At 34.8% G+C, this 272,690-nt stretch overlaps 6 protein-coding genes across 14 annotated transcripts; 4 read left to right on the top strand and 2 right to left on the bottom strand.

Annotated features, from left to right (window-relative positions):
* The first annotated feature begins 14,076 nt into the window (after nucleotides 1-14,076).
* On the top strand, nucleotides 14,077-31,989 carry LOC128989580 (vitellogenin-1-like). The gene is made up of 17 exons (XM_054411494.1): nucleotides 14,077-14,128; nucleotides 15,050-15,076; nucleotides 21,113-21,261; nucleotides 22,546-22,683; nucleotides 23,069-24,621; nucleotides 24,817-24,985; nucleotides 25,287-25,900; nucleotides 26,033-26,249; nucleotides 26,583-26,868; nucleotides 27,007-27,259; nucleotides 27,501-27,816; nucleotides 28,038-28,272; nucleotides 28,510-28,728; nucleotides 29,217-29,386; nucleotides 29,554-29,697; nucleotides 30,321-30,491; nucleotides 30,606-31,989. The coding sequence occupies exons 1-17, from the start codon at nucleotides 14,098-14,100 to the stop codon at nucleotides 31,944-31,946; spliced, it is 6,033 nt and encodes a 2,010-aa protein (XP_054267469.1). The 5' UTR covers nucleotides 14,077-14,097; the 3' UTR covers nucleotides 31,947-31,989.
* Nucleotides 31,990-41,278: 9,289 nt separating this feature from the next.
* Nucleotides 41,279-80,938, top strand: LOC128990799 (protein bicaudal C-like). The gene is made up of 17 exons (XM_054413380.1): nucleotides 41,279-41,541; nucleotides 52,433-52,476; nucleotides 53,373-53,442; nucleotides 53,960-54,039; nucleotides 54,845-55,060; nucleotides 58,094-58,207; nucleotides 58,444-58,569; nucleotides 60,497-60,715; nucleotides 63,702-63,870; nucleotides 66,085-66,207; nucleotides 67,159-67,380; nucleotides 68,088-68,192; nucleotides 68,623-68,730; nucleotides 69,484-69,614; nucleotides 72,726-72,903; nucleotides 76,274-76,393; nucleotides 80,450-80,938. The coding sequence occupies exons 1-17, from the start codon at nucleotides 41,343-41,345 to the stop codon at nucleotides 80,539-80,541; spliced, it is 2,316 nt and encodes a 771-aa protein (XP_054269355.1). The 5' UTR covers nucleotides 41,279-41,342; the 3' UTR covers nucleotides 80,542-80,938.
* Nucleotides 80,939-87,254: 6,316 nt separating this feature from the next.
* On the top strand, nucleotides 87,255-147,087 carry LOC128989684 (stress-activated protein kinase JNK). Of its 3 annotated transcripts, none has more exons than XM_054411671.1 (11): nucleotides 87,255-87,483; nucleotides 117,626-117,668; nucleotides 134,086-134,182; nucleotides 134,780-134,940; nucleotides 139,138-139,267; nucleotides 139,749-139,946; nucleotides 141,751-141,885; nucleotides 142,419-142,548; nucleotides 142,939-143,097; nucleotides 144,628-144,752; nucleotides 145,149-147,087. In XM_054411671.1, the coding sequence occupies exons 3-11, from the start codon at nucleotides 134,117-134,119 to the stop codon at nucleotides 145,302-145,304; spliced, it is 1,260 nt and encodes a 419-aa protein (XP_054267646.1). In that variant the 5' UTR covers nucleotides 87,255-87,483; nucleotides 117,626-117,668; nucleotides 134,086-134,116; the 3' UTR covers nucleotides 145,305-147,087. The 3 variants fall into 3 exon arrangements, with proteins under 3 accessions (XP_054267646.1, XP_054267647.1, XP_054267648.1); XM_054411672.1 differs by lacking the exon at nucleotides 87,255-87,483 and adding an exon at nucleotides 101,798-101,917; XM_054411673.1 differs by lacking the exons at nucleotides 87,255-87,483; nucleotides 117,626-117,668; nucleotides 134,086-134,182 and adding an exon at nucleotides 137,220-137,410 and having other exon boundaries at nucleotides 134,810-134,940.
* A 6,368-nt stretch (nucleotides 147,088-153,455) lies between these two features.
* LOC128990416 (eukaryotic translation initiation factor 4E-binding protein 1-like) lies at nucleotides 153,456-165,780 on the bottom strand. Of its 2 annotated transcripts, none has more exons than XM_054412772.1 (4): nucleotides 165,376-165,780; nucleotides 164,997-165,149; nucleotides 162,129-162,299; nucleotides 153,456-155,230 (listed from the first exon to the last, which is right to left on the bottom strand). In XM_054412772.1, exons 2-4 carry the CDS (start codon nucleotides 165,136-165,138, stop codon nucleotides 155,190-155,192), a joined length of 354 nt encoding a protein of 117 aa, XP_054268747.1. In that variant the 5' UTR covers nucleotides 165,139-165,149; nucleotides 165,376-165,780; the 3' UTR covers nucleotides 153,456-155,189. The 2 variants fall into 2 exon arrangements, with proteins under 2 accessions (XP_054268747.1, XP_054268748.1); XM_054412773.1 differs by having other exon boundaries at nucleotides 165,420-165,443.
* A 7,768-nt stretch (nucleotides 165,781-173,548) lies between these two features.
* LOC128990663 (NFU1 iron-sulfur cluster scaffold homolog, mitochondrial-like) lies at nucleotides 173,549-205,468 on the bottom strand. Of its 2 annotated transcripts, none has more exons than XM_054413160.1 (7): nucleotides 205,186-205,468; nucleotides 200,938-201,100; nucleotides 198,931-199,065; nucleotides 197,245-197,359; nucleotides 196,909-197,012; nucleotides 193,706-193,822; nucleotides 173,549-174,990 (listed from the first exon to the last, which is right to left on the bottom strand). In XM_054413160.1, exons 1-7 carry the CDS (start codon nucleotides 205,224-205,226, stop codon nucleotides 174,883-174,885), a joined length of 783 nt encoding a protein of 260 aa, XP_054269135.1. In that variant the 5' UTR covers nucleotides 205,227-205,468; the 3' UTR covers nucleotides 173,549-174,882. The 2 variants fall into 2 exon arrangements, with proteins under 2 accessions (XP_054269135.1, XP_054269136.1); XM_054413161.1 differs by lacking the exon at nucleotides 173,549-174,990 and adding an exon at nucleotides 190,577-190,879.
* Nucleotides 205,469-206,351: 883 nt separating this feature from the next.
* Nucleotides 206,352-221,285, top strand: LOC128989995 (uncharacterized). 5 transcript variants are annotated; one of them, XM_054412190.1, is made up of 5 exons: nucleotides 206,352-206,549; nucleotides 208,324-208,394; nucleotides 213,387-213,508; nucleotides 217,389-217,493; nucleotides 221,023-221,285. In XM_054412190.1, exons 2-5 carry the CDS (start codon nucleotides 208,346-208,348, stop codon nucleotides 221,119-221,121), a joined length of 375 nt encoding a protein of 124 aa, XP_054268165.1. In that variant the 5' UTR covers nucleotides 206,352-206,549; nucleotides 208,324-208,345; the 3' UTR covers nucleotides 221,122-221,285. The 5 variants fall into 5 exon arrangements, with proteins under 5 accessions (XP_054268165.1, XP_054268166.1, XP_054268168.1 ...); XM_054412191.1 differs by lacking the exon at nucleotides 208,324-208,394 and having other exon boundaries at nucleotides 206,356-206,549; nucleotides 213,367-213,508; XM_054412193.1 differs by lacking the exon at nucleotides 208,324-208,394 and having other exon boundaries at nucleotides 206,357-206,549.
* Nucleotides 221,286-272,690: the final 51,405 nt, after the last annotated feature.

Raw genomic sequence — 272,690 nt, 5'->3', positions numbered from 1 at the left:
ATTGATGTCTTCCATTACTCGTTTTTCTCAGAATTTTCGCATTGAAGAAGGAGCACATCATCGATGATAAATGACCTCCGCAACACAGCAGCAATCAAAATCTATCAATAACTAACCCCAACTTCAACTCAGACATAACTCGATCATAACATAAAGAATAACAAACGATATGAATAATAATTATGAGGAACTAGTTGCAGTTGCAGTGCAGTCAAGATAAATACTACGACAACGACGCTAGTTAGTGGTTAGGTGGTTAGTGACCGTGACTTTCTGAAATAGCTGCTGCTACGCCACCAGTTACTAGCGCATGCGCAGAAGCGCGGCATTTTCCGGTCTTGAAAGGCTCGCTGCTACTGCGCATCGTGAATCCTCCTAGATCGTGATCGTAGCCGGCTGCAGGCAGTGCGGGGGAGGGGTGTCGTGACGTCACCTTGGGGGCAAACATGCCTCGCGACCATATCGAGCAGTGACGCCGCTCTAATAAAATTCTAATTTTAAATAGTAATAACCGATCAAAATTCCTGAAACTTTGCATAGTCTTGGACTATTAACATAGGATGCTTATGATTTAAATTTTATTAATTTATTTGAAATAAAAACCATTCAACCACCGATCAAACTTCAAACCTTTTCATACTAACACAAATGGAAGCTCGGATACAGGCCATTGGCAATCATCCCAAAAGTCTCGGACCCATATCAAATACATGGACTTCTTCCCAGTCATCAAAATTCAAATACAATTCCCTAGTTTCCATGGGTGTCTGGTTGGTGTGACACCCTTGTTAATATTTTAGAACACAGCTTTACAATTCAAAAACAGCAACCTTTTTTTACCCAAAATGTGGTTAGAATTAGCTGGATGCAGGGCCGTCCCTAGGGTTAGCGGCGCCCGGAGCGAACGTGGTCGTGGCGCCCCCTCCTCCCAGTAATAATAGTCACATTCGCATATTTTAAAACTATGTTAGCCGCTGCGCAGCGACCTGTCAACCATGGCGCCCGGGGTAGCTTGCCCCGGTTGCCCCCCCCCTTCGGTCGGCCCTGGCTGGATGTTCACATTAGAGAACTCAAGTGTGCTTGGTGTTTTACTAATCGTTGTGAAAAATATCAGCAATCGCTCAAATAACAATATAAGAAATCTACTTGCAGCAACCAAAGTTATTGCTTTCACTAATTATTCAATCCTAACAATTTTTGTTCCTGTATTCTATTATTACTTCTGATCCATGAATATTCCATCCATTCATTGCAAAAACAAACTTGAAATGATCCTCCTTGACAATTAATGCATGACAAATACTTACAGTTTGGCATGTGTGTTCTCTTCATGCCAAATAGTTGTTCGGCGAAGCGAAAAAATTGGCTATCGCCAATAATTTCGTATCCTTTCAGGATAGGATGTGGGTTCGGTCTTTGCCTCTGTAAAGAAAACATGTAAAAGTACAAGACACAATGGAACTTGGTTCATTCAAACATCCAAAAACCAGTGATTTCAAACTGGCCAAAATTTTAAAATGAATAAGTTAAGTAAATGGATTGAAATATGTGAAGTCATTCTTTTAATACTAAGGTCATCCCCTCCATATGACTTGACTAGGTCCAGCTTTCGTCACGGCCTTTTCGTGAAACAAATCAAACGTATTTGGGATGACCGTGAAACCCCACGGTAATTTTTGACCCCTTTGTTATTTTGAGTTCCCATCAGCAAATCATCAAATAGGCTTAATTATGGCTAAGGAATTAAATTAAAGAATTGCAGTCTTATAGAGACTTAAATTTTAATTTTACAATTTTTACTTTTTATAATGAGATAATGGTCATTAAACTTAAAATTAAATACTCATTTAAAAAATAATGGTGAATTTTCAAACTTAAAAAGTGTTGATCACTAGTACATTATGTTATGAAGATAAGCCATAAATTTCCAAGCTATATGTTGATAAATAACGCTGTTACGTTTCCACAAATGATAATGTTCTTATTGAGTGGCTACTGGTCAGAGAGAAGCAAGTGGCCGAGCGGGAAAAGTTGTGAAGGCAGAGTGATTTGTTTGGTAAACTTTTGCTGTATGGGCTTTTTTATGTGTATGGTACTGTTGTATTACACATATAATGTGATTAGTGCTACTTTAAAACATAGATGACCTTAACAAAATAAATGAATACTAGGTGGCGTTCGTAGAGGCATCCACAAAATTGAGCGGAGTCATCAAGGGTTTATATTATATTGTTTTGGTCATACTGCAGTAATACCAGTCGTTTTTAATGCATGCGTTGCGGGTCTAAAGTAGCATTTTTACTCTTTAGGAAGTAAAAAAGGTTTTTATCCTCTGTGAAGTAAAATTAGTTTTTATCCTGTATGGAGTAAAACTCAGTTGTAAATTTCTATTATAAACGATTGCATGTATCGAAATATGTATCGATTCGTGCTTCGAAATTATTTTAACCTACAGTATACAGTCTCTTCCAATAGCGTTTTAGCATTGCAGATACATTAATCCATTACCACACTCAACACGCTCACCTATACTACTTCCTTCACCACCCCCTACGTCGTGGACCTATTATCCTCTCTTCCCATAGCATTTCAGGTTTGCAGATACATTAATGTAGGTAATTGTCAAAGACAGTTCCCACACTCTGCACTGCAAGCCTTACTATTTCCTTCACCATTTCCTACGTCATAGACTTCTTTCCTTCCCTTCTCATAGCATTTTTTAGATTAAAGATACATCAATCTAACTGCCACAGACGGTTTTCACACTATGCTCATACTTTACTACTTTCTACGCCTTTTCCTACATCGTGGACCTGTTTTCATCATTTTCCATAGCAATTTGGTATTTTAGAAACGTTAATCTAATTTCCACAAACATTCCCCAGACTCCGCACTGCTAGCCTTTACCACTTCTTTCACCATTTTCTATGTCGTGGGGATGCTTCCATCATTTCTCATAGCATTTCAGCATTGCAGATACATTAATCTAACTGCCACAAACGGTTTCCAGTTCCCACACTCCACACTGCTCACCTAACTAATTCCTTCACCACTTCATACGTCTCAGGCCCTTTTCTCTCCCTTCCCATAGCATTTTAGGATTGCAGATACCTTAATCTAATCGTCATAAACAGTTCCCACACTCCGGACAGCTCGCCTTGACTACTTCCTTTATCACTTCCTACGTCACGGACCCGTTTTCCTCCCTTCCCATAGCATTTTATGTTTGTTGATACCTTAATCTAATCGTCATGAACAGTTCCCACACTCCAGACTTCTCGCATTTACTACTTCCTACGTCACGGACCTGTTTACCTCCCTTCCAATAGCATTTTAGGATTGCAGATACCTTAATCTAATCGTTATAAACAGTTCCCACACTCCGGACAGCTTGCCTTGACTACTTCCTTCATCACTTCCTACGTCGTGGACCCGTTTTCCTCCCTTCCCTTATAATGTTTGGAATGCAGATACCTAAATCTAATCGTCATAAACAGTTTGCACACTCCAGACTTCTCACCTTTAGTACTTCCTTTCCTACGTCATGGACCTCAAGCTAGTGTCGTCATTTGATTATATTTATGATTCATACCGTTTCCGTTCTAATATCTGTGGAATAATGCTATCAGCTATTTCTTTATCTACTGCATTTAAAAGTCAACAGCTGATCATATGTCTTTGTTTATGTGTCAAATACTGCTTCCATAAGGATTACATTGAAACTTTGAGACCCAGTGGGGCGGATTCCTGAGAGTTATTTTTAACGCCATATAGATGTTGGCACTCACCGATATGGTCTTTATCACCATCCAAAATTTGAAAACGATTGATTCAGCCGTCTTGGAGGAGTTTGCGTATTACGAAATGCATAAAAGCCGACTTATATAAGAGCTTCGCTCAATAAATAATTAGTTGGTTCTTAAATTTGAATCAATAGTTAATACTCTTGATTGGTCACACTGAATTTGAAAAGCCATAGGAATTGTGCAGTCTTCCATGTTTGTAGGGATATGTTTTGTTGCCTTTATGGGAACTATTTTGTAATCAGAAATAGTAGGCAACAATGTAAGCCAACGATGGAGCTGTACACTTTTCTTAGAAACGCATAAGAGACAGGGAAACTCCAAGTTGCCTGGACCCCTACATAGGCATCCCCTATTCAAACTTGTGTAGGTAGCCAATTCTTGGTCTAAATGCACATAGTAGTGTAGAGGTTTTGCAAAACCATAACATGTTGAGTTTAGAATTGAAATTGGTAAGGGGCTAGTTCATGTATTGCCAAAGTTAGCTTAACAAACTTGACTTTTAAGTGGAATGCCCGCACATAAAAATATCTTTTTCGAAACCCCCAGTTTAAAGCACTATGCTAACTCTAAATAATTTTCATATTTGTACTACATTTCTTCACAAACAAAACATTTGTAATTTACGCTGGATGCCAGCCTTATTGAAGTAATGGCTTCTACAGCTCCTAAACACTACTTGTCCTGAATTTTTGTTTTGTAAAAATCACCTATTTCAAATGCTCTAAGAACAAAGCATAAATAATTCACTTCAGATCTATTGTTTACAATCCTTTGTTTACACTTCTTTTGGCTGACAAAAATCAATATTAGTTATCAAGTTATTAATATACAGGGTGATTTATATAAGTGTGCAGCGGTTTTATTTGAAAGATATATGAGAAATATTTGCCAGTCACTAGCCTCCTTTTCTTGCCAATCATTCGAGATTTCTATGATCACATTCATTGTCACATATTGCAATTAAAAAATAAAACCCATCAACACTTTTTTTGTTTGACCCACATGTAGCTGTCGAACATGTAACTGCCTCTTAACTATATGCGTAATTTTTTCTTTACGTGCATGATAGAGTGACACAATTCAGAGATGTATTATTATTTACTTAATTTTAACGCTTTCACAATAGCAATTATCATAAAAAAATGCATGTATAAATTGATAAACTTTATGAAAAACAAAAATATGCAAATTATTTATTTGCCAATTATAATAGATTATCTACAAATATATTATTATTTTATTAATAAAAATATCTGACGTGTTTCAAAATATATTTATAAATACATTAAATATATAATATGGTTTCAAAAATATTTTATATATACATTTAAAATAATCTCAACACATTATTTTTTAAATATTTAATAGGAAAAATATACATATAAAATATGTATATTATAGATTCTATACTTATTTTATCAATATATATTATGAATCTATTTTATATATTCAAAACTTATATTTACGAGGCATGTTTTTTAAGTAAGTACCGTTTTTAAATTTCTCCGTTCCTGCACTGTGATTGGCATTTTCGACATTTGCGCTGTGTTTATGCATCTATTGGTAAGACCTAGCTGGAAATTCGAGAATAATCGGCCGTGTTTACATCCGGTTTCAAGCATTCAAAATGGTGCCACCATTTGAGTCTGCCGCCAACTGTGAAGTGCGCGCTGTAATTCGATTTTTAAGTTCTTACGGTGTGAAAGCTATTGAATATCATCGACAGATTAGTGAAATGTATGGCGAGAACATTATGGGTGACGGAATGGTACGCAGTAGCTAAGGGCATATTAAGACGGCCACACCAACGTTCATGATGAGTAACACACTCTGTACGGGAACAGTAATGACGCCGCCCAGTGCGTTACTCATCATGAACGTTAGTGGGGCCGTATTTTAAATGCCCTTATCCACTTCCGTACCACGATGGCACTCATAATGTTCTTCCCATACATTTCACTAATCTGTCGATGATATTCAATACCTTTCACATCTTAAGAACTTAAAAATCTAATTACAGCGCGCACTTCACAGTCGGCGGCAGACTCAATTGGTGGCACCATTTTGAATGCTCGAAACCGGATGTAAACATGGCCGATTTTTCTCAAATTTCCAGCTAGGTCTTACCAATAGATGCATAAACACAGCGCAAATGTCGAAATTACCAATCGCAGTGTTGGAACGGAGAAATTTAAAAACGGTACTTACTTAAAAAACATGCCTCGTAATTGATATTTTGCATTGCTTTTTGGTAATATTTTAAATATATATTTGAATATATCAAACTATTATTAAAGATATATTATTTATATATTTTATTCGAGGTTCTATCAAATACAACTTTGAATATATAAAATATTTATAGAATAAATATTTGTGCTACTAGGGCATCTAAGTTTCTAAGATTGATTGATCACTTTTGTAAGACTTGTTTTATAATAGTTGGCAGATTGTTTTGTGCCTTAAGAAAGTGTGCAGCACTAGATAAAGACTTTATCTAGTGCTGCACACTTAAGTAATAAATAGCTGCTGACAGTGGAAGTGATTAGGCAACATTTTATCTCATATAATGTGATTGACTTAATTATGAACCTTGTTATCAAAATATACTTTCATCTCTTCATGTTAATAAGTGTCACAAAGTATGTCACAGATAATTTATATAAAACTAGCTTTTACCCGCGGCTTCGCCTGCGATGGTATAACCATAGATGAAGTAATATAATCATAATTTAATATAATTATATTACTTCATCTATGGTATAATCATAAATATGATCATACAGCATAAGAATTAAACAGAGTATTACAATCTAAATCCAAACAGGTGACACAACTGGAAGCTTGGCAGTTTCCCAATTTTTGTTGCCTTTATCTTTTTTTTAGGTCTATGTCTTTTTGTCTTAATTTAGTTCTGTTACGGTTTTGCAAACAATATTCTATAGTGGCTCCAGCAACGATCACAAAAATAGGATATTATAATTATTTATTGGGTCACGTACAGTTTAAAAATCGTGTTATGATTCAAAATTCTTCAGAGATTAAATTACAATTAAAAACGAAATGCAAACCATTTAATACAAAACAACATTTTTAATCCCCGACTAAGAATATCTTACAACATAAAATCTTGAAACTGAAAATGTCGACTCTTCCTAGTCTCCAAGGTATGAAATGAAATGAAAATCCTTTATTTCAACAGGCACATGGCCCACATGGCCCTTTCTTACACTTAACCTGCATACATATATAGGTATAGCTTTTTCATAGATGTAGATAAGCTCTTCTAATGCAGGTAAAAAAAACTTTTCTACCAGAACAACACATTCCAGCAGGCTCATTTCCCCATTTTAATGCTCTGATGTGTATACACTCTCTATCAATTAATGCTGGACTCTGTACCTATGCTTATAACTTTTTAATGCTATTTAATATCATAGAACCAACTTCAAAACAATACTTGCTCCATATACTATGGTATAAGGGGAGAAAGTAAAAGTCTAAAGCCAGTTTACACAAAGGGCCGGTTCTTAACATTTTTCTAGTGTAAGCGTAAAACATTCTGACTCCCCCCTAAAAAAATTATATATGGTAGCAAGGATTATCTCTGGTTACATTTTAAAAGAAGACTAAATATAAGTTTTTTAAAACTTCCGAAACTTATGAATGTGCGATATAAGAATAAACTTAGAGACTTAATTATCAGCATGTGTTAAACATGATTTCACTTATTTATTGAATGTATAAAAAAAATGTAAAACCCATTTCCTTGCTTTCATTTTGGAAAATTAATTGTGCTTTTAATATTTTTGTAGCGTTCCTTCTAAGGGTTTTAATTGTACAAAAACAGTCTTAGGTAACATATAAACTAACAACTCGGCTCATTTATTGCATAAACTTTACCTTACCTAATCCAACATTCATTCAAATTACCTCATACAGTCACGATTTTGAATTAAAAAGAGTTTGCTAGCGTTCTAGAGGCTTGGTCAGGGCCGGTTGTAGGAATTTTTCAGAGTTAAGCGAACATTCGAATCAGCGCCACCTAGAATTTCCCCCCCCCCACCCCTCACCCCCATGAACATAGCTTAATCCTATTTATGAATTTTTTGGGAAGAACTTTTTTATAAGTTTAGTTTAGAAGAATAATTACAATAAAAGACGTTTTTCAACTACTGTTTATTATTCACAGAAATGTTAGTACAATGTTCAATTTGAACAGTTCAAAAGTTCTTACCAGTTAAAAATTAATTCTCCTAGCTTTGTTCTTGGCAAATTCATTAATTGCTGAGTCAGTATCAATCTGGTTTAGAACATCATTTTCTATTGCCATTAGTGATAAGCCAATGAAGCGCTTCTGCAAGATCGTAGACCTTAATAATACGTCTTGAGTTTCAACAATCATCAAAACAATACCAATATGATCGATACGGTTAAGGTACTGCTCTGCTCTAGGAGGGGAGAGGGAAGTTTCTTGTTGTGACAAATGGCACTGTGCGCTTATCTCGAGCATGAGTCATGTAAAGAGACCCACATCAGGTGCCGCGCTGTACGCTTTACGCTGCACAAATCGAAACTGCAAGTTAATGCCATGAGTCCTTGAGTTGAAGTGCTGTAAAAGTATACGCATTTTTCAAGTGCTGTTGGTACAAACAGAACAAATGCCTTGAAACTCAGAGCGAAAAAAAAACAAAATTAAATTGTTCACTTGTCAGTAAAGTTGTTTCCAATTTTGTCATCTAAGAAAATTGTGTCCCGTTGGCGGCACTTTTTCGTGGCGCCAAATGCGACCGCCTAGTTCGCGTATGGGTTGAACCGGCCCTGGGCTTGGTTCAGCAAGGTTCCTCAGGATTAGGTTATGTAGAATAGTTTAGCTTAGTAAAGTAAGGATAAGCTTGGTAAGGATAGATTTACTACTAAAGAAGGACTACATGTATTTAGACTGCCAGTTCATAAATATGCTCATGATGGGGCGGAATTCCCTTTAAAGGACACAATATTAACCATGCAATCTCTTAGAAGTGTCTCTATAGTATTTCACTCAGCAGCCCAGTAATTAGTTATATAGGGAAGTGGTGGCTTAGTGCCGATGACAGACCTTCAAAAGTTGTTTATTTGCAAAGTGATATCAACTAAGTAGTATCACAGACTAAACAACACAAGTAGACTTTTAATTCCATTTTAAATTTTGAAGCTCGTTTTTCCTGACCTGTTCATCTACGTCGACACTTATCGCTAGTGTAGACAAAATGTTGTTTTTATTATTTTAGGGTTATTTTCATGATTTGTGCTACTATTTGGGTAAATAACTAGGAGACCATTTATTGTTTATGATTAGATCGTTCAATTTGGTTAAACAAGGTTTTAAAAGACGGAAAATAACAAGAAACAAATTGTAAACAAAACACAACCTCTTCAGTGCTATACAGAACTAACAATAAAATTCGCTTCAGCTGTTCCATAAGGATGATCAAGGAATATCCCCAAAATGTCCCATCAGGATATACAGAATATCCCCTGGACATCCCATAATTTCCGCGGCATATCCCAGGGAGGTCCTAGGGATAAGTGAATGTCCGCCCAAATCCCATCCTACATAAACACACAAAATAATAAAGTATTAATGGAGTTCCGATGAGGTTAAAGAGTCAACTCAAGGATTATGTAACTAATGAAATACTTACGATGTACATAACAGTTCTATATAATCAACATTTCTTGTAAATATTTTTATACTGTTTTCTACAAATGTTTCCCACTCATAGCCGCATTCGGTTGTCCATGTTAATCAAAGGAATTTGTGTATGTTTGAGTCCTATGAATGGGAAATTGTCAGACTTCCTGTCCAAATCTAGTCATCCTTTGATGAACGTATGCAATGTTTGATAGTATTTGTTTAAGTATTCAGGCTTAGAGTATTTAATTATTTTAAATACCAAACTCAAAACTCTTAACTCTTTTCATTCTTTTACTTTGAGCCAACCCAATCTCTTACAATAAGGCGTAACGTATTTGTCATACCTCATCCTAAATATGTAACCAATTCAAGCGTTCTGTGCCTTTTGTAACTCATTAGTCCGTTCATTATTAATATTACAGTATATGACATAATAGCATAATCTATCACAGGAAATACAAGAGTAGAAATAAGTTTTTTCTTATATCAAATGAGGGTTGAAAACTGAGTCGTCTAAACTGGTACAGATTTTTATAAATAGTCTTAACAACATGATTAACTTGGCTACTCCATGATTTATTGAGAGAGGAACCCCCGCAGATGAAATTGATTTGTGTTTAAAAACATCTTCTTTGTGGGCCAAGATAGAAAAATTGTCCTTTACAACCAACATGGGAGTTCAACTTTTCAATGATGAAGACGCTGGCACATTTGCCCAAAATCTATTGAAAATTGGAAAACATCAAATTAAAACCGATTCGGAAGGCAAAATTACTTTAAGAAATGAATTCTGTCAACCCGATGAACAAAGTTTTTCCTGACCTCCAAACAAATATCATGAACGATAAGTGGGTGTTTGAAAGAGCAATATTGGTTCCAGAAAATGAAACAGTTTCCAGGTTGAACAACCAAATCATCCAGAGATTAGACCGTAACACCCATGTGTCTACCCATCAATTGATACTGCCATCACAGATGATGATACTGTTAACTACCCACAAGAGTTTTTAAACTCTTTGGAATTGGCTGGTGTTTAAGGTGGGAGCTCCAGTGATCTTAATGAGAAATTTAGAAGCACCAAGACTGTGCAATGGAATCAGGCAGAAACATCATAAAAGCTAAAATTATAACTGGGCATTCAAAAGGAGAAGAAGTTTTAATACCTTAAATCCCTATTGTGCCTACAAATTTACCATTTCAATTCCGACAGCTGCAATTTCTAATCAAATTAGCTTTTTCAATGACAATAAACAATTCTCAACGACAAACTCTGGAAGTAACAGTGTAGGCCTACATTTAACCTCGCCATACTTCTCGCATGGCCAGTTATATGTCGCCTGCTCCCGAGTTTCAAATTCCAAAAATTTATATGTATTAGCTGAAAATTATAAAACAAAAAATGTTGTCTATCATCAAGTTCTTCATTGACAATTTTCTGTTCAAATAAAAATGTATTAAAATGAAATACCCCTGCCACAGCAAACCTGCAGACTAAGCGTACTTCCATTTACCTGGCTGGATTTCTACTAAAATATTCTCTTAAAATTGTCAAATTTATTTCCTATAGGTATAAATAATACTAATTTTAATGAGTACTTAGGTTTGCTGCTACAGGGAAGGTATTGAGGTGTTTTTTTATTGAAATGTTGATAGCTTAGAATGAAATAAACAAAGTTACCAAATTTGATTAAAATATATACATAAACAAGCAAATTAAAAAAGTTTGTTTTTATTCTCCCTAAGAATAACATGGGAATTTTCAATTACAACTTTTTTTAAATCTCCGTAAGCGTTAGGCATACAACATTTATTTCTATTTTGTATATTTCATATAACAATATACAACATTATTTCTTTTTTTAAGCTCTACAAAATGGTTTGGAAAGAAAATGTGAAGTTTTGTATTTTTAGTGTCAAAAATGGGAAAAACCAATTTTTACCCCATAAAACCCCCCATAAACCCCCATTCCCATAGTCCGATTGTGCTAATTTGCAAACTCGTTTAAATAAACGTTTGTACCAATTTTCATCAAAATCGGATCATTTATGCTATACCTATATAGGGTATATATACAGGGTTAGTAAAAAGTGTGGAGACCCCCTGTTATTTTTTTAACGGCGCATACTAGAAAAACTAAACTCGGCACACCATTATGGCATGTTATGAAGTACTTTTTGGGCATAACCGCCACTTGGCGTTCATCCCCAAAATGGGGGATTTTTGGGAAAACTCAAAAATTTCAAATACAAAGACCCATTGAGTGACCCCTCATTTTGAAGGTCCTGGTAAAAGAAAACCAACAACGCAAACTAGAGGTCTAAATCTCAGTTCAGTAAAAAATGGCAGCCAATTGAAATTCTCATAAGTTCCCAAACCCAAAATGGGGGATTTAGGGGAAACTCAACAATTTTAAATGATAAGCCCCGTCGAGTGACCCCTCATTTTGAAGGTCATAATAAAAGAAAAGTACCAACGTAAACTATAGGTCTCTATCTTAACACAGTAAAATATGGCAGCTAATTGAATATAAAATTGCAAGTTATTTCCGATTTCTAAAGATTTCAATCAGCTTCCATTTTTTACTGGATTGAGATAGAAACCTCTAGTTTGCGTTGTTAGTTTTCATTTACCAGGACTTTCAAAATGAGTGGTCACTCGATGGGGCTTATCATTTAAAACTTTTGAGTTTCCCCAAAATCCCCCATTTTGGGTTTGGTAAGCAAGTGGCTATTAGGCTTAAAAAGTACTTCATAACATGCCAAAAAGGTGTGTAGAGTTTAGTTTTCCTAGTGTGAGCAGCTACAAAACTTACAGCGGGTCTCCAGACTTGGAAAGCTGTAAGTTAAATTGAACTTCTTAGAATTTCAATTGGCTGCCATTTTTTACTGGATTGAGATACAGACCTCTAGTTTGCGTTGTTTGTTTTCTTTTACCAGTACCTTCAAAATGAGTGGTCACTCGACGGGTCTTTGTATTTGAAAATTTTGAGTTTCCCCCAAAACCCCCCATTTTGGGGATGTACACCAAGTGACGGTTATGCCCAAAAAGTACTTCATAACATGTCATAAAGGTGTGCCGAGTTTAGTTTTTCTAGTATGTGCCGTTAAAAAAATAACAGGGGGTCTCCACACTTTTTACTAACCCTAAATGGAAGTGGCTTAGGAAGTAGTAAAGTATGATCATAGTGTGAGAACCGTCTGTGGCAGTTAGATTAATGTATCTTCAATCCTAAAATGCTATGAGAAGGGAAGGAAACAGGCCCCACGACGTAGGAAGTGGTGAAGGAAGTAGTAAAGGCTGGCATTGCAGAGTGAGGGAACCGTTTGGGCAGTTAGATAAATGTATCTAATACTTAAATGCTATGAGAAGGGAAGGAAACATGTCTATGACGTAGGAAATGGTGAAGGAAGTAGTGAGGCTTGCAGTGCAGAGTGTGGGAACTGTCTTTGGCAATTACATTAATGTATCTGCAATCCTAAAATGCTATTGGAAGAGAGGGAAACAGATCCACGACGTAGGGGGTGGTGAAGGAAGTAGTAATGGTAGGCAGTGTTGAGTGTGGGAATGGATTAATGTATCTGCAATTCTAAAATGCTATGGGAAGAGACTGTAGACTGAAGGTTAAAATGATTATAAAGCACGAATCGTTACATATTTCGATACGTATTCAATCTTTTACAATAGAAATTTACAACTGAGTTGACAACAGCTGAGTTTTATTCCATAGAGGCTTAAACGAATTTTATTCCCTAAAGAATAAAAATGCTACTTTAGACCCGCAACGCATGCACCGGTTTTACTGCAGTATGGCAAAAACAATATAATATGAACCCTTGATGACTCCGCTCAATTTTGTGGATGCATCTGCGAACGTCACCTAGTTTAATTTAGTTAATTAAACCTGGTCAGTACAATGAACTGGGGTTTGTTTATTTACTCGAATAAGATGTTTGTTTTGCTTTATGTAGATTGAGGAGGGTTATGTTTGATTTTAAAGTGAGGGTGTATATGTTTTGTAAAGTATTGCTCAAAGTTTCATTCTTTAATTTATATAGTAAACTACATGTGAAGAGGCTTGACTAAAATTGAAGAAAATTGTAAAACATGTCATTCATGAAGCATCAATATGAAGCATTAATTGATGCTATTACTACACTAAGGTATGTTTTCATATTCTTAGGGATCTATTAACATCAAAAGTAGGGGTTTGAAAGTAAGTAGGTTTACGCTTTTAAATCAGTTTTATTTTCAAACTAAATCATAGAGTTGCTGTATTTTAAAACACACATCAGCACTACTTTAATAGCTCTCTATTTCACTCTATTCTCTCAAAATTTTCACTACTATAGGGTATACCAACACAAATAAATTGTGTTAACACCTAATAATTTTTTTCGCTATGGGAAATGTTCACATACAAATAAAATTATTATTGAGAGTACAAAGTATAGGTATTTGAAACAGTAAATTGTGAAACCCAATAGTTTGAATGGGCAAAGAGCTCCACATGCCAGTTATCAGTGAGAACTCAGCAAGTTGACTCAGCTTCTTGATAACAATGGTATATAAGACCTCTGCACAGAGACCATGGACAGACACAGGAGTAGCACAACATGTGGACTCCACTGGTACTTTGTCTCCTGGGTAAGTTGAAATATTTTACAAACTCTATAACATTCATCTAAAACTCTTGTCTAACAAAGAAAGTAATTCTCAAAATTTTATACACAATTAGACAGCTGTAATTTCGCTGTTTATTTGGATTTAGTTCTAATTTCCTTTAATTTCTAACTGGCTACAAATTTAACGTCAATTTATTAAATTTATTTAAGTATTTTAAAACACCCCCATTGGTCCAGCGTGGACTGGGATATTCGCAATATCCCAGATAATGATGTTGTGCAGAAAACATGTCGTGGGCAAAACGCTTTTTAATTAATTCCCTTTGCTGAATTTCATATGTTAAACTCCTTAGGGTAGAAGTAGATAGAAAATCATAAACGTAAGCATAGGTCGATATGCACATCAAACTAAAGGTATACAATGCCGCAAATTTGAGTTCAAATTAAAGAACAACTGAGTAAAAAACGGCACCCGTTCAAAAATTCAAAATGTCAGATAAAAAAATGTCCAAACGGCTACCATTTTTGACTAAATGTCCATTTTAATTCAAATTTGCAGTAATTTAATTTAATTTTGATGTGCATATCAATCAACCTATGCTTACATTTAAGATTTTATTCTGACTCCTAGCGGGCCGTCCCCCTGAGGGAGTAGCGCATCACTGACTGAATAATGGGTTAAAATGATTTTAATGCCTAGTAACTTTGAATCAAGGTTTGTATAGCTCTATCGTAATAATTTTTTTGAAATATTTAACCGTCCCGGAACTTTTTTTCCACCCTTATGCTACATAATATGATACAAATCTGAATATTCTAGACATATTTATTTTAGTTCATTAGAAAAAATTTTAGATCTATTTTATTATAACACATTAACATAAAAATACTTTAGGTTACAAATAAATTTATAATAATTAATTATTCTTTTTATTTGTTCCAGTTGCAGTTGCTGCACAGGCAGAGAACTGTGAGTAGAAGTTATGATTAAATAAAGGTCGCATATTTTAAGGCTGGGTGAAGGATGAGTCCTTGAATAATGACACATTTTTGGAGAAAGTATTGTTTTCATCAAAATTTTTTGAGTTTAAGTTTTGGGTGGATATATCTGTTTTTGGTTCCCCTGAGCCCAAAAAAGTGATTTTCAAAGTGATGGCTGTGTGTGTGTGTGTGTGTGTGTGTGCGCGCGCGTGTCTGTACAGAGCTACAGCCAAACCTGTGGTCAAATTTTCATGAAATTTGGTATTCTTATCCATGGTCTCCAGTTGGTCTTTGCTAATGTTTTTGAAATTTTGATTTTAGATGATGATTTACCCATAAAACCCATAAAATAACAGAAAATTTGAGTTTTACAAAAGCTGCTAGAACTGTTTTGATTAAAATTTAATATGTTATAGTTCTTTTAACTCTAAACATAACTGTACAACTCCAATATCTGTAAAAATTACGGTTCAAAAGTTATTATAATTTTGGTGATATTCTCATAAAATATCAGAAAAATCTAATTTAAAAAACGGCCAGACTGATTTTAGTTAACATTTAGTATTTTATGCTCCTTATGATTGTAAATAAAATGGTACAACTCCCATTGCTGTAAACATTATGGTTCTAAAGTTATGGCAGCTTTTGTGAATTTTTCCATGAAATATTATTGTTAGGTACTCAAACTGTAAAATATTCACAAAGATCCAAACTATGCCCTGGATGAACTCAAAATTTGTAATTGTTTATTTAAGTACTAGCAGAGTACCCGTCCTCCGTACGAGGTTGGCGTATAAGTATTATATGCTTATTGCAGTTACTCGTGATTTGAGTTTGCAATGGAATGACACGGTTTGAGAACATTTGGTTCAATTTACGGTATGCTATAGTATAACATATCTACCATAGCCATAATAATGTTCTACCACTGCACCTAAACAACAGAAAAAAGTAAATTACCAAATATTCGCACAATAGGTATCACAAATTTTTTATAAATCAAAAACATAAGCATAACTGTAAAAAAGCCTACTCTGCCAGTTCCCATTGTGTATCACAGTTTTTTTTTTGCTGCTTGGTTCAAATTAGCTGTTGTCATAAATGAAAAAAAGTAATAGTGCTGCTTCCTATTGGTAAACTCTATAACGTTTTAATGCTATTGAATATCATAGAACCAACTTTGTATAGTCGAAACAGCTGGTATAATACTCCAAATACAGGGTGTCCCGTAACTCTCTGGACACTTGTACAAAGCGTTATTCCTTAGGTCAAGACAATCACATTTCACCATAGGAACATGGGTCTGTGGTGTCTAGTTTACCGACTGTCGGTATTTAAGTGTTTTTTACAAAAAAACTAATAACTCCTAAACGGTTTGAGATACAAATAAATGATATTTTGCAAAAATGTTAATCTTATTAACACCTATTATCGTTAGAAATTATACTAAAAAATCATTAACCGTTTCAAAATGGCGGCCATTTAAAATATTTGATGCCAAATTTCACGAAAACCGTTATCTTTACAAAAAAGTTGCAAGAAACAAAAAAGTTAGTAAATTTTATTTAATTTTCAATGATACCTTATTTGTTAAAATTGGATAAATAATAACAGAGAAACGTGTTGTTTTTGTAATGTATGACCACTTTTCTCCATTTAAACAATGCTAAACAACGTAAAAGGAGTATTAGCATTGTTTATTGTTTGAATGGAGAAAAGTGGTCATACATTACGAAAACAACACGTTTCTCTGTTGTTATTTTTCCAATCTTAACAAATAAGGTATCATTGAAAACTACATAAAATTTACAAACTTTTTTGTCTCTTGCAATTTTTTTGTAAAGTTAACGGTTTTTGTGAAATTTGGCATCAAATATTTTAAATGGCCGCCATTTTGAAACGGTTAATATTTTTTAGTATAATTTCTAACGATAATAGGTCTTAATAAGATTAACATTTTTGCAAAATATCAAAGCTGTATCTCAAACCGTTTAGGAGTTATTAATGTTTTTGTAAAAAACACATAAATGCCGACAGTCGGTAAACTAGACACCACAGACCCATGTTCCTTTGGTGAAATTTGTTTGTCTTGACCTAAGCAATAACGCTATATACATGTGTCTAGAGAGTTACGGGACACCCTGTATAAATCCCAAAGTACCCATGAACTTTTGAGAAAACTACAAGTCACACCCCCATAAACATATATACTTAAAATGTTCAATTTTTACAATGATAATTAATTTTTAAAGCTTATGATCTAGTAGTGACAAATGCTAACAAAATATGTAATCTACTTAAGGGGTTTCGCCCCTTCATTTATTTAATTAATATAGGTATTTCTAGAGTTGTTAACTTTCAAAGATCCAGGGATGCTGACCAACTTTCTTCATAGTGATTTTAATGTGATGAATTATAATATAACAGCTGATCCCCCTTAGCCCAGTAACTTAAGTTAAAAATCAAGGCCAACAAAGACATGAAAGATGTAAAGCTGATTTTTTGCATGGTGATAGTGTATGATAGGAAGGGTGTTTTCTGAAAGTTCCCCAGATTTCCCCCCCTTGCTTCCCCTTAAACCCCCCCCCCCTCCCCCAAAACACCAGGTTGAATGTATAGTGTTTTACTAAATCACCTATATCTTTTGATGTAAACGAGCTATCAGCATAATTGTTTTTTCTTTGAACTTCCCGTTAAATTTACTTTAATAAAATAACCTTACATGTAGCATTATCTCTATTGGGTGGGTTTATATCTGTGATATAACAAAAAATTTTATTTTTTTAACATAAAATTGTAGATTAGGTCAAACCCTGGTTTTTGCAGTAGGTCGTACGACAATGTGTTTGAAACAAAACTTTTTACCTATTTTATGAGCTTTCCAAAAATGTATACCAATATATATTTTAATTTAAGTTGTTACCGAATGAAGCTATTTAAATCCATGCTTCACTTAGTGCATCATTCCAAATTGTTCAGTAAATATTACTAAATGATTACTTTTTATTTATTTATTGTTTACACACCCTGTGTGAATGTTTAACAAGCAAAATAAGAACACTTAATTACAAAATTAGTAAGAAAATAAGTACTCACAAGGATTAAAAATGAAGTAATCGGTAGTTATAAGAAAAGGCAAATATATGCTCAACAGGTTTATTTAATTAGCCTACAGTTAAAAAAACACTTAAGTAAGACATAAACAATACAGTACATATCAACTTTCTTTTCCCTCATCATCGTCAGTTCCTTCGTCAATGAAGGGTGGGAGTGAATTTATACAATCATTTATACAACCAATTTAGTTGTACAAAGTTAAAAAAAAACCAATTTAGTATTTTTTCACCACTTAAAATTTGTAGATCACTTAGCTTATTACCAATAACTTTTAAATGGAGGGAAAATCTATCAAAGTGGATGTGATATTCTGAAAGAGAATACAAATTACTACAAATAACTACTATGCAAGACTATGCATTTTTTGAAAATACTTAATAAAGGCAGCCAAAAGATGGCTACAAATAGAAACTTGAAAAAATAAACTTTCACCACAAATATTTGATAAAATCACACTTTCATAATAATTTGCAAATCTAAATGAATTAGGCTTTCCAATGACCCAATAATTAACAAAATCAGTCTAGTAGAAGTCTAGATTTAGTTGTACAAAGTTTAACGAAAATATCCCTTACTCAGTATTTTATCATTACTATAAATTCAGAGGTTGCTTAGCCTTTTAGCAAATAACTTTTAAATTGTGAGGAAATCCACCAGAGTGGAAGGTGATATTCTGAAAGAGAATAAAATTTCCTACAAATTGGTACCATACACTTTTTGGAAATACTCAAAATAAGTAGCCAAAAGTCGCACCCAAATAAAACGTGTAAAAAACACAGTTTTCAATGTATTTCTTATGGAAAACATTTTTTTATATTTTTCACCATAAATCATAACAAAAACAAACTTTCATAATTATTTTCAAATTTAAATGACACACATTTGAGCTTTCCAACGACACAATACTGTAATTAATAAAATGGGTCCAGTAGAACTCTAGATTTAGTTGTACAAATATTTTTACAACTGAATTATAGGCCTACAGGGTTAGTAAAAAGTGTGGAGACCCCCTGTTATTTTTTTAACGGCCCATACTAGAAAAACTAAACTGGGCACACCTTTGTGACATGTTATGAAGTACTTTTTGGGCATAACCACCACTTGGTGTACAACCCTTTAAAAACAACATTTTAAACGTTAAGCCCCATTGAGGGGCCCCTCATTTCATTTTGAAGGTCCTGGTCAAAGAAAACTAACAACGCAAACTAGAGGTTTCTATCTCAATCCAGTAAAAAATGGAAGCTGATTGAAATCTGAAATAACTTGCAATGTAATATTAAATTGGCTGTCATATTTTACTTTGTTAAGATAGAGACCTCTAGTTTGCGTTGTTAGTTTTCTTTTATTATGATTTTCAAAATGAGGGGTCACTCGATGGGGCTTATCATTTAAAGTTTTTGAGTTTCCCCCGAAATCCCCCATTTTGGGTTTGGTAACCAAGTGGCTATTAGGCTTAAAAAGTACTTCATAACATGCCAAAAAGGTGTGTAGAGTTTAGTTTTCCTAGTGTGAGCCGTTACAAAATTTACAGGGGTCTCCAGACTTGAAAAGCTGTAAGTTAAATTCAACTTCTGAGATTTTCAATTGGCTGCCATTTTTTACTGGACTGAGTTAGATACCTCTAATTTGCGTTGTTGGCTTTCTTTTACCAGGACCTTCAAAATGAGGGGTCACTCGATTGGGCTTAAAATTTTAAATTTTGGAGTTTCCCCCAAAATCCCTCATTTTGGGGATGATCACCAAGTGGCGGTTATTCCCAAAAAGTACTTTATAACATGACATAAAGGTGTGCCGAGTTTAGTTTTTTTTAGTATGGGCCGCTAAAAAAATTAATAGGGGGTCTCCACACTTGTTACTAACCCTGTATATAGAATAGATATTTACTGGACAATTTGGAATGGTGCGCTAAGTGCGCTTTGTGGCTGTTTGAAGCATGGATTTAAATGGCTTCATTCGGTAACAATTTAAACTAAAATATATATTGTTATACATTTTTGGAAAGCTCATCAAATAGGTAAAAAGTGTTGTTACATTGACGTACTACCTACTGCAAAACCGACGTTTGACCTAATCTACTATTTCACGTTTTAAATAAAATAATATTTATTTTGTATCACATATAAAGTCCCACCCAATAGAGATAATGCTACGTGTAAGGTTATTTTATTAAAGTAAATTTAACGGGGAGTTCAAAGAAAAAACAATTTTGCTGATAGCTTGTTTACATCAAAATATATAGGTGATTTAGTAAAACACTACAAATTCAACCTGGTGTTTCGGGGGAGGGGGGGGGGTTTAAGGGGAAGCAAGGGGGGGAAATTCGGGGAACTTTCAGAAAACACCCTTCCCAATATATACTATCACCATGCAAAAAATCAGCTTTACATCTTTCATGTCTAGGTTCTTACCTAAAGTGACTGGGCTACCTGTTGAATTTTTAACCACAGTCTGATTGTAAACAAGAGGTAAAACAGTTTAGTTTATAAAAATGGATTTTAAATAGCCTTGTCAACATTTAGTGATAAACGCCTGATTGACATAGGTAAATCACTTTTTATGTTTATCTAAAATTATTGAATTTAATTTATTGTGAATTAGTAGTTTTGTTACAAATCACTATCTTAAAACCTAATTTTTGAAAGATAAAAGGGTATTGCATTGAATTTGTTATGCATTGGAATCAAGGTTTAATCCCTTTTTAAAATGTGCCAGCACTGGCTGTTTTTAAAGACTATTCAAATTCAACCCGATAAAATCTGATTAGGTTACCAACAAATCTAATTTTTATAAATGGCTCTGTTAATTTAGCATTACCTTTAAATAGAACTGTAATCTTATTTTTTTTAGAAGTTTCATACAAATAATATACTTACCAATAATATGTTAAATAAATCTTTTGAATATGCAGCACCATGGAAATCCAACACCCAGTACAAGTACACAGTGCGAGGCCGCACTTTGACTGCTCTTCACCAGGTGGCAGGCCAGTATGCAGGAATTGTCATGAAGGCTTCCGTCAACGTCCAACAGAAATCTGACAACATTGTCTCCGTCCAGGTATGTAAAGGCTCAACTGTTCATCTGTATACTGTTCACCCCGTTTAGTTAAATTACACTTGGTGAATTACGAGCAATGAGGTAGAAAATATATCTATAATTGATGCCTTCTAGTATATTAAGAGGTTTATCAAAGTATTATTTTTTGTATGTAATTTGCTCGTCAATCAAGTAAACAACTGAATGAAATATTACTGCACACAGTTTGAAGTAACAAAATAACTTATAATTTAAATAATTTATAATATATGCATCTAGGCCTATATCGTACAGTTTGATAAAGTTCTGGCGTTCGGTTTACAATGTACGAATTTTCAAAGTCCAGAAGATAGCCTGTTTTCTGAAACTCTTCATACAACTCTCATTATTATTCTGACTGTCATATTAATTTTTGTGAAAAAGCTAAAAAATATTAATTTTTAGATGAATACAAAGAATTAAACGAAGAACATTTGTACTCCATGTTTTTCTAATTAGTTTCCTTAGTAATTTTTCTGTATATCTCCAAACTTGAGTATCTAAACTGTATTACAAGTGAGGTTGTAGGTAGAATCTGCCCGCATGACGCAACGCGGTGCGGCGGGTAGCCTCTATATAGTACAATTTAAATTACAACCAAAAACTACACCAGCTAAAAATTTAAAAAAATTTGATCCAAAATTTTCAACTCTTTAGCTACAAAATCCACCGTTTTTAACTTACCTGACCAAAAGTAAAAAAGTAACACCCGACAAACTTAAGCTTTTAATTAGAACGAATAGTGTCCTGGACTTATTGACATCTCTCATACAAAGTTTCAACCTTTAGTCTAAGTAGGCTAAATGTCAAGTTATTTTGAAGCGGAACATTTGAGTTTTGGTGCTGTTGTCATCTGCATCTAGAGCGTCTATCCTACAGTAAGATGGCAGACCTGGCTTCAGCTGCTTAAATGCTAGTTAGATAGGCGTGCTCCATCTATTGGTCTTATGTGATCGTTGACATAAGCATAGCCTAGCTCCTTTCCTCCACTACGCAGGCATCTGTCATTTACTTTACTAATTATAAATTCATGTTGATGCCCTATTAAAATCATGGTGATAATTAAAATGGATGGAGTATAAAATAGAGTACCTAATAATTAAATAATCTTAGGCCTATTGTCACATAATCATTCAGGTTTGACTGTAAAATGTTTATGTGAACCCCTAGTGCTGTAATCATAATTAATTAATGTTTACATAAAAATTCAAATCATTGAGACCAAATTGTTGTTGCAGTAGTGATATGATATGACAATATTAACAGGTGAACTCTGCTGAGTACGCCGATGTGCACGCCAACCTGTCTCAGGGCTGGTGGTCACCCGTCCCTGAGAACCAGCTGCACTACCAGCAGATGCCCTTGAGCAACAAGCCCTTCGAACTCAAGTACAAGAATGGAGCTGTAAGTACAGTAGAAATACAAGTTACTGTCTTTGGTAAATGGTACAGAAATTTGGGCTTGCTAATATAAACTTACTCTATCATTTAAGATTCTTTGTTCTCCATTAACTCTAAAGACGATAATTTCTTTAGCTATGCTATAAATAACATAATTTTAAAAGTCAATATGATAATGATGTTAAAAATTGAATCACTGTGTTGTTTGAACCTGTATTAAAACCAGAGTGAATGTGTTTTCCAATTAAATGGTGATATACCTATTTATAGCAAATTTGTTTTAAAGAATTACTTGTAAGAGATAATAATCAAAATAAAATGAAATAATGTTAAGACAAAAATTACAAAGACTTTGGATCCTGTATTATTACATGTATGCCTTTCTACAGATCGACGCCATGGTGGTGAGCAAGAACATCCCCACCTGGGAGTTGAACATGCTCAAGAGTATTGCTAGCCAGCTGCAGGTTGACACTCGTGCTGAGAACCTTCAGAAGTCCCGCATCAACAGCCTCCCCAACAAGGAGAATGTCAACGGTGTCTACAAGACCATGGAAGACTCTGTCGGTGGAGAGTGTGAGACCTTGTACGACGTCTCTCCCCTCCCCAAGGTGGTTCTTGAGAACAAGCCTCAGCTCGCTCCCATGCCCCAGCTCCAAGCCGATGGACAACTCATTGACATCGTCAAGACCAGGAACTTCAGCAACTGTGACGTCCAGTCTGACTACCACTTCGGCATCACCGGTCTTACTGACTGGGAACCCGCCTCCAACCAGATGGGACAATTCCTCGCCAGGTCTTCTGTGAGCCGAGTGGTTATCTCTGGTAATCTGCAACGTTACACCATCCAGTCTTCTGTCACCACCAACAAGATCATTGCCAGCCCCTTCCTGTTTGACAAGCAGAACGGCATGGTCGTCAGTCGCATGAACCTGACCTTGGTCGACGTCAAGTCTGCCAGTGGCTCTCCTCAGTCTCCCCCCAACCCCCAGACCATCAAGAACTTGGTCTACGAGTACAACCCTGCCTCCTCCGATGAGAACAACCAGCAGAGGCAAGACAGGCAATACAACGAGAACGACTCCAGCTCCAGCAGCTCTTCTAGCTCCAGCTCTAGCTCAAGCTCCAGCTCCAGCGAGTCTAATGAGTTTCAAAACTCCAAGAAGAACAACCGCAACAACAACGAAGATCAGAAGCGATCCAACAGACAGGCACGATCTGTAGACAACCAACACAGGAGGAACAACAACGATGATGAGTGGAACAACCAAAGCTCTGACAACCAGGACAACTGGAACAACAAGCACAGCAAGAACCACCAGCAAGAGAGGAGAAACCGTGACAGCAGAGCCAATGATGAAGACTGGAACAACCAGAAAAGAAAGAATTGGAACCACAACAACTCTGACTCTTCTTCCTCTTCCTCCTCCTCCTCTGACAGCAGTAGCAATGAAAGCCGATACGGAAAGATGAGGAATGCTCAGGGATCCAACAAGAACTCAGCCGAATCCTCTGAATCTTCCTCCTCATCTTCCTCCAGCTCTTCTAGTTCTGACTCCAGTGACAGTGACAGCAGCAGCTCTTCCAGCTGGTCCTGGGACAGCAGCGAAGAAGAGAGCTGGCAACCAAAGCCCAAGCTGAATGAGGCCCCTAAGATCCCCTTCCTGCCTATGTTTGTTGGAAACCAAGGAAACACTATCCAAGCTGCCAAGGAGATCAATGCTGTTTCCATTGTCAAGAAGATTGCCTACCAAATCGGTCAAGAGATCCAGACCCCTAGTGCTATTCCCGGCCAGAAAACCCTGAAGAAGTTCACTGTGCTGTCCCGAGTTCTGAGAACCATGAACCAGAAGCAGATGGAAGAAGCCAGCAAAGAGCTTTACTTCCCTCTGTCCAAGGCCTCCAGCTCTAGCTCCAGCGATGCCCAGAAATACCAATCCTGGTAAGTTACAATTACTGAATCAGTAGGTTTTGGGATAAATATTTTGCAGAGAAAGTATTTGTTATTGTAATCTTTTTATTACAAACATTAAAATTTTGTTATATTATGTATATGGTATTATAACACCAAGCTGGGTTTAATAACTAATTTTTCAGTTATTAATTATTAATTTAATAATAACAATTTATATTTCAGGGTTGCTTTCCGTGATGCCGTTGCTCAGGCCGGTACTGGCCCCGCTCTTCTCACCATCAAGGAATGGATCCAGTCTAAGAAGGTTCAAGGAAATGAAGCTGCTGAGCTTCTGTCTGCTCTTCCCAACTCTGCTCGCTTCCCCAACACTGAGTACATGAACGCTTTCTTTGTAAGTAACAGTGCCAATAATATAAGAAAAAATACAGATATACTATTTTACCTCTCAATACATTTATTAATTTACAATATGTCCCTTAAACTAACTGTTACTATTTTAATTGGTATCCAGCTTCCTTTGTAGTAAGCTAGTAACCTATTTTTCATTTTTAAGAAAAATTATATGGTGTAACAGTTTCTTAAAAGGTTAGTTAGTATCAGTATCAAAAGTTAGTAAAAGTTAGTTAATTAATCCAGTGCTATGTGCTCTTACTAGTCTTGACATTTAATTAAAAAGCTATTTTGAATTTCAGGCTCTGACCACCAGCTCTGAAGTCCAGCACCAGCAGTTCCTTAACACCTCCGCCATGCTGTCCTTCTCTGAGTTGGCCCGTAAGGCTTTTGTCAGCAACTCCACTGCCTACAACCGTTTCCCTGTCCACGTCTTTGGAGCCCTCAAGCCCAAGAAGGAGCAGCCCGTTGCCCAGCAGTACATCCCCTACTTCGCTCAAGCTCTCAAGCAGGCCGTCAAGCAAGAAGACAGCATCAAGATCCGTACTCTGACTCTGGCCCTCGGAAACTTTGCTCACCCTAGAATCCTCAAGGTCTTCGAGCCTTACCTGGAAGGCAAGGAGTCCATGACTCACTTCCAGCGTCTGACCATCGTTGTTGCTCTCAACAAGCTGGCTAAGACATACCCTAAGGTCGCTCGTCCTGTCCTCTTCAGGATCTACCAGAACACTGGAGAAGCTACTGAGCTCAGAGTTGCTGCTGTTTACCAAATCATGAAGACCAACCCTCCTGCACAGATCCTCCAGCGCATGGCTCAGTTCACCAATGACGACCAGGACCCTCAAGTCATCTCTGCTGTCAAGTCTTCCATCGAAAGTGCTGCTAGGAACTTGAAGAACCGTAACCATGCTCAATTGTAAGTATTCACATAGATTTACTTTTAGTTTTTGGAAAACACAACAAACCGAAAAATATCAAGTAGGTCTAGAAAAGTTAATAAAAGTGGTCTTGTTTAAGAATTGTACTAATTTTGAGCACATTTCATTAGGAGAATGAACGCTCAGTCTGCTCTCAATATGCTGAACCCCAAGCAAATGCCCGCCCAGTACTCCAAGAGGAACATGCGCTCTTCCATGTTTGACCAACTGAACCTGGCCTACAAGCAGTCCGTCAGCTACATCGGCAGTGACGACAGCTTCCTGCCTAGTAACATCTTCTACTCTCTCCGTCGTAACCTTGGAGGCTTCAAGATGCAGTCTACTGGGGTAAGTTTTCTAGAAATATATTAGGGATTTAGGAAGTTAAAATAGAACTCAGGAATTTGGTCATTTTAGGTATGGGAACTGAGAGAGTAACAGACCATTTCCATCATATTCAACTTATCAGATAGATTTTATACACCATACAAACACAAAACAAAGAGAAAGAGGGAAGCATAAGTCATATAAGATGTAAAGAATTATAATATTAAAATGTTCATAAATAAAATAATAATAAAAAACCTATGCAAGTTTATGTTTTTAAATTAATCTATATTATCAGTACTGTGCTATTGTCCAATGATATTTTATTTTCTTAATTTAACTTACGTTATCTAGTTTGCTGCCATGACCTCCAGCATTGATGCTCTTGCCGACCTCATCGACGACCAGTTCGCTGATGACGACTCTTCTTCTTCCTCCTCCTCCGGCCGCAGGAACAACAAGCAAGCAAGCCGCCAGAACTCTGGATCCGACTCTAACTGGAACTTTGACAAGATCAACAACATGCTGAACATCCAGAACCCTGAGCAAGAACAAGTTGAAGGAAGTCTGTACCTGTCTACACCCGGTGGAAAGCGATTCTTTGCTTTTGACAACCACACCATTGAAATGCTTCCTCAGTGTGAGTAATTGTGCTACCCTTTAAATGACACCGTTAGTTCACTTTACTTTATTTTTATTTAAAATATTCATCCAACAATTTAACAAAATATATTATGCAAACAATACCAGCTGTATTAACTGATTTTGTCCATTGCAGTGGTCAAGAATGCTGCTGCTTCTCTCCGCACTGGCAAGAACTTCAACTACACCAAGATCACCAACAAGCATTCGGTGACTGTTGCTTTCCCCACCGCCATGGGTCTTCCATTCGTCTTCTCCCTCAAGACTCCCACACTGATGTACATCGGAGGTCAAGCTCAGGCTAAGAGCCACCCAGACCTTGCCAGTGGAAACAGCCACGAGATCCAGGCCCCTCAGACCGTCAATGCCTCCATTGACATGCACTTTGTGTAAGTAATGACTTTTTTTGTCATGGTAATCCTGTTATATGCTTATATGTCATCCCAGGAACTCTGTAATTAGTTTGAACGTTTTCTCCAGTACTACAGAGACAACAATATTTTAAAGGCAATGCATGATGTTTTCATAAAATATATTCCAAAAACTTTTCAATCTATACCTCATAACGGAAAAACAAGAACATAAAATGTTTTACTAAGGACATAATTAACACCAACCGTCTTATTTCAGTTACTCCTTCCGCGCCCAGGCTCAAATGGGATTCGTTACTCCCTTCAACCGTCAACACTACGTCGCTGGAGTCAACAGGAACTTCCAGATCAACATGCCCATCCGAGCTGAGATTGACTTTGATGCCGTCAACAACAACATCACTGCCCAGGTCAAGCCTCTGGACAACCACAACAAGCAGAATGTGTTTGAGTACAGCACTGAACCCTACACTGGCAAACACAACATCCTGAAACTGGCCCAGAACCCTCAAGAGCAGATCCATGAGGCCAACAACAACAACAGGAACACCGTCCATGTCCGCCGTGCTAACCAGGTACCTGTTAACAGAAAAATAAATTCCCTCTAGCTTCTATATCAAACTTGATTCACTATAGACATGAAATGCTTGTATACTATACCACACTGTTCTTCTAATATTTTACATCTTTCAAAACACCATAGTTATTTTTATTCTTAAAAGAACAATTTTGGAAGACTAAAACCCTCTCAAATGACCTTTTTAGATGTACTCAAGATTTTAATTTCCTGTTCTAGATGCACAAGACCATCGGCCAGGACAGCACTGGTTTTGCCTTTGACTTTGACTACCACAGTGAACAGAAGTTCCTTGATTTTGCTGCCATCTACAACGAGGCTCACAAGCACCAAGACCCCATGTCAGCCGTCATGTACGCTTGGGCTGAGGATTCCATCAATGTCAACAACATCACTCTTGCCTACAACCCCCAGAAGTCCACTGCCAAATATGCTCAACTCTCTGCTGCTTTCCGTGAGATCATAACATCATATATTATAATTACTCTTCATAAATTGTTTGAAACAAGACACCAAGCTTAATTTACATTTGTGTTATTAACATTGTTATAATTAATTATAAGGTATTGCATCAGCCTGTTGATGACTATAAAAATGATTAAAAAATAAACTAAATTACTTGTAATACATATAACTTTTCAGATAAATCAAGTCATTTCAGATTACGTTGACAGTTGTTTTTTCCTTTCAGTTGACAACTCTGAGGATGAGAGCAACAACAGGGACTCTCACAGTGGAAACAAGAACTACCGCAACAGCGAACGTAGCGAAAACAATGACAACAGCGACAACCAGCACGCCTCTGCCAACGACAACATCTCCGCTAACATGGCTAAGCCTACTTCTTCTGCTCCTGGCTCCCAGAAGAGACAACAGGAGTTCCTGCAGAAGGTCCAACGTGGCATTCAAGGTGAGTCAATCACGTAACCTCAACTTACAAAATATAAATTTTCAAAAATCTATCTATATATTAATAGGCAAGCACGTTTCTTTAAAACCTTTTTTCTCAGCTTGTGTGCATTGTGGGGTAAATCTGCGCATACCGTTAGAAAGCAATTTTCCTGTAGGTGTGCAGAATCCCTTTATAAATTTAAATAGGCTCAAAGATAAGCACAAAAAATGAGTTTAAAAATTTGAAAAAATTAACATGGATCTAATGCGTTGCCATGCTGGTGACGAAATAATAACGAAATATAAACAGAAAATCAAAACAAATGGAAGAAACTCCAATCACATGTTTTATTTGCAGTGTGGGGTGAAAATAGAGAAGTGAGTACATTACATATTTTTGGTCGAGTTTCGACCACTGGACGACCTCTCGTTACAGATTAATGACTTAACTTAAGTTTTATCTGATTTTGGATGCATTATAACCCTAAACATGTTGTAACATTACAGACAGTGACGCCTATGTACTTGACCTCGCTGCCAGGTTTGAGGGTCAGACCAGCGCTGAATACGTCGCCACTGTCGCTGTGGCCGCCAGCAATGTCTCCTCCACCTCCAGGCTTCTGTTCTTCGCTGAGAAGAACCCAGCCCAAACCAACAGTGACAACAAGCACGCTCAGGTATGATTTCAAAGTAGATTGTTGAATTGTTTAACAATTAATTAAAATGCCGAAGAGAAACTCAATTATTATAGTCATAACAAAAAATATCAACCCATAAATATTTGTATTCCCAAATATCAGTCTTATTCATTGACTGATTTACCAATCTCGTTTTAATTTTGTAGATCTATGCTGCTGCTGAGACCTCCATGCCCAATGTTCCTCTGATGAACTACAACAAGGCTCTCAATGCTGACCCCACCTCCTACTTCAACGCTGAGGTTGCTTTTGGTGAGATGTCTGGTGAACCTGCCCGTGTCCAGTTCAAGGTAAATACAAACCTAAAATAAATAAATAAGTAAATACAAAACCTTCCACAGACGGCAAGCAATTACAACAAAAGCCCTGTCATAAACTATGGTAACATGATGAGTTATTTGTAATGTGATCGAGGAGAAACAGGAAACTCGTGAAAGTCCTGAGACACAAATTTAAAATCTGTTGTAAAATAATTTCGGGAATTAAAAAACCAATGAAATAATTTTGATTGACCTTTCATGATTTAGTTCCAAAATGTTTGCCTCAAGGTAGATATGCTCCTCACATTGCAGATCATATGCAGTAGTTTTGAGACCGCTGGAGCATACCCGCCTGAGTCACAGTCATGTAATTGAAAGTGGGTAGTAAAAGTGATTTGACCAAGTGTAGTTTAGTGTGTTGTGGCAAAAAGTTCTGAAATCTTTTTAGTGGATGTATGTAGGCAAAACATTTTTTTCCCGTGACCGTAACTACTGAGTCCCAAGTGAGTGAAGAGTTGAATAGTATTCCAATGTTTACCGATAAGTAAATATTAAAAAATAAACTAAATTACTTGTTATTATTTCAAAATAGCTAAACATAATAATACAAGACTGGAAATACAAGTAAAACCTGTGCATTGTTCTGATAACAGGGTAAGATGCAACAGAGCCAAGCTCGCCGTCAGTACCTGGAACAGTCTCCTCTGGCTCACAAGTGCAAGCAGCAGATGCAAGAAGGCAACACTGTCCAGTACGCTTGCCGCAACGTCACCTCTCAGGCTAACCTGCTGGACCAGTACAAGCTTAACATCCACTTTGACAAGGTAATTGTCATAATAACTTAGCAAATGATCAAGAATAATAAACATGGTTTAAAAATCACTAATGAAAATTCTGAGTAATAGTACAGCGTATTAACTCTTATTTTCCCCATCCAGGTCCCCGCCTCTCTGAAGAACGCCACCTACAAGGCCTACGCTGCTCTGCGCTACGCTGCTTGGCAATACGTGAAAGAGGATCTCATCAGCGCCAACAACCCATCCAACAAGATCGAGCTGGAAGCCAACTTCGCCCCTGATCTCAAGTCTCTCAATGCCACTCTCAGAGCTCCTCTGCTGTCTGCTCAGTTCAACAATGTCCGCCTCAACAGATACGTCGCTCCCTTGGTGGTCATGCACCCCGAGTACAGCCCTCTCGAGATGTACGCCCAAGAAGTCTTCAGAGGACAACAGTTCCCCACCTGCGCCATCGACAACAACCAGGCTCAGACCTTTGACAACAAGTCCTACCCCATTAAGCTGGGCATGTGCTGGCACGCCATGTTCCACTACACTCCCAAGGACGACCCCACCAGCAACAGCGCTTCCAATGAAGACGATGACCAGCAAATCTCTGTCCTTGTCCGTGATGCCTCCTCCTCCAACGAGAAGGAGTTGATGATCGTTATCGGTGACAATGCTATCCAGATGCAGCCCACCTCAGGAAACAGCCCCGCTAACGTCAAGGTCAACGGACAGCAGACTCAAGTGTCAAAGAACAGACTGACTACCCTGGAAGACCAGGACGGAGAAGCTTACGCCCAGATGTATGCCACTCCCGCTGGCGAGATCCGCTTGTACGCTCCTCAACAAGACATCGAGATCCAGTACGACGGCACTGCCATCAAGGTCAAGGCCCAGAACAGCTACCGCTCAGAAGTGCGAGGCCTCTGCGGTACCTTCAACACCAAACCTGAGGACGACTTCACCACTCCTCAAGACTGTGTCCTCCAGAACCCCTTCGAGTTTGCCGCTTCATACGCTCTGGACGACAGCTCCTGCCAGGGACCTGCCAAGGAACTGAAGCAGCGCGCACAACAGAAGATCAGCAACGGTCAGTGCTACCGTGACGTCGTCATCTATGGTAACGCTGTGGCCGATGAGGAAGCCGAGAGCCCCAACTCCCACCACAACTCCAACAGGAAGTCTTCCAAGGGAAGGAAATACCAAGGCCAAAACGACAAGTACAGCCAGTGCTCCATGAAGCGTATCCAAGTGATCGAGAGGGACGGCAAGGACTGCTTCAGTGTTCAGCCTCAGCTCGAGTGCTCTGACAACTGCAAGCCTCAAGGCTCTGTTGAGAAGCAGGTTGAGTTTGTGTGTCTGCAGCCTAGCTCTACCACCCAGCACTTCAAGAGCATGATCAACAGGGGAGCCAACCCTGACTTCAGCCAGAAGAAGCCTGTCCAGAGCTTCAGAATCAATGTTCCTGAGAGCTGCAAGCAGTCCTCCGCTTACTAATCATGTTTTGTCTATAAATAAAATGTGATTTTTGAGACTAATATATCTATTCTACTTATTTATGCATCAGCTGTTTAAACATACACCACCCCCCATGTCTTACTGTAAACTGATATATTACAGTAGGCCTACTTTAAAATGTGACTAATGAGTTATGAATAATGATACGAATAACATCACTAAACTTGTAAACCCTAACTAGACAAGAACTAAGAGTGTTGCAATATAGTTCAAGGTATAATAAATTAGTTATTAAACCCTTTTTATGTGGGTTAACTACAATAATTGACAGATTTTCCAATAATTTCCAACATCGTTTATTCATAATTAGCCTCCGGGATTGATTAAATTACAAAAATAATAGGAAACAAATGTGTCAATTTTAAGGAAATATTTCAGTGGAAATCCAACCAGCCAAATGGAAATTCCCTTAGTCTGCAGGTTTACTGTGGCGGGGTGGGGGTATTTGTATTTTTATGTTTTTTATTAAATAGAAAGTTTGGTAATCGTGATTAAATGGGAACTGCCTTATTTTTTTGAAGCGCAAACATAAGGAAAAAGTAAATTTTTACAGAATTATGACGTTAAAACGATTTTATAGCCCAGGCAAATTAGCCCAAAAAAGAGCTGTAGCTCCTAAAAATTGGGGGAAAGCTGGAAATCGTTTTAATCTGCTCTGAAGATCCTAAATAAGTTAAAAATGAGTTTGCGACGTATTCTGAAGCTAAGTGTATGGGAGGCAAAAAACTAGGCCGATCTTGCTCATATTTTAGTTTTTCGCTTATAACTCAAAAACAGTGCATCCCACAAAGAAAGTGTTTGCATACTTTTCTAAAGAACATTAAATTTTGCGTCGAATGCCGTTAAAATCGGTTCAGTCTTTCTGATACAAAAGGTCGCCAAAGTGCAGTAATTTTAACATTCTCCTTGTCATCCTATTCTTGATGATTGCAGCGTGTTCCCCCAGATGGCAGTGTATGCTATAGTTTAAAATTACTGGACTTAGACGACCTGTTGTAGCAGAACAACTGAACCGATTTTAATGATTTTAACGTCATTCGACGAGTAATTTAATGTTCTTTAGAAAAGTACGTAAACATGTTTTTTGTGGAATGCACTGTTTTTTTTTTGTTTTTTTTTAGTTATAAGCGAAAATCTAAAAAATGAGCAAAATCGGCCTAGTTTTTGCCTCCCATACACATAGCTCACTTTAGAATCCATCGCAAATCAAATTATTTAGGCCTACTTGAATAACCTTTGAGATAGAAAAGAACTTTAAGAGCAAATGTTAAAGATATTTTAATTCTACGCTAAAATAAAAAGACTAACATAGTATTATTTCACAGGAAATTTCTTAAACCCCCCACCCCCCAAAACCATACAGGTACCACCTTGCGTCAAATTTGATAATTTTGTCTTTAGGTCTTGAGTCTTGTTTTGAGATAATAGCGATCATCTGTCAGTGGTACTATTTGGCTTTTATTTTATGAAATTACTTAATTTTAGCGAATTTCCCCTATAGGGAATAAGCTTTTACCGTAGTACCAAGAGTAGTGGGGTCTTGAGAGTACCCGTCCTTCGTACGGGGTCGGCATATAAGTATAAAAAGCTTATTGCAGTTATACTCAAGCTTTGCGTTTGCAATGAGGGATGACACAGTTTGATAAAATTTACTTCTCTAAATTTACTGTATTCTATAGTATTACACATCTACCATAGGCATAATGTTCTACCACTTCACCTAAACAATTGAGAAAAATAATTCATCAAAAATTCACAAAATATCACAAATTATTCATGAAATCAAAAACATAAAGCAGTTTTTTCGCAGTTTTTTGTTGCTGCTTAATTCAAATTAGCTGTTTTCATAAATGCAAAAAATATATAGTGCTGCACCCTGTTGGTATATCATTTCACTTTTTAATGCTTTTGCATATCATAGAACCAACCTTTTAAGTTGAAACAGCTGACTAAATTCTTTAATTCCTTTAAATATGAATACTCATATCATAGTCTAAGACCAGTAACATAAAACTAGGCCTGATCTGGTCAAAATTAATAACAAAACAAAACCAACTGGAATCCCTGAACATTTTGTGAAAATTCCCAACTTTTCCCACTTTAGCAAAATCCACGATCTTGGAAAATGGCGGACAATCTATAGAACACTGCAAGGTTCCACTTAAAAACTTATTGTTCCCAAACCATTCCATCTAGAAAAGTCTAATTAGTCTTAGATTCTTCGCCATAATATTATCTACAAGAAAATACCATATTAAATAATAGTAATATGATTTTAATAGTGAAAAAACAAATTAGATTTTAAAATATGTAAAGAAATGTATACATATTTTCACTTTTTTGGGGGTTTCGCCATTTTAGGGAATGCAGATTTTACCTTTCAGCAAACATGTAGGGTTTTAAATTCCGCTTCATTTCCATATATAATATACTAGCTGGCCCGACAGACGTCGTCCTGTCCTATTGTGGTTTTATGTCACATGCTCGTTCATTTTCAAGATGAGCTCATTCGCATGGCTCAATCACGTCCTGGTTGAAGTTCGTTCGCTACGCTCACTCACCTTTAGGTTGGAGCTCGTTCGCTGCGCTCACTTGCCTTCAGGTTAGCTTGTTCGCTACGCTAACTCGCCTCCAGGTTGAAGTTCGTTCGCTACGCTCACTCACCTCTTGGTTGCAAATTAGCTGTTCTCATAAATTAAAAAAAAAATATAGTGCTGCACCCTGTTGGTAAACCTATTAACTTTTTAATGCTATTGAACATCACAGAATCAAATTGTTTAGCTGCACCAGCTGTTAAGATTCTTTAATTCCATTTAAATATGAGTACTCATAAGGTTAACATGGGAAACTCCAGAGCCACTGGGGCGGAGCCCTATTGACGGATCTGCACCAAACTTCACACAAACCATCCTTGAATAATGCTTAATAATGCCTAAAAGTTTCATTACAATCTGTTGAGCGGTTTCAGAGTCCATAAAGGACAAACATACAAATATACAAACATACAAATATACAAACATACATTGGATTTTATATATATAGATAACAATGTTTGAGCAATATTGACGTAAACGGCGAGTGTCAAAGTACACTCTCATGTAACGCACCTGTGGAACCAAAATGTGTATAGTGTGGTTGTATGGTTGTATAAAGTGGCAGAATATTTCAGTTCTGGCGGGGAACATGCAATTTGAGGTGGTTATAGTATAGAAGTCCCTGAACATAAAACTGCCCAGACCCCATTTTTTTAGGACCTCGGTCGTCCGCAATGACGTCATCAAGATGGCGGCTGTAAAAGGATGCTATGTCGCCATGAATTGGTTATAACACCCAATTGCCTGAACCGATTTTAATGAAATTCGGCATAGGTACAACTGCTTGAGTACATCATCTCAGCCCAGGTTGTCAATGGTCGAGTTTGATTAAGTTTTAGCGAATTTCCCATATAGGGAATAAGCTATTACCGTAGTACTCATGGGAAGACCTGGACGCGGGACCGATTTTTTTTTCGTTTTGAGGTCCCTAGACGCCAAAAACACCATCCGTTCAAATTCATATATATATATATTTATATGTTTATATATATATATATATATGTGTGTGTCCGTTAGCACGATAACTCGAGCAAAAATGAACCGATTTTGATGAAATTTGGTACAAACGTGTAAACCTACGTTTATTTGAACGAGTTCGCGATCCAGCTTGATCGGACCATGGGAACGGGGGTTTACGGGGGGTTTTATGGGGTAAAAATAGGTTTTTCCCATTTTTGACCCAAAAAACATAAAATTTAGCAATTTCTTTTCAAACCATTTTGTAGAGCTTAAAAATCAAATAATTTAGTACAGTATATTGAAGTTATTATGCGCCTAATGGTTACGGAGAAAATTCCAAAAAATTGTAAATTTAAAATTCCCATGTTATTCTTATGGAGAATAAGTAAACTGTTGTAGTTTGCTTGTTTATGAACATATTTTGATCAAATTTGGAAAATGTTTTTATTTCTTACTATTAACATAAAAAAAAAAAAAAAACAGTTTTACCCTCCCTGATGCAGCAAATCTAAGTACTTGTTAAACTAATTCTATTTAAATAGGGAATAAATGTTATATTTTTAAGTAGACATTTCAGTGTAAATCCAATCAGTCAAATGGAAATTCGCTTAGTCTGCAGGTTTGCTGTGGCGGGGGTATTTTTTCATAATGGCGGCCGTTAATAATAAAAATATTAAAAATGTTTCAGTTTGTTTTGTTTTCAACTTCCTCCAGAGATCTGCATCAACCAATTCATTTTCTTTGCAATCACAGGTTGTGATGCCATCTCTAAATTTCATGGAATTGGCAAAATACCCCCACCACAACAAACCCGCAGACAAAGTGAGTTTCCATTTGCCTGATTTGATTTTTAATTAAATCTATTTCAATAACATTACGCTTAATGAGTACCTGGGTTTGCTGCTACAGGGAGATTAATAAAGCGAGTTTTTTATTTATATAATAATAGCATTTACTATTTGTACTTATTTACTACAATAATTTAATAATAGCATGGTTTAAAATAAATACATTTGCCAAGTTTCATTAAAATATACTCATAAACATAAACTGTATTTATATTTATACATTTGGAACCGTGTCAATTCCAAGAAACATGTATCAAGTTTTGAATTATGGTCTTCAGGCTATGAACTATATGAATGTAAATGTTCCTGTGGACAAGGTACAGTAGTTGAAACCTTTGCAACTCATTTTGGCTCAGTATTTGATAAAAGCCAGCCTGATTATTCTAACTTTATTATTTCAAGACCCTTAAAAAGTAGTAAACACATTCATTTTTCTATTTCTGAAGTTCAGCTGGCAATCAAACAGTGGAAATAAAAATACCCCCGCGGCAGCAAACCTGCCGACTAAGCAAATTTCCATTTGTCAGAATAGATTTTCAATTAAATATATTTAAATAGCATTAGGTTTAACGAGTACCCAGGTTTGCAGCTACAAGGCAACTAATAAAGTGTGTTTTCTTTTTGTAAAATATTAATAGCTTAGTAAGTTATAAGATAAATAAATTTGCCGAGCTTGATCAAAATATATCCATAAACAAGCAAACTACAACATTTTACAATATTCCCCATATGAATGACATGGGTTTGAGAAGAAATGTTTTTACAATGTTAAAAATTAAGTGAACTAACTTGTGTACAAATTACCAGTGATCAGTTATCGTTATCTGTCATTTGCGTTTGCACAGAAGTTTAAACACATGTTTACAACAATCAAAATAATACTACTTTTTGTTGACAATAGGCTAGTACCATTGACTATATAACACTAGTCTATATAACACTAGTGTTATACAGGGTGAGTTTTAATTGTCCCCCCCCCCCAACTTTTTTCTACATTTTTTCAAATATCAATCCCAGACCACTTCCAAACATTGTTGGGTAATAAGTACTTCATTTTGACAAGGTGGTAATTTCCGGCCGCCATCTTGGATCCGCCATATTGGATGAAAAATTTTTTTTTCAAATGTAAAGGTGGGGTTGTGACCCATTATTTCGAACTACATTTTTACCCTGATTACAATGCCGCAAACCGTTTTTAAAAATCTTGATTCATTCTAAAGTTACGAGGGCTTTTTAAAACTTTATTTTTAGCCCATTTTAACATTGTGCATTTACAAACTAAGACCATAATCCCAAAATAGTGCTAAATAATGATAAGTATACACTACCAGTAATTGTCCACCTATTTTCACTTGGTTATGACTGATGTATTTTTTTCGGCCGCCATCTTGGATCCGCCATTTTGAAATGTGATAAATTATTTTAAATATGAAGGGGGTGTTGTGACCCATCATTTTGAACTACATTTTTAAGCTTAACTCAATGCCGCAATCCATTTTTTGTTATCAAGTTTTATTTATGAAATATTGAAATTTTTTTGTTAAAAATGTCAATATTTCAAAATCAAAAAATGAAAATGAAAAACGGATTACGGAATTAAGTTCAGCTTAAAAAAGTAGTTCGAAATGATGGGTCACAACACCCCCTTCATATTTAAAATAATTTATCACATTTCAAAATGGCGGATCCAAGATGGCGGCCGAAAAAATACATCAGTCATAACCAAGTGAAAATAGGTGGACAATTACTGGTAGTGTATACTTATCATTATCTAGCACTATTTTGGGATTATGGTCTTAGTTTGTAAATGCACAATGTTAAAATGGGCTAAAAATAAAGTTTTAAAAAGCCCTTGTAACTTTAGAATGAATCAAGATTTTTAAAAACGGTTTGCGGCATTGTAATCAGGGTAAAAATATAGTTCGAAATAATGGGTCACAACCCCACCTTTACATTTGAAAAAAAAAATTTTGCATCCAATATGGCGGATCCAAGATGGCGGCCGGAAATGACCACCTTGTCAAAATGAAGTACTTACTACCCAACAATGTTTGGAAGTGGTTTGGGATTGATATTTGAAAAAATGTAGAAAAAAGTTGGGGGGGGGGACAATTAAAACTCACCCTGTATAGTCAATGCTGACAATGCTACTAAAAAACGTACGATGTTGTTAACCGTTTTCCAGGGTATAAAACACGAATTTGATATTCCACAAGAAGTTGACAATTATATAAAATTATTGTACACATTTGTGTCAACTCCTTTTGGATTTGTTCCTTGCATCCAGAAAAACATATTTGACTATTTTTACACGGATTGAAAGTGCTGACTCATCTATCTATCCGTATATGATGCTTCATAACATAACTTGCCTAGTTTATACTGGAGTTTACTACAGAACGATTTAGACTTTTGATTGATACCAGCTGTTGTCAGAAACATTTTTTAACATTTTGCTGTAATATCCTGTTTTAACCGCAGGGGGCTCACGCTTGCGTGGGTTCGTGGCCTGGGCGACCACGCGGACCCTATTTCCCAGAGGGGAGGTAATTGCCCGGTGTTGGAACCGGCACCTCAGGTAGACCACAAGCTATGGACGACTGGACAAGCCAGCCTCTTTGGGTTTACCCAAAGTGAGAGTACCCAGTGACATTCCCTCCATTCAGGGTGGTGGGGGTGTTCAGCTCTGCTAGTGTTGATTAAGTTCATAGATCTTTCACCTGCCTGTAGCTTGTGGTTGTGACTGAGTCCTACCTGTCGTGTACGACTGGCATTTTGTGAGGCATATCCTCGACTTTGGAAGTAGCCTCGTCCTGGGAGGTGAAATACCTAGCCCCCAGAGGGGAGGTAAATGCTCCGTGTTGGTATCGGCATTTTCAAGTTGGCCACAGACATGGACGACTGGGCATCGGGTCCCAGTGACATTCCTTTATCCAGGATGGAGGGGTGTTTAGCTCTAGGAGAGATGGAAGTACATCATAATCTCTAACCTACCTGTGTCTGTGGTTCTTTGGGCTTCGGCCTGCTTGTTGTGTGCGACCAGCATTCAGTGGGCAAATCCTCGACTTTGGAAGTAACCTTTCCTGGAGGTGAAAACGGGCAAGTACCCGCAGCTCACGGGGACACTCAAGGGCAACGTAACTTTCCGCAGTGTGAGGGCAACGGATTGTAGGTACTTATGCAAACCAATCCCTGTCTCTGAGCACGGACGGTATGGTTATCTTGAGTGTGGGGGGTTCTTCCCGGAACCTCAATTGAGTCAAGGGTGTCGCCACCTCTGGTGGATAGGTTCATCCGGGTGGGTCCCACTTCTATACCTGCCTCCTTTTGGGAAACCCTGATGGCCTGGCAGTGATGTTGGGTCTGACGGGCAAACGAAGTAGATCGGGTGCTGGGTCCGAGCCCGCCAGGGGTATCTGGGGATCTATCGCTCTGGTTATCTCTGGTTTCCCAGCAATGGGTAAGGCCTCGATCGGGCAGCGGTGTAAATGGGAGGTTGGGGTTCCCCCCGTCAGCGTGCTGATGGTCCCCTTCCTCCTGGCTATCGATGGCGGGTTCTGCCTGTCAGGGATTAGATAGGTCCCGAGTGTTGCTTGCACTAAATGCGTCGGGGCGCTCTACCATGGACCTCTAGGTCCCGACCTAGTGGAACCCAGGTGGAGTGACGCTTAAACAAGCAGCCGGAATCCCTGGTTAGGATTGAGGGGCAACCCTCTTTCCGAAGGGTCTGCTTCGGCAGCCGGCGAGCCTGATGACCTTAAGTCATCCGCCCATGATGTGCTAAAGGTTGATGCGTAAGCTTCGGCCTACATCATGGGCCCGGGTATGTCCTAAAGGATAGGTACCGGGTATGCAGTCAGGGGGCTTCGGCTCTCATGACAACAATAAATGTAAAAAAAAAAAAAATGTAATATCCTGTGTAAACGTAACTGTAAAGTAACAATAACGTTGCAATAAAATGTTAAGTTGCATGTGTTTACATTGAAACAACAGAGAGAATATTATGTGTTAACCTCGGACGATGTAGGGTCTACTGTGTATTAAAATTATTTTCCCATTTGAATTGTACGACAAAGATTGCTGTTTTATCAAACAATGCAATTTAATATAATATTACTGGTCGTCAAGTGGTCGAAAACTCGACCAAAAATATGTAATGTACAGGCTTCTCTATTTTCACCCCACGCTGTTAATGTGATTGTAATTTCTTCCATTTGTTTTTATTTTCTGTTTATATTTCATTACTAATTTCGTCGCCAGCCTAGCAACCCACAAACAATTTTTGAATTAAATTTGTGTGTATATTTTTAGACTGTTTAATTCATAAAGGAATTCTGCACATTTACAGAAAAATATCTTTCCAACAAAATGCGTAGATTGTCCCTGCGATTCCATTCATTTGACTTAACATTGGAATATTTACAGTTACGCCTTTTCGAAACGCTAACAGAGGTTATTCAACTGGTTCAAATTATCTTGAATGTCAAAAACTAGGTTGAGTCAGTAACACGTCAGATTAAACGTTATTATATTTTTAAAGAATTCACTTGAAACAACTGGAATACAGTGCATTGAATGCCGAAGAGTCAGGTGATGGTCTTCAGCCAATCAGAGTAGTGCCCTTATCAGTTAGCAGGCTCCTGCCCGTTATCACTGCATGAGGAAGGACTACGTAATCTATGTGGTGATTACAATCGATTGGATTCCTACTTAGTGAACATTAATTTTATCGGTAGTGTAGTGGTTATGAAAACACTTCTATCTTCTTTTGCGAGTATTTAATTTAAACTTCCAAACAATATAATAAAGTTTATCCTACAAACTATTAAATAACAATTTTACATTAAAACAAAGTTTGAACCACACACAACCGAATTGAACTTTCGCATTAGTACTCGTTACACTTTCGATTACTCGTTGTTCAACCGATTCGTCTGGCCCAGGACGATAGCGATAGCAGTGGACGAGGAAGGATGAGGCCGGAAGGTAAAGCCATGGACTCCATGTCAGAGGTGTCCGAGGGGACGACCGGGACCAGTGTCTCAGGAAGAGGGACATGCTACAGCGAGGAACTCCAGGACTTCGCCCTCCAGCTGGGTATGACCGGCGCCGACCAACTTTTCCAGGAAAGGTTTCGCGTGGACAGGCGTAAACTGGAAGTAATGCTCAGAGGTTGGTGGAGTTTTCCAGATTTAGTAAAATCCACTTATATATTAAAACCCAGTGGTTTATTTTTTTTAGAAAACTGGCAACTGCTAACATAAACATTAGCATAAACACAATAGTTAAAAAATTATTAAATAAATTAACCCCGATTATCATCATTATTTAACTCCAAGTCACATGGTAAAATTCGCTACAAAAGAGAAAATTGTACAATTACCTTTCTTTCAACGTTTTAAAAATAGCGACAGTGAAATTTATCCTATCGGACAGTAAATTATCCCAATTAACTCGAGGTTTAAAAGTTGAATTTTGTACTTCAAGTGGTAGAAATAAAAAAAAAACTACTTCAAAAATGTTTATTAGTTAGGTCCTCTATTTCAAGTTCGAATTTATATTGATTGTACATTTACATTAGTTTCGATTGTTTCAAATTGAAACAGATGACGAAACTATAACAAATGTTTGTTTGTTTATTTCGGAAAAATCCAAAAAGATATTCAACATTCTTTTTTCCTACAGTTACCTAATAAAGTGGGCTTCCTTGCACTTATTATAGCACGCCATGCACTGTAGCTAATTGATGCATTACAAAGGTATTTCAGTTTCAAAAATCTTTGTACAACTAAATCTAGAGTTCTACTGGTCCGATTTAATTAACTAATGGGTCGTTGGAAAGCTCAACTCGTGTAGATTTGCAAATAATTATGTTTGTTTGTTTTTGTTATGATTTATGGTGAAAATTTAAAAAAAAACACATGTTTTCCATAAGAAATACATGAAAACGGTGTTTTTCACACTTTTTATTTGGGTGCTACTTTTCGCTACTTATTTTGAGTATTTCGAAGAAGTGCATGCGGTATCATTTTGTAGGAAATTTTATTCTATATCAGAATATCACCTTCCACTTTGGTCGATTTCGTCTCCATTTAAAAGTTATTTGGAAAAAAGCTAAGCAACCTCCGAATTTATAGTAATAAGAAAATACTGAGTTATGGATATTTTTGTCAAATTTTGTACAACTAAATCTAGACTTCTACTGGACCGATTTTGTTAATTAATGGGTCATTGGAAAGCCTAATTCATGTAGACTTGCAAATAATAATGAAAGTGTGGTTTTATTAAATATTTGTGGTGAAACAGTAAAAAAACAAAAATACATTAAAAACTGCTTTTTCAAGTTTCTGTTTTCAAGTTTCTATTTGTAGCCAGCTTTTGGCTGCTTTTATTAAGTATTTTCAAGAAATGCATAGTAGTTATTTGTAGTAAACTTTCTTTTCTTTCAGAATATCACATTCACTTTGGTTGATTTCCCCTACATATGCAATAAGCTAAATGATCTCCAAATTTATAGTGGTGAGAAAATACTGAAATAGATATATTTTTGTTAAACTTTGTACAACTAAATCTAGACTTCTACCGGACCGATTTTGTTACTTAATGGGTCGTTGGAAAGCCAAATTCGTGTATATTTACAAATAGTTATGACAGTTTGATTTTATTACAGTTTTGAGGTGAAAAAAACAATAGTACCTACATTTAAAACACATTTTTTCCAAGTTTATATTTGTAGCCAACTTTAGGCTGCCTTTATTGAGTATTTTCAAGAAATACATGATAGTAATTTGTAGGAAATTTTTTCTCTATCAGAATATCACCTTCCATTGTGGTCGATTTCCTCACCATTTCAAAGTAATTTGAAAAAACGTTAAGTAACCTCCCAATTTATAGTGGTGAGCAAATACTGAATTAAAGATGTTGTTGTTAAACTTTGTACAATTAAATCTACAGTTCTACTGAACCGATTTTACTAATTAATAGGTCATTGGAAAGCCTAACTCGTGTAAATTTGCAAATAATTATGAAATTTTGATTTTTTTAGATTTACTAGGTGAAACCCATCAAAGTCGACAGTTACTGTTGAGGTTGCAAGCAAGATTGTTGGACTATAAATCGATAATAAATAACTCAATTTTTTGAACTATTTGGGTTGTTCGTGATTTAGCAGTGTGCTTTAGGTGCGTCCGATCTTAATAATAATTAATAATTCAAACGGAAGCTGGTATTTCACTAAAGGTTCTTAGTTCAAAACAAATAGAATAACGTAATTAGAATTGAGTAAATATATCTCAAACTAAATTCCATATCCAAGATATAATCAAATTTATGTTTTCTGATTGACCGATACAGTATCTTTAACTTAAGCCTTTGAAGTATTTCGAGACCAAGACATATAAAATAACTTAAATAAAAATAGAGTTACGTATAATTGATTGCAGATAAGTACTAAAATGATTATAATTATTGTTGATTCGTGATCCAGCAGTGTGCTTTAGGTGGGATCATTAAGATCGGAATCTTAATAATCAATTGCTTAAATCTAAGCTGGTATTTCACTAAAAGTTTTCAGACCAAAACATATAGGGTAATGTTATTAGAACTGCTGGAATAAATCTTTAATTAAAGTAAAAAATCATAAAAATCAAATTTATGTTTTTTTGTTGAGTAATACATTAGATAAATTAATGATGATGCTTGATTACAAATATGTGCTTGCATAGCTTTATTTTAAGACCAAAATCATGAAAATCGGGCGGGTTGAAGAGCCAAACGAACTCGAAAAAACCAAATGTACAGGGAATGTATCATTTAGTGCATAACTTGAAATATACGTCAAAATGAATGCCGATGCCTGAGCCTGATGGCAAATCTGTGGTACGTCCATACCTTTAGTTTTAGGACAAAATTATGAAATTCGGTCGGGTAGAAGAGCTAACACGACTCGGAAAAGAAAAACCAATAATTTGTATATATGGCAATAATCGGTTTACCAGTATGCATAATCTAATCATTCGAAACGTGTGTTAATAATTTAACATCTTATTGTTATATTGTTATTTAATTGATTTTTATTTTATTAAATGTTGTTGTTAACAATTTGCATTTGTGTTTAAAGTGTGTTTTTTATGTTAAGTGTGTGATTCTAATGTTATGTGCTTAATCTGTACCATTAATGTTAGTGAGTAAAGTGGTGTATGGATCTCATAACCATTATTTTACTAGAGACCGTTGTATTTAACCACAACGGGCTCTGTTGCTATGATATAGTTTACATATGGCATTTGTGTTTATTTGCAGACCAAATGAAACACGTCCACGACGACGTAGGCCTTATTTGACCCATGCCGTCGTAGTGCTACTGAGGCCCAATTCTCATCATTAGCACAGTTCTTGAGATTCAAATCATGTTATTTTGACAAATAGACAAATAATGCACTGTTCTTAACTTAAGTAAAACTGATATTTGCTATTAAACTGTTAATTTTTGCTGAAGTGGATTGTGCAAAGTATCATAGAAGATAAGTTAAATTCTTTGTTTAACAGTGAATACTAAAAATAATAGACCTGGCTAAGCCATTTTTGTTTATCTAACTCGCAGTTCAACAAGAGGTCCAAGAGTTCGACCTATCTTTGCAAATTTACTCTTTTATAAAACTCGTTCTGATAACGACAGTTTTGAAACAGTTTATTGCCACGTTAAAATATGGAAAGTACTGAGAGGAGCTATATTTTGATTTAGAAACACATCAAAGTCAAATATGATCATACGTGCTTCAAATTGTTATTGGTTTGAAAATTAATTTTAGATAGCGAATGTTTATGATTTATGGTGGTTTATGGTAAAAATGGGTTTGGTAATTTAATAAATAAACACAGTTTCTTAGCTTTATTAGTATTTACAGTTTAACAATTAATTATTAGTATTTCCAGTGTTTTAATTGTTATATTCCAATAATAGTGCCAGCCCATACCTGTCAAGAAGTGTTATTTAACACAGGTTTACCTACGACCGTTTTTTAAAGTAAACATTTAAGTTCAGTTCTTAGAATTGAAAAGTTTCACTTAACAGCTGTTTACTTTCATAACAGCATAGTTTTTCTCGTAACAACACGGGTAACGGACCAATGAGGTTCAAGAATTGAGGGAAAAGAAGTAAAATTGTAATGCTTCGAACGTCAACTTATCAGCTGATCAGTTGACAATTTTAATTGTTGATCTTACTTGTTCCTGTTGATACTCGCGTATTCTTAAACCTAAGTTGGTGGAAGTTAAAGGAAGGTAGATTAAACTGTTTTAAAAATGTCAGTTAGTGAAAGTGAAGTTGACGAGATGGAAATGAGAGCACAAACTGCTTATAATGTTCTATATTATTCGATGCTGAGATCTAACTATAAATTAACTCTTTCACTATAATAATTCAGTTGTCAAAAAAAAAAAATTAAATGCAATATTTCCCTAATTGTACCTGATACAGTATTTATGGTAAGAATGCTGCTAGCAGAACCTACTCCCTGAAAAAGGTAACTTATTATTTAACGAAGTTTTACAAACACGTAATTACATGAAATCAGCTGATTATACAATAAGTCGTTGCATCACTTTCAGTGGCACTGACAATAAACGAAAACATAACCTCTCTAAGAAGTTATGAGTAGTGATTGTTACTAACTAAAAACCAGATTGTTAGTAATTAAAAAACGGTCGTAGGTAAAGTAGTGTACGCAACTCGCGTTAGTCTTTACGACACTCGTAGAAGTTTTTAATTTTCTACTCGTGTCGTAAAGACTAACTTAACGCAATCATTGCGTAAACTACTATTTCAACATAACCCTTTTGGATAAAATGTATTAAAATAGTAATAAAATTAAAATAATAGATCTAGAGCTTTGTATGTACATTCTTTGGATATATATTAATTGATTTCTCGTTTTACACCTACAAAACCCAAACCTATATACAGTAGTCTATTTTTGAAGCATGTTTTTTGCGTGTTTTCTGTCCATCGGGCATGTCAATGCGAAATAACCAGTATTTGTTCGTGTTTCACAGGAAAATGAGAGACTTGTTGTTGATGACAGTTTTTCACTGTTCTTTACATCTGCATATTTGAAAAAAGTTGCAGGTTATTTTCAAACCAGCTTTTATCCCTTTAGATTAAATTTAATAGGTAACAAGTTGACAAACCCCTTTTCGTATGTTTGGTAGAGATTCGCAGATAAGAGTGAAAATTTAAAAACGTACGTTTTCAGGAAAAGCACTTTGCAAATTCTTTTCCCCTTTTTCCAAAACTTTTACTATTATTTTTATTTTATTAACATTTGTAGTTTCATAAAATGTCCATGGTAACGCAATATCTTTATGGTAGTTTCTTTTTAAAAAAGCATCTTTAGTGGAAAAACACAAAATCCTGTCACGACCATAACGGACGTTTAAATGAATATTAAAAATAGTTAATGTTATTTTTATAACTATGTTTTGCTATAAACTAATTTACTTTTATGACCATTATACAATAAAAAGGTCACTGAGCTTTTGGTATATATGGTCTTTCTAGAAAAAAATAAAAAAACTCAAAAAATTGAATGAAGCCAATAAAATCTTTTTAAGTTTGTATAACTCCGAAAAAACTTACCTGAGACCCGAAAAATCGTTATGTTTGTATAGAGGTGTGCTTCTTTTGTGTATAAAACATTGAAATATGACCATATTTTAATTTTTTAAATTTTTATGATAGAAATCACAAACGTGATGGTCAGGGACAAGCGGTACGGTCGTGAATTGTCTGGAATAATCTAAATCTTTCTAAACAATCCTTCAATTATCCTGTTAGTTATAATAAAAATATGTGTTTCAATTGAACTAAACTGTTCAATTTACAATTATATTAAAGTTATTGTCACGACCAAACACACTATAATCCATAAGGCTGGATTGGTCGTGAAAAAACCCGCGATGGTCGTGAAACTTTGGTCGTGAAATTACGTGTTATTTGGCTCTGTTCTGGCGGTAGCCCTGAACCTCATGTTCGAGGATACAAAGTGGACTTCTAGGTTAATCTAGCAATTGAAATATCTTATAAACAAAAATTAACACCATGTCTACTTCATCGAATGACTGCGTACGGTCATAGACACACCAAAATTACAAAAAACACAATCTTTCCTTTATTAATCTTGTAATTCCTCCTTTCAACTCGAAACGACCGGCACTACAATCCTGACATACACCCCGAACTAGTCTCTAAAACCAACTGACTCCATCGACGCCAGGCTTGCCACTGTCGAGCTCCAAAGTTGAAAATCTTTCCCAAATGGTCGTGACGCCAAATCGAGGGACAGACTTATTTTGTCATGGTAGTCAGTTTGTAATGACAATAAAATTATAATATGCTCCTTTTTTGTAATTTTAATAACCATTGATGACATAAAAATATGGCTTTATATATTTCGGCATGAATAATTAGTCGAAAAACAGCGTGAAAGTTGGAAAATGTACCCTAGGGACACGTCATGGTCGTGAATTTCGAGACTTTAAAAATACGAAAAAAATACCTAGAACCTATTTAAAACCAAATAAATGTGTGTAACATGTTGCACCCGTCCCAAAAAATATTAAAACACATAATAATAAACTACAAATCCAGTATCTACGAAGTAAAAGGCCAGGGACATGAAAACGTACGTTTTTAAATTTTCACTCATAAACAGGTTTACTGATAATAACTAACACATTTTCCTAGTTAGTACGAAAGAGTCAAGGGATTCAAGTATGGGGATTGTGACTGAGGAAAGTGTTCAAAACTATTTTTCCATTAAAAAATACACCCTATTGAATTTATCTGGTTACATTTTCTATTGTTCCAAATATTACCATGTTACACAGCATACTACAAAGAAATACTCCTCGATATTTTCAATGATTCAAATATAAAAATATTGTAGTAATTTATACTCGTACTTGAATTTTGATTGGGTCGGCGGAGTAGGCCTACTATCTGATGCATCTTGCTTTCTTCAATTGACTAAACCCAAAAGTCGAATACATTTGCATCAGTTCTTTGTTTGCCTAGCGTAAAGCTGGAACAAACTAACTATTATCAGGATCGAACCTACAGATTAGTCGAGCACTACTGTACTATCCTCGTGTGAGTTTATCGTTTAGTTCTTTTGAGCTATTGCCAATATTTATTCTTCGCAAACCACAACTAGTCCTGAATACTGATAAATACACATGCTTTGTACTCCTTTATGCATTTACTTTCATTTTTGAAGGGGGTTTTTAGACTATTACATAATTTGTTATTCCTCCCAAATAAAATTAAATTTAACTGGTTGAATTTAAAACCAACCCGTCTCATAAACCTCCTGTTAATGTTACTGAAGTTTGCTGTTTTTTGTAATAAAAGTCCCTTTGAGATATTAATAAATGATTGGAAATCTGCATAAACACAAATTATTATTTGAACTTGAGTGGATGAATAATAAGAACTAGTGTACCTCGTTGCTCGAATTCGAGCAATTGCGAAGTGTTACAGGCGTTATTTTAAAACGAATAACAGTCATAATTTCCAATGACTTTAAAAGAGTCCACTCAAAGATTATGGAAATATTCAATATTCATGACATAGGCCTACATAAAGTTCCATATAATCCACATTTCTTAAATATCGTATTATTTTTCAAAATCTGATCTTGTTTTTTAGTCTTTTCTAAAAAAATTTCCCACTCATAGCCGCATTAGGTATTCCATAATAACGATTATAAATTCTAAAAAAAAACCATTATTTCTATTTCTTCTTCTTGGCGGTGTTCTATGACTTTCCTATATCTTACTATACAGGGTGAGTTTTAATTGCCCCCCCCCCAACTTTTTTCTACATTTCTTAAAATATCAATCCCAGACCACTTCCAAACATTGTTGGGTACCGGTAGTAAGTACTTCATTTTGACAAGGTGGTCATTTCCGGCCGCCATCTTGGATCCGTCATATTGGATGCAAAATATTTTTTTCAAATGTAAAGGTGGAGTTGTGACCCATTATTTCAAATTAAATTTTTACCCTGTTTTACCGTTTTTAAAAATCTTGATTCATTCAAAAGTTATGAGGGCTTTTTAAAACTTTATCTATAGCCCATTTTAACATTGTGCATTTAAAAAGTAAGATATTGAATTTGTTTGGTTAAAAATGTGAATATTTCAAAATCAAAATATGAAAATGAAAAACGGATCATGGAATTGAGTTCAGCTTAAAAATGTAATCCGAAATGATGGGTCACAACACCCCATTCATATTTAAAATAATTTATCATATTTCAAAATGGCGGATCCAAGATGGCGGCCGAAAAAAATACATCAGTCATAACCAAGTGAAAATAAGTCGACAATGACTGGTAGTGTGTATACTTATCTTTATCTAGCACTATTTTGAGATTATACTTCTTAGTTTGGATTGCAGACACCTTAATCTAATCGTCATTAACAGTTCCCAAACTCCAGACTGCTCGCCTTTACTATTTCCTTCACCACTTCCTGCATCGTGGACCTGTTTTCCTCCCTTCCCATAGCATTTTAGGATTGCAGACACCTTAATCTAATTGTCATAAACAGTTCCCACACTCCGGACTGCTCGCATTTAATACTTCCTTCATCACTTTCCTACTTCAGGGACCTGTTTCCCTCCCGGATAGCATTTTAGGACTGTAGATACCTTAATCTAATTGTCATAAACAGTTCCCACACTCCGGACAGCTCGCCTTGACTACTTCCTTCACCACTTCGTCCACATTCCTACATAGCGGACCAATTTTCCTCCCTTCACATAGCATTTTTGGATTGCAGATACCTTAATCTAATCGTCATAAACAGTTCCCACACTCCGGACTGCTCGCCTTTACTACTTCCTTCACCACTTCCTGCGTCGTGGACCTGTTTCCCTCCCTTCCCATAGCATTTTAGGATTGCAGACACCTTAATCTAATTGTCATAAACAGTTCCCACACTCCGGACTGCTCGCATTTACCACTTCCTTCATCACTTTCCTACGTCGGGGACCTATTTCCCTCCCTTCCCAGAGCATTTTAGGATTGTAGATATCTTAATCTAATTGTCATAAACAGTTCCCACACTCCGGACTGCTCGCCTTTACTATTTCCTTCATCACTTCCTACGTCGCGGACCTGTTTCCCTCCCTTCCCATAGCATTTTAGTATTGTAGATACCTTAATCTAATCGTCATAAACAGTTCCCACACTCCAGACTGCTCACCTTTACTACTACCGTCATCACTTCCTACGTCACGGACCTGTTTCCCCCCCCTTCTCATAGCATTTTAGGATTGCATATATCTTAACCTAATCGTCATAAACAGATCCCACACTCCGGACAGCTCGCCTTGACTACTTCCTTCACCACTTTGTCCACATTCCTACGTCGCGGACCTATTTTCCTCCCTTCACATAGCATTTTTGGTTTGCAGATACCTTAATCTAATCGTCATAAACAGTTCCCATACTCCGGACTGCTCGCCTTTACTACTTCCTTCATCACTTCCTACGTCGCGGACCTGTTTCCCTCCCTTCCTATAGCATTTTAGGATTGTAGATAACTTAATCTAATCGTCATAAACAGTTCCCACACTCCAGACTGCTCACCTTTACTACTTCCTTCATCACTTCCTACGTCGCGGACCTGTTTCCCTCCCTTCCCATAGCATTTTAGGATTGTAGATAACTTAATCTAATCGTCATAAACAGTTCCCACACTCCGGACTGCTCGCCTTTACTATTTCCTTCATCACTTCCTACGTCGCGGACCTGTTTCCCTCCCTTCCCATAGCATTTTAGTATTGTAGATACCTTAATCTAATCGTCACAAACAGATCCCATACTCCGCACTGCTACCCTTGACTACAATGTATCGAGTAATCTTCAGTATAATCTTTGCTCAAAAGTAACAACTGATGTTATTCTTTTTGAACTGTATTTTTAATTTGCTATTATACTGTTGATAGACAACTTACAAGTCTTCTGTTTACTTTTTCGTTGTTATTTAATTCAGCCAAGATGGTTACTTAGCAACCCATAAGACTAATGTTAAAAAAATGTGACTTTCAGTTTCATTTTTCTACGTAATTAGATTTTGTTGGCAGTTCTAACTGCGGTTAACTCGTTTTTAGGCCAGGAATAAACTATTTACAACATTTTAAGAAAATCGTCGGAGCCGTTTTCGAGATCTTGGTGCAAGCAAGCAAGCATACATACATACATACATACGTACAAGCAAACATAGATAGATAGATTATGACTTTGTAGTGCAAACAGATTTATCAACCTATAATAATGTGAGTGCAGCATCCGGTGTAAGTGTGTGACTGTGTGTTAGGAAGCAGGCTATTAGCGGGCTTTACCCCTTCCTGTAGACACAAACTATCTTGCCAAACTTTTTGATCGCTTTACGGGGTAACTTATTAGTATGATTATTATAAGCAGGAAAGAAATTGATGATAATGCTATTTAACATTAGACCTATTTTGTTTTATTTTAGACTACAGGTATGTTGCTTTTATTCTGTTAATCTTATGAGATACCGCACATATGGAGTTTGTTTGTAGTTATAGTTATGTTATTATTGTTAGTGTTTAGAGGTCAACTGCCAGAAAGTAGAACCTGAATAAAGTAGAAATTACATTTAATTTCATTTAAAGTTTGAAGTTTACGTTTTGTGTGTGTCTCATGTTGGTACCGGTAATGTATAATGTTGACTACATGTTTCTATCTTGTTTTAGGCAACAGTTGAACATTTTTATTTTATACTTTGGTCACAGTACCAGAGGACAAGCAATTAATAGTTTGGATTGGATCATCTATTTAAACAAGGGACCAGACATTGATGCAAAAATAATTGTGGGCTAATATAGTACTAAAATGGAAAATGAAATACCTCTATGAATATTGGATAATCTAGTAATAATATTATAATAATGCACAGGTTCAATATAAAATACAAAAATGTTACAAGATTATATAACTGTCACATTAACTTAACCTGTCTGGGGTTTTCAGTGGCAGATGAACTGACCGAGCCAGCTGATGAATTTTTCCAAAGAGTAAGTTAAAATATACATTGTTTTCATCCCTACATATGGTGTAAACAATTGGGGCTTCATTAACATTTTATTTTGGATATTCCATTCTAAACTATTTATTTTAACCTTTACTTTCCCTAAATCTTTACCTTTTTTATTCCTATGAAATAGTAATGGTATTTTTTTACTTCAGAGGAAGAACAAATTCGGTGCCTAACTGTAGACAAATTATTAATACTGTACATACCGTTAGTTATATAATACTCTATGGCCAAACTGGTACCAAAGCCTTAAGAGAAATATATTTTTATACAGTAGAATTAATGAAGATATTTCATAAAAGTGTGTTCCTGTATTTTGAATTTAATACATGATAATAACCAATATACAGTAGACCCCCATCAATTAATTGAGGATTAATTAGCCCAGATCATTGAAAGTCTGGATTAAATTAAATAAATTTAATATGAAGAAAGGCAGCGCCTCTTTGGACTCTTGGGCCTTTGTATACAATGAAACACTTTTTACAGAAATTAGCTTGAATAGATAATAGTGAAATAAAAATAAATAATTACCTATGGTAAGCTACTTAGGCACTGGAAACTGTACAATAAAGTTGTGTATTTTTCAATAACCCATTTCAAACTTAGCTGTACCATACTGTATGAAACATTTATAAATTTCTGTAAAATTATTGTTCGAATGAGATGAAATCCGTATTAATGGGGTCTGGATTAAAGAGAGTTTACTGAATGATAGGCCTAAATCCATATATTTATTTTAATTTGCTCCTTATAAATATCTGGAAATTTAAAAGACAGAGACAAAATAATGCATTGAACATTTAATAAATTTAAGCATTAGATTTCTATTGTTCACTTGTCTCTGAAACTGTAAAAGTCTATTTTCACTTCCAGGTCATGCATGAGACATGCACACACATTTCATGGCCATCTCGTCTCAAGATTGGAGCCAAGTCTAAAAAAGGTATTCTTTTACTTAGTTTAATCTTACTCAAGTCCAGTTACTTATCCAAGTTTAAGCCACTGACGAGTGACAACGGTTTGCTAGAAAGGATGTTTTATGTTTTATGATATCCAAGTCACATATATTCCAAAGGCAATATTTTGTACCATAATGTGTAACTCTTTACATCTGCTTTGCAAACAACAAATAGTAAATTATTTATCCACAGTAAAATTAATTTATTCTAAATGGAAGAGGCCAGTCTGCCACAAGAAAGGCATACACATTTACACCATAAAAAACTAAAATATTTCACTGTAACTGACAGTATTTATAACCAAGGAAGTTTTGAGTTGGTATAAGAGAGATTTCTTCAAGTCCAATGAAGGCAAGAACGTTGTTACTGACAATGTTGCCAATATTGGTGTACTCACATTTAACTCCATCAGTTTATGATGGCTCTAAAAAATGAAGCAAACATATTTCTGAATGGTTGTATGGCATGGAATTAGCTACTCTTTATTCCAACATTTTTCAGATCCACACATTAGAATATCAGGAAGGGAAGATGATGTGTTGGCAGCAAAGTCAAAAGTTATGGCAGTACTGGACACACGGGTATGGTCACTCTACAAGTTAATAGTTATAACCAATGTACAGTATCCCTAAAGTCTAAAGTAAAATCCCATTACCTTACCTTACTGATTAAAATGTAGTAAGTTATAAAGCAACACAAGCTCATTCAGCCTCAGATCTCAATTTGTACTAAGACAAGAGAGATAGTACAAGAAGTGTACCTATTTTATGAGTTGATGAACTGCATTTGAAATCTACGATGGTATGAAACATGCATAAACAAAGGTAAGTTACAGTCAAAAGCGCTAAGTTTAACACGTATCTTTGGAGTTTAAGTCAGGCGGCATACAAATTATGTACCCGCTACAATGTTCAGTCATGCCGCACATAAGCCACACTCTGTATATGGGCTAACTGGGATGAATCCAAAGTTGCCATTTTTTAGGGGCCCTAAATTTTCAAAGATTTTGTAAACAATATTGTGTTTATTGTTTGCTAAAAAAACATCTACCTAATTCACAAAAGTTTCCATCAGTACTTAGACCTTAAAAAACACACATTATTGTTGAAACTAGTTTTTAGCTATTTTTATTTTCAAAGTTCTCCTGAGCCCCGATATGAAAGCTGCTGGCAGCCCAGGGTGTTTTATTGAAAAGTATTAACGCTATACAGGGGCCTGGACATGATTTTAAAGTACAATCCCCTGCATGGAAGGTCAGATAACAAAAGTAGAATAGTTAAGACTCTACAATAGAATTAATTTTCTACCCTGGTATTTTCTATGTCAAAATGTGTTCAAATCAATGTTACTACTGTACTTGATTACGCTACTGACTCTCCATTACAGCAAAGCAACAGAGTGACCATGAAGCTGGATGTGAGCTACACAGACCATTCTCACATTATTGGCAGAGGAGGACTAAGCATCAAGAGTGTGATGCAAGACACAGGCTGTCACATACACTTCCCAGACTCCAACCGCAACAACCCTCATGAGAAGAGTAACCAGGTGTCCATCGCAGGGGAGATGGAAGGGGTGGAGAAGGCTCGGGCTAGAGTCAGGGTATGTCTAGAACTGTTTGACTAAATTTCAAATATTCTTGATACGCATAAATTTGTACCAAGAAAAACACCAGCCTTTTCAAAGTGACAACAAGATGTAAGTTGCCATCCAGTGACAATAATTCCTAGTGAAATCACCATTTGATGTGATATTTTGCATAAATCTTAAGGTCCAAAATTTTACTTTCATGGTGTAAACTATCACTACTTTTTCTGCAAGGAAGGTTTAATGAAGCATTGTACAGAATTAAAAATGTTATCGATTTCTAGCATTTTTGTTGAACAGTTTTTAAATATGAGGACAATAAAAGGTTGGTAACCTGCCTGCCTATGGATAAACACAGCTATGGAGAGCCATACAATACTGTATCTTATTTGTTCTAGTTCAGTTCTAAGTACCTAATGCTAAGTTATGAGGGCAGTTTTAAGTAAGGGCCGTTTTTGCGTATAACTCCTTAGTTTGCATGTAGGCCGCAAAGAGGGTCCTTTGCCACTAACTGACATCATTTGTGAACAAAATGACATCATTTGCTGCTCTGTAGCTGACTTATACACTTTGTGTTGTAAATTTTTTTTTATTATTGAATCTCCCGCCGTGTGCACGATGAGCCTACAAGAAACATATCCGATGCCGACATTCATCTCCAGATTGCTAAAGAGTTGGCACTAATGCAATGATTGAGGGTAAAGTGGGGAAATGGGTTAAAAGTATAAACATTGGTGTTAAAAACCTTTTTCCTTTTGTCTTCTTTGGTAAAAATCGTGGTCATCATTAACCCATTTCCATCAGATGACGTACCAGTACGTCAAGTCCGTTATGTACAGTTACCTTACCTATTAGTCCACTCAAACCTCAGAAGGTTTTTGGCCTCGCCAACAATGCCTCACCATCTCTCTCCGTCTTGCATCCATTGAGCCTCTGCCCCCAATCTTCTCAAGTCCTTTTCCACTTGGTCCTTCCAGCGAAGTCGTAGTCCAAGGGCCGCTTTCCTCTTGGTAGTCCTTCATTTATCGCTTTAATTGTTGCATTTTGTTCTCTTCTTGCAAAATGGCCTGCCCATTTGATCTTCACTATTTGATTTGGGCCATTATGTCCGGGTCTCTGTATAGCTCTTGAATCTCTTTATTAGTGCGTATTCTCCATATTTCATCTTCATTTATGGGGCCATAGATGCACTTTAAAAATTTGTTTTCAAACACCATCAGCTTTTTTTCAGCCTGTTTTGACATTGCCCATACTTCTGACCCATACAATACTACAGGTTGTATGATGGTTTTATAGACCCGTAACTTGGTCTTTCTTGAGAGTAGTTTGCTTTTTAAAAGCCCTTGTAAAGCCCAATAACATCTGTTGGCATTTATTATTCTTGTGTTGATTTCAGCCATTTCTTGGTTGGCTTGATCAATAGTCACTCCTAAATATTTGAACTCTGTCACGCTTTCAAATGTGAGATCCTCTACTTGTAAGTTGTCACTAATCAGGATTCAGAATACAAAGATCAACCGGTTAAGTAAGGCACAACGTTTTTAATCTCACTTGGTTTGGATGTGCTAACAAAACTTGATCGGAAATGGTTGCGGTATTTGTAAACGCAACTTTTAATGTAAACATATCAGTGACAGCTAGAAGTGAGAACTAATCCAAACAGCTGATCGTTATTTCATAAAATGTAATAGTAAACATTTAGGAGAAAATTTGACAAAAATCGAACAAAATTGGGTTTTTGATGGTTTGTTATTTTGTTTTCAAGGAAGTGAGGCCATCTTTTTATAGCCAAAGACACTCTCACCAATCCAGTAAATACAGACAAATGATTAGAATCTGGATCGGTACTCTAGTTTTCTAGGAGTAGGCCGCGTAAAATTACATTTTGGCGTTACAGACGGAATCACAGAATGGACAAACAGACAAACAGACATACAGACAGAAATTGAGATAAGACTCGTTTCGGCTTTCTTAGGCTATGAAATGTAAAAATAACCAAAAACTGCATGATTCTAAGCAATGTACGGACAAAACTGTAATTTTATTTATATAGATAAATCGTAAATAACATATGTTTTGAATTCATAATAAATTTTGATTAAATGGTTAGGTGTATTTTTTTAACATGTGAATATGTAAGATTCTTCCCTGATTTGTCTGATTTTTTCATGAATTGGATTTTGTTTTTGTTTTTGCATTACATTGAGAATTTGGTCGCCGTGTTCTTTTGAGTATAGGTATATTTGCAGTTCTTCTTTTGTATCAATTTTTTCACCCTTTTTCTCGCAATTTAGATTTTTGGCACAATCTTCTAATTTGCCATAAATATGATTGTTTTCTAATATATGTTCTGCATTCGTTGAACGTTGGGATGTTTTATTGTTCGATTTTACGGCTTGGATATGTTTTTTGAATCTTCCACTTTGGGTGTTCCTTAGTATATTTCACATGGAACAGCTGAAGCCAAATTTATTGTTAGTTCTGTCCGGTGCACTGTAGAGGTTGTGTTTTGTTTACAATTTGCTTTTTGTTATTTTAGTCATTTAAAACCTTGTTTAATCAAATAAATGATCTAATCGTAAACAATAACTTGTCCCCTAGTTGTATATCCAAACAGTAAAGCACAAATTATTAAATTAACCTTAAAATAATAACATCAAAATTTCATCGACATTAGCAATCAGTGTCACCGGACATGAAATAGACACAAAAAACGAGCTTCGAAAAATACAATGGGATGAGACAAGTCTTCTTGTATTGGTTAGTTTACGGTTCTACTCTGTGTTTGTGAAATTTTAATAAATTGGAGTGGCAGCTGTGCTAAACAGGCTTAGAACTTCAAAATCACCATCTGAGTTTGAGTACATGAACTAGCAACTTACTTGATCAGAAGTATATTTTAGTCTCCTAAAAAGAAATAGCAAAAGATCAAATTAGAAAACCAATAATAATAAAGGGTGCCTTGTCCTATTAATATTATAAGCTAGAAATAGGTAACTTTAAATTAGTATTAAATATAGTCAACTCTGAATTAATGAATGTGTTTAGGAACTGACTCCGTTAATCTTCAGTTTTGAGCTGCCGATTCTCGGAACACTAAATACTTTACCTGATGCTTCTTCACCGTACATTTCCTGCATCCAGGAAAAGTACAACGTTCAGGTAACCAATGCCAATAAAAAACATACTACAGTAAAGCTAGTTGTACATTTCAATAGACCTTAAATTTTAAATATGAAAACGATCAAGAATAAAACAATTAATATAGCGTAATAAAGTAAGTTTCCTTACCTGCTTGTCAATGAGTGAGAAGCTAAGCTAGACTTATTGAAGTGTTTTCCTGAAATTTTAAGTTGTCTATATCGAGAAAGAAATATGCTATTTTTACCTTGGACTAGGTTCTGTTCCGCACCCGCCCAAAGCTTCACTCCACCCTGGTCTTAGTCAAGGGATGTGAATGGGAGTTGGCAAAGGTCAAGGAAGCGACTCATCTACTGGTGAAACATATGTGTGACAACCTTGCGGTAAGATCCTTCTGTATTTTTATACAAAGAAAATTATAACATTTTTTCACCAGCTGTATTATTTTGATTCTATTAACTGGTACCAGAATAGGTTTTACCCCACACTACACTAGTTTAACGAACTTCCTTTGCAAAGATTTAGTCTGGAAAACAGCTGTTTGCCACCAGCTTAATCAAATGGGGTTTCATTACATACTCCTGTACTGAAATGAGCTTTTTCCAGACACCAACCAGCTGATTATATTTGACAATGAGTGGTAATTAACAAAAACAACCTTTTCTCTTATAGGTTATGAGTAGTGATTTTTAGTCCTGTAGTCGGTGTGAATAAATAAGGATTTGTACAGATTATTTATTGTTAAGTTAGCTTAGAGTAGTATGGTGTAAAATATTGTACGTTACTCCATAATGTGTTTACCAGACTCGTATAATAATCCTGCATTTGACTTCCTCTGGCACGGGAACGATCACACTTTTAGTTTTTTGATAGACCCAAATTTTCAGAACTAGTAACATAACATACTATTATTGCGTAGCTAAACATACCGTTATTGTAAAACACACCACTTAATGTTCTTCGTATCAATGGTGTAGTAGTAAATTATCCAGGGCAGGAACGCTCACCATTCGCAAACAAAATATGGGTCCCTTACAAATATTTATATATATATGTTTTTCGGAAAAAGCAGAGAGCCCGCTACACTACTGCTTGGTATACATCACAGAAAGATGTCGACATATGACATGCAGTGTAAAAACTGTAAAATGTGGTAAGCTTGCAAATAAATAGGAAAAATATCTTGCTTAAAATATCTTAAACCTAAAATATCTTTGTTTTTAAATAGAAAAAATATACTTACAAGCAAATTGGGTGACACAATTTTTATCTCACAGTGAGTAAAAGTACTCTAGATTCTCAGCATAGATTAATATTTCATGCATGCAATTAGTTTTTTGTTTAAAACATTCACATCATTACAACTCTTTGATCTTTGAAAACTGATACATCAAACACAAGACAACAAAGCATATAACATATTTCCAAACTTTTACTTATTTGTATTTATGTCAATTATTATTATCAATTATTTAAGATGGGGACGCCACTATGTGCATATTTTAACCCAAATATGAGTGAAGGATGAGTGTAGGATGAGTGGCGCGATCTTGTAGTCTTGTTAGTGACTAAGGTCGACATGTTCCTTAGGCACAGCTGTTAATTAATAGCCCATACAGCTAATGGCAACTAAGGGACCTACAGTTTTATAGTGGAATCCGAACCACATTTTTTCCTTGTAATTTACGAATTGGTCTAGTTATCGGGATAGTACTGCGGATAGTCGTAGTACTCACTAGTGCGGACGTTAATCCACACCAGGGAGCATCGCACCCACAGTGCATCCCTATAAATATCCACAATTCGTGACCTCCTAGTAGCTGGATTACAGGACGACATTGTGAGTGCGGCTCAACATAATTTGTTCAAAACTATACCCGACATGTGCATTGACCTGGCATGAGTCAAGTTTTGCACTTGTACTCACCTACCTATGGGTGGAAGAGTCAACAGATAGGGTGAATCTTTGTGAGTCATCTCAGACAGTTTGCTAAATTTGACTTGCAACAGATGTTTGTTTCATAAAAATCATGACTAGTGTTTACAAAACGAGAGGGGAATTTGATAGAAATATAAATACCTTAATCAATTAAAAATTCCAAGAGCTCAAAGGGCTAACGTATAACCCAAAATTTGTGTGACACCATTGTATTCTTAAAAAAAAAATCACAAGTAAAATTCTGTGTACAATCCAATTCATAGATTATTTTGAACATTTTCAAACCATGACATACGAGTGTATTTTATGTAGTAGTACTGACATTGGCAATGTCAGTATGTGATTTGTATATTTGTGTATTGATTGATCAGGGACAGGTATCCATCCTCATGATGATGGAGATTTCCCCACAACACCATAGCATTGTGGTGGGTAAAAACCACGAGAATCTGAAGCAGATTATCCGCAGAACCGGAGTAAACATCGTCTTTCCCGATGCGACAGACCCGAACATCCCTCCGCTGAAGCGAAGCAGTGTTACGATCTCAGGAAACATTCACAGCGTGTATCTGGCCAGGCAACAGCTTATTGTAAGTTAACTTAGTAAGTTAGTGCTTTGTAAGTTAACAGTGTACTTAGGACTTTATTTAAACAGATATATGTTATCCTATACATGTGTTTAACCTCTGCCTTTTGGACACTGAGGTAGACATTATATATCCACACAGACCAGTTGTAGTTTATCTATCTATTCTATATTATATTCTATACTCTACATATAATACTAGCTGTACCGGCGGGCTTTGCCCCGTTTAACGTCTTAATTTTCAAGATGAGCTCGTTCGCATGCCTCAATCACGTCCTGATTGAAGTTGTACGCTAACTCGCCTCCAGGTTGAAGTTCGTTCGCTACGCTCACTCACCTTTTGGTTGCAAATTAGCTGTTGTCATAAATTAAAAAAAAATAATAGTACTGCACCCTGTTGGTAATCCTTGTAACTTTAATGCTATTGAACATCATAGAACAGAACCAACTTGTTTAATTAAAACAGCTGTTAAGATTCATTAATTCCATTTAAATATGAGTACTCATAAGGTTAACATGGGAAACTCCAGAGCCACTGGGTCGGAGCCCGAGAGTCCGATCAGGATAAAAACAACTTAGTTTTCCTATTTAATGCCTAAAGAATCAGTGTACCAAATTTCAGCCTCCTAGGTAAATGGGAAGTGGGAGAGTTAGTGATGAGTGAGTGAGTGAGTCAGTCAGTCAGTGAGGGCTTTGCCTATTATATATATATAGAAGATTTTATATATGTAGATATCTATAAAAGAGGAACTATGTATGTTTGGGACCCTCTGTTGGTTGATTCCTTCTTGATCCCTTCCCAGGTTTTTCCTTTCTCCTTCAACTACTCAACCAACGTCCTTTTCCAAGTGTTTCTGGGTCTTCCAACTCTCCTGCTTCCAGGTGGGTTCCACTCCAATGCCTCCTTAGCCACGTCTCCATTTTCCTTCCACAATGGGTGCCCTACTCATATCCATTTTCTTCTTCTTATCTGTACTTCAATTGGCTCTTGGTTTGAGCGACACCACAACTCATCATTAGTTACTGTTTCGGGCCACCTTATTCTCAAAAGTCTTCTCAGGCACTTTTACACTTGTTTGTAGTTTATTAGTTATTGCTCTGCTAAGCTTCCAAGTTTTGCAACCATACAGCAGCACACTTTTTACATTTGAATTTAAGATTCTTAGTTTGTTTTTAAGTGAAAAACTGTTTGTTCGCCAGACTTTGTTCAGAACACTGAATGCTCCAAAGGCTCTATTTGTTCTTCTTTTTACGTCATTTTCTGTTCTTCCATTCTTTTCTATAACACTACCTAAATACAAAAGTCTCCTACTTCCTCAACTTCCTCGTTTTCAAGAATAATAGTACCTCGAGCCTCATCATTTACCTTCATATATTTTGTCTTTCTTTTGTTTATTTAAAGTCCCGCTTTTAAGGCCTCTTCTCTAAGTTTTTCTGTTTTCTGCTGTAACTGCTGCCTTGTTGCATATATATGACAAACATCATCTGCAAACTCTAAATCTTCCATTTGCTCAAAAACTCTCCAAGTAATTCCCGTTCTTCCTGTAGTGCTCTCCTTCATTACCCATGTAGCACAGATGGTTGGGCCAACGTTGGCCAACTGTGGGACAGTTGGTCGATGGTTGGTTGGAGCTTCCACAACCAACCAACCGTTGTCCAACTGTATATCTCGTAGTTGGGCCAACCAATATTTACAACTGTGGACCAACATTGGTTCATTGTTAATGAAATACATTAATATGCATTGCTGGGTATCATACATCAAGCCAACCGTTGTCCAACCGTTTTTCACTCCGTTGGACCAACAAAAGATACTTTTGTTGGACCAACAATGGTCCATAGTTGAGTTTACACGACTTTCATTCTCTGGGTCTAGCTTTCACAACATAATTATAATAAAATATCTGGTTTTACAATACCTTTATCAGTTCCAAAAGTTTCCAAAAGTTTTTGGAACTGATAAAGGTATTGTAAAACCAGATATTTTATATATTACAGTTCCGGCGCTACAACAATGAATTTTAATAATTTTAATAATGCAAATATTTTTTAAATTAATATTCTTTAACTTATTTGCAACAATTTAAGGGGAAAGAGTAATTAATCATATAACAGGCAATTATAATAGCATTAACAATCTAACGGTAATTAATTAATCATTCAAATACCAGTATCCTCTCTAACTCCAAAAAAAAAAAAAACTACTTATGATGCCTTAACAGATTAACAGAATCATATTATACTGTGTAGTATCAAAAATGTTTGAAGTATTGCGACCATTGCAACTGTCGGCTACTCTTTCACCACTTGAAAACTCTCTATATCAGCAATCACAGATAGCTCAGTGGTAAAGTAAGAGGCTCATAAGTCGAAGGACCCGGGTTCGAGACCCGTCTGGGCCAAAAAAATGTTGTTCTAGTTTTTTTTCAAAATTTGTTTTTATGAACTATTTAATCAATTTACTCAACTAATAATTATGCTTTTCGTACTAAATCTTTATTATTTTGTGTGAAATAAAACGGTTGGACAATGGTTGGCTGGAAAACAGTTTAAAGAGGTGACATTTCTACCGTTGGCCAACTGTGTGGCTCCACAATTTACCAACGTTGGCCCAACCATCTGTGCTACATGGGTATATTACTGTTATACTGTATAAATAGATTTAATTGAAAATCAATTCAGACAAATGTAAATTCGCTTAGTCGACAGGTTCGCGGCGGCGGGGGTATTTAATAAATCTAAATATTGTTCTTCCATGGCCTGTGTGAGGACAACATTAAATGTTTCAGTTTTTACTGAGAAACGCTTGTGCAGCTGTGGTTGGCTTTTGGAGAAAGTACCATAAGCTCAGAGTATTAAAATTCACAATTTTACAAGACTCAGCTTTGAATGAATAACAATATGCTGTCCATTAACAAAATTACTAAATATTTTGGTAGTATAAATTTTGTTGTAACAACAGACTGTATTTATATAATTATTGTTTACAGGGCATGTTACCTCTTCTTTTGATCTTTGATGTGCCTGAGAACTATTTGACTACCAACATGAATGATATTAATGAAATCATGCATAGTCATGAAGTTATCATACAAATAAGGAACAAACCTAAACAAAATGTGGTTTCTGTTACAATCAAGGGTTTAGAAAAAAACGCAAGTAAGTTTTATTCATTCATAGTAATACATTTTGTAGTCACGTCTTCATAGACTCAATAAGAATTTATTAATGGCATTAAACTTATTACAGTAGTAGGCAACGTCAATCAGTACAACACATAGGGTTGTATGTAGCATTTTTTGTGTTTTCAACTTAGATACTACTTTATCCACATGACATTGGTGGCTTAACCTACAAGTTAAAAAATCTTCTACAGTGTAAAAGGCATTTTGTTTTTAAGAATGTCATTACATACGATTTAAAATTATTTACAGACAGAGTTCTAATTTCTAATGGTTACTCATTAAACAATAGATACTGTTGATAATGGTAGCATTTGACGGTTTTACTTAATCTAATATAAGGTGTAACAATATTGTGCTTAGTTCTACTGTTGTGACGATGACTGCTGCGCTGCATGGGAAAGTTAGCTAAATTTTCTTTTACATACATAAAGTTGGAAAAAATTAAAAATATACAGTGATGGCAAAGTTAAAATATTTATCTGAATAAAACTATGTTTACAAGATTCAAGTTTAGTAAAACCCATAATAGTCCTAATAGTTTTTTTTCTTTTCTTTGCCAAGTGAATATTTTGTTGGAGGCAGCAGAGTTTCCCCACAATCGAATTCCATAGCTATAGTCCTCGCCACCCTAAGTTGAGGCAGCCAAAGTCGCACTGTAGCCCTGGCACTAGATATACATGGATATACGCCGTGCGGCCTTGGGCTGCCTCAACTTGTGGTGGCGAGGACTATAATAAGAGTGGAAGAGACCAAAATATGTCATCAGAAGAACTTCTAAGCTGACATTATGCTTAAGGTTTCATTACAGGGGGACAATACGAGACAGCTTTTTAGAAAGTTGAGAAACATGTTCATCCCAACTCAATTTACTATCTAGATAGGTACCAAGGAGTTTGACAGGCTTAGTGAGGTTTATTGTACAGTTGATTTTTTCAAAGAAAAGTACAAGAATTCGGCTTTATCTTCATTTAAGGATAGATTGTTGGCTAAGTACCATGACTTTGCGGTTGACAAGGCATTGTTGAGTTGAGTTTTAACATCACATTCAGTTTTCTCAGATACAACAAAAGTTGTGTCATCAGCATACAACACACTCACTGGAATGTTGTAACTAAAGTCGTTCTTAAACACACACAAGAAACAAAAAAAGCTCTAAAATGGAGCCTTGGGGAACGCCAGCAGTTACATTAAGCATTTCAGAAGTGGTATCGTTAATTACAACAATCTGTTCTATTAATTAAATATTAACTTAACAAGCTTAACTCTTGATTGTTGATATAATAACATAAAAACGTAATTTACTCTACAGAGAAAATTGTGAGAGATTGTATCAAATGCTTGACTTAAGTCTACTAGGCAGGTGCCAACAACTACCAGTTTCCTTTCAAAACCTTTAAGAATATAGTCCACAACTGTTTTAACAGCCATGGCTGTGGAGCGCTTGTGTCTGAAACCATACGGATGATCATATAGTAAATTATAAACTGAGGAATATTCATACAGCTGCTTAAAAATACATGATTCAACAATTTTACTGATGGGAACAATTAATTGGGCGATAAAATAGAGAAATAGAATTAAATATAGACTGTCAGCTGTGCTATGGTTACCATAAGTTCTGGCGGCTTGGAGCGCCTTGTAGCTACGTAGCACGTACGCCGTAACTACATGGTGCTACCAGCGGTGTGCGCCAGAACTTATGGTAACCGCAGCACAGCTGAGGGTCTATATTCAATTCTTTATGTCTATGGCGATAGTTCTCTGGACTGCTTTTTGACCTTTTTTAAAGCTGGAGTGATCCTTGATACTTTAAGGGAGTGAGGAAAAATGCCAGATTTTAACATGAGGTTGATAAGAAAGGTGAGGGGATGAACAATGGAAGAACATATTTTTTTTTTTACAATACAGTTACTCCGTGACACCTTCACTTTTGGAGTTGCTCAGTTCAGACACAATAGAGGCAACTTGTTTGGCACTCACTTCCTCCCACTTGAAAACATTAGTGTTACTAGGCCTAGAGCCATTACCAGTTTGCTGTTATTTAAAAAATATATTTATAATCTTTCTTTTATCTCTGTTTACAAGATTTTTCTTGTTCCCTCATTATACTCCATGACTTACTTTTTATTTTCCGTTACTATTACTTATTTATTGCCCCACTATACAGAGAATGCTCTTTTACTTTTAGATAATATTTACGAAGCTCGTCGCCAACTCATCGGTCTGAAGGAGCCAGCCGTTGTAGCCAACATACCTTCCACATATGTTGGGGTCAATCAAATAGCAGTAAATACCTGCAACAATCACACATGTAAGTCAACTAAAAACACAACACTTCGTTGGTTGAACTTGTATATAAAAATGTCCCTTTAGATACCAACAAACCATATTAAGCACATTATTTACCACAGTTGCATTCTATAAGGTTTTTATTTAACTAGTGTACATGTTGCTCGAAATCGAGCAATTGCAAAGTATTTCAGGAGTTGCTTAAAGACGACTGACGGTAATAATTATCGATGAGTTTAAAAGAGTCAACTCACACTTCTCAATGATTATTTAACTATTATATGAAAATACTCACAGTGTTCATAACAGGTTAATGTAATCAACATTTCTTGTAAATATCTTATCATTTATCAAAGGTTGATCTCGTTTTTAGTGTTTTCTAATAATGTTTTCCACTTACAGCCGCATTAGGTTGTCCATGTTTATCTTCTAGATAATTTACACAGTGGCTGTTTTACAATTAACATATGTTCTTCTCACTTTTATTTTCTGACAACAGCTGGAGTTTCATAACCATGTTTGTTTCCCATGTTAATCTTATGGAGAAATACAAAACTTTTAAGGGCCCCAGGGCCTCACTCTCTAATTATTTCCCTAAAAAGAATTATTTTCCTGCACAACTTCACGTTACGCTCTTTCCAATGAGACCAAAAACATGTCATTCGGTTCAGTAGTTTCGGAGGAGTAATTGTCACAAAAATCCTGCTTGCGTATTAAATAAGTATAGATTGTGTCATTTTCCAAATTAAGTAAAACATCATACAAAATAGTTTTATTTTTTTATAAACTGTGACAATTTTATGACGATGGACTATGTAGTGCAAATAAAGCATTGTGTTTGAGACTAGGATTTATGAGGTCCAATTTGGTAAATACTGTATGCTAATCTAATTGTCCTAGAGTAAAACTTTTTTCTAAACATTTTCCCATTTTCCAAGTTTAGCTCACAAGTGCTGAGATACGTATTTTGCAGGTAATGTGGAGATGCTGAGTCCCAACTGTCTGTCTGTGAACAACATGTTTTTGTCTCCTCACAGCCAATCACCTGTCCCGGAGCTCAGTGGATGGAACCAGCTGACTGTACCATACAATCAGCTGGTCCCTCAGCAACATTTGCTACTCCAACATCTGTTACCACGTGGTCAACAGCAACACAACACTCTCGGACATTCCTTGTCAATGCCTGATATTGCTGGTGAGATTTGATTTTGTTGTTCTGAATTTACAATGTGTTTTGATAAAAATTTATCATTTTTGTATCTATCTATCTACAAAATTATTCAGATTAAGCTTGTGCACAAGGCGTTTTTTTAATGTTATAAAGTGTATTTTACTCAACACATAAAATCAGGTACCTGTACCAACATTGGTAGTCTACTACAGATCATCTTCATAGCGCAAAACACACATTTAAACAGCATTGAGATTTATATCTGTCTAAAAAAGTAATTCTAAAAAACAGCACAAAATTAATTAGGTGTGGAGTGATTGATACCTCAAACATAAGAGACCATTGGGGAGTTAATATAACTGACCACAAAATGATTCATGGCTCCATTGAGTTTAAATTTAAGAAAAGAAGCCAAGTAAGATGGTATCGTACAGAGACTATTAGAAATTGTTTATAGCAAGTGCAGTGAGAGATATGGCGGCAGTGGACCGGGGATGACCGGCGGGGGGGACCGGCACCACCGTAGAGTACTGTATACTAATGTCAGGAGGATGTATTATAGTAGTTGTTGGGTGAATTATTTAAGACTATAGTTACATTGAACTATCAACTGCCGAGGTGATGGAGCTGGAGAGTGAGGTGAGGTACACTGTGTGGGTTGTGTGATCTGTGACCAATATAACTCATTTAATGTTACCAATGTTTTAAAGTGACCCTTGTTTGTGTTCCAGGAGGATATTCATCTCTGAGTAGCAACACCAGTCCACTATCTAGTCCATGTGCTAGTCCACGCAACGCTTCACCTGTGCAGAACATGTCAGCTGACCAAAGATCAGGTTAGACAAAATACTTAACCTCATTCAATTTAAGTTTGATAGCTGAGTGATTGGGTTTTTTTTTTGTACGCCAGTAGCATTTTACAAGAGGTCAAACGTGAGAATAAATGTTTAGTGGATGCCAGGAATTGAACCCGTCTCTCACGCACCGGAGTCCGAGATGTTAACCTTGGGCTAGCAACACACCCATAACTGGTTGTTTATATAAACATTTTATGAATCAGCTATAAATCCTGGGTGTACATAGAGTGTTCCTCCTTTCTGTGAACTCCTCTTGATACTTTAAAGTTTTTTATTGCTTTATTTTTTCCCATATTTTTCCTAAATCTACAATTTAATAACAAACTAAATTCATAGTTCTAAACATTTTAATTGCTTTTACTCTGTATGCCTGTTAAAATTTGTCATCAAATTTTCAAAACTGTTTCAGACAATAACAACGTTTTCACAACTGACCTCAACGAACTGAAAGCTCCAGGATTTGAACGTCACAAGAAGTTTTTTGACTACCACAACCTAAAAATGCAAGCAAATCAAGGTATTTGAAAACTTTGCTCTTCTATCAATCTTTGCTTTACCATATACCCATTCTATATTATTATTGATTTTCAAGGGCTTATCTTAACCCTACATTATTTAAACATATTTGGTATCAAATAAAAGCTCTTACACCCAGATGTGACTTATCTGGGGTAAAAGAAAATCACACTCTAAAAGCGTTAGTTAATTTTGCCTACATGGAGGAAGCTATTTAATGTTCCTTTGTTCAATGAAATTGCATCGAATCAACTGATTTTAAATCAATTGATTGTCAAATAACAATACTCAACCAACAAACAAGTTAAAGAATAGATTGGGTACCTAAATGATTTATTGTTTAGTTTTCCTTATTTTAGGTGCTTTTGGCTGCTCTTTAATCTGGGGGTTTGCACTGAATGAAATGTAATATATTAATAAACTTGTTTGGTGTTTTTCTCTGCCAATAGCATAAGTTTGAGAACAGTCAGATCCTTGTTTTGTTACCATCTGGGGTCTTCGTTGGAAAGTGTTGTTAAGCCCATTAAAAAACAACAAATTTGGATAAAATAAGTGGTGGGCTCGTATTGCACCTCTAAGCAGGCATTTAACTAATTTATACTCATCCTTTCCGCGTGTGTTTCGACTGAGACCTTTTTATGATATTAGTTTAAATAATTTTTAAATGAGATAAGAAAAAAAATGTGGTGAATCCTATAATGGTTGATGGTAAGAAAATGCTTTATGAGTGAACAAACAAATGTTGATGTTATAGCCACGCAAGCCCAGCCCAAGTCTACAGACTTGCGAGTACCTAACTCTACCTGGTCAGGCCTTGGTTTAAGTCAGTCGAGTCCAAGCGCAGTGCTGAAGGAGCAGAAACAACGTGAAGCATTGGCTCTGAAGGTATTGTAGGCACTCATTTATCATGACCACACCTAATTTTTAGTTTCTCCCCCATAAAATAGTAACTTATATTAAACAAGTATATTTTTTTAACATTTTGGAGTTTTATTTGGTGGAAATATTCTTTTTGGTTCCCCCAAACAAAAAGATGTGGTTCGGACTTCGGAAGTGTGTTTGTGTGTGTTTGTGTCTGTTGTGTGGTTGTGGGTCTGTGTGAACAGGGTTACAGACTGAGGTCCAATTTTGTTGAAATTGTGTATATGTGTACTAATCTATATTGTATTTCCAGGTTTTTCATTAAAAAACATATTTTTTACAATTATTTTTACAAACTATAATAAATTGTTTATGATTTTCTCACAAAGACCTACAAAATAGCAGAAAAATCCGATTTTCAAAAAGACTGCTTAAATGATTTGATTTAAAATATAGTATGTTATAGCCATTATAACTCTAAACAAAGTTGGTACAACCCCCAATGATGTAAAAATATCCCCGCCGCAGAAAACCTGTCGACTAATTTCCATTTGCCTGAATTGATTTTCGTTTGAATCGATTATAAATTAACATTTAGGTTTAACGAGTATCTAGGTTTGCTGCTAAAGGGAAACTAAAAGTGTGTTTTTAAAGTAAAATATTAATATTAATAGCTTAGTATAAAATAGGTAAATTTGCCAAGTTTGATCAATATATAAACAAGCAAACTTGTCTGAATTGATTTTCTATTAAATCTATCTAAATAACATTAGGTTTAACAAGCACCTACGTTTGCTGCTACAAGGAAACTAATAAACGGTGTTTTTTAGTAAAATATTAATAGCTTAGTATAAAATAAATCAAATTGCCAAGTTCGATCAAAATTTATCCATTTACAAGCAAACTACAACATTTTACAATATTCTCCATAAGAATAACATGGGAATTTTAAATGATCAATTTTTTGAATTTTATCCGTAACCAAAAATTGTACAAAAACACTTTGATATACTAAATTATTAGTTTATTTTTATTTTAAAAAGGTCTGGAGAGAAATTGGAAAATTTTGTGTTTTGAGGTTGAAAATTAGAAAGTCCCATTTTTACCCCATAATTTTAATAGTTAACCCCAAAATAGTTTAACCCGTTCCCATGGTCCGATCATGCTGGTTCGGAAACTCTTTCAAGGTTATCCCGCCTTACAACGTTAAACCTAATTTCACCAAAATCGGACAAAAATTACTCAAGTTATCGCGTTTATGGACACTTATATATATGTATATATATATGACACATATTATATATATATATAATTATATTACTAATATTATAAATGTGAAAGTTTGTGTGTTTGTTTGTTTATTTATTTGTTTGTTTGAAGTTCAATCAGGCATTAACTACTGGTTGGATTGGGCTGAAATTTGGTATGGTGGTAGCTCACATTCCCGATTAACATATATACTTATTCTTATCTCAAAAATCCTTTTGGGCTCTACCCCAGTGGCTCTGGAGTTTCCCATGATAATAACCTTATGAGTATTCATATTAAAAAGGAATTAAAGAATTTGGTCAGCTGTTTCAACCACACGAGTTGGTTCTATGATATCATAGACAAATAGAATTAATATAGACCGTCAGCTGTGCTGCGGTTAGCATAAGTTCCGGCGTCCACCGCTAGGTTTGCCTTGTAGTTACGGCGCACACCGCTGCAGCGTCTGCTGGTCGCATACGGCTACTGCGCTCCTCCCCTGCAGCGGTGTGCGCCGTAACTACTTGGCAAACCTAGTGGTGGGCGCCGAAACCTTCCTTTGACAGTCTATATTTGTTCTATTTGTCTATGATGATATTAAATAGCATTAAAAAGTTATAAAGTTTACCAACAGGGTGCAGCACTACTATTTCTTTTTTGCATTTATGACAACAGCTAATTTGGATCAACTAGCAACAAAAAGTGTGATATACAATGAGAACTTTACTTTTTTCTATGTTGGGTGCAGTGGTAGAACATTATTATGGCTATGATACATGTTCTATACTATAGCATACCCTAAATTAAAAGATCTAAATTTTCTTAAACCGGGCCCTCTCCCATTACAATGCAAAGCCAAGTATAACTGCAATACGCATTTTATACTTATACGCCAACCCCGTACAAAGGACGGGTGCTTTGCTAGTATATACATATATACAAATTTGAATGAATGGTGTTTTTGGCCTCTGGGGACATCAAAATGAAAAAGTAAATCGGTCCCGGGCCTAGGTCTTACCGTGCCACCTACGGTAATAGCTATAAAACCCCATAAAATAACAGAAAAATGTAATTTTCAAATAACCCGCTTGACCATTTTCGATTCAATCTTACAGTCCATTGACCAGTATACAGGGTAATTCTAAATTATTGTTAGGCAAATCGGTCCCGGGCCTAGGTCTTACCGTGCCACCTACAGTAATAGCTATAAAACCCCATAAATTAACAGAAAAATGTAATTTTTAAATAACCCGCTTGACCATTTTTGATTCAATCTTACAGTCCATTGACCAGTATACAAGGTAATTCTAAATTATTGTTACACTTTTTAAACTCTATAAATGAAAAACTATATAACCTATCAGCACAGGATGAGAACCAATTGAAAGAGGAGATTCTCTTAATATTCTTAGACGTATTTGCTCATCTACGTGAAAAAACTTTTAATTTGACACCTCAAACGTTAAAATCCGTCAAACCGTTATCGACTTATGACTGTGAAAAAAAAACTGCTTTCGTATTAATATTTAGATGTTATTTAAACAAGAAATAAATCTGAAAATTTTCTGGGAATATTTTAGTAGAAATCCAGCCAGGTAAATGGAAATTCACTTAGTCTGCAGGTTTGCTGCGGCGAGGGTATTTTACTATAGAGTTTCAAAAGTGAAAAGTGTAACAATAATTTAGAACCATGTATTATAGTACATTTTAACTCTTAACAAAAACCTCATTATTTAAAAAATTACGGCACAAAGATTATTGCAACTTTTGTGAATTCCTCTGTAAACAATCATAGTAGCCTACTCCCACCGCTTAACCATGAAGGGTTATTGACAAGCTAATGGGATAAGTATGTGTCAGAATGTTGATAACTTTATTTAATTACAGGGAGGTGATATTTGGTCCTCTGACCATAACCCTGGAAGTTCTCCAGATCTGACTGGACTCTCTGCCTCCAACTACCTTGAGACTCTCCCCTCGGGTCTGCTGGAGTCCATCTCCACCACCTCTCAGCAGTCAGACTTGTACAGCATGCTGGCCTCCATGGGTCTAGATAAGTACACTCGTGAGTATTTATATATATAATATGTGAAACCATTTTTGTGAAAACTTCACCTATTTGTGGAACAATTTCAACGTTTGAGGTGTCAAAAAAATTATCTCAATTTACAGTATTGCAATAATGTTTTAAAATTTTAAAAATCTTACCCATATTGGGGCGAGACGCTCAGATTGATTTTTCCCCATAAGAATTTTATAGAACAAATTTAAAAACAAAAGAACAGCTGTTTTTATAAAAAACTAGGTGGCCCGACAGACGTCCTATAGTGGTTCTGGTTGAAGTTCGTTCGCTACGCTCACTCACCTTTAGGTTGGAGCTCGTTCGCTGCGCTCACTTGCCTTCAGGTTAGCTCGTTCGCTACGCTAACTTGTCTCCAGGATGAAGTTCGTTCGCTACGCTCACTCACCTTTTGGTTGCAAATTAGCTGTTCTCATAATTAAAAAAAATATAGTGCTGCACCCTGTTGGTAAACCTATTAACTTTTTAATGCTATTGAACATCACAGAATCAGATAGTTTAGTTGAACCAGCTGTTAAGATTCTTTAATTCCATTTAAATATGAGTACTCATAAGGTTAACATGGAACACTCCAGAGCCACTGGGGCGGAGCCCTTTTGACGGACCTGCACCAAACTTCACACAAACCATCCTTGAATAATGCTTAATAATGCCTGAAAGTTTCATTAGAATCTGTCGAGCGGTTTTGGAGTCCATAAAGGACAAACAAACATACATTGGATTTTATAGATAGAAGATAAACTCAACAGCTTTCTCAGATGAAAATACTTTAATACTTTCTTATTAAATGGCGACCATACAAAGTAGGTATTTTAAGCCAAGTATGAATGGAGATTAGTGTAGGATGAGTGGCGCGATCTTGTAGTCTTGTTAGTGACTAAGGCCGACATATTCCTTAGACACAGCTGTTAATTGATAGCCCATACAGCTAATGGCAACTAAAGGGACCTACAGTTTATTGTGGAATCCGAACCACATTTTTTCCTTGGTATATACAAATTGGTCTAATTATCAGGATAGTACTGCGGATAGTCGTAGCACTCACTCGTGCGGAAGTTAATCCACATCAGGGAGTATCACATCCACGGTGCATGCCTATATATATCCACAATTCGTGACCTCCTAGTAGCTGGATTACAGGACGGCGCCACCCGTCCCAGTCAATGTTTGTAATACCTAGGAGGTTATAATAAATGTAAACAGCTAATCAGTTTTGTTGAAAAAACAGAAAATGCCTCGAGTTCAAAGAAAAAAATATTGAAAACAGGTGGAGACAATTAATAAGAGCGTTGAGACGACTTACTAATAATGCGTAATATATAAATATATATAATATATATATAATTGAATTATTTTGACATGAACAAATTGCTAATGCATAACTACTAATTTTGTCATGCTGTAGGATCCATGACGTCAAACTTGTGGATAGATTGACTGCCATATCCCACATATTTTTGGTAAATAAGCTGTTTGTTACGTGTGGCAACTTTAGTACATCTATCCACCTCCACCACTGTGATGTAGTGTTGTGCTGCTGCATGGCCTTGACCACAGAAAACATATTACTATAACCCAGAATGCCAACCACATGGTAAAAAGCATTAAGTGTTTTGAGAGAGCTTTGCCTGTCAATCGTAGGCAGCGCCACGAGCGTTGCCATGCACTCAGCATAGCAACGCTGGTGGCGCTGCCTACGATTGACAGGCAAAGCTCTCTCAAAACACTTAATGCTTTTTACCATGCGGTTGGCATTCTGGGTTATAGTAGTATTATATGTTTTCTGTGCCTTGACTCATCCCATCTCTACAGACCAGCTTTAATACATTTTGTATCCAAAAAGATCATTGTTAAATGAGCCAATATCAATTCTTTGAAACAATTGGACACACAATTGGGTGTGGATTCTTAAACTGGATACCTATGAAATGGACACTAGATAAGTGTAGAATGGAAGGAGATGATTTGTAGCTTTGTTACTGACTATAATATCAGCTTTCTTAAGCTAGGCGCCCACCGGGCAACTCAGCGGGTGACGCGGCGCGGCGCGGCGCGGCGCGACGCCGTGGAAAAAAGTTGCCACGTATCCGTGCCATGTTATCTTATGGACTGACGCCCACCTAGCAACCCAGCGGGTGGCGCAACGCGGCGCGGAAAAAAAACTTCTTCTCGAATCCGGGAGTGAGAATTCGGTGGAGAATTTCTTCCTCTCGTGTTGCGGCGCCTCCGTTGAGTTGCCTGGTGGGCGCGGGGTAGAGGCACGGAAACGGCGTCTGCCCCTCGTCTGCCGCTCATTCGGGTGTTTTCGGAAAGTATCGTGAGCCCTTCGGGAGTGTTCGGGTCCGAATCTGTGCATCCCCTCCAAAAGAATAATTCTCAGCGCTGCCCCGCGCTTCCGCTAGAGTTGCTTGGTGGGCGCGAACCCTGGAGAAGCGGACGGAAGTTTTTCTCCGCGTCGCGCCGTGCCGCGCCGCGCCGCGTCACCCGCTGAGTTGCCCGGTGGGCGCCTAGCTTTAGTCCGCATCGTTAAACCAAATGATCAAGGACAGCTGGGCCGCAAAGTCATAGTGATTGAGCGCCACATTAAATTTACTCTTTTATATTTTGTTACTGTGACAATTATTATGTGACAGTAAGAAGCCATAGTTTACAATAAGCTAGTTAAAATGTTAATGTATTTGACAGAAATCAGCAATTTACATCAGAGCACTCTGACAATGTAAACCAACTACGCTCAACTACGTTTATTTTTATCCTAACACTGGTTGAAACATAAAATTACCCCCGCCACAGACAATTAACCTGCTGACTAAGCAAATTTTCATTCGTTTGATTGGATTTTCACTATATATATACACTTTTTTAAATGTCATATTTTTTGTTCACCTAAAAAGTATTATTGTACCTTAAATTGTAAATTAAATGTAAATTTATTAGCTGTAAGCACAGACTAACCAACACAAATAGACGTCTCCTCATCCCATTGTAAATTTTGAAGCTTGTGTTTTGTGTCTAGCTCATGTCCGGTGACACTGATCGCTATAGTGTCGACAAACTTTTGTTTCTATATTTTTGGGTTTATTTAATGATCTGTGCTTTACTTTTCGGTTCGTTTATATAACCAGGGGCTGAGTTATTGTTTAAATAAATGACTAAAAAAACGAGAAATAAAAAATGTAAGCAAAAAACTACCTCTACAGTGCACATGACAGAACTAACAATAAAATTGCCTTCATCTGATCCATAAGGATGAGAAATCTACTTATATGGAGTATGTTTTATCTATGCTAAAACTGTTCAGGAAACAACATATTTTACATATTTTTCTAAGTTTATGAACTTCTGTTTGTTTTAGAACTGTTCAAGTCCCACGAGGTGGATCTCGCAACATTCCAAACCCTCAGTGAGGTAGACCTGAAGGAGATTGGGGTGTCTGCATTTGGGGCTCGTCGCAAAATGCTTTTGTGCATTTCAGGTAAACAGTAAATATTATTACTGGTAAAAAAATAAAAGAAGATTCTTATTGTAGTCTTAAATCAGTTTTTAAACTTGTATTGTTTGGGAATATTTATTTTTAATTTATTTTTCAGTGTTTAAAAATATTTTGATAGTTTTGACAGCAAAGTGTAAAGAAAAAAAGAAATATTAATTAATTCGATTCTGATATACAGGGTGTCCCGGAACTCTCTACCAATATTTTAGGGCAGTGCTCCAGGGTAAGAAACATAACTAAATATCATATTTAAACTGTCCGGAAGTCCTTAGTTACTCACACAGCCGCCATTTTGTTTTTTTCAGTTATTAATTTTTTCCTAAAGAATGGTTAAACATACGAAATGGAAACTTTGCACAAACATATGACAACTAGACAAAGCTACCAAAAAATTATGAAGATTTTTCAAATTCATAAAACAAAATGGTGGCCATTTAAAGTTGTTGTAAAATCAATGGATTTTGAGTTATTTAAGAAAGAAAATTTTAAATGGCCCCCATTTTGTTTTGTGAATTTGAAAAATCTTCATAATTTTTTTGTAGCTTTGTCTAGTTGTCATAAATGTTTGTGCAAAGTTTCCATTTTGTATGTTTAACCATTCTTTAGAAACAAATTAATAACTGAAAAAAAACAAAATGGCGACTGTGTGAGTAACTAAGGACTTCCGGACAATTTAAATATGATATTTAGGTACGTTTCTTACCCAGAATCAATGCCTTAAAATATTGGTAGAGAGTTCCGGGACACCCTGTATATATTGATATATATCTCTGCAATTACAAGTTAATTCACCCCAATATGGAATATAATTCTATATTCCATAAAGGTGTGAAACCACAAAAAGCTGCCCCCTGGTGGGGTTTAAAAGAACTTAATTTAATTTATGCAGAACCTATGAGGACATAAATCACACAGAGCCTGTGCAGTGGAAGATTTGATGTTAGGACTGGGTATATCTAATGTTAACTGTTAGGTCTGAAAGGGCATTTTGTAACATTTTATGAAGAGCTACGTCAATATGAAGACGGGTTTCAAAAGTGTCAAAATCCTGCGACATTTTACCAAATGAGTCACTTCACAGACCGGCGCAAAAAACTAGTGCTCACCGTTTGATTAGTCTAGGAATACTGGGGGTTGAGTGGTGTACTGGTCGGGTCGGAGGCAAGTTGGAGGTAGTGCGCGTCGTCCCATTAAATTGTGTGCTATTTTTGGCTGCAACGACCAGCGGGTCGGGCCCGACCAAACTGGAAAATTTTGGTCGTGCGACCAGGGCCCGACCAGGGTCCGACCAGTCGACCAGTGCGCGCTGTTCCATTTATTCCTATTATAAAACTGGTTGTATCCGACCAGTCTGAGTCGTGGTCGTGGTCGGGATAGTGCGCGCCGGCCCATAGGTGTGTAGGCCAATATCATTAAATTACCTCAGAAAAACGTATGTAGGATTGTGAGAGATCTGTCAACTGTCCTCCCCCAATCACCTTGTTGAACTTATTTCTAACACTTCTTATATGCTAATCTTCTTAAAATTTACTAGTGATATGTCACTCTGAGAAATAATAATAATATCTGTTTATTGAATGTTGGATTGATAATGAACTGTTCAATATTGCCAGATTTTACTGAGATATTTATATTACCTTTTATATTTGAATAATTAAATAAAATGCAAAGTAAAAAAGTTGAATAAAATATAATAATATGATCGGTTAAGCCGTTACTCTTAAAAGTGTGTCACTGTTAGGAAAAAATTATATTCTAGGATCAAACCGCAGGTGAATAAAAGACGATATTTGAAAAAAGAATGAGTATTGAGCTATTAAGTAAATTTAAAATTCACACAATCAGCAGGGAATGGATGTTACAAAATTTAATCAAATATAGTCAGAGAAATATCTACTTGTTTCCAAGTGGAGATTATGATTGGGATATAATTTGATTCAATCCTATCAACCCCACTAATTTGCACTGTCCCGGGAAAAAATAGAGAAAAACCAATTTATTGATTTATCATTGAGATCACCAGACTCCCCAAGTATATTTTATACAGCCGGCCGGTTGTATGTTATTGCAATAGGGACTTGTTTGCCAGTGGACTATACTGCAGTACCACTGCGAGGCCGATCGACTACTGAGTCAGACCTTTGGTAGACTGTTTATTTGAAATTAACAATTTTGACTCTAATGGGAGTCTATCATAGTGATCTTTAAAGTTCCTCCTAACCTTGGACAATGCAACGTTTGCCTCTGAATCTCTCCTCTAAAAACAAAATCAACCACTCTCACTAGAACTGATTTTTTGATTGACCAATAATTCAAGATATAAAATGTAGTACAATAATTTCAGCTGTAATTACAAAAATTCATGATAATTTACTATTCAATGAGAGATAGACATTTTGCAACCAGTTCGACGCATGTACAATTTTCTCTCACGAACGCTACATCAATCCGGTAATTTAAAATCAATTTGACTTATACTTCTACTATATTCTACAATATTCAAACTACTACACTTCAAACAATTAGGAATTCAGAGAATTATTAACATTTGCTGTCGTTTCGACGCACGTACATTTTTCTTCCGAACGCAATTTTCTAAGTTACGAATAATATATTGAAAACATGGCTTTCTCTACTCCAAGTGATCGTTCCACGCTTCTCCACATTCAAACGTTTGTCTGTGTATCCCTACGCGTTCGTAGCTTTTTTTTTTTTTTTTTAACAGAGGGCCAGGCGTACAAGTCACCATGGGATTGCATCGCAGCTAGAACAGCTTATTGTGCACCCTCATTCACATGTCCTCATTCTCTGTAAAATCCCAGGTCCTTGGTGAACCGTGAGAGCCTTTTGACTATGGTAACCTGTTCTTCCCTTTGATCTCCCATCAATAGGCCAAGGGATCTCATGCGCAGACCTTGTAGGGCTGGGCACATGAATATACCTTCACAGCTTTCCGTAGCGAGATTTCCCTGAAAGGACTCAGCTCCTGAACTTGCTTGACCAGCCAATCCTTTGTGGCTGCGTTAGCACAGCCTCCACATTTCTTCCTGGAGGCTTCATTAGAGTCAGCTTGGGGGTAACCACCCTTGCCCTGCTTTTTTCCCAGCATCCTGGTTCCCAGAGGAACTGGCTTTGCAGGGAGCAGAGTTAGGGTGCTTGGCAGCCCACACCAGCCTCCTCTCACTTCTGGATAGCACCTTTTCGCCTTTGGCTAAAGCATCCGGTATCCTCTGTCTTTGCAACTCGCCCCTGGAAAGTCGTTTTTCGTTCCTTTCCGGTTTCTGCGAGCTTGTCGTCATCGTCAGATTTCATTAGACCTTCCTCCTCAATTTGGGTCAGATCGTCCACATTGTTCTCACGAATACCGGGTATCTGAGTCCACCCTCTCCAGTGACCCTATTAGAGAGGTAAGGGGTGCATACGACTGGGTTCCCCCTGGTTCCCAGAAGGCTCCGTTAAGACACTGAATATTAGGCCCCCAGTGCCACAAGACTCTTGGCATGGATCGCATTACACCTTAGTCTAGGGCCCCCCTCACTTGGTTCTGTAGGTGGACCATCACCCAGTGGCAGAGGGTAGCTCTCCACAGCTAACAAGTGAGAGTTGGGGTTTAGGTTGTGGCCAATCTGCCGAACCAACCCCGCATGCGAGGTTTGGCCGGAACGGCGCGAAATTTTCTCCCACTCACTAAACCCCCATACCTTCCCACGTTCGTTGTGATTGGACAATGTTGTCCGCCGTTTCGGCGCTGATTTTGAATGAGTGAATTCAAAATCGGCACAAAAGTCACATTAAAGGAGACTAACAACAACAGTGCATATCTGTGTTGGCGTCCTTAATTGTATTATTCTTGTCCTTAGGAAGCTTATACTTTTTTAGCGGTCTGTTTTAGGTCCAAATCAAGTTAAAAAAATTCTATTGTAAGGTCTGTGACATACTTTGCTATTTAAAGATATGTAATATTTCAATATAAGGTGACACATCCTCAGTAACTTTAGAATATACAAAGATGGTAGATAAAGAACTTTTTTTTTCCAGAGCTCAACAAACGCCCGTTCCGCTGCAGCGCTGCTGTTGGAGCCGAGCGCAAGAGTTCCTCCTCGTCTAACAGCCTGAATGACAACTGGTAGTTTGTTTGCAGCTTTTTGTTGTTTGTTGGCCTTGAGTTTAGTTGTAGACTATTATTATAGAACTGTGAAGGCATTGTATTTAATGCTAAAACTATATGTTTCTTAGTGGTGCTTTACTACCGTTGCTAAAACCAACTGTGTGAGTGTAAGTCTTAAGCTTACTTGTTAAACCTCACTAAAAATTTAATGTAAACTAAAAGTTTACAGTAAAGTTTTGATGTAGAACATTTTCTATTTTGACGGGAAGTACAAAGACAGCCTAACAACTAGACAGCATAACAGACTAAAACGGTTTGTAAAACACCACGATGGAAGCATCAGATGATTTCAGGTGCAGGAATAAATAATTTTTAATCAACTTCAATTTTAATAAGTAATTTGTTTAATATATATCCACTAATTTTATTAAATAATACTTTAAACTAATTTTATTTCTAATTTAATATAACTGAAGATTACATTGGTAAATGTGATCGTGAAACTTATAATTGTCCTATATTAGGTACATTATTTGTGATACTTTGATGACAAGTTTACGATAAAATATTGTTTTAAACTGAATGATGATTAATTATAGTAGGATAGTAAAAGTAATTATAGTTTTAAAGTAGTTTTACCGAAACTGTTACAAATTAAAGTGTTGAGTTGTTGAATATGTAAAACAATTATTCATTTTTATTTGTGTTAGGGCTAAATTTTATCTAAAACTCATAATCAAGTGTGACTTACTATCTTAACAAACTAGTTATGGTATCTGTTTGTAAGTTGGAATTGTAAATGTGAAATTCCTCGCACCTAGGTTGTAATTGGATATGTTTGCATGATATAGAATGTTGATATTTTTTTAAAGATGAAAATTATTATATTACAATTGTTAAAAAGGATTATGAAGGTAAGTATTATATATCAGTTATTTTGTTATATTAATACTTATTTGAAATGAAGGATGTTTATTAAACTACTACCCTTATAAAGGATTATTGTAAGAGCACCTATCTATTGATTTGTTAATAAAGTTGATGTTCCACAAGATTGCGTTTATCATTATCATTACCTATATCAATGATTCTAATATTATTTTATTTTGTGGCATTTTTATGTTTTGAAAGTGACTGTCCAAACCCTAGTCTTGTCTAACCTAATAGGGAGTGTCTAATCCAAGCTGACCTTTTTGTTAACACATTGAGATAAGGATGCAATGTACTTCAACCTGAAGATGAGTGCAAAATTAGGATAAGATTAAAAAAAAACAGGTGAACCAATAAAAAAAAGACGATATATCATTGTACGACTTTTTCCTGAAAAGTGCTTTAGAACGATATAAGGTTGTTTGCGTTTCATCCGAAAAGTGCTAAGCGATGATACCCAAGTAACAAAAACTGTTGGCAAATTGTTGGCCCTATGTTTCTGTCCATGGTTGGCCAACAGTAAGTTTTGGCACTAAATCTTACGGTTGGCCAACCAACCAATTTTTAACATTGGACCAAGCATCCAATGGGGATATCCTACATAAAAACACAAAATAATAAAGATTTAGTATGAAAAGCTTATTTATTAGTTGAGTATTTAATTAAATGGTTCATAAAACAAATTGAAAAAAAATTGAAAAAATTATTCCCCAGATGGGTCTTGAACCTGATAACTTCTATTTATGAATCTCTTACATTACATCTGAGCTATCTGTGATTGTTGATATATTGTGTTTTCAAACGGTTAAAGAGGAGCCGACAGTTGCAATGGTCGCAAAACTTAATAATAATCTACCACTTCAACTAAACAATGAAAAAGGTGAAATTCTCATTTTCACAGCTTTTTGTTGCTAGTTGGTTCAAATTAGATGTTGTGGTTGTCATAAATGAAAAAAAATAGTGCTGCACCCTGTTGGTAAACCTTATAACTTTTTAAAGCTAATATCATAGAACCAACTTGTGTAGTTGGAACAGCTAAAAGGTTAACATGGGAAACTCTAGAGCCACTGGGGCGGAGCCCGAAAGTATTTTTGGGATAATAATGCGTCTATATGTTAATCGGGAATGTGAGGTATCATCACACCAAATTTCTGCCCAATCCGACCAGTATTCTTCGTGTTTACTTGTTACATCCCTCCATCCATCCATCCATCCATGCATCCATCCATCCATCGATACATCCAAACTTTCTCACTCATAATAGTAAGATGCCTCTTTCCGACTTACAGAAACTACCATTTTAACAGATAATAAACACTTGTCGTAATCAGTAATCTAGTCTTAAGTGTGCTTGGCCAGAGTATGAATGCGAGTAGTGAGCGAGTAGACGAATGATACAGTCGCAGCGTTGCAGGGCCGGGCAGAGTGGCTGAGTAGGATGTTCATGTTGGTGCGCTACGTGGCAGGGTGGGGAGGGGTCCTTAGTGCGAGAGAAATGATGACAGTATCCTTACAAATGATTTCGATATACCATTTGACCGAGTTAAATCTGAAAACGGCAAAATTCTTTAAAAATTTGTATTTACAAAATGACTACCTGCGATAAAAAAAAAACTAGAGGTCGTCCAGTAATACGACCAAAAATATGTAATGTACAGACTTCTCTATTTTCACCCCATACACTGTAAATAAAACATGTGATATACATTTCTTTTGAAAGTTTATTGAAAAAAGCATTTTGTATCAAGGGCTGTAAATTAATTTTATGTGAACGCCGTCGTATCAGGTTGTGTGGCTTCGGACCGGAATAAGTGTTTCCCATAGCAAAAAGCTGCATTCTAAGTTCATAAGTCCAATGTCTGAGCCACAAAACTCCCGAGACACATCTCGTCTTAACGCATATTTAAAACTATCAAATTCGGTATAATAACTACATCTTGTTGATTAACTCTCATTTTATGGAGACGGTTACAGTTTCTTCTTTCTACCCGTGGCCAATTAAATGTTCCCCGTAGAGACATTTCAGAATGATACTTGAATGTCACTCAAGTTTATAACATGTAAATACAGTAAAATGCTCTAAAATTTCACAAACAAAAAGTAAGTATATATTCGGACATAAATAAATCTTTATTGGTCATTAAATAACAGATGTTACAGACCTCGTAAACAAAAAAAGGTGCCAAAAAGGGTCAGCATAGATTCTAGATAGTATAACATGGTCTATAACATGGAATCTTCACTAAATATATAACAAAGACAACACTAAAATAAATAGTTAAAAATCAATTGAAAAACACAGAACTGTATACATAAACAAAAAGTGAGGTAGGTACTTAAACAAAGTGTTTGAAAGACTAGGTTACAGTTGACTAGGGACTAAGTAAGAACTAGATAACAATTTTACCATTCATTACAATAATTGTGTTCTGCAAAAAAATCATCCAAACTGTAAAAAGGGTATGGTCAGCAAGCCAAACTATCAACTTTTGTTTTAGCCGAGTACAAGGAATGTCAAGTATTTCACTTGCAAAACAATTTACCATTTTTACCAATATACTAGCAAAACTTTGCTGTACTCTGTTGTTAGTCAGGTGTAGGGCCTATCCAAAGCAGATATTCCCCTTGTGCAATATGAGTGAAAATTATTTCTAGATCTAAAAAAATGAGGATTTTGTTTTAAAAAAAATAACACACTCTAACATATACAAATTTACAGTTGTCAGGATACCGGTTGCTTTAAAAAGAGCTTTACAATGGTCCCCTAACCCTGAATTGGTCAACAGTCTTATAGCTTTGTTTTGAAGCTTTAAAATTATTAGAATGTGGGTGGAGTTACCACCCACAGTAACAGACCATACTTTAACCACAGACAAGGGAAACAAAAGACTTGTATTTCCTTAGTCAATGCTTTAACTTAACAGACTTTGAGTCTTTTCAGGATTCATAAAAAACACATTGACACTGAACCAGTTCTTAGCTTCATTGAGGGAAAGTTTGGACAGCACCATGAGTCCACTGAAGGGTTATAGTAGTATGTTTTCTGTGAATGAAGGTACCTTGACTATTCAAGAAAGTGGAGTCGTCCGCATAAATCACAGAGGTACAGGACATACATTTATCAAAAATCATTAATCATTATAAGGAAAAGAACAGGGGCTAACACCGAGCCCTGGGGCACTCAACAAAAAACCTCCACTCTCATTTGACAACATACCTGCAACCTGCAACCTGCTGCCTGCGGTCTGATAGGTAAGACTTAAAAAGATTGAGTTATTTGTGCCACGGATACCGTAGTACTCAAGTTTATTCAAAAGTAAAACTGTAGGCTTTAACACTATCCCATGTCAAGTCGAAATAATAAACATTTTAAATAAACAACCAATTTTGGCGATTTGACACTGTCAGACCCAGACGACTAATACACAGTCTTGGAAAGCTGGAATGTGGGAAATGTGCCATCAGTCAACGCTTTTGCAAATAACTTTGAAATGATGAGGAAATCGACTAAAGTGGAAGGTGATATTCTGATAGAAAATAACATTTCCTACAAATTACTATTATGTATTTCTCAAAAATACTCAATAAAGGCAGCCTAAAGTTGGCTACAAATATAAACTTGGTAATATAAAATAGAAAAAAGGCGTTTGAAATGTATTATTGTTGATTTTGATTTTTCACCTCAAATATGTAATAAAATTAAATTTTCATAATTATTTGCAAAACTAGACAAATTAAGCTTTCCAACGACCCATTAAAAATAAAAGTTTAGTTGTACAAAGTTTAACAAAAATATATATCTAATTCAGTATTTTCTCACCACTATAAATTTGGAGATCACTTTAGCTTATTGCAAATAACTTTTAAATGAAGGGGAAATCGGCCAAAGTGGATGTGATATTCTGAAAGAGAATAAAATTTACTACAAATAAACTGCTATGCATTTTTTGAAGAAAATACTACTTAATAAAGTCAGCCAAAAGCTTGCTACAAACAGAAACTTGAAAAGGCGGGTTTTAATGTATTTTGTTATTTTTGCTTTTTCACTACAAATATTTAATAAAATCCCGTTTTCATAATTATTTGCAAATCTACATGAGTTAGGCTTTCCAATGACCCATTAATTAACAAAATTGGTCCAGTAGAAGTCTAGATTTAGTTGTTCAAAGTTTAGCAAAATTATCCCTAACTCAGTATTTTCTCGTTCTTATAAATTCGGAGGTTGCTTAGCTTTTTTGCAAATAACTTTTAAATGGACCAAATTGTGGATATCTACCCAAATTTTAATCGACCAAAGTGGAAGGTGATTTTCTGAAAAAGGAATAAAATCTCCTACAAATTGATACCATGCACTTCTTGGAAATACTTAAAAAAGGCATCCAAAAGTAGCACCCAAATAAAAAGTGTGAAAAACACAATTTTCAATGTATTTCTTATGGAAAACATGTTTTTTCGCCATAAATCATAACAAAAACAAACTTTCATAATTATTTTGCAAATCTACACGATTTAAGCTTTCCAACAACATATCAAAGCCTGGTTCTTTGATTAACGTATTAATTAATAAAATCGGTCCATTAGAACTCTAGATTCAGTTGGGGGTAGCGCATTTTTATCCCCCTGGAATTTTACCCCCTGGGCAAACGTGACGTCACAAACCAGGGGGTAAAATTCCGGCCGCGAACTTTTGAGTTTCGGTAAATCAGCTTGATGGATTAAACGCGAAATTAAACATATATTTTCACGGTTGTGAATTTAATAAGAACCATAGCCACCTCTTCAGAACACATCAAATTATAAAAACCAAGAGTGTAGGGCCCGGATTTTTACCCCCAGAATTTTACCCCCGGGGGTAAAAATCCGGGGGTAAAATTCCGGTGGGTAAAAATCCGGGGGGTAAAATTTCGGGGGTAAAAATCCGGCCCGTACATCTTCAGTTGTCTAAACGCTAGTTATATGGACAGGGGGTAAAATCCCGGTTTTTATCGCTAATATAATTAATCACGCTCAGGCTATTTTCATTAGACTCCCAAATCCGCGGGGGTAAAATTCCGGCCGCGAACAAACTTTTGGCCACTCAGGTTACTACGTCATAGTGACGTCAGCTTTGCCCATGGTGGAAGGAAAAAACATAGGTGTGCTATTCCCACATATTCTGACGTCACTCGGATTGCAAACAAAAGATCACCTGATTGTAACTGTCAAATTAGTATGTATTTGTTTTGATTTGATTGTTATTGTTTTTATAATAATAAAAACAATAACAACCAAATCAAAACAAATACATATACTAATTTGACAGTTACAATCATGTGATCTTTTGTTTGCAATCCGAGTGACGTCAAAATATGTGGGAATAGCACACCTATGTTTTTTCCTTCCACCATGAGCTTTGCCCAGGGGGTAAATTTCCAGTCCAGGGGGATAAAATTCCGGCGACCCGAACTCTAGATTTAGTTGTACAAAGATTTTTTAAAACTGAATTATAATATAGAATAGATGATCACGGCCAATTTTTATTGAGGAGTTATCATTATCATTGACAATATCAAAATTATCATTGACTATATATACCTACAGAAGACCATTACCTATCATCGATCTCTATTGTAATAATAAGGTAATAATAGAGATCAATGTAGAAGACATGTGGGTATATATAGTCAATGGTCAAACAAAAAACGAATACAATACATCAGGCACTGGCTTGACCCGTCTCCGTCTGTCTGCCTGGTCTGGTCTGTCCTGTCTGCCTGTCTCCTCTCGGCTCGGGCTCGGTGTCTGTCTGTCTGTTTCCCTGAATAGTGCATCCTGAATGTGTAAAAATTTGTGTATTAGTATTATGTATGTATAATAATATATTCTGTGTTTAAGGTCGTGTATTGTGCTAAGTTAGACATTTAACCTTGAAATAGTTCAATCCAAAAAGTTAGTAGAAGTTTACATTCAAAATACGTACTGTGAGTGACTATTAAGGGATGTTATCATTGTAGTCATTTGACGTTTCTATACTGTTATAACTTGACTCTGAATGGTAAGTAAACTTTTTATTATTGTTGTTGTTATTTTATAAATTTATTTTAAGTTAGCCTACCAGTTAAGAATGCAATTTAGGCCTAGGCCTACGATGATTCATGCCAAGCTAGGCCTATGCCTATTTTACAACTTGTGAGTAAGTTATACGTAATAAGAGGGGGAGGGGCTGCGGCTCTTGTCTTTCCACGAAACACTGAGAAATATAAGGAAATTAATGCGTTACCTATATACAATACACACAAACCTGTGTATGTCTGTAGGTAACGCATTACAGTAATGTCCTTATATTTCTCAGTGTTTCGTGGAAAGACAAGAGCACCTTTTCTAATGAAAATTTCAACCGGAATAAAGTGTGTAGGCCTATGGTGAGGTTGAGGTAGGTAGTATTATAACTACTTTTAACCCGTGTGGAAAGTAGCTTTCAATTATGGGCCTACCTTAGGGCTATGTCTCATACTTAGGCCTATAGCTTTAAAACTGTTTTTTGCAAAGCATTTGTTTTGGCTTGAAACGGTCAGATATGGTATTTGCGAAGGTTTATATGTTTTCATAATAGTTTTGCCAGCATATCTGGAAAAATGCACACTTAATATGCATATAAAAAACTGCTGTTCTGAATTAGGTTTCAACTGACTAAGTTAATTACAAGATCCCCATCCGTAGAACGGGCACACAGCTAGTATCCTATTGAATGAAATACCGGTTTCAATCGAAAAATCGAAAATTGCATTCGAATGAGTGTAGGACGTAAACTTGCCGTAAAAGTGCTAGGATGTAAAAGTGCCGCCCCAGAAATTATTGAGACTAAGTAGAGTGACCAAGGGTACCATAGTAATTTACATATCATTAGAAACTAGATTTTTACTTGAAAACAGTGGCTCAAGGATTTTTCTGCTGTCACAAAAACTGAATAAACTACGATCGTTTGAATTTTTACTGTAATGCCTCTTAAATCTACTGCTCTGTCGCCACTGTTCGAATTGTCTAGTAAACACAAACATGAACGATTGAAAGGTTTGTCTAGGGAAGAAGAAGAAACCTAAGATGACAAACCTTAAGTTTATACAAAGAGGTAGAGGCATTCAACTGAACGTTGATTATGAACTAAGTTTTTATTTCAGCTCTTATTTAGACTTGTGAGGTAGGTAGGTTGGGTGTTATGCAGATGTTGTGTCTGTAAGGGTTTTGAAGTTAGGTTAGATTAGGAAGGTTAGTTTAGGTTATCTCCAGACTAAAAATAAAATGACACTGAAGAACTAGGAAGAACCTACCACAAAGAAAAAAAAATTGTACAGGTCCAAAATCAAGGAAGCCAAAATCATGCACAATGAAAGCAGAATAAAAATTTCTAAGAATAAGTGTTCAGCTGCATGACAAGTAATTAAATCAGAAGCTGGTAACTACTATCAGCGGGAAAATCCAATTCCACCTATTTCAGCTAATGAATTTAATGATTTCTATATAAGTATTGGGAAAAAGGTGCTTACTAAATTAACTAATAAAGGTAATTTGAGTTATTGCACCTTTAAAAAACAATGTAGACCAGCCTCCGGATAAATTTAAGTTGCATTATGTTAGTGAGCTTGATGTGCTTAAAATAATGAGATCTCTGAAACCTTCTAAGAGTGAAGATATATTTTTGGTTTAAGTAACAGAGTTATCAAACATATTGCAGCTAATATTGTATCACCTTTGACATATATTTGATCAATCTTTCTTTTTATTGCTCCTTTTTTCCTAATTGTTTAAAAATGTCCAAGAGTATACCGCTTTTCAAAAAGGGTGACAGGTCATGTATTGATAACTATAGAACAATATGTGTCATATCTGTATTTTCAAAAATAATAGAATCATGTGTTAAGAACCAACTCTTAGAATTTCTGGATCAATATAATGTTTTAAGTAGTAGCCAATTTGGTTTTTGACCTGGACGTTCCACAACTAAGGCATTAAATGAAGTTGTAACTGGTATTATTAATAGCTTTGAAAATTGTGATTATATGTTAATATGACTCTTGTAGACCTCAGCAAGGCCTTTGATAGTATATCACATAAAACCCTTCCAAACAAACATTTTATGGTATAGATGATAAGCAGATGCAATTCTTTAAAACTTAGGCCTATCTACTCTGTGGTAGATTGCACAAGGTTTCATCGGCAGGCATTGAGTCCTCTTTTTAGGAGGTCCTTGCAGGGGTTCCACAGGGGTCAGTTCTGGGTCCACTTTTATTTCTTATCTATATAAATGATCTGCCTAGAAATATTCCTTGTAAAACCATTCATATGCGAATGACACTTCTTTTGTAGTTACCGATAAAGTGTTAAAAAATGTAAAAGCACACAGTGACAGAGTACCTAATGGAATTAGCCAGTTATTGGTTTAATGCTAACCACCTTAGAGTCAACGCCAACAAGACTGAAATAATCTGTTTTACTTTGAAAAAATTAGACTCAGAGGAAGATTGTAAGCCTGTTAAGTTACTAGGGGTCACTTTAGATCAGAAGCTTACATTGGAATCTCACACCAACTCAGTAGTTTCAAAACTTTCAAGGGCCTGTTTTTTGCTACATAAGCTACAACAATGTGTTGGTAGAAATATGTTATTAAATACTTATTTTAGTGATTTTCATTCCCATTTGCTGTATGAACGCTCTGGGGAAATAGTAGGGCCTAGAGGTGCTATCCATGTTTTTGCTTGGCAAAGAAAAGCAGTAAGGATTTTGGCAATTTAGCCTACCTTATCAAGATGACACAAAACAATGTTATTAATAAGCAATGTTTTATTGATTACAATATAATGACTGTTCCTTGCATTTTCATATTTCAAAATCTTGTATGTAGGCTAAAGGAAAACCAGAGTGATTATGTATGTTTTGACAAAGTTCATAATTATAACACTAGGGAGAGCACAATATATTGTCCCACCCTTTTTTAGATTGCGGAAACCAATAATCAGCCACAAATGCCTACAAATCAAGTGCTTCAATAAATTGCCACCAAAGAGCAGAAACCTTGAAATCCAACCATTTAAATCAAAACTCTCAAGCTAGTTAATAAATAAAGTGTTTTATTCTCTTGATGAGTTTTTAGCATATAGATTTTAACTTAGGATTATTGAGCTTTGATCCAGTGATGCTTTGGTGAATAGTTAAAGTACCTAATTTATTTATTGTTAATTTTCATAGTTTTTATTGATTTGTTGCTAATTGTTAATTGTGGACGTTCACCACACCAGGGAGTATCGCATCCACAGTGCATGCCTATAAATATCCACAATTTGTGACCTAGTAGTAGCTGGATTACAGGAAGAATAAGAGAGACTCCAGCAAAACATGCTTGATTATAACTTAACTTACCGGTAGTTAGACGCTATTTCACATCTCCATCTGTGAATAGAACTGGTGAATGCAAGTTTGGCTACAATGTCAAGCTTTGCAAAAACTACTTGAGACAAACAAGATGCATGTCTACGTTCTGACATCTTGGATATAATCTTGTCTACGGACCATAATGTTCGTTTGGAGGCACCTCCAGTCCTTGATGTCAAGCATGCTGCAGAAGTTTCAGTTGCGCTTGTGATTCTGGTTGGGGGTAGTGGTAGCCTTTGGATGTTGAGGAAATCTTATAGTTTTGTGTTTTCAATGTTTTCAATTAGATTATCAATTTGTCCCCCATAAACAGCACTAGCTGCAAGTGTGATCGAATAGATATGTTAAGTTGTTCTCTCATTATGTCAAGGGCATCTACTAGTTTTGCTCTTGTTTGGTCTGTATACTCCTAGTAGGCCTACCTATAGGTTTTGCTTTTTTAGTTTGATTTTGTAAAGTGTCTCGCATATGAGTTCTGCTTCATTTGTGCTTGTGCTTACGGTACGAGTTTTGTTTTAATTTCAAGGTCTTTTACATAATCTGCAACTCCTCCTTTGAAGTATTGTTTTCTCGCTAAACCTCCTACAAAAGAGTGCCCTTCTCGATAGGTGTTTTCAAGGTTTTCTTGTGGCATGCCGTGTTCTGTAATTAGTATGAAGTCTGGCAAGCATTATTGTCGCCTTGTCACCCAGACTAACGTTGTTGTAGACGTTAGAGAATATTATCATTCCAAATCATATTATTTGGTCTTTCAATCGACAACTTTGATTTTTTATCTCTGTTTTATCTATAAAATTAGGTTACCTTGATTTCAATTTGGAGTAAAAGGAAATAACATAATGCTGTTAACTGTCTTGTAATAATCTTAAAATGTATTAACTCTAAGGTTGTTACATTTTGTCTAATTTTGAACTATATGTTCTTATTGTTCACCCACTGATTTGTCTTTTACCAAAGTTTATGAGGAGAATTAGCCTAGGGGAGGCAACAGCTCGCTTGGCCTGGTGAGCTTATATTGATCTGTACAACCAAGGGTGGGGCCACCTCCACCATTCCCACCCCATTATATACTTGTTATTCCACCATAAGTACTCTGAGATTAGGTCCTTGTTGCTTGGTGGAATCTGCTATGGTGGTTAAGTTAAAAAATCTTTTCATCATCAAGGTTTTTAAAACAAATTACAGTAAACTAGAGGACCCATGCTGCCCACGCAGTGTTAAAACATATCCAAGAAACAATCAAATTTATGATTTTTGATTGACTAATACAGTATCTTGAACTTAACTGATTCAAACAATCAATAGCTCGAATTAAAGCCTATAATTTACTAATTATTTAGAGTTAAAAATATATAAAAAACATAAACAACACTGGAGCTATTAATTTTTTATCATAGAAAAACCTTATAAAAAATAATTTGGTTTTTCACCTTGTGTTTGCTTCAAACTCATCCGTGCGTGCATACCTTCAATTTGAGACTTCAATTATGAAAATCGGTCGGATAGAAGAGCCAAACAACCTCGAAAACGAAAATCAAATTTTTTTAAATATATAAATTAACATGGGCTTTATGGGTTGCCATGCTATGCTGGTGACGAGATAACAACGAAATATAAACAGAAAATCAAAACAAAATGTAGAAATTACAGTCACATGTTTTATTTATGGTGTAGGGTGAAAATGGAGATGTCTGTATAGTAAATATTTTTGGTCGAGTTTTCGATCACTGGACGACCTCTAGTTTATATATTAATAGGCAAGCATGTTTCTCTAAAACCTTTTTTCTCAGCTCGTGTGCATCACAGGGAATAGGCCTATCTATGCATACTGTTAGAAATATATTTGCCTGTAGATGTACAGAATCCCTTTATAAACTAAATTAGGCTAAAAAAATAAGCACAAAAAATTAATTTGAAAACTTCAAAAAATTAACATGGAACATATGGGTTGCCATGATGGTGACGAAATAACAACAAAATGTAAACAGAAAAACAAAACAAATGGAAGAAATTCCAATTACATGTTTTATTTACAGTGTGAGGAGAAAATAGAGAAGTCTGTACATTAATTATATTTGGCCGAGTTTCGACCACAGGACGACCACTAGTATATATTAATAGGCAAGCATGTTTCTTTAAAACCTTTTTTCTCAGCTCGTGTGCATCGCAGGGAATAGGCCTATACTGTTAGAAAGATATTTTCCTGTAGATGTGCAGAATCCCATTGAAAATTAAAATAGGCTCAAAAATAACCACAAAAAATGAATTTGAAATTTTAAAAAATTCACATGGGCTTTATGGGTTGCCATGCTGGTGACGAAATAACAACGAAATATAAACAGAAAATTAAAACAAATGTTTAGAAATTCCAATCACATGTTTTATTTTGTGGGATTAAAAATAGAGAAGTCTGTGCAGTGCAAGCACAATTTGTTATTCAGGATTAGTTTTGCCAACAGTGTCATTTGGAGGCTTCTGATTGACTATAATGAAGGTTTACTTATAGAAAAATTAGTTTTTCCTACAGTCACCCGACAAAGTTGTCTACCTTGTACTGTTCGATAGGCAGCGCCACCAGCGTTGCCATGCACTCAGCATAGAAACGCTGGTGGCGCTGCCTACGAATTGACAGGCAAAGCTCTCTCAAAACACTTAATGCTTTTTACCATGCGGTTGGCATTCTGGTTTATAGTAGTATGTTTCTGTGCTTACACCTTTAAACCAAATTTCATCAAAATCGGACAAAAATTACTCAAGTTCACGGATCTATTTATGAGCTATATAGATGTAGATATATAAAAATCTGAACGAACGGTATTTTTGGCATTTGGGGACATCAAAATAAAAAAGTAAATCGGTCCCAAGCCTAGGTCTTACCGTGCCACCAAGTAGGGTAATAGCTACTTCCCTATAGGGAAATTCGCTAACAGGTTGTAGCACATTTTTATTTGAATTCTGTAGATCATGTTTAATGAGAAAAATGCAAATCACTGACTGATAGTGTTTATACTTTTAATAAATATACACATCTTAGGGTATTTAACCATGCCTGGGATAAATGCCCATAAATAATTATTTAGAACTAACCCACTGGGTGTTTGAAGAAACTCATCCCACATTACTAGTCACAGCTAAAAGTTATTACAACAATTTTAAAAGTTATTAAAATTACAAAATAATCCTTCATTATGAAGTAAGAGAGTAAGACTAACTTCAACTCTTGGTTTTATTATTTGTAAAAAAAATGTTCTAATAATGTTAGAATAGAACATGGTAAAACATTAGCTAGCTGGTGTTCTTCATCCAAGTCAATCTTGATATAGATTACCCCTCTCCCCTAACTGTTGTACTTCCACCAAAAGTTCTGTGATTATTACTGTACAAACTTTTGAACTTAATATTTATGACTGAGAAGCGAACTTGTTTAAATTGTTACAATGATTTGCTTTGTTTGAAAGTCTAGTATTTATTCCTAAGTTTAATTTGTAATTTGTATTTTTAAAGTATTTAAATACTTTTAATGATTTAGGCTTAAATGTTTTTAAAAACAATAAAATTTTTGCATGTTAAACGTGTAGTACTGGAGATAGTGGATGCAGATACACTATTCAATACAGTGCTGCAAGTTTAACATGGGTTTTATATGGGCAATTGGAGTTTTTTGGTTAATCACTAGAAAACTACCAAAGATGGTGGGTTTAAATTTTAAAGCTGTTTGTTTTTGCAAGACCTTTAAAATTATATGCCATTTGACATATGTTGCCATTCAAACATTTTCTTTTACAAGGCTACCAACATTAAAAAAATAAAATCATTGAAAAAATATTTAGTTTTTAAAGTGTTCACATGTTGCATATAAAATTATAGCTAAACTTACGAGGATTAATAATTTTCAAACAGAACGAAAATAAGTTTAGTGGTTTCCAAGATACAGGGTATTCTGTGAATATCAATATTTTCCACACAAATGGCCACCATTTTGAAACAGGTGAAGATAAAGGAGTTCTGTTTTCACTGTTCCTTGGGTATGAATTAGTGGGGAAAAGTTTTGTTTCATCTCTATTTGTCAAGCTGTCCGTCTGTAATCTGTTTATGACAGCTTAAAAGACTCACCCTGTATATTGGTTATATGCAAAATAAACAAGCATAAAGTTTTTTTTGTTTCAAAAATGTTGTGCCTGTGTTTATCAAAAGAAAGTTAGCTTCTAAATCTTGTATTTATTTCATGGTGATTGTCCTTTAAAAACAATTAACAACTTTGAGGGCTTGTACAGGTTTAGCCATTAACTTACAGAAATAGTTGTTGTACGAATGTTTCAAGATTTTTGCCATGAAACTAACTAGGTTTAATTTGAATTCCACTGGTTATATCATAAGTTATTTTCTGTTTAAATTTCTATTTTTGATTGAAGAGAGGTAATATCTTGGTGAAAATCCAACCAGGTAAATGGAAATTCGCTAGGTAAGTCTGCAGGTTTGCTGCGGTGAGGTATTTTTAGTATATTTTAGATAAAAAGGTACGATAAAGATTTCCTTGAAAAATACAGCAAAGGACATATTTTGGAAGTACCTAACATATTTTGTTGTGGGCTATACAATTCCTCTGAATTTGGAGTTTCTTTCAAGACGTTGACAATAAAACGCTACAAGAGTTCTCAACCTTAAACATCCTGAGGTAATAATCTACTAGAGAACATATGCCATATGCCTATATTTCTATTTGGCAAAAGGCTGTAAACTATGACCACTATGCCTCATATATCTATAAAGCAATTCCTTTTATCATTAAATATAACACGATCGGGTGACATTTAATTGCGAAGCATTCGTTTTGGCTTTGAAATTGTCAGATATTGTATTTGCGAAGGTTTATATGTATTCCTATACAGTAATAGTTTTGCCAGCATATCTGGAAAAATGCACACTAAATATGCAAACCAACTCCTGTTCTGAATAAAGGTTTCAACTTACTACAAGATTCCCGTACGTAGAACGGGCAAACAGCTAGTACAATAATAGATGTGATGATGATTGTTACATCCAAAGAAAATACAAATCACACATAATTCTACAATAAATAGAAGTGTCTTCATGGCTACATAATTTTACTATTGCAAAGAAAGACATTTAATTCCCATGTTAAAGTATGCTACCAGTTTCAGAATAAAAACAAACATAGTGCAATTGAGCCACTGACAGCAAGTGCTGATGTCGAATACTGATTTCTGTCAAATAAGGTGAATAGACTGTGCATGTCAAAGCAATAGCATGTCTTACAAATCAAAATAAAGATATATGATGTCAGCGGTTCTTATGCTAGTCCAGAAGTCATGTACGGTACTGTAGAGATAATAAGTCTGCTTATAAATTTATAAAACACTATCTCCGTAGCTCAAAGCAATCATGGTGGCTCAACCCGTATTGTCTTCTGAGCCTCTTTTTTCATACGACTTTGTCCTGCGTTTGTTGGAAGATAGTTTTTGTCAACAAATTCTTGATGTTTGCTGCATTTGGGTTGACATATGTTTCCCCTCGAATTACATTATCTGGCGTTGTTGATAGTGAGAACATGAACTATCGAGGGCCAGCTAACAAATCAACTATTTACAATAGGCCTACTTAAAATATATATTGATTTTAGATTGTAGCCTTACTTCAATTACTACTGGGGATAAGGGCGTGACGTTACACAAGCCCCCCCCCCCACGAGGACAAGTTTCTAACCCTATTAAAATAATTGGTGCACAAGTAAATTTTATCATGGAAATTGAAAGAAATTGGTTTGTTTGCCATAGTAATTACTATCAGATGAGTCAAACAAAAAAATATACTTCACACTTGGATTTATTTAAAGTTTGGTTGTAAGTGGTCTGACCTCAGCAAGGCTGTGGCAGTGTCTACTGATAGCTTGAGTGTAGATCTTGAGCACGTTCACGTTACTCTGCCATGAAACTTGCTGTGAGTTGTAGTTTCATCACACTAACTTTTCGAATAGCTGCCTGAGTTGAAAAAAAACTGCCGCTGCCGATTTAATTTATGATTTTAGCGAATTTCCAATGTAGGGAATAAGCTATTATTTGTTTTGAGGTCCCCAGAAACCAAAACCACCATCTATTTATTTTATATATATATAGGCCTACATATGTGTCCGTTAGCACCATATCCCGAGCAAAAGTGATCCGATTTTGATGAAATTTGGTATAAACGTGTAAACCTACATTTATTCAAACGAGTTCACAATCCAGCATGATCCGTCCATGTGAACGGGGGTTTATGGTGGGGGTAAAAATGGGTTTTTTTCCATTTTTGACCCTAAAACAATAAATTTACGATTACAGAGAAAATTCAAAAAAATTTAATTTAAAATTCCCATGTTATTCTTATGGAGAAAATGAAAACTGTTGTAGTTTACTTGTTTATGTTGATAACATTTGGCAAAATTTATTTATTTCATCCTATACTATTGATGTATGGTCAAAATACCCCCGCAGCAGCAAACCTGCATACTAAGCGAATTTCCATTTCCATCCTGATTGGATTTTCCCTAAAATGTCTACTACCTACTTAAAAATATAACATTTATTTCCTATTTAAATAGAATTAGTTTACCAAGTACTTAAGTTTGCTGCATCAGGGAGGGTAAAAATGTTTTTTGTTTTATGTAAAATGTTAATAGTTAGTAAGAAATAAAAACATTTTAAAATTTTGATCTAAATATGTTCATAAACAAGCAAACTACAACGGTTTACTTGTTCTCCATAAAAATAACATGGGAATTTTAAATTTAAATTTTTTTGGAATTTTCTCCGTAACTGTTAGGCGCATAATAACGCTTCAATATACTAAATTATTTGTTTTTTTAAGCTCTACAAAATGGTTTGGAAAGAAATTGCTAAATTTTATGTTTTTTTTTGTAAAAAATGTGAAAAACCTATTTTTACCCCATAAAACCCCCGTTCCCATAGTCCAATCATGCTGGTTCGCGAACTCTCTGGGTCTCTGGGGACATGAAACTGAAAAAGAAAATCGGTCCCGGGTCTAGGTTTTTCCATGAGACTTATGGTAATACCTAGCTTATTCCCTATATGGCATGAAATTCACTGAAAACACATCTCATTACCTTTCTCACCGCAGCAAACCTAAGTACTCATTAAAACTAATGCTACTTAGATAGGAAATTAATTTCACTAATATAAGGTTATATTTTAGTATAAATCCAGCCAGGTAAATGGAAATTAGCTTAGTCTGCAGGTTTGCTGCGGCGGGGGTATTTTCATGTTTATATGTGTTTCCGTGTCGTTTGTGATTGTATTTGCTTAACCGGGCTTCTTCATATTTTAATCATGAAGATCTTCAGCAAAAGTTTACTCTATCTTGAATATGATATTGTTTCCGAGCCGAAACTAGTTACTATCTTTGCCAATAGTAATTAATTGTTACTGTTATGCGATGTAAAGGATTACCAGAACATAGTATTCACCCAATTTGAAAATACTGAATAGTTATGTCGATGTCACTGATACAAGCTTTATACTTCTGTACTGTATATATACTAATGTGATTAGCAAGAACATGGCACTATACACCCTAATCGATAGTATTGTATATAGAGCCTGTGTTTCTAATGTGATAGAACAATGCATATGCACTAAAGGTTTATTGGGGACCGGCTAGTAAATTAACATGGAATTATAGCTCCACTATCACTGAACAAACACCTTCATTGATACATCACCCACTTCAATTTTGTTATTTATTGTGTGATCATAGCAAACAGATACCTAGTCAATACCAAACTAGGAATAGACGGTGTAAACAAGAATTTATAAAATTCAGCTCTACATTTGAGTAAAAAAATTTCCCTATAGGGAAGTAGCTATTACCGTAGGTGGCACGGTAAGACCTATGCCCGGGGTCGATTTACTTTTTCATTTTGATGTCCCCAGAGGCTAAAATCATTATTCGTTAAAATTTTTAAGATATATATTTTTATACGTCCGTGAACTTGAGTAATTTTTGTCAGATTTTGATGAAATTTGGTTTAAAGGTGTAAGGTGGGATAAACTCGAATGAGTTCGCGAACCAGCATGATCGGATCATGGGAACGGGGTTTTATAGGGTAAAAAATGTTTTTTCTCATTTGACCCTTCAAAACACAAAATTACCCAATTTCTCTCTAGATATTTTAAAGAGCTTAAAAAAAACAAATAATTTAGTATATCAAAGTGTTTATGTACGGTTATTAGTAAGATTTAAAAAATAGTAGATGAAGTCAAATGGGCGAGTCCGTGGGTAACAGCTAGTTTTATTAACTTCGGTTATCCAAAGGGCTAGTGATAGTGCAAAAGGATAAATGGTATTTATCAGTGTTTTTTAGGGACTAGTTAACTTAGGTCTATAGTTTCACTATTAAATTTGGTTATGAAAAGTGCAATTTAATATTTTTCACATTTGTTCTATACACTTATTTTTTAAAACGTTTTTATTAGTTCGCTTTCTTGTCCGGTACAAATTTTTCAATCAATTTTATACTAACTTCCCGATGAGCTAGAGACTTGAAACTTGAAACATAGCTCACAAATGGAAGACAATGCAATATTATATAATTTTATTTTCATATTTCCCTTGGGCTACGCCCCATGGGCTTGTTTTTATTAACTCGCTTTCTTGTAAATTTTGATATTTCCCGATGAGCTAGAGACTTGAAACTTGAAACTTAGCTCACAAATGGATGACAATGCGATATTATGTCATTTTATTTTCATATTTCCCTTGGGCTACGCCCCACGGGGTTGTTTTTATTAGCTCGCTTTCCTACAAATTTTGATATCAATTTCAAACGAAGTTCCTGGTGAGCTAGGGACTTGAAATTTGAAACATAGCTCACAAATGGATGACAATGCAATATTATATAATTCAATTTTCATATTTCCCTTGGGCTACGCCCCATGGGCTTCCAAATTTTTCATGTTTACATTTTGAAAGAATGTAAATATATCAATTAATTTAAGTCAGCTGTAAATAGTTAAATTTGATAGTTCGAAGACCAGAGGTTAAGAGGTAGGCCTATAGGTTATGCTCCCAAGAGATTCTTTATACAAACAAACATTTCAAAATAAAGATAAACAATCTGATTACATATATAATGGTGTTTGTTAATAATGTCAAATGTTATTTATTTAGTATTCTATTACGTAAACAATAAATTAAATAGATTGATATATTTATAGTTAGTAGGTAGGCCATACATTCAATGTAATGCATAATTATATGAAAATAAACTCAAATAAGCCTTAGATTTCCCACATGCATCTGTGTTAATCTGATATGGATGCTTGAAATAGATTTAATACCCACACAAATTAAAAACTAAAAAGTAGAAAATAATTTATAAATAAAAGACTTTTTTAAAACAAAACGTTTACAAACACACTAAAAAAAAGAAGAAAATAATTTATAAATATGTGGAGAGTATAAATACTTTTAAGATTTAAAACGAAAAACGTGGGGTGCATGGAACTGATAATAATACATTAGTTCAATAGGTGAAGGTAATTGTAAATTATCTATTGCATGCACCCCACGTTTTTGTTTTAAATCTTAAAAGTATTTATACTCTCCACATATTTATAAATTATTTTCTTCATTTTAGTGCGTTTGAAAACGTTTTGTTTTAAAAAAGTTTTCTTATTTATAAATTTTAGATAGTAAAATTGTTAGATACAGTCTGTAAGTTAAAGTATTATAGTTTATAAATTTTATTTTGTAACTTTTGGCACATTGTTTTGTTGTTGTGAAAAAAATATATTTATTAATTTTCCATATTTAAGCTTTAAAACCGTGTCATTTGCTTGTTTACTCGTTTATTAGTTTATTAAATTTTGTTTATACATCTTTTTTAATCCGTTTTAGCTCTATTTGTTGTACCCGAGATGGATGCTGTAATCCGTTGCACTCTGCAGGCTGTAGCGTTTGGCACATGGCTTTGTATATTGCATTGCTGCATCAGTATCTGACGCCGTGCCAGAGACCTGCATACTTGCAACTTTGTCTATTTTGGAAAATTCATCCAGTGGACTTGTGTATGGAATGTCGACAAATCGGGGTTCTAACTTATCACCACAGTCACAGAAGGAAGTTTAACGTCACTGATTTTACTAAGGGGACACAGTGGGGAGCGAGCTGATCTAGTGGTCCCAGAGGTCCCGGGTTCAAATACCGCCATTCACTAATGAATCTTATCAAAGTTATAATACCATAAACCTATAGGCCTAGCCAGGACTAAAGCCTTGAATCCGTGAAAGTAGGAAAAAACCATGGGGCCACCAATCAGGGGATTAATTTAGTTTATTTTTTGGTGTTACAGCTATAGTTCGGCCGCTTAGAAAGCGACCTCCTCTAGCATTGGTTTAGCATCAGCACGCAGGTCGTTTTCTATGCGGCAGAACTATAGCAAAAATTGTTTTACAAAAATTGTGTAAAAATTGTTTTTTAAACGAAATCAAGACATTTTGATTTGACCTTGAGGGTGGTTTCTAAGGCCAGTCGTAAAAGTCCAATTATCTATGTCCAGTTTCAACCCATCAAATCTACGACTTTTCTCAGGATTGTACCAGCGACCTTCAGATTGTTTGGCGATATAACCACTCCGCTACCCAGAGGTAAACTTACACTTTTGATCCTCGAGAAACCTCCAGACTGACAAATCGCGTATTTCTTTAAGGAGTAAATTGGTAAACCCTTCTTAAACGGCATCAATGATATTTTTCATCCCCTCAAACAGACAAATGGCTTATTTCATGTAATTTTGGATTTCTTAATTAGTAAACCCTTAGGTGTCGCTGATATTTCCGCCGGCGAAAGCGGAAGTGGTTATTAGCGGTAGATCGGAACGCGGCGGTCCGGGTGGCGCGGGCGCGTGCGCGTGTTTCAGTCGTGGGTGTCTGGGCTATTGATTGTAAGGGCTCGGACCTAGCCCTCGTGTTGTATAGACGTGTAGCCGTGTAGACGTGTTGTGTGAATGTGTCTGTGTGTGAACACGTCAACGTACTCTAGGTGACAAGGTAAGCACATCAAACATCCTAAGCTAGGTAGTTGGTAAACGTTTTACGATTTCTTGGATGTGAATCGCTTTATTTGCGGTACTGTCAGGATTGTGATCTTGTGATATAAGGATTTAATTTTACAGTATGTATTTTTTCCAAATCGGCAATGAGAGCGAATGAGAGATTTTGCAGTAGAACTTATTATTCAGAATATCGTCGGGTTGATCATGAGGAAAGCTCCTTTTTTACGTTTCCTAAAAATGCGCCCTAACATCCTAGAGTAGTTTAATAACGTTTTCCGATTTCTTGGGCTTGGTTCGCTTTATTGTATGAGTGTTAGGGCTGGTTTTTATTCTTACGATAGAAGTAAAGTGTTTCAGGAGGTCAACGCCGCTTCATTAGATAATAAAAGGAAAGGTGGTTGCATTTTGATGTTCTGAAATGTACGCAGCTGGCCTTGACTATCAGGTTTTAACAAAAGGTTGCTAAAGAAACGGCTGGTATCAGTAGCTACACAGATCATCACACAATTCTGTTATTACCTTACACCTTTACACTTGATTAGCCTTAATTGTGGTGTACTGTAATTTAAGACTTTTTCGGCGACCTTTTTAAAGGTTCTAAACTGGGCCCCAGATGTCCTTGATCATTGGGTTTCAATTCTCAAGATTAACCGATTTCCTAAGGAGATAGCATCGCGTTATTATGGTAGGCTCTACTGTAATCGGGTGTTGTTTATAATCATGAGATAAAATGAGTTTTCAGTGATTTTCTTGAATGGGGTTTGTTTCTAAATCAGTAGCAAGCAAATAAAACACGTTTAACATGCTGAGATGCTGACCTCAAAGTTGAATTTCAACTTTTAAATAAAAAAAACTACTTGTGTTCGATGCATATTTGCCCGAAATTCTTCTTGAGCACGAAAAACCGTCATATGGGCATTCAAATGGAGCCATCGCCTTGAATATCATCAATGATTTATTAATATGACGCAGCAACAGAAAAATACACGTTGTAGAAGTTCTGTGCGATTCAATACGAACTCGGTCATCGCTAGAGCTTTTGATTTCAGCATATTTATGTATAAACAAACAATAATCGAAAGCTTATCCTGTTGTTCCCAGTAACGGGGTTAAAGGCCTGTCGGGGAATCTGGCACAATCGGGAGGCTAGGAAACACGCAACTAACAGTTGTTCACGCAATTGCATCGTTTTGTCGACCACTTTCGCCAACTCAGACCCCAATGTGAAAATGTAAATAACATCTACATAAAAATGTTCTGGTTCAATCCAATCAATTATTCTAAAGGAAAGTAATTACAATCGTGTCGGTGAGCTCTCGTACCTTTCATATTACCTGAGTTTCAAGTTCATTTGTGTGTACATTACCCTAATAACATGTGTATGTAAACAGCCCGCCCCGCCCTACTAAAAACAAGGATATAAGGACCAAACAATACGATCTAATAAAACTCCTCCTTGGACATTTAATTTACGACTTTTGTCTAATTTCTCGTCACGTTAGAGGTTTCAGTCTAAAATTCTAAATTAGGCCTGTTTGAACTAATTAGCCATTGAACAATATAGTTGTTTAATATGAGCTGGTCTCTTTGCTTATCAGCACGAGCATTTCTGCAAGTGCCTTGACTTGGCTTGTCCGTGGTCTTTATTAAGTTGAGTAATTTGTATCTTATTTGCACGTTAATTGCAAATCTTTGATCTTCATTGACCATAGTTTTTGCAAGCTTCTACAAAATTCGCCTCGATTTCAAAGAGTTGCTTTTTGTGCTCTTTCCATGTTTTTTATGACGATCTAGGCTTAGGCCTACCAGTCTTTTTCAAGATCACTATTTACTAAGAGTTGGCATACTTTAGCTGAAATAATTACATTATTAACTTGTATTTTTAAAGTAAATTTTCTGATTTCCATGTCATTTTACAACACCAAGAGCCATTTTCACTGCATTCTTATCAAAACTGGTGATCGTATGGCAACCCATAACCTTATCTCTGATTCTATGATTTTCTGATTCTACTGTCAGAATGGATCCGAGAAGGAGGATCTATGTTGTTCAAACCCCTTACTTAAGTTTCGTCGAACCTTTTCTTCATTAATTTATTAACCAACTAGCAAAACTTAGCGAGAAATTAACTGCTGAACGCAATACCTTCCCTTCCATGTTAGCACTACGGGGAAAAGGTTCACATGTTCTAAAGTGAAACGAAACAACATTTGTTTCTTGTTACACAAAATCTAAGTACTCATTTAGCCAATTTTTAGCTATACTAGGCATGGATCTAGTGTATAATTCATTTTAACATGAAATGGAGTACAATGTTAATGAAGTAAGCCTACCTCCCCTAGAAACTGTCGTAGCTGCGATGAAGGCGAGAAAATCATCTCGTTTTTTTTTATATTTCTAGTTCGCCCTTCCTGGTTTATATTTAAATTTACATACCTGTTACTGCGTTTTGCCGTGACAGATTTCTGCATATTTCAGGATACAAAAAAGTGTTTCTTTACATACATAAACGCACTATAATACCGAATTTAACAAAATTGAGTCCATTGTTTTTTGTTGACGCTTTAACGTTTAACCATAGTTATAAGTAAAGGCATAGAATATTTTGATAAAGCTCTAAAAATAGCCAGTTTGGGATTTAAAAAATAACGTACAGTTGGTAGTTTAATTGAGACTCCAACAGTGTGCTACTGTCAATTACTACTGAACAAACAACAAAAGAGAGGGATGGAGACGCGGATCTGTCTTTACTACGTTTAATTACTGATTGCTGTCGAATACGCCAACGTTTTTACCAAGTGAAACAGAAACGCCTACATTCTAGTATCTTTTACAGTTTGTAGTCCTGATCTTTTACACCACAATTTGTACTATCAAAAACTAAAATAGTATGTTTATAGATAAGTTTGACATTATAAAACAACACTTGGAATGTCTATGTATTCAAAAGCCAATGACCATTCAGTTGTCTTCATTTAATTTACTAATCGATATTTGTACTTATTAAATGAATATGTTTTTATCTAAATATTAAACTACGATAAATAAATATTGTTTGTCACTACAGTACAACAAATTTTAATCAGAAGCGTTCCCCGTGTCCGTGTTGTGCAAAGGGGTGAGGAAGCGGAGGATAATATAATTTAAAACAACTTTTAACTAGTGTTATAAATAAATTATAATTGCAATTTCATCAATATAAATCGCTTTGTTTTAACAGAGGGATGAAGCTAATAACATTTATTTCCCTCCAACAAATACATCATAAACAAATTACTACTGCATTCTTATCACGAGCTCAACGACCAAAGCAAACCAAGTTTGGGAAATAAGCGAGGTTCGAAAATACACTATCGGTCCATGTGAACTGGTTAGACAAATAATAATACGCCATTCTTCAGGATTGATATTCAGAATTATTGAATACAACAAGAAAACGTAGGCATAATGTAATTCAAAAGGTTGATTTCAATAAAATCTGTCTTTATACGTGTAAACTAGCTGTTCTGAATTATGGGCCTACACAGATTTAACTGACTACTCCCGTACGTAGGACGGGCTAACACCTCGTAACTGTTTATACAGGGTGTTTTTTTAAAAACTTGCATCTTTATTTATGTAAAAACCGCAATAGATAGAAATATGCAGTTTGCGGGAATCATCTATTGACGTAGGGGGACCAATTGTTTTGAATTCAACGTTACATTCACATTCCCCCCCTTTCCCCCCTGCCCCCAACTTATTTTTTTTAAATAGCAAGGTACCCCTTGTGACATATAAAATAAAAGAGCATAAAAAAAGAAAATGTTTGATGAAAAAAAATTGAAAATCGGTTCATAAATTTGTGAGATATTCCCCCCCTCACCCCCCCGGAACTTAATTTTTTTTAATAGCAAAGTACCCCTTGTGACATATCAAATGAAAGAGCATGAAAAAAGAAAAATTTTGGTGAAAAAAAATTAATCGGCTCATGCATTTGTGAGATAATCACCCCCCTTTTCCCTACCCATAACTTGTTTTTTAATAGCAAGGTACCCGCCCTTGCGAAATACCAAATAAAAAATAAATTTCACCAAAATTTTTCTTTTTTCATGCTCTTTCATTTGATATGTCACAAGGGGTACTTTGCTATTAAAAAAATTAAGTTCCGGGGGGTGAGGGGGGGAATAACTCACAAATTTATGAACCGATTTTCAATTTTTTTTCATCAAACATTTTCTTTTTTTATGCTCTTTTATTTTATATGTCACAAGGGGTACCTTGCTATTTAAAAAAAATTAGTTGGGGACAGGGGGGGAAAGGGGGGGAATGCGAATGTAACGTTGAATTCAAAACAATTGGTCCCCCTACGTCAATAGATGATTCCCGCAAACTGCATATTTCTATCTATTGCGGTTTTTACATAAATAAAGATGCAAGTTTTTAAAAAAACACCCTGTATATGTTTTGTTGTTAAAGATGGTTATGAATCAAACGTTTGGTCTGTGTGACCCATTTGACGAAGGCTTTATGGTTTTATACAACAGTGATTTTACCGCCAAAGCAATACGGAATTTAATTATTTATTTGAAATATATTTACAACACTAATTAGTCTAAATATCGTCAAGAGAATAGTGACTTGTTCAATGTAACACCTCGATAAACACAATTAATTATTATATTTTTCAGTATTGCTGTTTTCAAAATCGACAGGAAAATACCGCTGTGACATCAACTTGGGACATCCCGGGAATTAAATCAACTACTAAGCCGAGGAAGCGTATACCTGCCCTATCTCTGTTGTACGACGAATATTCATTTTATGTTAGGGAGCCAAATAAGGATGTCGATTAAATGTAGGTTGAAATTGAAATAGTAGTTTACGCGACGATTGCGTAAAGATAGTTTTAACGACACGAGTAGAAAATTTAAGGTTCGAGCCTTCGCGAGTGCCTTAAAAACTTCTACGAGTGTCGTTAACACTATTTACGCGAGTTGCGTACTCTACTTTACCTACGACGGTGTTTTAATTACTAAAAATCACTACTCATAACTTCTAAGAGAGGTTATGTTTTTGTTTATAACCTCTAATTGTCACTGACAGTTATGCAACGAAACATTTTATGCAATACTAATTGCACCAATCAACAATTAAATTGGCCTGAACAGCTGATTAGTTGAATTTCGAATCATTACAATTTTGCTTCTCCTCTCTCAATCCTTGAACCTCATTGGTCCGTTAACCGTGTTGTTATGAGTAAAACTATGCTGTTATGAAAGTAAACTATGCTGTTATGAAAGTAAACAATGCTGTTATGAGATACTTTTCAATTCTAAGAACTGTACTGAAACAGAGACTTTAAATTGGTGTTTAATAATCGATAAACACCGTTCCACTATAGAGAAGTAATATCACGCGTTTTGCGACAATATCTTTCTATACGAAGTTCCATATCGATGTGGTGTATCAACATGATTTTATTTATAACTAGCTGTTACCCACGGGCTTCACCCCGTTTGACTTCATAAGTATAAAACTATTGATTGGTTAAGTTAAGTTGAAGTAAACAAAACAGAATACAGCAATACAAAAAATAATCACACCTGATTTTAATAAGGTAATAAATTGATAGAATAACGTACAAATAAGTACAGCTGAGGTATTTTTAACATTAGGTATATGGAAAGTTCCCTTTAGAAAGGAATTATGAACCTTAAAGCAATTTATGATGAAAATGGTTAGTTTTGCGCAAGGTTTCTCGTCATGACCGTCATGACAAACATTTTTAAGTATATGCTTTATGGGGGTGTGACTTGTAGTTTTCTCAAAAGTTCATGGGTACTTTGGGATTTATGGATTCTAGGAGTTTATTTTTGTCTTTGTTAAGATTTAACATTTGCGATTTCTTATTGTAAGATCTTTTTCCGTTTACTGTTATTTGTAAGATCTGCATGTAACTAGTTAATTAAATTCTTGTCTAATACAGTTGACTAGCAGTTAATGATAGAATCATGTTGATTGATAATATCGTATACTCTTGCATTTTGTAGTTGCTTTTATAGCGAATTTCCCTAAAGGGAAGTAGCTATTACCGTTTATGGCACTGTAAGACTTAGACCCGAGACTGGTATAGTCTAATTTTGATGTCCCTAGAGTTCAAAAACACGATTCGTTAAATATTTATACAGGGTGTCCCGTAACTCTCTGGACATATGTATTTAGTGTTATTGCTTAGGTCGAGACAAACACATTTCACCATAGGAACATGGGTCTGTGGTGTCTAGTTTTCCGTCTCTCCGTAGTTATGTGTCTTTTACAAATAATTAATAACTCCTAAACGGTTAGAGATTCAGCGTTGAGATTTTTGCATAAATGTTTATCTTGTTAAGACCTATATTTGTTTAAAATTATACTAAACAATCATTTGCCGTTTTAAAACGTCAGTCATTTAAAATATTAGATGCCAAATTTCACGAAAACCGTTAACTTAACGAAAAAATTGCACAAGACATTTTTTTTAATTTTATGTAGTTTTCAATGATACCTTATTTGTTAAGAATGTATAATGTAACAGAGAAATGTCTACTTTTCTAAATACATGACCACTTTTCTCCATTTAAACAATGCGAATACCCCTTTTACGTTGTTTAGCATTGTTTAAAGGGAGAAAAAGGTCATGCATTTAGAAAAGTATACATTTCTCTGTTATTATTTATCCATTCTTAAGAAATAAGGTATCATTGAAAACTACATAAAAATTACTAACTTTTAGCAAATTTCCCATGTAGGGAATAAGCTATTACCATAGATGAAGTAATATAATACATATATGCACATCAAATGAAAGGTCTTTTTAGTAGAATACGATACCGCAAACCGCACTTGAGGTTGATCCTGCGCAAAATGGCAGCCTTTCAAAGATTTTTTTGAATCTGCCATTTCGAATCTTTGAACGACTGCCATGTTTTACTCAGGCGTTCTTTTGAGCTTGAATTTACGGCATTGTAATCTACAAGTGAAGACCTTTAATTTGATGTGCATATCGACCTATGCTTACGTTAAAATTGTTCTTCTGATTCCTAGGGCTGTGCCCCCTGAGGAGTAAGCGTGTTATACCAATGCAAATTGAATTAATCTTTGAACAACTGTCATTTTTGGCTTGGTTGTCCGTTTGAGTTCAAATTTGCGGCATTATATTCTGCTAGTAATGTCCTTTAATTTGTTGTACATGTCAACCTATGGTTCTATTTAAGATTTCCTTCTGACTCCATGCGGGACGTCCCCATGATATGATAGAAAATTGATATTTCCTAAAAAAAAAGTAGATTTTTAGGTGTGGTGTTGATGTACCGAATCTTATTGATTTATCTGTTGTCGTTTAGAAAATATTTAACTGTCTTCGGACTTAATTACGGGGATGCGGAATACTATCCCCCGGAAAACTACCCCCCAGGTGAACCGTGACGTCACAAAATCTGCTTACTAACCAATATTGAAGCCGTGTCCGCGACTGGAATACTACCCCCCCCTAGACAAATCATGCTATGTAATTTTTATTTTTATTCGAGTAATTCCGTTGGATAATAGAAAACGCATGTGGTGAATATAAAACAGATTTTCGAAATGTTACAGCAAGTTTGGTTGGTTAGGTTAGGTTAGATTAGAACCGTTTGACAACTAAATTTGAGAGTCCGTGACTGGAAAACTGCCCCCCTCCGGTCTCTGACGTCAATATGACGTAGGAACCTGCTTGGGGGGGTAGTTTTCCGGGGGGCAGTCTTCCGGCGACCCTTAATTACCACCCTGTATATACATACATACACACGTCCGTAAACGCGATAACTTGAGTGATTTTTGTCCGATTTTGATGAAATTTGGCTTGAAAATGTAGGGCTGGATGAAATTGAATGAGTTCGCGAAACAGGTGAAACAGGTTGAACTATGGGAACAGGTTTCTCATTTTTGTCCCAAAATACATACAATTTTGCAATTTCTTTCTAGACCATTTATAGAGCTTTGAAAAATGAATAATTCAGTATATTGAAGTGTTATTGTATGCATAACGGTTTCATAGAAAATTAACAAAAAATTCATGTTATTCTTATGGAGAAAATGAAAACAGTTTTAGTTTACTTGTTTATGGATATATGTTGATCAAATTTGGCAAACTTATCTATTTTCATCATATGAGTTTGGTCAAATCACTTTTTACTATCCCCGTATTAGCAAACGTTAGCACTCGTTAAATGTAATGTTATTTATAAGTGGAATACAAATTTCTCATTTACATTAATATTTTAGTAAATAAAAATTGAATCAGTCAAGTTGATATTCGCTTAGTCTGCAGGTTTGCTGTGGTGGGGTTATTTATTTATTCCATTTCTAATTTTTATAGTAATTGATTGTTAATTGTTGATATGTTCGTGTTTGTGAAAATGTGTTCCCATCAGCTAACTGATATCAAATGAACAAAAGAGTTTGATTGTATATTTTGATTAGCAAACCAACACATTATTTCTCACAAGCGATTTCAACAGTAATTGAAGCCGTCCGCTTACATCCTAATCTAAGGGAATGGGGTTGGAGACAGCGGTTTAGCTGGTATTGGAAACCCATACATTTTTATATGTCCGTCTCAATCGGCTGGGGTATAAAGGCAAACGCTCGCTCTCATTTTTAAAGGATAACATTCGTGTTCGCACCATTTTTGTCTATTTACAAACAAATGGTTACCTTCAGTGGAGACAAATATGTAAAAATTGTGCTGTATATTAACAAAAATACCCCCGCCGCAGCAAACCTGCAGACTAAGCGAATTTCCATATACACAGCTAGATTCCACTAAATTATTCCCTTAAAATTGTCAGATTTATTTCCTATTTAAACATCATTAATATTAATGAGTACTTTAGGTTTGCTACTACAGGGAAGAAAATAGGGGGTTTTTATTGAAATATTAATAGCTCAGTATGAAGTAAACAAAATTTCAAAATGTCATTAATATATGTCCATACACAAGCAAGCTACAACACTGTATTTATTCTCCATAAGAATAACATGGTAATTTTAAATTTACATTATTTTGCGATTTTTCCGTAACCGTTAGGCATGCAACAATGCTTCAATATACTAAATTATTTGTTTTTTTAGCTCTACAAAATGGTTTAGAAAGAAATTGCAAAATTTTATGTTTTCAGGGTGAAAAATTAGAAAAACCCATTTTTACCCCATAAAATCCCCCATAAACCCCTGTTCCCATAGTCCGATCATGCTGGTTCGCGAACTCGTTCGAATAAATGTAGGTTTACACATTTATACCAAATTTCATCAAAATCGGATGATTTTTGCTCGAGTTATCGCGCTAACGGACATATATATATTTTTCTTGTAAGATATAATCTTGTAAGATCTTTATATATAAGATCTTGTCTATTTCCATGTTAAAAGTCGTATCCAATTTATATATATGAATTTGAACGGATGGTGTTTTTGGCCTCTGGGGACTTCAAAACAAAAAACTAAATCGGTCCCGGGTCCAGGTCTTACCATGAGACCTACGGTAATAGCTTATTCCCTATATGGGAAATTCGCTAAAAGTTCGAATACAATTTTTAAATATATAAAATTACAACCACATTAAAAAAATAATAATCAACCGTATTAATTTTTAAACAATAACATTTTTTATTTCATCAAGATATAAAAGAATAAATTCAATTGGAATAATAAGGCTTGTGTACTGTAGCTGGAAAAGTGGTTACAGTGCCTTTAACACACCTTTAAAATGTAAAGATGAAAGATTAGACTTTGAGAAAGTCCGTTTTTAAGGTTGGAGAGACTGGATCTAGCTGGCAGCTGGCATTGATCGTCAAGACTTCTGATAAATGGTCCACGTAATACATCTTCCATTCATACTTGGGTCAACAAGCCCAGTGCCACTAAAACGCCCAGCTTAATTAGTAACGGTAACGTTGGTAGCCCAAGACAAGGTAAACAATTTAATAACACCACACTGGGTATCTCAGAAACAGTTTCAGTTTAAAATTGACGGCGTTGTCTTATTTTATGTACTTTATTAGCTTACAGATTTTAAATTTGTGTTTTAGCTATCTGTTAGGTATACAATAGAAATAACCATGAACCATTGTTGTGCTATTTATTCTGAGAATGTGTTGTTTAATTGTGTTCATTTTGATCATGAAGTGCAATTGAGCACATTTTTGTGGTACTTTGTGCCCACTTAACTGTCTCAAGGTTGTCGGTTCGATCCTAAAAAGTCTATTTCGAGGAAACTGAACCCACCTGTCCTTTATAAAATGTCCAGGTAAAAACTGCTTGTATACTTACTTATATAAACAGGCTATTCAGTCAAAATAATTTCATTTTAAATATTTCCTTCACTCGTATTAAGGTTAACATATTCAGCATTTTGTTTCTGCCTCAATGATAATGCTAATGGTAGCCATAAGACGGCCAAGCTTTCCTTGATCATTGTCCTTTTATTTAAGCTTGACTAAAGAAACAGCAAGTATACATTGTCAGTATTTCAGTAATATCGTTTCACAGGTTATCTCGCTGCAGTATACACCCTGTATTCATAATCAGTTTCAAAAACGACGCCTAGCACCCCGTTGTAAAGTAGCAGTAGTATCAGCTGATCAGTTGACAATTTTAATTGTTGATCTTACTTGTTCCTGTTGATACTCGCGTATTCTTAACCTAAGTTGGTGGAAGTTAAAGGAAGGTAGATTAAACTGTTTTAAAAATGTCAGTTAGTGAAAGTGAAGTTGACGAGATGGAAATGAGAGCACAAACTGCTTATAATATTCGATGCTGATTGCTGAGATCTAAAAAATTAAATGCAATATTACCCCAATTGTACCTGATACAGTATTTATGGTAAGAATGCTGCTAGCAGAACCTATTCCCTGAAAAAGGTAACTTATTGTTTAACGAAGTTTTACAAACACGTAATTACATGAAATCAGCTGATTATACAATAAGTCGTTGCATCACTTTCAGTGGCACTGACAATAAACGAAAACATAACCTCTCTAAGAAGTTATGAGTAGTGATTGTTAGTAATTAAAAACCAGATTGTTAGTACAGTAATTAAAAAACTGTCGTAGGAAAAGTAGTGTACGCAACTCGCGTTAGTCTTTACGACACTCGCCAAGGCTCGTGCCTTAAATTTTCTACTCGTGTCGTAAAGACTAACTTAACGCAATCGTTGCGTAAACTACTATTTGTTAATATTTGTACTTCATTAGGGATAAATTTTACAAACAAAAACTGATGAAGTTCACCCATATGTTTTAACAAGACAACCATTGTTACAAGCTCACATAAACATGCTAGGGAAATCGTACCAGTGCTAAATAATTGCAGTCAATTAATGATACTCTGTCGCATTCTGTATATCTGATGATATACTGGTGTGCCGTATGTACCGCAGGCGGTGGGGGTGGTGGTTGGGGTTGTAAATAGAGACAATCAATACCAGGCGCTCAGCTGGTTCCCCCTCCCCACCATCTACGTCATCACGTGTCATATTGTTGCCTGCAAGTGGAGGGGGGGGTCATCCCCTCCCCTCACGACTTCATTCTGTTGACGTCGTTGAAATTGATGGATTAATACTTTTTTTACATCTCAAACACTCGTTATAGAAAACTGAGCTGCGCGACGATCTTGTCTATTTCCATGTTAAAAGTCGTATCCAGTAAAAAAAATGTTTAACTTAGTTAAATTGAACCACCAACAGTGTTCTGATATCAATCACTAATTTATGTTGAACTAGCTGTACCCGCGGGCTTTGCCCCGTTTAGCTTCATATGTGAGCTCGTTCGCATGGCTCAATCACGTCCTGGTTGAAGTTCGTTCGCTACGCTCACTCACCTTTAGGTTGGAGCTCATTCGCTGCGCTCACACGTCCTGGTTGAAGTTCGTTCGCTACGCTCACTCACCTTTACGGTTGGAGCTCGTTCGCTGCGCTCACTTGCCTTCAGGTTAGCTCGTTCGCTACGCTAACTCGCCTCCGGGTTGAAGTTCGTTCGCTACGCTCACTCACCTTTTGGTTGCAAATTAGCTGTTGCCATAAATAAAAAAAAAATAATAGTGCTGCACTCTGTTGGTAATCCTTGTAACTTTAATGCTATTGAACATCACAGAACAGAACCAACTTGTTTAATTGAAACAGCTGTTATGATTCATTAATTCCATTTAAATATGAGTACTCATTAGGTTAACATGGGAAACTCCAGAGCCACTGGGGCGGAGCCCGAGAGTCCGATCAGAATAAAAACCACTTAGTTTTCCTATGTAATGCCTAAAGAATCAGTGTACCAAATTTCAGCCTCCTAGGTAAGTGGGAAGTGGGAGGATTAGTGATGAGTGAGTGAGTCAGTCAGTCAGTCAGTGAGGGCTTTGCCTTTTATATATATATAGATACACCAACCTTTAACCTAACAAATCTGAAAAAACTTATTGTTAGTTATCGCTTTGTTTTTTCCCTCCACCATCATGGTAAAAACAACTGTGGGGAAATTATAATTTTAGACTGGGTCATACTCGAGTCGTATTCTACTCTATTACTTTTTAGGATTGATTTCAGAGTGTCCATCTAGATGTCTACACCAGCATAGAAATATGTCTAAGTCTAAAGATAGTAATGCCATTACGGCCGATAAGTGATTATAAGCAAGACAGTGGGGACCTTAGTAATAAAGGTGACCGGTTTTAAATCTAATTTATCAACATTAAACACAGACTGAAACCCATAAAGGTTTCCCTCTTCGCTACACTGTTAGTGCATACACTAATGAAAAGTATTAAAGTAAAGTGGCATTTTCAATGAAAGAATTACTTCAGGGAAAACTAGTTCAAACCCATCTGTTTCGTGGATATGCAGGCAGGGATCGAACCTGCTTGAGACGCTAACTACTCCCGTATTGAAGCAGCACACCCGTGTTCGCAAACAACTAAGACCTTGGTTCACTGCTGTAAGTTAAATAACCAAGGATAGCTGGGTTCAGTTTTGAACCACCAGAAAACTTATTGACTTAGAATCGAACTGGCAGTCTCTTGAATGCTAGGTGAGCACTACAACCACCCAGCTGACCAGAAAAAAACTCAGTTGCCTGCATTCTGGTGGGTGCAACTAATGTATTATGTAGTTTCTTGAAATTCTCAAAATAAAACTTTAAAATACCGTGTTTTTTTAATGATTAGCCATTGTAAATCAGCATTGGCCTAATACCGCGACGGCGGTGAATCCAAATCCATCCATGGATTACGGCAGGAGACCAGTCAGAGGTAGATAATTGAACGGCGACACTTGTGAAAATTGGCTTATCCGAATTGGCTGTCAGCTGTCACTAGGCCAAATTGGCAATGCAGTGTGAAGAGCAAAGCTACGGTGACTTCGAGGGTTTGCGGCATTTTAGACGCGTTTTAGCGAATTTCCCATATTTGTAATTCCGAAAGTAGGAAAAAATGTTTTAGTTTTGAGGGATTATTCGTTTAGGTGAGATGGAAAGGATATTATACACCAAATTCTTGTTATTTAACGTTAATATTACATCCATACAGGTAAGTTTTTAAGTTGGAGACCTATAATTTAGTATATTACGTTACTATATTACGTCCGTATATTACGTCGGTTAGCTGTTTATTTAATCAGCTGACTAAGAGCACGGTAAATATACATAACGTTACTTTTTCTTGTTTAGGCACTTTCCAGCCTATTAATACGGATGGAAAAATACCTGTTTCTGTCTAGTATGATGTAAACATTATTTTCTTTTTGTTTAATTAGGAACTATTTCCATTAATTAATTAAATAATTTAGTTTTGAACTAACAACATTTATATCAGGTTATTTATACACATATTAAAATGTTAACTTCTTTCCGATTGTATAAGGGTATAGCAAGTAGACTTTATAAAAGCTCATTTTAAAGCCTGAAGCCCTGTTTTAATGTGTCAACGTAGGTTACGTTTGTGTGCGCTGGTATCAAGTATAAGTGTGTTTTTTTGTGAACTGAATTTTTTAATGTGGGCTCTTCGAGTATTCTCTGAGGACAATGGATGTTTTTTTAATAGTTTGTAACGATAAATTTGTTAGGTCCAAAAGGCTCTCTGTATTATATTCCAAACTGATGTATACCTTAAAATTAATTTGTGTCAAACTATGTTAGTTCTTCATTATAAACTTCGAAAATTGCGAAGATTTACATCTTGTTTGTGTTTTACGAAAGTATCTTTGGACGAAATGTGGTAAATTTATTTATATTCTTGTCGATAATTTTGTCGGGTGAAAAGGGGACTCTGGGAATATAATTCATTCTTCTTCTGCGTTAGTGCAAATCCTAATGTATGCCAGTGTAAGATTTAAAGTATATATATAAAGGAGACCGGTGAACTACATACACAATATATTTGAAGTACTGTACTGTAGTTTCAAAATTATGAATATCAAGAGGAAACCTTTATCAGATAATATATCCGTGGCGATTGTTTAATCTAAATTAGATTAAACTGGTCTACATTAGTCCCAATACACAAGGCCGAGGATTGTTGAACAAAGTTAACTGCAAATCTTTAAAGGGGTGATTGCAATATCGTGTTTAACTTCCCAACCCAATCGCCAAAAAATAGCAATGTTAATGTGTGCTGACGCATTATTAAGTTATGCTTTGTTGTTGATTTTATATAACTTACAGTACAGTTTAAGTCTAAGTTCGCATACTGTCGTGCAGAGAGAATCAATTTATTTAGTTGAAATCCATATTTAAATACTAACAAATTGGGAAATTTATTGAAATTTTTGTCTTGCTACGTTTTTTTTGTATCAGTATGATGGTGTTAGTTGCCCTTAGTAGAAATCAAAATCAAAATAGTAATGTAAAATTGAAGGAAAACATTCTATTTCTAAATTTCAAGTTTCCGAGTGAAAAACTTGAAGCCATTAGTGTTTTCATTGATGTCCTAGCTTATTTATCTAACATAAATCAATTTAATATTACCAAGAAGATGTGGGTATCTGTTTGTAAGTTATGGGTGCATGCGAGTACTATAGGTCGATGGGATTGGGATCTAACTCACAGGTAAATAGATCATCCATTTTAAATCAAGGCCTAATCATGTGAAGTTTCGTGGTGGCGTGTTTGAAAGTAAGACCGGCCACACACAGAACCAGGCAAGGCGGGGCGCGACAGGGCATTTTGCCCCGGGGCGTCTTGTGCGACGGGAATTGCATGGGCTCTTATGGAGCGCCACACTTATCTTGGAGGACCGAGCGAGGCAGGGCACGTCAAAAAGACGCCCCTGGGCGCCTGCAGGGCAAAATGTGATTATGACAGTAAAAACGAATTACGATGAATACATTTGCACTATTTTCATTTACTTTGTTTTTGTTTCGTTAGATATTTCTTTTATCCTACCATACAGCTGATTTAGTAAAGCCAAGGAGAACTTGATTACATAACATCGTATGAATTAAGGCTGTATAATCGACGAGGTTTGAGGTTTGTTATAGGGTTGTTTTTCTACAAACAATGGTGGTTTAAATTGTTTTAAATTTAGTTTCTATAATTATAATGGTGGAGTATAACTGTTTTGATTTGTGTATTATTGACTACATTGTTTTCTTCTGCGTCCTCGCAGGTATTTTAATGACCACTTGTAACCTTCAAATTTCACTTATCAATAACTTGTGTTTCAGAACGGCTGCCCAACGCCAGTACCAGTTGGTTGTTCCCGTCTTGGTAAGCTGACTTTGCTGACCTAGAGAAAATAAATTGTAGTAGTTATAATAATTTATGACTCCTATATAGCGTAAACGACTTTTATATAACAAAAGATAATAGATCTTCTTTGTTGACTCCAGCGTGATGCAATAATAATAAGTTTTAAGTGGATGTTTCTTGCACCGCCCAAGGACAAGTTTATCAGCCATAATACTAATTTTTCTTTCTGTCTTACAGCAAAGAAAGGCTAAAACTATATCTATTTGACTCTCCGACCAGTTACACAATGCCTAGATTACTCGAAGAGTAACTAGCATGGATTAATTTTACTATAGTAAGAAAATATCCAAACAGTTGACTCACTTTCGAAAGTTAAGTAAGTGTGACAAAGTGGTTAGCGAATGTTCAGTTCGGCTTCTTTGATAAATTATTGTATCGCCCTCTTTACAATTAATAAAAATAGATTAAACATTACGATCGTGTCAATCTAATTCATAAACACAAAATTGCGTGCTTGATAAGACTATTTCCGCTATTTGTACAGTGATTTTTACATAGTATGTGTTGCGAGTCTCATGCCTTAAGTTACACTCGCTTAGCTGTTCTAGAGAGGTGAAAGGGTGTAAGAGACATAAGACTGCTACAGGTACAGCACAAAAACCAACATCTGCTTGTTGGTTGCTTGTTTGGTTTTATTATCTAAACGTGTAAAAAACAAATAAATTAAGTAAACAAAAGCAGTACCTAACAAAGGGTGACAACACCAAATAAAAACATAAAAAAGAGCAACAATAGTAAGAAAATATTTACAAGGTGTGTGTGTGTCTGTCTGTATGTGTGGATGTGTACAGAGCTACAGAGCACACCTGTTTTCGTTGTCCGATTGTGAGCAAATTTGATATGTAGGTACTAATCCTTGGTGTCTCTAGAGGTTTTTTCATTTTAGCGAATTTCCCATATGGAAAATAAGCTATTACCGTAGGTCTCATGGTAAGACCTAGACCCGGGACCGATTTACGTTTTCGTTTTGAGCTCCCCAGAGGCCAAAAGTACAAACCGTTCAAATTCATATATACAAATATATGTGTGCGTGTGTTTGTCCGTTAGCGCGATTAGATGTACGATCCGATTTTGATGAAATTTGGTACAAACGTGTAAACCTACGTGCATTTGAACGAGTTCGCGAACCAGCATGATTGGATTTATGGGAACGTGGGTTTATGGGGAGTTTTATGGGGTAAAAATTGATTTTTTCAACGGTTATGGAGGTAATTTAAGAAAATTTAAATTTAAAATTCCCATGTTATTCTTATATGGAGAATAAATAAACTGTTGTAGTTTGCTTGTTTATGGATATATTTTAACCAAATTTGAAAATTTGGTTTATTTCATACTAAGCTATCAACATTGCAATAAAAAAACAAACCTCAATATCCTCCCTGTAGCAGCAAACCTAACTACTTATGTTAATAATATAATTTAATGTTATTTAAATAGGAAATAATTTTTAGGGAATATTTTAGTAAAGTAGAAATCCACCCAGGTAAATGGAAATTCGCTTAGTCTGCAGGTTTGCTTTGGCGGGGGTATTTTTAATTATATTTTTAATAGTGATTTTCCCATAAAACCCATAAAATGACGGAAGAATAGAATTTTTTTCGAAAATGACCTGAACGATTTTGATAAAAATGTAGTATGTCGTAGCCCTTTAAATTGTGAACAAACCGGTAGAACTCCCATGCCTGTAAAAATTTAGGTTAAAAGTCGTTATAACTTATGTTTTTTTTTATTTTCCCATAAAACCCCCCATAAAATAAAAGAAAATCGGATTATTGAAAACAATTGGTTTTGTTTGAAAAAAGGGCGGTTTTGCCGGAGCATTCCCCCACCGGAGCCGCTGTTTCGCCAGGCCGGAACAGTGTTTTCAAATTCCGGCCAGTTTGTCGGAAAGTGGCAAGTGTGTCCCTGGCCTTATATGGATTTTATTATGTTCGTTCTCATTGCTGTTCTGGGAGGTACTAGATCTGGGCGATGCAAGGTCTCACAAAAATCGATACATTTAGTTGACCAATAAAAAAGGTTAAATTACCTTATTTCCCCCGTGGTCCAAGTGTATCCTACTGTTTCGACGCTTCCACCATCAGATCAGTACAAGAAGTGTATTCTTACCTCAAGAGTTATGTCATCTGATCTAGGTTGTTCTTGAGCGGATTGCCGATCTATGTACCGTTGGATTAGTGTCCTAAAAATATATTCTTTTTAGGATTAGTTGAATCACCACAGAAGTTTGTAAGATGCTTAAAGTAAAATTGTTTAAATGGCCACCATTTTGAATTGGCATACATTTTAAAATTGATAATTTGTGATCAAGTAGGTCAGGGCTCCTAAGCCATGTATATTTGTTCAAAAGACACGGAGACAGACGGACAGAACAGAAACACATGCATTTCAGACCCCTTACGTGTGATCTATTCTTATGTCTCGATCTTTAGAACAACTACACACCCTGTACGTAGTATCACTGACTTTTGGAAACTATTATTAACTACTACTAATCCATAAACGAGCTAACAAAAAATATTTTTATAGGAATACGTAGAATAAATTTAAGATATATTTTAATGCACTCCGTGTTTTAAGTAGTTACGTTACTTAGAGCCTGGAACTCGAGTGTCTAAACTTTTCCCCTATAGTAAAATTCACACCCCATCAACACAAACTAGCCGTTGCTAAAAGTTATCAGTGCAATGGAGCATAGTAGAATGCCCGCTCACAGGTCTTCTGTCAAAATTATATCTCTCTCTTAGTTTTCGATTCTTTGATTACTAATTTGGGTACCAGGTACCATATATAAATAAATGTAAAACTTACTACTCTACAGTACTATACACATTTGAACCACTACGGTAAACCATTACCGTCGCGTGCAGACTACAGGAATGCAGACGTATGACGCGTGTGTATGGAATGGATGGTGTAGAGCTAGTGCTATAGTCTGTCCGTTCGGCTGTGATACCCAGCGGATTAGGACGCTTCTCGGAACTCGACCGACCCTCCCCGACCGCTCGCCGGGCTGTCCAGCGACAAACAATGACTCATCTACTGTACCAGTCCCACAGATTTGCAATTTTTTAATTTCAATTTGAAATAAATTGTTATTTATATATTTGATTTCTACACGAAATTCTGAAAATAATGAGCCCAAACACGATGTAATTACTTAATATCTAAGATCGGAAAATTTATACTTTCGAACGGTCGTTGTATATATGCTCTGTTTTTTATTTTTTTATTTGATTTATTAGTAAGGGAACATTAAAAATCAATATTTAAAACAGAATTTTGAGGGTAAATTGTATAGTATTATCATTTATATAAGTATGTAAATTATATTGTAAGCAATGTAGCTTGTTATATTTCGTTATTTTTATTACGTAAAAACATTTAACTTCTGTATGATGTGTAAATGTATAAAACATGTAACAACAGCATCCATTTAAAGGTAAAGTTTAGACATTGGTACGGTCGTTGTATATATACAGAACTCTGTTTTTTTTCAAATATTTTGTACTAAGGGAACGTTAAAAATCAATTTTTAACGGAATCTTGAGGGTAAATTGTATAGTATTATTAAGCATGTAAGTATGTAAATTATATTGTAGGCAATGTAGCTTGTTATATTTTGTTATTTTTATCATGTAAAACATTGTACCTTCCCTCTTCAACAACATTGTATGTTGTGTTCTATATAGTGCTGTATATTATTGTCTTCTTGGAGAATCAAAACATAAAGAGTTTAATGATAATGCCATTTAGTTGTGATTTCTTATCCTAAAATTCATAAAATTATGACCAATTTTTTCGTTGTAAGAAGGAAGTTATGATGAGCCACAAAAAAATCCATCCTTTATACACTATAAACAAACTACAGTATACCGTCATCAGCGTTGTCCGACTTCCAGATCGTAGATATTAAGTAATTACATCGTGTTTGGGCTCATTATTTTCAGAATTTCATGTAGAAATCAAATACATAAATAAAAATTTATTTCAAATTAAAATAAAAAAATTGCAAATCTGTGGGACTGGTACAGTAGATGAGTCATTGTTTGTCGCTGGACAGCCCGGCGAGCGGTCGGGGAGGGTCGGTCGAGTTCCGAGAAGCGTCCTAATCCGCTGGGTATCACAGCCGAACGGACGGACTATAGTATCGATTCGGCACCACCCTGGGCCGGAGTGTTGGTACTCGTAGTTATATCTGCTCTTTGACAACCCTAGTTTGACTGGAGCACCACTTGAAATGCAATGCTGATCATACCCTTGTTCTCATTGTAATGTGAAAACCCCTGAAGTGTATTTCCCTTCCAGTAGGCATTCCATTCCGATGTTAAAGTTGTCAGTAGAGTAAAAGTTCACGCTGTCAGATGAAATTTTACGCAGAGGTTAATCTTAAAATCGTTTATAAATGGGTCTATTCGTGTTCGCAAAATGCCTTCGTGATACGCCCCATGAATTTATAAAGTTTAAGATGATGCTTCTAAAAGTTAATATCGATTGGTCGCCATGTCGATAGATATAAATCCCTCAATGTTGACTTTTGCACTACTGTATTTATGTATAGGCCTACTTAGTTTACGTGTCTAAAGGTTGATAATTAGTATGCTCACATATACTAAAAGGCTCAATCGAGTTTTAAACAATTTTTAAGTAAAAAAACAAATAGTAAAAAAAAATAACGCACGTAAACCGGACGACATTAACCTTAAAATTGTCTTTAGCACAACAATCTTTAAGGTCTATAAGGTTGCAAAATCAACTAGAAGCATATTCCATAGGGTGGAAAAATGTCCCGGGACGGTTAAATATTTCAAAAAGTAATAAAGATAGACTTAAAACTTGGTACACAGTTACTGGGCATTAACATCATTTTAACATATGAATCAGTGATACACTAGGCCTACCTCTTCAGGGGGACGACCCACAAGGAGTCAGAAGAAATTTTTAAATGTGAGCATAGGTTGATATGCACATCAAATTAAAGGTCTTTACTAGTATTATACAATGCCACAAACCTGAACTCAAACAGACAACCGAGTCAACAATGGCAGGCATTCAAAGATTTCTTGAATCTGCCATTTTGAATCTTTGAACGGCTTCCATTTTATACTCAGTTGTTCTTTTGATCTCAAATTTGTGTGATTATATACTTTTTTTTGGGAGAGGTGGGAAAATGCATTTATGCATTTATATATACTACTATTTATATATATACTACTAGTTAAGACCTTTTATTTGATGTGCATATTGACCTATGCTTACATTTAAGATTTTCTTCTGACTCCTAGCGGGCCGTTCTCCTAAAGAGGTAGCGCGTCATTTAATAATATGTTAAAATGATCTTTATGTCCAGTAACTGTGTACGAAGTTATGAAGCTATATCTATATTTTTAGCGAATTACCCTATAGGGAAGTAGGTGACATGACCGTAGGTGGCATGGTAAGACCTAAGCCCGGGAGCGATTTACTTTTTCATTTTGATGTCCCCAGAGGCCAAAAACACCATTCGTTAAAATTTTTATATATGTATATATATATATATATATATATATAGATTTATATATATATATATGTGTCCGTGAACGCGATAACTTGAGTAATCTTTGTCCGATTTTTATGAAATTTGGTTTAAAGGTGTAAAGCGGGATAAACTTGAATGAGTTCGCGAACCAGCATGATCGGACCATGGGAACAGGGCTTTACGGGGGGTTTTATGGGGTAAAAATTGGTTTTTCTCACTTTTGACCCTCAAAACACAAAGTTTCCCAATTTCTCTTTATACCTTTTTAAAGAGCTTAAAAAACAAATAATTTAGTATATAAAAGTATTTTTGTACGGTTATTGGTAACGGAGAAAATTTAAAAAATTTTAAATTAAAAATTCCCATGTTATTCTTATGGAGAATATTGTAAAATGTTGTAGTTTGGTTGTTTATGGATATATTTTGATCAATCTTGGCAAACTTATTTATTTTGTACTAAGCTATTAATATTTTACTAAAAAACACACTTTATTAGTTTCCTTGTAGCAGCAAACCTAGGTACTCATTTAAATATATTTAATTGAAAATCAATTCAGACAAATGGAAATTCGCTTAGTTGTCAGGTTTGCTGCGACGGGGGTATTCTTTTTTCATATTTAACCGTCCCGGGACTTTTTTCCACCCTGTATGTTAAAGACCCACCAAACAAATTGACAAAGATGAAAAATTCTCTAAGAGCATAATTAATTATGTTAAAAACCCACCGAACAAATTGACAAAGTAATCAATTTATAAATTCTATAACAAATTTTCATACTTACTGTACCACTTAATTATTTATGACCTAAAAGGTCGAGTATTTCATTGACAGCTGGTCAGACGTTTTCGTTTAAAATTTCCCTTCTGTCATAATCATCGATGTAGACTAAAATCTATAGTCAAAGGAGACTATTTTTTTAGACTTACATACTTATCCATATATAAATTCCAAAGTACCCATGAACTTTTGAGAAAACTACAAGTCACACCCCCATAAACCATAAAATTAATACTTAAAATGTTCGTCATGACGAGAAACCGCAAAACTATCCATTATATCATAAATTGCCCTTAAGGTAGTAATTCCTTTCTTAAGGTAACTTTACAATGTAAAGTTATTAGGTATATGTCATACTAGCTGTACCCGCGGGCTTTGCCCCGTTTTTCTAATTTTCAAGATGAGCTCGTTCGTATGGCTCAATCACGTCCTGGTTGAAGTTCGTTTGCTACGCTCACTCACCTTTAGGTTGGAGCTCGTTCGCTGCGCTCACTTGCCTTCAGGTGTTAGCTCGTTCGCTACGCTAACTCACCTACAGGTTGAAGTTCTTTCGCTACGCTCACTCACCTTTTGGTTGCAAATTAGCTGTTGTCATAAATTAAAAAAAAATTGTGCTGCACCCTGTTGGTAATCCTTGTAACTTTAATGCTATTGATCATCATAGAACAGAACCAACTTGTTTAATTGAAACAGCTGTTAAGATTCATTAACTCCTTTTAAATATGAAAAATCATAAGGTTAACATGGGAAACTCCTGAGCCATTGGGGCGGAGCCCGAAAGCCCGATCAGAATAAAAACTACTTAGTTTTCCTATTTAATGCCCAAAGAATCGGTGTACCGAATTTCAGCCTCCTAGGTAAATGGGAAGTGGGAGAATTAGTGATGAGTGAGTGAGTCAGTGAGTGAGTGAGTCAGTCAGTGAGGGCTTTGCCTTTTATAAGTATAGATACCTAATGTAAAAAATACCTCAGCTGTACTTATGTGTATGTTATTCTTTTAATTTATTACCTTATTAAAATCAGGTGTGATTATTTGTTTGTATTACTGTATTTTGCTTTGTTTAGCCTATTTCAGCTTTTATTTCCTTAACTTTGAAGTCAAACGGGGTGAAGCCCGTGGGCAACAGCTAGTCTTTAATTATGGCGATTATGGTCAATTGTTTCTTTTGTTTACATTCTTCTATTGTTAAACAAATTCATTTATTCATCTGCGATTATCATATAGGATTTATTTGTCTGCCGACCAGTCGTTGTTTTGTTAAAAGTCTGCTCTTGTTAAGGCAAACTATTCATTTGATCTCTTATGTTATCATTATTTCAGAGAAGCACTGCATTTATTGACAAATGTAATGCAATTTTACCATTTTCATATGTCCGTATTATACGCTTTCAAATTAGAAAAACTGAATTTGATTAGGGATAATTAGTATCCCGCAAGGACCGACAAGGCCGGGAACAGGCTAGATAAATAATCAATGTACAAGTCGATAATACTACTGTACATAAATGCCTTTACTTAGTTCAACGCCTTCATCAAGGTCAGTGTCTTCATAAGGCGAGTGCTGTGTCTGTTACTATTGTACCGTTATGATTATTACGCCATAACATTTCTATGGCTGGTGGTTGGGGGTTGAATGAGCCAGTGGTAGGAAGGGGTCGGGGTGGTTCGCGCATGCGCGGCATGGCATATCCAACATTATCATTATGCGTAATCGTCCATCATTCCACAGGCGCCGGTTGTTGGAGATTTTGGCTCTTCTTCAACGTATCTCTTGTTATTTCTGCGGTCAGCGTAACTCCCCTCTGATTTCGCGCCTTCCTTGCCAATCATTATGCAATTGGGATGTCCCATGGGATACAATTTACACACCGTAAAGTACAGTGTAGTCGAACTTAGAAAGACTGAGATGAACAAATTTTGTTAACTCGACTATTAAGCCATTCTAAAATTGGTACTATACTATATGATGACAATGCAATATTATATCATTTAATTTTAATATTTCCCTTGGGCTTGTTTTTATAAGCTCGCATTCTTGCTAATTTTGATACTTCCCGATGAGCTAGAGATTTGAAACTTGAAACATAGCTCACAAATGGATGACAATGCAATATTATATAATTTAATTTTCATATTTCCCTTGGCCTACGCCCCATGGGCTTTCAAATTTTCGATGTTTACATTTTGAAAGAATGTAAATATATCAATTAACTAGCAGAGTACCCGTCCTTCGTACGGGGTTGGCATCTAAGTATAAAATGCTTTTTGCAGTTATACTCCAGCTTTGCGTTTGCAATGAGGGAGGACACAGTTTGATAAAATTTGCTTCTTTAAATTTACAGTATTCTATAGTATTACATATCTACAATAGCCATAATGTTCCACCACTTCACCTAATAGAGAAAAATAAATGATAAAATATTCGCAAAATATCACAAATTATTCATGAAATCAATAACATAAACATAACTGTAAACAATCCTACTTTGACAGTTTGTTCTCATTGCGTATTACAGTTTTTTGTTGCTGCTCAGTTCAAATTAGCTGTTTTCATAAATGCATAAAAAATGGTAAATCTTATCTTTTACATATCATAGAACCAACTTTTTTAGTTGAAACAGCTGACTAAATTCTTTAATTTCCTTTAAATATGAATACTCATAAGGTTAACATGGGTAACTACAGAGCCACTGGGGTGGAGCACGAAAGGATTTTGAGATAAGAATATACCTATATGTTAATCGGAAATGTGAGCTATTATCATGCCAAATGTCAGCCCAATCCGTCCAGTAGTTAATGCGTGATTGAACTTCAAACAAACACACAAACTTTCACGTTTATAATATTAGTAAGATTTAAGTCAGCTGTATGTTTTCTGTGGTTTTAGCCCCTGGGGAGTAAAAATCAGCTGTTGTCAACTCAGTTGTAAATTTCGATTGTAAACAATTGCATAGTTCGAAAGTATATATTGTTTATTCGGTTGTAGTTAATTGCTGCCTTATCGATGGAATAATGTACACTAACGCAATCGTAATAGACGAAACGATTGAATCACTTACTAAACAGCTGCTGTTTCAATTAGCAAATTAAAATTAAAAACCTGGTTATAATTGGTCTAAAATCGTTACATTGTTTTTTTTTTCAGGTAGAATAATTATCGATAGTAAAAATAAAAAGTGTAGAATTTTCAGTGGGACCTCCCCCACTTATTGATTAGCGGGGGCTCCTTAACTCGTTATACTCGGTCATATTTCCTACCTACAACGCATTTACATCTTTGTTTGTATCATTTTGCCCGGTGTAACGCCTGCAGATCATGAAGAATGCAACAACGGTGCACCGGCGACATGGCGTGTAAGGGGGTTGCCGGAATTTTATCCCCCTGGAATTTTACCCCCTGGGCAAAGCTGACGTGACTATGACGTAGTAACCTGAGTGACCAAAAGTTTGTTCGCGGCCGGAATTTTACCCCCGCGGATTTGGAAGTCTAATGAAAATAGACAGAGCGTGATTAATTAGATTAGCAATAAAACCCGGAATTTTACCCCCTGTCCATATAACTAGCGTTTAGACAACTGAAGATGTACGGGCCGGATTTTTACCCCCGGATTTTTACCCCCGGATTTTTACCCCCGGATTTTACCCCCCGGAATTTTACCCCCTGGTCCATTTTAGAAATTGAATGTTTGATTTTCTTATTTCTGTTTTTAATTGATTGTAAACATTTCATTATTTAGTAGCCTATCTTTATTTATTTATTTTGTAAAGAAATGTTCGAAACAATTATCATTCAGTTGATTGTTTATACGTCATATTAACCAACTGTTAGCTTCAAAGATCGAATCCTAATACTAGAATCTCAAAATTAAAATTAAAAACCTATTCGGTTAGTTAATGTTACAAATAAATTAATATAGGCTACTTAATAATAAAATGTTTACTATTGAATTAAAATAAAGATAAAGATTAAGATAATTAATCATTCTCACAAATTTATACATCTGGCCAGGGGGTAAAATTCCGGGGGTAAAATTCCGGGGGGTAAAATTCCGGGGGTAAAATTCCGGGGGGTAAAATTCCGGGGGTAAAAATCCGGGGCCGTACACTCTAGATTTTTATAATTAGATGTGTTCTGATTAAACTCACAACCGTGAAAATATATGTTTAATTCCGCGTTTAATCCATCGAGCTGTTGTCCCGAAACTCAAAAGTTCGCGGCCGGAATTTTAACCCTGGTTTGTGACGTCACGTTTGCCCAGGGGGTAAAATTCCAGGGGGATAAAAATCCGCTACCCCGTGTAAGGAACATCATCAGGAATTTGGATTTGTAATAATATTCTAATTTATGATTTCAGCGTTTAACAACTCCTTATCTGCGGGCAATCCGCGCATAATAAGTATTATTTTATTTTTCATAGACAAGTTACTCAATTCTTATTAGAATAATGCTGATAATGTTATTAGAATTTTTGTTTCTAATCTACTCAAATTTACATTTCTTGAGGTTCTAATGGTGCACTTATTTATTTTATTTTTATTTGATTTTATTTACCAACGGCAATACACTAATTTACAAAGATATCAGTAGTTTGACAGTTCAACAGTGAATATTTGTGCTTATGACTACATTAACAATAATAAAAACGAAATTGATAACAATAATAGACAATGAAATGCGTAACAGTAATAATAAAGAAATGAACAACAATTATAAATAATTAAATTAACAACAATAATAAATAATTAAATTAACAACAATACTAATGATTTGAGATAACATGCACTTGATCTTAAAGTGGTTGAAAATAAAATAAAATCAATCATTAAATTTAGCTCATTAATTTTAGTTTTAAATAGGAGAAAAAGTGACCAACAAAAATAGTAGTCCAACCCTTTTGACTATAGAAACTAAATTTTCACACTTTTTAAATTAATTAACTGTCTGGCTGAGTAAATTAACTTTAAACACCACTTTATTCTTTTCTGGTAATTTCCCCATCATTGATTTTAAAAACAAAAATAAACTGAACCCTCCTGTACATCTTAGTTTTTATCTTTGACTATGATCAAATTACTTTGAAGAAGTCACTCCATTTTTCTGTCAAAGTTGTAGCCAATTTATAATAAAAATAAACTTAGTTCAACTAAACATCTTCTTTTATGTGGCTATGTCGAAGGTCAAGGTTTTTATTTCCCTTCTACTGTCCGCGAGACTAAAGAAGTCCCCTGAGCACCGGCCTATTCGTAGTTTGAAGGCGTTACGCTTGAACGTTTCGCGCGACAATTACTGTAGAGCCGTCTTGACGCTGCGCTGCTAGTTTTAAGGCTTAGTTTTTGTATTTAATATCTGTATGATTTTTATAAATCTATGTCATTATATTTTTTTGCATAGTCATACAATCGAAGGAAACCCATTTTCTAGTGTTACTAAGGCAAATTAATAACCATTCTACTTTATGATTTTTGTTTAGTTAAATGTAACAATACCAATAAAATACAATACAATAAAATCCATATCTTTTAAGAGACGCCGAAGTGCCCATTCGCTCCATTTAAAATTAATTCTTTCTCTCAAAACAGGTAATAGTTTTTTACATGTAGGGACAATTTTTTTGTTCTTTTAAAAATCGCGTATTACATCTACAATTACACGTTTATCAAAGCTATCTATTTGTACTTTATGGTGGTTAGCCTTCTTGCGTTTTTCCCGGGTGTACAGAGTTTTTCATCCGGTGTTTGTTTGCCGGCTTTTCTAATTCGTTTAATAGTTTTTTTCTGGAACTTTACAACAGTTTGCGGCACGTTCTGTTGCCTTTTCTATCGGCACTAATTTGTCTTTACATTCGTTGTCACAACACTCGATCACCCGTCTAATTAAATCTCTCTCCCCACTATGTATAGTAGCACCACGTTTTCTTAAATCCATAGCTACAAGGACCGTCCAAAACAGAACTCACTACGCGAACACACGAGACTGCAATGAATCGAATGACGCTTCCACATGAAGATTATCCACTTACCAAAACAAAGATAGAGTAATTATGTTTACAACAGTTGTTTCCAGACAGACATCGAGGCGAGGCGCCCAGATGCTTAGCGCCTGCAAATAGTGCGCGATACCCTCCAAACATAGCTGCGTATCGCTCTGGCTCAAGGGACTTCTTTACTCTCGCGGACACTAGTTGCTTTAACTGTGCTTCACAATGGGGTAAGGATGTAGAAGGGTTAAACATTTTTTACATCTGCTGTAGACAGCATAATGCCTACTCTTTTAATACACCAAAATGACTATAATATTTTCGGCGAATTTCCATTTGCCCGATTGGATTTTCAATAAAATCTATTTAAATAACATTAGGTTTAACAAGTTTCTAGGTTTGCTGCTACAGGGAGGGTAATAAAGTGGGGTTTTAGTAGAATATAAAATAAGTTAGCTTAGTATAAAATAAGTTAATTTGCCAAGTTTGATCAAAATATACCCGTAAACAAGCAAACCACAACAGTTAACTTATTCTCCATAAGAATAGCATGGTAGTTTTAAATTTATGATTTTTTGAATTTTTCCTGTGACCAATAACTGTAAAAACCTTCAATTTACTTAATTATTTGTTTTTCTAAGCTCTAAAAATGGTACTAAGATAAATTGGGAATTTTTTTGTTTTGAGGGTCAAAAGTGAGAAAAACCAATTTTTACCCCCGCAAAACCTCGTTCCCATAGTCCGATCATGCTGGTTCGCGAACTGCTGGTCTAGTGGTTAGAGCACGGGACTTCGGTTCCAGAGGTCCCGGGTTCAAATCCCGCCAAATCACCATTGGATTTTTATCGATGTGATAATGCCGCAACTCCTAGGTCCAGCCTGAAGTAATGTGAAAAACAATTCCCTGCTTGTGCCTAGCGTCCTAGGAAAGAAATATATATATATACATAGGTATATAAAAATGTCAACGAATATTCCCGGTTACCCAGATCTTACCATGAGACCTACGGTAATAGCTACTTCCCTTATAGGGAAATTCACAAAAAAACTAAGGCCTACCGCACACGAGAGACTTTTTGTCGGCCGACTTTTTGGTCGTAGTCGGGAGTCAAAGTCGGCCCCATAGTGGTAAATCTGAGCGCGCACACGGGCCGACCGCAGCAAGACAGTCGGCAGACTGTCTGCAGACAGTCGGGGCAGTTTGGTGCTGACCGATTTTCCCGCCGACTGCTCCCCGACTCAACTGTCGTGTCTTATTGATAAAGGCATGGAGATAAGTTTGAACGCGCACACTGACGACTAAAAAGTCTGTCTGTCTGACAGTCGAGTGCGTTGTTATCATGTGTATTATTATTGTTATTATGATAAGTATTATTATTTGTGTGTTGTTGTTATTATTATGGCTTCGACAACCACCAGTGCAAGTGTTTTGAGGGACGAGAAAGTTGATAAACCTATCGATGAAGTTGAGGCACGGTCCCCTCTTTATAAAAAGACTTTGAAAGAGTATTTGGTCATAATAAAAAAATACCCCCGCTGCAGAAAACCTGCAGACTAAGTGAATTCCCATTTGCCTGATTATTTTTTTTATTTAATCTATTTCAATAAAATTAGGATAAACGAGTACCTAGGTTTGCTGCTACAGGGTGTGTTTTAGTAAAAAATTAATAGCTGAGTATAAAATAAATATATTTGCCAAGTTTTATCAAAATACATCCATAAACAAGCAAACTACAACAGTTTACTTGTTCTACATATAAATGACATGAAAATTTTAACTTTAAATATTTTGGAATTTCCCTGTAACCATTATGATAACAAATTAGCATGCTAAATTATTTGTTTTTCAAGCTCTGCAAAATGTTTTCTAAAGAAATTGCGGAATATTTTGTTTTTATCGTAAAAAAATGGGAAACCCCCATTTATACCCGATAAACCCCCCATAAACCCCCGTTCCCATAGTCATGCTGGTTTGCGAACTCATTCGAATAAAATACATGTAGATTTACACGTTTGTACCAAATTTCATCAAAATCGGATAATTTTTTTTTTGAGTTTTCGTGCTAACGGACAAATATATATATGTGTGTGTGAATTTGAACAGATGATTTTTTTGGCCTCTGGGGACATCAAAACGAAAAGGTAAATCGGTCCCGGGACCAGGTCTCACCATGAGACCTACGGTTACAGCTTATTCCCTAAAAGTTATGGGATGAGGTATTTGAAGCCGGGGTATTAACAATTGGTCAAAAAAATCGTTTGTCCGGATATTTCCTCAAATCCGAGTATATAGGTAAATTTGTCCTTTCAAGGTTCTCGGACTATAAATTGGATGCACCCAGTATTTTCTCTTAAGTTTTCTTGCACGAAATCTTGTCAGTAAAGCACATATGACAGCGGTTTCTGTCATAAACATCCTTTTGACACTCGAAAGACGACTAAACAGTCGTGTCGTGTGCGCACCCATAGTCAACGACCAAACAGTCTTGACGACTTTTCGATTGTCCACCCGACTCCAGCCAGACAGATGGCCAACAGTCGGCCGACAAAAAGTCTCTCGTGTGCGGTAGGCCTAAGCTGTGCTTTGTTTGAATGGTTATTCATGTTTGGTTATTTAGAAACTACTCTTTCTTTATAGTATTACTTACATAGAGTGTTGCTCTTTGCTCATACTTAATAGGATGAGAACCCAAAAAAGGTTGTTTTACATTGTTATTCAGTAGGCTACAATAGTTAATTAACACCCACTGTTGCGTATAGAAATCACAAAAAATATTATTTTGAGGAACAATCATAAGTGAGTCTCTGGCACTGGTTTGGCCTTTGCGGCGGCAGTTAGAGTGTGATGATTTGAGGTTGAACTGTTTTCCTCAGATGAGTCTCTCCCACCAAGCTGTGTCACTTGCCTAAGACAGGATTCAAACCCTTAATGAATGATTCTGTCTCCCAGCTTGAAGTCTTGAAGAGACAACTGCTGGTCTAATCACCACTGGTCAACAAATGGTCCAACTAGTTCTAAACCTATCTTGCAACAAATGTTGGATTTGGCTTTACTGTTTTGTTTGGTTTTTAATAGTCATGAAGGTTTGACCTTTGACTATTGCTTTACCACAGAATAAAGACCTAACCCAAAACCCTTACTGAGCCAAAAAACAATGCGTTTGTATCTGCTGGAGTCTACACTAGAATATGAGCGCTGCTGGTACAGTAAAATATCTAGCGAAAGAATCTTTTCTGATAAAAGAAATATCTAGCGAAACAAAAACAAAGTAAATGAAAATAGTGCAAATGTATTCATCGTGATTCGTTTATACTATCATAGAGACTATCACTATTTACTTTCAAACACGCCACCACGAAACTTCACGCATGATTAGGCCTTGATTTAAAAGGGTTGATCAATATCAATATCAATTAGTTAAGATGGGGACGCCACTATGTGCGTATTTTAAAACAAATATGAGTGAGGGATGAGTGTAGGATGAGTGGCGCGATCTTGTAGTCTTGTTAGTGACTAAGGCCGACATGTTCCTTAGACACAGCTGTTAATTAATAGCCCATACAGCCAATGGCAACTAAGGGACCTACAGTTTATAGTGGAAACCAAACCACATTCTTTGTGATTAACAAATTGGTCTAGTTATCAAGATAGTACTGCGGATAGTCATAGTACTCACTAGTGCGGACGTTAATCCACAACAGGGAGCGTCGCATCCACAGTGCATGCCTATAAATATCCACAATTCGTAACCTCCTAGTAGCTGGATTACAGGACATCACCGTCCCAGTCATTTGTAAATATGACCAGGCGATAGCAACAGCACTTCTCTCTCCTCCTGTCCTCACGCCTTGCCTAGGCCATCAGCCAGTGACAACAGCGCTCCTAGATTCTGGCGTAGACACAAGCAAATTCAAAAGCAATTTTTTTGTCTTTATTTTGCTCAGTGAGAGTTCTGGGTTACATTTTTTTCCTGTGGCTATACTCGCATAGCTATCTGTAAGTAAGGTATGGTTATTTCATTCTTGATGGTCGATATATCGACAGCTGTTCATTGTATCATTTTACACGATGATAATGGAATGTATGTGGTGTGTTGCAGGCCAGGCAATGCGACAAGAGGTGTGGGACACATGCCCGTGCTGATACCCTGTTTCTCCCTCTCTCACCACGCTGCCAATGCTACTCACCAGTCTACGGTATGTGTATACCTTGTAAGACAACCCATCAGAATCAGCAGTTTAAACATTCATTGGACGTTTCTATTTTAAGCCATTGCCCAGAGTGCAGTGCTGCTAATTTGTTTTACTTTCCAATCCAGCTTGATTGATAGGCTGTGTGCACCATTGACTTTGGCAATATTTTTTTAGACTTTAGCTACAACAAACTAAGTTATAATATCTGCTTGTACGAGGTTAGTCATCCAAGAAACACAATGTGGTGTGTTGAGAGTACAAGTATTAGAGATAGCAACACTGATTACAGTACCTACCACTAATTAGGGGCGGCAATAAGAACCCAGTTTGTTCACCAGGCCTCCCTCTCCCAATAATCTTCAAATCAATTAATTATTTAAGATGGGGACGCCACTATGTGCGTATTTTAACCCAAATATGAGTGAAGGATGAGTCGTAGTACTCAGGGCTAGATCCGCCACTGGTCTGGATTAATCAAAATCTGTGTCAATGGAATTTAGATTGATGAGAGTTTATTGTGCTGTTAGCATAAATTAAAAAATGCCTCACCTTCTAATTTTGTATGCCTTGTTGTTCATACTGTATTATCCCTGGTTACAGTTGGTGAGTGGGCCAGGTCGCATGCCGTTCCTTAGCCCCAAGATGTCCTCTAGGCTCACCTCCATGTTCTACACTGTGGAGGTCGGTGACACCAAGTTCACCATTCTCAAGCGATACCAAAACCTGAAACCTATAGGATCTGGAGCTCAGGGAATTGTTTGGTTAGTAATTTAAATACTTGTCATTGTACAACAATGTGCACCTTTTTTGTTTATCATTTAATCCTGCTGCAGGTGAGGTATAATGTATGTACGCTGAGGAGTTTTTAACTTGTTAGTCACAGAACCGAGCCTATGATGCAATTTTACAGCAACTCATTGGCATTTTGTTTAGCACAGTCTCATTTTCCTTATATCTGGGTAGCTGAGTAATTTTAGTGTTCACCTAATGATCTAAAGGTTGCCGGTTTGGTTCTGAGAAAAGTCAGACATTTTTTTAATGGTTCAAAACTAGATTCAGCTGTCCTTGATAAAAGGACCAGGCTACATTTAATGCTATTGTCATGCTCGGTAAGCTATTGTTGACATACCTGGACAATCTGCATCTTCCCAGCATAGACTGACTGTGGTAAACACATGTATTGGATGCTTACTTTGCATTTAGAGCTCGTGGTGCGTTTAACATACATTCTGTGTTTCTCCTGCAATGGGTTAAATGGTTTATGTAAAATCTGTAGTTTGTAGTTTGCAGATCCTCTCATATTCAGACCCATTTTCTCGTCCTAGTTTTATTTTACCTTTTCTCAAAATTCAAAAGTAAGTTTGTGAGAGCTCACGATGTACAGTTGACTCAAGTACTTATTGTGGTGTGTCTGTTTATCACAATAAATCTATTCACAAACCAATGAAAGTTATCTGTTGTTAAACTGTGTACACTTCTGCTCTGATTCAGTTGAGTGGTTAGTGTCTAAACAGCATAAACTGTCATCAGTAGTGTCTATTGCTTAAACTACATTTTTCTTAAAAAAAACCCTAATATGATATTTTAACTTCTTTAAAACAAAGTTTAAAAAAAATTATGTCATTTTAAGTTAAAGTTGGTTTAGCTGTGCTAGGTTTAGTCCCGAAGTTGCTGGATATGAGGGGTCCTACTGTATTGAATGTTAGTAAATTGAATTTGGTCTGCTCATTACGATGTAGGCTATTATTTTCTCTTATCTGTAAATTTGCTTTTATTAATTATTTTGTTTGCTGAACTTATAATTTTAAGAACTATCATTTATATACAATGTTAGTGCCCACATTGGTATGTGTCCACAAAATTGTTGTTTGCACAAAATTGCCCTTCTATTTGTACAAGGCTTCTTACTTAGATTATCTTTGCATAAAGTAAAGTCATACTTTTGTTGTATTATTTTATTTTGTATTTTTGGTACTTGCCTGTTATATCAAATTTTAAATGAAATTCCACCACAGCCCCTCACTAAACTTCCTTGTAAATGACAACAAATAAAAGCTTTAAACAGCTCATCGCCTTTAGATTAAATGTTATGGAATAGTTGTAGCTTAGCTAGTTTTAGAAACATTATTAATGTAGTTCAATTAATGGAGCCACCGTCAGAGAAAAATTGCTGCTGTAAAGTCCTGTTTTATTTCTTAGACACCAACTTGTTGAATAGGCAAAACTATGAGGACAACTCACTGAAAGCTCTGAACCATGGCTTATTTTAAAATGCATCCATAAACTATAATAGTACTAGTACAGCAAATTAAGAGTGAAAATATAGCTTTAATAGTAGCTCACTAATGAGCGGCTCATTTAACTGGTTTCTTTGGTTAAAAAACTTGTAACTCACCTGGTCGATAGATGAGATTTATATTTCTAGTCAGTGATATAAGTTGACAAGTTGTGTATTATAAATTAAAAGATTCTGGGAAGACAAATGCTGTTGTAATAATAAAATCATAATTATTGATATTTTATTTTGTTTACAGTCAACATTTATTTTTTGCCATGCTATTAATTATATTTTAATACATTTAGGTCCCTTCTTCAGTATAAAACTGTCTATCATTGTATTATTTTACCTGTGTTCACATTACTTTGTTATTTCTGCCTGTTTCTGTATTTTAGTTTTTGAGTTTCTCAGAGTGTGCTTACAGTGTATTGGGCAATTAATCATTTGAGTCATAAAGTCTTATATCGGCAATCAATAATGTAAAACAACATGAAAAGTTGAAGGTACCTTGAAGTACACAGAATCTTGGTAGTCAAGTAATTCTATGCTATGTAGGCCTATGGGGTTTTTGTTGACTAGGTACTGTTATTAATGCTGTTATCAATTTTAACTGTCTGTGGCCGAGCTTGATTGTAGAGGACCACCTTAAATAAATGGTAGACAGTTCTGGTGAAATTTCACACTATCACACTCTGAAATCCTCTAAAGTCTTTTTTTTTCTTTTATGGTATTTTAAATTGTGTTGTTATTATTTTTGCGTAGTGTTTGATTTGGCACCGTGAGCTAGCTGTTGTTGTATATCGTACCTAGTTGTTGCATGCGATTGCCATCGTACTCATGATAGTCCCCAAGATGGCGTTCTATACACAAGAGTTTGGGGATACTGAGTTCTCTGTTCCTGAACGTTACACACAGCTCATCCCCAAGGGGATAGGAGCTCAAGGCATGGTTTGGTAAGTTTACAGTAGATCTCCTCTACACGTGGGTAAAATCTGTTAGATGGCCCCAACTCTTTTGAATTCAAATTGGGTTAGGATAGTTATTTAATTTGTTGCGTTTTTAATGGGAAATTTAATTTTTTGTTGGAAATTATATAAAAAAATAACTATGAAAACCCTTTAAAGCGTAATTTTTTCAAACAATTGCCAGACCCTGCTACAATGTTTTTTCCCCCAATCCCGCGAAACCATCCCTCGTTTTGCCCTTTGCTTTTGGAATAAGTGTCATGTGGCATGATTCAATTCATAAATCTCACCGTCGAAATTGAATTTTAAAAATTCAAATGGGAGTGTTGCTAGTCTGGTGGTTAACATCTCAGACTTTCGTGCGGGTGGGACAGGTTTGATTCCCGGCATACCCACAAATCATATGGGCATGGACCGTTCCCAAACACCCCTCCTATCTTCTCTTCTAATAAGTGTCACTGGCGTAAACAAGAATAAAAAAATACCTAGGGGAGTATCAACTGGAATTTAGGTCCTTAATGTCAACTAAATGTTTCTCTAACTTATAACCATAGTACCACACTGTGTTTTTGGAAAACAAATTCATACTTGATTTTCCCTTTATTTTGACCCATGAAACCATTTCCCAAAGTTTGACTGTTAGCTTGCTGGACACCCTTGCCATCTGTCTCTGTTTCCACTCATTACGATCGGAAACAGCTGTTAAAGATCGACAAACTAATGGACAATGAGCTGAATCCAGTCCTAGTTCCAAATGTGTTAGTTTCACTAACTGGTTGTCAGATTCCTCCCGACCTACTGGTTTGGGTCATGTAGAGAACGTCTTGTCAAACCGTAGCAGTGTCTTTTTATGCGTGAAGAGGAAGGCTCGAAATGATTAACCAAACGTACCCTGACCCGACTTGTATTTAAAGGAATTGAGGGTAGCTAAAATTGTTGAACAAAAATAGAATTACTATGTTGTTAATAAGTACTGGTTTTTGCTATGACTAATACCTAAAATTGTTAATTTCCTTAATTATGCATTTTGGGTTGTGCTAGTATGTTATCATTTCGTTTGTGTTCTTTTTTTATTAAATTAGTCAAACAAAACCATACATATAATTAGTTGTTAGTTTTGATATTGTGTAGTTGAATAGATACTGTGCTCGCCTAGTTATCAGATTGTTGTGGGTTTGATCCTGAGAAGAGTCAGTAGCTTTTTGATCATTCAAAACTGGACCTTGCGGCTCTGGCCATTTTTGTTTTAAGAGATGGTTCTGGCTAAAAAAAACGCTGTTCTTAGTCTGTAACAAAGCTACACAAATCATCTCACTCCACTCTTCAACACTCATTCAGCTTAAAAGTTTTACCGAAAGTACTTTTATGTTTTATTAAAGAGATTAATTGGTAAGTGATTAACAGAACTAGCACAATTCTAATTAGGCCTACTTTTTGTTTTCCAAACAAATTGTGTTTATAAAATAAATCAAATTAATAATACGTCATTGACATAAGATTACAGAGTCTCCAAATAGTGTTTGTTTGAAACTGGAAATTCAAAATGGTTAAAATCTCTGTATCTGTAAGAAGATGTCCCATTATTTCATTTTTATTTTGTTAACCCTCACCTTGATTAAAACCTTAAGTTTAATTTGTTAACGTAATCAAGATTCGTCCAAGATCTCGTAATACTGAACTTGTTTGTTAACATATGTCTAAATGTTTCTGTGCAGTGCTGCATATGACACAGTCACACAACAAAATGTTGCCATCAAGAAGCTTTCCAGGCCATTCCAGAACGTAACTCATGCAAAGCGAGCTTACCGCGAGTTCAAACTAATGAAACTCGTCAATCATAAAAATGTAAGTAGAATAATCGGAAACTAGTTTTTATGTAGATATTAGATAAGATTTATTTTTGTTTTGCTCAGTTGTAGCACGTATTTTATTGTCCTTTGATGGTGTTGGAAAATGTCCTGTAGCTATAAATCTTTTTAAAGGAAGTTAATATAAACACCTTGTTGTTCTATAGGTAAATTTAAAGTTCAAACATGTCCAGAATAGTTTGTTGTATCCTTAACCAAGAAACAACACTTTAAACTGAAAGTTTGAATCCCATCTCTCAGGGTCTGGTGGGTCTCCATGAGGAGCCCACCTGTTAGTGGCAGAGGCCCACATAAAATAAACGGTCAAAAGTATGGAAGATAAGAGCTTGGGCACGGGTGAAAGATGAAGAAATTTGGTTCAATCCTTAAAAGTTTTACTTAAAATCAGGCATTTTTTTTTTTAATTTGGTACTGTGGATAAAATTTGTTAAATTATTGCTTTGCTACTATGTTGACAGATCATTGGCCTGCTCAATGCGTTCACACCTCAACGGTCGCTGGAAGAGTTCCAAGACGTGTATCTTGTGATGGAACTCATGGATGCCAACCTGTGTCAAGTCATACAGATGGACTTGGACCATGAGAGAATGTCTTATCTGCTGTACCAGATGCTGTGTGGCATCAAGCATTTACACTCAGCTGGCATCATACATAGGGTGAGATAGAATTTGCCTTTTTAAACACTTAAGTTTTATGAAAACAAAGTTATTTCTATGTTAGTAATTGCTATTATTCTATTCCTGTACTTGTTTCATATACCTATTATAAGCTTATCACAGGAATTTCCAAGGGCTTTTACAGAGCCCCAAGTCAAAATAAACACTTTGGTGGTAGCCGTTAATCTGGCACATTGAATAATTGGGCATTTTATCTAATGGTGAGTTTGCCTAAAGAGTTGCGGACCTCTCTCCGCACAACGCAATGCGTTGCACGGTTGTGTATTCCTAGCTCTTCTGCAAGGTGTCAGTAGTTGTTTGCTAACAAGTGAGGGAACATAAGCTCTCGTCCTCTAAGTAAGAAAAAAAATATTGTTGTTGATGTTATGAGAGGAAGAAGAGATTGAAGATGAAATTGACTTCATTGGTGATCTTTTTAACAAAATTGGATGACCACCGACTAGCTCTAACAAACAAGACTATGTTAAATAACGTGCACCACAAATGTAAAAAAAACCGATTTGCTGGGACGCAACAGCCGTCTACAACGGACTCTGGACAACAAATTCTTGGCAACGAACTCTCAGCAACGAACTTTCGGCAACGTTGCTGAAATAATAGGATGCACAACCTGTTATTGGTGGGCCAAAAATGTTGCCATTGCATTGCTGGGAAACAACGGTAACTTACATCTATATCGTGCAGCAGTCAAACAGTTTATATTTGACATCGTGAGACAGCTCAAGAATTATATCTTGGATGTCGTGACACTGACTTTTATCATTGAACGTCGTGACACTTGGCTCAAATTCATCCAAATGCCATTTGACTATCTTAGGATTTTAGAAGTATTTACGGTATTCTAGCAATAACAATAATTTTAAAACAGTGCTAAGTTATCCAGTTATATAAAAAACCTGTGTATTTATTTTGAATTGACAAAAAGTCCAGGACACTCTTTGTTCTTGTTCTTGGTACAAAAACCTTTTTGTGGTATATCCCTTAAAAAAAAGATTTTTTTGTGTTTAGATAACAATTTTAAGAACAAGTCTTAAAATTGCACTTGCAATCTGAATCAGTAATTGTATTGCAGCTATTGTGACATAAACCGCTTTAGAAGTCAATCATAAATTTATAAATCATTCAAAATAAATTAAATAACAGGAAGAAGAAAATTTGTTAGTACATTCTAAATGGATATATGTAGGATGTATTGTGTTATAAAATTTGAACTTGGATTCAGGATTTAACCATAACAAACCACCGATTTTGTTGTGTTTTTGCGTCGGTAGTGTGTGAGGATGTTGAATTACCAGTATTTTAATTTACTTTTAAAATGCTTGAATAAAGTTCTCAAAAGAACTTTAAATGTAAGAACATTTTAGCTTGCTCGAATTCAAGCAACAGGTATACTAATGTTAATTTAGTAGATTAATTGAAAATCAATCCAGGCAAATAGAAATTCCCTTAGTCAGCAGGTTTGCTGTAGCAGGGGTATTCTTAGTTTTAAGCTGGGTTTTCCTGGAAGCGGAATGGACCGCCATAGAAATCACTTCTCTACACTGCACTCTCCGCATTGCACGTTCGGCTTCCCCGCCTAGAAGCACCTACATTTTAAAGAATTAATACCATTAGTAAAATTCACTATTCACGTTATGATAATCTTGAAGTGACAATGTCCTTGGGAAAACCTGAAGAAGGCTCCTTTGTGAGCCGAAACTAGTTGTTTCACAACCGATTGGATTATCGACATTACAGGTATTTAAACCACTTAAATTTAATCTTGATTGTTTTTAATTTTCAGGACCTGAAACCCAGCAATATAGTTGTGAAATCAGACTGTACGTTGAAGATCTTAGATTTCGGCTTGGCCAGAACTGCTGGCACAACGTTTATGATGACTCCGTACGTTGTCACCAGATATTACAGGGCACCTGAGGTAGGCAATAATTTACCTCTAGGAAATATAGCTCTAAATTAAAAATGGAATTGCGTAAACATACCAATTTAAAATGTCATCTAAAGAGTGTAACCGGTTTTGAATAGTTACCAAGTTAGTTAAAATATGATACTGATTGGATTGTGGCAGCAAATTCGATTTAGACTATTAAATTGAAGCAGTATAGATTGATTGAATTACAATGCAAACATGTGAAGCTGATGGTGGGTGTTGAATCAATGAGGGAGTCGCTTTGTTGTTGACTACTGAGTTGGCTCTTTAGCCAAAGACCTTTCATAAGCCAAATGGTCGAGGGAAACTGGGCTCAGTTTTGTCACAATTGAACCAGCGACCTTTTACCATAAATTGAGACTCGCTCCTCTGAGCTTTCCAATCTTGTTTAGAACTGAATCCTTCTGTTTAGGTTTCAATAAATTGTGTCTATATTATACAATCCTCAATTGCTTCCTCAGGTAAAATTATTGGATAAATGTTGGTACCTGTCCAGATCTGTGATATAGCGTTGTTTGCAGGTGATCCTGGGTATGGGCTACAAAGAGAACGTGGACATCTGGTCTGTGGGCTGCATCATGGGGGAGATGATCCGCGGAGGAGTGCTCTTCCCAGGAACTGACCATATTGACCAGTGGAACAAAATCATTGGTGAGTACTTGACATTTTCTATTTTTTGTTTTATAATTTAAATCAATTTTAATTTTACTTTACAGTCTCAAAGAGGACAAATGTTTGAAATTAAAACAATTTTGACTCAGCTAATATATCAACCATTAACACTGGAATACCTTGGCCCCATGGCAAGTCTGATTGGAGGTCAATAAACAAGAGTGTCATGAAATCAGAATGTAAGTATCAAGTCTAACAAGATATACTTTGCACATTATTTTAACAACTACCTTTATGGTAAAGAATCTTTAAAGTTAGAGACCTTAATATTATTTGTCATTTTAAAATGTTCACTAACCCATGATTGTTAAAAGTCCTATTATTGCAGTCATATTTCACAGGTGTTTGATGTAGTTGTATGATTTGTAGAACAACTTGGTACGCCCAGTGGAGATTTTATGAAGAGGTTACAGCCGACTGTGAGGAACTATGTTGAGAACCGGCCTCGGTATCCAGGCTACCCCTTCGACCGACTCTTCCCCGACGTACTGTTCCCCTCCGACTCCTCAGAACATAACAAACTTAAAGGTAATCCCACAACAAAAAGCGTCATTTTTAGCGACTAAAATTAGTCAGTAAAGTTCATTCTTGTACTTGTAGGGGAGTGCCCCTTGCTTTTCGTCATATGTTCCACGCTAGAGCCAAAGGACTATATTGTAGATGTGCATGCAAGGCCATAAAAGACAATTAACCAAAATAATTTATACAAGTATAGATTATCCGCTGTTCAATCTTTATAAATAAAACTATAATTTTGTTTGCATCTACTAATACAATTTTTACTGTGTTATATGGCTTGTTATATAATGGGAGTAGGCCTAAAGATCGATGGAGATTAATTTGTCAGTGAAAAAAATTTGATGGAAAATTATATAAATAATAAAGCACTACAACAAATTTCCGGGAGCGTTTCATAAACTCCAAATTTCACAAACTCCAACGCTTAAAATATTAAATAAACAGAGCGGTTCATAACCTCCAAATTTCATAAGCTCCAAATCTATAACATTCAAATAATCACTGTTTCACAATGTCCAAGTTTCACAAACTCCAACGTTTAAATATTAAATAAACAGAGCGGTTCATAATGTCCAAATTTCGTAACCTCCAACGGTACAGTCTGGGCCAGAAGTCTCTCTAGTGGTTGCCACAGTCAGATAGCAGGCACCGTTCGCCAGCGCTCAACTACTGATTATACGTACATTTTAATGATTGAAGAACACTCAGATGTGTGACTCAAATATGTGTTAGCACACAATGTGCAAATCAAATTTACATTTTAGCGAATTTCCCCTATAGGGAATAAGCCATTACCGTGGTACTCATGGTAAGACCTGGTCCCGGGACCGATTTACTTTTTCGTTTTGAGGTCCCTAGAGACCAAAAACACCATCAGTTATATATATATTTATATGTGTGTCCGTTAGCGCGATAACTCGAGCAAAAATCATCCGATTTTGATAAAATTTGGTACAAACGTGTAAACCTACGTTTATACGAACGAGTTCGCGAACCAGCATGATCGGACTATGGAAACTCTTAAGAATATATACTTATACTCTTGAGAAAGCAATTACGGAGCAACAATGATACTTCGTGTTACACCGCTACAACAGTTGAACGTGTAGCGCCTACATACCGAACCACGGCAACCTCTGCAGCGACTTCTGGCAGAGACTGTACCGTTGGAGCTTATGAAACTTGGAGGTTATGAACCGCTCTGTTTATTTGATATTTAAACGTTGGAGTTTGTGAAATTTGGACATTGTGAATCGGTGATTATTTGAAAGTTAAAGTTTTGGAGTTTATGAAATTTGGAGGTTATGAAACACACTGTTTATTTAATATTTTAGACGTTGGAGTTTGTGAAATTTGGACATTATGAACCTCACCCAAATTTCCTGTGCCCCCTCTTGTACTCACATTTTACAAAAATTAACTCAAAGACAGTTGTTGTTATTTTTTTTTTTTTTTTTTTATTGTGTGTGGCTGTTGCCATACATGGACGGATGAGTCTTGAAGTAAACCATTGTATAACCTGTGTTATTGTAATTGCAGCCAGTCAAGCTAGGGATTTGTTATCTCGGATGTTGGTGATTGATCCTGAGAAGCGGATATCCGTAGATGAAGCCCTGCTGCATCCATACATCAATGTGTGGTACGACGAAGGGGAGGTTAACGCAGTAAGTACGAATGTTTGACCAATATTTTTTTTAAACTATTTGTATGGCAAAAGATTACATTTTAAAGAGCATATCGTCATTCTCAATTATACCACATTATGGCCTCATTTATACTTGGCAATATTATGAGTATTGATGAAATCGTAGGGGGGGGGGGTGAGCTGGCGTAGTGGTTAGAGCGCGGAACTTCAGTCCCTGAGGTCCCGGGTTCGATCCCCGTCAAGTCACCAATGGATTTTATCTAAGTGATAATGCTGCAACCTCTAGGTATAGCCTGAAGTAATGTGAAAAAACAATCCCAGGTTCGTGCCTAGCGTCCTAGGACAGGGAATATTTTAGTATAGTCTGCAGGTTTGCTGCGGCAACTATTGTAATGTAACACATGTTTGATTGCAGCCTGCGCCAGGCCCGTATGACCACTCCGTGGACGAGAGGGAGCACACTGTAGAGCAATGGAAGGAGTTGATCTATCAGGAGGTGATGGAATACGAGATGAGTCACAACGCGAGTCGTACAACTCCCGAGGACTCTGACGCAGCCGCCCGTCGGTAGAACCACCAAAACCCGTTAATTCCACCATTCGTTTTTAATTCAGGTTGTTATTTGATTAGGTTCGTTTCATTCTGTAGGACTTGTACTGTACAAAGTGTAAGAAAACCCTCTGTATTATTATTCACTCAACCAAATTGGTTTGTATCATAAATATAAGCGTATATAATGGTGTTATATAAGGTACATTTCTTTAAACTGTGGGACATTTTTATGGTTTTTAATTTTTCATCGGAATATTAATTATTGACAATTTTTTTTAATTTTGGCAGTGGCTTTTGGTAGTTGATTTAACATTTTTAGTTAGACATAGTGGTAGATTACTAACTAAGAGTTTATAACAACATTGACAACGTTACTTATTTTTCTAAAATGTATTGTTATCGATAACAACTATAACAATTTTGACAGCCCAATTTTTTTTTTAAATTGACTTTTTAATTAATTCAACCATTGTATGAATGTTTTGTTCCTTGATAGTTTTAAAATAATTGATTGACTGCAGTTGTTATTACATTTATAGACATAGAATAGTAGAAAAAGACTCGTTTGGTGTGTGATGCACATAATCATAAGAATTGCCATTTGATTCGATATAATTTATTATGTTATTATTTTAACTATTTTAGGGAGTAGTCATATTAAATTAATTTGAATATTAATATTTTATATATTAGGTAATAAATTTATTTTCTTTAGGTTAGCGGATGTAACATTCTTGTATTATATATAGTTTCTTTTGCAAACTAGCCATTTATGTAGTACCTGTCTTTTTTTCAAAGGATTGTAAAACTAATTTTACAAAAATTATAAATCTAAAATTATTGCTGCTCAAGGAAAATGATATTGTTATTGTTATACCGGGCTGAAAGGCAATGCTGGATGTTTAACATTTTATTATAATCCTAATTACTACTAACTGTATCAATATCTGAACAAACTACGTTTGTGTAATGTAATAGTTTCTTTTTTTATCTAAAAAATGTGAGTCAGTGTTTGTTTTCTTCACCAAATTATTTATTTCCTCAAGGATAAGATTTCTTGAAATTGAAAAGGTGTGATTTGAAATATATAGACCCAGCTGGTCTGGGGCCTAATATTTTTACACTTTTAAACCACAAATTGAAATGTCCATACAAAGGTAGGACTGGATTTATTCAACCAATTAATTCTCACAAATTGACATTAACATTTTAGTTTTCGTTTTGCTGACTTGATGAAATAGCCAATCAAAGACAGTGTGGTCGAGTCCTCATCTTTGTTGTTAAGCAGTGAGAGTATAGATGCAATCAGGTGTTAAGTTGCTGTACAAAAACTCGATGATAATAACTTGTACAGTTTTTTAACTTGTTGCGGGTGCAGTGTGTGGTGTTTGGACGTTATTGTTACGAGTCCTTAGTACTACCATTTTATGTAATTTATACTGTATTTATACCGTTTGAAGCAGAGACACAGATCTGCAGTCCGGTCCATTTTGCCAGTACAGTAGAGTGTCGTGTGTAGTTCTTTCCTTCTAGCACCTTGTTCTTTTCTGTAAATATTCCACTACCGGTATCTCCTTTGTGAATAAGTATGTATAGTCATAGGCTAGAACTGCCGCAGGACACGAGTCACTGTTCCAAATCGTATGTGATAGAATCCTTTTAGGCAGACTCCATTTTGTTGTGTGTGGGCGCAAGTTAGCGGTTTATAAAGTAATCAGTTTTCAAGGTCGACATGCAGGTATATTGTCTTATTGTAATCACGTCTATCATTATTCAACCAACCAATAAAATATGATTCTTAATTATGTTATTCATGTAGAACCCAGATTCCAGATTTTAATATCAATCTTGATGTTACTTAGTATCCCTCATGCATTTTGATTAAGGGATTAAGTTCATTTATCACCAATACACTATTGAGTAGTAATGGTCAAAACAAAACCATAATTTTTGAATGTGAAAACCAAAACCGAGGAATAAAAAAATGTAATCACTAATCTGAATCTTGAATATTTAAATCTTAATGCAAAACTTGTAAAATATTTACTGTGCAATAAAAAATGTTAAGGTACTGTATTGGACTTCTGAACCTGAGTTGCATATTCATAATAAACATAGCCTACCTATATAATTCATAATAACATGAATATGCAAACTAAATAAACTTAAACAAAAAAAACATTGTTTTGATAAAGAACAAACACTTAAAAAATCAATAACTCTTGACACTATCCTCAAAACATGAATGAGGTTAAGTTTATAGTGTTAGTTTTTGAGTTTTGAATCTCATAACTTACCGAGTGAATCTAAAAACCATACAACCAATACATTTTATACTATTAATTAATAAACTGTGATGTAATATAGGGGATAAGAAGTCACAATAAGATCCAAGGGAACCAAGAGGCAAATATTTCAATTACAGTAGAGTCTCCAATTAGCTGACCTAAACCAGCCTCAGAGAGGTGAGATTAGCATATTGGTGGAACACAGAAAATAGTAAATACCTCCGCCTCAGCAAACCTGCAGACTAAGCGAATTTCAATTTGCCTGATTGGTTTTACTGTAAAATATCTCCTTAAAAATATCACATTTTCCCCTATTTCAATAGAAATGGCATAACAAGTATTTAGGTTTGCTGCAACAGGGAGGGTTAAAAAGTGTTTTTTGTGAAATGGTAATAGTTGTATAGAAATTAATACAAATACATCTTCCAAATTTTATCAAAATATGTTCATAAATAAGCAAATTACTACAGTTTACTTTTTCTCCATATAATTTAAATTTTAAATTAAAACATTCTTGGAATTTTCGCAGTTACTATTAGGCGCATACTAACGCTTCAATATACTAAATTATTTGTTTTTTTAAGCTCTACAAAATGGTTCGGAAAGAAATTACATGTGAAAATTATGTGTTTTTAGGGTCAAAAATGGGAAAAACCAATATCCTGTTGGTAAGGACTGTAAGATTAACCCCTGTTTCCTTAGTCTGATCCTGGTTCGCGAACTCATTAGAATAAATGTAGGTATGTAGGTATAGGAGTATCAGTTAGCACGATAACTCGAGCAAAAATTACGAGATTTTGATTAAAATTTTGTCAAAATCTGATCATTTTTGCTTGAGTTACCGTGCTAACGGACACATATATAGGCCTATATAAATATATATATGAATTTGAACAGATGGTGTTTTTGGCCTCTGGGGACCACAAAATGAAGAAGTTAATCGGTCCCGGGTCCAGGTCTTGTTATGAGTACTACGGTAATAGCTACTTCCCTATAGGGAAATTCGTTAAAGTAATTTAATTTAAGAAGTGCAAAAATAAACGATAAGTATAACCAAGTGTAAGTCAAGAGAAAGTACAGATGTCTGAACGTGAAGTGTGGTGTGTATCCTCCAATCACAGTCAAGGACCTCAATGAACTCACTATGCTGCTCAGCCATCCAACAGAACACATTCTTGCAGTAATTCAATTCAAATTCTCTTTATTCATTCACAGTACAAGTTTTTATACAATGAATAGCGTCAAATAAATATATTTGAGTACTCAATCGTACACAGGAAACGTCAGATGGCTGAGAGACTGGACAGTAAGATGTTTGACCTACGACCATTTGTTGAACTAGCCTTTTCAAATTAGTTCTTATAATAGAAAATACTTCAACACATTATTTTTTTTACTTAATAGCACTAGTTTGGTAAAGTAACGAACCAATAAGGGAAAAGAAATGAATAAAAGGGAAAAGAAGTAAAACTGTAATGCCTTAATTGCCAACTTATCAATTGATAACGACCAATTCAATTGTTGATCCGCCAACTTCCGCTGGAAACACACATACCTAAAAGTTGAACACAACGATTTGCTAACCAACAAGTTCAGGAAGGTTTAATGAAAGATTTTGAAAATGTCAGATAGTTCTACAGGGTGTCCACATTCTGGAAAGTCAATAGGTTATAATGGAAAAATCAATAGGTTATAATGGTTTAGTCATGGAAAAAAATTTGGTCATTGAAAGTCATGGAAATAGGCAAAAAGTCATGGAAAGTCATGGAAATCCCCAATGATGGATGGATTTCAGGGGACCTTTCAATGCTCTAGTCGGCCGTAACTCCGACTATTGTAGTATTTTTCGGAATTTTCACAAATGTACGACAATTTCAATTTATTTAGTTGTCTTAGTTTATGGGTTTTGAGTTTGTATTAGTTCATTGTTGTACATTGTACTCTATTGTTATCTGTTAATACATATTTCAATATTTTCTGTGAAATAACTTGACTAGGCAGTATTATTCGTGTGTGTATGGTATATTATAATTTTTTAGTTAAGCTCGTGAGTCATGGAAATCAATGGTTAATGGTCATGGATAGTCATGGAAAGTCAGGGAAATTAATGACAAAATTTCTGTGGACACCCTGTTCTAGTGAAATAGACGACATCGAAGTAAATGCTCAAACGGTTTGTAATAATATTTTCACCACACTATGATGTTTTTGGATGTATTACATACGTTAATTGGTGGCTGAAAGTACCTAACGTTTTGCTGGCCATGCCAGCTGTCATCGTAATTTGGGGACAGAGGTTTTTACAGCCCGAGGCCGCAAAATCAGCTGTCCGCTTACTTACTTAAAACATGAATGCATTTAACCACACTCCAGACTGCTCACCTTTACTACTTCCTTCACCACTTCCTACGTTACGGACCTCAAGCTAGTGTCGTCATTTGATTATATTTATGATCCATACCGTTTCTATTCTAATATCTGTGGAATAATGCTATCAGCTATTTCTTTATCTACTGCATTCAAAAGTCAACAGCTGATCATGTGTCTTTGTTTATGTGTCAAATACTGCTTCCATAAGGATTACATTGAAACTTTGAGACCCAGTGGGGCAGATTCCTGTGGGACTTTTTTAACGCCATATAGATGTTGGCACTCACCGATATAGTCTTTATCACCATGCAAAATTTGAAAACGATTGATTCAGCCGTCTAGGAGGAGTTGGCGTATTACGAAATGCACAAGAGTCGACGTATAAGAGCTTCGCTCGCTCCGCTCAATTAACAACAACCAATTATAAGCAGCTCTCGTAGTTAGCCTTTAAAACACTTTTTTAAGGTTTTTAAGGCCTTAAATTTGCTACTCAAGCTCGTTTAATAAACTACTATTACTGTTTCATTGTAACCAACAAGTAAAGTCATGGGACATTATCTTTTTTCACATTTTGTCAAAGAATGTGATATTTACCAAATAAATGCAATGTGTAGCATACATCGAATCAAGTAAAACTGTTGATTAATAATTAACAGACTATAAGTCTGTGATTATAATTAGTCACTAGGTGAAACCTGTTAAAATCGACGGTTACTTTCAAGGCTTACGCTAATATGCGATAAATAATCAATTATCAAAACTTTGCCATTTACCTTTTTGTAATGAGTAATAAATAAGTTTTAAAGATAATAATAACTATTGTGCACGTTACAGAATATGGTTTGATTATTCAACAAATCAAATATTTCCAGTACGTCAACAGAGTTATTATTACCATAGACTAACCAACACGAGTAGACTTCTCATCCCATTGTAAATTTTGAAGCTCGTTTTTCATGTCTAGTTCATGTACGCCACACTAGGCGCTAGTGTCGACGAAATTTTGTTTCTATTATTTAAGGGGTAATTTCTTGATTTGTGCTTTACTGTTTGGTTAAATAACTAGGGGACAATTTATTGTTTATGATTACATCGTATTATTTGGTTAAACGAGGTTTTAAATTACTGTATTAATGGGAAACAAATTGTAAACAAAACACGACCTCTACATAAACCGTACAGAACTAACAATAAAATTGTCTTCAGCTGTTCCATTAGGATGAGAAATCTACTAAGGGAGTATGTTTTATCTATGTTATTACTACGTTAAATGGTTTCATCTTCTTTTTGAAAACTTTTAGATTGTATTAAAATTGTGTGGATGGATCTCTTGTGGTAAAAACTTCAGCAATTTCGTCAGTGCAAGGCAGATTAAATCTATTTGAGAAAAAATATCTGTTGAGAAGGCACGTTCTTACTTCAAAGTGGGGTCTACCCTTAAGCTGTTAAAGTTTGATTTTTCTTTCATCACGTCGGCCATGATACCATACTTCTGTGCCAATGAAACCTCTAGTATTCTAAAAACATTCAAAGGCTCTCTGAGGGTAAGCTCTTATTTGTATATCCATATTCAGTTAGAGGTTAAGTGGTACAAAATGCAGAAACCAACCCGTACAATAATTAACGCTATAAGAAATAATTCTAAGAGTTACTGTGATATCTTAATATCACAAAATCTTAATTTTCCACTGATTTTGTAAGAGAACATTATATTGCAAAACCTGACACGATGCAAAAGAAAATCGATTTCAAAATCAGAAAAAAAATATTGCAAACACTTCATTTTGACAAATTCCTTATAACATAGTTTGAAATATATTTTAAATATTAACAGCTGTGTAATCAAAAAGTAGTGTAAAATTATCCATATATATTTATCCATAGGGTAAAATTTTGTTCTTTTACAGAAAATTAATTTTTTTTCACAAAATCATAAAATAACAGAGACTGCAATTTTCCAACAAATATGATCAATTATAATATGATAAAAATAATAAATCTAGCTAGTTACAATAAATATACAAAGCAAAGAAGAATGAAATACGCTTAGTCCACGTTTAACGTTGTCCAACTTCGACATCGTCCCCTTTCTACTCCTGAAGAAGATATATGCCATTGTAAAAGGCCTCATAAGGGACAATGTCGATTATGAGGCCTTTTACAATGGCCTCTTCTTCAGGAGTAGAAAGTAATCATGACTTCCTTCTCGGAGTTTCTGAAAAGGCTGGTTATTAACTGATCGTATTCAAACCAGGGGAAAAAATTAAACTTCACCAACTTTTCCTAGGTACATTGAGATTGGTAGTATTTCTAGTGTCATAACGATTCCTTGAACTTACAGTTTGATATTATATTCATTTTCCTAACAATTATTCTATTAGCGAATTTCCCTATAGGGAAGTACCGTAGGTCTCATGGTAAGACTTAGGCCCGGACCGATTTACTTTTCCATTTTGATGTCCCCAGAGGCCATAAACACCATTCGTTCAAATTTTTATATATGTCCGTGAACACGATAACTTGAGTAATTTTTATCCGATTTTGATGAAATTTGGTTTGAAGGTGTAAGGCGGGATAAACTTGAATGAGTTTGTGATCCAGCATGATCGGACTATGGGAACAGGGTTTTATGGGGTAAAAATTGGTTTTACTCATTTTTGACCCTCAAAACATAAAATTTCCCAATTTTTCTCTAAACCTTCTTAAAGAGCTTAAAAAAACAAACAATTCAGTATATCAAAGTGTTTTCATACGGTTATTAGTTACGGAGAAAACAAAAAATTGTAAATTTAAAATTCCCATGTTATTCTTATGGAGAATATTGTAAAATGTTGTCGTTTGCGTGTTTATGGATATATTTTGATCAAACTTGGCAAATATATTGATTTTGTACTAAGCTATAATTATTTTACTTAAAAACACACTTCCTTGTAGCAGCAAACCTATGTACTCGTTACACCTAATGTTATTTAAATAGATGAATAAATAAATTAAAATCAATTCAGCCAAATGGAAATTCGCTTGGACGGCAGGTTTGCTGCGGCGGGGGTATTTAAATAAATAATACTCGCTAACAGCAGCAACAGATTAAAATAAATCACAAAAAATCCCATACCCCTAAACTAGAGTGGTATCCAAGACTTGTAGGCCTAAACACTAAACGTTGACAAACAATTTACTTTGGCTATATAGGTAAACTCTGCAAGGCTGCTACCGCTTTGGTCAATAAGAGGTCTCAGTGGTATAGGAAAGAAGTGTGGTTCTCAAATTCTGAGAATTTTACAAACAATGGGTTGCCAAAAAGTCAGTGACCTGTTTGAAAGAAAAAGTAGCACATATTTGAATTCAATATCAAACTAGGAATTTATGACTCCAATTCCTCTGAGATTAAGAAAAATGTAACATTCCTTAACATGGCCAACTTAAATACCTACCAAAGGAAACTCAAACCTTTTGTTAAAACTGGAATTCCCATGGGTCTGTGTGAAATTTGGAATAAATAAAACACAGTGTACACAAATTAATATTTTTTTATAAATCTGTGACCAAAAACAGGTAACAAACCGATGGCACATAATCTATAAATGACACTTTTTCCACTTTCTCTATATGACTAGGAATTTTTAGTAATGAGGTAAAAGAGAAACAAATCTGAGAACATTTGGCAATTTCGATACATTACAATGTATAAATTCATGTCAAAGGTAATTCCTAATATGCTATTACAATAAATGTATGATAATTATTCCTAACAGGCTATCACTAAAGAGATTACACTGGAATAACACACCTTATTGCTATTTAACATCTTACTGTGGAAATATAAATTATCAAACATTCAAGATTTAAGATTCTCGCTCATATGAATACTTTAAGGTGTTAATAAAACTACATGTGCATAAACATTTCAAAAAGTTACCAACAAAATCACCAATCAAAAAACAACTATAAAAACGCAAATAAATTGAATTAGTTTACAAAAAGTGAAAGGAAAGACAATATGATTCATAATTAGGCAGTTGGTCAATAATCAATATCAATCCAGTTGATCATAATTTGATTCTACAGTCACTTTTCAATAACCATCACTTTGCCCTTTTGTCTTACTGAACAATACTATTCAGTTCACTGTCTGACTTTAAGTTTGTTAAGACATTTATTAAAAAAGGATGTCTTATTTGAATGTCATAAAAAGGATGTCTTATTTGAATGTCATGAAATTTGAACTTTTATAATCAGGTAAAAAAACCATGGGATTTCTTCCTTAATGATGTAAATACGTACATTTCACATTTATTGTCAACAAGAATAAGTAACAAACAAAAACTTTAAAGCTTAGGCTATGAAAACATTATTTTTTGGGTTGTTACAGACTGTGCTATTAGGCCTACACCTTCTCATGGTGTGTTTTTATTATGCTTATAAAGGGCAAACTATAAACAAACCATGATTTAAAGTTACAGATTCCAAGGTAAACTAAACCTAACCGATTAAATGTGCTAGGTACTTCTGCTTTTATTTTTAATACTGGAATATACCAGTAGTTGAGGAAGGTTTCTCCAGACAAAAGTAAAACAAATAGGTAGGTAATAGGCTAAAGTAATTGTTTACTTTTAATTTAACTATCATGTAAAGAGGTTATAGGTATAATGTTTTCAATAATGCCTACAAAGCTATTTGAATCTCATTTACATAACTGTAATAACATTATTTGAGCAGGCTATGTGAATAAAAAACGTGATAGCACAATCAGTATTTGGCAATAATGAATTACGCTGCAATCGAGCTAGAACTAAAAAAGTATGATATGTTTCCAAACTTTTAAAGATGCTCTAAAAAAATCATGCAAATGTCAAATTAAAGGCACATATATAACAATATCATGTTTGTTAACAAGTTTGGGTATTGTGAAAACGTATGATTAAACCACTACAGTATTATGTTTTGATTCACAGATATGCTAAAGTAATAGTTTCACCATCAATAATATCTATTGAATGTTTAACACTTTAAATACTCATTAATGCTTTCTAATCGAAAAGCAGAAAGTTATTTATCCATCAGGATGTAACTTGCAATATTAAAATTTTTTAGCAAATTTGACATAGGCAGTCTTGATATTGTTTCAAGTCATCAAGCGATTCAAAATAACAGATTCTAAAAGGAACATAAAGCTCCTACCAACAATAGTGATGATTACACAGCGATACCTGAGAAAGTCCAATTATCTGATCGACAATATCGCTTTAGATGTCCATATCAAACTGATCATTTTCTTCTTCCTCAACTGCAACAAAGGAACAAAAACACTTTTAATGTTAAAACAAAATCTATTTTAAAAATTAATTTTGAAAACCTAAGAAACTGTCTTGATTTACTATATGGATTTGTATGGAATTTATATGGAAATAGTAAACCTGCCTGAATTTCAAAAATTCAAAACATCTCTAAATTTTAATATTTCTTACATTTTATGATTTTATCAATCAATCAGTTCAATGTAGGTGTCTTTAAATCTGACACTTCCCAGAGCAAGGGAATAAAACCCTCCTCCTGCAGGGACAAAAACTAAGTTTTGACTTATAACCACATTCATTTAGACATTGACATTAGGTTTGGAGCATTTTTTAAGCAGAATATTAATTCTTCTTACTTTTTGCATGTCTATCAGCAGCATTGTATGTGTTAGCAAGATTAGCAATGTTAGCAATCGTTTGAATATATCTTCAAAACAAAAAAAAGGATGTTAAATTAACGGAGTTCATAATTGAAATCAGCATGAAAATCTAGTTTAAGATGGTGTGTCACAACACTATCATTACATTAAAAATATTATATTTATATGCAATATGGCATTTCAAGATGGCAGCCAAAAACGTGTTACATATCGAAATGAAGTATTAACCACCGAATAAATAACAGCATTGGTACCGAGTCAATTTTGTTCAAAAATGTTCATAAAAATGCATGTGGTATATCATTTTCAAAATTTGTTGTAATTTAACATAACTTAATAAAAATGCATTTTTCAATTCACCAATGACATCCTATTGACTTTTAAAGAAAAAATATATATTTTATTACTAAGATAATCAATTATTGGTATTCTCTGACCACTAAAACATAAAATTAAACACAACAATTATTATCCTGTCTCTTCTATAGGGAAAGATATAGCCCATGTCCAGTTTTTAAGCCATCCTGGCCGCCATTTTGAATATTTAAATTTGCTCAAGGGTGACAAAGTGGCACCCTGCAGATGAAAAAAAAGTTTAAAAGTTTACAAATAGTTGAATTTTGAAAACATATGATTGAGTACAGATCAAAGAAATAGAAAATCAGCCTAAAAGAAAATTAAAATTCTGCTGAGTTGAATCATTTTTTTTACTAGATCTTAAATTTAAACCAGAGGGGAACTTTTTAATTCAGAATTTCTTAAGACCAGTTGGTTGCATTTAGGGTTTTGATGATGGTTTACATTGTGAAGGGCTTTAAGGGTAAGCAGCCTTCTAAATTTTGGTTGTGGTGAGCGGCGTGATTATAGGGTTTTCTTTTGTCTTCATGTACCACATCAAAACGATGGCCTGTCATTCGAACGAGTTTGAAGTCTAGCCAATGTATTCTTTTATATTTTGTATATATTTCTTTTATATATTTGTATTTTGTGTATGTGTCTGTTAGCACGATAACTTGAGAAAAAATTATAAAATGTTGATGAAATTTGGTACAAGCATGTAAACCTACGTTTAATTGAAGGAGTTCACAAACCAGCATAATTGGACCATGGGAACAGGGGTTTATGGGGGGAAAGATTGATTTTTGCCAATTGTTGAACCTTAAAAACACAAAATTTCATAATTTCTTTCCAAACCATTTTATAGAGCTTAAAAAAAGAAATAATTTTGTATAGGTATTGAAAGCGTTGCTTTATGCCTAACGGTTACGGAGATAATGCACTTTATATATGTATATGTATACAATTAAACTATCCCACGGCCACAGGCTCACTACGGTATAGTTCCAAAAATAACATGTGTTTCCTCATTAGAGCACTCCATATATTGTACAGTTTATCTCTAAAAGATCTAGTAGTAAATAATTAAATAACAAAAACTAAACTCTTACTACACAACCACTGCAGTAAATACTGTAGGAAGAGAGCATTGACTATGAATGACAGCGAGTGTGTACTGGCTACGTTCGTGCCCGTCTGCGCTCGGTATTCGTCCTAGATCGTCTCCTTTAATTCGTGACGGAAGACTATAAAAAATGCAAGCGCACCCGAACACGAATGTTGGCGACAGCGAACAAGGAATACCATAGAGTGGCAATCCCTATTCTTTAAACAGTATGTAGAGGTGCTGAAGCCACCCTCTGTGTTAAGCAGAGGTGCAACTGGCAGCTCCACACACTATACCACCTTAGTAATAATGTTTTTGAAGTTTGTAAATTGAAATTTTAAACCATTGAAAAAATAATAAATAGGCTATGTAGCAAAAAATAAGTTTGCGTAAAATTTGGGACATGAAAAAGTTGGTCTGCTGGTAAGTTTTTAATTCTTTGGTCAGGTGATTTTCGTCAGCGAGAAAGTTGTTCGAAATGAACCAAATTTCAACTTTTACATTTTTTTTTTGTATACCGTAGTTATTGACAATTCGGAATACTAAACCATTATTAAATATAAAATCAACCATTAATACATGTTTCTTAGACAAACAAAAAATTCAAATTCAAAAAAGCGAATTATTCTTTAATCTAAATTTTCATAACATAGCACTTTAGTAAAAAAAAAACTTACCGTGTTTTATTTCCTCTGTTATCTAGGCCTATACTCTCAATGACAAATACAAAATTTTACCTTTGTTGAAACAAAAATATCACTTAAAAGGCCTTAAAACACGAATCTATATAATTAATACGCCAACACAAAATTTGTCGGTTGAGTTGACCATTGACGGCTCATTGGAAAGAGCGTGTTGCGTCGATTTGTAAACTGACCTTACATTATTTTTAAAGTCCCTTGGACTTTTCTCGAACCAGCAAGATCGGACCATGGGACGGGGTTTTATGGGGTAAAAAATGGTTTTTCTCATTTTTGACCCTCAAAACACAAAATTTCCCTCTAGACTTTTTCAAAGAGCTTAAAAACACCAATAATTTTGTATATTAAAGTGTTTTTGTACGGTTATTGGTAAAGGAGAAAATTAAAAAAATTGTAAATTTTAAATTCTCATGTTAAATTCTATTGGAGAATTGTAAAATGTTTGCTTGTTTATGGATATATTTTGATCAAACTTGGCTAATGTATTATAATGTTATTAATACTTTACTAAAAAACAAACACTTTATTAGTTTCCTTTCAGCAGCTAACCTTGGTATACTCCTTAAACCTAATCTTAAAAAATACATTTGTTTGAAAACCGATTCAGATAAATGAAAATTATTCGCTTAGTCGGCAGGTTTGCTGCGGAGGAGTATAAAGTTTTATTTTCCTATCTAAATTGTAAACTGTTAAGACATCATTCATGAATATACGTAATATTATCCTTTCAATAAAAATAAATAAAACATCATTCATGTAAACCATTATTCCAATACAAATACGTGGAAAACAAAGTAGAATAAATCTACTGGCCTTAAAACGTAATTGTTTTAGTTACGAGGTTTCTAAATCTTTATTTGTGAATTATTCACTAAACAATTTTACCTACTATATGGGTGAAGCCGCACAGTGAAATATTTTGTGCTAATAGTCTTTGTTAACAAAACAAAATGATTTTGTTCAGGGTCTTGTTTTGAGAAGTGTTCATTATCTTTTAAAATTTCCGTACCAACACAACGTTTTACTACTTTAGATAATAAAACGTGCAATACAAACAAACACAACTATAGTTCCCCTATAAACCCCCTATAAACAAATTGTTATAGCAGCTGATTTTAATATTAACCTTTTAGAAAAGAATAGTAATTTAGTAGAAGAATTTAAAAATATGATTAGTAGTCATGGTTTCTTGATAAACATCAAAGAGCCAACAAGAATAACAAAAACAACAAAAACCTGCATTGATAACTTTCTAACTTCTATAAATTATGGTAAAGCTCCTTTTGAGAATCTCGATTTATCTATGTCTGACCACAATGCTCTATTCCTTCAGTTACCTATTAGTAGTAAATTTAAATTAAAATCAACAAACTCTGTAAAATCCTATCGAAGACGTTTTCCTGAAGGATCCATCGCCCCATTTATTAATAGCTTGAGATGTAATTTGATGTCTTTATCTTTAGATGGTTCAGTGGATAACAATTACAAAAATTTTTTGGCTAAGATTAAATTAAGTATGGATGAAATCTTTCCAGTTAAACCTTTTAAAGCAAAAAATAAAAGTAAATCAAAAACTTGGGTTACTTTAGGGATAACAGTGTCATCAATAAACAAAAGAAAATTACATTATGAAGCAAAATTTAGTAATGATCCTAATTTTCTAAGCTATGTAAAAAATTACAAAAAGATATTTCAAAAGATTGTTAAAAAAGCTAAGAAATCTGCAAATGATAGGTATATAATGCAAGCAAAAAATAAGTCCAAAGCCATGTGGAATGTTGTAAAGGAAGAATTAGGTGTAGGTGTTAAAAGTGAAATTGTTAAGCCTCACATTAAACTTAAGGTCAACAATGAAATTATTGATGATGCTGTAGTCGTGGCGGAACTGTTTAATTATCAGTACTCCAACATTGTCAATATACTTAAGCTGCCAAACATGCCACACAGTGCTAATATCAATCCGTATGCTAACAATCCTACAGTTCAGGTGACAAAATTAGGTAATCTTCGTCAAACAAATGAAATTGAAGTAAAAAAAACTATTCTAAGTTTAAAGAACAGTAATGCCTGTGGCTGGGACGGTATACCCATTAAATTATTGAAATGGTCAGCAAATGAAATATCAAACATCTTGGCTACACTAATTAATCAATCTTTTGCAGAAGGTGTTTTTCCCCAACTACTAAAACTCTCAGAAATAGTACCCATTCACAAAAAAGGTTGTTTAAATGAAGTACAGAACTACAGACCGATCTCTTTATTAAGTAATGTTTCAAAGGTTTATGAAAAAATTCTTCACACTAGATTATCTAGCTTTTTGGAAAATAACTACAAGTTTTGCAAGGAACAATTTGGTTTCCGTAAAAATCTAAATACCCAATCAGCTTTAAACAACTTTGTAAATTGCGCTTTGAAGGCCTTGGATGAGCCGCAGTGCACAGCTGGTGTGTTCTGCGACTTATCCAAGGCTTTTGATTGTGTTAATCACAAAATTCTTATCAAAAAACTTACAGCAATTGGTTTTCATGGACAAATAATTGAACTTTTGAAGTCTTACTTAAGCGATAGAAAACAAAGAACAGTAATTAAAACCGCCTCTGGGAACAAATACTCTTCTTGGGCAAATAATAACTATGGAGTTCCGCAAGGTTCAATCCTAGGTCCTCTCTTATTCCTCACATATATTAATGATTTACCTTTTCATTTTTCAAGTCAAATCTGTAACTTTACCCTTTATGCAGATGATACAACAGCTCTCATCAAACGAAGTACTGTTAAAATGTTACATGATGATGTCAAAGAAACAATTGGAGAAATAGCAAATTGGTTTTTAAAAAATGGCTTACTTTTGAATGAAGATAAAACTAGTGTTTTAATTTTCAAATTGAGAAATTCAACCACTGGAACAGAAACTACTACCTCGCCCACAAATGTAGTAAAGTTTTTAGGGATATATTTGGATAGTAAACTACAATGGACAGAACATATTAATTTTCTAAACAAAAAACTCAGTCCAACAAGATATGCTTTAAGTGTTTTAATTCAGGTTACCTCCTTGGAAGTATGTAAAAATGTTTATTATGCTTATGTGTACTCTATTTTAAGCTATGGTATTACTTTATGGGGGACAGCCACAGATGTCCACAAAGTTTTTAAAAAACAAAAGTCAATAATCAGAACTCTTGCAAATTGCCCCAAAAAAACATCATGTAGACAATTGTTTCGAAATTTTAAAATTTTAACTCTAACTTCAATATACGTTTTTGAAATTTTAAAAATGGTTCATGGAAATCCTGGTATGTTTCAAAATTATCTTAGTAATCACTCATATAATACCCGAAGACAAGACATTTTTCAATACCCCACTCATAATTTAAAAAAATATGAAACAAGTCCTCTCTATATGGGGTTAAAAATTTACAATAAAATTCCAAACTCCTTAAAGCAATTAAACTTAGCAAAATTTACAGACAAAATCAAAACAGTTTTAGTAGAAAAAGCATATTACACTCTTGAGGAATTTTTCAACGACTCCTGGTAACAGACACCCAATCTCTCATCAACCTCTCCTAACATAAACAGTTCCACCATGCTGTAGCTTTGTAGGGGTAACTTACTGGCTAAATCCTAGGTTTTTTATATACCTATTTAGATTTCCTTATTTATTAGAAACCTTGACAATGTACCTGTCTGTGTATTACATTTGTAATAACTTTAACAGATGTTATGTGCAATAAAGAATTGTCATTTGTCATTTGTCATTTGTCATTTGTCATTTGTCATTTAGTTCAGATAGCAATACAACCCCCAAGAAGTTCGCCACTAGGGTGACTCATCACCGCCGGCGCGCCATATCCCCTCCACCAGTTTCCAGCGTTTCAAGGTCGGCTTCAGTCCGCGCACCACATTGCCACTCTATGGTATTCCTTGCTCCCTGGTTGGCTATGCGAACTACTCTGAATGTACACGAGCACACCGAGTACACTATCGCGCTCGTCTTGGTTCGCCTACATTCGACGACTGTGTACTGCATGCTGAACAGATCTTACTGCCCTGCCCACTCAATACTTTAGGCCTGGATTTAAATAGTTTATAGAATTCATCTGCTGAACCATGCATGATTGTAAATAACTTAACTCATGATTGATTATTGATTAATGCTGAGTGAGTGCAGGATCGTACAAGATGAGTTGTACAGCAGCTTTTCCTGTGACTAAGACCAGGCGATTCTTTAGCCATGACAATTTGTTCAATGGTCAAGGACAACTGCCTTCACATTCAAACCGTCACGAAACTACTGACTTTTTTCGGAAAAAATCTGATGAATACTAGGCAAGCAATAATTATTTCAACACAAACTTACTTTTCTTGACAGGGCTCGAGACTTCATGTCCGTTTTCCTTTGGTTGTTCTGGATACTCATTACCCTTGATTAAGAAGTCAGGGATGGTTGAAATATGCTTAGGAGGGGTCTGGGCTATTGGTGAATTGCGCAGATGCAACAGCATGGATCTGTCATAGACAATCTTAGTTCCTAGAATTTAAAAATATATAAAACATAAACATTAAATACAGTAGGCTAATAGGTAAGTGAAATGGTTAGAAGGGGGGTGGCTATAGGCTACAGTTAAAGTCCCACAAACTCAGGATCCCGATAACCCAACAATCCTGATTTGCCGGGAAAGCAGTAAATAAACAATTTGACATTAATTCCACAGCCGTTGTACCGTACCCTTTAAATTACATCACATGTTGAAACTATCATATTATGCATGTTAATTACAAAAATAATCTAATCAGGCTGCAACCTGGGACTATCAACGGCATAGAATTTGTTTAACATGTTCGCAACCAATCACCACATATGCGATGCTGCGATCATTGCCATGGACCAAGGTATACATTTCAATACTACACATCTAGACTGGGTGTCCCTTCATTCACAGTACACACAGACAATGGGCCAGTGATGCAGCAAAGTAAAACAGTTAGTTGCCAACTATCATATGACGTCAATATCATATTCACAGATCAAGTGATACACTTGCGACAGACATCTCTGTAGACCACTGCAGAGAATTCGGGGCCTTCAAATAGTGTTACGTCGATATAGGCCTAAGCTTTTTAATAACATTGGGATCCCGACGCAAATATGCGACGTCAGGTCTATTTAAATGTGACCAGCCTAATGTGTCCATGGGTAGACACCGGCTGTCGCAGATGTGCGTCACCAGTGGCGGATCCAGAGGGGGGGCGAGGGGGGCGACCGCCCCCCCCTCGGGCATACATATACATATATTTTTTACTGCATGTAATACAGTAGTGCATACAAATTGCGTAAAATAATTTGTCACACTAACTTTGGACAAAGAAATGGTAAAAAACTGTGATTTAGGAGACTTAGTTTACACACATTTTTCGGAGGGGTACCCCCGAACCGCCCCTGACTCCCTGGTTCGCCCCCCCCTTGTGACTGCTCTAGATCCGCCACTGTGCGTCACTGGTCCATATGAATGAAAAATTACTATTGCAGTAGCAAAACGTGTTAACTGCAATGAATACTGTAATTTTTGTATTTTAAAAGTTAGGTTTTAGTGAAAATATTTTGTTTTGTAACAGTAATTAGGCTGTTTAAGCTAAGATTTTTTAATTTAATGGTACCATGTAGTATTTTGCACCTTAATTTGAAAATGACATCCATTTTTTTAGAAAACCGCCATAGATGTAAAAACTAAGTCTTAGTTTATGAATCTAAGCACAATGGGGTGGTATTGCTACGGTGGTTTGTACAAGACCAAGGTCTGTGACAAAGAAAGTACAAGGGGAGCAAGCAGCTGTGGGTAACTTAAATGTACAATCCATAATTAGTTTAATTCAAATTATTTAACCAACACAAACAAACTGAGATTGTGGCTGGCTCATGTTGATGTAAAATCAGAGATTTTAAAAGCAGTACCTATGTTTAAGGACATAGGTACCGTACCAAAGAAAATTGATTGTTAAGTTAGAGTGGGCTAAATCAAAATCAGTAGGACTATGACGTTGCTACAAGTTATTAGGTTAGTAGCATATATTACGCCCCAAGGCCGAGTAAACTTAAGTGTTTAGAGAGTGTGAGCTGAAGTAGTGCCCACCCTCACCAAGCCTCACACAGGTTTTTATGCAGGGACGTCTACCGTTAAAACCTTCGAGTCGTGCAGCTTAGGCCTACAATACTTCTTTCCACCCACTAAGTTTACCAATAACAAATAACTTATAAGTTACAGGATTTAACTTAGTAAAATACAACCCATAACTTAAGTTTCAATCACAACACCAGGGTTGCTACCTTAGGTCAGCCAAAATCGGGACTATCCCGGCGGAATCGGGACGGGTGTCAACCCTGCACAACAGAGTGAGTTAAAGCTTACGGTAAGTTTAGGTCAACACTATTACTGTCTGATTAACTTTGTTTAGAGCCTATTGAAGTAGGCCTAAGTTAAGTTACTTAACTCATAAGTTAGACTCGCCAATATAAAAAAATATGCCTAGAAACAAACAATAAGAGCGCTTGGTGCATTTAAACCCACTCCAGCTGATTACCAAACCCTTTCTGTAAACAATGAATGTGTCGAGAACAAAGAGACCAGAAATCAAGTTAGCTGCTAACTGGGGAGTGAGGCAAAAGATCTAACTTAGGCTTACACAATCAACAGCTGTTTGCTCTCCACAGGCTGCGGCCACACGGGCGTTTTTTTCACGCACAAACGCAGCTTGAAAACACGCGAAAAATATGAGCAGCCTTAAATTAATGGGGAATGCCACACACGGTGTGTTTACCCGCAGTAGCGGGCGCCTATTTGTTTCAATGCTACTCTAATTTTTCGCGTGTTTTCACGCTCCGTTTGTGCGTGAAAAAAACGCCCGTGTGGCCGCAGCCTCTGGGCTTCTTTCTCTCCAAGCACGAAACAAGGCAAAGTGCATAAGTTAAAGGTGCACAATTTCCGATTTTTCATGGCCTAAGTTAAGCTTTATTTATAAATAAAACAATCTAGGCTTACCTTAGCACTGAATAAGCTACCGTAGGCTACAGTACAAAAATATGACGAGTAGCTTACATGCCTAGGGCCTAAGTATATTTGTAGGCCTAGAGCTAACTTAAGTTAAGTTAGGCCTATGCCATTTTTAGGCTAATCTTTTTTTATTTTGAGGGAAAATAAGTTAATGTAAGTTAGGTTATACATTTCTTTACCTCCAGGTGTGGTGGAATACAGAGTGCCTCCCGGTGTGGAGGAATAATCCACAGGAAGTTGTGATGGGTCTGTAAGTAGCACTCTTTTGGTAGGGATGCTTTGGCTTTGTGTAGCCTGACGGGCGATAGGAGAAGCCGACATTTTCCTTTGAACTAGAACAAAACAATTCAAAGCTGTAACATATCGATTGAATCTCCAAAATTACCCTTTACAGTACCAACTGGCAGTAACAAATATTCAACTTACCCTAGCCTATATGTTTTTCAAGCCTAATACAGCAATAGGCAAATTCATACTTAGAATTTATTCTTAATAGGTCTAATTAACAAGTTAAGCCAACAAGAATGGCATTATAAAGTTAATAACAAAAAGCCTTACCTTATAACTTCACATATAAACAACCACAACACAATGTGACTGACTTGACTATCACTAGCAGACGTGCGGGCGGGCGTTGTATAAATTTACTACGACGTTCACAAATCACTAGTAAAGTCAAAATGAGCTCTAAAAGTGAAAAAAAATTCGTTCTTCAATGATAAGCACTGTAAGTGAAGTTACTAATAACTGTTTGGTACACAAATATTCATTCAGTATTAAATATCAAACGATAAAACATAAATTTTAATTTTAAAGCGCACTAAATAAATTATCTTGCAACATATGGTTCTAGCAGCAGCACAATTGAGTCGACACAACAGCGCGAAATACGAAAGCTAACAAAACAAAAGTGATGTATGATTCGATTCGTCGTTCTTTTATTCAAGGTTAACTACTGTACATAATCGCCAACCAGTCAGATTTCCGCCTCTTATCATGGCTGTGTGTGTGTTGTTGACGTAAACATTGTTTACGCCACACTACATTATTTTGACGAACTTTCCACGCAAGGATTTAGTCCAGAAAACAGCTGTTTGCCACCAGCTTATTCAAATGGGGTTTCATTGCGTAATACTGTTCTGTAATGAGTTTTACCGGACACCAATCAGCTGATTATACTGTACTTTCGTGGCAATTAGTGATTATAAACAAAAACATAACCTCTCTCAGAGGTGATAACTAGTGATTGTTAGTCCTTTAGTTGGTGGAAATATATAAGGATTTGTACGGATTAAGTAGTATGGCGTAAAATATCGTACGTAACTCGTCCAAAATGTGTGTACCGGACTCGTATGGTAATCCCGTACTCGACTTCGTCTCGCACGTGAACGACCACACTCGTCCGGTAAACACTTACTTTCAGGACTAGTAACGTAATATACTATTACGTGCTATCATCGTCGGGCTGAATATCGGTTTACAGGTGTAGCATAACGACGCAAACAATCCCCCTCCTCTACAGTGAAAACAATTGTAATCTTTGGTATTATATACTAGTCCAGGATCTGAAGGGGGTTGAGCATGCATGAAAAGGGTGACGCAATTTTATTTCTGATTGTTGTTATAGGCACTATAGTGATCACGAAAACGCATGTCGTCGCCCCCCAGCGTGGTCGACAACCCGGGGGGGAGGGGGGCAATATGGCGGGGGGCGCCGTTTACTAAAACGCCTATAACTCGAGAACTATTCTAGGTAGAACATTGCAATAAACGTCAATTTACTCAAAAAATTATGGTCTTTAAAAATGTTAATGTAGTGAAATTCGTATCTTTGATTGTTTTTTAGTTATTTTATATTGGAGCTAAAAATCAATATGGGGTTATGGGGTTAAAATAGGTTTTTCCCATTTTTGACCCTAATAACCAAACAAATTGCAATTTATTTCTTAACCCATTTTGTAGAGCTTAAAAAAAGAAATAATTTAGTATAGCAAAGGGCTGTTGTATGCCTAACGGTTATTGATATAGTTAAAAAAAACTTAAATTCAAAATGCCCATGTTATTCTTACGGAGAATCAAAAAAACTGTTGTAGTTTGCTTATATATGGATATATTATAATCAAATTTGGCAATTTTGTTTATTTCATACTAAGCTATCAACATTTCAATATAAAACTCACCTCAATACCTTCCCTGTAGCAGCAAACCTAGGTACTCATTATAATTCATTTTATTTAAATAGGAAATCAAGCTGACAGTTTTCAGGGAATATTTGAGTATAAAATAATATTGAGTCTGCAGGTTTACTGCGGCAGGGGTACTTTTTAAAGCAACCGAAATTACAAGTACCAAGAGACACCTTTTAAGGATAAACATAGCTTTTATGTTTGTAGATCTATAAAAAAAAATTGATGAAAAATCAGGAAAAAATTATAGGAAAAACTGTTCTTTACTTAAGGTCCGTGAAGTTGGCGTACCCATATTAGCGTATCCACTTTTGATCATACCAATCGTTAGTTCATCGTTAGTTCTCGATAGTTCCCAAATGTTTTCGTTAGTTCTCAAAAAATAAAAAAGTTATAGCCGATAATAAGTGGGTACGCTAACTTCACACTTCCGGGTTCGTTTTCTGATGAGAAATGTTTACATCTATATATCAATCGTTAGTTCTTCGTTAGTCCTCGACAGTTCCCAAATTTTTTCGTTAGTTCTCAAACAAATAAAAAAGTTACGAGGCATACAAAGTGGGTACGCTAACTTCACAATTGTACAATTTCCAGCGGGCACAGTTTTTTGACTATAAATGCCTATATTTATACCAATCGTTAGTTCTTCGTTAGCTCTGGATAGTTCTCAAAAATGTACACTCAACTATTCTTTCAAACATTCATAGCATCGTTCTTAAACAGTTTAGAAATACGTTTAAAATTAAATGTGTTAGATTATTAATATATACCGAGAATAAATATTTTTATCTTATGATAAATTTTTTATAATAAAATAATTAATTAAAATTTAGTTTAATGATTTGCAAAAAGGGGGTTTTATTCAAGTTCCATGCCTATAGCCGGCTTCAGACTGTACCTACGCTCGCAAGTAGCAAATGGCAGCAAATGCTCGTCCTCGTGTTTTCCGTTCATTGCCGGTATTTTTGCACACATCAAAGTGAACGAATATCTTTGCAATTCCCGAAACGAACAGTTTTTGGGAAAACAACACATGTGTGTAGATATTTTACTCGTTAGATCGTCGAACGGCAAATATGTCGTGTTTTGGGAGTGGCGCATGTCTGGAGACAGCTTATTTTGTTGACGGAAGAACTTGAATTGGCGCTTGACACGGCTTAACAGTTGAAAATGACTCTAATCTATTTATTTTTTATAGTAGTATACTGTAAGCATTTTTCGTCGAATGAAGGTGCGCGCTGGAAATCAGAAGTGTTAAATTAGTTTATCTATTCATTATGGGCTATACGTCTATTTATTTATTTATTTATTTATTAGTGACAAAAAAAATTGTATAACTATCGAGCAGAGATAACGACTGGTAAATAGATATAGGCGTTTTTCTTCATATGACAGGACGCGCTAGAAATCGGAAGTATCATTAATATAACCACTTTATCAGCCATAACTTTGTTTTATTTATTAGAACTAAAGAAAATCCTGAAGAACTATCTAGAAATAACGATTAATATTTATTTTATTTTATTTTATTTTGCATTCCAACGGATAGCTCCATTTTAATATTTGGTACAATTATACATGAAATAACATAGAATACTTGCTTACTACACTAGCCTAGTTATGCAATAGTTTACTGAAAACAATGTAAATGAATTAGTTAATAAGGAAAACGAAAAGGAGAAACGGCAAAAAGATGGCAAAAATGACAGCGGCAAGCAACAAAACGAGTGGAAAACATAACAATAACAGCATAGCTAATAAAAAATAATAATAAAAAGAATTTTTTCGTCAGATGCAGTTGCACGCTAGAATTTCTGTAGGTGTGAAATTAGCGTCCTTATTCAGCTTCAACTCATCAGGTGCAATTTTTAAATGTTTTAGAACTAACAAAATAAATCGGTGAGCTATTAAGTACTTACGATTAATATTAAGATATAGGCACTTTTAGTCAGACAAGGGTGCACGCTAGGAATGATTTGGGTGTGAGGTTGGCATAACCACGTTTAAGACCTTATTGGCTTTTTAATTTTTAAGAACAAGCAATAATATTGGGGAACTAACAAGAAATAACGAAGAACTAAAAATTGGTATATAGATATAAGCGTTTTTAGTCATAAAACGGTGCCCGCTGGAAATTTTATAATTTTGAAGTCAGCGTACTCACTTTGTATGCTTCGTAACATTTTTATTTTTTGAGAACTAACGAAAAAATTTGGGAACTGTCGAGGACTAACGAAGAACTAACGATTGATATATAGATGTAAACATTTCTCATCAGAAAACGAACCCGGAAGTGTGAAGTTAGCGTACCCACTTATTATCGGCTATAACTTTTTTATTTTTTGAGAACTAACGAAAACATTTGGGAACTATCGAGAACTAACGATGAACTAACGATTGGTATGATCAAAAGTGGATACGCTAATATGGGTACGCCAACTACACGGACCTTAAGTAAAGAACAGTTTTTCCTATAATTTTTTCCTGATTTTTCATCAATTTTTTTTTTCATAGATCTACAAACATAAAAGCTATGTTTATCCTTAAAAGGTGTCTCTTGGTACTTGTAATTTCGGTTGCTTTAAAAAGTACCCCTGCCGCAGTAAACCTGCAGACTCAATATTATTTTATACTCAAATATTCCCTGAAAACTGTCAGCTTTATTTCCTATTTAAATAAAATGAATTATAATGAGTACCTAGGTTTGCTGCTACAGGGGAGGTATTGAGGTGAGTTTTATATTGAAATGTTGATAGCTTAGTATGAAATAAACAAAATTGCCAAATTTGATTATAATATATCCATATATAAGCAAACTACAACAGTTTTTTTTTATTCTCCGTAAGAATAACATGGGCATTTTGAATGTAAGTTTTTTTAACAATATCCATAACCGTTAGGCATACGACAGCCCTTTGCTATACTAAATTATTTCTTTTTTTAAGCTCTACAAAATGGGTTAAGAAATAAATTGCAATTCGTTTGGTTATTAGGGTCAAAAATGGGAAAAACCTATTTTAACCCCATAACCCCATATTGATTTTTAGCTCCAATATAAAATAACTAAAAAACAATCAAAGATACGAATTTCACTACATTAACATTTTTAAAGACCATAATTTTTTGAGTAAATTGACGTTTATTGCAATGTTCTACCTAGAATAGTTCTCGAGTTATAGGCGTTTTAGTAAACGGCGCCCCCCGCCATATTGCCCCCCTCCCCCCCGGGTTGTCGACCACGCTGGGGGGCGACGACATGCGTTTTCGTGATCACTATAGTGCCTATAACAACAATCAGAAATAAAATTGCGTCACCCTTTTCATGCATGCTCAACCCCCTTCAGATCCTGGACTATACAGCAAGTGATATAGTTTGAATCAGCTAACAGCTGTTATATATTTTATTCTTTGTACTTTATATTTCATTGCTAAGATTCAATTATGATTTAAATGCTTATTGTTGTGAGTTCAATTGTAAATAAAGGTGTTGAAAGTAATAGCTCTCTGTTTTAACGTTTTTAAAGCTTTTACCAACAAAAATAGAATTTCAATTACAATTAAACTTAAAATACTTATCACTTATCCTAATCAAAATTCTTCAAAAAACACTTCATGAAATGTTATAATTTAGTTCAATACGAAGTAAGATAAAGTTGTTTGAGTTTGTTGGAAAACATACTACCAGTATTGACGAATAAACAATGGTTTACACTTGGATGAGCAGAAAGAATTGTTCAATGACAAACAATAATTGGTCAACCCAAAACATTAAGAGAGAGAAATGGCGTGTATTTTGTTTCCCGAGTTATTGAATGTCATTAAGAAAATCTAACTCCCCCTCATCCACCATCATCACTTTTTGTGATAGCGAATTTCTCTAGTGATTAAGTATCTATTACCGTTCCGGGAGGGATTTTAACTTTTTCATTTTGATGTCCCCAGAGGCCAAAAACACCATTCGTTCGGCCCGCAATTGTGTGACAGGCTCAGCCACACGGGCCCCCTATCATAACAATATTTATATGAAAATGACCATAAGTTTTTTTATGCCGAAAATTTGTTAAACCCAGTAAGAGTACTCTAGGGGTAGTTTACAACAGCTTAACTGACACTATTATTTGGCCGATCGATAAACTCTCTACCAACTTTTAGCTTTAGACTAAAGCTAAAGGGCCACACGCTGGATACCGGGGAGTGCTTGTTCGGTGGGATATGTGGTCTCGTGGTTCCTTGGTGGTGCCTTTAAAGGCGCCAATAGCTCAATAGTGTGAAGTGCTGTCATTGTCATTGTTGATTAGCTTTTGTCACAGTTTATCATGTTGTTACCTATTGCTATAGTTTATTATTGTTATATATAGTAAATTTTATTGCTGTAGATTTAATGTCGTAATTGTTGTTACTTTATTTACACTGATTGTTATTGTTGTTAATTATTTACACTGTTAGTTATTGTTGTTAATTTATTCACAATGTTGTCATTTTTGTAATTCATCCACACTGTTGTTCTATTCTATCTGATGCCAATGTGTATTGTTTTCACACTGACTTACATAATAAGCTGTTAGGGTAAGAGCCCTAAGAGAGTAGTAAAATAAAAGATAACTACCTATGTCCATTGCCTGTGGTTGTATATATTGGCTCTACTCATGGAAAAAAATCAGCTCAATAATAGCTCAAGTAGTTTTTAAGTTATTGACATACTCCAAACTATATCTATAATAATCTATAATATTAAATCCTTACATCCAAGTCATTGGCTTGATCAGTAATGCACTAGAACTATTAACACGCCACTCCGTTTCTCAGACATTATTTTTGAGGAAAACAAACTTGATAATTTTTTTTCATAAAAATTTGGAAAAAATAAAGTCAATAAGTTGATGAATTCACTTAAAAATAAAATTAACTCATTCCCACAATACACCACCACAATTTAGTATTTGGTAGTTCTTGGGCATCACAGTTTTTGTTTCTGCTTGGTTCAAATTAGCTGTTATAATAAATTCAAACAAAAAGTTAATAGTACTGCAGTTGACACTGATTTCCACGCAACACAATATGTCAACTTCTTGCAAGATCTGAGCTTAAAACCCCTAGCTTCGAACCCGGGAACTAAAATAATTTGGAATGAAATATGGACTCCATAATCCTCATATGCCACTAAAGTTTTATGGACTGTATAATGCTGATGAAAAACCATTTCAAAACAGAGTAGTCTAATGGAAACCAAACACTATTGACATACAGTAATGATCATATACTGCAGTTGTGCCCTGAATTGTCACACTTGAACATACTCGGTTGTGAACCTTCCACGTGAACCTCTCATGTCTAAGAAACAATCCACACTAAAATTGAAATGTTGGTATTTCGTAGAAAGACCTTTTTATATTGGTAAAAAGGTTTTTTCAAATGAGATTCAGTAGTAGATAATAAATTAAACTTGTTTATGATTGGATAGTTGCTAAAATTTAAAAAAATATACTGATGAGTTGACGTAGTTTGGATTTTAATCTACCAAAAAAGCATTTTTAAATATTTTAATGACGACAAAGTTAATTCAATTTGATAATAATGAACAAAATTCTTGAATTTTCTTTAATGAACTTATACAGTTACAATAAAGTGGTTTAAATACCAGCATAAAAGTTATCCAAAATGTTGCTCACAGCAACCGGTTTCAATCCACAATAGGGATCTTCACCAGGCCGATCAGGGGATGAGTCGTCGCAATAATTTCGGCCGTGTCTTTAGTGTTAAAAAATGTCCGTGTTTCGTGTTTGTGACTATGTGTGCATGTTTTTTACGCCTTTTGACTACCTTCGTAAGAAGATAAAAAATGTTTTGACATCCTGATCGGCCTGATGAAGATCCCTATTGTGGATTGAAACCGGTTGCCATGAGCAACATTTTGGATAACTTTTATGCAGGTATTAAAAACACTTTATTGAAATATTGGTTATCCGGAGGCTAAATCACGATGAATTATATAGTTACTTAATTGATGGTAAGTCTTCACTTTGAAAGTAATGTCGCAGGTTTGTTTGGAACCCAGATGATTTCATTACAAATTAGAGGATAAAATTGCCTGTTGTTGCCTTATAGTACAAGTTTCATTACCCCTATTGTATTAGGAATACCAAACGAGGTACCACAGATCAATGGAAGTGTCTTGGTTTGAATATTTGCTTAAAGCCTAGTGGTTATTGTCTCAGACTTCAGTGTAAGAAGGACAGGTTAGATTCCCGGCATATACGCAAAAAATCGAGGTGTTTAGACCACTTAACCTTAAAAGCGTTAACAATATTCTTACTTACAAAAAGTTGCTATCCTATACACTAAAAAAAATTAAAAAACAAAAAATTGTCTTAGTTAAGTATCTAAATAGATAGATACAGTGAACAGTGTTCTAGGTTGAAGAAGAGGTATGGAGATAAAGGAAAAGCAATGATAATATTAGTATTGACAAAAGGAAGTTCTAAGAATTTTAATTGAAATAAACATTCAAGCGACATTTGTCATTAGTTTATTATCTATTGTCTTTCTTTCTCAGTGAGCATAACAACAAATACACCATAGGCTTAAGATGGATCAAATGCTATATATATCAAGTACAACATTTCATAGGTCAAAACTTAAGTTTGAACTCTATTTCAAACTCTATTTATCTAAACATGGGGGTTTCCTTGGCCTAGGCTCCTTGTGCTGCTAGGGCCTTATTTCCACTAGTCAAAGTAACACACAAAATAAATATGACACACAAAACTCGCTGCACACATAAGAAAATCATCATATTAGTACTATTTATTAAAATGTCATTTGATTCAAATGATTTGTAGCAGTTTGCAGTATTTTCTTTACCATATACATTGTGGCAGATTTTCAAATGAAGTTATTAAGTCTGTGGATGGGCAGTTGGAATTTGTGTCTACACTTAGTTGGATAGCTATGCTTGTGGTTTTCATACCTATTTAATATACAGTAGTGATATTATTACAAACATGGCAAAGTTGAAAAAGTTCTTTAGGTTTGCCTGGGTCGAGAAGGTTTTGTTATTAAGCACAAAACTGGTATAATTTAATTTGGTATAAAAACTCTTTTACTTAAAATTTAACTTAAAAATTTTACCCATCAATTCCGACAAAAAATATCCAACTTCAACACACGTAATAACTAATTGAGAATGTGGTTAATTTTTACTTTTAATAACCATAATTGTTCAAGAGTTTTCCTTTTAATTCAGAAGTCTTTATACAAGCTTGAAACCCTTTTTGTTTATTCATACTAACTGAGGTACTTCATTATTGGTAACCGGGTTTTAAACAATAAATTTATTTATTTATGTTGACAGAAAACACTTTATTCACCCATTGAATATTCTTACATGTAGGGCCTAAAAATAAATAAGATATTTATTAACTATGAATATGTTAATAAATAGTATACATATATATATATATATATATTACAACTATGTACAATAAACTGCAGTAACCTTTGCAAACAAAAAACCTTTGCTTATACTAAATTATCTTTATAACAATTATTGTTCTACACAGGGGGGGAAATTCCATTGTGAAAATTAAAAATTAATTGGAAATCAAATTAATGGTGGTATTATAAAAATATTGCTACAAAGGGTTTGAAAATCTCAGGCTAGAGTTATTAAATAAATAAAAAAGTTCTGTTCTATTAAAAATCAGTGAAAATAGGCACAAGATACCTTTGCATCCTGCGCGGGGGGATTAACATCTATTCTCTTTGTGTAAATCATGAACAAAACTCACTATTAATAACCAAGATTTTTCATAACAGACCTATAAAACGATGGAATTAACACAGAAAATGTAAACTTCGGAACTTCTAACAAACAAGTAGACTAAGTTTTACTACTTTCAGAGTCTTTTTGGTGCTGGTCTCTAGCTGCCTTGGTCATGATTTTCATCTCAACTTCAGGCTCACCATCCACTTGTTCTACACCCAAAACCTGAACAATTACAAAGGCATATTTATATTGGATGTTACATTAGTTCTATGTGGGAGGAGATAGTGTATTTAATTATATAATGTACAGCTAGCAGGGCTGGTTTAAGGGGTTAGAAAAGTACACAGTCAGGGGGCCAAGCAAAAGGGGGCGCCAAAGCGCTCTCCAATGATCGGTATTAAAGAAAGAGACCATAGGCATTGAATATACATAAGTGTTCATATATCGTAAGGTGGGACCATCACTCAAAGTACTTGATTTATTGTTATTTCCAAATAACAATTACTACAAATAATAACGAATGGATTTATCCAGCAGACATTTGTGAGTTTTGGACTTAAAGCATTTTTATCTGCTCATTTTAAGTATCTAGATATAACCCTTCAGTATCTAGATAAACTACCGTCAGAGCCAGAAGTACTAGCGGCCCCAGGCCAGGCCACTATAACCAGTTTGGGCCCCTGTGATCCCAGCAAAATAGTTAATATCTTCCGCGATCAAGGAGGAACACATCCACCACACATCATCATCACCACACACCACCGTCACAAAATCGTGAATATCTCCTGTTATCGTGGAACACTACTATCATTGCCATCCGCAGTCACAACAAAATTGTAAATAATTAATACAAACATTTTTAAAAATATTTTTTTATTTTTGTACGGTATAGTGGTGTCCTTTTACTTACGGCCCTAGTCTATAAAAATGGTTAAATTAACTGATGTCGCCTTGTGGTCAGAGTTTTGTCCTTAACGGATTATGCGCATTTTGGCGCGAACACCATTGTCAAAGTCAAAGTCAAGTCAAAACATTCTTTATTCATTATAGTTTCACATTACAAAACTTGAATAGAGTCATAAGCTAAATTCAAAATTGCTTACTGCTAATTAAATACATAAAAAGAGTGCTAAAATTACTTTACTATAACTTTTAACAAAACCATGACTTTAAGGATTATAGTATTTGGAATTCAAATTAAGTTAGGCCTAACTGTTTTTTGCTAATACTAAAGAATTCTGTTACTGAGTAGCAGGGAGTTCTTAAAAAATATTCCTTTAAGAGCTGCTTGAATTTATTAAATTTTGTTTCTTTTCGGATGTGAGCTGTAAAAGAAGCTGTATGCAGGATCTGTAAAAGAATCTTCCCTCAAGAGGTGCGTTGAAAGTTCACAAATAAAACACAAAAACATAAAGCGAGTTTGCGCCGAAATGCGCATAATCCATTAAGGACAAGACTTGGACCAATAGGCGATATCAGGAAACCTTCATTATACGTTTTTTTTTTGGGGGGGGGGGGGGCGCCAGAATATTCTTTCCTTACCATAGAGAAATGTGTTGCAACAACCCCGATGACCCCATAGCACATCCATTAAAAATGATGTTTTAGAGCTTTTTACTTTCTCCCCCTATTCATAGTATAATGGAGAAAGTATTGTTTTCATCAAATTTTTGAGTTTGAGTGGAAATATCCGTTAAGAATCCCCCTGAACTCAAAAGTGATGTCTGCGTACTTGTGGATGTGTACAAAGCTAATCCGATTTTGATGAAGTTTTATACATGTGTAATAATGGGTATCTCCAAGGCCTTTTTATATATTTTTTTGGAAATTTAGATTTTAAGCAGTGATTTTCCCATAAAACAAAAAAAATAGATTTTGATAAAAATTTTGAATGTTGTTAAGATGGCTAATATAGTAGAGTCCCATAAACTCGGCGTAATGTGGACTGGAACTGGGTGCCTAGTTTGTGAAATGACGGGTTATCGGGAACTAGGGTTAAAAATAAGAACAATACAATTTTTAAGCTTTTTAACTGCCTTTTTATTTATATTTATATTATAAGTCAGTATTAAGTCAGCAGATTAAACAACAGTATTAAACCTCAGAACACTTATGGCTGGACTGTCCAGCGTTAGCCCATAGAAGGCTTACATCTCTGGGGAGGTTATTTCTGGAACCAACAGAGATAAGGAAGCTGGGTGTCTTTCAGCTCCTGGGCTACTTGAGAAGCCTAGGGCTGTCAGAATGAATTAAAGGGTGCTACAAAAGGTCTCCAGGCCGAAGTAGCCAGGGGTATGTCATTACCCCAGCCCCCACAAAAAAAAGTTAGCAGATATAGTACAACAAATCCTTGGTACGAGTTGTGAATGATTTAACTTGAACTGGCTTGAGTCCATGTTTAACTCGGACTCAAAAAATCACTAATTTTCTGAGCCAGGTGATGGCCGAGTTATCCAGACTGTCGGGTTATCGAGTGCCGAGTTTGCGGGACTCTACTGTATATTATATTTCAAAGGTGGTTAATAATTTTTTTATTGATCAACTGAAATAATTTTACTTTGAAAAAATTGTTTTATTTCTCATACAAAAATGTAACTTTAGGTCAGAAGGATAACCATTGATCTCTATATCTGCTGTCAGTATTGATTGCTCTGCTGAAACCAATTTTGCACTTTTTTGTGGCAAATTTGATTGCAACAAAATATGTTTTAGATAAATTTATTTAACCATATGTGTAAAATAAAAAATGTCATCATTTTTAATCAAAAAAGAGAATGACTACAGACTAATATGATAGTTATTTTACTAATGACTACTTCCACGCGAAAGAGTTAACCTGTTGTTTGAAATATTCCATTAACTTGAATACCGGTACTCAAATTATTGCAGCAAAAATTTCAAATGAAGAGTAAAAGTCAAACCTTATCAACATTATTTTGTTGACCTTGTATGTTTTGTTTTCAAAATTATTCTCTAGTAAACATGTTTGGGCTTTGAAGTGGACAAACTAAATTGGCAAGAATTAATCAAAAACAAAAAAAAAAAACTATTGCAGTATAGGCCTAGTATGGATTACTACACATTTAGGAGACGAACATCCAACAAAGGCGAAATTTACACTTTACAGGTTATAAATGCATTATGTAATCAAAATGTAAAACTAATGTCTTAATAGATATTGAAAATTGTAAATTTAAACGTAATAGCAAATTTCTGTGAAAAATATGTTTTATTTTATTAGTAATTAATTTTTTTGTCAACCAACTGTCAGTTTCATAGTTTTTTATGTTTAATTATTGGTAAACTTATTTTAAGTCACATCATAAATAATCTTGACAACATCTCATATTTGTCTATTTCTCAGTATGCATGTAACACAGCTATCATTATCACAGGAATGGCAAAAATTAGTTTACATTGTTCATTATACACTGTAACTAGCAACAGAGCTGAGGTTAAATACAACTGTCCCTAGAAAAATAGTATAATATCTTTGACTATTAATACAACTAGACATTCAATCCCCATGTTAAATTTTTCGCCAGATTTTTAATTAAAATCGTCGTAGTTGATCTGAGCCACAGACAGAGTGTGCTGGTCTCAATTAATATTTTTTGTTGAATACACAAACTTTTTTACCAAGTCAAACTAATCAAATGACCTATTGTGAGCTATAGCAACTGTTATAACCCATAAACTTGGTTAGCAACAAAAAATAAGGTGGTTAGACACTGGCGCATTCTGTGATCACTGGATTACACAACTACGTTTTTCTTTTATTAAAAATTTTTGAATATTCCGAGAATCTACAATTAATCACTAACCAGAAAACTATAAAAAAGTTATTTTAACAAAAACCTGAATGATGTTGTTAATTCAAAATTAAACTTTTATTACAAACTAATCATATGTTAATCTATATAAAACAAAGTTGTGTTAGTTACACCCATGAATACTTGAAAATAACCGGTATGGATCATAAACATAAACAAATGAAGTTTTTGGCCCAAAAATAAACATTATTGCTTAAATAGAACTGCCAAAACATATGTTAATGCTATTAGAATAGGATTTGGGCCAACAACGTCATTTGTTTATGTTTATGATCACTGTAAAATTCTAGCAGTCCTGATTTATGAATTGAATTATATTCCAAAGACAAATTCATTGTGCCTTTCAAGTATCTTAGTAGCCTTTTAACTTTAATCCAGCTTTCATATGAAGGGTTCTCCAATGACTGATGCTTTCCCCACAGCAAGAGCAATATCGGGATGGGTTCCAGTCACCAGATACATACATGCTCCAACACATTCTCTTCACGGGAATTCTTTAGACTTCACTTTTTCTTGAAGGTCTACTTTCCTTACTGTTGTGTCGTTTTTGATGGTCATTGCCAGTTTGCAGTCTTCCATGCCGAAACGTTTCATTATTATCCCTCCTGGTTAATTCTTATAGATCCATCTTCTTCTTCTTGCTTTATTTCTAGCCCAAGAAAGTAAGATGCCGGTTTTTCTACTATTTTAAACTCTTGTTTCAAGTCTTTTATGAAGTCTTCGAGCATTTCATTATCCGTTGATGCAACCAGCCCATCGTCCACATAGAGTGCAATCAGAAGCTTCAATACAATCTTTTCTTAATGAACAAACAGGGATCCGCTTCACTGTTATTTAAGCCAAGTTGAATCATTGCTGAAGTTGCCAATTCTTTTGTTCCAACACCGAGGAGCTTGTTTGAGATCATACAAACTCCTTATAAACGGCATACTATTCCTGAACCATCATTGTATCCCTCCGGCTGCTTCATATAGACTGTCTCTTCTAGGTTTCCATAAAGGAAGGCTGTAGAAACATCAAACTGTTTCAGTGACATTTTCTCATTAGCTGCAGTACTTAACAGTGCTCTTACTGTTCCCAGTCTAGCCATAGGACTAAATGTCTCAGAATAGTCAACTCCTTTCTGTTGTGAGTACCCCTTGATCACCAGCCTTGCCTTGAACCTGTCAACTGAACCATCAGGATTAGTTTTAAAATTATATACCCACTTGCAAATTATACATTTCTTACCATCAGGTAACTTTTCCAATACTCAAGTTTTATTAGTGATTAGCGATTTAATTTCATCATCCATTGCTCTTTTCCAATTTTCCTTTTCTTCAGATTGTATTGTTTTATAGTAATTTTGCGGTTCATGAATGTCACTCATATGACACATTGCAAACATTATATAGTCTTCAAGTATCTTGGGAGCTTTGATGTCTTAACGCTTTCACAACTCGTATTTCAGACTTTCTTCTATTTCTGATTCTTCCTCAGAATCCAGTCGAACGATATTTTCCCCAGTTCCCACTTCTTTTGAAGCATTTTCTTCTTGAGGTTTTGATGGTCATGGTTTGGTAACTGTTACAAGGGTCTTTGAAATAATGGTTCTTCATGAAAAATTACATCTCTTGATCTAATCAAAGAGTTATTTTCCTTACACCACATTCAATATCCATTGTTACCATCATAACCATTTAAGATCCCTTTACTGACTTCTTTTCCATCTTTTTCTGATTAGGTTTAGGAACATGTGCATAAAAATTGCACCTATGATCCTTAGATTCTTTATTACTGGCTTCTTTCCTGACCACAGCTCAATAGGAGATATCTCTCGTACACTTGATGGAGCAGTTTGGTTTAAAATGTATGCCGGTGTGTTAACCATTTCAGCCTATTTCTGGTCTCTTGTCTCATGGGTGTGCATCATTGATTGTACAGTCTCGACCAATGTCCGGTTGTCTCGCTCACTACAGCCGTTTTTCTCAAGGCATTGTTAACCTACCACATTAACATCACACACACACACACACACATTATCACACATCACATTATCATTGTGTGGTGCAATTGATAAGCTTACCACTATCAAACTCTCCACCGTTGTCACTTAATATTTCCTTTACAATTACTCCAGTAGTCTTACTATCAGCCAAAAACTGCTTAAGATTCTCTGGTATTTTAGACTTCTGCTTCATGAAATACACCTGTCTGTATCTAGAGAAATCATCTTTAAACAGTACAAAGTACCGATAACCTGATGGGGGGTATAAACTTTTTTCTTTCATTGCAGGTAGACTAGTTTGTTATTACATTTATTTTAAAAGTACTTAGGTTTTGTTATATCATAATATTTAACGCTATGTTTCTCTATCCTTGAACACTGAATATTTTGATTAATATGTTAACGTGACTTATGGCCTATTAAAAAATTTTTATTTCAAAGCCGAGTAATAAAATCACTTAACTTCGTTGTTCCATTGCCACACCTACACCAGCTAACACCTTCAAATTTTCAACACTGTAAATAATTATAGAAGATATAGATATAATAATAAATAAATATAATACGTAAATATCTATTTGCGTTAACATTTCAATTTTGCCTTGACTGATTGGAAAGCACTTTGTTGAAGAAATAGGAGAGTATCGAAGGAGGAAAACAGTATAGTAGTTAAAAAGATATCGCGATATTTTAGTACAGAGAGCCTAAACCCCGTCCACCGGACTGGGACCAGAACCTCTTCTGCCGTATAGTAGTTCTCTCGAGTCTCGACGACCATACTTTTACTAGATATGGTGGAGGGGAGGGGTTGGGTCCAATGGGTGGGGTTGGTCGGGGGGGGGGGGGGGATGACATTGACTGCAATAACACGTAACGTGACAGACAAAAATGTTTACCCATGGGAGTCTAAATATATAAAAATAGAACCAATTCATTGGGAACCAAAAGATGGGAACCTTCCTCAAGTTCTGTGGTCAGTGGTCTTTGCTCGATCCCAATCGTCTTAAATTTATCTACATTGCATTTTAATTTAAAACAGCTAACACTGTATTAGCTTAGTAGTTGTAAAAAATATCAACGGAGTATAACAATTTTTATTGAACCCATATAACCCTTGATTACATTTAGTGAAAGTTGATTTTGTAGAATAACTAAGTAATACTCTTACATAACATATTCTGCTTCAATGTTCCATGAATGCAGTTATGTTCATTCAAGTTTGTTAATTATTCGTCAATGGGTATTGTTGATGTAGTAAAGTCCAATTTCAATCGTTAAAATAGTAGTCTACCAAAAAGATAAGCCATATTTAGGTAGTATATCTAAGCTTACAAATAATTTGATAATTTGTATGTGTTATGTTTTTAAACGTTTATGTGATGAAACCGTTATAAATAATTACAAGCTCTAATTAATTAATAGTTACTTTTATTTCAACTCAAATTAATTTACATAGCTAGATTTAGAATAAACTAAAAAAATGTTTTATGGAGCATTTGTAATGAATAAAGAATACAGAATTCAATAACTAATAGATTGCCAAAGTTAACTCAAAATTCTGGGGCAACATTTTAATTTTAAAGAATATTAAAAATACTATAAAATGCAAATTCTTTGTTGTGTTTTACTGTATTTTAAGAATTTAATACCAGCTTTCAAAATAACGGTAGCCTATTAAGTATAGTTCAAATTACTTGTAACATTTATTCGTATAACATGATGTTTAATACTAACAGAGTATTCTAAAAGTAAAAAAATCTTGGTATTATCTTTGGTATATGTTATGAAAAGCATAAAGATGCATTCCTTACATTTTTAGGCCTAAAACATTCAACTGTTGTGTAAAAAAAATCAAAATCTCAAAAACACGTTAGATATAAACACTAATAGATTACATTAGTTAACTCACAATTCTGGGGGAAATTTTTAACTTACAAGAATTTTAAAAATACGATAAAATGCAAATTATTTGTGGCGTTGAACTGTATTTTAAGAATTTCATACCAGCCATTTAAATAACGGTAGCCTTTTAAGCATAGTTCAAATTTATTACTTGTAACATTTAGTCAAAATAAAGAGAAATACATTTGATTCTACACATTAAGTTACATACATTGATTCTAAAGTAAACAATCTTGAAATTATCTTTGGTATATGTTGCGAAAAGCATAAAGATGTGTTTGTTGAGCGGAGCGAGCGAAGCGAGCGAAGCTCTTATACGTCGACTCTTATGCATTTCGTAATACGCAAACTCCTCCTAGACGGCTGAATCAATAGTTTTCAAATTTTGCATGGTGATAAAGACCATATCGGTGAGTGCCAACATCTATATGGCGTTAAAAAAGTCTCTCAGGAATCCGCCCCACTGGGTCTTAAAGTTTCAATGTAATCCTTATGGAAGCAGTATTTGACATATAAACAAAAACATATGATCAGCTGTTGACTTTTGAATGCAGTAGATAAAGAAATAGCTAATAGCATTATTCCACAGATATTAGAACAGAAACGGTATGGATCAAAAATATAATCGAATGGCGACACTAGCTTGAGGTCCGTGACGTATGAAGTGGTGAAGGAAGTAGTAAAGGTGAGCAGTCTGGAGTGTGAAAACTATTTATGACGATTAGATTAAGGTATCTGCATTCCTAAAATTCTATGGGAAGGGAGGAAAACAGGTCCGCGACGTAGGAAGTGGTGAAGGAAGTAGTAAATGCGAGCAGTCTGGAGTGTGGAAACTGTTTATGACGATTAGATTAAGGAATCTACATTCCTAAAATTCTATGGGAAGGGAGGAAAACAGGCCCGCGACGTAGGAAGTGGTGAAGGAAGTAGTAAAGTCGAGCAGTCTGGAGTGTGGAAACTGTTTGTGACGATTAGATTAAGGTGTTTGCATTCCTAAAATTCTATGGGAAGGGAGGAAAACAGGTCCGCGACGTAGGAAGTGGTGAAGGAAGTAGTCAAGGCGAGCTGTCCGGAGTGTGGGAACTGTTTATGACGATTAGATAAAGGTATCTGCAATCCTAAAATTCTATGGGAGGGGAGGAAAACAGGTCCGCGACGTAGGTAGTGACGAAGGAAGTAGTAAAGGCAAGCAATCTGGAGTGTGGAAACTGTTTATGACGATTAGATTAAGGTATCTGCATTCCTAAAATTCTATGGGAAGGGAGGAAAACAGGTCCGCGACGTAGGAAGTGGTGAAGGAAGTAGTAAAGGCGAGCAGTCTGGAGTGTGGAAACTGTTCATGACCATTAGATTAAGGTATCTGCATTCCTATAATTCTATGGGAAGGGAGGAAAACAGGTCCACGACGTAGGAAGTGGTGAAGGAAGTAGTCAAGGCGAGCTGTCCGCTGTGTGGGAACTGTTTATGACGATTAGATTAAGGTACCTGCAATCCTAAAATGCTACGGAAAGGGAGGAAAACAGGTCCGCTACGTAGGAAGTAATGAAGGAAGTGGTGAAGGAAGTAGTAAAGGTGAGTAGTCATGAGAGTGGAAACTGTTTATGACCATTAGATTAAGGTATCTGCATTCCTAAAGTTCTATGGGAAGGGAGGAAAAAAGGTCCGCGACGTAGGAAGTGGTGAAGGAAGTAGTAAAGGCAAGAAGTCTGGAGTGTGGAAACTGTTTATGACGATTAGATTAAGGTATCTGCATTCCTAAAATTCTATGGGAAGGGTGGAAAACAGGTCCACGACGTAGGAAGTGGTGAAGGAAGTAGTAAAGGCTAGCAGTCTGGAGTGTAGAAACTGTTTATGACCATTAGATTAAGGTATCTGCATTCCTAAAATTCTATGGGAAGGGAGGAAAACAGGTCCGCAACGTAGGAAGTGGTGAAGGAAGTAGTCAAGGCGAGCTGTCCGCTGTGTGGGAAATGTTTATGACGATTAAATTAAGGTATCTGCAATCCTAAAATGCTACGGAAAGGGAGGGAAACAGGTCCGCGATGTAGGGAGTGGTGAAGGAAGTAGTAAAGGCGAGTTTTTCGGAGTGTGGGATATGTTTATGACTATTAGATTTAGGTATCTACAATCTTAAAATGCTATGGGAAGAGAGGGAAACAGATCCGTGACGTAGGAAGAGGTGAAATAAGTAGTAAGGTGAGCAGTGTGGAGTGTGGGAACTGGAAACCATTTGTAGCAGTTTTAATGTATCTGCAATGCTGAAATGCTATGAGAAGGGATGGAAGCATGCCCACGACACAGGAAATGGTGAAAGAAGTAGTAAAGGCTAGCAGTACGGAGTGTGGGAATGTTAGTGGCAATTAGATTAACGTATCTAAAATACTTAAATGCTATGGAAAGTGATGAATACAGGTCCACGACGTAGGAAGTGGCTTAGGAAGTAGTAAGGTATGAGCATCAGCATTGTGTGAGATCCGTCCGTGGCAGTTAGATTAATGTATCTTCAATTCCTAAATGCTAAGAGAAGGGAAGAAAACAGGCCCCACGACGTAGGAAGTGGTGAAGGAAGTAGTAAAGGTGAGCAGTGTTGAGTTTGGGGATGGATTAATGTATCTGCACTGCTAAAATGCTACGGAAATAAACTGTAGACTGTATGTTAAAATGATTATGAAGCACGAATCTATACATATTTTCGATACATGCAATCGTTTACAATCGAAATTTACAACTGAGTTGACAACAGCTGGTTTTTACTCCATAGAGGCTAAAAACGATTTTTACTCCCTAAATATTAAAAATGCTACTAACACTTTAGTCTTAAGTTAAAAACTACTGTTTTTACTGCAGTATGGCAAAAATAATATAATATGAACCCTTGATGACTCCGCTCAATTTTGTGGATGCCTCTGCGAACGCCACCTAGTAACATTTTTAGGCCTAAAACATTCAATTGTAGTGTAGAAAAAAATCAAAACCTCAAAATAACCAATAAAACACATTTTTGATTGTGTAAGTCACTCTTTTGATTTACTTTATAAGACTTCTTCTCGGTTTCTTTGCCAACTCATCCATTACTTCATCTTGCGATAACGGTACGTTCTTATGCACTGACAGCAAAGCAAGGCCATTCAAGGCAAGCAAGACCTTCCGTGACTTGTGTCTCTACTCTGTTTCGTACACAAAAACCATGCTACTGCTACTGGCATTGCAGTTCATTTACAATTTATTGATATTGAAAAAAAGTATACTTACAAAAAACAAGCTTAGTACAATAAAAGTAAAATTACAGAGATTCACTATTTCATTGCATACGCTGGAACATTATTTTTTTAAATGTTATCACAATTTTTTTACCAATCATAGGTTCAAGGGTGGGGATATATTCCCCTGATTTCATTGCCTAACTTTATGACCCGATTGCTTACAATAATGGCAAATGTGCCGATTTTAAATTCAAAGATTTAAAATCCGCGCCAGGCAATGGACAAGTCAGTCCAACATGACGTAACGCGGAGGAATACTACACTCGAACCGTGTCGCGTGCAAACGTCTCGTCATCACTCGTGGCTCAGTAATCGCGTAGTCAACATGTGAAGTCGCGTTTTGTCGCTGGTGTAGGACGAATTTATTAATATCTTAATTCGTAGCTCGGAAATTAGCGTTCGGGCGGAAATTGTACGTGCATCAAACGATCGCAATTGTCAAAATTTCGCCGAATTGCATTTGGGGGTGTGTTTTATTAGTATTAAGTCGAGACAGTTGAGATGCCGGATTGATTGTTCGCGTTCGTGATGAAAATTCGTACATGCATCATATCGATAGCAAATGTCAGTTTCTAGCGAATCGCGGGTCGTCGTGAAGGTATTTTCAATTGAATCATTAAACGCCAGCTCGAAAAAAACAAGAATTAATAAGTCCTACACCAGAAAAAACCGTGTCGTGATGTTCCGCTCGGTCAGACAAAAAGTCACAAATTACCACGAGTCAGTTTTTAAATGTTCGGTACGCGTGAATCTTCGTCGGAATGAATGTGTATGTGTCGACATGTGTACGTAAGTAAATGTTTGTGTTATTTGTGTTTTAGTATTAAAATAGTCTCGCCAATCTGCCATTTTTTCACATGTTCCACTAGCTTTACAAGTCAGAAATCATGTCATAGCTGGTCTGAAAATTTCATGTTTCATTTGGTATACCTTGAGCACATGGTCGCAATTCAGGATGAAAAATGTTTAATTGAATTTTATCACGTTATGCAAAGAATTTAAGTTAGATTAGTAATTATAGTCAATTGAAAATTATTTATTAAATTAAATTGAAATGGTCTATTATTTTTAAGAACAATGATTGTCTGTGATATTATTATTTTGTGTTCTATGCAAAGGTCAAATTCTATCATCATCAGTATTATTATTTATAACGTTTTGTATCTCATATAAGGTAATAATTTTGAATAGAGTGTTACATTTTTAAATAGTGAGAGTTTGATTGTGTAACGTAAATGGGGGTAACAGAGTGCTCGGTCGAAGGCTAGGGTTGACAAAAGGTCATGAGGATAGACTCCCATTAAATTCATAAACATTAAATACTTAATAAAAATTATCAATTAATCGACTCAGTAGTCGATTGGCCCCGTTGCATTGATCAGCAAGGAGTGATGTAGATCACAAACTACATAATAGTCCCTGTTTGATTAAATTGTAAACTGGCCAGTTTGATATATACGAACATCCTTGGGGAGTCTGGTGGCCTAAACTAAATAAATAAAATCGTCAAGGCTAGGTTTTCCCGAGACTCTGCAGTGTTAAAATGTGGCAAACCATCAAACAACTACAATCAATTATCTCACTCTCTCTTTCAAATATTAATAAATTGTGCATAAAGTTTATTACATTGTTTATATTCAATATTTGTATCACAGCTCGTAATTCTGATTCATTATACAGTATTTTTACAAATCATCATCTTATCATTATCCTGTGTTTTATATTATATTATTAATATCATACTGGTAAATTTAAGAGTATTGGTTTAACTGAAGAAGTATACAAAGTATACACAATGAGTGTTGATGATCACATTTTTTAATATCAAGTTGGTGAATTCATGAATAATCGGCTTAACCGAAATCCAGTGTATACAAACATCTTGAAGTCATACTTTGATAAATAGTTTCTGAACAAACAGTTTCATAAATATTTTCAATCAATATTTTAATATGTTATTATTTGCAGTATTACAGTTTTAAAAGAAAACAATTCACATCACAATCTTTCATCTGAACTGACATTTCAATTCATAGAGTGTTCACATAAACACATCCATTAGTTTTAAGAAGTGTTAGAATTAAGCTGAAGAAGGTGTGAAGGAGGACAACATATCAGACCTCTCACGGTCCATAAATCGGACTTCTGGGATGTTTAATTACAGGGCCCACACTTAACATCTTTAACTCCACTGCGCAGCTCTGTGATTGTAATGTCCTCAGTAGTTCAATTAAAATTAAATTAAATTCATTAAAACCCCACCAGGGGGCAACTTTTTGTTATACTCACACCTGTATGAAATACCTAAATTGTATTACATAAAGGTGTGAGGTGATTTTGCTTGATGGAATGATCAATTAAGTAAAGAGTATATTTTGAATATAAGTAAAGAACTTTTATTTTTCTTTACAAAAAGTCTTTTTTTCTTTACACAAACTAAGCTTTTCTTTTGTTTACTGTCCTTTAATCTTGAATTTTTACTCAAGGCATGATCATTAATCTTTCCTCCAGATTTTACCACTAAAGCCTCACTACAGTTTTGCACATTTCTGGCATTCAATGCTTTTTCATATGCACAAAGCTGTGTAGTAAGTGTGTCAATGGTCCTCTAAGATTTCCCTATTAACATCCAACTAGACTTGAGAAAAACTCCTCCGGTAAAGTGTCTAGAATTTTGGAAATTAAAAATAGTTCAGGTAAGTTACAGTTACTTCGAGTGTCTTTACTAATTTCTAGCTTTAGGTCATTCCATAGGTTTTTAAGCTTTGACAAATGGCTGGATGTGTCATCAGTGGATTTCTTTTGTAGCTCAAGAATTTCAAACAAATATCATAAGCTTTGTCCTCTGAGACACCATCATACAGATTATGAAGTTCTAGCCATACTGCCATAGCTTTTGAAAAACGTATAACTTTTTGTATTTTTAAAGTTTCCTTCGTCATGTTTGTTGTCATAACTATCAGTGCCAAGCTATCATATCAGCCTTGGTAAAATTAGCTAAATCTAAATCATACCTAGCCTTCTCCTCTTCTGTTGCTCCTGGATTTAGCTCCTTGGCCATTTGCAAATTCCCCTCTACAACGTCCAACAATTTTGGTATGCTTCTTAGAAGTATGCATATTTTATATTTCCAAGTTGACCAACTTTTCTCATCAAAAAACTTATACTTGCAGTTTGGTAAACTCCATCATTTATATTTCCTAACAATTAATAATCTTGAAGAGGTTTACAAACAACACAAATATTTAATTTTGACTTTTGCAAAAAAAATTAACATTGACACAAGACAAACATGAAATAAATTAGTGATTTTGAACCACGGGCTTCTGCTACCATGTTGAATATTCCAAGAATCTACAATTAATCACTAACCAGAAAACTATAAAAAAGTGATTTTAACAGAAACCTGAATGATATTGTTTATTCGAAATTAACTTTGAACACATGTTAATCTATATAAAACAAAGTCGTGTTAGTTACACCCACGAATACTTGAAAATAACTGGTATGGATCATAAACTTAAACAAATGAAGTTTTTGGCCTGAAAATAAACATTATTTAACATTGCTTAAATGGAACTGCCAGACATATGTTAATGCTATTAGTATAGGATTTGGGCTAACAACGTCATTTGTTTATGTTTATAATCCATACCGGGTCTTATTCTAGTATTCGTGGTTACACCACTTATAACTCAAGAACGGCTGGACGGATATTAATGGGGTGGCGGAATTAAATTGTACCCCCTGCAGGTTATTGATGTCACGATGATGTCTCATTTTCTCGACCAAAACGGAGTGTACGAGCTGGAATTGTGTTCCTCATAAAACTTTGGTCACACTGGTCCTGTATTGTGATTGGCTGACGCCAACTGCAGACTCTTGTGGCCCTTATCAAGGCCCCACTAGAAAACAGGCCAAGCTGCAACACGGCACAGAAAACATACTACTATAACCCAGAATGCCAATCGCATGGTAAAAAGCATTAAGTAGCCTACTTTGAGAGAGCTTTGCCTGTCAATTCGTAGGCAGCGCCACCAGCGTTGCTATGCTGAGTGCTATGTGAGTAGTATGTTTTCTGTGAACACGGGGCAGCGCAACACTACATCACAGTGGTGGACAGTTGTACTAAAATCTTGACCGTTAAAATCATGACGAAATGCTTGCCCGCTTATTTACCTAAAACATATGGGATATGGCAGTGAATGTATCAACGAATCTATCCACTAGTGTGACGTCATGGATCCTGCAGCATGGCCTGTTTTTCTAGTGGGGCCTTGCCCCTAGTGTAATTCAGTACTTTGTCACCACAATAAGTTTGGAGGTTGCTCAGCATTTTTGCAACTAACTTTTAAATGGTGAGGAAATCAAACAAAGTGGAAGGTAATATTCTGGAAAAAATTCCTACAAATTACTATTCTGCATTTCTTGAAAATACTCAATAAAGGCAGCCAAAAGTTTTCTCCAAATAAAATAAAATTTGAAAACCCCGTTCTCAATGAATTTCTTATGAAAATCCTGTTTTTTTACTTATAAAATAAATGCTTTTTAAAATAAATCCTAACAAAACAAACTTTCACAACTATTTGCAAATCTGCAGGGAGTGATTTTTCCAACCACCCATTAATTAATAAAATCGGCCTGGTAGAACTGTAGATTTAGGTGTACATAAACAAAGATTTTATAAACTTAATTATTATAAGAAGTAAGCGTAGATAATTGCTTGAGAGATTTGTTTTTATGAATTGCCAACATTTGAGTGGGGCTGAAAACCCCAGTAAAATATTGGAGGTTATATTAAAGGGTTTATTTACAACAGTCACTTTTCAGTTGGTTTTTACCTGTTTTACTTAAATAACTTGAGCCACAAACTACATCAATCTTGTTCTTATTTTACTTAAATCTTTACAATGAAAATATGTTTACAGTGATCAACACTTGATATTCTATTCCATTTACATATATAAGTCTAGTAATTATTACTTGGTTATTTACACCTGGTACTACAACTAGCAAAATCACTTTCACTTGTCACTTTCTGAAGATTTTAATTTTGCTTCAAACTTTTCAAACTCCGATTTCTCAATTTTCTGAGCTTTGTCCTCCACTTGTTCAACAGCTACCACCTAAAGAACATGCCAACTCCTTAACTGGGCCCACACGAATATGTTTAAAAAAATGTGCTTCTACATGAAACTGAATAAAGACTTTGGATCAATATGTTAGTTAACCCTTCCCGGACGGCCTATAATATGTAAACAGACAGCAAAATAATAATAAAAAAAACACAACAAAATTTCTTTTTACATCTGCCATTTATGGAATGTTGTAAATAGTTAACCTATGCAGCACTTATGTCCAAAATATTTTTTAATATATTTTATAAATAAAAAATTGTTTAATTTGTTATTCTTCTAGAAAAACATTACTAGTACATCGGTTAAAGATATAATTTAATCAAATATCCGCCTACCTTAATAAATTAGGTAAGTAAATAAAATTCAGCCTGTTATCAAATGCTAGTAGGCTACTACATAATTATATTGACCTTAAAACTAGAATTAATTGATCTCTACTATGCTTTCTTTTGTTCAATTATTTGTGGTGTAACTATGGTCCAAATAACTATTTGTCCAATTAACTATGGGATTGAGTTCTGGGGATTATCATATGATTCAGTTAAAGTGTTTAAAGTACAGAAAAGGTTTTTAAGAATATTGACATTCTCATATTTTAGAAAATCTTGTAAATCACTGTTAAGGGAATTAAATATCTTAACTGTTCCAAATTTATACATATTCAAAACCTTAGTAATGGTACAATCAAACTGTGAAAATTTGTTAAATAATAATTTTGATCACAGATATAACACAAGGTATAAAAATAATTTTCAATTACCAATCCATCGTCCGCGTCTCATTGAAAAATGAAAACTTACCAACATACCTGGGAAAAAATCTGTACAATAAGTTAAAAAATATAACCAATACATTGGCATTTAAAAAGAATTTCCCAAAATTTTTAATAGAAAAAACTACTACCATATTAATGAGTATTTGTTGTGAACTATTTTTAAATCAGTCAGTATTATATTTTATTTTTAACTATAGAATGAAAGATGACAAACTATGTACAGTCCAACCTCAGTATAACGAATCTGAAGGGACCGAACTGAATATTCGTTATATCAAGGATTTCGTTAAAATGAGGTTCGTTATATAGAGGTTAGGTTTGCAGGAATTTCGCTAAGTCGAGGTTCAGAACCAGTGTCGGTCAATATAGGCCGGGATTTGACCTCATTAAAACACAATTAAAGTAGCATAGGCTACAATACTTTACAGTACAGTGTTCATTGTGCAGTAGAACCTTCTGTATCCAATAGTCAATGGTAGAATCTAAATTATCCGGCATAATAAAGGTGAGGGATCTTGAATATTGCGCAATCATGACAATGGCATATGCCTTGGTACAGGTTAAAAACTTTAAGTTTAAAATCACAGCTTGTTCTAACCCTCCTAAAGACTAGTCAAACACTACATTGCGTAGTCATAAACCATGTAAAGAACAAAACAAAACAGTAGAAAGTTGTGTAAGCTACTGCTCGCGATAGGCCAGTACGCTACCGTAGGCTACAGTACTGATTTATCATAACAGAGGAATGTCAATAATAATCATTAACTATAGCATTGGTGTTGCTAGTTGAAACAAATCGTATTGAAAACAATAAATTATTAGATAAGTCATTATAAAAGTGCATATTCATAGCCAACTTTAAGATAATAAAAACACTCGTAAATTAAGGAATATTAAAATAACGATGTTGCTATTCTTTCTCTTTGCTTTTGTTTTTATATTCTTTCTTAGATTTCTCTTTATCCAAAAATTGTACAATTCACCATATTTACTTATCACCCAATCACAGCTTACTACAGATTACGTCGTCATCAGTCCTCAGTGAATGAAATCAGTTCTCAGTTGCAACATTGCGTGCGCAGCGACAGCAGACAGAGAGATGTGTAAAACGGAGCAGACGAATGTTAGCGCAAGCGATGACGTCACCTTTCCATTTCTTTTTATAAAGAAACAGATTTTCCAAAAAACAATACTGGGGTGGGGGATTTGTTATATCAAGGGAAAGACGTAGACGATTCGTTATGCAGAGGTTAAATTCGCAATGTAGAGGTTCTGACAATGATAAATTCGTTATATTGAGAAGTCTTATTTTAGCCGAAATCACGAAAAATTCGTTAAATCAAGGTCATTGTTATGGTTTGTTCGTTATGTAGAGGTAAAATATACATAGTCTCTTATGGAGAGTTCTAGGGAATTAAAAAAAATTCGTTATATCAAGGAATTCGTTATATTGAGGTTCGTTATATCAAGGTTAGACTGTATTTATTATAATTTGACTATGTCACCTGTTTCGTAGCTGCTGTATATAAATGTTTTGTGACAATAAAGTTTGATTTGATTTTAAAAACGTCAGATTTTTGTAAACTGTCCCTGGGTCTAGGTCTTACCATGAGACCTACAAGCGGATTCACTTTATACAGCAATACACTAGTTTTATAAATAAATAAATATCTAGAGGTTTTTACTGCTAAAAATACTCTACTAAACCTTCAGTTATGAAGTGTAATAAAATTATGAAATAAGTGCTCAAAATTAGACTTTACAATGTTAGCTTTCAGACACAAATTTAATTTTTTAATTCCCATAAATGGTCAAATATAAAAATGAGACTGTAAAGCTAATGTCAAAATATGACTACTGTGGCACACTAAAATAGGCCTAAAATGTAAAAAAGACAAATATGTTTTGAATCAAATTTACTGATTTAAACCTTTTTTGTAGGCCTACTATTTATAAAACCATTGAGTATACCGTGGCGAAATAAAACTTGAAGCCTGTGGAGTTAGGAACTAAACTACTAAAAATGTAAAAACCATTACTTCAGGTATGTAAAACTGCAGCATATTCTGAACTCCGTTTTTCAACGTGACCACAGAGCTAGGACAACTTGTACAGGAGCCTTGCATCTTCAACTTTACAATGCCATCTTCAAATCCCTGCAAACATAGGATAAAACTTTTCTGTGTGTTTAATTAAAAGTAAAATTACCTAATATCAATAATCTTTATTCATAATAATCTTTATTCTGTATGTACCTATGTACATACATGAATAGAGTCAATACATACAAATAATTTTACAGAAATCCATATATAATAAATAATATTGGTTTTATACAAAAAAATTAAAAACTTTCATTTTCAATGAAAAAAAATTAGAACTTCTTACAATCTTATCTTTATTTATCCTATAAAGCTTACAATAAACCTAACCTTGATAGTGTAATCTTCAAGAAGAACTGGTAATAATGGAATTAATATAAACTTGATATAAAAACTTCACCAATATTTCTGAATTTTTAATTTTATAAGGCCTTTTGCCAGCTATGCTGGCATGGAATGGGCATACGGGAGGGACGATGGCTAATGGTGTGGTGACGTCATATCTCTAGTGGCTAATGTCTTCTCTTGAGGCAACACGATTACCCTAACGAGACAACGTGATTCCAGCGGTGTTCGTGGCATAATTAGTAGCGTTACGGCCTGGTATTCAGGAGGTCCCCAGTTCGAAACCTGCCAGGGACATTTACTTTTTGTCAAAGATTTTTCTTTGAGTGTGACTACTTCTTAACTGTACACCTTTTGTTAGAGTTTGATGCATTTATAATTTTATTTATGAACAGAACTTTTTTTATAGTAAACCTTTATTCGATTTTTATCTTGTATCTTTTTTTATATTATCAGCAAGTTTGGTTGGTTGGGTTAGGTTATGACAGTTTAATTTTATAATTAAAAATTATAAGTAAACATTCATTTGAATTTTTTCTTATATATTTTTTTATACTATCAGCAAGTTTGGTTGGTTAGGATAGATTATCACAGTTTAATTTTATAATTTAAAATTTATTGAGCGAAGCTCACTTTCTCTCACTTTGTAACTTCTTTGTAAGAGCATCAGAATGTAATGGCTAGACCAATTGATATGAAATTTGGCCAACAGCTAAAGAATACTGAGCACAATGTTTATGGTAAAAAATATTTGCAAATTTCCTTGTCGAATTTATTTTACGGGTCACACAATTTCGCTTGTTATTTTAATGTAAGTTGAAAGAAAAATTATATTGGGTTTATGACATATGGGTTTATCTCGTTTCATTTATATAAGATAAACATATGCTAATTGTTTGTAACTGTTTTGTTTACATTTCAATGTTTACTTTTATCCTAGGTTAAAGTTGGAATGTAACAGTTTTGCTATATTTGTTTTGAGCATGCCTCAAAGGAAACGTCGTAATATTGGTCGTCGCACCAATAATGCAAATATTGTAAGAGAGTGGCGTTGTGAACAAGAAGAACCAGATGAAGCAGTGGCGGAAGAAGCTGATAATGATAGGCAGTTAGCTAATCAATTCCAACATGAATTAGATGCACTAAAATTTTGCACTTGCACTAACTGTCATCGTCAACAACCAACAGCTTCAAACCAATCACCCATTTGTTCGCGTTGTCGTTCAAATGCAACTAAATTCACGGTGTTAAATAATATGGATGTGTCAAGTGACCCGAACGAATTAACTGACCAGCCGATTGTAGAACAAATGTTGATTGCACGAGTATATCCCGCTATGCGCATTTACAAAGTACAAGCAAATGGTCAGGATGGCCAGTTTCACTACAAAGGTAACATCATTAATGTTGAGCAAGATATTAATGAAATAGCATCTGTCTTACCTACACTGCCCGAAAATTTAAAAGTCATCATTGTCCAACGTCAAGGCGTCTTTGGCCATATCGATTTCAAAGTTCAACGTGAAAAACCACACCAAGCTTTTATTTGGCTGAAGGCAAATAACCCATTCTATTTTGACATAACCATTAGTGATGAAGCGCTACACCAACTACCAGTCAATGATTTTGTTCACATGAGAGTACTGTGTGTACGTGAAAACCAAGAAAGTCCTGATGAAATCGAAGAAGACCAAGTTGAAGAAACATCGGTGCCTATGATTGCGCAGTCTCGTCAAAGGGATCACGTTCAGAGACTAATGTGGCCGACCGGAACATCAGCACCCGTCAACGAATTCACTAGGGTTGGCTATATTCCAATGGCATTTCCTCATCTGTTTCCTTATGGAAAACCAGACTAGCCATTGACAATCTTTAAATAATGCGTCTAAAGTGTAATGACAGACCACCCTAGTTTTATAATTAAAAAGTTAATTTTATAACAAAAAATTATAAAATTAATTTAAATCTTTTCAACTTAGCGGTTCTAGCGGCGAACGCTGACACTATGTTAGCCATAATCTCTTCCGTGAGCCCCACCGATGCTGGCATCATCAGACACATCACAAAACTGAAGGTTATGTTTATGTTTAAAAATCTTACTAATATTATAAATGTGAAAGTTTGTGTGTTTCTTTGTTTGAAGTTCAATCACGCATAAACCACTGGACGGATTAGGCTGAAATTTGGCATGATGATAGCTCACATTCCCGATTAACATATAGGTATATTCTTATCTCAAAAATCCTTTCGGCCTCCGCCCCAGTGGCTCTGTAGTTCCCCATGTTAACCTTATGAGTATTCATATTTAAAGGGAATTAAAGAATTTGGTCAGCTGTTTCAACTAAAAGGTTTGGTTCTATGATACAAAAGCATTAAAAAGTTATAAGATTTACCAACCATATATTTTTACCAGCACTATATATTTTTTTTGCATTTATGTAAACAGCTAATTTGAACTAAGCAGCAACAAAAAACTGTGATACGCAATGAGAACTGTTAAAGAAGGATTGTTTACAGTTATGTTTATATTTTTAATGTCATGAATAATTATTAGTGTTTTTTTTTTGTGAATTCGTAATAACTTATTTTTCTGTTGTTTAGGTGAAGTGGTAGAACATTATGGCTATGGTAGATATGTAATACCATTAGTATACCGTCAATTTAAAGAAGCAAATTTTATCAAACTTTGTCCTCCCCCATTGCAAACGCAAAGCTTGAGTATAACTGCAATAAGCATTTTAAACTTATATGCCAACCCCGTACGAAGGACGGGTACTCTGAAGCAAAATACAAACCATAAAAACAATATCTCCGCCATCCTCTTGCACAGTCGGCCTGATTCTAGTGTCCAGGAGTTCCTTGATCATTTGAACTGTCTCATCGTCATCTTCATTTATTTCTGTAAATCACCCCAAGATAAATTTTAAAATATTTTAATTCATATTTAGGTTTAATTTATTAGGCTATTGGTCCTTTTGACTTATGTTTTGGAGAAGTTCTATTATAAATTTACAACATGGTAAGTAAAAAAATAAATCTGTGATCACATTTTAACATTGCTGCGATCACAAACAGATCAGAAAGTGGATGGGCTAAAATCTGCGCCATCTGGTCTAAGTGCTAATACTTACGAGTATCTGATGAAGGTTTTGCATCTGTCAAAACTGGCAAACCACTGGCAAAAAAATCCATGATTGTTGCAAAGATTTCTGGTTTTATAAGCTTCCATTCTACGTCTTCATCTATCTAGAACACAAAACATCAAGTAAATAATATTTGTTGAAATGCATATCAATCATCTAAGTTCATTGAATAGTTTTTGATGCTTTGAATGTAGTTTTATCAGTTGAAATAATTTGTGGTTTACAAGAAGAAAATAGCTTAAAAACATACAAATAAATACACTTTTCCTTACTAAGGGAAAGTTCCTTCATTATGGTAAACAATTTTGTCACTTTCATGCAAATACAAATAATACAATCGTCAACTGATTAACGTAGGCCTACCTATATAATTTTTTCATCAACAAATAAATATTCATCAAGTTTTTTGATACAGTTTTAATATTTCTGAGTAAACTTAGAATTTAGATGTAAGAACTATCCAATTTTTTTAGATTTAGATTTTTTTTTATGTTATAAAAGTGTTAAACAAAATCTACTTGTCACATATAATTTTTTCTTTTCTCTTATTTGTTATAACTTTCAGATTTTAGATGTCACCACTGTTTTGTTGTTATCATTATGAGTCACATTAACATTTTTTCTTCTCTTATTTGTTATAACTTTCATATTTATTACATCTTGAATTCTTTATATGTCACCACTGTTTTATTGTTATCATTGTTCAGTAAAGTTGTAGAATCTAACGTTATGAGTCAATTCCAATACCCAATACCAATTACCGATATGTCTGCGAAGATTGTGCAATTGGAAAATTGCCGCAATCACTAAAGACGACGATGACGGTGTATACTTGGCCACGGGACATGTTCATAATTTTGCCGCGACAGTGGAAGACGACGATGACTTTTCAGTGACTGCTGGTGACGATGACATTGTATAATACGGCAACGGGACATGTTCATGATTTTGTTGCGATAGCAGATGACTTTTCCATGACCAATTGTGACGATGTCTACATGGCTGTGGTGGATAATTTGAATTTTTCATAGATCGCAGAGATCGATGATTGTTGATTATGTCCACACAACCTTGAGAGATGACGTCCCCTACAAGGCCGCAGGATATGTTCATGATTAACAGAACATTGTATGTAGTCAATGATTATAGTAGAATTTACTTTTCGATTTCTTGTTGTTAAATCTTTATTTACCTTTGATATGGCAGTTATGTAATGGTGTGTTTGGAAGGTTTTAAACTTAAATTGGCAATTCAAATTTTTCATTGCTGCATTCATTTTCTCTTTAGGAAAACTTGAAATACAAGCATCACCTCAAAATACTTTATGAAGCTACATAAAGACAGGGGTTGCTTTAGAATAACCAATTCATTCAGAAAATTTAATAAAATTATTTTTTTTAAATGGTATTGGTACAGTTCAGCCAAAACTTCCGTGGATGGATCACTACTAGCCGAACTAAAACATACGAGTACCGTATTGGCAGTGCTGAGGTAGGGGTGAGTGAGTAGCAAGACACAAATATTTTCACAAAAGTACCCCCGCCAACCCCCTCGCCTAGACCCAACCAGATCTGGCCGCGCCCACAGAAACTTTGGCCGAATGTATCGGACATCGGCATTGGTTTCGAGAATCGATCAATTTTGGCATCTACACATCACTAATTTCAATCATACCTTAGTGACTGTTATGAAGTCAGGACCAAAAAAGACTGACTTGACTCCTTCAATTCGGAACAAAAGCTTAGCCAGAGGGGAGCAGTAGGCCTCTGTGCCGTTAGGGAAGTCTATGGTTTGTCCAGGGTCCAAAACCTGCAACACTTCATGGAGTCCAGATTAGCCCGTCAACAATGTTGCGGCATTCCAAATAAAAATAAAAAAAATGAACAAAAGAATGAAGTTATGATGACATCACACATCAACTCATTTCACAAGTATTAAACATTAGGCTATATAGTTAATCATACTTAACACTACTGCATATCGTTACTAAACATTCATGCCAAAAAAGTGTTATTGAATTATTTTCAACAGTGGGGATCACAAAACGGAATGATAAATCGTTAGGTACATTTTTAAGATCTTACATTGTTAAGTTTAAACTCCCTTGTGAACGTAGCTTTGGCCATCTTTATTTTTTTGAACCATTTGCATAAAACTCAGGTTTACTCTACACACCATACAAAATCTCTGATTAAGTTCTGCATTATTCCATTTGGGTTGCAGAAAACAAATAGATCTTGGCAATTCAACCTTAGTGAGACAATCAGAAATAGCAGCCTTCTTTATGTTACTGCAGTGCAACGTAAAGTCTGCTATGGTAAATGTGTGCCGTTTAGGAGTTAGCCAGTTGCTTGCGGGGAGTGCCGCGGGCAAAAGTAATACAACAAAATTGAAAAAATAGGTTGGATGTACATATTTTGGAAAGTTATGTATAACTGAATTTTGAATATTAGTTTATGTATTCATTGAACAAATAGGCCTACATATTATTTGAAACATATTACTTAATATATTTGCAACGTTTTCCCAAATTAAATACTTTATGAAAATGGAGTAGCTGGATTTGCTTGTATATACTACTTTTAGTTTAGTAATAATATTGAACCCCACTGTGGAGTTGAACGCCCTGAATTTTGTTGTTCAAAGGTTTATTGCGGACATTTTCCATCACGATTTTAAAAAACAATACACAACGTTTCGGGATCTGGAATCTGATCCCATTCTCAGGTGAAAAAAAACTTAACTAACACATTACAACTACCAATACACAAACGCCCAACCTAAGTTGGAATACACTACAGAGGGTAGCAGTCAAAAAATATGCACTCTATAGCAGTAAATTCATGATACAACATGCAAATAATAACCAATCACAAAACACTATAATTTATAAAAGGTGTAACGTAAAAAGCTCACACAATGGAACACTAATAGCACCGTTCGCAATGACTTCACCAATGAGACATCATCATACTATTATTTCCATGATAAAAAGGTTTGGGATCTAAATATAATTACCCTAGTAATAAATAAAGAGAAGTTGTAAAGGACTAAAAGTGATACAACTTTTATGAGCTAAGCTACTGAGTCACAGAGTTCTTAGAAGTACTTGACACTTTATTGTGTGATAAAATATTAAGGTTTGAGACTGCTAATGGGTTAATTATTGCAAAATTACTCTAGTAATAAATAATGAAAATGCAAACAAACATATGATAAACCTTTTAGGTGCTCCTAAACAACTATTGCCCAATAACGATGCCGACTTTTTATGCCCTCCTTAAAATGGCTCGTAAAACTATTTTAAAGGACATAGTCTGACAAGAACAATGGATACATTTCATGGCCAGTAAAAAATTAAGCGCAATTCCCGGATTTCCAGTTGGCAGACCCTGATTTAAGTAATTTAATCCCTGATTCCTGACTCTAGTTTTGTAAGGTAATTATATCCTTTAGGTGTCTGATGTTGGGAATTAAAACGCATATAGCGACGCAACCCGCCACACAACTTTGTATAACGAGAGCATCACTCATTATGTAAGGGGGGGAGCTAACAAAATCCCGCCCCGGGCGCCAATAAACCATGCGACGACCCTGATATCATCCCTAAATATTTTGAATTAGAGCAGAAATTCAAAATATGGGACAGAAACAGCAATCTTTTCAGTAATAGCAACTTACCTTAATGCCAGGCAAAAATTTCAAACTATTAGGGTTTGGCGTGTCTTGTGTTTGAATAAACATGTTCCTGACAAAAATCTGAAGGATATTAATCGGAGCCTTCTTGACTGGTATATTTGTGGGCCACTTGCTGCAAACTTGCATCAGGCCTCTGCCAAACAACCTAGACGAACAAACCAAGCCTATTAACCTAATACCCCTGCCGCAGCAAACCTGCCGACTAAGTGAATTTCCATTTGCCTGATTTGATTTTCAATTAAATCTTTTCAAATAACATTAGGTTTAATGAGTAACCAGATTTTCTGCCTACAGGGAGGGTAATTAAGTGTGTTTTCTAGTAAAATATTAATAGCTTAGTATAAAATAAATAGATTTTCAAGTTTGATCCAAATGTATCCATAATCAAGCAAACTACAATAGTTTACCAGTACTTATTCTCCATAAGAATAACAGAGGAATTTTTTTATAATTTTCTATTTAACATAACCCAAACTGTCTACATCAATTGTAACAATTGATAATCTGATGGGCAATTATTTAATATATCTACAATAGGATATTGTAGATACTTGCCTACTTTTACAGTTTTATTTCACGCTGAATGCAAAAATGCAATCAGTTTTTGTCCGAGAGATTCCTAAGTGGCTGTAAAACGAAGGTTAAAATTACAAATCTAAGGTTAATTTAGCGGTACTGATGGTAATATGGCGTGGTCTGGACGGGTCCGTATGTAGGCTGAGGACTGAGTGAGGAGAGCAAACAGCTGTTTATACTCAACTTAATGCGGAATTAAATCAGTTAGTTTTTAAACTAAATTATCAGCTCTTATTCAGGCATGTGGGGAAAGTAGGTCTTTGTGGCTGTATTAAGTGTTTTTAAGTTAGGTTAGATTAGGAAGGTAAAGTTTACGGTATAATGAACCGACTTATTAATTTACGTTAGGCCTCCAGACTGTTTTTGCACAATTGAAATAGTGGGTGAAACACAATAAAATAACAAAATTTCAAACATCAATAGAGTTTATCACAAACCTTCCTCCCCTTTCCGTGTAAGTGGCTGCTAGAACTTGGACTCGTCCAAACCACAAATAGGCTAGGCTAACGAATAACTCAACGAAACTGAAGCTCAATATTAATTATTTAACTGTACAGCCTCTTAGGAACCTCTCCGACATAAACCATCGATGTATAATAACTCCCTGGATTGCGCGCTCAGGTTGAAGTAGGGCTCGAAAAACGGTCCGTCGCTACCTCGCTCTGTCCGCGAGGAGTGGGGATAAAGGCATGAGTCACCCTAGTGGCGAGCGTCGCGCCCGCTCTCGCCGTGTATTGCTATGTTAGTTTTGTGGAAATATTCCGAGGATAATTGATTGTAACAAACTTAAGATTTTATAAGCAGATATAATTAATCTACGTACTTGCTCACACTTTATAGACTATGTGTCAAAAGTAAATCTCATAAGAAATGTAGAGGTGATATAAAAGAGTTAGATTTATTCATATTTGAACAACCAGAGCAAAGTATATCACAATAATTATTTCATCACATATGTATGTCATCATTTGCTTCGGTGAGGCCCATTTATTATTGAGAGACTTAGCATAATTTAAGAATATATATATATTGTTTATATTATAGTATGTTTCTTTGTCATACTGTGATTAACGTGTTTGGAAAACATATTATGTTGCTAAATAAAATGAGTGTATATTAGCCTATTTAATGCAAATATCTCAAATGTATTCATTATTCTCACTGAAGTAAAATAATGACAAAATATTTTCTTAGGTATTAAATACTGCTGTGGAATCCAACATTTATTCTTTGATTCAAAGAATTTTGTTAACTATAGACTACCGGTAAACATTAAAATACATAAAAATACACCTGTAAATTTAGTTACATTCTTCGTAATGTAATGCCATATTTGATGTAATATAATGATAAAATGCTAGAAACTCGGTTTCCATATCCCGTAAACTGATGCTGAGCCGGCCGAGCTCCTAGCGCCGATGCCGTGCCAAGCGATTTTATGCCTATTTTTAATCGCTTAAAAATGATACAAGCAGGCTCCGTATAAAAAAAAGCTTCTAATAAATAAAAGCTTATAATAAAAAATAAAATTCATACTTTGATCTAAAACATTGCCGCAGGAATTTTTTTCCTGACCAAAATATAAAAAAGTTCCTCGCTTACTACATTTTTCATGTTTTTAATGGTGTTAAAAAACAATCATCTTTTTTAATTTGCCTAAATAAATCATAAAAAATATGTTAACCCTCCGAGGGTCACGCGTCAAAAAATAGACGCACAACACACTTTGTGTAGGGTCACGCGTCGAGTTTAAGACGCACAAACATCGTTTACGGCGAAGGCTCTATGACTGACTGAATCGGATTGAACTGGATCGAGTTAGGTATCGTTCTTTCCGTAATATTCTAAGCTTTCTCCAGAGGTCTGTCTCTAAGCGCTATTCATTTTAGTTCCGAAAATATTGTAGCAGACAGCTGACGTGCGTGTATTTGTAAACAGCTAGGTTCCCCCGGACCGATGACTGATGTGTTTTATTACGTTTATCATTGTTTTAGTGTTAAAAATCAAAAGTAGTGATATACGTGGTGCATTATAAGAAGATTTAAGTGGTTTTGAAGTGCTGGTTGATGATCCTGAAGAAGTAGGTAGTGATATTGATGTAAATTATCAGCCAGATTCCTAGCTATGGTTAGGCTATGCATTCTTAGCTAAACGCTATGTACTGAAATCCGTTTTTCGCTCATAACTTATTTATTTGATAACTTACCTCGCTATATGATTATATATTTGTAATCCTCATTAAATTTAGAACAAAGTGGCTATTTTCAAATATTTATAGGCCTATAATTTATACAATTTCATTGAGCGCGAACTTATATTTTTTTTGAAAATTTTCGAAATTATATTTTTTTTACCTAAAAATTTTTTTTTGAAAAAATGTTCCTTATGTTTTATATATAATATTGAAGCCCATGATTTTCCAAACAAAATGGTATATAGAACATTAGAATTAACATTGTTTTAAGCTTCTCAGATCCGTTTTAATAAAACCTTGCAAAGGGGCCAAAAATAGGTGGACATTAAGGCCTAAACTATGGACACTCGGAGGGTTAATGTAAAAACTAGCTACATAGTAATAAGCACTGGTTTTTCCAGAAAAATAATATATCAATTTGAAATTTTTATGTTAACAAACAAGTGTAGCAGAGCAGGTTGAATGAATGTGTTTGTGTAAAACAGAGAGGTTCATTTGGCCCGTCGGCCCGGTATCCCGCCAATTCGATTGGCGGGCACGGACCGTTTTTCCACCACCTAGCGCGCTATCCAGTAGAGTTATTATACATCGATGACAAAAACTGATTGCATTTTTGGATTCAGCGTGAGAAAAAACTGTAAGTAAGTTAGACATCTAGTGGACATATTCAATAATAAGACCTAACTTACCATATGATGATGTCAAAGATCAAAGTTCTGCCCTAAGTGTTTTGCACTATAATAATATTGACTTTGACTTGGGTAGGCCTAAGTGAACTTGGTCAAGACTCAGTTCTAGGGATGTTGCAATACATATTTGGTATCGATACCGTATCGCAAAAAAGTATCGATACCGGCTCAGTATCGGAACTAAAGTATCGATACCGTCAGTATAAAATCCATTTGATACCAGTGACGTCATATTCTCATTCACTGATCTTTGATTAAAGTTCACTCGCTCCAGTACAGTAAGTAGGCTACAGCCAATACTTAGCCTATAGGATTTGACCTGCTAAGAACTATTTTACTTAGCTAATTATGTAAAAAAGTTGATAACAATTAACCAAACATAGCCAACCTTTATTTTCAATTTTACCTTCTTAAGTAAAAGTAAAGTACCTTATGTTCTAGGCCTATTATATAGCCTAATTTATCTTTTTGGTCACTGTTGCTCCAGCCTTGGAATATAACCGCTCAGAAGGCACGAGCTGGGCCGTTTGGCTCAGATATTTCCTTCCGATACTGGCCTCTTGGTATCAATACCAAATAAATATCGGAACAACCAATACCGATACGATACCAGCAGTATGACAATAAAAGTATCGGGTATCGCAACATTCCTACTCAACTCAGTTCTACTTCTGTAGGCTACCGTATAGGTTGTCTATGCTAAAGTATGTAACTTATGCTATGTTTGGCTAAACTGGGGATAGGGTACATACTAAAGTGCATGGTACTTACTGTACATTCATCTTTGCTGCTAGAGATTTAGCAGCAAACATTATGGAATTAAGGCTGCAATATTGTGTCAACAACAATGATGTAGTTTCAAGTTTCACTGGTTTCAGTCAGCACTCAGGGTTGCCGTTGGGTGGGTTGACTTGACGTTGACGGATAGCGGTTTAGTTGAGTTGGTTTATGTTTTTTTGTTGATCGTGATCACTCATCATACCTCGTTGCCTTGCCTAATGCATTCCTTCTAATGTAATCCTTGTCTTGGTCTTGTGCCCTTGATCTTGTTATCGTCTCCTGCAACTCGTTCTATTCTTGTTTGTTTTAAGGTTAGCAAAACAAGAAACAAGAATAAACAAATTTAGGGGTCTGACTTAGGGGAGGTACGAATGAGGCATTTAGTTCAAAATTCCTCCGTGAACAGCGCTGTAGAAGAGAGCACTTTGGCAATGAAGGTTTACTAATCGCAAAAATAGTTCTGTTCATAAAATAAAATTATAAATGTCTCAAATTCAATTTTATTATTTTTTAAATATAAAATCATAACCTAACCGAACTAACCAAACTTGCTGATAAAGAAATATTATAACAAAAGTTTAGTAATCGGAAAAATAATTCTGTTTATTTTTTAAACTAGAATTTGCTCAATTAAAATTTTATAATGACTTAATAATAAAATTAAACTGTAATAACCGAACCAAACCAACCAAACTTGCTGATAATAAAAAAATCTTGGACAAAAAGTTAATGATACCAGCAGGATTCGAACCCGGGACCTACAGTATATCAGCCCGGCACACTAACCATTAGACCACCGAGGCCGTTGGCTACCGACCGTTTTGTTACGGTAATGTCGTTCCCTCAGCTAACAAGAAGCCCACAGCTGTCATCGTAGCCTCTTCTATACCTCCCCTGAGTAAATACCCAAATGGAGGGTTTTTTTCTTCTTCTTCTTCTTCTTTTTTTAGGTTGGCTTAAAAAAAAGCTGGCTTGGTTGAATTAGGCTACCATCATTGACTATATACCTATAGTAGGTATAGTCGAGTCAGTCAGTCAGTGTCACAGCCTTCTGTCTTCTGTCGTTCTGTCCTCAGTCAGTCTCAGTACCGTACTACTGACTCACTGACTTAGTATAGTATTCTGATTCAGAGTGCTGTCCGCTGTTCTGTCACTTTGTAAACTGTAACCCGTAACCCAACCCTTAAACCTTAAACCTTACCTAACCAGTAAAATCAAATTACGCAACAAGAACGAAGTGGAAGTTCAAAAGAAAGCAAAATTCGAAAGTTAAACAAGCAACTAACATTGATTTAGATCCAAAAGAATAAGCATTCTTCTGCAACCAAGTCAAATAGGCTAGAGCTCAGTTAAAGGTAAGGTTAAATAATTTGTAGACAATGAGTACCAATGATCGATTCAGAACAGAAGGTGTTTTACCACAGAGCACCATAATATATAACTTATTATTAATCTTGATACAAATTATACAGCTACAGATTTGGCTTGATTCTGATGGATATTATTCTCTTGATAGGGTTGTGAGAGTTAGAGGTAGGCCTAATTATTGCGACAAGGGTGACCAAGAGTACAATAGTAATTTATATATCATTAGAAACTAGATTACCACCAGGGTTATTGTTCAGTTTCCACAACTCACCTAAAACACACTTAAAAACATTCTTAAACTGTTCTTTGACATCAATACTACAACTCGCTTAAATAACTTTTTTGTCGCCGAGGCTTCCTTTAATAACTACAATCGGTTTTATACCAGCAATAATTCCTACTCACTAGGGGGTAGAGTGGGAATTCGGGGTTTTGGGTGGGGAGAACTCTCGCTTAAACATCGAGACAACTGGCTAATTTAACTCGCTAAAACATCGAGACAACAGGCTAATTATTTAACTCGCTAAAACATCGAGACAACAGCGTAATTTTTATCAGCCATAATTCCTACTCTCTAGGGGACAGAGTGGGAATTCAGGGTTTGGGTGGGGGGAAAAAGTCGCTTAAAAATCAAGACAAAAGGGTAATTTCATGGGAAGATGGGTAATTTGTACAACAAATATGGGATTTTTTAAAATTATGCGGGATAAAATATCTAAAACGGGGTAAAAATGAAAATTACTGGGGATAAAAATCTTCATTTCAGGGATTTTATGCACATATCAGGGATAAATGGCAGGTACCAACCACGATAAGGAGGATCCATTTTGTTTATAAATTATTAATCTTTGTTTACAAGTTTGACTTGAGCTATACTTGACAAAATTATCTCAATATCAAAATACCACAGAAATGACAAGGTCTTGCAAAAGTCAATGCCATTTATCAATTATTTATTATTTATACCAATTATCAATGCCCGAGCAGTAAATAAAATGCTACTGATATCGCTTACGTTCTGCAGACGACTCGTCCATCTGGCCAACGGTTGGTGGCCAACCTGTACTTTGTAATTCTTATTTTTTCTGTTGTTGTGATACATTCTTACGTGTATCTATTTAAGCCTAAAACAACCTCGGATAACCCGAGGGCTCCGATAACCAGGGCTCAGATAATCGAGAGTGCACTGTATACGTACTTGTTGAACTGTTGTTGTTTACTGAACAAATTCTGACTAAATAGGCCCTACTTTCAATTTTATTTCACAAAATATTAACTTATATTGTTAAATAATTACTGAAAAATTATAGAATTAAATATAGATTTTCCAGATATTGTCCTCAAAACTTGAGAGAGGAGTCTAAACAGTCTATTTCTGATCTAGGATTTGTAGCGAGGTATTAAAAGGATGGTTCTGATTTCAAGAGCTGCCAATTTTTTAATCATGAACAAAAGATTTTTACTTAGTAAGTGTACAAATATTTGATAACTTATGCATGGTTTCAATTTAATTTTCTTAACTCATTAAATAAGTGAATGTAGAAAATATCAAATAAGACTGTGAAAATTATTCATACGATTGATTTAGTCTTAAACTGAGGATTTACCCTTAAAGATAATAATATGTACCTACTTTAGAACAAAACTCAAATGAATTAAATAGGCTTTACATGTCAAGATACCCACCCAGACCATACCTTAACTAACCTCATAAGTTTTAGAAAAACAAACTTAGCAATTTAGTTTTATGACAATTTTTAGGTGGAATCCAGCACTTTGTGTCATGCACATTCACCCTATTTTATTTCCGATAGTATCAGTTTTATTGATTGGTGAGTGGACCGCCCCAGCATACCCTAACCTTTCATTTGCTTTTAATCCCAATAAATTATTAGTTTTTTAATGCAACAATTTATCTTTCCCTAGAGTCTTGATTATCCGACATAAACCAGTCACATCGAGGTTGGATAGTAGGCCTACTGTTAAAAAACCCCACACATATTAAAACACTTGAAATTTATTACACTTGAGCTTCACAGTTTGTCTAACCTATCCAAGCCTTTTAGGTTTTTTCATTAACACCTTTGATTTGTTTCTTTTCAAGGCTATCACCAACACAAATTGACATAAGTTAGTAAATCACAAATAATTGTCTGGGTATCATGTGGTTAGTGCCTCCCTTCAAATATATAGTACGCTGATTAGATTCCAAGTGATAACGATTCCGGACCCAGACACCATTTGTCATTGGGCTATCCATTAATTATGCTATCTAAAAAAAATGTGTTAGATAAAAACTAGGTTTGGACAGTTCCCTTAAAAAAAATGCCAAATGCCAAAGCCGTAGGCCTAAATACACACACACACTACTAGGCCTTTCATTGTATGTGAAATTTCTGATAAAGTGACACTAAGCTAATAAAGCAGAGAAATGTAAAGGTAAAAGGAGTTAATGAAGTGTGTGGCATAAAGTACGCTAAAAAATCAGAAAATACTATCGGGTTTAGGCCCTTAAAGCCTAGTTGATTTCTTCAGAGTAGAGAGAGGGTCAGCAAAAGAGTTGACTCTATGGTGTAGAGTGAAATGGAAACTCCACGCAAATTCAAAGTGCTCTAAGTCTCCAGGGAGGGTCGGAAAACACTGAAGGTTGTATAAGACGGATGTTGGATGACCAAAGATTGGATAATCAAGACTTTGCTGTATATTGTTAATATGCTTCGTTATCTTAAGTAGAGTAGAATGCATGTGGTTGAACATTTTAACTTTCTGACCTCTTACACCAAGTCCACCGACTATTAGTCTATTTAACGAATTTTACATTCTCAATAGCTTAGTTCATCAACTTGTTGTAAATTTACATATCAACTAAATAGCTTTTAAAAAGTTGGTTATGAACTTAAGTTTTTTTGTATGACTCTGCTAACAGGATGTTTTAAATGATCCAAATTAATGCCAAATAGAGTAGCAGACTTTGGTTATTATTTATATTATATTAGATAATCTTGACACTTGCTCACCATAACATTGGAGAAGGTTGAGTGGTGAATGGATGAGATGAGTCAGATTGGCTAATTAATTTCTTGAAAGCTTAATGGTTTAGGACAATTTGATATACAGGGTGCGGAAAAAAACAATTTATTTTCTGCAGTGCATTGTTCAGCGATAGGTTGTCTGAGAGTGTTAGGGTTAGGCTCGTTGGAAAGCCTACACTATGCCATTAGGCCTATCTGTGTTCATAGAACATTGGTCACCTGAGCAACGTGCGCTTGTTGTAGATTCAAATGTACAAGGTAATGATTCAGTCATTGCAACTCAGCAGTAGTTCCGTGCATTCTAGGGCAACGTGGATTCTGTCAAGTAGCACAATCATGTGGTGGGTCACTAAGAGCAACGGCTTCTGCGTTAAAAAAAAAGCTGACAAGCAGTCTAAAGTCAGATCGGACGCCAGACAACTAACATTCAAAAGAGTTTGTGCTGGAAAGCAGCCCCCGAGGCCCGTCCAAAAACCAGCGTCTGCTTTGAATATTTCTGACTGCTCATTTACACAAATTTTGAGGTCTGATCTTAATTCTTATACATACAGATTTTGTATTAATCTGTTTAATTTTGTTGATAATCCATACAAATAATCACGACGGAACATCTCCATGTCGACCTAATTTAAAGAATGCATGGAAATGCTGATGTGTTGCAATAACTGAATCATAACTTTTTTGAAATGACTCTATAACAGACGCACGTTGCTCAGGTGACCAATGTTCTATGACCACAGATAATGGCATAGTGTAGGCTTTCCAACGAGCCTAACCCCAACACTCTCAGACGACCTGTCGCTGAACAGTACGCTGCAGAAAATAGTTTTTTTCGCACCCTGTAGTTTCAAGCCATCTAAAAGCTACTGCCATTAAAACGGATTGAACTGACAACCCTCTGATCACAAGATGAGTAGCCCTATATATCCTCATCTACTAACATATACAGTGTAATTGAAAAATCCTGGAAGGGTGTAATTTATTTTTTACCATTATGGATAAAGTAATAAAACTTGGTATATCAATAATAACCATAATTGTCTACTCTCTCAAGCTATTATTACTTTTTTTTACCTCTTAAGGGGAATGGCCCAAGACGAGTAAGACAAAATTCTCAAATAGTAGTATAGGTCAAGTTTGGTATCAAATTAAAGGTCTCCGCTTGTTAACACGTTCGCTACTGCAATAGTACAAAATTTTCCATTCACATGGACCAGCGACGCACATATGCGACGGCCGGTTTCTACCCATAGACTGCCGTCGCATATATGCGACGGCTAGTCACATTAAAATAGACTGCCGACGCATATTTGCGTCGGGGTTCTAATGTTATTAAAATGCTTATATCTTTGTAGTGGTCTATTTGAAGGCACTGAATTCCCTGCAGTGGTCTACAGAGATGTCTGACGCACAACTGCGTCGCTTGGTCTGTGGGTATGATGATTGGTGACGTCATATGATAGTAGGAAAAACTGGTCTTTACTTTTATGCATCACTGTATGTATGTATGCAGTATGTATGCTGCATTATCCTATGTAGCTTTTATATTTGTTCAGTTATAAACTGTTCTTGAATAATCTGTTTATTTTTTTACTTACTTTCACCTTAAAACACAAAAAATGAGCCGTCGCATATATGCGACGTTTAGTCTATTTCAAGAAAACTATGATAATTTTCACTATTGTTTTCACTGTAGACCGGGCGTCGCAAATATGCGACATTACAAAAGGTTATAAAAAATACAAAAAAACAAGAACAATTTATTTACAAACACTATTGTAGCGTATTACAATGTAAATTTTCACTGTTTTACAGGTTTTCGCCCGTGGTCTGTGTGTACTATTATCCAAGTGACAGCCGGTCTATGTGTAAGATTGAAATGTATACCTCGGTCTGTGGCAATGACTGCGGCGTCGCATATATGCGACGCTCAGTAGCGAACGTGTTAAACACATAGCCGCAACCCCCAACTCAAACAGACATCTTAGTAAAAAATGGCAGCCATTCAAATATTTCTTGAATCTGTCATTTTGAATCTTTGAACGGCTGCCATTTTTTACCTAGCTGTTAATTTGAGCTCAAAATTGCAGCATTATATTCTGCTAATAAAGACCTTCAGTGTGATGTGCATATCGACCTACGCTTAACGTTTATGATTTTCTTCCGACTTCCTAGTACGCGGAAGTATTTGCATGTATTATAATAGAATCTTTGAACAGTTGTCATTTTTGACTCCATTGTCCGTTTGAGTTCGTGTTTGTGGCATTGTGTTTACCAAAAGAGACCTAAAATGTGATACCAAAGTCGACCTATGCTGCTATTTGAGAAATTTGTCTGAATCTTCGTGGGCGTCCTCCTTTAGGGATAAAAAAGTAATAATAACTTAAAAGAGTAGACATTTATGGCTATAATTGATTTACCAAGTTTCATTCCCTTATCTAAAATAGTAACCGTCTATTAAGTTATAGTATCTGTAATAGTACCGTTCCGAGACTTTTCAATCACACTGTATATACAAGGTCCTATAGAGGATGATCAACTCAAGTTGGGATATCGGGATCGGTAAGAGTTAGAAAAAAACTTTAAATGGGGGACATTCCTTTATTTTTTGTGGCAGTTAAAAATATGAATTTAGTTTTTGAAATTCAGCCGCCATTCTTGACTTTTTTTTATAAACCCACTCGTTTAGGAGTTACAGCCTTTGAAAAAATTACATAAAATACACAGTTTTCCACTTTTCAAGTTTGCAGCCATTTTGTTTCCAGTTTGTGTGTAAAATCTTTGCGTTAAGCTGATGGTCTTAATTGGAACTCGCAACAGTTTTTCCCAGTCTGCCTTGAGCAGATGGTGTTGGCTGGCATACTCTAGGGCTTCTGTGTTTTGCGATGTTGATATGTGTGACCCTCAGTGTGTATTTGTAAGCGTGTATTTTCTTCATTTTTGATTTATTTTTCCTTCCTGTAAATAAAAGACAAGTTTGTGTAGAGTTTATTTAGTTAGGTATTCACTTTGACCATTAATACAACGTCAGTTGACCGTAAGTTTTAATTAAGTTACCGTCTTCTTTTGTGGTTATTATGCAGTTTATGTTTCTGTAGCTCACATTAAGTTTAAGAAAGGTGGCTTTAGCATTTCCTGATGGTTTAGATTCAATTAAAAACTTCTTTCTTCAATTATATACACTTTCAAGAATACCTGAATTGATACATTGAATTGATTGTTACATTAAATTTTCCATAACATATTTTAAACAATCAAATAATCTTCAAATTAATTTTCATTCTTAGTTTTGAAGGGAAGAAAATATTAAATATACCACATTGGATGTGCAATGTTTTGGCTTTTCATATTATTGAAGGTAGTTTTTGTCTTTGAATGTTATTTTAGATTGTCGTCAGTAGGTACATACAGGCAATGTACTGGTTATCAAAGCAACCGAGTTTTAATAGTCCACCATTTGAGTTGTAATTAAAATTAACACCCATGGTGTAGTGTTCTGTGCAACCTGTGCAGAATTCTTTATGGGTTTGCATGAAATCTGGACTAATTGGTTTTTGTGTGCCGAGTTTGTGCAGCTTTACTGAACTCACATTATTATTACTTTTGGACACTTTTCCTTTCAGGACGAAAATGGCAAAAAGTAGAGACAGAGAAGTAGTGGTGGTGAATCAACGAGATAAAACAAAAACTTACTAAATTAAACGTAAGATGTGTAAACATAAACCTTATCAATTGGCAGCTACAGTTACAGTAAATGTGTTTGATTTTTCAGTCGTAGTTTGATGGGTTTAGGTGGTAGCCGAGCAGTCAACATGAGTGGTCCAGTCGCAGAGTTTGTCAACACCAAGATCAGCAGTGATACTGTGGTCATTTTCTCCAAGTCATATTGTCCTTACTGTCGCATGGCCAAAGAGGTTAGTATGCAGAATCATATGTATTTTTATATTTCTCTATCTCTAGCTGGTGTACATAGAGTATAACGTTAGAACACAACACAAACTAAGCAAAACCAGCTTCAAGCTACAGCGTATGATTAGTTATAATCATATTCATAGGCTTATAGCATAGCCTTCTCTAGTACACAAGGCCGCGGCGAGCGAAAACTGGCATTGTTGCATCTGAGTCTTGGCGCACAGTTGTCTTACCATTCCAGTGAATGGAGGAGTTGCGTACCGACTTACTTATTTGCGGTTTTACTACCTTTAATCATTAGTAATGGCATTAAACTTGTTACTACAGCATGCCAGTGTTTTAGGATTCCAAGTGATCCGCCGCGTAAGCAACAATGGCGTCCGCGGTCAGATTGGACACCTTCAAACAAATGTTGCGTATGTGTAAAACATTTTCACGAAGATGACCTTTTTTTTGTAGAAAAATATAGAACTAAATACTGTTAATAATGTTCTATGAAATGGCGACCATACAAAGTAGATATTTTAAGCCAAGTATGAATGGAGATGAGTGTAGGATGAGTGGCGCGATCTTGTAGTCTTGTTAGTGACTAAGGTCGACATTCCTTGGACACAGCTTTTAATTAATAGCCCATACAGCAAATGGAAAATAAGGGACCTACAGTTTATAGTGGAATCCGAACCACATTTTTGCCTTGGTAATTACGAATTATCGTCTAATTATCAGGATAGTACTGCGGATAGTCGTAGTACTCACCCGTTCGGACGTTAATCCTCACCAGGGAGTATCGCATCCACAGTGCATGCCTATAAATATCCACAATTCGTGACCTCCTAGTAGCTGGATTACAGGACGACGCCACCCGTCCCAGTCAATGATTGGAGTAAATATAGACGCGAGAAGCCAGTTATAGGTGACTATTCCAGACAATTTCCTAATTTACCTTCGTATGTTGGTAATAAACACTTAGACTTAGACTTAGACTTGTTGTCGAAGGTGCCGAAACACCCCGACGCCTAACCCGGTACCTTACAAATATGACCCGGGCCCATGATATCAGCCAGAGCCTTAGCACCAGCCTTCGAGACACCATGGATGGATGACTTAAGGCACAGAAAACGTACTACTATAACCCAGAATGCCAACCGCATGGTAAAAAGCATTAAGCGGTTTGAGAGAGCTTTGCCTGTCAATCCGTGGGCAGCGCCACCAGCGTTGCCATGCAATAGCATAGCAACGCTGGTGGCGCTGCCTACGATTGACAGGCAAAGCTCTCTCAAACCGTTTAATGCTTTTTACCATGCGGTTGGCATTCTGGGTTATAGTAGTACGTTTTCTGTGCTTAAGGCCATCAAGGTCACCGGCTGCCGAAGCAACCCTTCGGAAAGAGGGTTACCCCTCAATCCTAACCAGGGATACCGGTTACTTGGTCGCACGTACACTCCAAAATAGGTTGCCCTGGGATGAAACCCGGAGGAACCATAATGGAGTACCCTGTACGCAACACAGTGCAAGCAGCACCTGGGACCTATCTAATCCCTGACTGTCCCCGTGAGCTTACAGGTACAGCCGTATGGTAGGTGAGAGGTGCTGCACGGAGGAGCCACTCTGAGAGCTAAACACCCCACCATCCTGGATGGAGGGATGTCACTGGGTACTCTCCCCGTAGGGGCTGGCTTTCCAGTCGTCCATAACTGTGGCCTTACCTGAAGTGCCGGTTCAAATACCGGGCAATTACCTCCCCTCTGGGGGCGGTAATAAACACTGCTGCTAAGCGAACAAAATAACATAACCCTTCACGGACGGCTGACGGATATATCCGCCTAAGTCTTTGGCGATAAAAAAGGACGGGTGGCGGATATATCCACCTATGGTTTTTGATGTTCCGGACGGGAAGCGGATGTATCCGCCTTCTCTTCAGGCAGACTGTCAGGTGCTTGAGCAGTAACCAGATGTTTCGTGGTACCAAGGCGCCACTTTCCTGCTCTCTCCATGGCTGAGCTCTCTCCCGCACCCCACCCTCTCTCCCGCGCCTACCCTCTCCTGCTCCTCCCCTATCCCACGCACCTCCCTTCTCTCCTACGCTCCCCCCTCGATGTTTTGCGCTCAACACTACGTTGTCTTTATTTATTGCCTAACGTCATAGTCATATCTTCAAAGACGGGTGGCGGATATATCCGATGCTTTTCTACTCATCCGTGGACAGGTAGCAGATATATCCGCATAGTTAAAAACGAGTAAAAAATTATTTTGATTGTATGAAGTGTTCTATTGTGTTTATTTTATGTAGGTATACTTGTATAACAAAACGCAAATAAGGAAAATAATTTTTTCTCCTATAATTTTTTCCTGTTCTATTTCAAGATTTTGCAAGTTTTTTTTTTTTTTTTTTTTTTTAGACAAATTGTTCTATGTTGTATTTTTTCACTATATAAATATGCAACCTTGATTTTTCTAATTGTCTATTTCACTATACCCTAAAATCCACTAATATGTCATTTACATACTTTCATTCATTGATACAGAGCGCCGAAAACAGCAATACTCTCATTGATGTTAATATTCTAGCGTGTGTGAAGCCGGACCCAGGCGGGGGTGATTGCAGCATTGCCAGTTTGAACGCAGCCTTGTGTATTAGAGGTGTCTATGCTTATTTATAGTCATCCAAGCTATGGCCAGGAGTAGCTTCCTTATACAATATAGAACATAGAGATGAAAAACGTAGAATACAATTTTATGTCCCAGGATAAGCATTGACTAATCAGTAATCATGTTAGATATTTGTTTATGATGGCCCATTTTCAGAAAAAAATCACCTCCGAAACATTAAGTTTCCAAATACAAAAAGAAGTCATGAATTGCTTTTGTATACTTTTTAACGTTTTCTGCATATTACAATGGATGCTCTATTACGTACCTTATTTAAATTTTTTTAACATACTTGATATTTTTATTATTCTATTTTGTTCCTCATTATCAAATATGCACAATTCACACCATTCCCATCTCATGTTTAGGATTTATTTAGTTCTTCATTACATTATATATCAATTAATCAAACAAATTTCCTGAATTTTTTTGCCTGAAAAGACTTGTAATGCAATTGTTTATCATAAGTACAATGTTTAAGGTAATGAATCACACTGAAACAAACATTTGTTTTAGTCTACTAAACGGAGAAATGACCTCTAGGCCCCACATGTGTCTGATTGCGTTTCAAAGTCAGTGTGTGTTAAGAGAACTGGAGTGAATTATATAAAATACTAGCAGAGTACCCGTCCTTCGTACGGGATTGGCATATAAGTATAAATGCTTATTGCAGTTATACTCGAGCTTTGCATTTGCAATGTGGGAGGACACAATTTGATAAAATTTGCTTCTTTAAATTTACTATATACTATAGTATTACACATCTACCATAGCCATAATATTCTAACACTTCGCATAAACAATAGAGAAAAAATAATTTTAAAGATTCGCAAAATATCACAAATGAGCAAAAAAAAGTAATAGTGCTGCACCCTTTTGATAAATCTTATAACTTTTAATGTTCTTGCATACCATAGAACCAACTGTTTAAGTTGAAACAGCTGACTAAATTCTTTTATTCCCTTTAAATATGAATACTCATAAGGCTAACATGGGGAACCACAGAGCCACTGGGGCGGAGCCCAAAACAATTTTTGAGATAAGAATATGCCTATATGTTAATCGGGAATGTTAGCTATAATCATGCCAAATTTGAGCCCAATCCGTCCAGTAGGTAATGCGTGATTGAACTTCATACAAACACACAAACTTTCACATTTATAATATTAGTAAGAATAAATGGTAAACAAACAGACAAAGTTTAATGTTTTGACGTATCCATTGCTTTTCCAGGTGTTTGACAAACTTAAACTGAAATACACAGTGATTGAGTTGGATGAGCGAGACGATGGAGGTGAAGTGCAAGACGTGCTTGGGGAAATGACTGGAGCAAGATCGGTAAGGCAAAAACTACATTTTGTTGTATATCCAATTAAAATTCTTTTGCTTCATAAATACTTCTAAAAGTAATAGCCTAGTTGACTTTATAGTCTGTCATTAATCTGGACCCCATCGTCTATAGGCCTATAGCCTATATAATACGCTAAGCTAATTTTTGTTAACAGAACTCCTCCCTTATTTTTAGACCGATTTTGATTATTAAAGATGTCATAAAATGACCCTGATTTGTAGTTTTGCAAAGTGGTTTTCATTTTATCAAATCTTTACTAGTTTGGGCAGGATCTTCCGTCAAAGTTGGTTTTTCTCCCATAAGGTTAACATGGAAGAATCTATTTATTTAATTGTAGGGATGGACGAGATTGGATTTTTAGTTCGAGACGAGACGAGACGAGATTTTTTATTTCTCATAAAATTTCGAGACGAGATGGAGACGAGATTTCTCTTCTCATACACAACGGGAAATGCACGTTCGAAATTTTTACCTGATTTTGTAACATTGTTAGATGACTGTTTAAATACTAAAATAATGATAATAGGCAAGAATATTTACAATCTTTCATTAAATAACATCAGCATAACATTTTTTTATTAATCACGCCTAACTTATTAAAAATGCCTACGATTAGGAAACATGGTGATATCAGTTAGGATAGAGTTCAACTTATCCTAAAATAAAATAAATCATAAAATAAAAGCAATATTAATTTTTATAAAATAGTTACTTGTTTTGACTTTTTTTATAGTAATAAAACATTCCTCACACTGCTTACACTTAACAAAACTTCTCAAATGTTATTAAAGTAATATTATTAAAATAATGAAAGTAATACTTACATTAAAAGAATTAAAGTAATATTTACATTAAAAGAATTAATTAAATAAGAACGCCTTCGAAAAGGAAACGCAACTACAACACGCTCCTGTATTGCGGGTATTGCATTGACTCATTGACTTTCTGCAGGCGTTTTTAATTTTTTTTTTTTTTTTTTTTTTTTTTTTTATTCTCGTCTCGATAAAAATCTCGGCCAAAAAGTAATCTCGTCTTGTGTAACGAGATTGAAAATTTCCCGAAATTTCGAGACTTGACCATCCCTATTTAATTGAAAACTTGTGCTATGGCCGACATCTTGTAAAATGGAAAATGGTTGATTTTCACTTTTTTGCCCATATTTCACTTATCATTGGAAATATAGAAATCTTGTTCAAACAAAAGTTAAAGAACACACACAAATACATCTTTTACTCATTTACATGTTTGCCCTATCTCTAAAACATACATAAGGTTTAACGAGTACCTAGGTTTGCTGCTACGGGGAGGGTAATAAAGTGTGTTTTTAGTAGAATATTTATAGCTTAGTATAAAATTAATAAATTTACCAAGTTTGATCAAAATATATCCATAAACAAGCAAACTGCAATACTTTTCAATATTCTCCATAAGAATAACATAAGGATTTTAAATTTACAGTTTTTTGAATTTTCTCCACAACCAATAAGCCTACGAGATATTGGAAAATTTAGTCTTTTGGGAGTAAAAAATGAGAAAACCCAATTTTTACCCCATAAAAGCCCCCATTAAACCCTGTTGCCATGGTCCGGCATGCTGGTTCGCAGAACTCATTCAAGGTTATTCCGCTGTACCACCTTCAAGCCAAATGTAATAAAAATCAGACAAACATTACTCAAGTTATCGTGTTCACGGACACACACGCATATAAATATATATATATATCAAACAAAATTAATGTTTTTTTGAAATATTAATTTCAACTAGAGATAGAGTGAACATGTAAATGAGTAAAAGATGTATTTTTGTGTCTTCTTTAACTTTTGTTTGAACAAGATTTGAAAATATAACAGCATGCACGAATGTTGATTTTTGATATGTTATTACTGGGTACTAGTACTACACATGTGCAAAGTTTCATCACTTAGGGAGTTATTTCCAGCTAAAACCTTAACATGACTGGACTATATCACAGCCACCTCTAATACAAGGCCGCGAAGTTCGAACTGGCAACGCCGCAATCACACCCCTTCTGGGTCCGTCTTCACACGCGCTAGGCTATAACCTAAATGATAGTTTTGCTGTTTTCACTGCTCTATAGTATGAATGAAAGATATTTAAATGGCATATGATAGGATTTTTCTACTAAAATACAAACATAATGTTCTTGTTTGCTTGTAGGCCTATTTATCGTATTGTAATAATTGCAATGAATGTGAAAATGTCTTGTAAAACTTCCAATTACAAATGAAAGAGTAAAATAAAAAAATTTCTTGGATCGTTTAAATAAAATTATTTTCAATCTTAAATATTCATATTATTGTTTTAGCCTACGTGACGAATCATAAGTAGATAGCTACGACAACATTTTAAGTTTTCTTTTCTTGTTTGAAGGCCTACTGACTGAATCATTTTATTTATTTTAATAATTATTTAGCAATACGTACCATTGTGGAAACAATCTCAGAAGTCTTCATATGGCTTTCCACATTAATTATAATGTGCAAAATGACGCTAATAATACGCGTCAATTTAATATTATTATATATTTATTTGTTACGTCTAATATACAGCCTTAATTGTTGAATGAAGTAAAGTCCCCGACTTCGTTTTCTTTTGCTAGTCCAATTTCTTAATCCTGTTGACTCTTCTTTATCCTGTTTCCTTCCTCTTGTCTCCTTTCTTCAGGAGTCTTTCTCTTTGTCATTTTTCGTGTATCAAAAATACAAAATAAATTGCGAAAAAGTCGAGTACGGCATTCTCACCTAAAACTGTCTTCTCGCATCTATATTCACACCAATCACCATCTTTATTCTTGTATTTTTCCACAAAACTAAGGTCATCTTTGTGAAAATGTTTAACGCAGACACGAGAACTGATTGAAGGTGTCCAATCTGACCTAGGAATAGCGCGAATCCACTGTTACTTACGCACCGGATCACTTGGAATCTTAAAAACTGTGCGTATCCTTCAGTTTTAATCGAGCTTTCGTAATTACTCTTGCACCCAGGCACAACACATCTATCTGGCATGATGCAGTAGCAATTTTGATGTCATTACTAATGATCAAGGGTAGTAAAAAAGCGAATAAGTACGTCGGTACGTGACTCCTCCATTCACTGTAGGTCTAATCGTAAGACGACCGCGCGCCAAGAAACGTTGGCACTTTTTGCTCGCCGCGGCCTTGTATTAGAGGTGGCTGTGACTATATGGATAATTTTTCACTACTTTTAATGAAATAGCTGTTAATATTAACAGTCTCCAAGTAAATGGAGGGCCAGGACACAGAATCCATCAAACAGAGTATAATCCGAACAGCCATTTGATAGTAGTTTGTAATAATTCAGTAAGTTAGGAATGCACCAATTTAAACTCCCCAGTTTTAGATTAGCTCAGATTTAGATAAGAATATTCACACCTGAGCAGTGATAATTTGAATAGAAAATGAGTGAAGGATGAGTTTGAATGAATGAAATAGCAGTTTTTGTTAACATTTTTACATGAATGTTTCTTATTTAGGTCCCCAGAGTCTTTTTGAAAGGAAAATTCATTGGTGGAGGCACTGAAGTCAAGGACCTTTACGGAAAAGGGGAACTGCAGAAAATGATAGCTGCATAATCATGACACAAGTTCAAATATAAATTGTATACATTGTTATCGAATTCTAAACTAAACGTTTATTTTTTTTTAATACAGGTATTCACATAATTATAAGAAGAGAACAATTTTTGTATCAATTATGTTGCATTATATTATTTTATTACAGTTTATACATCACATCATTGTGTCGGCCTTTATTTTCCTTTCTGTACTGTAAGCACTTGCCTTAATCGCAAAATATTGGAGGAAAATAATGATACATTACTCCTTATACTTATATAAGTCACTGTAATAATCTAATTTACTTTTTATTTGAGCTTTTGCAACATCTTTGCAATGGTGAAGAAAAATAGTGGAAGTAGCTGATTCCAAGAAATCAGTCTCTCAGAATGTCAAACATGTCACACTGGTGTAAAATGGTGCATATTTCTGGAACCTACCAATTATTCATAATGGAGCCGAGTGGACCCGATGATGGCTCATAGCTGGGTGATACCAATAATTAGTGAGTTAACTCCTACTCTGCTGTTTAGTTATTTTATATCTTTATTTAATTAGCTGAAATAATTTCCCCCAATCATTAAGTGATGAAAAAAAACAAAAAAAAAATTAAGGGTAAAAGTTATATTTAAAGATAAATTATGACAACTTATCACTTTTCACTTGGTGGTAAGTTCGAAATGAGTGGAAGAAAGCTGCATCTTGGGTGGGGGCAAACGTGACAAACGTGTCACACTAGGCTACTTTACTGGCCGCTAGCAAAATAGCGGATACTAGTATATACTAAGTGGCCAATTTGACATAGGCAGTAGCAGCTAGGAGAAGTAGCGCGCTAGTGGCTGTGCATAATTGGAGTTAGTTTGTTTGGAAAGGTGGTTGTTTCCAATTAAATATGTTAAAATGAGTGAAGTGAAGTGGTCCAGTGGAGATATAATAAACTTTTTAATCTTCCGTCGGGCGCATTGATTTTCAAACACCAAAGGGCACTCACGGAAGTTACCTCCGGGAGTACAAAAACTATACAATGATGAGTAAAAAACATTTTAATAGCAATAAAACTGCAAGAAAAACATTTTTTATGAGTTATTACACTATTACTTAAGTAGTATATCAAATAGAAAATGTTATAAAAACAAATAAAAATACATAAGTGTTGTGGATAAAAAAGATTTACTTTTTGTACTTATACAGTACTATCGTATATTAGAAAACAAATTGTAATATTGTATGACATAAAACAACACATACAACACGTACATGGTATAATGAATATAATCATTTTGTAAGAGGACAACTCATTCAATCAAAGCTCTTAGACAAATATTGCATCAGTGTATGACGCAAAGTATATGGTATTCTGAAAAAAGATAATTATTTCATAAGGACAACTTACTTTGTCCAAGCTCTTTAGAAAAAATTACAGTGTTTGAAATAAAACACCTATTGTCTTATGCGAAAACATCATTTGTTAGAAGGACTACACATTTTGTCAAAGCTCTTTTTCTTAAAAAATAAAGGTTTCCGAACTCACCCACCATTAGTACTTTCAACGAAATGTTGTTCCTTGTCCACCCTTTCAACACTAGCCATCAATATCGCAATTAGTTCTTCATCATCCATTTTATAATAACGCTAAATAAGGTCAAACACAAGGGCGCACACGGAACTAGGCTCCGGGAAACCCGTTACATCACAGGGCGCTCACGGAAACTACTTCCAGTAGTGACGCAAACCACTCCTCAAGGTTGACTGACAACTGAGAAAGGGGTAAGAGTATACAAAACCGATTCCACAAAAGAGGTTCGTGAGGTAAATCAGGCCACAGCCCTGCCGAACACATACTACCGGTATGGGTTTTATGACAAAAGTAGTGACCCGGAGGTAACTTCCGTGATGCACCCGACGGAAGGTTAACAGTAGATTATTTGTTTTTCAAAATTTGTCTTTAGTTTTAGACATATATCCCCAATTCTAAATAACTTCCAAAAATCTTTACAGTCTTAAATACTGTAAATAGTAACATTGTTGACTTTTGTTTTAGCTATGGATTACTTTTTGGGAGTTATTGGGGAATTTGGGATAAATACCCTAAACTAAAGACAAATTTTTTAAAAGAAATAATTTACTGTTAAATAAAGCTTCATGACTCATTTTAAATTTGTCATATTTTATTATGTGATACATAAAATTAAAGCCAAACATCCACTGAGTAATTTGAGACAAGAAAGAACTTGGTGACATATGAGCAATCCGAGATATACATCTTTTAATAAAAAATTATTTCTAAAAAGTTAACTTTAATATTGTTTTAGGGTTTGTAGCTCGTCTATAACACGTCCGATTTTAATGATCAATAGCTCAAATGAAAACACTTTTCACCGAATATTTTAAGGCTAGAACAAACTGCAAGCGTTAGTAAAAACTGGAGATAATAAGAAAAATCATCTTAAAAAATGTTCAAACTACGTAACGTCTATAAGAAATGTATGAGGGAGAATTTGAGTCTTCGTAGATACTGATCAATATTTTCTATAGATTCCTGTCTTCTAGTGGCCAGTTGATGACGTGAATATATCTCGTTAGTAGGCTTTATAAAAACGTTTGTCAAGAATAGCGGTGTAAGAATCAGCCTCTGAGATTATTAAAACATCAAAATTGCGTCTGAAGCGTCTAGTTAATACACCTTAGTCTAGTAGACTGGCTTAGAAAACGTGCTGACTAGTACTGCTTAGATATTAATAATATGTATACGGGGTTAGTTTTAACTGTCCCCCCCCCCAACCTTTTTCAACATTTTTTCAAATATCAATCCCAGACCACTTCCAAACATTGTTGGGTAGTAAGTACTTCATTTTGACAAGGTGGTCATTTCCTGCCGCCATCTTGGATCCGCCATATTAGATGCAAAATATTTTTTTCAAATGTAATGGTGGAGTGGTGACCCATTATTCCGAACTAGATTATTATCCTGATTAAAATGCCGCAAACCGTTTTTAAAAATCTTGATTCATACCAAAGTTATGAGGACTTTTTAAAACTTTATTTTTAGCCCATTTTAACATTGTGCATTTACAAACTAAGACCATAATCTCAAAATAGTGCTAGATAAAGATAAGTATACACTACCAGTCATTGCCAACCTATTTTCACTTGGTTATGAATGATGTATTTTTTTCGGCCGCCATCTCGGATCCGCCATTTTGAAATGTGATAAATTATTTTAAATATAAAAGGGGTGTTGTGACCCATCATTTCGGATTATGTTTTTAAGCTGAACTCAATTCCATGATCCATTTTTCATTTTCATATTTTGATTTTGAAATATTACCATTTTTAACAAAAATATTGCAATGTTTCATAAATAAAACTTGATAACAGAAAACGGATTGCGGCATTGAGTTTAGCTTAAAAAAGTAGTTCGAAATGATGGGTCACAACACACCCTTCATATTCAAAATAATTTATCTCATTTCAAAATGGCGGATCCAAGATGGCGGCCGAAAAAAATACATCAGTCATAAATAAGTGAAAATAGGTTTACAATAACTGGTAGTGTATACTTATCTTTATCTAGCACTATTTTGAGATTATGGTCTTAGTTTGTAAATGCACAATGTTAAAATGGGCTAAAAATAAAGTTTTAAAAAGGCCTCATAACTTTAGAATGAATCAAGATTTTTTTAAACGGTTTGCGGCATTTTAATCAGGGTACAAATCTAGCTTGAAATAATGGGTCACAACCCCACCTTTACATTTGAAAAAAATATTTTGCATCCAATATGGCGGATCCAAGATGGCGGCCGGAAATGACCACCTTGTCAAAATGAAGTACTTACTACCCAACAATGTTTGGAAGTGGTCTGGGATTGATATTTCAAAAAATGTAGGTAAAAGTTGGGGGGGGGGGGACAATTAAAACTCACCCTCTATATATAAAACAGGCATGACTAGAAATAAATAGAATGATGACAATCTCAATTGATGAGTCAATTTGATATCAATCGTATAAAGTATTCAAAAATCTACGGCTACATTTAAAATACAAACATAAAAAAAACCAGGCGTATTAGACCCATGTTAATACGACGTTTCTGTATTGTTTTGAGCTAAGGAACAAATAAACAACTTCTTTCCTGGGAGCTTGTATGTATTTACACCAGTTGGTTGGAGAAACCAACTTTTACAATCTTTTACAATTTACCTGTGTACTAAATAATTGCATTAAACATGTACTATTAATACTGTATGTACAAAGATCTCTGTTAAATGCATTACTATAGTTTGACGTTAATTTCTCGTCATAATTACAATTTATGGCTGACATAAGCTATAATGCATAATACTAATACATACAATAATGTACAGGTTCATGAACAATATTACAACATAAATTAGTCTGAGCTAGTAAGCTTTTAAGCTGGGAATACCCATGAGTAAATTACCTGATCCAACTGTCCTTTACAATAGTAATAAGCATATTTTGTACACAAATCCAACAGAAGTCAATGTTGATTTGTTTTAAAGTATTGTTTGAACTTAATTGGCTAGTCATTATTTAAAATAACTTGATTACTAGTTAACATTTTGTTTCTAGCTTTTTAAACTTTCATGATAGCAAAAGTGTTTATGTGGTAATTTATTTGTCTAATATATGTGTTAATTGCTAGTATCAATTTATTCTTAGTTGTAAAGGTTTCTAAAATACAAAAACATAAATCGGGTAATTTCTGTTATTTTTAAATTTAATTTATGGTACTCTAAAGCTAATGCAGTTATTAAAAATATACATTTTAGTTTGCTTTTTAGTTCAAATTAAAAAAGCGACGAAAGATAAATTTTATTTTGTAATTTTTATACTTAGGAATAGGCTACGTTTAAAATAATAATGATTCCAATCAATCAATTAATTCCATACAACAAACAAACTCGAAAAAAGGTCTACTGAACAAGGTAGTCCGTGAAACAATGCCCTATTCAAATAATCAGCCCACTACTAAAACAATGACAATTGACAGTCTTTTCTGGAGATAAATTAGTATTTAAACATTTTACATAAAAGGGTCATTCAAATTATTTGCAATCTTGAATGGTTTAGAATGCATTATAAAAAAAAATCAAGTTTATCATTTGGCCCAATGGTAAAAAGTCGAACGTGGAAGAATAAAGACAAATCTGTAGCTGTCTCTTTAGAATGCCATCAAAGTATTGCTGCATATTATAGCCAGAATTGTCTTAGGTCGATAGTTAGTTTTGGAAAAGAATCTCCTCCAATGGTTTAAAATCGTCATTAAAACTCGTTATTTTTCATAGTATAATTTTTTACTGAATATAGTCTAGAAGCAACCCTATCAAACATATTGCGTTTTTTGCGTTTTCTCGCTAAAGTTTGCATAGGGGTTTCTAAGGGGACGGCCAAAATCATTGCCTCATCTAACGCCAACCTTTGGTTGGATAACTATACCTAAAGACAAAGGTAGTTTGATCCAGAATCATCCAGCTTGCGATTGAACCAGCAACCTTAAGTACATGACCATGTAAATGGGGTACCGTATAGTTTAAAGTATTTAGTTACACAATTAATTGTGCACTGAATGAAAACACTGATAAAATTACCTAGTTTATGTTGTAGGATGAAAATAACTTTTTACAATTAGTTTTAAACAAGCTATTCAATGAATACCCTCGCCGCAGCATACCTTCAGACTAATCGAATTTCCACCTTCTTGGCTGGAATTCCACTAAACTATTCCCTTAAAATTGTCAGATTAATTTCCTATTTAAAGATCATTAATTTTAATTAGTACTTAGGTTTGCTGCTATCGGGAAGAAAATAGGGGGGTTTTATTGAAATATTGATAGCTTAGTATGAAATAAACAAAATATCTAAATTTCAGAAAAATATGTCCATTTAAGCAAGCTACAACAGGTTATTTATTTTATTCTCCATAAGAATAACAGTGTAATTTTAAATTTACACTTTTTTGGGGTGTTTTCCGTAAACCTAAGGCAAAACTTTATGTTTTCAGGGTGATAAAAGAGAAAACCCCATTTTTACCCCCATAAAACCCACCATAAACCCCTGTTCCCATAGTCATGCCAGTTCGCGAACTCGTTCGGATTAATGTAGGTTTATACCAAATTTCATCAAAATCGGATAATTTTTGCTCAAGTTATCGTGCTACACATATACAATTTGAACGGATGGTGTTTTTGGCCTCTGGGACCTCAAAACGAAAAAGTAAATCGGTCCTGGGTCCAGGTCTTACCACGAGACCTACGGTAATAGCTTATTCCCTATATGGGAAATTCGCTAAAAAGAATTTGCAGACAATCACAGTGGTAAATATTCCGTACATCTTCTGTATCACAACCTTTGACCAATAACACAAACTAGAAACCGAAAACCAACATAAAACACAATCACCACTTCATTGTGTTCAGTTACTAACCTTTTTACTACAAGTAACCAATTTTATAAATTTTATCATCAGTTGGAAATATTCATATTTTAGTGCACTGTCTTACTAAGTACGTTGCGTAGTAAATTCGTTATGGTATTACAAATTTGTTTAACTTAATATGAAATTTTGTATATATATTAAAAAATAAAATACAGTTTTTTTAACTGTGGATATAAAAAAAAACTCTAAAATATTTTTAGAAGAAAACAGAGATGGAAACTTTGCATGACAGATTTTCCAATAACTTAAACAACAGGACAGGTTTGTCAATATTAGTAAACTGAATAGGGATTTCGTTGACAGCTTGTCAAACTTGTGTAAACTTTTCTTTTACCTCAGAAATTATGGACAGATGTAAAAAACATCTGAAACAAACATTGAAAAGCTTAAATTAAGTCAACATCCTAAGTTGATTATCATAGGCACGTTAACAAAGTTTAGGGTATTTTCAAGCTCGTGACCAAAACTCCTTTACGATCATACATTTACCGTAATAAAAGTATGACCAATTAATCATAAAATGCTTTGTTTCCTTTAAAATATTCCTATACATTTAAGAAAATATTTTGAAAATACGGATACATGGTGCACAAATGATGTTTATTAGTGTTAAATGCGCATGATACACCGAAGAGAAAATATTGTATTAAAATTGTATCCTCTGTTCTGTATGATCAAAAGACTTATCGTGCTTATTGTTATTCTTAGAAAAGTAAGGTATACTAATTGTTACTTAGGCTATACACGTCAAAGAGTTTATAAAAAAACTGAAAAAAAGAAGAGGCGGTGTTGAGGCTTTCAAAACTAGTGCAGTCATAACGTAGCATTAGATTAAATTTTTTAAAGTTTAACAAAAAAACCATGAATTCATGATGCTAATACGTAGGTAGATAGTGATTGAAGTTAAATATATATTAGTTTATAAAAATCCATGAATTTACTGTTAATTTTATGATTATTAGAAAAACCGATATAATTTGAAAGATATTTAGAACTTAGCTTACATTAAGATTTGTGAGGTTAGTTACATAAATCTCCTAAATAGCTAGATTATAAGCCTTTCCTTCTAGGAGTTTTGATGGTGTTAGCAAATGAAATAGATCAGTTTAATGTAAGATTTTGTAGAAAGAATAAAATTGTATGGTTTGAAGAGTTGTGGAAAATGTATTTCATACTTGAGGTGGACAATATTCGAAGTTCATAATTATTTGTGATACCGTACCTAGAATGAGAAGTTCATTTTAGTTTATTCTCCAGCTCACAATTTTATTTTTTGCTCGAAAAAAAGTGAAGCTGGATGACCCAACACCGTTCTAATGCCATTTCGTATGTTGTCAATTGGAATATAAATGGTGAAGATCGTAAAAGTTATAATTTGTAATATTACTTTTGTATTAAAATCTTAAAATATAGGTATTTACAATTAGGGAAATATCTATTATACATGTATAGTACGTTTTATAATTTCACAATTTTAATGGCTGATGTATTTGTTACATATTTTAATTCTTGAATTGATTGTTATCTAGTCATCACTCATTTAGTTACTTGTTCAGTAATTACTGTATGTTAATTATCATTGATCTCATTATAGGGGTTTATTCAAAATGAATGACCCATTTTTAATGCTTTATAACTTTTAAACTATTAAACTTACCGCTATAAAATACACATCAAACGAAAGAGCAACTCAAAGAGTTTACGCCTTCCAAAGACACATCATTTAACAAAATCGATTCAACAGAACTGTAGATTTAATTGTACAAAGTTAAAAAGTAATCTCCAACTTTTTTTACCACTAGAAATTTGGAGGTTACTTGAAGTTTTTGTAAATAAATTTTAAATGGTGAGGAATCGACCAAAGTGGAAGGTAATATTCCGAAAGAGAATAAAATTTCCCACAATCTACTATTATGCATTTTTTTTAAATACTCAAGAAAGGTACCAAAAATTGACTCAAAATGAAAAAAAAATTGAAATCCCCGTCTTCAATGTAGACAATAAACATAGCAAACATTAAATTTCACACTTTTTTATCTTAAGCCAAATTTAGGCTACATTTATTGAGTATTTTTAAGATATGCGTAATAGTAGATTGTAGGAAATTTGATTCTCTTTCGTAATATTACCTTCCACTTTGGTCGATTTCCTCACCATTTAAAAGTTATTTGCAAAAACGTCAAGTAACCTCCAAATTTCTAGTGGAAAAAAAAGTTGGAGATTACTTTTTAATTTTGTACAATTAAATCTACAGTTCTGTTGGATCGATTTCGTTAAATGATGTGTCTTTGGAAGGCATAAACTCTTTGAGTTGCTTTTTCGTTTGATGTGTATTTTATAGCGGTAAGTTTAATAGTATAAAAATTATAAAACATTAAAAATGGGTCCATCATTTAGAATAACCCTGTATTTAACCATCTTGCACACATGTACCATATTACTCACAAATCTATTCACTGTATTGGTTGTCACCGGTGTTAAATAAATACATAAATAAATAAAAATCATCAAATTGTAAAATTTTCCTTACACCAACCATTAGGAGTTTTTGTCTTTAGGATACTTTGGGACTAAATGATTAGAATATAAAGTAAGCCTATTAATCGAATGGTAACGATTCATAAGTACTGAATAGCTTTAAATCGTGGAAGATCCAATTTTTTTAAATAAATCAATTGCTATCAATTTGAATACATTTCAAAATAGTTTCGATATAATATTTTAGTGAAATACATATTATAATTGAATTTTTTACATGGATCACATTTGGTAAATTAACCTGTAACCCCAACACTGGTAAATACCAATTTCAACATCAGACTTTCTGGTAAAGTTAATTTACCAGAGAGCTTTTAATAACACTTAGTTTGATATCATCATAATACTCCCCCCAGGGGAATATTTACTCATTGCTAAAACAATTTCAACAAATTTCAGTGACGTAACTTTACGATAAGCTTTTTGATCGTCAACATTTATCATTCAGTGTTGCAATTTTGGCATATTTGAAATTTGACTGCTTGCTTATTATTTGTGATTATTTACAGATAAAATAGGTGTAATTTTCCATTGGACTATGTCATAATACAACATTTTTACTCAAATGTAGCTTAAACGAAAGTAAGTTTCAAAACTGTTAACCATGGTTATTCAGTCCAAATATCAATCATTATTTATTGCTATCTTTTCTATGGTTTCTTATGTGCCATTTTGTTGTATGCATTTTATAGTCTTAAACTTTTATGTTTAATTTGTCAAATTATGTATTTATTTAATTGAATTGGTTAATTTGACCGAATAAATGACTTAAGACTTGTTTCTAGTTTTTCTTAGTTCTTTCAATGTCCAAGTCTTCGCGTGTACTAATTCTCATTGTATTGCATCTTGTTTTATTTTTTTTAGCTATTTTCAGTATTTATTCTCGACTTTTAGGCAATTTATTCAAAATAAGCTTCTTACATGACTGTAAAATTTGGCAATAAAAAAATTATTTACCGCAATGAAGGTTTTACTACAAATTTGTGATTATAAGAGCCATTTAAATTATTTTACCTTCATAAACTATCAACTCATAAATCAATTGAGGTTGGATCTCTATCGTTTGCTGATGATCTCAAGGTGTTTGTGGAGGCTTGTGGTGGAGGACTCAGAACGCCTTCAAATGTGCAAAAGCAGTCAAAATGCAAAAGCAAAATGTGTACTGGTGCAAAGTCATCAAGATGGAAATCAATCCTGGGATGTGTTCAATATTTTTATTCTCTGTTTTTCAATGTCTACGTTCCTATTGTCTTGTTTTAAATTCAATTTTGTTAATGCCAGGCCGACGTAAGTGTTGCTTTTTGTTATTATTTTTTCCTTGTCATGATCACTGTTTTTACTTTGTTATTTACGCTGCCCATGTTCAATTTGTATTTTAAATAGTTTATTCTTGTTACCTTTTGCTTGTTGAGTCTTTTTTTCTGGTAAAACTTTAAGTATTTATTGTTTAAATTAAAGTATTGCTCCGATCTTTTCTTTATAATTTATAATACTACTGTTTGCATTTCATAGATACTAGCTGTTGGCCCGTCCTACGTACGGGAATTAAGTAGTCGAATAAAACTAAATATAATTCAGAACAGCTAGTTTACACGCATAAAAAAATTCTGGCAGTGTTTAATAGGGAAAGTCATCTTGTAAACAAATATCACGTGACTACCGATTTCTTTCGAATTAGATTTTATGATATGCATTTAAAATCCGATAATTTTACATTAAAACAGCGACTTGAAAAGCCTTGAATTAGGATTGGTGGGCGATTCCCACCATCGAAATATAACACAACTGGAATGCTAGGTACGTGTTCATGAAAGCACGCCGTTGTGGCAGCCTTCCCGCACCACCATGTGGGACCCAGCGGATTTTAGCCAATTCATCGAATAGTGCGCGAAGTTGTTAACTCGCTCCTAGCATTCAATAACAAAGATTAAGTACAATAATGTTTATATATTCGTAATCTGCATTAAATGCAGAATGTAATGGTATAAATAAATGTTACCCCATCTTAATTAAGAGATTGCACAAAACAAAAATTCCAGAACTGAGTGTACTTGAAATGTGTTTGACATGGCTGCAGAAACTAAGTCTCTCGTCTAAGATCAACCCGAAAAGTTTACATTTGCAGTTGGGTGGACCTCAGTCTCGTCTAGAAGGAGACTAAACCATCATCTATTCTCTTGTTTAAATGTAAATTTATAAGTTGAGTTTTTTTTTCAGTGTTAATTTTTAGTAAGTTGTCGTAAAACCATTGAATTAAGTTAAGTATTTGCTTCAGAAAAATATATTTGTTCCAGATTGTTAAGATTAGAGATAGATATGAAAAGGGAGGTATCGTCAGCAAATAGTGATAATTTTGAGGATGTAGTGCAGGAGAGGATGCTATTAGATATAGTGTCAAACATTTGATTTAAATAATCTATGGTGTATATTTTGTTTTGTCTTTTTCCAGCTGCTATAAAAATATGAACTTTAATAATTTTGACACGTATGATTTTGGGATGAATTGTTATGTTGTGATTACAGAATAATAGTTTGGTATCATTTTACTATGATTGAATATACTTTTCTTTTGTGAGTAATTAAATTATTTTCTGCTCAGTATCAAGTCCTTTTCTCTTTCCATTTTTGACTTTTAACAGATGTTGTTGATAAAAAGGACCGGCCTTAGAACGTAGCCCTGCACACCTCTCACAAGGATTTCTCAGCGGAGGCAAAGGATCTCATGCAACCAGCCTCATCTACTAAACTTATTTTGACAAATTGATTCCTGCAACAAAGATATGCTTCAACCCAGTCCAGAGCCAGTCCTCTCACCCCTACTTCATTCATTCTATTAAGCAGCAAGCATATGGTCAACCATATCAAAGGTTTTACTTAAATCAAAGAAGAGACCGGCCGAACAGTTACTTTTGTCTAGTTATCCTTTGTTATGACAACCAATCAGGTGTAACAAATAATTAGATAATTTATGTGAAAATCGAAAAAAAAACTCCAATTGTATTAACTTTGAACCAAACCGTATCATCCCGCTTGTGAAAAATTGTTGACACACAATTGTTGCAAATTGCAACAAGTTTATATCTAAAAGAAACAAATAAAAACATTTCACATAACTTTTTGTAATCCTTTTGCAACAACTGCATTGCCAGTCTAACATACATATTTTAATAATTTTTACCTACGACCGTTTTTTAAAGTAGCCGTTTCAGTACAGTTCTTAGAATTGAAAAGTATCTCATAATAGCATTGTTTACTTTCATAACAGCATAGTTTTACTCATAACAACACGGGTAACGGACCAATGAGGTTCAAGAATTGTGAGAGGAGAAGCAAAATTGTAATGATTCGAAATTCAACTAATCAGCTGTTAAGGCCAATTTAATTGTTGATTAGTGCAATTAGTGTTTGATACAATGTTTTGTTGAATCACTGTCAGTGGCAATGAGAGGTTATAAACAAAAACATAACCTCTCTTAGAAGTTATAAGTAGTGATTTTTAGTAATTAAAACGCCGTCGTAGGTAAAGTAGTGTACGCAACTCGCGTAAATAGTGTTAACGATACTTGTATAAGTTTTTAAGGCACTCGCCAAGGCTCGTACCTTAAATTTTCTACTCGTGTCGCTAACACTATCTTTACGCAAACGTTGCGTAAACTACTCCCAGACAGCACACTTTATCCCAGGGACATCCCATAGTAGTCCCATATGTCCTGAGAATGTCTCGGGATATGTGCGCTATCCTCAGGATATCCCGCAAAATCCCGGGACGAGTACGAAATCCACAGGATATCCTACAATTACCGTAATGTCCCGGGATTTGTAAGTTAACCTCAGGATATCCTGTAAAGTCCCGGGATATGTACGAATGCCATAGGATATCCCAGAATGTCCCATGACATCCCGGGACATGTACAAAATCCACTGGATATCCTGTAATGTCCCGTAATGTCCCGGTAACAAACTGAAGAAAAAAAATACTACCACTGATGAAATGTACAGTATATCTAAATTTAAATGTTCAACAAGGCCAATATATAATAATTTGTTTTTTTCACTAGTGCTTTCAGAAACTTGGTTTCCATCTTCAGGCTGTGTTTACACTAGTACAAAAAGTAAATATTTACTTAATAAATTAATTTTAAACAAAGTTAAAACAGATGATTTAAAGGATATTGGAAAAATAAAAAATAATATTAGAAAAATTAATCTTTTGAATTTTGGATATGTTACAGTGTTGTTCTTGATGTAATTATTTTCAGTAATTCCGAATTTATAATTGGGCCATCTTCATTATTTAACAAATAATTTTGGTCTGTTTTTTTTTTCTAAAAATAAGATTCCCACGCATTAAGACGTTGAGGTTTTATAATTTATTTTAAAAGTTTAAGGTTTCCCAGATTGAAAATATGTCTTGTTAATACTATGGCTAGCAAGGGTTGACTTTACTTTACTGACATATTACTACCACTGAGTTCAGGAAAACTAGAGTTCTATCATAGTTGTGTGAAATGTGAATTTAATTCTAACTTTAAATTAATAAAACAACAAAAAACTAATTTTAATCATATAACAATCAATTATTACAGTGCTAATCTAATGGTGATTAAATAATCTATATTCAAATACCAGTATCCTCTCCAACTACCAGAAAAACAATTCAACTACTTGAGGTCTAAACAGATTAACAGAATCATATATAGCCTATACTGTAGTATCAAAAATATTTTAAGTATTGCGACCATTGCAACTGTCGGCTACTCTTTAACCACTTGAAAACACCCATAGTCAACAAGCGCAGATAGCTCCAGAGGTAAGGTAAGAGCAAGAGGCTCACAAGGCGAAGGTACCAGGTTCGAAACCCGTCTGGGCCAAAAACTTTTTTCTCGTTTTTTTCTTCAAAATTTGTGTTTATTAACTATTTAATCAATTTACTAAACTTATAATTAAGCTTTTCATACTAAATCTATATTATTTTGTGTTTTTTATGTTCAGGCCCAGACCACACTTTATCCCAGGGACATCCCATAGTAGTCCCATATGTCCTGAGAATGTCCTGAGGACTACCCTGGGATGACCTCGGATGTCCCACGGATATGCGTGTGAGCTTATCCGTAGGACATCCCCGGGCGGGGACATTAGGCATTCCTGTGGATATCCTGTGATATCCCAAGTTGACCATAGGACCACTATGGGATATCTTGCATATCCTGTCGCAATATCCGTGAAATGTCCTGAGGAGAAAGTGTGCTGTCTGGGTACTATTACCCCATTAATTTTATTTTAAGAAGTTAGAATATGAAAATAGGCAACTAAGCAAGCGCTGTGTCTATGTTTATACAGGAAAGGGTTTTTATTCCAACGATTCCAGCTAAGTAGAACTTTCCACACAACCACGTGCTCATTACACAAAGTGTGTTTACTTCCACCTCATAAGTGGATGAGTACGTGTGGAGGAAAGCCTGGTGATGTACACTTACTGGCAATGTTGGGAGAAAAATAATTTACGAACTTGTTATGTATCTTAAATTATAGGAGTTTTCATAAATGATAAATATAAGCAGACCTTATTTATTCTGGCATAATTTACTTCATTAACTTCATGCAAAATAATTACATGTTCAGATGTCACACAATGTTTTGTGCCTAAAGATCCCTATGGAAACGGAATTACCTATTTCACTTTTAAAATATGTTTTTTCATTCAAAATAATGTACAGAACAACAGGCTTTACAAACAGCACTTGACAAATACTATGTGACACTAATGACCAAGTAAAAAAGTAAACACGTATTAAGGAACCTAACTTTTTGTGTTGGGGTACTGTTGCAGTATTATATAAGACACACTAGATAAAAAAATAAGTAGGCCCTACCTATTATTTAAATGTTTTGGGTTTAAAATAAAACATATAAAGGTAAACGTTTTGCATAAATAATTATTTAAATATTTGTTCCACTCTTGATTATATGGTACCACAGAATAAATTGAAAAGGGGATCAGCCAAATCAGCTGATCATTTTGTTCGGTTGTAGGAAAATGTAAGGTTTTGTAGATGATGTCAGTAATGGGGTTTGCACGTGGAGTATGAAAACATGATAAGACTAATGACTCTTACTTGACCGTTGTTGGATTTGTTGGTTTCATAGCAAGTGAAGTAGGTGGAAGTGGTATGTGAAGTAGTTTCATAGCAAGTGAAGTAGGTGGAAGTGGTATGTGAAGTAGTTTCATAGCAAGTGAAGTAGGTGGAAGTGGTATGTGAAGTAGTTTCATAGCAAGTGAAGTAGGTGGAAGTGGTATGTGAAGTAGTTTCATAGCAAGTGAAGTAGGTGGAAGTCGTATGTGAAGTAGTTTCATAGCAAGTGAAGTAGGTGGAAGTGGTATGTGAAGTAGTTTCATAGCAAGTGAAGTAGGTGGAAGTGGTATGTGAAGTAGTTTCATAGCAAGTGAAGTAGGTGGAAGTGGTATGTGAAGTAGTTTCATAGCAAGTGAAGTAGGTGGAAGTGGTATGTGAAGTAGTTTCATAGCAAGTGAAGTAGGTGGAAGTGGTATGTGAAGTAGTTTCATAGCAAGTGAAGTAGGTGGAAGTGGTATGTGAAGTAGTTTCATAGCATTGCAGAGCCCCATACAATATTATAACAAGGCAATACAGTTACAATAAGGTTCAATTACTGGAATGATATTATTTGGTTAACAAACCCTGAACAACCATTATTATTTACGTTTCAGCCAAAAGCTAAATATGTTATAAAGTTGTTTAAATAATAAATATCAATTATATTCAATGTACTCTTAGTTGGCAAACTGTAGGGAATTCGTTTATTATGTAATTAAATATACCTGGTGTGAAGTATGATTAGTTTGAATATTTGGAGCTCACTATAACTCGTGGAAAACTAACTGTTGTTAATTAAATAACGGTTATGTAATGATATTTTTTATGATGATTTTAATCATGTGATATATTTTATTACAATACAAAGGATTGTTTGGCATAGTCAGTGATGCTTGTTAAAAGAGTGAGTACAGTCTTGACATGAGGTCCCCACAATCGACTACCATGATTATAACTCCCGTCTGATAATGTTCTTGGGCGTCTCAATTTATAAAGAGAAAGGAAAAAATGGAAATATTTAAAACTCGTGCTTCTTTGTTAAATCGGATCCTCTATAACACTGATGTGTTATAGAGGATCCGATTTAACAAAGATGCAAATTAATCGTCCTTAATATATGTTTTATAAAAAAACTAATAGCTTTTTTCAGTGTGATTTGACATAGCTCACATTTTTTTAACCATTGTTGTTTAGTAGTTTTTTTATACTTATACCGCCGATATAATCTCTGAGTCCAACAAGTTAAAGTCCTACCGTATACAAATTAATAATAAATTTTACCTCCAATAATAATTTATATTCCATAAAAAATAATTTTTTTTAGTAAAAGGTATTTTACTATTATATTTGCCAACTTTTCTTATTTAGATTGAAAGTCACCCCCTAACCCTAACTGAACAATTCACACAATTAATTAAACACCACTTGGGTGACGAGCGGTGGCGAGTGAAAATGAAATGTTAACTCTATATTTACAAAAACCCGGCTCCTTTCCCCTTCCTAACAATGAGTAGAGAGACCTTCTTCATCGCAAACACTCAATTTTGAATGCATGCTTAACAATCCAACAAAACGTGTTATACAAACTCATCAATTATCTTGGGTAATTTCAATTATTATAATTAACCTCAAATTGAATGTGTATCTTCGAATAGCATAGCAAATCTGTGGGCAAATACAATGAGAATTTTGAAAATCTTACATATTTTATATCATGTAAACCTATAAAAAATACTAGAAAGGTTATTTTGTTTATAATTATTTTATCAAATTTTATCATCAATATGAATTCTTAGAGTTCACACTATGTATTGATGATCTCCCTCATCTCTCCCCAAGCACGTGGTGGGAACTGAGGGATGATTTTGAACACCACTCAGGTTTGGGGATATTGATCTATAGGTGCGTTTGGATGTTGAACCCCACTAAAGATTGCAATTTTTCAAATAAGCAACGACAACCTACAGGCTAAGTCTGAACCTTAAGTGAAAAAAAACACTCCACTAGCAATCAATAACCTTGCAACAAAATAGTATTTTCAAAGGCTTCATTGATTGAGTATTCATGTTTAAGTATTAAGATACATATTCAACTTTCACAAGACAGTGGAATCTTGGCTCATCTGCCTCCTTTACCGTCGGAGCGTTTGCTTTCTACTGCTGTCAGAGCAATTGGTTATTTTCACCAATCAAGACCGGAGCCCTCACAGGGTGGTACCATCGGGTGCCAGACGGACCCTGGTTTTTTAACAAGGATATTAGGCCTGCTCCTGCGGCTACTCTTTCCCGTCTCTTGCTAGGCCTCCGTAAACGGAGCTACTACAAGTGACTAGAGAATGCAAATGTCCATCAACAAAAAATGTCTCAGACGAATAATAAACGTATTTTGATCAGAGATGATAACTAAAGAACACCTTTGAGAAGGGAAAAATATTAATAAAAGGTCTTTATTCAGCAAGCATTTATCAGATATGTACAATTCTGCTTTTCAAAACAATCCTGTCATTAACCTACATAAGCTATATATATATATATATATAAAACCAATCTACAGTATATATATTCAATCTTTGAAAACAAACTCTGTGAAACAATGTAAAAAACAATCAATATAAACTATCTATAAAACAATCTATAAAACCATGTATAAAAACTATAAAAACAATCCATCGCCACAATCTGAAAATCAACAATGTAAGAATAATCCTTAATTTAACGTCCGTAATAACGGACTCAAATTTCACCCAAATGCTCTTTTACTCTTTTTTGCGTTTAGAGTGTAGGCCCCCTTTACCTATAAAATACATCTATTTTCCTGGACCTATAGCGCTAATCTCGATTAAAAATGTAAAGCTAAATTAAATATTCCTTATCTAGAGAAAGCTTGGGCCAAATGGCCCTTTCTTTCACTTAACATGAACTGTTTATGTGAATAGGAACGGTGGAGTAAACATTTTCAAAAGCGTATATGGACATTTTAATTCATTTATTTATACAATTATTTAGTATGTTTTTTTTTAAAGATTGAGGTTGATTGAATAGAGGACTAAAAGACTTAATCACAGCCAAGATAGCCAGGAAAGTGTACAAGACATAGCAAACGAAGTTAACAAACGTTAAGGGAAGATTGTAGACATGGTCCATTCCGATTAGTGAAAAAAAAACAGTTTTATGAAATTTTGGGATTGGGAATTTGATTATTTTAAAAATCTGAACATAGAACATAAAAAAAATAAAACTACTGCGGTGGACTGGCACAAAAATACAGCAAAAGTTGGTAAATTACTTTTATGATAGTTATATCATAATGTATGGGGGAGCAAGATGGTCTAGTGTTTAGAGCGCGGGACTTCGGTTCCAGAGGTCCCGGGTTCAAATCCTGCCGAATCACCAATGGATTTTATCCATGTGATAATGCCGCAACTCCTAGGTTTAGCCTGAATTAATGTGAAAAACAAACAATTCCGGGCTCGTGCCTAGCGTCCTAGGACAAAAATATCACAATGTATATGATCATTTGTTAACGTAATATTATTTAATACTGGTTATAATATTTAACAATTGTTTGTATTTAGATGGATTTATTATAAAATATATGTTACGGTTTACTTGTGACACTAATTTATTCCTACAAAGGTTCTCTTAAATAATAGTGAAAAAGGATTGCGGTTCAGGTAAAGCCCTTCTGAAGTCTATCAATCATGTATAAGTCCTGAAAGTTTTCCACTTCCACCGTAAAAGCGAGTTTTTCAGTCTCTCTCTAAAAGATTCAATCATTGTTGCTAACTGACTTAAGGAAAACGTTTAATTTCAATCAAAATATACTGCAGGAAAATAGTGTTGTATTTAAGAGTAGTAATACTGTCCATTTTAGCCAGCTTTAGCCAATTTACAAATAAAGGAAACAACGCTGTGTTACCAACTGTCAAAATTAAATCTATCTTAGTTTAATGTGCGATGGAAGTGACGTAAACAAAAATATATATGTAGTATAATTTACGGTTGTCTTTTCATTTCTTATTGGTTTAAAATTTAATAATTAAGACATGAATTAGTTGTTGGAATCAGCACACTCTGTTGGTGGATTAACTAATTTAAATCTAAAAACTGGCTACGACTTACATAGGTACGGAATGTCTACTACTCTATAAAGATACAAATAAGGCCAAAGAGCATTGATGTGGATATGGTTGTCCATTTGAGTTTGTGTTTGCGGCATTGTACCTATTTTACTAATAAAATCCTTTAATATGATGTGCATATCAACCTATCCTTACATTTAAGATTTTCTTCTGACTCCTAGCGGACCGTCCCCCTAAAAAGGTAGCGCATCTTTGGATAATGTGTTAAAATGATCTTAATGCCCAGTAACTGTGTACCTACCAAGTTTTGAAGCTCTATCTACGAGTAGATTACTTTTTGAAAAATTTAACTGACCCTGGACTTTTTCGACCTGTATATTCTTGGGAAAACATATTTGTAGAATAATTGAAAAAAAAAATAAATTGGCTTTTTTGGCTTTCAAAAGTGCCAACTCCCCTTAAGATCCTAGTTAATATAAATGACACACTTTGATCAATACAGATGAAATATTAACAATAGAGTTTTATTGTTTTACCAAGAAATAAAGTGTAGTTATTTTGTAGAACAAACTCTACACAATTAGCCTCCCCAACCTCCTTTGTTTTATGGTATATGACGAAGCATTTCAACAATGTTATGAAATATGATGGATGATGACATTGTAATTATGGGAACACCTTCCCTCCATTTCCACCCCAACCCCGCAGTAAAATGATCTGTCAGCTTACCTGACATGGAGTAAGAAGCATCCAGGATTGGTTGTAAAGCATATGTTAATTTGAGTAATTTTATGAACTAAATCAAGTTAGCACACTCAATAACATGTGACGAGCTACACAAATAAAAAAAATTAAACTCGTATTAATAATCAATCGACAAACAATATGGCACGTAAACCCAATAATATGAATTAGTCTTAGTGAACTAACAAACCAGTTCTATTATAGTATTCGTTTTCTTTCTCAAGACTCAAGAATGTTTCTCATTACATGCATACAACACCTGTGACACACATTGCCACTGTGACAACAGCTGTTCCTAAATATTTATGAGGATCGAGAACATGTGTGCAACAATGGTTGAGTACACACGAAAACATAATTCATCTTAAAACTATAGTATGAATACTAAGGGCTATTTGTAAACAATTGTAATATTTACGGCAATGAATTATTGTAGCCTAAGACCAATGGAAGTATAATTTTTAATTTAAAAACAAGCCCTATCAATCTAGATCGGTTAAATCTATAGAGCTGAGTGTAAGAAAAGTATGTAGTGTATTTGGGAAACTATTAATAAATACTTGTTACATATGACGATAATGTAAACAAATCTGGGAAGGGAACTTTAAAGGCTTCTCGGGCAGAGCCCTAAGGGAATTTACTTCGTTTTTCTTTTGATAACCCATCTACAGACCAAGACCTTTCTTTTGACACCCCTACCAAGTTTCTACGCCTAGCCGTTCTCTCAAATTAGTGGAGACAAAGTTTCCAATTAAATTTTTAGATTCCCCATGTTAATCTTACGGGAGAAAACCCAACTTTAATGGAAGATTCTGCCCAAACTAACAAAGATTTCAAAACATGAACACACTTTGCAAAACGACGGATCAGGGCCGTTTTCTTTGATATTTTAATCATCAAAATCGGTCAAAAATGAGGGAGGAGTTCTGTTTACAAAAATCGGCTTAGCGTATTATATATATAGATGTTATGGTTGTTGATATATTTTAAAAATACAAAGATGATTCTGTTAATTGAAAAGAGATTAACCATAACACTCCATTGTTTAATTTTAAGGCTTGCACAGTGGACGAGGAACAACATGCTGTAGTATTTTCACAACGATCACTGACACTTGTTTAATTAAATCCTCTATTGTTTCGGAGCCTCTGTTATGGGTGTTTCCGTAGTGACGCTATCCTGTAATGCAGGCTGTGTTTCTAATTTGCCACTAAAATATACCAAATATTTAATTTTTTCGTGATAACTCTGTTTATATTTAATCATCATTTCCAAAACCATCCATAGATGAGTAGTCGAATGGTTATAGTGCTTGCCTGGTCAAATCAAAAGCCAATTCAATCCTGAGAAAATCCCGTGGCTTTGTTATGCTTTGATATTGAACCCAGCAGTTCTTCATTATTGAGCTTGTAACGCAGTCCCTGGATAATTATCCTGGTTTTAGAAACAGCAGGTCTTAGTTACCAACAAAACAGCATTGCTCGCAAATTACCCTATTAGCCCATATTCAGATGAAAATACGCAGTATTGTGGTCCCTGTTACGTTATTGTATTGATAGAATGATATAAACATAGCCGTATGATTTTATTGAATGACGCATGAGCATTCACTCTATTCTAAATTCACACTTCAGTTACATTTGGGTTGAAATAACGCTCTTATGAATTCCCATCGTAACTATATACAGGTACACAAAGTTTAGGCGGTTTGAGGGGAAACGATTCCATCCCCTCCACCTCATCCCAAATTTGATCCAACAGCAAACAGCTGATAATATACATTGGGCTGAAAAAGTGGTGGGGATCCCAGGAAACCTTCCCCTTAAGCCACCTGCATTTTGTGAACAGACTATAGTACTATGGGAATAATAATATAGTTGTTGGTAATGCTCATATGTTAATTAACACATGTTTTTTTCCATCAAACTAATTTAATATTGTAATATCGTAATAGTAGTACTTTACTACCAATAGTAGTAACTTACGCAACGATTGCGTTAAGTTAGTCTTTACGACACGAGTAGAAAATTTAAGGCACGAGCCTCGGCGAGTCTAACTTCCATTAACTTACACCAACTTAGGTTAAGAATCAACAGGAACAAGTCGGAACAACAATTAAAATTGTCAACTGATCAGCTGATCAGCTGATAAGTTGACGTTCGAAGCATTACAATTTTACTTCTTTTTTCTCTGAATCCTTGAACCTCATTGGTCCGTTACCCGTGTTGTTATGAGAAAAACTATGCTGTTATGTAAGAACTGAACTGAAATGGCTACTTTAAAAAACGGTCGTAGGTGAACTATCTTCATCACAATTCAAGACAAAACTGAATCAAGACATAAATAAACAACAATAACAATAAAAATAAAAACATATGTTAATTTACATATGAACATTACCAACAATGGTAAAGTTTGTCATATTATGTGAGGTCACCTCATTTATGGTCAAATAAAGTACAAACAAATAAAGTGACCTCATTGGCTTCATCATCACGCCACTTCACCTCTCACACTTAACGACATTTGTCACAGTCGCTCCTGTATGTTTATTTGTGTTGATAATATTCACATGTTACAATCTGGGTATGCCTAAAATCTATAATATTATTGCTACAACAATTAAGAAGTTATTTACTCTAACTCAAAAGAGCATTTAAACTATCTTGTTTGATCACATGCTACAAATTATTCGATTTTGATTGTATTAGCATGAGCTAACCTACGTATGTTTTATCTATGGTATTAGTACGTCTGATGACGAGTGACCGTGGACTGACTTCATGGTCTAATCCATCGTATTGGCCAATAGTGTCTAGATCAACACTTCCTCAGGGAGTACTGGAACAATTGCATCTATTTACATAATTGTAATCATAGAACCAGACCTGATCTTCGTTATAAGTGGATTAGGAGCGAGGACTTGAACGATTAGAATGCAATTTAACAATCAGTAGGAGCTATGTCTAATACATAAGTATTACCTTGTAATCGTCTTATTTCTTATCTAAAATGACTGTTATCATATTTCATTAAAATGGTTACATTCGAAAAACATTTGTACAGTTACTCCGTGCCGACAAAATTTAAAAACGATGGAAAAATTCGCAGTAGTATCTTATTTTTCCCGTAAATAAAACTGATTTCATGCTGATTACATCCTACTATTAATATTATAAATGAGAAAGTTTGGATGTATGGATGGATGTATGGATGTATGTTTGTGACAAGTGAACGCGAAAAATACTGGTCGGATTGGGCTGAAATTTGGCATGATGATAGCTCACATTCCCGATTAACATATAGGCATATTATTATTTCAAAAATCCTTTCGGGCTCCGCCCCAGTGGCTCTGGAGTTTCCCATGTTAACCTTATGAGAAATGGAATTATTGAATCTTAACAGCTGTTTCAATTAAACAAGTTGGTTCTGTTCTATGATGTTCAATAGCATTAAAGTTACAAGGATTACCAACAGGGTGCAGCACTATTATTTCTTTTACATTTAGGTAATTTCTTTTACTCGTTCGCTGCGCTCACTTGCCTTCAGGTTAGCTTGTTCGCTACGCTAACTCTCCTCCAGGTTGAAGTTCGTTCGCTACCCTCACTCACCTTATGGTTGCAAATTAACTGTTGTCATAAATTGAAAAAAATAATAGTGCTGCACCCTGTTGGTAAACCTATTAACTTTTTAATGCTATTGAACACCATAGAATTAAATTCTTTAGTTGAACCAGCTATTAAGAATCTTTATTTCCATTTAAATATGAGTACTCATAAGGTTAACATGGGAAACTCCAGAGCCACTGGGGCGGAGCCCTTTTGATGGATCTGCACCAAACTTCACACAAACCATCCTTGAATAATGTTTAATAATACCTGAAAGTTTCATTACAATCTGTCGAGCGGTTTCGGAGTCCATAAAGGACAAACAAACATACATACATACAAACAAACATACATACAAACAAACATACATACAAACAAACATACATACAAACAAACATACATACAAACAAACATACATACAAACAAACATACATACAAACAAACATACATACAAACAAACATACATACAAACAAACATACATTGGATTTTATATACAGGGTGAATAAAAAGTCAAGACCCTCCCTCTAATATTTTTCCTAGTAAATATACAGAGATATCCTTTTGGTAGTCGAGCAATCTTAGCAGGAAGTTTCATTTTATCATTTTGAAATTTTTGAGGGTCCCCTCAAAAAGGGGGATTTGGGGGGCAACTCAAATATTTTAAATGTAAACCCCCTTCAAGTGACACAAAATTTGAAGTAATTACAAAAACTTAAAGAATGGTGAAAACTAGATCTATCTTAAAATCTATGGTAAAATTGTTAATATTGGCTTCCATTTTGGATAGAGAAGAGATAGCGAGCTCTGGTTTTCACCATTCTTTAAGTTTTTGTAAACACTTCAAAATGAGGTGTCACTTGAAGGGGGTTTGCATTTAAAGTTTTTGAGTGTCCCCCCAAAAGGGGGGATTCGGGGGACAACTAAAAATGTTTCAATAGAAACCCCTATCAAGTTACACCTCATTTTGAAGTGTTTACAAAAACTTAAAGAATGGTGAAAACCAGAGCTCGCTATCTCTCCTCTATCCAAAATGGCAGCCAATATTAAGAATTTTACCATTGATTTTCCACAACATTTGACGGGCTACCATTTTGGATATAGAAGAGATAGCGACCTCTAGTTTTCACCATTCTTTAAGTTTTTGTAAACACTTCAAATTTTGTGTCACTTGAAGGGGGTTTACATTTAAAATATTTGAGTTGCCCCCCCAATCCCCCCTTTTGGGGGACCCTCAAAAATTTCAAAATGATAAAATGAAACTTCCTGCTAAGATTGCTCGACTACCAAAAGGATATCTCTGTATATTTACTAGGAAAAATATTAGAGGGGGGGGTCTTGACTTTTTATTCACCCTGTATATAGATTAACTGCGAAAAGAGGTTAAACAGTTGTTTTTATTCTGAAATCTAACATATTGTACAAACAAAAACATTTATTATCGATTTTTGTTTTCTAATTTAAAATGGTAAATAATCACAAAGAAAATTTAATTTTGTTTGTGGTTAGAGCTTAAAGTTAACTAAATCAGTTAAATAACTAACTAATTAATATTAACAACTTTTTATTGAATACAAAAATAAATCACTGATTTCGAAAATAAATATTGAAAGGTCATATGTGAACATTTATTCCCAATTTATATTATAAAAATTCAATATCTTAATCTTTTGATCTGGGTAATAATACAGATTGATACATTAAAGTAATGTGCTCTCAATATATAAATGGGTTAATTATGAACACACTTAAAAAAATAATGTTCAGCAATATAAACAACACTTAACTAATGAATTAAACAGTAAAACATTTACAGTAAACTACAAAAGCGTAGCACCACTCATCTAAACCACTGGCATAATTACCAACAGTCATTAGTCTGCATTTAATGACATGGAATAATCCAAGTACTAATAAAAGAGGCATTATGTTCCTAGTTTGGCTTTTAAACTATGAGTAGAAATTAAATTAATTACTAAAACAACGACTACATTTCCAAAGTTTTGCAATTCCACTTATCAAAATATAAATTTTAGTTTCATCCTATATACCCAGTTGTATAATATTTTAACCGATGTAAAGGAATAAAAGCATAACCCTTAAATTTTTATAAAATACCTTTACCCTATTTAAATCCAAATTCTTTACAATTATGATGGTTGCCCCTGGGTTGGAAGAAACATGAGAAAAACAATTATAGACATAGCGTTGGCTGTGGAAGTTTGACGTTAATAAATTATAAGTTTGCCATGTGAATAAAATTATACCCAAAGATCCTTATGGGACGGCCTGATATTGTTTGTTTCTTCCAATGGGGTTTTGACAATTTTCAAAACTACACTGAATTTAATGTTGCGCTACCATCACCAAAATAATGTGTTGTAGTCAAAGGTTTATCTTTTGTAGCGCAACCTTTACTAATTACTCCTGTATGATCTATTGTAAAAATCTATCTATACTATTATAAAGAAGAGGTGGTGTCTGTGTGTGTGTTTGTATGAGCTAATCTCAAAAACTACTGGTCGGATCGGGCTGAAATTTGGCATGATGATAGCTCACATTCCCGATTAACATATAGGCATATTTTTATCCCAAAAATCCTTCGGGGCTCCGCCCCAGTGGCTCTGGAGTTTCCCATGTTAACCTTATGAGAAATGGAATTAATGAATCTTAACAGCTGTTTCAATTAAACAAGTTGGTTCTGTTCTATGATGTTCAATAGCATTAAAAGTTACAAGGATTACCAACAGGGTGCAGCACTAGCACTATTATTTCTTTTACATTTATGACAACAGCAAAAGGTGAGTGAGCGTAGCGAACGAACTTCAACCTGGAGGCGAGTGAGCGTAGCGAACGAGCTAACCTGAAGGCAAGTGAGCGTAGCGAACGAGCTAACCTGAAGGAAAGTGAGCGCAGCGAACGAGCTCCAACCTAAAGGTGAGTGAGCGTAGCGAACGAACTTCAAAAAGAACCGAAATTTCTTAAACCATGTCCTCACTCATAACTGCTATAAGCATTTGATACTTATATGCCAACCCCGTACGAAGGACGGGTACTCTGCTAGTATAATATAAAATCTGAACTGAAAGTGAATAAAAGGACGAATAATGCAACGAAATGGAAAATAACAACGTATATCATGGCCCTTTGATCTGCAATTTACATGTACAGATTGAGTTATAGCGTCTGAACTCTTCTATTGCCGATTAAAATTGAATCTCGCTATTTTGACAGATGAATTGCTATACTTCGATTAAGGTCCTGCAACCAACAGAAACATCAAAAGGAAGATAGTGCGATTATAGTGGGGTTGAGACTCTCCACGACACAAATCATTTTATGTCGACTGGCCAGAACTGAACTGTATCAGTATTGAAGATCTCGTAGGACGCTGTCTGTACCAGTTAGGCTCGACACATAATCCTTGATACAGTGTTTTATTACCAAGTTTGATTATTTAACAGTTACAGGCGTTTTTTGCGGAGAAGTCTATGAAACACTTTCGCACTTCACCCTTCGATACAACTGCTGAGGGCAGCAAAGACACTGAACTGGCATGTGCAGTACACATTATATTTTTCCTACAGTTACTATAAATCATAGAAATTCTTAGTCTTTCAAACACTGTACAGCACGTTTTTAGGTTAGGTTAAATCCAAGCGTTAAACGAAATGTGAAATCTGACCAGCTTAAGTGTTGCCAAATTATTTTAAAGACACCTATTACACACTTAATAAAAGCACGCAGTTTTGTTTTGTTTGGTTGGAATACTGGTGTACGGCAAAAGTAAGTAATTGCATCAACTAGCTACTAGGCGTACTATAATCAGTGCAAGGAAGCCCACTTTATCAGGCAACTGTAGTAAAATAACTATTGTTTGAAATATGGAATATTATAATGCATCCCATAATTTAAAGCCATTTTAAAAAGCTCAAAGTCTATTTGTTTGTGTAAACGCCACTTTAGGCTGGAGTATAAGGTGGTATTATTGTATGACAACCACAAGACAGGTGCTGTAATCCATTGCTGCTACTGACCATTCAGACTGGGGAGAGCGGCTTAACTAGTCCCTGTAGATACACAATGTGTTTAAAACTATAGAGTAAACATTTTGCACATATCCATGACCCTCAGCTCATATCTGAGTTTAATTATAATAGTTTATACAGGGTGGCTGAAAAGTAACTTGCACCCCCCCTTAACTTTTCAACCAATAGAGATATTTGAAATCGGTTTGCGGCAACCTTCTTAGATATGAGGGGCTAAAATAATTATGGTAAATTTTGAAAATTTTGCCCTTAGGTTTAGCAGGGGTAGGGGGTGGCTCAAAATTTTCAAATGACAACATACATAACATAAAGAAATTAGAAATCGGACCATTAAAACAAAATGGCAGCTAAAAATGATTGAGGCAATGGTTATTTAAAGTAATTTTGTACTGCCATTTTGTTATTAATGGTCCGATTTCTATTTTCTTTATGTTATTTGTTATGTTTCATCAAGACCTGTAAAATGATACCAAACTCGACTATACTTGCTATTTGAAAATTTTAAAATACCCCCTAGCCCCGCTACACCTAATGGCAAAATTTTCAAAACTGACCATAATATTATTGTAGCCCTTCATATCCAAACAAGTTTCCGCTAACCGATTTCAAATATCTCAAATAGTTAAAAAGTTAAAGAGGGTGCAAGTTAATTTTTTTACCACCCTCATGGTTACTTGGATTTGAAACGTTTTAGGGCGCCATTTCGTTATTAGTGAGCCGATTTTGGTTTTCTTGATATCAATGTTTATGTTTCGTCAAGTTCTGTAAAATGATACCAAACTCGACTATACAGTACTTGTCATTTGAAAATTTTGAGCCACCCCCTACCGCCGCTACCCCTAAGGGCAAAATTTTCAAAATTTACCATAATTATTTTAGCCCCTCATATCTAAGAAGGTTGCCGCAAACCGATTTCAAATATCTCTATTGGTTGAAAAGTTAAGGGGGGGGGGGGTGCAAGTTACTTTTCAGCCACCCTGTATATGTGTATATATATATATATACATATATAAACATTTTAACGAATGGTGTTTTTGGCCTCTGGGGACATCAAAATGAAAAAGTAAATCGGTCCCGGGCCTAGGTCTTACCATGAGACTTGTGGTAATAGCTACTTCCCTATGTGGAAATTTGCTAATAGAGAAGTTTGCACAATACATTTTTTTTGGTCGAGTTTTTGACCACGGGGCGAGTTCTAGTTAAGTATATAAATTGGCTTTGCATATTATAAGTACAGATTTAGTTAGAAAACACTGGGCTTCAACTGCGTTGATCTAGAGCTAAATCTTGGGCATTGTTTGTGTAATAAGACAGGTTCCTTCAAATAACCTCTCTTCCATGTTTGTGACAAGTAAACGCATTAACCACTGGACGGATTTTGCTGAAATTTGGAATGATGATAGCTCACATTCCCGATTAACATATAGGCATATTCTTACCACAAAAATCCTTTCGGGCTCCGCCCCAGTGGCTCTATAGTTCCCCATGTTAACCTTATGAGTATTCATATTAAAAGGGAATTAAAGAATTTAGTCAGCTGTTTCAACTAAAAAGTTGTTTCTATGATATGCAAAAGCATTAAAAACTTACAAGGATTATCAACAGGGTGCAGCACTATTATTGTTTTTAAATTTATGACAATAGCTAATTTGCAACCAAAAGGTGAGTGAGCGTAGCGAACGAACTTCAACCTGGAGGCGAGTTAGCGTAGCGAACGAGCTAACCTGAAGGCATGTGAGCGCAGCGAACGAGCTCCAACCTAAAGGTGAGTGAGCGTAGCGAACAAACTTCAACCAGGACGTGATTGAGCCATGCGAACGAGCTCACTTATGAAGTAAAACGGGGCAAAGCCCGCGGGTACAGTTAGTACAGTATAAAGGTACGTATTGGTTTATAAATACAGGTTAATTGAATAATCATATCGATGCTACTTACGTATCATATAACTGGATCAAAAGCACTCTATCTTATTATCTAACGATCCGACAGTTACGTCCCTCGTTACTTGAAGGCAATTGTTTATCTTGAAGGGGAGAAGAATCAATTTGCAGGATTAACAATTTACGTAGAAGGAGGAAATACTTAAATATGTAATGTGCGCTGATGAAGGTATTTTCAAATAGGTTCTCCTGGGTTTAATGACTTTTAAATCCTTATATTATTCATATATCATCTACATTTACTATTATCTTCTAGGTAAAGATTTTGTCATATTTCTAAAACTATTTTTGAAGGCTAAAATAGATAGCACTGGAAAGTTATTTTTAAATATCCACTGTACCATCCAACTGATTTTACAATAATTAAATGTAAGGTTCTCTTAAATTTGGTAATAAATTTTAAAAAATCTATTAAATTTAAAGCTAACATTATTTCATAATGTTACAAGTTATAATAAATTCCTTTATTAATCCATAAATTGCATTGTTCAAAATGCAACGAGGGATTGAAATCCACACTGATCAGTTTCTAGGATTATTGTAATATTTAATAACTGTATTACATGTTAATTTCGAGTGTCTTGTATGGAGCTATGTTTACAGCGAAAAGATAAATTGAATTTTAATGCACACTTAAAATATTACTCACTATTGTAAATTATATTCTATTTATCACACTATACATTTTAAACCTTATAAAATTGAACTTTTCCTCTCTTTATCTAATAGCTTAAAATAAATTGACAATAGGGTGAAATTATCATTGTGTTTACATAATGGAACTGTTGTAACTTTGTATTTTCATCCACAACAGATTTAAAAATATTACTCTTAGCTTTCGTCATCGTCAAGTTACCTTAATAAAACACAACTGGATAGTTTAAGTGGTTAATTTCATTCTTTTGTATTGCCAAAGAAACCATAAAAGTTATGAATAAAACATTTTTAGATAAGACCAGTTACGCTAAAAGGGGTGGGTTCTTATTTGGTTAGACACTGCCTATACTGAGCGAGCGTGTAATATTTACATAGTATTTAAGCTTAGATATTGGTGGTTCTGGATATAAATCCTAAATTTGTATCCCCAATATACAAAACCCCAATATGAAATTGTAGTAAGCCTTTGTAAAACAGTGACCTTGAGTTGGTGAAATACCATCATGTGTCTCCAATCATACTATTCTTAGGAATACTTAAATAACAGAGGTATAAAAAGTATACGTACTATGTACGTAAGCTGAAATATTAAGATTTTTAGTTGTAAAATGGGACAAACATATCTGGTTAACAAAGCAATTATGGAAAATGTTATTCTTGATTTTCGCTTTATTTCGACCCCTAGAACCATTTCTTGATTATCGACTTTTGTCAACCGAATGTTTACTCACGGGACACCCTGTTATTTTATTTATTTATAAGTCTCACTAACCCACCCATGTTAGTTAACTAAAGTTAACCAAAAGTAACTAGCCTAACTGACTAAGTATGGTTTTGGGTAGTTTAGAATAGGACCATAGTTTTATTATATAAAAATATGCAGAATGGACAAGCCACACATTCGTATATATAGCCTTGAATAAGTTTTTTTGTTTTAGTCCATATTTTCGACAAACCATAATAACTGACAGCAACTCAGTTACTTTGGCGGGTAAATTAAACTTCCACATGAGTTAACTAACTCCATTGTCCAACAACTACCACATGTCGTCTACACCAGGGATACCAACAGCTTTACTACATGTCGTCATCACCAGGGATACCAACAGCTTTACTACATGTCGTCATCACCAGGGATACCAACAGCTTTACTACATGTCGTCATCACCAGGGATACCAACAGCTTTACTACATGTCGTCATCACCAGGGATACCAACAGCTTTACTACATGTCGTCATCACCAGGGATACCAACAGCTTTACTACATGTCGTCATCACCAGGGATACCAACAGCTTTACTACATGTCGTCATCACCAGGGATACCAACAGCTTTACTACATGTCGTCATCACCAGGGATACCAACAACTACCACATGTCGTCTACACCAGGGATACCAACAGCTTTACTACATGTCGTCATCACCAGGGATACCAACAACTACCACATGTCGTCTACACCAGGGATACCAACAGCTTTACTACATGTCGTCATCACCAGGGATACCAACAGCTTTACTACATGTCGTCATCACCAGGGATACCAACAACTACCACATGTCGTCTACACCAGGGATACCAACAGCTTTACTACATGTCGTCATCACCAGGGATACCAACAACTACCACATGTCGTCTACACCAGGGATACCAACAGCTTTGTCAATCCCTGAAAATATGTGACAGAATCAGAAATACAGTATTATTATGTCGATTTATTACATACTTGGGAAAATGATATACACGTATAATTTTATTATATAAGAAAGTAGCTCATTCAAACTTGACTTTGATTTAGTGTCATGGAATTCCAAAATACTGATTTTTTAACATGTTAAAAATAAAAACAAAAGTAAACTGGTTTCATTTGTTTTCATCCGTTTAGTCTTGAAATGTTTTCAATTAAGTTTTTATACTGTACTGCGAATCCCCCGATAAGAACATGATGTTTTGCCATTCAGTGATGGACAATATTCTCAATACTCCATCAAAGAACATAAATTCAACATCACTTACAATGGTTGGTCACATGAAAAAGGGAATAAAGTTGCTCTTCAATTTGTTCAATTAATAAACACAAGATCGCAAAAAAATTAAACCCTACTACATATAATATGTTTGTGAAATTACTCATAGTTAATAAATCTTACTTAAAATGGTTTACAATAACTGCTTATAGTAATCCTTTGTTTCTGTTTTTGGCGACTAGTTTCGGTTCTTCTGAACCATCATCAGGCCTCAAGGTGTCAGGTAATCACTTCATTCGAAGGTCATTAACAAACAGAGTTCAATAAATAAAACATACATGAAACACGATAACACGGAACGGACACACGTTTACAAAAAAACACGAAGGTTCATTGACATAATCGATCATCACCGGGGCTGAGGTAAAGTCTGGACTGGTTGTCAAGGTTGAATAACATCTTAAATCTAATTTATATATTTTTAGTTGTTTTTGTCCATAAACAGAATAGCTGATAAATCTCTTGTTAGGGTTATGTTATTGTTGTACTCAGGACCCTGTGTTAACCAGGTTTATGTCTAGGGTACCAAGCTATAAACAGCTGCAGGTCGTAACATGTTTACACAAGTCCTGCTTGAATTTTCAATCATCTGTTCAACCTCAAGTTTATTGATGCTGGTGTTGACATAAATTATACAATGTCCAAGAAGGTTTTATGTTAGCATTGATAGAAAATAAGTAGTTGTCGTTACATTTATGTGATATTTATGTTGTTCCCTTAAAAAAAACTTACTTACTTAGATTACATTTTTTGATTTAGGTGTTCACGAAATAGGGCTGCTGATGCTGATACATTAAAGTAGTAATATAGCACAACTGAGTACTCTTAAATAATTATTATATAATATAATAAATATAATAATTATGTCAAGGTTAGAAATAATTTGAAGTTTAAAGAACCCTATAAAAAATATAAATATAATTTCGAGCCATAGATGTGATTTGGAATAGTAAGCTAAAATAAATAGAAGGAATTTAATAGAAACAGATACTAGAAGTATTGATTTTAAAACGGTTAGGGTGCTTAAAGGAATTTATATCTGTAAAATTTGGGGATTAAACATATTTAATGCTTCATAATTAGTAACTGAATACGCTTCCAAGCGTTCAAAGTGTAAATATGCGACCTCATTAGCAATGTTATATGAAGGATTCACGTGTGCTTTGAAAATCAATAAATTAAAAACACCAACTCAGTCTCTTGATATAATTCAAATATTTTCTAAATACAATTTAACACACAGTTTAAAATTAATTTTAGTGATTAAATTATCAATTTTACAGAAAATACGACAGCCGTTTGTAGATTTAACAAAGCTTGTAATATTAGCATCCTTGCATAATACAATAATGTACAGGATTATGTACAATATTACAACGTAAATTACACAGGAGATCCCTAGCTTAAGGCTGGGCTTGCATCTGATTAATTACATGTTCTGTTATTATCTACGTATGTAAAACTAAGTCTTAGTAACAAATCAAACATCTTCGTTGATTACTTTGGATTTTATAATATTCCGCTTATACATAGTTAAAATAAACTCCCACGTATACTAAATAAAAAATAAAAATAAACAATCTTTACGTTCACTTGAAGTATGACAAGCTGTTTCTATCTTTAAGACAGTTGTGGTTTGCATTTTGTTTTGTTTACTTTTGGTTACTATGGATATACTTTGGATGGTAAACTGATACCGAAAGAAAGAAAGTTGATACAAACTTAAACTCTTTATTTATTTTACTTTTTTAACTCAAAATTACTTTAAAGCAGGTAAACCACAACATAACTTTTATACACGGATTTCACAATACAGGCATTATGTCAAATTGCTTGCTTTAAGAAGTAAATTTACTGAGGAACATAAGGATATAAAATAAAACAGAAGAAATACCATAATCCATTTAGAAAATCTGTATGATCAACACTTACCTCTACCTCCTACTGGATTAAAAATTTGTTCCACAATCTGTTCAAGATATTTTACGACAAACAGAAGTAGGTTGGTAAAGTACCGGTAAGCGATTTTTTCGTTTATTGAATTGTTACACAATATGCTCAAAATAAAAGCAAACGTTAAGAACCAACCTTTAAATAAACGATAATTTTCTCAAAGACTATTTAGGTTTTACTAATAGTTTTCTTGAATTTATTGTGCTTTTAGTGAAAACTTGTTTCTCGTGTCATCCATATTCTTAGATGCAACGTAAACAGATGAGAATCCAGCCGATGAACAGCATCAATGAATTGAAATTGATTGAAAACAATCAATACAACCGTTATTTTCGATATAACCGATTGCTCACAATCGAAGTTAACAAGTGAGAACAATTTACTGCTGACATAATCGCCTATAGCTGAGTTTTAATGCCTAGGGAAGAACTACTTTAGAGTAGGGCGTGACTATTTCATCACTAATACGTAACATGACTATCTTCGACCTGAATTTAAGCTTCACAAACGAGGAAAGCAGTGGTCGGAAATAAGCGAGGGTTGAAGAAACACGTTTTGCCTTTTGATAAAAATCTTTATAAAATCTTTAATTTTAAACTTGTTGTGGTAGAAATTATTTTGGATATTAAAATCGTACATGTAAACTTTTTACAAGTTAGTAGGAAGGCAATTAGGGGTAATATTTAACAGTAACAAGATAAATGCGAGAGATAAAAGACAAATCTGTAGCACTGCCACTGTAGAGCGCTGCCAAAGGATTACTGAAAAATATTGCCAGGATCCTAAGTCGCTAGTTAATTTTGGAAAAATCTCTTCTGAATCCTACGTTGGACTCGGTTCTTGTTTATATATTTTAATTTGTTTTGAAATATTATTTTAAATATATTGCAAACACTGAATACAAATTAGAAAGTAATAGTTCAGTCAGTCTTTTTAATTGCCACAAGTATACTTTCAATCAACTGTCTGTTTTATTATATTTCACGAAAATAGCCTGAACGTAATTAGAAATTTAAAAATATTCCGGATTTTAAAATTTGTATAAAAAAAGAAAACTTTTTATAGTTTTTATACATTTATAAATATTAACGTTCAAATTGATTCATAATATGTCAAATTTACAGCAAGAATATTTAGGTAGGCGATAAATAGTATGGTAAAATAATAAAATGATATAGTATAGTAAAATAGATGCCAGAGATGAAATACAAGTCTACTACCACTATTGCCAGGGCTGGTCTTAATCAATAAGGTAAACTCTTATTATATCTTCCTGGATATTTCGTAAGAAAGTATTCTTTTCTATTCATCTTGCGTTTTTGTAACTCCTAGCCTTGTAACTTTCCAACGACGATCTTTTGTTAGAAAGCATCATTAATTCATTGACCAAAAGTATCTTCCAAGTCTATAATTAACACCTCTTGAAATTGAACTGGAAATAGTTTTATTTTGCTGATATATTACTTATTTTATTACCATGAAGGAAATATTACGAACTCTAATATGAAACGCCGCAGCAGCAAACCTGTAGTAGGATAACTGAATTTTCACTTTCCAGACGGGATTTTTACTTAAGTATTTCCTAAAAAATGTCAGGATCATGCCTTATTTAAATAAAACTGGGTTCAACGAGAACATAGGTTTACTGCTACAGGAATGACAATGAAGTGATGAAACAGATGTTTCGAACTATGATGTGAAATAGTCCCAACATTATGTTTCAAGAGTTCATTTGAATAATTAAGTTTACACGTTTGCAAAAAAAAAATTACATCAGACAATTTTTACTAAGCTATCATGATTACGGCCACATAATATACATTTGTTCGAATAGTGTGTTTTTTTGCTTCTAGGAGAATCAAAAAGAAAAGTGCTCCTTGTTGTTATAATTTAGCTATGACATTGCTTCCTTCCTATAGGGGAAATTTTCTAAAATTATTGAATTGTTGGATCATCGAATTTCCATTTAGTTGTCAAATTATCGTGTTTCTGTACTAATTGTTAAGTGAATTCAAATGAGTTTTTCTCCCCTTCGATGCTTTATTAGTCTACCTGTCCCACTCTCACAGAATAGGACCCTCCTCCAAGGTTATAAGCAGCTGTCACGGGACCCTATGACTGATCATTTCATCCCCACCAGGGCCAGGGTGTTGGTAAACTGAGTGTACCAAATTGATTTCCCTCGTGAACTTCACTGAACAGTTGCGTTTCTCAAGACTACATGAAAAGGAATTTACCACGACCACTGCATTCAACAGTAGTGATAGCAGTAGTGACAGTAGTGTTGTAGTGATAGTATTAGTCTTAGTTCACAATGTATGATTCAAAATTATACTAATAACTTTATTTTATGTGTAACAGCAGGCAGTCACACCGATAAAACGTTAAAAAGAAGACTTGGGTCTGACGTATATTAAATATGAAACTAGGTATTAAGGAATTATTTTACATGCCCTTGAAAATACACCTAAAACCACACGTTTTTACTCACCTGTTATTTGCACTTCATATAATGTTAATAACCGGGCAGATAAAATAAGCAATAAAATAGCATGGCTGTGGTATTTTGAATATCTGTCTCTCTAGTGTATTAGAGGAATCAAAAGCAACTTGGTCCTTTTATGATTTTAATTGGAATTGTTTTTGGGTTCAGTAGATCTTTTAATTTGTAGGAAGGTGTAGAGCGGGATTGATTTGAATGAGTTCTCGAACAGTTATTATAACACATTAACGTTCTTTTTTAATAAAAAAAAATTATACTTAACATTAAAGCTATAAGCAGTTTGAAAATATAAAAGCGAAGTGCTATTGAATGTTTTTTGTTTTAACAATTTGGCAGCAAAAACTTAGTGGATTGTTTGTTATGTAAACATTGGTTGCCAGATATTTCATATAAAGAATCAAGCGAAGAATATTCTAAATTGTCGATAAAAATCTACATGATTGTTGAGAAGACAGCTACAGGTGATGTCAGGATGAAATCAACCATCGGAATTTAACGACATCATTATTCCAGTCGTTTCTCATTTCTCTCGTAAATTATTCAGTTTTCGATTCTCAATTAACGATAAGATGAGTTTTTAGATTATCCTACTTTAAATACATTGTTAATGACCGTTATAATCATTAACCTTTGATTAATATATATTCTTAAATAATAGTGCTTGCCTTAAAATCTGAAGGTCGCTGGTTTGATTTAAAGCAAGATCGTTACAAGTCCCAGATGCAAATTGTCAATGGGTTGTCACGATTGTGACAAGAAATTTTATTTTATTTTTATATTTTCATATGTTGAGGTAATAGAACGTGAGTAAAAATCCTGGAAAACTAGAAGAACCCGGTTTTCATAGCTCAAGTCAATGTTAGCATTGATAACTGCAAACGCGCAGCCTGGCGGCAAGTGTTCGAAACGAGGCTTTAGAGTAGAGATGATTCATATCTTGGAGCAGAACCACATTGTCTCCCTCTCGTTTTGCGCAGTTGTGGCCGACAGTCAACTAGTACCATCAATTTAGAGATATGTAGTGCAAATAATTAAGCAATTTATGATTATAAGGTTATTCCAGGAAAAATCAGTACAACATGAAATTGTAAATAAGTTTAGATACGTAAGCAGTTTGTAAAACAATGTTAATATTTTGGTAGACATGAACACCACGTGTTTTGGCTCAGGTTTTAACCAGTGTAAAAAAACTGTTTTAACTTTGTATCTCAAAATGAATTAAATTTAGAGAGCATTATGTGAATCAAAATGAATTTTAATAGCTTTTAGTAACTGTTCAAAGAGGACATATTTCTATTAAAATTGATTTTTAAATTAGTTTGGTTTGAAAGGTAGGTTCTGAGCCTACTGGGTTTTAATATTGTTTTAGTTTGGAATAATTATTTAGGATTTGTCTAAACAGTTATTTATTTCAATATGGAAGAAGGAAGTGTTTATTTGAGGTTAAATGTGTTTTGTTAAATTGTCTCAGTAAACTGAATAAAGTAGGAATGTATGGACTTTGGAGAGGATTGTTTGTTCGATCAAAGAAAGGGGAGGGATTTGATAATGAAAAATTAGGGGGAGTAGGGGTTGTAAGGTTTGTATTTTCAGTTAATGTTAAGGGAATATTGTTAATTTTGTAAGACATCTTACTGAAATTTGTTCATATTAAGTATTGTTCAATATAGAGCATTTTTACTGGAATAATGCGACTTCTTATTTCAGAATGCCCTTTCTCCTTTCACAGCACGTTGCACTTGATTTCAAATTTAAGACACGTAGGTGTGTCAGGGTTATAAATTTAATATGCTATCTAACAAAAGTTTGACATAAGATAGTAACAAGACTAGGGTTTGGACCATCCCCTAACAAAAAACTTGAATATCCATTAGCCTAGATAGACACAATAGAAATAATAATTAATAGTCATTTGTTGTTCAAGAAAGCTTTTAATTCAAGTATGCCTATGCGGTTTATAGGTGTCGGGCAGTTTTCTCAAAAGTTTGTGTTCCGTATATACATTATAATCTAGATAGATAGCTACATCTATATTAGAAAATTGGATTAGGCAAAACTCAAATGTACAAATCATGGAGGTTATTTCCAAGAGAAAGAATCAAGTGGGTTTATAGCTAGGTGACTGTTACCATGGCAACCACAGTTTGATTACACAAGCTACTTTGATGTGCAGATATGATCAAACAAACACATGAGTGAGAGATCATATAAGGGAGTTTCTTATATCTCTTTTGATTTGTTGCCTTAATTTGGACTTTCCCTAAAAGGGACTTACATTACGGGCTTGTATTAAAAATATGTAATCACGTAGAAAGTTATATTTCCCAGTTTAGTTTCAATCCAAACAACCTCAAAAAGATAATGACAATATATCACCAAATGGTACCTGCAAATAAAAGTCAATAATTAGCTTCATGTGGTTGATAATTTATATTTATTTCTGAGAGGGTTAAAGTAATTGTTTCACCCTCTTTGTGTGATTAATGGTGGTTGTGTGACTGTCTATTAGTTTAAAATTCGACTCTTTTGCTTCTGATATAGTAGTTTACGCAACGATTGCGTAAAGATAGTGTTAACGACACGAGTAGAAAATTTAAGTCACGAGCCTTGGCGAGTGCCTGAAAGACTTCTACGAGTGTCGTTAACACTATTTACGCGAGTTGCGTACACTATTTTACCTACGATAGTGTTTTAATTACTAAAAATCACTACTCATAACTTATAAGAGAGGTTATGCTTTTGTTTATAACCTCTCATTGTCACTGACAGTGATGTAACGAAACATTGTGTCAAACACTAATTGCACCAATCAACAATTAAATTGGCCTGAACAGCTGATTAGTTGAATTTCGAATCATTACAATTTTACTTTTCTTCTCTCAATCCTTCAACCTCATTGGTCCGTTACCAGTGTTGTTATGAGTAAAACTATGCTGTTATGAAAGTAAACAATGCTGTTATGAGATACTTTTCGATTCTAAGAACTGTACTGAAACGGCTACTTTAAAAAACGGTCGTAGGTAAAAGTATTATGTTATTATTATTGTTGTTATTACGTTCATTATAATGTTAAAGATTTTGGTGTGTTTGAAATAATTTTTTAGGTATACGATTTTTTAACTGTGCGGTTTCTTGTTATTCAATGTTCCTTATATGAGCACAATCCTACTTTTAATCGACACAATTGTACTGAAGTAGCTGCATTTCTCAAGCTACAAGTCAGTGTAGTATGTGGTGGATTCTGGGAGAATTAGAGGCTGGCTTACCAATGGAAACAGCATTTCCAATAAATGCAAATTTAGACTCAGGGCTTCACAACTTTGGTTGTAGATTAGTGAATCTAAGTTGGTTGGTATTATTGGCTTTGGCAATGAAAGCGTATGATTCTTGTTCATAATTATTGTAATGAATTTGTTAAACTGTTTACCTTAAAAATAACCGTAGACTGATCATTAATGTTTTATTTTATTTGTGTGTATTTACGTAATTACAATTTTCCACATTTTCTGTTCAAACACTGGTCTTGTTATTATCGACCTAAGACTTTTTCGTTAGAGCATATCTCGATGATCACATAGTATCCAACCAGTTTCAGATTTATAACTATACATTTATACTATACATGGAATTGAAAATAATGAAAAGTAAAGAACAGAAACATGTTACTTTAAGAAACAGTACTACAACACTCACGCTATGGATGAAGTTATCGTGTTCGAAGTAATATTCGTGATATACTCGGTAAACTTTCATGCTTGTTCAGAGATAAGGCGGAAAAACTAAAACAGCTCATTTACCCAGGATATATTTATTTGTTTTGGTTCTACTTGCTCTAAAAGCAATCCAAGTAGTATTATAAAGCTAAATTATAAAACAATTAACTTCTCTTCATTACATTTAAAGTTTTTTAGTATGCTGCCAATTACTTTATTTTAAGTTAAAGCACCTACCACAAACCACTAAGAAATAGTAGATTTACGTATCTATATTCTAAAAAAGGCAAAAATGTGTACATTTTGTTTGTTATCTTTGGGCATCAATTGGACCTCGCCGACAAGTTTGATAAACTTGAAGAGGCCAAGCTGTTGTAATTTCATTCAACATGTATGTGAAACATGTATTGGAATTTTCAATTTGCTGATATTTGAAAAAAAATGGAGTTATACTCCATAATCACTGTCCGTGCTCCTGGAGATATTGTTTGGATGGACGACAAACGTTTTATACAGAAACCCAGTGTGTTTCTGAAAACATTAACGCATAGTTAATGTTAGCGTGTATGTAGGTAGTAATTTACTCTGACTGTTATTTAGCTTAATATAATAAATAATGCATTTTCAGTTCATAGGATAAAATAGAAAAAAAAATAGTTTCTAATATTTCAGAAAATATTTTTTGTTAACAATACAATACAAATTGTTTACATAACAGTCCTGTTGCGTACAGCCAGGGCTTGGTAGATTTTGTTTATCAGGCTAAGAGTTTACCTCACAACCACGTGCTCATTACACTAAGTGTGTTTACTTTCATCTCATAAGTGGATGAATGTTTACGTGGGAAGGAAGTCTGGTTATTTACCCTTGAGGAAATATGTGAGAAGAAAATGCTGGGACCTTTAGAATAATTACAATGTAATATTTGCCAAAACTCCATGTATTTAAAATTCGAATGATTTTTGAATCCTTATATACACTTTATAGTAGACGATCTTCCTTTAAACACCGACTGGGTATTCCACGTCATTTGGATTTTCCATATTAGGCATCGGTTTGCACACTAAATAGCACTCTCCCCGAAAATACATGTGAGTCGGTGGCTCAGTCGGTAGCGTCGCGGACTTCGGGCCCAAGGCAGCGATGTCGTGGGTTCGGATCCTAGTCACTGCCGATAACATTTTATCAGTACAGTTCACCTTTGTACTGTACCGGCTCACTCCTTGCTTTGCTGTAAACGATCCACGCACAGGCGCTTAGTCTATGTGGACGGGCAAATGCAAGATTAAAAGAGACCGCCAACCTCTTTTATTAAAAAAAATCCTGCTTTTCCCTAACATTCCAGTCCCATGGGTAAGATGTCTAAGATGACATCGGTGTTTAGGAGGGAACACGAAGCGCGGTGGTTTTGGGGAGGAACTACTCCCATTACCGAACCAATTCGCTTTAAAACTTATTAGAGATGGTTTTTTTTAGTTTATTCCTGTACTTATCATAGCTGTATAGTGAATCACCTATTAATGATTTGGCTTGTATTATGATAATACTTTTCATAAATCATAAAAAAAAACATTAGTGTAATACACCAAGGAGTACTTGTACACAACTTAGTGAGAAGAGTGTAGTGTGTTAACTGGCCACATATTGAAGATTTATCAGAGGAATCGACCTCTAAAGGTTCAAAATATACGTATAGCCGCTTTTCATCTAAAGGCTTAATGCGGATACAGCATAGAACTATTTTAGTACATAATTCATTTTTATGGGACTTTGATTCACTGGAATTTGTATGATTTTATAAAACCCAAGTAGGTACTTTTTAAACTAATGCCATTCAATCGCAATGTTTATAATTTTTTTAAAGTACAATATAGTTTTATTTGATTGTGTGTTATTGCGATTAATTTACTTAAAACTTTAAAATAGGTTTAGCTATTTTCGCAAATTTAGTATAATATACTATCTACTAGGCCATGTGTTTTTTTGCCAAAAAACAGTTTTTATTTACTTAAAAATTGTGTGAGATTTCATTGTACCGTACATAAAATTTACTTACAAAAATACTTTTTCTTAGTGGTCAAAGAATCCAAGTCACGTAAATTATTTTTCCAGATTTTTTAAAATAAGGTTAACTAAAGATATTTTTATTGAAAACTGTATTACTTAAGAGAGTTTTAGTTGCACTACAAATTGTTTTTATATTTATTTTATAAACATAAGCTGTAAATTTACAGCAGAGTTGTAATGTTTGTTTTTCTCTCCTGAAAAATGTATAAACAAGGACTTGGGTGGTTTTACCAGAAACCCCTCGAATCTTGTGCACGTGAAACACTTTTTTCATTCAAATTTGTTTCGTTTTTTTAGGTTGACGTATGGGGACACGCAAAAACAAGTCACATATTAGGCCAACTTTATGTATGTTAAAATTAGTTATTCATAATTTGTTAGTTATTGATCATTATGTAAATAGTAAAATTACAGTACAACGTATACAAGCATCGCATGTCTTTATTTGTATAAGGATAATATTTTACAAAAAGTGAGCTTCACATTATCAAACAAATAGTGTTAATAGACTAAAGTAGCTAATCCAATTGTCATTAAAAAAATATTAAAATCAGGGGAAATCATCTCAAAGTTTTAACCACTTATTTGAACCAACTTAAGAGTTAATGGGATTAAATATATTCTTGCTTATAGCTGCAAGGGTTTTTATAAAATAAGGTTATTCAAGATGTAAATCCTAAACGTAGATAAACATGGAATTTACAAAATACAATGAAATTCAATCTTCTCTTAAACCTGTCTCGATTAAGGAAAATAATTAATTAAACATCAGTTGGGGGCAAAGAAAAGATGAAATTTGTATTCAATATTCAGCGGAAGTCTGCAATATTCGTGCTTTCCCTCTAATTATAAATAACGGCCGTTCTTATTGTATTTTCACGTTAATGTAATGTTAGCTAAGCCAATCAAGATCAGGATGTAATAACACGTATTTAGCTAATCTATTTTTGTAAACTTATTAATGAACCGAAGAAATTGTAAATCAATTTACAATCATAACATTTTTCTATACTCACCAATAAAATATAGATAACTTATATTTGCATCTAGTATGAAGCCAACTAGTCACTTAAAGTGCTCGCCTGTTCAAACATGAGAAAAATTAGATCAGTTCATTATTCTGAACGCACAATCAAACCTCACTTAAACAGCTGAAGGAAATAGCGCCTTAGGTCATCTCATTCTATTCTACAACCACACTGCATCCGTATTTCTCTTAAAATATGCGGACAAACTATATCATTGTCTAGTAAAAAAATTGATGGATAAATATATCCAGGTTTTAACAGTTTCATGATGGTTGGCCACTGGATCGTTAAAATTAGCAATAGTCGCGACTTATCCATCACCGGCGCCGCATCACGTTTCGCAGTAGTTTCTCAATTATTAGTGTTTAAATGTTTCGTGCGTGTTTTCGTGTGTGTAAATGTCTACATGTTTTTCGTAAAACCATAACGACCTCATCTCCGAGGGATATTTTATAGAAAAGCTGGCGTTCACCAAACCTGATGATGTACCAATGTAAGGCATGAAACAGCTGTAGTTTCTTAAAACTATACCAAGGATCGGAGACAGTAGCCAGGTAATATAAACCTTATTGGAGTTTAACAGTTTGTTGTTACTTGATTTCACGTATATCTAAAGTATAGTGTTACTGTGTGGTGTAATTATATTAGTGAGGAAAAAGTCGAGGGTTTTGGTATAAAGAGGTTGATTTATTAAGAGAAACAATGAGTATGTGTTGTTATGAGAGGTGATTCGCGGTGAATGAATGCAACAATGGATATGGTCATGTGATTAAATTACATGGACTGTTAAAAACAAAGACATTTAAAAATTAATACATAAAAACAAAGACACTTGACGGAACAGTTACATAGTGCCCTTTATAAATATATTCATTGCTCTTTTATAACATTTCGTTACAAATTATACTAGCTGTACCCGCGGGCTTTGCCCCGTTTAACTTCTTAAGTATTCGCATGGCTCAATCACGTCCTGGTTAAAGTTCGTTCGCTACGCTCACTCACCTTTAGGTTGGAGCTCGTTCGCGGCGCTCACTTGCCTTCAGGTTAGCTCGTTCGCTACGCTAACTCGCCTTTTGGTTGCAAATTAGCTGTTGTCATAAATTTAAAAACATAATAGTGCAGCACCCTGTTGGTAATCCTTGTAACTTTAATGCTATTGAACATCTTAGAACAGAACCAGCTTGTTTAATTGAAACATCTGTTAAGATTTATTAATTCCTTTTATATATGAAAAATCATAAGGTTAACATGGGAAACTGCAGAGCCACTGGGGCGGAGCCCGAAAGCCCGATCAGAATAAAAACAACTTAGTTTTCCTATTTAATGCCCAAAGAATCGGTGCACCGAATTTCAGCCTCCTAGGTAAATGGGAAGTGGGAGAATTAGTGATGAGTGATTGAGTGAGTCAGTGGGGGCTTTGCCTTTTATGTTTACAAATTATATATATTAATTTGCTGGATAAGTTCTCTTGTTGATAATACAGTATAGACAAATATAATAGAAAAAAATCCCTTATATTCGTTTGAATTTAATTTAGGAAAAATATTTGTTTGTTTGTACTTTTCTATCTCTTAGAAACCAGCATTCAGGGTTTGCTATAGCTTGAAAGCTATTATTGCCATATCTTAATACATGTGTAACTCCCAAACACTGTGTTAATAATCTCTTGGTTTACAGGAGTGGATTACTTGGTGACAAACTTTGCCTGTTATCGTGTCATTATCCATCCAACCTCTAACACAGTTTGTGGTTTAGCTTATACCAATAAATTGCATATTTTGGTCTGAATCAGCCATTTCAATAATAGGTCTTGAATATGCATAAAATGTATCAATGATTATTTAAAATTATGAATTAATAATTTTTCTAGGACATTATACGACGGGTTCTTAAATTTATACGGCAACTACCGTACTAAGCTTTTGTTTGAGAATCACTCAAAATAAACATAAACATAATGGGATAACGTACTGATTAACTGGGCAAAAATACAAACCAGGTTAAAAGTCAAATACATTTAAAACAATATTCACTAATAACTATGACTATAAATACCAATCAAAGGTTGTGTTAACAGTTAAATAATTATACACCGTGTCCCAAAAAGAATGGATCATATCTACAGCTTAATATACGTGTTACCAAAGGTCCTAGAAAAGTCAACTATGACTAATTTTAAAGCTGATATCTTAGAGTTTCTTTCAGTTCCCTTCAACAGAAATCAGCTGTTCCATTGTTGTAGGCGTCTTAACATTTTAAAACATAATAAGTTGTAATAAATAGAGTTGCAGTTGAAAGCACGGTGTATTGGATGATTTATAAAGGTAAAATCTGTGGTTTGAATTTTTAGGTCTTTAGTTTTGTGAAAGATCAAGTGTGTCTATTGTTCATTCATCTCAATTATAGATCAATGTAAAGCAAAGATAAGGGAAGCCTTTGGAAAAATTACACCACAATGTGCAGTAAGATCTGGAACATGGACTTGATTTCTTTGACTAAATAGCGGAGAACATGTATAGATTAGGCAGTGAAACAATGGTAGGAAAACTTATGAAGCTTAGGAAAAAAGTGTTTATAAAGTTATCTTTTTATCTTTAATAATAAAGTATTTTTGCAAGTTTACTTTTGATCCATTCTTTTTGGGACACCCGGTATATTATATTTAATTTATGAAATAGAACAGGAGGACAAAATAGTAAATGTAGGCCTATCTTCGTGTCTTTTAAAAACTAAGTTCCAATTAAGTTGTCATTTTGATTTGTTGCTTGATAAATCGAGTAGGTTATTACTGTAGTATACAATTTTTAAATATAGTATTATTTTAAAAACATTTATTATTTATAATTGTGTGCGAATTTCTAATCACAATATTATTTTTAGCCTACAGTTACTTTATGTTTGGGATAGTATTTTTATGTTTAATTAAAAATTCTGTTGATACTTTTGAAGACAACTTAATTGATTCTACGCCGCTAATTGCTTTGTACTGAAGCAATCGGAATGATCAAAAGAACCTTTTATTATTCAAAGAACCTGATTATTAGTCGTGAACACCTCGTTAGAGTAGAAGAAATCTTCAAAGGGTTTAGTTTTGCAAATAAGAGACTCAATCAGTAAATTAAAATTCGCTTGTTTAAATAAAAAAGTTATTATCTGAGTTATTCAGCTAACGGGGTTTTTAGCACAAAATATGTAGCTTTATTTACTTTGATAAAATATTGACCGAACTGATATTTGTAAACCGGGTTTTCTTACCTTACAATTATAAATTACCAACAAAAACAATGACAACTAATCAAGAAAAAATTAAATAGGCCTACGTATTAGGCCTATAATTCATACTTATCAATAATTCCCCGAAATAAAATCAACATTATAAATGCATTTTAAGGATGTAACTTGTTTACTAACTTATTTGCTCGTTTAAACTGAAGTGCTGACACGGTGGTTTAACATTACAACGAACTAAATCTTGACTCATACTGTACAATATGAAGTTGAAGAGATAACTTATTGAAAATCCCCTGGCTACAAATTATGATCTTTTAAGTTTGTATTATGTAATGAAACTTTTCATATGCATGAATAAAGATACTTTATCCTCTATGAATTGGATTCGGGCAGCCAGAATCCCATCATATTTAGATAAGCTCCAAGATGAAATGAAATTAAATGAAATGAAAAATTCTTTATTTTACCAGGCCACATAAAGTTTAAAAGTTTTAAAGTTAGGGCCACATGGCCCTCTCTTACACTTAACCTGACAAAAAAATTCTAAATAAAATTTATGCAAAAATAAATTAACCTACACTATAAACTATATTAAGCAGGCTTGATAATAACAGTGTGTTTGGTTTTGAAAAACAACCTTTTATCCCAATGATTCATATGCAAAAGGAAAATAAAATTATTATAAAACGCACTACTTTCCTCTTTGTCCGTTGATATTTTTATGCATAGTGTTTTTTATCATGAGGTTTGACATATATTTGCTGTATGTGTTTAAGTTGATAGGTGTTTGCGTTTCCTTACGTTTTACGTATTGCTTAGACGAATACGAGTGTCCAGCACTTAATATATGATCTTTTTCACACCTCTTTATGATGTTAAAACTGGAAAGTGTAACTACCGAGTCAAGAGAATATAATTTTATACTTCTACGCGAGCAATTGATTTGGAGACCACTTTAAGCTGTAAATCAACCTATCTTGGAAAAGTAAAATGGAAGAGAACTGTCTCTTGGAGAGCTTTCTCTAGTACGAGCCATTATAATGATAATCAATTACATTTTAAAACATCTTAAAGCAAAATAGTGTGTGACTCTGGATACGTTAAAAGTTAGAGTCACTTGATTATTTCTCTGCTTACTACGTTCAAAACTCAAGAACATGTAAGAATTTAGTGCTTAAATGATTTACGGATCGGACTTGCCGCTGTAAATCGAAAACGTGATGACTTTTGTAGGCATTTATACGATTGTAACAGCTGTTCGGCCGATAAAAAGCGTTGTTTACTTTGTCTTAATTGAATTTCAAGTATATAATAATTTATACTTTTGATTGTTGTATGCGTTTCGAATTATTATATGTTTAATATATCTTCAAATGCAACCAGTCTATATATCTTTACTGAAAAAAGAAGAAGATGAAAATGCCTTAAGAGCCTTCATTCTCTAAACTATTAATTGATATTTCCTGTTAACTTGTTAATATGCTCTTCTGTATCGGTTCTTGAAATTTGAAAATTACCAAAGAATGTTTTTGTAATGCAGGAGTAATACAGGAGAAAACTGTACACACAAATTTATTAATATAGCTCTATAACAATAATTGGCACATTAGTTATATTTATAATATTTTGTTATTACAGTTTAATCGGAAATTCGTATTACTTTGTACTTGGCTATGTTATAATCTATTGTATCTATGATACAATATATATAAAAGAGTTGAGATTATTTCTTATACTTTTAACTTTAAAATCGGGTAAATAAAACTGTAGTACGGGCTCCGGACACAAAATAACCTTTTCTAAATTAATCATATATTGATTATAATCAAAATTAACATTTTAAAATATCTCCATAGTTAGTTACGCTTATAGATAAAATACTAATAACACATTGTATTAACTAGAAACTATTACATTTAATAGCTTGTATTAGATATAACTATATAATATATTTTGAAATATTTTTGGATTATTTGAGTTCTAGTCTGAGTAAAGTAAAAGATAATGATATGTACTTTTAGGATTTAAAATTTCGTAATACTGTAACCATGTTTGGGAAAAATACTAAAGATTTTTGACTTATGCTTTAAAAGTAACTTAAATTATACTTTCTTAAAACAATTGATATGCAAATTGCTTAAAACTCAAGTTGACACTAATAACAAGATGGATTAGAGAGACCGATTATGTCTGTTATGCGTTATTTAAAGGAAGGGGAAGTCAGAAAAATTAAATAATTTATTCATTACTCAGTCTTTATATCAATTTAAAACAAAACAGTAGATGTCTCGCTAACAAAACATTTATAAACAAATGTTATTTGAGATTTTTGTGTTATTTTGACTCATTAATTATATCCCTACATTTTTTTACTTACTTACAGGACATCCTAATTACTTTTATACTACACAATTATTTTTAAAGTTAATATTATGAACTGTGATCGGATTTTAGGCCTATTACCAATCCTTCTTTTCTCTGACTTTTGATGACAGTATCTCTCTAGCCCTCTCCTTCCAGGTGATAAAAACAATGTACTAACTAAGTTTTTCTATACACCATTCAATAGGAAAACATACTAGAAACATATTGCATCAATGATGAGGCCAATTTAGTTGTTTTATGAACGTTCACTACTAGGGAGACCTTTACTCTACACTTCCTCACCGACCCCTACCGTCCGGTAATTTGTCATCGGCTTACCTGCCGTGGGGGAGAAATGTTGAGGCTAATGGAGCCTTATCAATAGTTATTGATGACGCCTAATAACCCTAAACCTTTTAGGCTCTCATTTTATTAATGATGCTTGGCTGTACTATGTTAGAACGGATTTAAATTTAAGTACAATATTTTCTTTTTACATTCAAATTTTGAGGTTAAATTGTACTAAAAATTAATTGTCTACTTAACTTTCAATAATTCCCCCCCCCCCACTCTACAACTACTTATTTAATAGCACTTTATTCAAACAAAGCATGCGCTTTACTTTAAAGAAAGAAATTGCTTCAACCTTTCTTATAAAGTGGATTGATTAAGGTTAGGGGAAGTCTTTGATCTCCCCTATTCAAAATCACGCGTCAGAGAATTCAAGACATTTGTAGCGTTCTAGAAAAATAATGATAGACCAAGATGTTTTATTAGCAGGTGTAACATACCACAAAATTTCCCAATTTCTCACTAGACAATTTTGATGAGCTTAAAAACAAATAATTTTGTATATTAAAGTGTTTTTGTACGGTTATTAGCTACGGAGAAAATTCAAAAAAGTCTAAATTAAAAATTCCCATGTTATTCTTATAGAAAATATGTTAACTGTTGGAATTTGCTTGTGTATGGATATATTTTGATCAAACTTGGTCAATTTGTTTTATATTAAGCTATTAATATTTTACTAAAACAGACTTTATTAGCCTCCTTACCTGGGTACTCGTAAACCTTATGTTTTAAATAGATAGAAACAAAACGTGACAAAACATTGAAATAAATTGGCAGTCCGAGAGACTAGCATCCCAACACAAATCACGTCATTTTCGGCTCGAAGTGGGACGCTAGCCTCTCGGACGCCAGCATCCCGGACGCCAGCGTCCTAGTATAATCCTAGCCTTAATTATAGAGTAGGTGATTTACCAAATATCATTGAAGAAGGACATGAGATGGATAAATCGCGGTTTTCTCCAGTTTAGGGGTGCGGGTTGAATAGATTTGTCCGCTTGGGAATAATGTGCGATAAATCTGTTGAAGGGAGAATGTCGTTCACACACTAAAGACCGCGAGGTCGCCACTACTGTGTGTTGGGTCGTCTAATCAGAAACACAAAAGGCAACACCCTCGTGTGTGGGTGTGTGTGCGCGCGCGTGTGTGTTTGTATTCACCGAATAGTGGCATCCTTCACAGGCACACGGCCGTACTGTGGCACCTTCAAAAATTGTGGCACCTTTTTCAGGGTGCCACAGCTAATTCGATCATTTTTGAGGTTTTCCAGCATTATTACGTCGTTTAAACATCACATGCCACAATTGAGTATTTTTGAACTCGTTGATGTGAGTTTAAGTAGCGCAGGTACACACCGAATTGTGGAACACGAAACCATACAGGTAGCTAGCGCGCCTCGCGCCGTCCGCCGGAACTATAACTTTCCTAATGCTACGTTGCCAATTCTCGCGCCAGCCTACACTCGAAATAGTGGCACCATGCCACAATTCAGTATATATCAACAGTGTGTGGACAGGATGCCACTTAATGAGTTGTAGAGCTTGAGCAGTGTGTAGAACAGTGCAACAAGCAACTAATAAACTAATAATACTATACTGACACGTACTATAAAACAATTTAAGTACCATAAATAATATACTTTTGCTCCGAGTGCTGAACAATGTTTTACATTACAAATAATTTGTGTAGTAAATAATAATTTAAATTGATTTTACCTAACCCGCCATGTTAAACTTCCCTATCCCAAGCGTGATGTATACAACTTCCTTACTTCTCGAGTGATGTAAAGTATCAAAAACTCACTCGGTGATGTAAAGAAACCCATTTAAATAACATTGAGTGCTTAACTTAAAAAATATAACTCTATGGAGCCAACGATGTTCAACGCTAGAAATCAGCTGTGCGCTTGAATGTTATTATCATGCTTTAAAGTATTTTCCTACCTAACCTCGCTTTTGTTAGTAAAAGAACGTCACTGATAGAAGATGAGTGAAATGGATAATGAAAAATATTGTACGTAACCCATGTTTATTGTCGGGTCAGGTAAAATCTTGTACGTTACACGTTACGCAAGAGCGTGCTGTTTACATCACTTAGGTGAATTATGCAACTCGCTTCCGCTCGTTGCACAATATTCACCTGCGTGAAGTAAAAACGCTCTTACT

The sequence above is a fragment of the Macrosteles quadrilineatus genome, unplaced genomic scaffold, assembly GCF_028750875.1.
Source record: "Macrosteles quadrilineatus isolate MER2022 unplaced genomic scaffold, UCM_ALF_1.0 Scaffold_3__2_contigs__length_128488019, whole genome shotgun sequence".
Lineage (NCBI taxonomy): Eukaryota > Metazoa > Arthropoda > Insecta > Hemiptera > Cicadellidae > Macrosteles > Macrosteles quadrilineatus.
The sequence above is the reverse complement of the archived record's forward strand: the minus strand, read 5'-3'. Positions and strand labels throughout refer to the sequence as shown.

Excerpts from the sequence above, each read along its gene's own strand:
- LOC128989580 (XM_054411494.1), top strand. The coding sequence starts at position 14,098 with ATGTGGACTCCACTGGTACTTTGTCTCCTGG. Across the intron at positions 15,077-21,112 it reads TGCTGCACAGGCAGAGAACT|CACCATGGAAATCCAACACC; the intron begins GTGAGTAGAAGT and ends TTGAATATGCAG. Across the intron at positions 27,817-28,037 it reads ATGTCCGCCGTGCTAACCAG|ATGCACAAGACCATCGGCCA; the intron begins GTACCTGTTAAC and ends TTCCTGTTCTAG.
- LOC128990799 (XM_054413380.1), top strand. The coding sequence starts at position 41,343 with ATGAGGCCGGAAGGTAAAGCCATGGACTCCATGTCAGAGGTGTCCGAG. Across the intron at positions 55,061-58,093 it reads AGGCTCGGGCTAGAGTCAGG|GAACTGACTCCGTTAATCTT; the intron begins GTATGTCTAGAA and ends GAATGTGTTTAG. Across the intron at positions 76,394-80,449 it reads AATGCTTTTGTGCATTTCAG|AGCTCAACAAACGCCCGTTC; the intron begins GTAAACAGTAAA and ends TTTTTTTTCCAG.
- LOC128989684 (XM_054411671.1), top strand. The coding sequence starts at position 134,117 with ATGCCCGTGCTGATACCCTGTTTCTCCCTCTCTCACCACGCTGCCAAT. Across the intron at positions 134,183-134,779 it reads ATGCTACTCACCAGTCTACG|TTGGTGAGTGGGCCAGGTCG; the intron begins GTATGTGTATAC and ends CCCTGGTTACAG. Across the intron at positions 144,753-145,148 it reads ACGAAGGGGAGGTTAACGCA|CCTGCGCCAGGCCCGTATGA; the intron begins GTAAGTACGAAT and ends GTTTGATTGCAG.
- LOC128990416 (XM_054412772.1), bottom strand. The coding sequence starts at position 165,138 with ATGTCGGCTTCTCCTATCGCCCGTCAGGCTACACAAAGCCAAAGCATC. Across the intron at positions 162,300-164,996 it reads GTATTCCACCACACCTGGAG|GAACTAAGATTGTCTATGAC; the intron begins GTAAAGAAATGT and ends TTTAAATTCTAG. Across the intron at positions 155,231-162,128 it reads CTCGAGCCCTGTCAAGAAAA|TTGAGGAAGAAGAAAATGAT; the intron begins GTAAGTTTGTGT and ends CCTTTGTTGCAG.
- LOC128990663 (XM_054413160.1), bottom strand. The coding sequence starts at position 205,226 with ATGTTTGCTGCTAAATCTCTAGCAGCAAAGATGAATGTACA. Across the intron at positions 201,101-205,185 it reads GCAGCAAAGATGAATGTACA|GTTGTTTGGCAGAGGCCTGA; the intron begins GTAAGTACCATG and ends TTGTTCGTCTAG. Across the intron at positions 197,013-197,244 it reads AAAACCTTCATCAGATACTC|AAATAAATGAAGATGACGAT; the intron begins GTAAGTATTAGC and ends GGTGATTTACAG.
- LOC128989995 (XM_054412190.1), top strand. The coding sequence starts at position 208,346 with ATGCACATTCACCCTATTTTATTTCCGATAGTATCAGTTTTATTGATT. Across the intron at positions 208,395-213,386 it reads AGTATCAGTTTTATTGATTG|GTGGTAGCCGAGCAGTCAAC; the intron begins GTGAGTGGACCG and ends TGATGGGTTTAG. Across the intron at positions 213,509-217,388 it reads ACTGTCGCATGGCCAAAGAG|GTGTTTGACAAACTTAAACT; the intron begins GTTAGTATGCAG and ends TTGCTTTTCCAG.